This window comes from Pipistrellus kuhlii, unplaced genomic scaffold (assembly GCF_014108245.1).
Source record: "Pipistrellus kuhlii isolate mPipKuh1 unplaced genomic scaffold, mPipKuh1.p scaffold_m20_p_9, whole genome shotgun sequence".
NCBI lineage: Eukaryota > Metazoa > Chordata > Mammalia > Chiroptera > Vespertilionidae > Pipistrellus > Pipistrellus kuhlii.
In genome coordinates, this window is record NW_023425595.1 from 62,806,890 (window position 1) to 63,050,682 (window position 243,793).

The window sequence follows — 243,793 nt, forward strand, 5'->3', positions numbered from 1 at the left end:
GACCACCATTTTCACCATTTTGACAAATAAGGATGCAATCAAATCAGCCAAAGTAGCCAAAGGAGTATCAAAACTACTATTTCATGAAAAACATAGGTCTTCAATCCACGAGGAAATGGAGAGGCTATTAGCGATTTGGATTAAGGACAGGCAGGTGAAAGGTGACGTAACAACCCAAGATATTATCTGTCACAAAGCCAAGAGAATTTATGACGATCTAAAGAAAAACGTCCCTGGAAGTAGCAGCAATCAAGATAATGAAGAAGAATTCAAAGCCAGCAGGGGGTGGTTTTTTAGATTTAAGAAAAGGTGTGGAATCCACAGCGTTACTATGCATGGTGAGGCTGGCAGTGCTGACAAGAAAGAAGCAGAAAAGTTCTCTATTAACTTTCAAAAATGTATTAAGGATGAAGGATACTGCCCACAACAAGTGTTCAATGCCGATGAAACGGGTCTTTTCTGGAAAAGAATGCCGAGCAGAACCTTCATTACAAAAGAGGAGAAGAAATTGCCAGGACACAAAGCCATGAAGGACAGACTTACCCTTATGTTTTCGTCTAATGCCAGCGGAGACCTCAAGATCAAACCTCTATTGGTTTATCACTCTGAAAATCCAAGAATTTTCAAGAAAAATAACGTTATTAAGTCCAAACTGCCCGTCCATTGGAAGTCCAATCAAAAAGCCTGGGTGACCCAAGTTATCTTCAACGAATGGATTCTGGAAACCTTTGCTCCTGCCGTGAAGAAATTCTTGCTGGAAAAAGAACTGCCGCTCAAAGCCCTTCTGATACTTGACAATGCCCCTTCCCCTTCTCACCCAAAAGACCTAGAGGAAATATTGCAGGAAAATTATCCTTTTATCAAGGTGCAGTATTTGCCACCAAACACCACATCCATTCTTCAGCCAATGGATCAGCAAGTTATTGCGAACTTTAAAAAACTCTACACTAGAGATGTGCAAGATTCGGTAGACTCTACTTAGTCTGTCTTAAAATTAAAAAAATGTGTGTGTTTTTTTTAAAAAAAATATATGTTTTTAGATGTATCTAAATAAAAATAATAACAAAAATTTATCTTTTTTATGTCATCTTAGCATATTTTATGCTACAGAACGAATTATTTTTTTTAACATGTATTGTTATGGGAAAACGCGTTTCACATAACGAACTTTTCGCATAACAAACTTGCTCCTGGAACGAATTAAGTTCGTTGTGTGAGGCACCACTGTAGTCCCATAACGCTGAAGATGGGACACTTAGCATATTATGCTTTTATTATATATGATTATTGTTTTTCAATTCCTACATTTAGCAATGTAGGTTTTGTATGTGTTTATCTCTAATCTACCCCAAAGTCTTCACAGTCATGTAAATCTCTCAATACATGCAAACACATTAGGTGTTATCAACTTTGTGTTTTTGAAAAAGTCTCTCTTGGACCCTTCAGGCTTGTTACTCAGCTGTCCTCTGGGGCCTTTCTTTCACAAATGTGTTGGATATTTCCTCCACTCTGTCTTCTGTTGGAGCCCATTTCTTAGATCCTATGTCTTTGCTTTTCTGATATTCCTTCACCTTATGAAGTGTACCCTTTAATAGCTTGTTAGGAAAGGTTATGCATAGGAAACAATTTTTTTTTTTTTGAATCTTGAACATCAGAAATATCTTTATCCTACCTTCATATCTAATTAAGTATAGAATTCTTGGTTGGAAATTATTTTCCCCTCAGATTTTAAAATAAAAATATGATTGTCTTTTAGCTTCCAATGTAGCTATCCTCAATAGTCTGAAATTTTACAGTGATCTGCCTTGATATAGGTCTATTCTCATCCACAGTGCTATTTCTGGAAATTCATTTTGAAGAATATTTTTTAATCCTCAACCAAGGATATTTTTCCATTGATTTTTAGAGAAAGTGGAAGAGAGATGGAAAGACAGAGAGAAATATAAATGTGAGAGAAATGCATCAATTGGTTGCCTCCTGCACAAGCCCTGAACAGGTCCCAGGCTGGCAAGGAGCCTGCAGCCAGGTACATGCCCTTGGTTGGAATCGAACTCAGGACTCTTCAGTCCCCAGGACAACATCCTACCCACTGAGCCAAACTGGCTAGGGCCATTTTGAGGAATTTTTACTGAATAAATTTTTTTGGTAATTTTTTTCCCCATCTGACTTATTCCTTCTGGATTCCCATTATTCAGATGTTGTAGCTCTTGAGGTATTTTGCTTTGCTTTCCTATTTTTCATCTGTCTTTTTGCTCTACTCCAGGGAGATTTACCCAACTTTATTATTTACTCATTCATTCTCTCAACAAGTTTTTGTTGGGTCTTACTATATACAAAGTGATGTGCAAGGTGCTGGAAATATTTCTTTGAAAATAAATCTCTGTCATTATTGATCATACAGTCTTTGGACCCTAATATTGAGTTACTGCTAACAAATTTTAAGTTTTCAAAAGTTGTTTGTGATCTTTGATGTTCCTTCTTCAAAACATCATATTTTGATTTTTGGCTGTACTGTTTTCTCTTATCTTTGAGCATTTTGATACACTTTTTTGAAGTGTTTTTCTTTCTACTCTGTTTCCGTCTCTTCAAAATTGCCTTTGTTTTGGTTTACATCTTTCATAATAGATTCTTTCCTCAAATATTGTGCTTGTTCATATTTAAAGTAGCATGCTTCAACATCTCTAATCATCAAAAAAAATGCAAATCAAAGCCAAAGTGAGATAACACCTCACACCTTTTAGGATGGCTACTATCAAAAAGTTAAGAAATAAAAAGTGTGGGCAAGGAGGTAGAGAAAGGGAATCCTTGTGTACTGTTGGTGGAGATGTAAATTATTTCAGCCACTATGAAAAACAGTATGACTATTCTCAAAAATTGAAAAATAAAACTTATTTCTGGGTATTTATCTAAAAAATAAAAATACTAACTCAAAAAATTATATGCATCCCTATATTTACTGTAGCACTATTTACAATAGCCAAAACATAGAAGCCTAAGTTAAAGAAGTTAAAAAATCTTAACACAAGAAAAAAATGTACTAATGTACAGTGATTATATTAACTAGACTTATTGTGGTAATTATTTTGCAATACATCCACATATTAAATCATTATGTTGTATTTCTGAAACTAATATAATGTTATATGTCAATGATATCTCAATTTTTTAAGTGGCATACTAAAACACTGATTGGAGTTCTATGTGTATGGCTGGGGCATATCAATCTTGGTTTTCACAATCGGTAAAAGTAGATCTGGCTATACTATCATTGAAGAACCCCTTATATTAGTCTCTTTTTGGGGGGACTGGTCTGATTTTCCAGAAAAATCTTAGGCCCACAAAATTCAGTGTATTAACTTTTACCTAATCTCTCTATTTCAGAAATCTCACCTTCAACTGCCCTGTGTTCCTGGTATAGAGACACTCTGTTTGCCTTACCATGGTGGCAGATGGCCATTCTATGCACAGGTTATATAATAATTATAATAACAATAATAATTATACTAATTTATATTGCTGCATAACAAGTTACTCCCAAACTTAGCAACTTACACCAATAAATATTATTTCATAGTCTCTGTGAATCAGGAATCTGGATACAACCCAGCTTCATGCTTCTGCCTCAAGGTCTCTCATAGCCCATAACAAAAGGTCATGGGTAGGAGAGGCTATAATCTTATCTGAAGTTTGAATGAGGGAAGATCCCGGCAGTGCCCTGGGTTTGATCTTTGCTCAGAAATCATTTCTTAATTTTAGCATTACTTGCCATCTGGAGAGACGGCGAATTTTCAAGTTCACCCAATCCTGGTTTGTGTTTATCAATACTTCCCTCATCTTACATAAGCAATGAGAAGGACCCAGGCAACACCTTCAACACTTTGCTTAGATATCTCCTGAGCTACATCACTCGGTTCATTAGGTACATTTTCTACTTTCCACATCCTGTGGCAATAGTGTTAAGTTCTGCCACTACATCACAAAGCTCTCCCTCCTTCCAGCTCCCATATGCCTTTCTCACTTTTCCCTTAAGACTTCACTAACAGCAGCATCAACATTCAGATTTCTATTGTCTATGCAACTTAACTTAGAGGATTTTTTCCTAATGCACACATCAAAAATGTTCCCAGGCTTCATCCACTGGCCCAGTAGAAAGCCACTTCATATTTTTAGGTATGTTATAGCATCACCCCACTCATGGAACCAAAACCTGTACCAGGTCTTTATTGCTGTATAACAAATTGTCCCAAACATAACAGCTTAAAACATATGTTATTTCATCGTTCCTATAGGTCTAGAGTCTAGATGTGACTTAGCTGGGTGCCTCTGCCTCAACATCTCCCCCAAGGCTACAGTCAAAGAGCCATCTGTGCCTATGTCTCAACTGAAAGCTTGACAAAGGAAGATCCATTTCTGAGCTCTTACACAGGCTGCTGGCAGGACTTATTCAGCTCCTCCTGGCCTGTTGGGCTAAGGGCCTCAGTTCTTCACTTGCTGTTGGTGGGTAGTTTCCCTTGGTTCTTGGCCCTGTGAGTTGCTCCATAAGGCAGCTCACAACATGGCAATTGGCTTTCCCCAGAGAAATGAGTAAGAGAGCAAGAGAAGGAAGCCCAATGCAGAATCATAGTCTTTTTTACAATCTAATATGGGAAGTGATATGCTATCAGTTTTTCCATATTCTGTGGGTTAGCTGTGAGATACTCAATCACACTCAAGGGAAAAGGATTACACAAGAGCATGAATACTAAAAGATAGTGATGATTGGAGTCATCTTAGAGGCTGTCTATGACAATAGTAGACTATACTCTATTCTATATACTCTACTATACACTATATGCTATATACAGTATATGAAATATAGATATATACTGTATTACAATGCAATATAACAATCACAAAAGTAAGACAATGTGAGGTAAAGCATTAAGTCACACAATAACAGAAAACACAGAACAGAGAGAAAGGGCCTTCTCTTCAGCATAGTCATTGCCAGTTTTACATTCTGGCTTTATAATATTCATTGATACATTTGACTGCTTTGTTGGTTGGTAATACAAACTTACCCAGATCCCTAAAACCTAATTATGGTTGTTATTAAACCATTTTCATGATACTAAACTTGTATAACTTGAGTACTATTTAACTGGGGGGACTATCATTGTTTGAAAGAGAGAAATGTATACTAAGAAATGTAATCATAACATCTATGAAACTCATGGCATAAAAGTAATCTCCATTTTCTGGGAATGGGGGTGGTGAGAGCTCTTGCTATGACTCATACAGCTTTCAGGCTTGTCTTTCTCTACTTCTTACTGACTTCCCTTCCTAAGATTCATCACTGATCAGCATCTTAGCCATTTATCCTTTCATTGCTCAACCACAAAGCACCAATTGAGTAACTACTGTAGGCTAGGCCCTGCACTGGGCACCTGAGAGAATTAGTCAAGGTCCCTACACTTCACAGCACACAGTCAAATGGGGGAGGTGAATAAGTGAACATAATACAAAGTCGTTGCTGTTGTTGTTGTTGTTGTTATTCCTCACCCAAAGATATTTTTGCCATTGATGTTTAGAGAAAAGGGAAGGGGTATGGGGAGAAAGGGAGAGTGAAAGGGGAGAAACGTCAATCTGCTGCCTCCACAATTGGGACTGGGGATTGAACCTGCAACCCAGGTACATGAATTTGACCATGAATCAAACCCATGACCCCTCAGTGTGTGGGCCTACACTCTAATCACTGAACCACACTAGCCAGTTCAAAAGTCTTTGAGCTGAGTGGATATGGTTAGGGACAGCACTCTGGGTAGTGAGCATAGCAAGGGGTATGGCAGAACTAAAACTTGTTTCATGTTTAAAAGGTCTGCCCAAATACAGGTGCTCCTAGCATAAATTGAAAATGACATAAGTCAAAGATGCATTTATATACATACCTAACCTAATGAACATCATAGCTTATCCTAGCCTATCAGAAACTTGCTCAAAATGCTTACTTAACTTACAGTTGTTTTGCCTTTCATCTCACCAGAAGCAGGAGGCACAGATGGGTGCTTTGTAGACACAATGGAATGTTAAAACACAAAACACAGTATCTAAAAAACACTGACAATGCAGTACACTGAGCGTCAGTGTTTGCTGTCATAGTTACATGACTGATTGGCAGCTGCGGCTCATGCTGCTGCTCAGCATCATGAGTGTGTATCATATTACATATCGCTAGCCCAGGAAAAGATGAAAATTAATTTTTACTGAATGCATATAGCTTTCACATTATCATAAAGTTTACAAATCTTCAGTTGAACCATTATAAGTTGGGGACTGGCAGTAAAGGAAGATGAGAGGACGCTCATCACTGGTGTGTTTGTTTGTCTTAATAAATCCCATGGAGATTGTTGTCTATGTGGGAGCATCAGAGGCCATAAGTGGAAAGATTAAAGATCAAGGAGAATTTTGTGGCTCCAGCTGTCAAAAATGAGAGTGGGTTGATGTGGAAACCACTCTTTTATTCATTCTCTTTTTCTGCTTTGGCCATTCTAATATTCTCTTACTTTCTCAAGTAAGCTTTGCTCCTTCTCTTTCATTCTTGGATCCTTGAATGTGCCATTTCCTTTACCTATAATATTCCCTCAACCTAACCTTCCTTCTTCTTGCTAGTTCCTACTCCTCCTTCAGCTCACCTTGGATGCTACTTCCTCTGGGAATTCTTCCATGATCACTACCACCCACAAATTAGAGTAGTTCCCACTAGCCCCAGAACTGTCTGCTCTAACTCTCTTTCTACTTATTCAATGTCTGTATCTCTAGATTGCTAGATTGTAAGCTCCTTGAAGACAAGGGTGTCATTTGTCTTCTCCATTATCAAATTCCCAGAATCTAGTAGAGTGCATGTGTCATGGGAGGGTGCAATGAATGGATGAATGAATGAATGAATGAATGAGCAGAGCATTTTCTGACTCTGAAAGTGGCCTAATGGTTCTTTGATGGAAATGTTATAGAGAAGATTCTGGATGAGGCAAGAGGGATTTGGATTTCAGGATGAACTATATGAACTTTTAGCTCTGTTTCAACTCTATAATTTTAAGATATAGCAATAGTAACTCCATCCTTCCCCAGAATAAAAATATTATGTTCCTTTAAGCACATAATAATCTAACAATTTAGTAATTTTGTTGTGAATCAAGAATAAAGCAATAGTAACTCCATCCTTCCCCAGAATGAAAATATTATGGTCCTTTAAGCACATAATAATCTAACAATTTAGTAATTTTGTTCTGAATCAAGACCAAATACAAAGACTTTTTTAAAGAAGGATTGAAAGGTCAGATGTGACCATTGGTGTATTTCTTCACAAATGTCCTACAGAGATAAAGAAAGTTGCTGGTTGAGTGAGAGAACACTAAGAACCCATGTCCAGGGCTGAATTCTGACTCACTTCTAAGTGATTGGGCTACCTACCTGGGCCTCATTGGTAGGATAGTTGTTCTTTTCTTTTTTTTAAATACATTTTTAGTGATGTCAGAGAGGAAGAGAGAGGGAAAGACAGAAACATCAATAATGAGAGAAAGAATCATTGATTGGCTGCCTCCTGCATGCCCATTACTGGGTACTGAGCTCACAACCTTGGCATGTGCCCTGACCAGAAATGGAATTAAGACCTCCTGGTTCATGGGTTGATGCTCAACCACTGAGCCACACCAGCTAGGCAGTTGTGAAAGTTATAAAATACCCTGAAAAAATGCACATATATTCAGAAATCTGCTTACCACAGTACTCCCTTATCTGGAGGAAATATGTTCCAAGACCCTCAGTGGTTGTCTGAAACCTTGGATAGTACCAAACCCTATATATATACTGTTTTTTCCTATACAAATGTATTTCTTTATATATATATTATTGATTTTTTTACAGAGAGAAAGAGAGAAGGATAAAGAGTTAGAAACATTGATGAGAGAGAATCACCAATCAGCTGCCTCTTGCACACCCCCTACTGGGGATGTGCCCACAACCAAGGTAAATGCCCTTGACCGGAATCGAACCTGGGACCTTTCAGTCTGCAAGCCAATGCTCTATCCACTGAGCCAAACCGGTTTCAGCTACAAATGTATTTCTGATAAAGTTTAATTTATAAATAACTAACAATAAAATAGAACAGTTACAACAATAGACTGTAATAAAGGTTATGTGAATGTGACATTAAGTAGAGTAAGGAGGACTTGAACACAAGCACTGAGATAGCAAGATAGTCGATCTGATAATGGGCAGGGAACATATACAACATGAATATACTAGAAAAAGCAATCATTCTCATCCCAGATGAGATGGAACAGAATGGTACTACTAAGACTGCTGCCTGGCCCTAATCAGTTTGACTCAATGGATAGAGCATTGGCCTGTGGACTGAAGGGTCCCAGATTCAATTTCGGTCAAGGACATGTACCTTGGTTGTGGGAACATCCCTAGTAAGGGTGTGCAAAAGGCAGCTGATCAATATTTTTCTCTCATCATTGTTTTAACTCTCTATCTCTCTCCCTTCTTCTCTTTAAAAAAAAATCAATAATATATATATATTTAAAAAAAAAAAAAGACTGCTGCCTAATTTAAAACTTATGGATTGTTCATTTCTAGAAATTTTCCTTTAATATTCTCAGACCATAATTCACCTCAGGTAACTATAACCACAGAAAGTGGCAGATATGGTGTGGCCACTGTATTTCAGAGGCTCCCCTGTCTCCCTGAGCTCATGCATGGGTCTCAGGTTGGAAAGCCCAGGTCCTGCATTAACAGATAGCAAGTTGCACACACAGCTAAGTGAGCGAAGTGTTCCTGAGCACTTGGGCCATGAAAAGCACTCTCCCTCTTCAGATCATTGGGGTGACAGCTCAAAAGCAGGCCTGACAGCCACCAGCTGCACCCAGCCACCGGCAGATCCAGAACAATATGGAAAGACCAGACTGTACACTCCTTGGGGTCTGGGTCTGTGCCTGCTCTACTTATTGTAGAATCTCAAATGAAAAGATGGAGGCAGCAGTAAACAAATACTCACCTTCTCCCACAACCACATCAAAATTACAACTAAATTACAGGACAACCATTGTCAGAACCACCTGAAATTTGGCTAAATGGAAGTCTTACAACTAGGGAATTAAAGAAGAAGCCACATTGAAACTAAAAGAGGGGCGGAGACACAAAGCAGGCTAGCCCCACACCCACATGTGGCAGTTTTAAATTAGGAGAGATTATGGAGTTTTCTTCTGAGGAGTGAGGGGTCCCAGTTCCACTCCAGCCCCACCAGCCCAGGGTTCCAGTGCCAGAAAGAGAACATTTTGACAGCTGCCAGGTGGGATGGGTATTGGGGGGATAGGTAAAAAACAGTGAAAGGATTAAAAAGGTAGTTCAGTTGGTTAAAGTGTTATCCCAAAATGCCAAAGTTGTGGGTTCAATCCCTGGTCAGGGCACATATAAGAATGAACTAATGAGTGCACAAAGAAGTGGGACAACAAACTGTTCTCTCTCTCTCTCTCTCTCTCTCTCTCTCTCTCAAATCAATAAATAGCAAATTTTTAAGAAAGAAGTACAAGTTGGTAGGCACCAAACAGTCATGGTAAAGTACAGCATATAGTCAATAACATTCTAGTAACTGTGCAGTGTCCAATGGGCACAAGATTTAGCAGGAGGATCACTAAGTTATGTAATGTCTGATCACCGGGGTGCACACCTGAAACTAATATAATAATGTATGTCAACTGCAATTGAAATTTTTAAAATGATTTTTAAAGGCAAGCAAGAAAGAAACCTGAGCAAAGGAAAGACCCATGAGATTTAAGAGATAGAGTGAGGAAGAGAGAGGAGATTGGGTGAAAATTAAAGACATGATTATAAAAAGAAGCAGAAAGAAATGTAACAATAGACAAAGAAACAAAATCAGAGCAAGAGTGAGAGCCATGGGAGCTAGGACCCAGGGCAGAAGTGTGTTCTCCTCAGGCACAGCCTCCCCACAATTAGCTGCAGAGCAGCCCTGAGAAGATTAAGCTGTAAAACTGTTTAACGGTGGGGATGTTAATCAATAAGAAGCAGTGTAACGTTTGTGCTTCCTGTTCCTCTTATTTACACAGAAGACAAACTGAAAACTCTACTTCTCCAGCCTTAAACATTTCCTCCAGGAAGCCAAGCTCCTTCAAAATCAACACCGAAATAGTGAGAACACAAAATTAAGCACTTGGGCAATGCTATATTTAGATCCAATTCAAAGGCAGTCTCTGGCTTTCTCCTTCCCTCCAGCTGGGTCGAATCTCAGAAAAACTCCTCAATTAAATTGCCACCAATTTGCAGTCTCCTGCTGAGGTTTCTTGGCCGGTTTTAAACAGGAGCCAGAAAGAATGGCTGATAAGGGGACAGCAGCTCTGGAAGCAAAAGTCAAGTCCAGCCTCACCCTGGGAAAAAGGCCCCTGGATAGTCCCGCCCTGATTAACACTGGGTGGACTGCCCTGCTGTCACTCACTCACAGCTCACCTCAGCGCTCCTGCAGCCTCTACACCTGCTCAGACCAGGAGGTGGAAAGGCAGCTGGTGGTTAAGACCACAGGGCTGCAGTCAGACAGTCCTGGCTTTGAACCCCAGCTCTGTCTCTACCTGCCTGTGTGCTTTACCAGTTATTTGGCCTCTCTCAGCGTTAGCTTTGTTATCTGTGAAATGGGCAGAATAGCTGCCATGTAGCATTGTTGTGTTACCTGTGACTGTTCAGGGAATGCATTCAGCATAATATTGGTCACCTGGTAGGAAGGAATTTAGCACACATCCCCTGATATGATTAACTCTCACTCCGCCTCCCACAAAACGTGGAGATATGCCTACGTCTGAGCACTTAGCATACTGGACTGAAATTATCCAATGAGAGTCCATGTTACCCCTGAACAGCAGCCTACACTCCACCTTCAGCACTTACCGACCACGGGTGTTCCATCAAGTGTTCAGCAGATGAACGAAGCTAGAATTGATAACAGAAACACTGCTTCTTTCTTTACTTTCACTCTGCTCAATACTGTGGCCACCTGTGTGGGGTTTTTCCCCACGTCAGGCAATTCTCAGACACCAGCTGGGTGTCCTACAATTTAACTCCGTTCTGACACTGTCTGCAAGGGTTTAGCTTCAGATTCCAGGGATTAAGGGCTCAGTCCAACAAAACCCCCGCCCTGTGCCCCTCGTTAGGGACCCATTAATATCACATGTACTGCTGACTGCCCAGCTATAGATCAGAGGTTTCCAGACCTTCTCCTCTGGTTCCATCAATTTGCTGGAGTGACTTATAGAACTCAGGAAAAACAGTTTATTTACTAGATTACCCGTTTATTATAAAAAGAATGTAACTCAGGAGTAGGCAGATGGGAGAGATGCAAAAAGCAAGGTGTGTGAAAGGGAAGGGGTTCTGAGCTCCCACACCCTTTCTGAGTGCTCTATTCTCCCAGCACCTCCACGTGTCCACCACCTGGAAACTCTTGGAAACCTCTTCTTTTGGGCTTCATGGTGGCCTCATTACATAGGCATGATTGGTTGGATTATTGGCCATTTACGATTGATTCCACCTTAGCCTGTCTCCTCTTCCCTCTGTAGAGGTGGGAGGAGGAAAGAGCTAAATATTCTAACACTCAATCCTGTGGTTGGTTCCCCTGGCAACCAGCTCCCACCTGAGCTTTCCAGGGGCTCTCCAAAATAAACCCAGGTGATGGAAAGGGGCTTGTTACGAATAACAAAACTCTATTTTATCTTTAAGGAAATTTCAGGGGTTTTAGGAACTCTAGGCCAGGAACATATATATATTTATTACAAATCACAATGTTACAGGAGCATACTACACAGACTGTCAGCTCACATTTTTCTGTCAATATGGACTCAGAAGAGATCCACAGAACCGACTATGGCTTCCGGAAATTTCTTTGTAACATAATCTTCTTCCTGGTCTGTTCTCTCCCAGACTTGCCTATTCAACCCCTTGCTCTTTAAACTCAGTCAGTCACATAGGGGAAAAGGCCCATCCCACTTAGGGCAGGTGAACTTGGTGAAACCTTCCCAGTCGGCAGAGGCGGCCTTAGCTTTCACAGTGGCAAGGAGTCTCAGCCAGGGAGGTCTGGAGTCCTCATCTGCATGAACCACAGTGCCCTGCATCGTCTTCGAGGCAGAAATGGCCCAAAGAGCCACTCAACCACTAAGCCGCAGGAAATGGCTCAATGGCAGGTCAAATTGCCCATAATTTTGAGGAGAATGGCTGGATGATTCCAGCACCTCTCTAGAGAGACATGAAATTCAGAATCATAAAAAGCATCAAGAAAGAAATCATAAAAAAAAATTATGCAGAATTTACATCCTTTCATAAAACGGGAAGGACTTGGGATGCAAAGGGATCCCTGCATCAGCAGATTGCGTTTGTCAGGAAATCACCTCCCAGCTGGCCCAAGCGGTTCACCTTCAGTGGATTCCTGTCAGGGCCAGAACCAACCAGATGCTTGCAGTGATAGAATATCAATTGCTTTTTCAAGTCTAAGGCCACCAGGAAGAGTTGACTCTTGCTGGAAATGTGCTCTGAGGTACTCCGGGCAGCTACGGAGCCATGCCGTGACACCACCAGTCTGTCCAGACATGGAGGATTTGTGCTCCTGCACGTGCAGCTGGAGCAGAGCAGCAGGGGTGGGCTCAGAATTGCCCCTCCCCCTCCAGCAGCCTTGAGTCTGCAAATGTCTAGCCGGGCTTTCGTCCCTCCCATGCACAGTTGCTTGAGAAGTACTCCTTGGGGAACCTGACCCTTAGCCAAGTGTCCTTTCAGTGGCTGGGGAGGCATTTCTCTTCTCCTGCTGTGTGTTTGCCGCCCCAAAAGAGATGGATGGGAGAGGGTGTCCAAGGAGTCATCCTCTCCTCTACACCCACCACCCCCCCCCCAGAGCTTTCCTTGTATAATCCACTCTTGCTCCAAATCCACACCGGAAGGATACTGTCTTGTCAGGTGACACAGATGGGCATCATCCCTCACCTGCAAGACTAATCACAGCCTTCATTGCAGTGCGGACTTAAACACTCCTTAAACAAAGGGCTCAGAAAGCATCCTGGTACCAAGTCAGAGAGAGGTGAGGAGACTTTGCCTCTAATTTGCCCTTTGTATGGTGGAGGTGAAGACAAGGCCGCTCCCTTAGAGGTGTACTTAGCTGGAGCCTCACTCCCCCAGCCCTTTCTCATGGAAGGCAGCACCATCCAGGTTCCTCCTCTCCTCTCTAGGACATTCCAGCCCTTCTATATGTAAGGGATGCCCAAGATCTGAATCCTTTCTGTGGAAGCCTTTGATATCAGCTGGATGTCAGTAAAGCAGTAAAGGTGTTCTCCATCTGGGCTTCTACTTGCTGAGTGCGTGGGTGGGTGTGTGTTTGTGGGGGGGAGGAGAGGGGGAGTGTCAAGGGGTGGCAAAAGTAGCTATTGTCTCCTGGGTGTAGGAAGAGATGTGGGTGTTTCAAATGCACTTAGGTCTCCCAGAAGCTGGCTCCAACCAGCTCCCTCCTAATTGTATGAAATATAAGCATGACTCACTATGGCAAGAACTCATTCTTTTTGAAACTCATATATTAATTTGGACTCTGCTCTTTATGAAGCAATAATCCTGACTTTTTTATGATAAAGAATCTTTTCTCCCCTTCCTGGGCCAATCCATTACAAAGGGCCACCAAATGCCTCTGCCTGAACAACCTAGGACAATGCAGTCATGTTCCTCTCACTGTCTCTTATCATCATGGTTAGGGTAGGGTTGGGGCCATTTCGACTCACTCTGCAGCACTTACAAAGACACTTCCAACGTCCTATGTCAACCCAAGAGCATAGACACCAACCCACCTTGTGGACTCCTGCTGCTCCACTGCCACCCACAGCAGCAAGCTCCAGGGACGGGCCTAGTGAAACAGCCTTCCCAAGGAGAAGGGAATGGTGAGCAGACCTCAGGAGCACAGCCCATGCATGACACATGGATTTCCAGACTAGAAACCCCCGCTGAGCACCAGGCAGGCCCAGTGTAAGCGTGGGAACTTTGGGGGTCTGGAGTGGCTGTCATTCCTTCCTAACCAGCCTCAGTACCTTCATCTTGGGTTTAAGCCTTGAGATGTTGAGGCCCCCAAGATTTATTCCAGATTATTCTCCTGCTCTGGGCAATGTTGATGGTAATGGAGCCTCTTCTTTATCAATTATACATATTTTAATGTCCAGCACCTTAGAGAAGGATTCTTCACTACTCCACATACTACTCTTAAAACTTTATTTTCTCCTTTCATTTCTTGGTCACACTTCTAGGAAAAAAATCTACACTTACCTCACTTGTCACTCACCTCACCCACTGAAACTTGGTTTTGCACACCCACAATTCAACCTGCTGCTAAAGTGACCTTCTGGTCATTACATCTAGTGTCCATCGTGATATTGGCACCTTCTGATTTTCCTTTGCTGCTCTGGCAACTTTTTAACATAGGGTGAACCATGGAATTTTTATCTAATGCAGGACACTGTTAAGAGTGGAAAAGAGCAGAATAAACTATCATGTGAGTACAAACAGGCATAAACCAAAACAAACTGCAGACAAGCCAGGGTCACATTTGCTATCAGCCTCCTTTAGCAGCTTCTTTCTCTACTTATCCTTAAATGCCAGCATCTCTCAGGGCTCTGTCCTTAAGCCCTCCTCTTTTCATTCTAAATACTTCTCTTAGGCAATCTCCCCCATTACCACGTCTTCAAATATTATCTAAATGCTAATGATTTTCAAATCTGTATCTCCAAGTGAGGTAGCCATCCTCTAAATGGCACCAATGATCCTTGAAATCTGATATTCATACCCTGTGTATCGCCTCTCTCAATGTATCAAGGTCAGTCTGTGTGACCAATAGGATATGGTGGAAATTATGGTGTGTGACTTCTGAGGCATTGCCATTTCTGTCCTACTTTCTTTCCTACTTTCTTGTATCTCTTGTTGGGGTGTGGGGGGAGCCAATGACTATACCATGAAGACACTTAAACAAACCCTATGCATAGATCCAAATGGTAAGAATTTACAGCACCAACTTGACAGCATGTGCACCATCTTGGAAGCAGGTCCTACAGCCGCACTTGGATATTTGGATGACCAGCATTTTGAGTGCAACCTCATGAGAAACCCCTAAGCTCAGGCTCCCCTCCATTCATCATTCACAGAAACTGGAGAAATAAGTATCTATTGTCATTTAAACTGAGCTTTGAGGTCAATTTATTATTTAAAAAATAAACAACTTTGTTCTTTCTCTTAAGTTTTATATCCATATATCTAAATATCTCAACTCTGTACTTGAATAGCCCCAAAACAAGTAAAATTCAGCACTTCTGAAATTCAATATCTTTTCCCCTTTCACCACTCTCTTCCCTAATCTGCTTCTCCACTGGTTTCCCAACTCATTACATGGTGGCCACATCCTCTCAGAAAGCCAGTCATCACCCTTGTCTCTCCCCTCTTCTTCCATATCCTATCTATCATTAATTTCTGATAATGGGTTCTTCTTCCTAAATAAATGTCTAACTCCCTCCACCTCTGTCCCTCTATTTCAATTCAGGCCATCATCATCTCTCTTCTGAGCTACTATGACAGCCTCCTTAACTGATCTCCTTGCTTCTGTTTTTACCTCCTTCCTATCAAGATCATTTTATAAGAAAATAAATCAACCACATCACTGCCCTCCATAATAAAAACATTCAATTATATCATAATGCCCTTAGATAAAACCCAAGCCCCCATTATAGTGTGCTCTCTCTCTCTCTCTTTCTCTCTCTCTCTCTCTCTCTCTCTCTCTCTCTCTCTCACACACACACACACACACACACATACACACACACAAATAAATAAATAAATAAATAAATAAATAAATAAATAAATAACATGAAATATCCTCAACCTAGCCCCAGCCTCCTGCTTTGCCATTCTCCACCTGGGCATGGTCTGCTCCTTTTTGCCTATTGGGTTGTGCACATTCTCTTCCTTTGCCAGGAACCCCTTTCCCAGAGCTGTCACCAGACTGACTCTTCCTCATCCTTCAGATTTCAGTCTAACAGTCACTTCCTCTAGGAAGCCTTCCCTGCAGAATGCTGACCATGTCAGTCCTGTTGCAGGTTGGGTTCCCCCAGGAAGCAGAGTCTGAGACCGAGATAAGTGTGCATTAGGTTTGGAGAACTCTTGAAATCAACCCTGTGGAAAAGGAGGGAACAGGATTGGGAAGAAAGAGAGATTGAGCTGTGATGCAGCCCCCAAAAGGCCACAGGTGATGTCATGAGAGTTCTGAGACTCAGATGACCCTTCCAAATTGTCCCACACAGGGGCAAGGAAGGTGGAACTTGATAGACACACATCCATCAGTCTTTGGATGTGGCTGTCCTGGGAGGGGGCATAATTTGAGTCCAGATGGCTCTCTTCAGAGAAGGATATCACCTCCAGCCAACAGCTGAAGGCCCTCCCTCCACTGCAGTACTCCCAGCCACTGGAGGACTGAGTCTTCCATCATGAGGCTCTCTGAGGTACATCACAGAGCACTCCACTGGAAACTCCGTTACTTACTCCCACACACCTTACACTCACACTGCATGTGACTCCATTACTCTAGTCTCTGCATTTCTTGAGCACAAGTTCACACCTTTTTCATCTCTCTGGCTACCACCTAACACTACCTTGCATATAGTAGGTACTCAATAAACATCTATTGGATGTATTTGAGGAACCACAGGTGAACTTCAGGGCCTTCCAGGGAATGACATTTGTACAGGACTCCCTGGAAATCCCCTTCCCTGAGCTGTACCGCTCCCACCTGAGCCACAGCCCTGTGACATTTCCAAGGCTGGATATCAAGCCAGAACAGAGGGTGGAGCCAGCACTGAGCCCTGGAGGGACAGGGCAGGCATGCTCCACACCTGCTGGGTCAGCTAACTGCTGCAGAAATGCCGAGCTGGAATTAAGTCTGATGCAGCCGCAGGCCCCAGAGGAATTTTTTTTCATTTTATTCTCACACATTAAATTTTAAACAGCCCTTAAAGACTCTAGCTTAACACAGAAATCAGACACAACAAAACAATGTATTTGTTTCCTGTTAATGTGATAGAGCAGTCAGCCCTGCTGCAGCAAAGCTGTGAGTTACCGGAGAAAAATCAGCCCTCTTCTTCTATGGACAGACCAGCTGTCCTAGCTGGGCCTGTGTTCCACACAGAGGTCACAACCCCAGCTCCTCAGAGCCCCGGGTGACTGCACATGAACTCAACATTAGGCTCCTCCCACAGACAGGCCCGGGAGCCCTTGAAGAGCTTCTAGCTGCCTGAGATAGCCCTGGGAGACCAGAGGCTGTGCCCCAACATGGCTCTCTACCAGCCCAGGTTCTCTGGCACCAGCTGCATGCTTAGCCTCGACAGCTGGGAGGGTTCTTGCAGAATCTCCTGTGAGGGTGGACAGGGGGCACCTAGAAGAGAGCCAGGTGTGGTCTCAGGTGTGTCCTGAGGTCATCTGTATGCCCACCTCCATTTGCCCCGCTGAGCTGGGCCCTGCCACTGCATATGAGATGTTCAAAAGCAGCCATTTAGAGCAGGGCATCTTGACCTAGCATGAAAACCAGTTATGCAAATCAACAGCAAGTAAAGCCTGCTTTAAATTGGATGATCATATAACATCCAAATTAGGATGCTTTTGAGACAAAAGAGAGTGCTTTTCATCATTAAGCCACAATATATACAAATATGAATCATTATATATTTTACACCTGAAATTAATGTTATATGTCAATTGTAGCTCAATTAAAAACTTCATTAAGCCAAGATAACATGATAACATGAGTGTGTCGTGACTAGCTTTAGAGTCTTCCATCCACTCCTGAGCTTTCTACCCACCTGTCCCGCTCTCAAGCATCACTGTGTCCAGAGCTCACCCTCAGGGCAGGGCCGAATATGGAGGAGGCATCTGATGAAGGGCAGGTCCAGGAAGGCATGTTGCCCAGAAAATGAAGGAGCAACAAACACAGATGTGAGGCATGTTTCCTGGGTTTTTAAAGAGCATTTTTGTCTGAAATCTGGTGTGACAAAGTGACGAGGCACCAGTTTCTGTTCTGTATGTTCCCTCCTAGGACCCTCTTGGTGCCCAGCACAAAGCAGTTTTGTGGAAAAGAAGGTTCTAAAAGGGGAGGTGGGTGAGAAACCTTGATCAACCCCCTCCCACCCCAAGTTTACCCTGATCAGCCCGTCCTCTGCATTCAGGGTTGGGACAGCCGCTCTTCCCTCCAAGCTTCTGTTTGCTCATCACTCCCACCCAAAGGAGATTTGGATCTTCACAAGAGTAAGGAAACCAAAGGCCACTTACCCATTACCCACTCGGGGCCTGAGCAGCCACAGGTCATCCTAAACACTGAGGTATTGTGTGTCTCTGTGTGCTGGTGTCTGACGGTGTATGTATGCACTGGTGTGTGTGCTGGTGTGTGTGCTAGTGTGTGCACTAGTGTGCATGCCAGTGTGTGCGTGCTAGTGTGTGTGCTAATGTGTGTGCTGGTGTGTGTGTGTGCTTCTTTCTGTCTAGGCTGAAACAGCACCATGTACTTTCACTCAGCCTAGTGGGAGCAGAATTTTTTGTCTTTTTGTGCTTGTAGAGACAGGGAGTAGAAAAATCACTGACCTAACAACTCCCTCTCTTTTTGGCCTCAGAAGGCATCTTCCTGAAACTCTACCTACCACCATGTCCTGGGAAGATGATTGTGCAAATGGTCTGAGGCTGGAAGATGACCCAGATTATTCCACAACCAACATTTGGGCACAAGGGCTGATCAGGAAGTTGCCCCAGTGGCACTGAGAAGAATGGACATTTGAAAGGTGGGTGGAGAGATTCAAGAAGTCTACACCAGGCCCCACTTCCTGTAGACACCTCTTTGGTACAGCTTCTCCTACACCTTTCAAACAAAGCTGCTGAGGTCGACCATCTGAAGTACCCATCAGAGGCCTGGGTTCCAGAACTGTCAGCTTCATGAGCCATTAATCCATTAAAGCATTAATTAGGTGATGCCCTCAGAGGCACTGCTCAGCCATCTTTTTAAGGAAATTGAACTGATAATTAATACAATTCACTATTGACAGGAAACATTGAGGAGCTGGCCAGACCAGGGTAGTCACTGAGCTACAACCCAGCCAGCAAATGTCAGCCCCACAAAGCCCTGCCATCTCATTTCTCCCAAGATTCAGACCCAAAGATGGGTTGTCTGTGTCAGAAAGTGGAACTCTCCAGGCAGAAAAGCAAAGAACAACAAGAGTAAGTGCTCCAGGGGCAGGAACACCTCAAGCCATGAATCTAGGTGTAGCTGTGCCCTGGCAACCTAGTTAAGAAAATGGCCATCAAACCTCAGCTCTTCACTAAGAACCCAAGGGGTCTCTGCCACCGAGCCACAGCAGTGGCAAAGACTGGGGAGGCCCAGTGGCATGCATGCACTCCATATGAGTGTGGGTGAGCAATTCGGAGGGTTTGCAGAGGTGCTGAGGGCGACCGAGGACCTGAGTGTGAAGGGGAACAGGAAGGCTATACGATGTGCAACACCAGGGTAGCAAGACTGCCCACTTGCATGGTTCATAGACTATCCAGGTCCTAAAGGCTATTCCCATGGAGACTCTCTAAATACCCTTCTGAGCAAAGCAGCCCTTGGGATCGGTGCATGGCCTCGGGCTAAGAGAATGGATTGGGTGCATGATGCTGGAAAAATTGTTCACAAATACAACTTCACAACTCGCCTCCTCCTGTAGCTCTGCTTACCTTTAAAATTCGGCTACTTCCCTTTCACAATCTCTGTGGTGCTACTCACTGAGTACATTCAATTCTAGAGGAAAGAGTACGCCTGGACCCAAGCCTCCCACACCCACCTCCGATGGCTTCTCCCATGAGTCTCTCACCTCCTGAACTGCCTAGACAGCCAAACCTCAGAAACCTGGACCTCCCACTCTTTCCTGAGTCAAACTACCTTCTGACACAAAGTCTTGCCAGCTCCAGTGAAATGGCAGGCGGCATTCTCAGGAGCTTCAAAGGCAAGAGTCCCGAAGTCCCTACATCAGGAAATTCATTAACTGCACAAGGTGCCTGATGGAATTGTACCCTGCTTTCCCAAGCATGCCTGAACAAAGAGCCCAGCATTTATACATGTCTGCAAAACACATGCTTGCAACATAGGATAAATGCCCCAAATACCCTGCTTCTGCTTCTGTGGTTTTCCCCGGGCTGGTTCAGTACTTACTAAGTGCCTGCCTGGTGAGGAGCACTGTGCTGGGTACAAAGGGAATGAAAGGGTGATCAGACTCACCAGCCTGCCCTTTAGGCCCTTGGAGGAGATGGCCAGCAAAGAATGCAAATGCTAATACAGGGAAGGGGCCCAAGAGCCCAGAGGTCAGAGGAGGGACAGACAGGTGTTGGATGTGGAAAGCTTCAAGAAGAGGAGCATGTGGATGGGCCCCAAAAGACAGAGCAGGCTGACCCACCCTCGGTCATGGGGGAGGAGACCCTGACAGAGTGACGGGAACTGTCACTTGACATCAGCAAAATGTGAGACCCAGCCCTGGTCATACCACTCAACTACTGAGCGACTTTGACCAAGGGACTTCACCTCTTTGTGCCTTTGCCTCAGTGCTATGACAAGAATAAGTCTAGTGTCACGGGTGTTTACAAGGCTCAAATCAGTTAACATTTGTAAAAAGCCCTGTTGAGCACACAAAAGTGCTCTAGGAATATTAATTTGTTAATTCCGAACATGGAACATCGCACTAACCCCACATGGTCCTGCCTCCAACTTGCTCCCACGCTGAGAGGATGGGGAGGAGATGGGGCGCAATGTGAACAGTCAACATTCTAGGCCAGGCACTGTTCCTGAATGGAAAGCAATAAACAGCTTTCACTTGTTGTTAACCCAAAATCCTTCTCCCTGGAGCAGATATTACAGAGTTTAAAATCAAACTGAAGTCAACATACAGAATAGAAGACACACACACACACACACACACACACACACACACACACACACGGACACGCTCTCCTTCCCCTTTGTAAGAAAGGTTGCCATGGCGATGAAACAGAAACAGCAAAGACACAGAGGAGCCACTGAAATGGCTATAATTAATTTAAAGCATTAGAAACAATTAAAATTGTATTAAAGCAAGTTCATTTGAAGAAACCATAAATCGGGTGAGCAGCTCACATCAAGCATGAACAAAATAATAAAGCATGGTGGTGGGGTGTGGGAACAGGCATCTTCAAAGGAGGAAAATAAGTTATTGCACAGTATTCACAAACAATAAAATATGTAACCTAATTTATCTAATTTATCTTGTTTCTCTAAACAAGACAGTTGTCCAATAATTCTGTTTCCTCTAGTCCCTATCTGCCAGGTTAAAAAAATAAATGAACACAGAAAATTACGCCTCATCAAGTAGATGGATCCATGTTTCCTTGTGAGCCACGGTGACCACAGATCACTCCCCAGCAGAGAAGGGGAGCGAGGGGGCCAGCAATGTGGAAAGCCCACAGGACACCAGCCACACTCTGGGCAATTTGTGTCCTTTGTCTCTTTTGCTACTCTTTTGTACAGACTCCACAATGAAGGCATGAGTGTCCTGTCATACCAGCACGGGACTCAAAAAGGTTTGTGCTTCCCCGAGATCTCATAGCTCTTTGGTAACCAAATAAGCCCATGAACTCAGACCTGTCTAGATTCCGAAGCCCATGCTCTTGCTACCATGTCACATTGCTTCTCGTGGAAGAAAATAAAATGGGACATGGGACAGTGGGCAACTAGGTACCACTTCAGAGCACCTGTTACATGCCAGGGTCTGTGGTTCACGTTTTACAAACATCGTCTGATTTGATCCTCACCGGGACCCTGTTTGCTCTGAGAAGGAATCCACAGCACTCCCAAAGCTCAGCTTGCCCGAGGTGTCACAAGTAATCATGAGCAACACCAAAATTCACCCCGGCTCTGTCCAACTCTTTAACATCCCAGCCTTCTGCATTTGCTCCCTCTCCCTCACCTCCGATAGCACTGAAGGCTACCTCATGTCACCACCTACCTTTGTGGAATTGCTTTTGGTGTAGGGAAGGGATGGGAACTTTATTTTTCCATTAGACAATTAGGGATGAAAGGGAAAACTTTGCAGAGGAGGCAAATTTCAAGGTGGACTTGGACTAGGGGTGTCGAACTCAATCAGAGAAGGGGCCAAAATCTAAAATCCAGCCTAAATCGCGGGCCGAATGGTTTACTGAACAGTCATAAGCTGTCATTGTGATGGAAACACAGCGGAGTGCAGTGATGACAGCGCGGTGCGGGCCACATTGCAAGGCCTGGCGGGACGGATTTGGCCCGCGGGCCTTGTGTTTGACACATGTGACTTGGACAAATAAGGTTTGAACAGGCAGAGCCCCTACTTGTTCTGAGACCAGAAGAGTCTGTAGTTTTAAATGTAGAGCTGGGATTGGAGGTCCCAGGACAAAGACTGGCACAGGGATGGTTGCCTGAGGTGGCCTGAACCCCAGAGGCTGTTTGGAGAAGCAGACCCACTTGTCCAGGGAAGATAGGTCTGTGGCCACAAGAGTGGTACTGATGTGGAATCCAATGATGAGGTGAGGATGGAGTGGAAGAAGAGGCCAGAAGGTTGCTAGCAGGAAAGCCAAATGTAGAACAGAACCAGGGACAAGAAGGAGAAGTGAAGAGAGCCAATGCAACAATGCTGGGCCCATCTGTTCTTCAGTGTCTGAGGTATATGTTGCAGAGGCAGGTAGATGACTCCAAGGAGCTCATCAGGAGCCAGGCCACAGACACACACACACACACACACACACACACACACACACACACACACACATTGAATCCTGACTGCAAGCATGAGATAGGTGGTATTGATTTTCCTAATGCAGGTTTTGAAAGGTTAAGCTACAGCTCAAGAGAAGTAGCCAGGGGAGGGGAGGGCTAAGAAGCTGGCATGAGCCAAAGGGTGCCCAGGAAAATGAATGGCTGGCATCTGCTCTCACTACTCAAGGAACTGGGCCTGGGTTTACTTCCTGTGGGGATAATCTCCATGGGCCATAGGGAACATGCTAGGCTAAAGCTGCCTAGGAAGAGACCTTCTAACTATGTGCTTAGTTAGCCCACTCTCTGGTTATATCAAATACAGATGGCTATTTTCAGGGATAGATTTATTGACCAAATGAAAGATCAGATGAGTAATAGAAGTTTCAGTGGCACCTACAGCAGCCTCCTGCCTGTGACCCAGAAGGGACGTGAGGGGGGTAATGAAAGGCCCTCCTGACAGAAGATAAAAGGCCTGGCCAGGCACCTTGGTCTCTGGAAATATTTATTCCACCACATAATTTATTAGTGCACACCAACATGTGCACAAAAGCAATGTATATTTCAAGTTATGACTTCCCAGAGAACAATTTTCTCTCCCTGGATAAAATACAGCTAGATGCCCAGACCACCCACCCAGAACAGCCTGAGCTGGGAGAAGACGAAGCAGGAGAAAAGCAAGCTAGAGCTCACCAGGTGGGAGGCAGGAGCAAGCAGAAGGAAGAGGGTGGGTTCCTTCCTTCATTCATTCATTAATTCATTCAGCAAATATCTAATGAGCACATACTATGTGCCAGGCACTATTCTAGGCATCGGGACTATGGAAGGGAATACCTAAGGTACATATATAATCCCTTGCCTCATGAAGTTTCCCATCTAGTAGAGGAGACTGACAACTTAAATGTTTAATCTGATGTCAGGCCATAAGCAGGTAGAGCTAGGGCAAAGATTCTGAGGCCAGAATGGTCTTGGTATGTTCAATAAATAACAAGAAAGCCAACATGGCCAAAACAGAGTGTGTAATGGGAAGAATGGGTGATGGGCTGTGTAACGGCTAGAACTGTAGGGCCATAGAGGCCACAGAAAAGAGTTTGGACTTCATCCTGAGTATAATGGGGAGTTCGAAGTAGCACAGTGACATAACCAGATGTACATTTTTAAATGTTTCTATTTGGAAACAGTCCTAGTGCCCATCAGCAGATGAGCAGATAAAAAAGCTGTGGTACATTTATACCATGGAATACTACTCGGCAGTAAAAAAGAAGGAACTCTTACCATTTGTAACAGTGTGGAGAGACCTGGAGAGCATTCATGCTAAGTGAAATAGTCATTCAGAGAAAGATAAATATCACATGGTCTCACTCATACATGGAATCTAATGAACAACATAAACTGATGAACAAAATAGATTCAGAAACATAGGACCATGGAACAGACTGATGAGTTTCAGAGGGAAGGTGGGGGTGAGAGAAGTGGGGAAGAGATAAACCGGGAACTTATATGCGTGTATGCAGAGCCCATGGACAGACAATAGTGTGGTGAAGGTTTGGGAAGGGTGGGTGCAGGGAGGATGGGGGTCAATGAAACACACACACACACACACACACACACACACAAAGGGCACACCTGTAATACTTTCAACAATAAAGATCAATTTTTTGAAAAAATAAAATGTTTCTAGCTGCTGGGTGGAAAATGAATCATAATAGGCTGAAAATGCAGCGACATCAGTAAGAGTCCATTGCAGTATAAATTCTATTTAGTGAGGCTTATTATACCATGTATTAAACTCTGTATTCCTTACAGCAACAAAAGACACCTTTATTATCTCCACTTCAGAGCTGCAGAAGCAAGGCATAGAAAGGTCACACCAGTGACAGAGCCAGGCCCTGGACAGGTGCCTGGACGTTCACCTGCTGTCTCGCTGCCTCTCTGCAGAGTCCCGGGGAGAGCTCGTGGCCCGCGGACACCGGTGGTGGCCAACAGAGGTGGGAGAAATGCCTGGAACTCAGTGACATTTTGAAGTGAGTGCTGACACGATTAGCATCTTAATTTGATGGGAGATTTATTTTTTAAAAACGCAGGTGGAGACCACTGCTTTGAGAAAGTGCTGATTTCAAAGATCTAATAAGAGCCAACCTCTAACGCAGTGGTTGATAAACCAGGACACTCGACAGAAGTTTTCACAAGAACAGATGTTAGAAACTCATCCCACAGCCACTGAGGGACACTCCAGAGGTGGCCCGGGAACCTGCATTCTTAAACCACTTCCCAGGTGACACTGTTACCGAAAACCCCTGGTTTGGCTCGAGCTGCCTATTGCTGTGTCCAATAACAAAGGCAGGGTTGAACCTATTAGGGGTTTATTGAGAAGGCCAGCCAACCAAGAAGAGAGGCACTTACAAGCATTCAAATCCTGTCTTACAGCAAGATGATGTAATGTTTTAACTTCTGGTGGGTCAGCTTGGCCATGCTTTTCAGTTCTGCTTGATGGATTCATAACTGAGTCACCTCCTCAATCACTTCACACAGGCCTTGAAAAGGAAACTTAAAGGGCCTCTTTCCATGGGGCTTCAGCGGGTTTCTTTTCTCCTCAGCCAGGGCTGGAGGCCAAGATCAACCCTGGAGGATTATTGTCATGGCTGTCACGAGCGGGACAGCCTTATTTTCCTACTTCAAACATTTAAAAAAGGAAACTTAAGAAAAACCTACCCCCCTCTTCACATATAAGAAACTTAACCCCCCATTCACATAATAATATGTGTTCTAAGATTTAAAATAATGTGGTTGCTTTTCAGATCAATTCAGGTGCTCTATCTATAACCTATCAGATTATAAGTCTCCCCTATCAATAGTGAGGCAGTTGGCCCCCATCCTGGCATTGGAAGCTCCTGCACTTGACCTTAAATCTTAGCTCCTGGAATGTAATTGGAAAGAGCACCTGAGAGGTGACAGTGCCACATCCCACCTGCAGACGATGTCCTCAGAAGGAAGTGGTTTGACCCAGTTAATCAGGGGCAGCACTGGGGCCAGAGTCCAGATCTTTTGATTCCCTAACCAGAGCTGTGTCCACTACCCAGCTTTTTTTACTCCTCCGGATAGCACCACCTTGCTGACTGCATCACTCCTTGTGCAAGGATAGACAAGGGGCCCTGAATGACCTCTACACTGTACTTGGGGTTAGAAGATGTGGGTTCAGGCCCAAACTCTACATTTGATCATCTGGTCGATCCTGGGAAAGTCACTTTACTTCAATGTCCTCACTTTTAAAAAGCAGGACTCTAGGTCCTCATGCTTCTTGCTATTTGATTCAGTGATGGAATTCATGCAAAACCCTTAGCAAGACCTTAATGTTACTTACTCTTTGTGGTTTTATTGCCATTCTTCCAGATTTCCTGGCTTCTGATGCAATTCATTCTCTTACAGCGTTTTCATTAGGGTTTTGACATATTTGTGTCTCCAGGATCAAATGCGAGAACTCCTGGAAGAAGGAGCAGCTCTGTATGTTACAGCCAATGCCCTCCAGGGTCTGGGGCCCAGGGACCCTCACACCAGCCCTGCCACAGTACAGGGAGGAGCGATGAGGGGGAAGGCCACAGACGAGCCTCCTGCATTCTCAGGTGTGGCTGAACCACAACAACCATTTACTTCTGTGTAGCAACCTGCACCTCACAAAATGCTTTCATGAGATTGTTTTAGTAGAACTTGAGCCTCAAAAAAACTCTATCAATTAGTCATTTTTACTGCTCCCCCCATTTTAGAAATAAAAATAAAAAATTGAGCCCTGGCTGGTTTTGCTCAGTGGATAGAGCGTCAGCCTGCGGATCCCGGATTTGATTCAAGGATCCCAGATTGGATTCCAGTCAAGGGCACATGCCCGGATTACAGGCTCAGTCCCCAGTAGGGGGCATGCAACAAGCATCCAATCAATGATTCCCTCTCATCACTGATGTTTCTATTTCTCTCTTCCTTTCCCTTCCTCTCTGAAATCAATAAAAATACATTTTTTTAAAAATTGAGGCGCAGTTAAGTCTCTTGCCCACATAACATGCTAATAAGCAATAGATCTGATTTTAGATGCACAATCTAATTCCCATCTAGACCAGTGCTATCCAATAGAAACATAATGAGCCACTTATGTGATTTTCAATTTTCTCATAGCCACATTTTAAATAAGAAACTCATATCATTCATTTTAATCATACATTATATTTATGATATGTCAATATACCCAAAATATCATTTTAACATGCAATCAACATAAAAATATTTATAGTGTTTTTATTTATTAACTAGAGGTCCGTGCACAAAATTCATTCACTGGGGAGTGGCCCTAGCCCAGCCTGCACCCTCTCCAATCTGGGACTACCCTGTAGGATCAAGCCTAAACCAGCAGTCAGTCCCTCTCACAATCCGGGACTACTGGCTCCCAATGGCTCGCCTGCCTGCCTGCCTGCCTAATTGCCCCTAACTGCTTCTGCCTGACAGCCTGATCACTCCCTAACCACTCCCCTGCCAGCCTGATTGACGCTTAACTGCTTCTCTGCAGGCCTTGTTGCCCCCAACTGCCCCCCCCCCCTGCTGGCCTGGTACTCCTCCCCAACATCCCTTCCTCCCCTGTAGGCCTGGTTACCCCCAGCTGCCGCCCTCCCTTGCTGGCCTGGTCACCCCTAACAGCCCTCCCCTGCAGGCCATCTTGTGGCAGCCATTTTGTGACCATATGGGGTGGCCATCTTGTGCAAGGGCATCATGGTCAATTTGCATATTATCTCTTTATTATATGGGATTGATTTTAGAGAAAGAAAGGAAAGGAGAGAGATGGAGAAACATCAATTTGTTGTTCCACTTATTTATGCATTCATGGATGATTCTTTTCTGTGCCCTGATGGGAAAAACCTATATCCTTGGTATTTCAAAACGACACTGAGCTAACCAACTGATTTACCCAGGGCTCAACATAAAAATATAAATGGGATATTTTCAGTCTTTTTTCATACAGTCTTAGAATGAAAGTATAAAAATGGATTTCAATTATGAAAACATCTATTTTACAACTTACAGCACATCTCAGCTGACTAGCCACATGTGACTGGTGGCTGTCCCTGAACAGCTCTAGACCCGCATCAACAGAAACCCTTATTTAAACAATCAGGTAAATGCCTTGGGCTGCACAGGCCACATCCATATTCTGTAGCATATTTACTTTTTCCTTTCTCTTCCTCTCTTTTTTAACAATCGTTTAAAAATGTAAAATCCATCCTAAGCTGACAGGCTGCCCAAAAGCAGGCTTCAGACCAGAATCAGGCTGCGGGTCAGTTTCTCAACTCCTGCTCTACCCTTGAGCTCACTGAGGGCAGGAACCGGGTCTAACTGTGTGCTCTAGCACCTGGAATATGGCAGGGATTGATAAATAGTTGGGAATTTGATGTAGGTGAGGTAGGTCAGGCAGAATTTATTATTCCCACTTGACAGATGATAAAAACGAAATCATGGAGCCAAAGTAACTCGTCTGAAGTCAGGAGGTGAAATACAAACTCAAAGCTGCATGACTTCCAGCCGTCTGCTCTTTCGTCCAGTCACACTTCTAACACATGATGTCTCGTAGCTGCACTGGTGGTCTCTGGCTCCCAGTTCTGCCACCTCTCCTTGCCTCTGGATTTGATCCCAAGCTCCCAGAAGCCCACCACATGTTAGGAATGCTGGCAGAGCTCCCAGCAGACCACGCTGTTCGTGATGAAGAGCCTGTGTCCATTCCAGGACCGCTCCGGAAAGGAGCACTCTTATAAGGTTAGAGAAGATGCATTTCTCTCCTCCTTTTCAGGCTAAATGCATCTGCCTCCTTAACAAAGAAAGTAGTGAACCAGTTATAATTACACACCATACACTGGGGAGCATGACAGTGACATTAGCAATAGTTAAGTATGTAGTGGCTGCAGTAAACATTGCATAATTGCTGCAGCATCGATCCCAACAATTAACGCCAAGAAGCAGAGACGGAATGGAAATTCTCCAAGAAACTGCCACGAACTGGGAGTAAAATCTCTTTTACAAACAGCTCCTCCTCCAAATGTTAACTTTTTTTTTTTTTTTTTTTTTTTTTTTTTTAGTTTCCTATTCAAACAATTTGTCTGCAGTTTTCCCAGGGTCCAGGGAGCAGACAGACACCAGGAAGTTCTCTGATGGGGTGCTCTGCTTCCTGGTCCCCTTTAGTCTGGCCCATGAAATGGGCGAATTTGGGGAACTGCGAGCTCAGGGTGGCTGGACCACAGAAGGCAAGGAGCAGCCTGAAGAGGTTAAGGGTTAGTCTTGCCAGTAGGCAATGCTGGGTCACTAGAGCAGCGATTTACAAGCTTCTTCATCTCATGGCACACATAAACTAATTCCTAAAACCCTACAGCACACCAAAAAAACAGATTATTGCAGATGTCATATATTGTAAACAATAGCACATTTAAACCTTACAAATATTTAACTTTTTTTCTGATCTGATAATAAATAATACCTATAATTTTGATTCATTTGCACTGGACAGTCATTGATGTGTTGGCTGGTGTTACTTTTTTATTTGATAATCAAAAGGGGAAAGAGGTCAGTGTCCCTGACGAAAGTCAGGTATTGCATGTTTTAAAAATTCTTGTGGCACACCAATTGAAAAATCACTGCACCAGAGAGATTTAAGATGAGAAGTTGCAGGGCCATTTTCATTTTGGAAGAAGTAGAGACTGGGAGAAAATGACAATGGCTGAACTTGGCAGTGGAGATGGCGGGAGTGGATGGATCTAAGAAATATTTAAGAGATGAAATTGACAGAACCTGATGAATAATAGGATGTAGGAGTTAAGGATGATTTCCAGGCAACTGGCTTATGGTGACAGGAGGGTGGTTGTACTAAACTCTGGAAGAAGGAAAGGCAGGTTTAAAGAAAAAAGACAATGTGTCCGAGTGTCCAATATATTAATTATGGAAAGGATGCAAGTAAAAGGAAGAAAGGGAAATATGGCTCAGAAGGAAGCGTGGGTGAAAATATAGAAAATGGAGGCACTTACATTCAGAAAGTGACCACAGAGGTGTGTGAGCTGCCTGAGAGAAAACAGGTAGGAGAAAAGAAGATCATTGTCAAGAGGTGGAGGAAGAAGGATGCTCCAACAAAGGGGACTGAGAAGGAACAAGAAGAAGGCAGAGGAGAAACAAAGAAAGAAGGGGTCTTAGGAACCAATGAAGAGGAGTTTGGGAATAAAAGAGGTACAACACCATGTCTGATGCTGAAGGAAGGAGAAGTGAGTTTCATTCACTCATTCAATAAAGATTTATTGAACACCTGCTATGTGCCTGGCACCTTCCAGGTACTAAAGATAGAGCAGTGAAGTGGACAGAACAGAAAAAAACTCTCTATCCTCGTGGAAATTTCATACCATTTGGAGCGAGATCTAATTTAAGCAAGTAAGTAAATGTATTTGGTCTATGCAGTGGTTTGAGTGGTGGTCCCAAAAAAAAGATATGCTCAAGTCCTAGCCCCTGGTAATGTGCTCTTATTTGGAAATAGGGATTTCATATATGTAATTAAGTTAAGGATCTCAAGATAAAATCTTGAATTTCTGGCCAATATTTGGGACAGACACACAGAGGAAGACCATGGGAAGATGGAGGCAGAGATTGGAGCGACGCATGTACGAGCCAGGAATTGAGAAAAGTCTTGGAACAGATTTTCCTCTGTGTCTTCAAATCTCTCTCCCCTGACAAGGACACCATTCATTGGATTCAAGTCCACCCTAATCCAGTATGACCTCCTTTGAACTCATTTACCCCTTCAATGGCCTTATTTCCCAGAAAGGTCACATTTTCAGAAACAGGGAGTTGGGACTTCAATATATATTTTGGGTGAACACAATTTGACCCACAACAAATACCATATAATAATCTTAATAAAGGCAGAAAAAGCATTTGGGAACTTCAACACTCATGACAAAAACTCTCAATCAATAGAAATAGAAGCAATTTTTGCCACCTCACAAAGGACAACTGCAGAAAACCGCCAGCTAATATCCTACTGAATGGTGGAAGGCTGGATGTGTTTCCCCCAAAATGCGGAACAAAGTAAAAATGTCCACTCTCACTATTTCTATTCATCATCACACTGGAAATCCTAGCCAGCACAATGAATGAATGAATGAATGGATGGATGAATGAAGATTGGAAATAAGAATAAACGAACTCTATTTTTGGACATGATTATTAATGGAGAAAAACCCAAAGAATCTGCACACAAAAAAAATTACTACAATCAATATAAGTGACTTTAGTAAAGTCACAGAATATAAAGTCAATATACAAAAGGCAATTATATTTGAATTTACTAACAATGAACAATTAGAAATTTAAACTTATTAAAACACCATTGATCATACCACTCAAAAACCATGTAACACAAGTATAAGACTAACAAAGTAGGTGTGAGATCAAAGTACTGAAAGCTCAAAAACACTGATGGAAATAATTTTAAATGATATAAATAAATAGAAAGTTATATTGTTCATAGATTTGAAAACTTAACATACCAGTTTTCCCTACTACAAATCAATCCAACCCAATCAAAATCTCAGCAGAAATTTTTGTGGAAATCAATACTGATTCAAAAGTTTTTACGGAAAAACAAAGGAACTAGAGTAGACAAAATAAAGAGTAAACATACTACCTGATTTTGAGCCTCACAATAAAGCCACCTTAATCGAGACAGTGTGGTGCTGGACAGAAGACAGCCATAGTGCTGACACAGCTCATGGGAGCCAATTGTCAAATTTCCAGCAGTTTTACAAGTTGGTTAATGTCAAATTGGTTGCTTGAAATTGTGTACTGTGAAAGTACTTAAAAACACAATGCAACAAACACTGCAAATCAGGACTACACTCTCCCCTGCCTCCACCCCTACCACTTCTCCCATTGCCAGTTTTTAAACATATACTAGCACATCTCTAGCCCATCTCTCCATCTAGATCAAGGGAGAACAGAGAATTCAGGAACTGACCCATATATATTTGAGCAATTTATTTTCAAATTATAGAGACAATTTGGATAAAAAATAGACTTTCCCAAAAATGGTGCTAGAACCATATAACATCGATATGCAAACACACACACACACACACACACACACACACACACACACACACCTCTATTCCTTTCTTGAAACATGAAAAAAATTAATTCAAAATGGATCATAGACCTAAATGTAAAATCCAAAACTGTAAAACTATTACATTAAAACATAAAAGAAAGCCTCTGTGAACTTGGACTAGGCAAATATTTTATATATGTGATACTAGATTGATAAATTAGACTTCAGCAAAATTAAGAATTTCTGATCTTCTTGCTGTTATAAAAATGAATAAACTGGAGGAAATGTTTACAAATCACAGATCCTATAAAGGCCTTGACACAGAATATATAGGGATTCTCAAAACTCAATCATTACAAAGCAAATAGTTAAAAGAATTTAATAGACAGTTTGCATGGTAAATGAAAAGATGTTTGTTATTAGCCATGAGAGAAGTACAAATTAAAACCACAATGAAAAAAAACCACAACGAGATGCCACTTAAACATCTAGTAGCATGACTAAAATAATTGTTTTAAATTGATAATACCAAGTTTTGGTGAGGATGCAGAACAACTAAAACTCTCAATCACTGCTGGCAGAAATGCAAAATAAATAGTACAGTCGCTTTGGAAAGCAGTGTAGCAGTTTCTTATAAAGTGAAACCTACTCCTCTTACAACCTATCAATCCCACTCCCAGGTATTTACCCAAATGAAATGGAAACTTACCTGTGTGAGAATTTTTAGACCTACTTTATTCATAGTTCCCCCAAATTCGGAAGTACCAAAGTCCCTCAAATGGGGAATGTATAAACAACTGTGGAATCTCCATAGGATGGAATTCTACTCAGTCAAAACACAAACCAAAAAATAAACCTCTGACATATAGCAATGTGAATGAATCTCAAATGTATTGTGCTAAGTGAAAGAAACCTACTCAGAGGCTACAAACTATATAGCATAATTTATATGACATTCTGAAAAGACAAAAGTGTAGAGACAGAAACCAAATCAGCGGTTAACAGGGTGGGGTAAGGAAAGGGATGGGTACCAGGGGATTATTAGAGGTGATAGAACTGTTCTCTCTCTTGACTGCAGTGACAGCTAAACCACTGGATGTGATTGTAAAAACCTTATAATCTTACCTAATAATAGAGAAACATGTAAATTGACCGTACCTTCACTATGGCCACAGCCAATCAAAGTGAGTATGCAAATTAACCCAACAAAGAAAGCAGTTAATTTGCATACATACCTGAGTCCCAGGAACCTCCTTGGCACCCAAGTTACTCCCAGCCTCTGCCCAGGTTTTAGGCTTGGGAAGGGGCCAAGCCTGCAACCAAATACTGACCATCCGGAAGTCAGCACTGGGTTGCCCAGCTGCAGCCTGGTGACCCAGCACTGACTGCTCAGGTGGCTGAGACTAAGAAAGTGAGTCAGGCTGCAGGTCTGATCTGCAGCCTCAGTGGAAGCTGTTGATCAGTGTACTTACCTTCTCTTTCTCTCCTTTCTTTTTTATCTTTACCAGCAGCCAGGCTTTTCTTCCTCTCCCAACCTCTGCAGGGGCTGCTGTTAAGCCCTGCCTCTTTGATCAGGCCCAGAGATAGGTCTGGATATGCTGACTAGCATAAGAAGTAACCAACGGTGGCTGCTGTGGGGAACCAATGGCTGTCTAGGAGGTGGAACTTCTTATGCTAACTGGCATAGGAACTAACCATTGAGAACCAAATCTGGTGCTGTGTGAGCCAATGGCTACCTAGGAGGCAGAGCTTTTGATATTGACTGGTATTGAAACCGACCAATAAGAACCAAATCTGAGTGCTACGGGTAGCCAATGGTTGCCTAGGAGGCAGATGCTAGCCTAGGAACCGACCAATCATATTTGGTCAGTATTTGGTTACAGGCTTGGCCCCTTCTCATGGCCAGCAAAGGAGGGCAATTGGGGGTAACATCAGGCCTGCAGGAGAGGGCAGTTAAGGGTGAACAGGCTGGCAAGCAGAGTCAGTTAGGGGCTATCAGGCAGGCAGGCAGGTGAGCAGTTAGGAGCGAGTGATCCCAGATTGTAAGAGGGATGTCTGACTGCCTAAAATGGCTGTTGAACATCCCACAAGGGGTCCCTAATTAGAGAGATGGAGGCTGAGTTGAGGGAACCCCTGCTCCGTGCATGAATTTTGTGCACTGGGTCTCTAGTTGTATACTAATGCAAGTTAATTTTACTTAATTAAAAATAATGATAAGAGGTCAACTTGGTGATTGGGTTGAGAAAAGATTGTTAGGGCAGGGTTAGAAGTAAGGAGACCATTAGGAGTCCAGGTGAGAGATATAGTATCTGGGGCTGAAAGTGGCCTTAGAGTCTGATGGTATAGAGGTCATCAGTGACCCTTCTAAACACATTTTCAGTGATGATGTAAAATGGGGGATAGGCTTTAAGGGTGAGGAGTGGAGGGGAACATATACATACAGGGTTGAACCTGGATCACTGACTACTCATTTAAGAAACCTGCTTGGACCTACCCAACTACATGAGCCCCAGCTCAGAGATTGCCTGGGCCTATGATGACAGATCCTCCTGGTTTGCCTGAATCTTTCCTAATGTTAACACTGAAAGTCCTGCATCCATAAAAATCCCTCAGTCCCAAGCACACCAGGTAAGTTGGTCACCTAAGCCTAGTCCCTGACCTGCCCATCCAGCCTGTCTGGTCACCCTTCAGTCTGCCTTCCCTATGGGCTTGGTGATCCTGCCTTCCATTCCTTACAGGCCTCTGGGCTCCTTGCTGACAGAGCTCACACACAAGGCAATGCAGGAATGCTGAAGAACGGAGACACTCTGCTGCTCTTTACATCACCTCCCTTCAGCCTCTGGCCTGAAGGTTGTTAGACGCCTCTTGATATCAGGAAGAAATACAAGCAGAGTTTTGTCACTCTACTGCCAGGTAGTCAGGAGCACTAAGCTCAAACACACTTTTCCCTCCTATCTCACTTTTGGCATCCTCTCTTGAAACAGACTCATCTTTGTGCCTTGATCTTGTCCGTCTTGGGATCTCCACAGCTGCAGACATGGAAAAGCACTCCCTCCTTTGTAGCATCCTTCTCTCTTCTGGATCTCCTCCTACCTTCTCTATGTTTTTCAACCTCCTTATTGCCTAATGATCATGTGCTTTCTTCATACATGCTAGAGGAGCAGTCTAGAGCAATATTTGAGTGTCTTGGTTTGGGAAATAAACAGGACCTGGGTTCGAATCCAAGCTTTGTCACTTTCTAGAAGCATAACCTTTAACATATTATACCTTGGACCTTCAGGTTTTCCCTCTGTAAAATGGGTATGATGAATTCCACTTCATGGAATTGCTGTGAGAATTAAATTAAATGAGATTATGTGTGAAGGGGGGAAAACTCAGCACAATGCTTGGAACAGAGCAAGAAACAAGTAAATGTAACTCCTGGTGTATAAAATGTCCCCTTTGAATGCCCAACAATAGGAAAGTGGTTAATAAGTTAGGCCACACTATGACTTATGTATAGCATCCTGTATGGTGAAGCCATTAAAAATAATGCTTTAAAGAATATTTAATGGCACAGAAAACTGTTCACAATATAATTTTAAGAGAACAAAACCAGGCTATAAAAACTCAGGTCCAAGTCTGTTCTTTAAAAATATGAGTATGTGTGTGTGAGTATGTGTGTATGTGTGTGTGTTTTTTGTGTGTTTGTATTTAGAAGAAATAAGGAACATAGAGAGTGTTGACTGCTTTTTTCTTTTTTACTCCTTTATGTTATCCTGTATTTTCAAGTTTTCTCTAATGAACATGTGTTACTTTCATAACAATAGATGTTATTGTAAAAATTTAGTAACCAATTTGTTTTGTTTTGTTTTTATTTTATTGATATTTTACAGAGAGGGAGAGAGAGGCATAGACAGTTAGAAACATCAATGAGAGAGAAACATCGATCAGCTGCCTCTGGCACACCCTCCTCCCCCGGGGATGTGCCCACAACCACAGTATATGCCCTTGACTGGAATCAAACCCGGGACCCTTTAGTCCGCAGGCCGACACTCTATCCACTGAGCCAAACCGGTTTCGGCTGTAACCAATTTGTTTTTAAATTCAACAGAGATGTTTCTAGCACACACTACATGCTGAGCAATATTCTAGACTCAAGACATGATGGAAAAATCAACAGACAAGTTTTCCCCAAGACACCATCTAGTTTGATTTAATTCTACTTAATTGTTTTATGCACTAGTTTTGTCTCCACAAATAGACTGTTATCTCCTCAAGAAAGGAACCCTGTGGTCCTTCCGGTAACCCCACAGCACTACATTCCATGCCCAAGGGAAGAACTCAGTGAGCCATTCCTGTTGAACACTGAGAAGGGGCCAGTTTCCTAACATCATTCCAGGAGAGTGGAAGAAGTACCTTTGTAATTGGGGCTGGTATCTCCCCACTTGCTTCCTTATCCTGAGCATGACAGGGCTGGACATTCATGCCTGCCTCCATCTCTGGGTTTTCCCGGGAACACAGGAGCCTTTTGGCTGGCCGAGCCTTAAGTAATGTTTTCTTTATTTTTCCAGCCTCCACCTTAATACACATCAAACCTGTCTTTTCCCACAGTTAAGTAACATGAGAGCATGGCAGCCGATCTGTTCTCCTGGGTTGAGTTCTTAGTTGTTTTCACTCCATGGATCTCTTGGGCAATCTGGCGAAGTCTGTAAGCCTTTCTTGGAATGCTTTTAATGGGTATAATAAATACCCAGGATCACAGAAAACTGAACATACCAAAATGTAATTACCAAAGTATCCTTTCTAAAATATGTTTGTTGTATGTCTCCCTACATACCAAGAGCTTATTTTCTACTAGAGGCTTGGTGCATAAAAATTCATACACTGGAGGAGGTGGTCCCTCAGCCCAGCCTTCCCCATCTCACAATCCAGAAGCCCTCAGGGGCGGGAGGCCATGCCCCATCACACTTCTGCTGCTGCCACTGCTGGCAGTGCAAGCCTCGGCCAGCCCTGGTTACCTGAGCCTCGGATGGCCCTGGGCAGCTGGGCAGCCTCCATCTAAGGCTTGCCTGCACCTCAGGCAGGTCCTGGATTGCTGTGGGTTGGAGGGGACTATGGGGAATCCAGAGGCAGGTGCGAAAAGTGGCTGGGCCCACCTAGGCCTCACCAGCAGGGCTGAGGGGACTGGGTGCTGCCATCCTGTGACTGTGGGCACTGCCATATTTGAGGGTGTGGTGGTCAATTAGCATATTCCTTCCTTATTGGCTGTGGGCACCACCATCTTTGAGGGTGGGGCAGTCACTTAGCATATTCCCTCCTTATTGGCTATGGGCGTCACCATCTTTGCATTGGTGTCAGAGTCAATTAGCATATTCCCTCTTTCTTAGATAAGTAATTCTGAACATTTTATAAAAATAAAGATATTGCACATTTCTTGTTAAATTTAAAAAATAAAATAAAATGTATTTGTCACATAGCAATAGATTTTTTTCTTTGTATTGCATTAGAAAAATAAAATACAGTCAAGTAAAGTAAAAGTTTAATTTTTAAAGACATACCCATAAAAGCTGTTTTTGCTTACCTTGAATAAGAACATAAAATGCTGAAATGGCCTCTGACAAGAAAATACACAGGAACTGTTGGAAATCCAATTGATTTTTATATTTTTTATGGTAACATGTTGAAAATCCAATCTTCAAAGATAAGTGTTGAAAATGGAGTGAGAGCTTCCACAGCTCCTTCACAAAGTAAAAAATAAGGGTCTCCCAGGAGCACCCGAACTCTCCAAGGGTTTTTAGTGAAATTTCAGTGAGTGGATTTTTGGTCTGAGATCAATGAATTCATCTTTGGCTCAATCCACACCTTGGGTACAGTTTATGTAAGAAGAAAAAAGAATGAGACTCTAGGGCTCAATTTTGTTGCCATCAAGATAGAAATGACTTTTGCAAGAATTCTAAAGTGTTTCCAGGTGTTTGTAGATTACTCTTTTAGATAAATTGACAGAATTTTGTAGCTCATCTCCTTGGAGGCAAAGCACTTCCTTTAGCATTTGAAAGTTTTCTATGCCAGCCCCTTATCGGCAGTTTGGCCAAGAAAGCTGGTTATGTTTTCAGAAGCATCCATGATGGAGATACCGGGACGCTGAATTGAAGGTCATCTCAGATGGTTAAAAATATCTTCCCGGTAACCCAACAAAACAGGCAAAATGCTTTCTTTCCAAGTGTTCCAACATGGGCTTTCTTTTTCTTTTAGAAAAAGGAGAACTTTCCTCTTAAAAGTCAGTGAGCTTTTCCATGGTAGAGAAGCCCCTGGTTTCTTGCTACCATTTCTGGACAAAACCTATAAAAAAGGCTATGAGTCAGAGACCAGCTTTTGACGAAGCTGATGACTTTTATGTCTGTCAACAGAATTCTCTCTCAGGAGCCTGGGGAAGCCAGACGTGCCTGTGTGAAGTGCAGCAGGTGAGTGCAGCGTGAAGGGCTTCCCTCCCAGGGGTAACCCCGGCAGGAGTGCCTGCCAAGGCTCTGAAGCTGTAAAAGAAATGCTACACCATCCCCAAATGTCAGCCGTCTGCCGTTTTCAAAGGGGTTCAAAGAAGGAGAATTCCTCTTTGTTGGCTTTCGATGGTCATCATGGGCAGACCACAGGCGTGGCTAATGGCGAGGCGTCTGTGGTTCTGGGTGACAGTTCTTCCCTGATCCACTGGCAAGCACGCCCACTGTTGTTGAAACGTGCCCACACTTGGTCTGACCCAGCAGCTACCCCAGCCTGCTGGCCTCCCAGCTGCACATGGCTCAAGGGAAGGTCTCCAGTGGGGTGAGTCTCCTGGACACTTGGTAGAAAATCTGAAGGGTGTTTTCAGAAAAGGTTTTCATGACTTAGGGAATCTACATTTTTGAAGTATCTCAGCTTTTTAAAATTGAGCTTTCTTGTCTACAGACACAAAAAGCCCTTCCTTTCCTCTGGGTGTGTTTTCTAAAAGGATATGCTGAATTGCACTTTCAGTCTCCCTGACTTCCAAAGCCCATTCTCGAGAATTTCTCTGCAGAAGAAAAGGCGTTGCTGTGGCTCTTTCTGTTCCATTGAGTCATTAATGCACATGGCCCAGGGTGCACTTTTCACCAGACCTTCCTCTTCTTTGCCGGCTCAAGACAAATTAGGTCTGTAAAGCATAATATTAAATAAAGCCATGATAAAATATTGTGTTCCGTTGATATTCTTTGAAATGTAATTTTTTTGTTTGTGATTCCTAAGTAATTTGTTTGATAAATCTACACTGAATGGAATAACTTGTATGTTAATTAAAGAAAGTATAAATTATTCATCACGTTGTATGACAAATAAGTAAAACAAGGCAGGTTTATGATTAGCCAAAGTTTTTGCATTATTAGCATCTTTTAACCTGTGCATAGACGGGGCTGGGGAGGGGAGGAGTTAAAGTCATTTCTCGGGAGTCATGTTCTCCCTGGAATTTAGCAATTGTTCCGAGTGACTCTTCGTGACTTTCTAGAAACAATGGTTTCATTTCTCATATTGTCATTGTTTCCCACAAAGGTATTTTTTTAGTGTTTGACATTTCACAGGGTAATAGTACAAGTGCAAAGTGTGCATAACCTACTGTGCACATAAGACTACATCATAATGCAGACATGTGGAAAGGGAAAAACAGGTCAAAGACAGGAGTGTCTCACAGAGCTTCCTGCCCTGTGCATGGCCCATGTCCCCACACACTCTGTTAGTAAACACAAGAAGTCCCTTTAAAAAAAAAAAAGAAATTCACCTGAGGATATGCTTTTCATTGACTCTAGAGACAGGAAGGGGGAAATGGATTGGGAGAAGGAAGAGAGAGGGGAGAGATAGAGATAGAGATGAGAGAGAGAGAGAGAGAGAGAGAGAGAGAGAGAGAGAGAGAGAGCGCGCAACATGAATTGGTTCCCTCCTATCCCGCACCAGGAATGGAACCTGAAATCTAGGCATGTGCCCTGACTGGAAATTGAACCCGTGACCTTTTATGTGAGGGATGACACTCCAAACCACTGAGCAACACCAGTCTGGGCACAGGAAATTCCTTTAAGTATCACACTTGGACAGTTCTCTCAGCAAATGGACGTTTGAATTCACCTCTGAAATCAAAGGCTGCATTGTAGATGGAGAGTGAAAAATGGACATGAGAGCAATTCAGATTTGCAGAACTTTAGCTAACTATGAACATGATTCATCTCCTGACTGACCCACGGATGGTCACCGCTGAGGAACGTTGACCTGTCTGGGCCACTCCGTGAGAGCACGCCTGTTCATGCCCTGGGGCCACCTGCCCCTGCAGAGCTGCAGGCAGCAGCCAGCCTCCTCACAGAGTCTGTGGGAAGGCTGCTCCCACGCTTCCAGCGGCCGGTCTAACAGCTCTGTAGCTTCAAAGCAGTGTGGGCGTAGACATTTCCAGATACCTACAACAACTGCAATGTGATATGAAAATATTTGTGATTTCTTTTGATGACAAAATCACAGGTCACATTAACACTGCCAGTTGGTTGTCACATTCGTAATTGAAGGAAATGCTACATTTCAGATAGAGGGTAGTCAGGTAGTCATACTATCTGCTGTCTTGTGATCCCTGCAAACAGTCCTTTTGGACAAGGTTGCTTTAGATCCAGGCCACAGTTTATTCTCCTATTTTAATATTCCAAAGGTTTAAGGTATAGATGTGCAAGGTAATTGCTCTGGGGCCAGGGGCGGGGGGTAGTTCCGGCTCCATTTTAACGCATATTCCTTTACCACTTTTTACAAACTGCACAAAGTGGCAATGAAGATGAAATGAGATCACGTGGGTAAAGCTGTTAGCAGAGTGCCCAGCACATGGTGTAAACATTCGGCAACGGTGTCTATTCTTGTCTGAATCACTATTGTCGCACTGAGACAGACACTTGGAGATCAGCTCGGGAGCAATCTGGTTTTGCAGATGAGGAAAAGTGCTTCAGAGAGGCTCCAGTGGCAGAACCAGCAGGAGCAGCCAGATTGAGGGCCCCTACTGGGTGCCATTTCCATCACAGCCTGCATCGGCCTGGTTCTCCCGTGCTCCAACAGCTCAGTGCCCTCCCGGGGGTGAGAAAGTGCAGAAAGGAAGCAGCCATGGAGTGTTCTCTTCCGGCCCCAGCTGTGTTGAGCTATTGGATGGATGCAGAAAGGACCAAAGGCTGCTCCTCCGCCCAGGAGAACAGCCATTTCCCAGCAGCACTAAGGGACACAGCCCAGCCCAATGTCCTGTACTGTCATCTCTTCACCAGGCCCCCTGGGAAGGACATTCAGACTGTTTATTGGGCTTCCTCTCAACACTGTAGTAACTCCCCCCTCCCACCCCCAGAACCAACACAGATGAATTTCCTCCCAATGGCATCCTCATCATACCGATAGCCGAGTGTTATTCTGTGAGGATGCAGTTCAGAAACAGCCTCACATGACACACATCTGAACAAAACGTATATATTCCTGAAGCCGCCTGATGTTGAAGCTGAGCAGCTTCTTGACAATACCTGGGCAGGGAGGGAGGGAGGGAGGAAAGGAAAGAAGGGAGGGAGGGAGGGAAAGAGAGAGAGAGAGAGAGAGAGAGAGAGAGAGAGAGAGAGAGAGAGAGAGAGAGAGAGAGAGACTGTGTGTGGAAGGGCAACACAATCCATCACTTTGAAAGGGTATACTTCCCCTGGAGAAAAGGTTTAAGGAAATAGGCAAGCAGATTTAATGAAAAACTCTCAAACTATTGATTGAAATCTGTTGCAATTTTCCTCACTATTGGAGAGCACATCATCTTTGCATTAGGCAAACATTGTATACCTTGTGTGCACAGAAAACAAAAACTTTCCAGGATGAGTGAGTTAGCAGAGATGCTTCAACCTATTGCACGGGGAGTCCACATCTTCTTCCTGTTGTTTTTATGATTAAACTCGCCCAGGCCCCTCCAGATTGAAGGCCTCCTCTGTCCCTCCCCTGAGAACAGCACTCCATGGTATAATAACAGGCAGCTGCTCCAGGATGCATCGCCCTCCTCTGGCCTCTTACCCACCCTGGTCCACCACTGTCCTCCCAGAAGGTGGCCTTCCAGCACCATGTCCTGTGGAAGCCGGAAGCCGTAGCTGGTGTGCCCAGGCAGCTTTAAGAGCTCCCTCGAGTGGGCTCCAGGGGCACCTGGTACCCACTCCTGGGTGACAGTGATCACACTGCTGTAACTATGACCTCTAAGACACATTTCACCCACATTTTTATGTTCTGATTGGTCATTGTGCCCATTCCTATTGTGATCATGATTATTCTGCTCATGTTGCTCAATTTTTTTCACATTTGAATATTTCTCCAATTGGGGTGTTTTGCAGCAACGTGTACATTTAGGGTGGCAGTGTGTCTGACGTTTTTCTTCTGGTAAGCTGTTATTATACTGAAGGTGCATCTTAAAATCAAATAATGTTGCCTATTCATGTGTGTGACCTCCCCCTCCACTCTGAACTGTGAGGAGCTGGGCCTGTGCTCTGATCCTCTTGGTATTGCTCAATAGATGTTGGCGGGAGGGAAGAGGGAGGGGGAAAGGAAGAAAAGGAAGGAAGGGAACTCTCTTACATTCTGCCATTTAGAAAGCACCTTCGCATCTTGCTTTCCTCATTTTGATTTCCCATCATAGAGCACTGGAATTACCCCCATCCCCCCTCTACTCTCCATCCCCCCGCTCCTCTCACCAGAGACGTTCCTTGGAGCATGCCTCCTTACCTGCTATCTGGGCCCTCAGTCTGCTGAAGATGGCCAGCATAGCACAAGGATCACCAGCCACCCAGGGAACACTGCAAAGGGAGAAACCAATCAGGAAGAAACCAGAGATTCAGAGACATCCTCCAAGTCATCTTCCCTAGCCAGGGGACTCTTCTGTGGACTCTAAGTCGCTCACCTCAGTGACCTCCATCACATCTCAGCTCCTTGTTTGGCCTACTGAGCCTAACGAGCCCTAGCCTTACCCTTGCAATATCCCATCTTATTTCCCAAGACTCCAGTTAGCTGATTTTCTCATTTTCTTCAACTTTTGCCTTACCATCGACATCTTCCCTGGCCCCGGCTCTCCCGTGACCCATGATGTCTTCCTTGATCCCCCTGTCTTCACAGGCCTCACCATCCCTAAATAGCACTTGTGGTCTGAGCTGGACCAGTTAGCACTGTTTATAATGAGCTTACTGTTCCATAGCATTTCCCACAGCAGAGGGCTAAGCACATATCAGCATTCAAACATGCGATGAAACAAATCAATACAGTGATTGGCTTTTTGAAGCTCCTCCTCTCTTTATCATTTTCTTGGTCCACCCTTCTTTCTACTCCCAGCCCAAACAAATCCCTCTCTCTAAGCCTGGTGGGTTTAGAATTATGCCCGGTGAGCATGGTTCTTCCAGGCATTCTGTTGGAAGATGAGCCTGAACCGCCTTCCGAACAGCTCCCTGAAGCTCAGACCGTCTGGCATCTCTCTGAACTGGCCTCTCTCTTTGGCTGCTGTACCTTCCTTGTAAGTGCTTCTCTGTTCCAGTTGGATAATTACCTTCATGGGTTCCTCTGCAAGAGTTCAAGCTTCAAGGTGGCACTCGAATGGGGAAGAGGCAGCCATGTGACACTGTTGACTTATACAGAATTCACAGCCAACTGACTCTATTAGTTCCTGTTGACCTGAGCTGCTGTTAAGTCAGGTTTTTCATCTTTTACATGAGCAACTGATCTTGTAACTCAAAAGGGTGTCACTTTAATTTGCCGCTATTAAATTCCATCATGTTGGGCCTTATCATTCTAGATGGTGGTGATCATTTCCAGACTTCATTCTGTCCTTCCATTTCCTCAGCGGGGTGGAAACTAACAGTGTACATGGGCTTTATAGGTGGTTCAAGGAGAGGAGTAATACCATGCCTATATCAGGGCTTTAATTCACTTCGTAAACCACTTCCATGGCCCTCCCTTGGTGGAGAGGTTGATAATCCTGAGCTATCACGAGGCCTGGCCAGCTGTACAGTTTTGTTGGGACTCATTGCTGTAAGAGTGGGACAAGCCCAACAATAACCACCTCTACCCTTCAGCTCCTCCCACAGTGCTCCTTGTCTCAGAAATCGGCACCATCATCCCCTTACTTGGTGCTCAAGCCAGGAACCAAGAAGGCATGCCTAATTCCTCTTTCCCCTCCAGCCCCACATGATGAAATTAGTTCCTTAGTTCTATAATGGTAGCTACCTCCTAAAAAAATAAAGGGGTTTGGCCACCATTCCCTCTTACTTTGCAGCCACACCCTTTATACTCTTCTCCCCCCTCATCTTTCTAGTGTCCACATAGCAGACCTCAGTTTACAGCTCATTTCTTCCAGGAAGGTTTCTTGTCCCCTAGATTAGATTGGGGCTCCTGCTTACCCAACATGATGTTTTCTCTATCACATGACCTAGCTCACTGCTTGTGGTAGCTTATTTAATTCTTCCCAGCTACATCTGAGCTCTATGAGGATGAGCAAGGAGTCTGTTTTGCTCATCATCATATTCCCAGAACATGGTAGATTCTCCAGAAATATTTCTTGAATTATGGCCTTGGTTGGGCAAGTTTTGAGTCACTGGCAAGTGATTTGGCTCAATACTTATGAGTCATCCTGGTGTAAAGGAAAGAATACCAGCTTTGGCCTCTATGGTGCAGTGGGGGTTATGTCACCTAAACTCCACAAGCCTCGGTTTCCTCATCTGAAAAGTGAGAATGAAAAGTTATCATATGGGGTTTCCACATGCCCAAAGGAAATTATTATGTATATGAATGTGCTCCCAAACTAAAAAGTGCATGGTTCAAATGCAGCTCTGGCCATGGACCCCCAAGCCCTATACAAGTGGTCCTGTCCTGACTTCAGAGATTGTCCAAAGACCCACCTGGGCTCACCCTTGGGCTCTAGCACTCACCAATTTGGGCTCAGTACTAAGTCTAGCAGGTCTTTGTTATTCCTTCTCCACCTTTCCTGCTGTCCTCATTCCCCTGCACTCCTGGGCCCCTTCCAGCAGCTTTCATAACCACTTCTATGGCACTCCCTTGGTGGAGAGCTTAATGATCCTGAAGGCCCTAGAAATACATTGAATTAAATCACAAAATGGATAGCATTGTGCATTTTAGTGAAGCAGCAATTAGGAGCAGCAGTCACCATGTACTCAGGAGGGCAAGAGAGCCGAGGAGAAAAGGAATAAAGTGACCTCATAAAAGACACTTAATTTCATTACCACCAGACACAGTTTCCCATTATTGCTCTTGGTGTTTAATGGTTTTATGATTCCATCTATTGATGCTTAGCTAGTTCATTAACTGTGCTGCTAAAAATACAATTATCTCCAACAAAACCTTTATCACTAATAAAAGGGAGAAGGGAAACCTCCATCATTATTGGGAAGCAGTGGGGTGAACACACCTCTGTGTAGTAACTCCTCGGCCCAAAGTTTTTTCATGGAAACTGAAACTATAGCCGCACAAGTTTTATGCAACCCATTTAAAAATTCAATCAAGTAACTGCTCTATTGTTTAGCTGATTCCAACTAACAAATTGGAATGATTCTGGGCACCCAGCTGACAATGGCTTTGAGTCAGCAGAGTCAACCTGTCACAGTGCTGGTGACGTGAGAGAGAGGAAGTCTGCTTGGCCAGTCATTCATTCAGTGTTATTTACTAAACCCCTACTGGGTGCCAAGCAGTGGTTATACGGGCAACATAGGTAGGGGCCCTGTTTTCAGGAAGCCAAACGTCTAGCAGACAGTGTAGATCTGTTGGGATCAGAGGAATGAGAATCCCATTTACTTCGCTGGGCTCCGGGAGGACCTCTCCTGATCTGGATCAGGTCCTGAGCAGGGGAGAAGGTGAAAACCGCTTCCCATCCCACTTTGCATAAAAGCCTTTACTATGGCCTCCCAGGTGCTACAGGGTCCATCTTTAATCCCCACCCCTTTTACCTCTCTGCTGAGGAGGCCATGTAGGAGTCCAGGTCTGCAGTCAGGAAGATGCAAAATCTAATAAAAACTTGAGCAAAAAATTTTTAGGTGGTTTGCTTGCCCTAATGGGTTTCCTTTTTTTTTTCCCCCTTACAGAACCCTAACTGCTCTTGGCAGCTGGTCCTCTGGCTTCATTTCCTATTACTTCTCTCCTTACATACTCTCCTCTGGCCCCTGTATTATTCCTTGAATGTGACAGGCCCCAGGGCCTTTACATTTGCTGTGTCACCACTTGTAATGACTCTTCCCTCAGAGAGAGTCAGGGCTCACTGCCTCCCTTCTCAGTCAAATATCGCTTCTCAGCAAAGCCTTTCCTGCCCACCCAGCTGCTCCCACCATCCCCTGCCCCTTCCCTGTTGTGTTTTTTCCTATAACTCTTACCACTATCTGAGATACTGTATACTTGGCTTTTTGTGTTTGTTGGTTATTTATCCACTAAAATGTGGGCTCTTAGAGCTCAAGGACTTTTCTGCTTTGTCCTCTGAGGACTCCCCAGCACTACAACACCCCTGGCATTTAGCAGGCACTTAATAAGTATTTCCTAACTGCCTGAATGTACAATACTTACTTTCTGCCTACTGCCTCTCATCCGGAGCCCAGCCCTGTGTGCTATGCTGTACTGCCTCAGCCCCTTCAGCAGCTGACTTCCTCAGAAGCTTTCCCATAAAGATGCTGGGGGAGACCAGAAGGCAAGGGAAAGGGAGAAGCTACTGTTCTTCCTCTACCTCTCACACTCTTTCTCTCTTCGCTTCTTCTTTTGGTGATGACTCTAAAGTATTGTGTTGTCTCCATGACCCCAAATGCAGCTGCAACAGCCCCTCCTCCTCTGGGGCTTCTGCTCCCAGTGGGTCCCCCAGCCCCAGCGGTGGTAGCTCCTCCCAGCAGTTCATAAGCTCTGCAGTGCCTCCATCTGCCTTGCTGTCCCAGGCCCCCACACCTGTGCATCCTACAGCCTGTATTAAATCCCCTCTATTTGATGTGCTTAGTGTGGCTTCTGTTTTCCTGGACTAAATCCTGACAGATACCAGGAACTTGGGGAGGGGAATCGCTACAGACTGTGCAGTGAAAAGGGGGCAGTTCTGACACAAGCAGCTGCCCCCCTCCCTCACTCTGAGATGAGCAAAGAAGCTCTCAGAACAAAGAGGAAGCCCAGCAGTGGGGGCTGATCTGCCAGATGCCAGATGAAGGCTGATGGCAATTGGTGGATATGCGCAGCCTCCACCAGACTTGGCTCCAGAAGCCCGAACCACATGTAGAGCCCAGTGGATCCAGCTGAGAGTCCCCACTCCCTCTACCTCAGGCTCGAGAGCTGCAGTGCAGTCTGTGTCTCTACCAGCATCACGGCCGTCATCGGGGCGGTCACCGAAGTGGTCATCTGGTTGCACTGGTGATTATTGCTTCTTACCTCATGTCTTTCTCCCTCAGCAATTCATTCCTGTGACCTAGTGGAGACAATTCACAGCTCGTTTATGCACGTTTTAATGTATCTGAGATTGAGATGAATGACTTTAGTTGGTAGTTGACACTCAAACTGCTCCTGAAAAGCTGTGATCTGTAGTCATCTCATAATCAATGGCATCTTCAAATCGAAAGACTGTGGTATTAACCAAAAAACCACAAATACCTTAACGTGTGCCAGGTTCTGTTCCATTTAAATGTACCACTGCCTTATCATTTCATCCTGGAAGCAGTCCTGTGAGGAAAGGGTTAGTATTCCCATTTTTATGGCAAGGATGGAGAGGCCAGAGGATTGGGGCTCTCCATTGGAGGAGTTGGCAGTGAAGCCGTGTTCTGTCTGGCCGACCATGCTGCCCATGCGCACACCTTTGACCAGGAGGCGGGGCTGAGAGCAGAAATGACCTTTTGATGCCAGGGCCCTCCAGCAGTCCTGCAGTCAGAGTCTGAAAGGTGATCTAGAAGCAGAACAGAGCAGACCCCATGGGGATGAAGACTTTCCCTGGGATCCTCTGGCCAGCCACCCAGTGAGCATCTCCCCGCAAGGTCTCTGCCAGGCAGGAGGACCTGTTAGAGCCTGCCCTACCCACCAGGTGTGCCATGTAGTCAGGAAGACGATAGGTAATGGTAAGTGCCAACTGGCAGTTTGTCTAACGCCACAAGAATAGCACCGGTGTCTGCATAAGGCTCCAGGGGAGTGAGAGTTTTCCAAGCACAGCAGCGCACCCAGTACTCCCACTACCTTTGGGAAGAGAGTTTCTGAGTGTCGATAGCTACACTGGCTCTTTCGCTCCCTTTGGTCCTCACAGTGAGCTCCCAGCAGAGGTCTTGTCATCCCCACTTCCAGATGCCCTCTATCCTACAGTCAGCCTGGTTGTGATCCTTGGTGTGCCTGGCCTTCAAAACCACAGCCCTCCAACATGCCAGCATCGTGCATGCCTGCATGCTACCCCGTGCTCACTCACACACATGCAAACACACACACACACACACACACACACACACACACACACACACCTTGCTCCTGTCTGCAAAGGCAATTATTTTTTGGAAAAAGCAACATATGACACATTGCCAGATGCGTTCAAAGAAGCCAAATCTTCCATAATCCTCCCTGCGTGTTTTATTGTTTGCAAAGGAGAATGAATTTTTGTGGAGCTTAGTTTTCTTTTATTTTGCTGAGACGTCTGGTTAGAAAGTCAAGCCAACAAGTTGTAAAACTTGACATTTATTCTTTACCTGACAAGCAGCTTCGTGCGAAGGTGGGGCTGCACTGAAAGCTAGCTTGGTTTTCAGCACTGGCCTCGCCCCAGGAGACCACTCTGTTTGGCGCTGAGCTGGGACACATAGGGAACAGCAGGTTAAAAATGCCAATCCACGAGGACTCCGCACCTCCCCACCAGAGGCATCGGGCACAGCTCTTCATTCACGCAACAGACATGCATCCAACACCTATCGGGTACCAGGCAGCAGAGATAATAAAACAGCTCTGCTCTCGAGATGCTCAGGCTGATGAAAGAGAATGAGCAAAGCGTAATTATTATGATGCAATGTAAGAAGTGATATAACACAGTCTGGGAGCATCCAGGAGGAAGCAGCTAATTCTGCAGGAGTGTGGGGAGCAAAAAAAGGTGTTAAGAAAACAATAGCAAAATTGGAGCTATATCACCAGGGCTTTGAAGATTAAGGAAGATTTTCTTTCACAGATAGATAAAGGGGGGGAATTCCTGACAAAGGGCATAATAATATGAGCAAAATTAGGGGGAATTGAGGGTGCAGAATACACTGAGCAGTGTGAGGAAGTCGAAACAAAATTAAGGTGGAGGGGGGTGGAGGGGAGGTAGGTTGTTGGTCCAACCTGGGGAATTAGTTCTACATTCATGAGTTGCTTTTTTGTTTGTTTGTTTGTTTGTTTGTTTGTTTTCTTGTTTTAATTTGTGTGTGAACACAGACTGATTTATTTCAGAACCTGGAGTAATTAATATTTTAATTATCTGCTTTCACCGTGCAACGATTTCCAATGAGTGCAGATACATGAAATGAGATCATGTATATGAAAGCACTTAGATAACCATAAAGTGTTATACAAACCATTGTAAATGATATTTGTATTGTTCAAAGATCCACAGAGCCTGTTACACACAGCTGGGCCAGGTGCCAAGAGGACTGGGGGCATAAAGACACTCAGTACCTCCCCAAACGCCCACCTGTCGGCCATGATTGTTCACCAGCCATCAACATGGGACGTCAGTGCTTCTTAGACTGAGGAGGAGGCACTTTGACCTAAACCCTTCCAGGGTAGGCTCCTCATTGAGTCACAACACTGGTTTGGCAGTGTTGTGTGGCTGAAAGTAATGGACTTGGTTTCTCACCCCAACTCTCCACCTGAGTGGCTCTGGGCAGCCTCAATGTCCTCATCTGGAACATTCAGAGATAATGGTGATGTTCCCACAGTTTCCTCAGCTCTCCAGGGCCTCTCCATGGAATTCAGAGGAAACCTTTTCACATCTGCTTCATGTGGTTGTGCTGGCCCCACCAGGACAAGATGGTGCAGGAACGAGAGGAGAACAAAGAGAGGAGAATGGGCGCACCAAGACTCTGAGTTCCAGTCTGGACTTTGCCCCATGTGGCCTTGGAAGTGTTATTGACTGGCTTAGCTTCCTCCCTTGCCAAAAACAGACTGTTTGGGGGAAAAACACAGCTTATCAATAGTCAATACCAAATGTTGTATCAGTTCATTAATTCAGTGCACACATATTGAGTACCTAATGTTTTGCTGGCAATATGCAATGTACTAGGCCAGAGGTCAACAAACTCATTAGTCAACAGAGACAAATATCAACTGTACAATGATTGAAATTTCTTTTGAGAGCCAAATTTTTTAACTTAAACTTCTTCTAATGCCACTTCTTCAAAATAGACTCTCCCAGGCTGTGGTATTTTGTGGAAGAGCCACACTCGAGAGGCCAAATATGCCTAAACCAGTTTGGTTCAGTGGTAGAGCATCGGTCTGCGGACTGAAAGGTCCCAGGTTCGATTCCGGTCAAGGGCATGTACGTTGGTTGCGGGCACATCCCCGATAGGGGGTGTGCAAGAGGCAGCTGGTCGATATTTCTCTCTCATCGACGTTTCTAGCTCTCTGTCTATCTCCCTTCCTCTCTATAAAAAATCAATAAAATATTTTTTTTTTAAAAAAAAGAGGCCAAATAGCCACGTGTGGTTCACGAGCCGCAGTTTGCCAACCACTGTACTAGGCTATAAAGATTATTTTTAACAATTTTTAAATAAAATATTTTAAAAATAATAGTAAGACATAGCCTCTCAGAATTCATGCAGAATTCTAGCCCCATTGAAAATATGGATATTTCCTTTTTAAAATCAGTGATTTGCATGATATCTGTTGGAGTAGGCAATTATGAAACAGAAGGACAAGTGCTGTCAGAGAGTGTAGGTTTAAGAACAAGATCCTAGAAGAGAACCACACACACAGTCTATGTTGAATAAACATTTGGTGAACTAACAGAAGTTGTAAGAATAGGGCACTTTGAAGGCATCTGGGAGAGGTACCAGGTGGGACCAAGGAAAGCTTCCTAGGGGCACGACTCCTGATGTCACTTAAGAGGAAGCCCAGCCCTGCCAGTGTGGCTCAGTGGTTGAACGTTGACCTATGAACCAGAAGGTCATTGTTTCATTCCCAGTCAGGGCACATGCCCAGGTTGTGGGCTTCATTCCCAGTGTGGGGTGTGCAGGAGGCAGCCAATCTATGATTCTCTCTCATCGTTGATGTTTCTATCTCTCTCCCCCTCCCTTCCTCTTTGAAATCAATTTTTTAAATTATACAATTTTTTTAAAAAAAGGAAACCCAGGCTGAGGGGCTGGTGAGAGAGCTGCCCTCTGGGAAGTATGAGTCAAGAGAGCAATAGATACCTTTCCACCCAGTTCCAATATTCAAAGGCAGGCTGCGATGAAGCCTGCATTTGCCAAGAGATGCCCAGGTGATTGTAAGATATTTTCAGGCTGTGATGTGGGGGTCGGGAATGGGGGGTTGGGGAGGGTGGCCCACTGGTTACAGGAGCAGAGACAGCCCCCACTCAGCAGAAGTGTTTTCAAACATGACCACCTGCTGAGGGGGCCTATTGTTGGCACCTTGTCTTCACTGAGTCACTGGCAGTCTCATTCAGCAGAAGCCCAGCAGAATCCAGACCTGAGTTACTTGTTATATCTCCTTTCTATAACTTCCTGGTAGAATCACTTTGTCAGGCATTTGTCTTGATGCCAGAAGGTCAGATCATCAATGCACTCTTATCCATGCAAAATTCTAGTCGGGCTGAAAACTAGGATGGTTTCATTGTTTAAACGGTGGGAGTGCAAGCTCCCAGAGCTGCCTGGGGAAAGCAGTTGGTAATGCATGTGGGCACGTGGTGGAGGGCAGAGCACAGCTCCTATGGGAGCTGGAGCTGGGGTTCACTCTGTGCTCAGCCACTCACTCTCTCTGGGGCATTGGGCTAATCATGGAACGTCTTTGAACCTCAATTTCCTACCCCAGTGATGCATCCTGAGAGGCAATGTGACCTCCAGCACAGGGCCAGACCACAGAATGTGCAGGGGCTGAGGGGTAAACTGAAGCACTAACATCAGCATCGCCCATATCACCAGAACTATGTGCTGCTGGATGCTTCTGCTGGGCCATCTTCAGAGAGCTCACGGTCCTAGTCAGGGCCTGGCAAGAGAACAGGTGGCATTTAAGTTAGATACTTTGAGGTCAGTTTAATAAAGAGATTATGAATGAAGCTATGGGCAGGGTAGAAGAACTTGGGGGACAGTTCAGTGCTCTGGAATTGACAAGAGCCCGGTCCTGAAAGAGCGAGGGGCAGAAAGGTTACCCAAGCCCAGATACAGAGGGCAGTGTGTTGAGAGAGCTTCGCAACAGGAATGTGGCCTTTAACAGAGGGATGCAGCCAGGGATTACAACCCCACAGGGGAATAAATAATCTGACCTTTGTCTCCTGCCTCTCTCCATTCTCCCTCCCGTGCTCCCCATTGGCCAAACTCAAGTAGATGCTAAAGGATAAAGGAGACCTTTAACATAATCTGTATAGGTCAGACTTCTGCTGGGGCCAGAGCACACTGAAGGGGTAAAAGATTAGATCTGGAGGGACGAACAGAAGACATCTAGCACATCCCATGAAAGCAATCCACAAAAGAAAGAGGCAACTTGGAATATGTATCAAAACACCACAACAGCCAGAAGTGACTGTCCCAGTCAAATAAGGTCTGTCTTGACTCTGCCCTCTCCTTGGTGTTCTGCCAATTCCAGAGGGGTCAGAAACTAAAGATGGTCAAAATACATGAAGGCAGGGAAAGGAGGCCCAAAGCAGGAAAAGAGAGCCCAGCAATCCTTTTCCACTGCAGGCTTTTAGCCTGGCATGCACCTGAGCTGGAGAATGTGCTAGAACAGGCTAGCTGCAGACAAACAGACCCAAACATTTCGTGACTAAAGACAATAGAGTTTTATTTTTTGCTCATATAACAAGTGAGTTCATGTTATGGGTTGAGATAATAAGGAAGGCAGGAGGCTTTTCCACCACACAATTATTCAGGGACTCTGCCTGATGATCCTTAAGCCCTGCTTCCAACAATACCCAGGGTCATTTTGATCTCAGTCAACTGGAAAGAAGAAACTATAAGGAGGGGCAAATATAGGAAGTTTTTGAGAGCAGGCTCAAAAATAAAACATATCCTTTCTACACAGATTCCACTGGCTAGAATCCAGTCACATGATTATCCCTAACTGCTAGGGAGACTGGGAAATGTAGTCCACTTGTCCATGCAACTGATCAGAACTCTTATTGAAATGAAAAATGGATTTGATAGTTGCCAGTCTTTGTTACAGAAAGTCTATAAATTAAATCCTGAATTTTGCTATTGCACAGAATGGGCATTTAAGTTATTGAAAGGTCTGTTTTGTAATTTGAAGTTTCAAAAGAACTTTATTATTTGATGGTGGCAGAAAGAGTCATGAGATCTGCTCTAGAGGTAATCAAAGGAACAGAAAAGTACCAGCCAGACAACAGGTTTGAACAGGCCTGAACAACTGCTTGAACAACAGTTTGGAAGGTATTCGTATTTATTCTAGGGATTACTACTTGCTCAGTGTACTGATTTCTTTCGTATCCATACATAATCAGAATGGGTTATTTTGTGTGTATGTGTGTGTGTGTGTGTGTGTGTGTGTGTGTGTATCTTTAATATATTTTATAGATTTTTTTTTTTTTACAGAGAGGAAGGAAGAGGGGTAGAGAGTTAGAAACAATGATAAGAGAGAAACATCGATCAGCTGCCTCTTGCATATCTCTCACTGGGGATGTGCCCACAACCAAGGTACATGCCCCTGACCAGAATCAAACTGAAGACCCTTCAGCACACAGACCGACACTCCATCCATTGAGCCAAACCAATCAGGACAATCAAAATGTTTTATTATTTTTTTCTCTCTTTTTATTTCCATGAGAGAATGTTTTTATTATATTAAATGTAATGTTTAAGTGAGAAAAATTAAAAATGTACTTTTTTAAAGCCTCTAATGTTACCCTAGCTTCTTTTCTGGTTACATTTAGTTCTTTACTGACTATTAGAACCTTCTGCTTTATTGGGATGAAAAACTATATCCATCCCAATATTCATTTGACAACTGTCTTAGATCAGGCTGCTATAACAAACCACCATAGACTGGATGGTTTAAACAATAAGCATTTATTCCTCGCCATTTGGAGAGGGTCTGAGATCAGGGGCCAGCATGGTCAGGTTTGCTGACAGCTCTCTTCCAGGTTGTAGACTGCCATCTTCTCTTGAGCCCTCACCTGTCAGAAAAAAAGGACAGAGAGCCCTCTATGGTCCCCTTCATAAGGCACCAATCTTCCTCACGAGGACTCCATACCCCTCCCTAACCGTATCCCAAGGATCACCTCCTCAAACCATCACAGTGGGGGTTAGGATTTCAACATATGAATTGGGGGGGGGGGGGGACATAAACATTCAGTGCCTAAGGCCTTGTAATATACAAGGAAGATGGTCAGGGCAGCTAGGAAAGGGAGCTGAATAGAGAACACAAGCTAAGTCAAGGCCCATCAGGGTGCAGCCATCACAGGCAGGATCTAGCTAGAAGCAAAAACACTTCTGTGGGTCACTAACCAGATAAAACTGGTAAAGAGTTTGCCAGCAGCTGTAGAGCTCATAGATATCCTCCTAACGAAGCTCAACAAGTCCAGGGAACTGCACTTTGGACTGTGTGTAGCTCAGTCCTGCTCAGGTCCTGACGAAAGCCCCAACCACTCACACCTCTGCCAAGCCCAACTCTGGTGTTATCATCCTCTGCGTTTGATATCCAACCTATGAATGGGGAAGCCAGAATTAGAAACCAAACCGTCACCCCCAGGTTGTAACCACTGTAATGAAAACACAGCCTTTCCCCATTGACAAGATAATTTATGCGGAGTGCTTACCCTAGCTGTATTCATTTGCTGGGGCAGTTGTAACAAGATAGCAGAGTGGGTTAAACAACCAAAATTTACTCTCTCACAATTTGGGAGACTAGAAGTCTGAGATCAAGGTGTCGACAGGGTCATCCTTCTGAGAGTTCTGGGGGAAGAACCTGCTCCAGGCTCTCTCCTTAGTTTATAGATGACTGTCCCTCAGTGTGTGTCTATGCCCAAATCTTCTCTGCCTATACAGACACCAGTCATATTATATTAGGTCCCACCCTAAAACCTCATTTTATCTTCATTACCTCTGTAAAGAAGTAATTTCCACAATCGGTCACATTTTGAGGTACTGGGGGCTAGAGTGTCAACTTATAAATTTGGAGGGAGACACAATTCAGCCCATAACACTAGCTAGGTGGCCATAGTTATTACTATGATCCTGGAATTCAAGGACCCCCACAATCTTAAGCTCCAGCTCACCTTTCCATCCATCTTTATGTCCCTTATCCTTATACTAGTCAAACTCTTTCAGTTACTGTTAACCAAAACACCCTAAACTTTCCCTCCTCCAAGCTTTTTTTAAAAATATATATTTTATTGATTTTTTACAGAGAGGAAGAAAGAGGGATAGAGAGTTAGAAACATCTATGAGAGAGAAACATCCATCAGCTGCCTCTTGCACACACCCTACTGGGGATGTGCCCTCAACTAAAGTACATGCCCTTGATTGGAATAGAAACCTGGACCTTTCAGTCCATAGGCTGACACTCTATCCACTGAGCCAAACAGGTATCGGCATCCAAGCTTTTCCTGTCCTACAATCTATCTGTAATGACATGCATAACACATTTTCCAAACAGTGTAAAACTCAACTCAAACCCCATTAGCCCTTGACCATTATCACCACCCCAGCTATTTAAAAGCAAGAAAGAAAATTAATAATTATGAAACAGTATGTTTTCACCACTTCAATCTTTTATTCTCTCATATTCCCATACCCCTGACAGATTGAAGTTCAGAGTGGTTAAGTACTGTGTCCTGGTTGACTCTGCAAGTGAAGGTAGGAATGTGATTCTGTCTCCACCTGCCTGAACTCCTGCAGCAATTCTGGCTGAAGCATCCATCTGGCAGTTAAAAGTGCAATATCAAGTCTTCATTATATGTAGAGCTTTTACTTCGAGCTTTCAGTAAGTCTTTATTATCCACTTTCTATATTCTCAGCATCTTAACAGGAATGGGTGGGTTTTTCATTTGTACCAATCCCGTCATGGTCACTACAAAGCTCAAAAGAGATGGTTGATATTGTTTTAGGGCCAGGTTGGGCATTATTCTTTGCATTACCTAAAAGATACACCCATACTCCTCCAGGGTTCAATTCTGGTCAAGGGCATGTACCTTCGTTATAGGCTCCTCCTGGCCCTCAGAGCGCATGCAGGAGGCAACCAATCAAAGTGTTTCTCTCACATCGATGTTTCTTTCTGTCTTTCCTCTCTCTCCTACTGTCTTTTAAAAAAAAATCAATGGAAAAAATCCTTGAGTGAGGATTTTTAAAAGAAAGAAAGAAAGAAAGAAAGAAAGAAAGAAAGAAAGAAAGAAAGAAAGAAAGAAAGAAAGAAAGAAAGAAAGAAAGAAAGAAAGAAAGAAAGAAGCAGCAGAACAAAGAAATGGCTGTGTTGGTGGCTGTTTGAAATACTTGCTCTTTTTTAAAAAATCTATTCTGCCCTGTGTGCGGCTAAGTTGCTTGGACATTGTCCCATGCCCTGAAATGTTGCAGGTTGGATTCCTAGTCAGGGCACATGCCCAAGTTCCAGGCTCAGTACCCAGTAGGGGAGTGTAGGAGGCAGCCAATTGGTGTTTCTCCTTCTCTCTCTTTGTCTTTCTCTTCAAGAATCAATAAAATAAAAAATGACACTAGTGATTATAAATAGAATCAAACATAAATTCTAAAAATTTAAAACTTGGAAGAAGAAAGAAGACAGTTGCCTATGAGTTGGAAATGCTATTGGTGATGACCCAGAGCTAGCATATATCCCCCAAATGAGTTAACCATGCTTATAATGGATCTCTCATGTACCACCATAGGCTGGCTGGGAAGTCAGTGAACCTCCCAGGACTGACTACATTCTACCCTCTGAGCAGGCTCAGCCACCAACTCGAGCTCTGAGCAGCTATGTTTCCCTGTCCAAAGGGGCTGGCCACCAGCCTCTCTCCTCAGAAATGATGCCAAATCCTACAGGGCCTTTTGAACAAGAAACAGAGGCCTGCTATGAGACCACACATTTGCTGGGAACTCCACCTCACTTCCTGTGTTCTCCCCCACAACCTCCTGTGCCAGGCAGAGCCCAGCTTCTGCCCCCCAGACCCTTGTAGTGTGTCTAGTATCCTGTTTTCACTTGCACTGCCACCACCCCCAACCTCATTCAGAGCTGCCACTTGGCTCACCTGGACTATGGCAAGGTGTACCCAGCAGCAAGTCCCACCTCCACTGTCATTCCAGCAGACTCCAACTTGACACCAAGATCCCAGTGATCGTCAGCTCCAGCCAGGTTATTCCTCCTCAGAAATCTCCCCAGAGTCCCCTGCCCAGCAGAAGGGCAGACTGGTGACCTTAGGCTAGACATAGTGTGCAGATAGGTTTTGTTCAACCTACACAGTGTTTGCTAAATTGTTAAACAATACTTTAAAACCAGGAGTTGCACATCAAAATCCAGATAGCTGGTTTGTTTCAAACACCAGGTGGTCTGGCAAGCCCAGTGTGATGGTTAATTTTACATCAACTTGTCTGGGGTAAGGGATGCCTAGGTAGATTGTTAAACCTTAATTCTGGGTATGTCTATGAAAGGGTTCATGAGATTAGCATTTAATCGGTGAACTGAGTAAAGAAGCTCTCCAACCCCAATATGGGTGGCTGCATTCAACCCACTGAGGGCCTGAATGGTAACAGGTGGAGGAAGAGCAAATTCACTCTCCCTGCTTGAGCTGAGACATACCTCTTCTCCTGCCCTTGACATTAGCCCTCCTGGTTCTCAGAATTTCGGACTCAGTCTGGTATATACACCATCGCTCTGCTTCTCAACTCTCAGGCCTTCCGTTTCAGACTGAACTGCACCACCAGCTTGCAGATGGCAGGTCATGAGACAGATACATACAAGGTGGGGCAAAAGTAGGTTTACAGATCACATAGGAATAAACTCTGTGTTTCACATGCTCAGCCCAACTGTAAACCTACTTTGTCCCACCCTATATATATATGTCCTACTGCTTGGTCTCTCGGGAGAACCCTAGGCCCACACATTTACATGACAGCCGTCGGCTGGAGCTGAGTCCCAGCAGCTGCCCACTCTGCCAGCATCACTCATTCACTCACACTGTGACCCCCTGGACACTGAAATTTGATACCCCAGCCAAGAGACTAAAGCCCAGACTCTTTGGCCTTCTTTCCTTAAGCCTGCACTAAGCCTCACCTCTCATCATAGATGGAATGAGCATATGATGTAGCTTCCAAACCAAGACATTTCTGAAAGTAAAAAGTGGCACTAAAAATAATGAACAGGTAAGTGTTCATTGATTTACACTAGGCATAAATTGGAACTTTTTCTGGCACCCTGCATGTATGGTTGTCCAAATATTGACCACAACCTGGGCATCATGCTTCTGAATCTTCAGCCAGCCCACATCACTCATCCATCATTAATATGGCCTCCGTGTGCAGGTTGGTGCTTTAGCCCCTATTGTCTCTGCTGCTGGGAATACTTCCCTCTCCTGAGCCTGTCCAAACCCAACTGTCCCTTCCAAGCCACTCCAAACATGGCCACTTCCTTGAAGCATTCCTCATGCCTCTTGCCAGAACTCCTCTCCCCACTTCTGAATTCCCAGACGACTTTGTAAATCCCTGTGTCTTGAATTAGAATCATGTCACTCATTTATTCAACAAACAATCTATGGAGCACTAGGGATACACCAGTGGACAAAACAGCTAAGTGCTTCCCCTCATTGAGTTGTTTTATTGCCCATGGCAGTCTTGCTCATTAGCTTATACACTTCTCAAGAATTGGAAGTGCAGGTGGAAGATGTAATACTCTGAACACAACAGATGATCAGGAGTATTTACTAAATTAAGTTATCAAAACCTCTCTGTGCCTTACTCGTCCCATCTGCTAAAGGGGAATAATAGTTAGCCTTCTTCCCTTGTAGAATCCACCTGAGGATTAGGGAGACACAAAGTCATAGTATTTATGAAATTGAAAACATTTTAGCCCTGTAGAGTTTTAAAAATAGAAACTACAAAGCAAGGCAAACTGTGGTCAACACATTCCGTATCACCTCCTTTTAAAATCTCTGCCATTGCCCAGCTGGTGTGGCTCAGGAGTTGAAAGGTTAGCCTATGAACTAAGAGGTCACGGTTTGATTGCCCATTGGGGCACATGCTCAGGTTGCACACTCGATCCTCAGTAGGGGGCATGCAGGAGGCAGCCTATCAATGATTCTCTCTCATCATTGATGTTTCTCTCTCTCTCCCTCTCCCTTCATCTCTGAAATCAATAAAACAATGTATATATAAATTAAATTAAATCCCTGTCATTTGGAGAGAGGTGTTATCATACCTTTTGACAGAGGAGACTGGTAGGCTGTTGGGACCCAACAGGTTGTGGAGGGAAAGTCAGGCTCAAGCAGGTGTCTGTCTGGCTCTGGACTCTGCATGCTTTCCACCACACCAGGCTGAAAACTAGCTGGATTCCAGCATGACCCGGATCCTAAGAGACAAGACTAGTACTGCTTTGAGAGGAATCCAACTTTGGCAACCACCTGGTTTGTCTTCGCAGGAACTGTTCGGGCCCTAAATGACAGTGGAAGGGATAAGCCAGCAACTAGCACAAAGAAGCAGGGATGTGGCATCACCTGGTCAGCCCCAGGCCTGAACCTGTCTCCTCCCATCCCTCTCCCTGATGGGAGGGCACAATGTCCCCCAGAGAAGCCAAGGGGACATTGTGCCCTTGGCTTCTCTGGGCAGCGAGGACCTTCAAAAGCCACAGCAGCCCCATCTGTGGCTACGACAGGTGACTGATCTCCCAAGGAGGAGGGCAACACTTGCCAAGGTCCCCTGCTTCCCCAGCCACACACATACACAGAGGCCTCCGCTCAGCATAGGAGCAGCGGGAGGGGCTGAGCTGCACTGTGCATGTCCCTCACCTATGGTGCTTTTCAGGCAAGGGGTCAGTGCCCAGCTCTCTTCGGGGAGAAGCAAATTGGGTTAAAGGCCCCACTGCCATGGTTCTGAAATCCCCAGCCTCTGGGCTCCCCTCCCCTGTCCATGAACAACCAACTCCTTCTAAATGTCTGCTGGCTTCCCTAACCACGTGGGGTAATGTTCTGTTTGCCAATGTGCTATTAGCGTGGCGTACAGGCCAGGATGCAAACAGCCCCACACCATGTCAGTATTTCCAGTGGCATCCTCCGCGTGCTCACACAGGAGAGAAGCACAGGAGGGCCCTCTGCTGAGATGCAGTCACCCAGACCGCTGCTGAAGACAAACTGTGGTCTCCTCCCTGCCCTCGAAGCTTCTCTCTCTCTCTCTCAGGTGTCTGCCTGAGGCCAGGGAGTGCTTCTGCTCACAAACCAGCAGGCTGCTCTTGGGCAAGTCACCCACTGCTCTGGGCGTTGGTTTCCCCATCTGTAAAGTGGGGGTGAGACAATAACTACCCAAAGTGAAGTGGTGACCTTCTTGTCTTCCTTCAAGCCCTGACACCCATCATAAATTGAAGGCCTAAGACCTCGTATCCAAATTATGCAAATAAATGCCAGATGCCCAGAGTTCCTGATGACCAGGATGTGCTCAGGCCTGCTGACATTTGCAGGACATGGGGCGTGTGGTCAGGGCAGGATTACAAATGGAGGCCCACATAGCATATGTCGTAATACTTAAAGTTATAAATCAAACTAATAAAATATGCTGTGTTCTCCGATCTTGATAAATATGCCTTCAAAATGAGCTGGCAGGCCAGGCTGAACTTTGGAAGTCCTGTGCTCGTCCGTGACATGGCAGCAGGGAGAGCCAGCCCCGCCAAACCATAATGTCACTTATTTCTACATAACGGACTCTGGTGATAGGTACTGTCATTATCCTCATGTTACAACTCAGGGACTTAAGGGTCCTGCAGGGGTTACACACTTTCCTAAGGCCACCAGCTGCATGTGAGGAAGCTGTCTGATTCTAAGACTGTTCCACTGCAATCCTGGCTGACTTCAAAACACTCCAGCATAGTCCCTCCCCCTCCCCCCCACCACCACCACCACCACCCCACTTCCTCCCCTTCCTCTCCCTCCGCCACATTCACATTTATCCTGAAACTGTACATGTAGGTCATGAGCATCCTGTTCCCACACTGGGCAGGGGTGGAGGAGAACAGGCCTCCTACGGAGAGCCATAGGTGTCCTTTCCCCATGGCTGCCTGCAGGGGAACGTGGGGGAGGAACTGACTAAGAAGATGAAGAGGCAGGGAGTCTCCTATGAGAGCGGATATATTTTAAGCAAAGGTGCCTGGGCTCAGACAAAACCCCGAAGGCCCATTCTGTCACTTCCGCATGAAGCATGGCTCACTTCTTGAAGCTTGAAAATGTCAGCGGCCGGGCACAGAGAGCCCATGGGCCACTCTGACTGCAAGCCCGCTTGCACACAGGTCACCCTACCCACCGAGCGCGGAGCAACAGCGAATCCCACAGGGGGTGGCACTGTTTGAGCGAAGAAACAAAGGCTGTTAAGACGTCCCCTCTGCCCTCAGATAATCGATATGTTTGTGTATCTGTTTGTTTTCCATCCTGAAAACAAAGCCCTCTTTGGGCTTCCCTACAGCCTTCAGAGCCAAGCCTCTGACCCTGACACACAGTTCTGTCTCCTCCTCTTGCATGATTTATGCAGGGCTTAAATAATAAATGGCACGGATGCTGTAGAATTTATAGTGCTCCCAGTAGGTCATTATATAAATCACTCTATAATTTATATAAATGAACCAAAATCATGCAGCAGGAGGACTTCATTAGGAAATCAATCCGGAAGGACTGGCAGAAACGTGGCTGTTTGTGAAGTGTCTGTGTCCGGGACCGAACGTGAAGGTGCTCTGTGCTGTGGGCACTCCTTCCCAGGCTTCCACTCAGCATGCAGCTCCGGGAGCTGGTTCAGGCCCCGGCGGAGATCCTCCTCACCTCTGGGTTCCCTGGCTCTTCTAGCAGTGAGTCAACACATGGCAGGGACTGGGGTCGCCTCAAAACCAGCTGGTCTCTTACTGTCTCCACAGCAGAGCCAACATGAGAGAGAAGGTGTGCGTGCTGAGCGAGAGAACCATGGCGCTCTTGTCAACCGCAAGCCAGTTTTGAACACAAACCAAAGACAAGCTGAGTGTCTGGCTGGCAGGAGCACTCACCTTGCCTCAGGCAGATGTCTGCCTGTGCCACTGCCTTCACCCCTGTCTCCCAGCCTCTGTGCAGAATCCATCCAGCCTCCAGCAGGAGCCCACACTAGGGGAGACATCAAGGACGGATTGACCCAAGGGCAAGTCCAACTAGGGCAGCTTAAACCTCCTGAGTTCCTCTCCCAATCCCCCAGGACAGGCGTGCAAAGGAGCAGCCGAGCCCTGGGACCCCTTCCTGGCAGAGATGGGCTCATCATTAGTGGCAGCACTGCCCATAGGGGTGGGCCAGAGGGTGGCTCTGTTCAGAGACTTAGGAGAAGAAAATTCAAGCAAGAGCAGGTGCTGTGTTTTTAAAGCTGCTGCTTGAGAGAAACTAGCGAGACGAGGTTAAACCAGATGCAGGATAAACCAAATGCTCTGACAAGTTCTCTGGGGGCCTTGCAGGCTCTGGGGGGCTCCTTGGACCCTTTGGGAAGCTAACAGAGTCATGAGATGGCAGAGCAGGGGGGGCCAGCACTGCTCCATCATTCTAAGGGTGTGAGTTTACAGAATCTGATCCCCCAGCACCCAATCATCCTAATTCCTTGACTTGCACACCCCGGAGTGCTTTAGGTCGAGGGCAGTGGTCGGCAAACTCATTAGTCACAGAGCCAAATATCAACAGTACAACGATAGAAATTTCTTTTGAGAGCCAAATTTTTAAAACTTAAACTTCTTCTAACGCCACTTCTTCAAAATAGATGTGCCGTAGTATTTTGTGGAAGAGCCACGCTCAAGGGGCCAAAGAGCCGCATGTGGCTCATGAGCCGCGGTTTGCCAACCACTGGTCTAGTTCTCAAGGGTGGCCTTTGCTCTGGATTAGGGTGGCAGCGAGGGACAGGGCCCTAGGAAGCATATTCAGTCTCCCAGTCTCAGTGATCTGAGGTCAACAGCTATGGAAAAAGATCCCTCCCCTGAACGGCCCACTTTTCATCAGATTCCCCACTGAACTGCCAAGATCACCAAGGAGCGGAGGGGACGAGCTGACCCCACACTTCCAAGACTTCCTTTAGCATCATAACTGAGATTCCCCCATTCTGAAGGCTGAAAGGGTTGGGGAGTCTTGGCTCTTTGGGCTGCTATAAAAAAGACCCCAGGCTGGGGCTCAGACAACAGAGACTTAGCCCTCATAGTTTTGGAGGCTGGAAGACCCCAAGCTCAGCACCAACAGACTCAGTCGGGTGAGAGCCCCTTTCCTGGTTCACAGATGGCCGTTCTCTTGCTGTGTCCTCACCTGGAAAAGGGCTGAGGGAGCTCTCTGGAGTCTCTTTTGCAAGGGCACAAACCACCTCCTACTACTATCACGTTGTGGGTTAGGATTTCAATATATGAACTTTGGGAGGACACAAACATTCAGTCTAGATCAGAGGGGAAGCAGGAAAGGGAAGGAGGGAGAGAGAAGGAAGAGAGATTTCTCTTGAATCCACTGACTTTCATGGTCCCTCAAGCTACTATCCTGTTTTTTCTTTCTTGTCTTCATTATCCAACTCATTTTTTCAAAAATAGGTTGTCTAAGGCGTTGGTGGTATAGTGGTGAGCATAGCTGCCTTCCAAAAATAGGTTGTCTATTCCGCCTCGGTGCTACTTGTTCCTAAACTCTTTTTTTTATATGCTTTTATTGTTTGTTTGTTTGTTTGTTTTGGGGGTTTTTTGTTGTTGTTGTTGTTTTTAGAGAGGAAGGGAAAGGGAGAGAAAAAAAAATGTCAATGAGACAGAAACATTGATGGGCTGCCTTCTGCACAACCCCTACTGAGGATTAAGCTCACAATCTGGGCATGTTCCCTGACCAGGTATTGAACCAGTGATCTCTTGGTTAAACCTCAATGCTCAATTGCTGAGCCACACCGGCCAAGCTGTTCCTAAACTCTTGCCATTGGCATCTCTACCCACTGCTCTCTCAAAAGTGATGCTCCTCCTGCCTGCATCTGGGCAGCCCCACCTCGCTTGGCTCAGCCAAGCCCACATCCAGCTGAAACACCTCCCAACCCCACATCTCATGTGGCTTTCCTTTCTTTCCCCCCTTTTTCCTCCCTCAACATCACTATCCCTTCTGGTTTCAGAGCGACTCTCAACTTTATGTGTCTGACTCTGATCATGTGGTTTTGATAAGGGACTCTCTCTGGTTTCTCACATCAGATGCTCCACCACCTCAAACTGCAAATGGGTCTTCTCCCCTGGTGTCACTACACCATGAGGAGAACCACATCGGCCAGCATCTACGTCCTTTGGAATCTTTTACATTGCACAACCAATTCCTGCCAATTATTCCTATATTTCTCTTATAACCACTTTATTCCAACTGCCCTCACCTCAAACCAGGCCCACATCATCTCCTACATGGGCAAGAGAAACAGGCTTTCCAAGCTGGGAAAGTAGTCCAGTGTTCCATGTGACAGATGAGAAAACAAAGGCTCAGAGTAGAGGGACATGTGCCTGAGGTCACGAGCTCTTTGGAATCAGAGCCTGAACCCTTTCCACTGCTCCACTGGCAACCCAACCCTTCATTTCCCCTGATAATCACTTGCCAGGATGCCGTTTGGGATGTTTGCCCAGTTCACAGCGTCCCTCTCCCTGACCATCTCACCCACAAGATGGACCAGCAGTCACCTGTGCCCTGTGACCTGGAGGAGGGGCTTACTGAACGAGGGATAGCTATCAGACTATCAGGCCAATCAGATTTTGTTCTCCCAACATCTGGAATTAGGGATAAGGAAATTCTAACCTAGTGTGAGTTAGTCTCATTAAGGTGGTCTGCCATCTACCCTGTGGTCTAATGTGAAAAGGAAGGTAGGCTGCTGAGTGATGCAAAGGAATGAAAGGAGCAGAGATGACAGAGGGAGAGAAAGAGGTTTAATGGCTTTCTGTCACTGTTCCAGGCTTTCCTTGAAGCTCCAGCACCACTGGGAGTCACAGGGTGGGTTAGAAGCAGGTGTCAAGACTGGTGGCTTTATCTCTGCCATTATCCTCATCAGCGTCCTTAATCCACCACCAAAGAAACAACCTGAGCGAAAACAGTGCTTGAGATGCAAACAGCTTCTTAAGTCTCCAAGATTTTGCTTTAAGTTACTTCACTTCAGTTTATGTTGTCTGCAATCAGAGCCCTAAGTTCACTACCCACCCCAACCAAACCACACACACACACCACCAACCTACACAGGGGAGAGAACATACCCTCAAGTCCCGTAAGGTTTGCCTGGGCCAGATGTGCATGAATGTTCTGCTCATCTATCATGAGACTTGCTCTCATAGCTCCCCATCTGCCCACCACTCCTCCCCAAGGCAGTTTCACAGACATCTCCTCTCCTGTTGCCTCAAGGACAACCTGCTCCAGCCACATCCAAGAGCTTATGTTCTGTCTACCGGTCCTGCTTCCACACCTTTTGGAATGCCATTGTCCCTTCCATGCCTCCTCCAGTGTTCTGTGTCCCTGAGTGGCTTTGAGCTTGAATTGATTTTCCCTGGAAAGCTTTTCCTAATGAACCTCTTCCAACTCTAAACTTCACCCCAAGCCCAGCTTTTCCTTTCTGTAGCTATGGCTCATAAAAACACATCAGTAACATGAATTCTGTGTGATATTCTTTCTGGTGCATGCCTTAATTTCCAGGTGGTCTGAAAGCTCTCCTGAAAGGAAGACTAAACATTTTCTGGTTCCCATCCCCATCCTATGATACAGTATCTGGTACAGTTCTTTGCACACTATTGACACTTAATAGACATAACTGTCTGCTTGCCTGAAACAGGAAAAGTAATAAGCCAATGTCCAAACTTGCTCCCTGCAGGCCTCTAACTGCCTCCCTGAAAGTGGCAGGCTTCAGGAGCTCTGGACCCTCCACTCGCTCCAACCTCAGATTAAAATGTGCTGCTGCATGAATGACTCAGCTCTTTGAAAGGGTTTGAGCGGGATTGGGTAGAAGGCAGAACTGAAGGCCTCAGGCCCAGATCTTGGAAAGCGAGACCTGTCAGGGGGCCAGTGGGAGTGAATGCACAGCCAAATCCCCAGACCAGGAGGGGAACTCCACAGGTGAGCCTAGAAGCACACTGTGGGGTGAAGACCACCAGCCCAACTCCAAAACCCTCCCCACAGTCTTCCTCTTCCAAAGCCCACTGTTAGCATCAGTAATGAGTTAACTCAGGGCGTTCCCCCTTCTCGTGGCTCATGTCCCTTCCACCACTCTTAACTATTCTTTGCAGATGGGGGAACAAGAAAAACCCAAATGACTTTTTAGTATAATCCTGTCAAAACGTATGTTCACTGACTGAGCTCCTGCTTCAGGCCGGGCACTGAATACCTCTTATTTCATTTCATTCTCACTGTAAGTCTACTAGATGTTATCACTATTATTGACAGTAAGACTGCATACTAAGGAAAGCTGAGTCCAATTGTAAGTGTTTCCGGGCCAACAGCAGGTCAGGCAAGTCAGCAGGGGATGCATGTCACACTGAAGGTCAAATTGAGCATCAAGGGAGAGTAAGATGTTAGTGGCCATGCTGAGACCCTGTCCACCCAGAGAGAGAGAGCATTATGGAGAGCAGGCGGTCAGGTAACAAAGCTCCAGAAGTGAGCTTTTAAAGTGATCATCTGTGTCCTGCAAGAAAGGGAAGAAGGAACTAACAGATTTCTTCTTCTTTCCCGCCATCACACACCCATCTGTTTGGTTTATCTATTTGTTTTAACACTTAAGGGCTTTTTTTATGCTACTACTTCATTACTTTATCTCATTTAACTCTCAAAACAAACCAGTGAGATGATTGTTATCACCCTCCCTGCAACAGACAAGGAATCTAAAGCACAGAAGGCTGAATCGCCTTGTCCAAGCTGCTCAGCAAGATCATACTGGGAAGAGCCAATACAAAACTCATGACCTCTAGAACTTGCTCAATCCTCTAAGTCGAGAGAGAGGGAGGAAGAGAGAGAGAGAGAGAGAGAGAGAGAGAGAGAGAGAGAGAGAGAGAGAGAGAGAGAGAGAGAGAGGCATCAATGTGAAAGAAACATCAATCAGTAGCCTCCTGTTCACTCCCAGGAAGCCGAAACCTAAGTATATGCCCTGACTAGAAATTGAACCCAAAACTTTTTTGGTGTATGGGATGACGCTCAACCAACTGAGCCACCAGCTGGGCTCCAGATTTTCTTTTTATCTGACAATTGCAGGCAATGGTGACTGACAGTGGCCATGGGAAGACTCTAAGGAGTTCTCAGACTCATCAATTATCTTCTAAAACTGATCTCCAGTCTTAAAAGTACCCATGCTGGTGTCCTGTGGTCAGGGCCAAAGACTGGAGAATCTCCCATGCTGGTTTTGGAGGAGAGAGGCAAGGCCAACAACACCACCAATGTTACACATGATGAGGAAGAGAGCCTAGCATTAGGCAGTGGGGAGAAATGATGAATGGCTATGATATCTTTCTTTCCAGAATCCAGATTTTTTGGGAGGACATATTTGATGCTTGTTGTTATTGTTAAATTCTCATTCTAAAACTTGCTCAATCATACTATGGAAAATAGTATGGAGTTTCCTCAAAAAATTAAAAATGGGACTTCTGTTTGTCCTAGTGATCCAATTCACTTCTGGGAATATATCCTAAAAATCCCCAAAACACCAATGAGAAAGAAAAGATGCACTCCTGTGTTTACAGTAGCATTATTTACAATAGCTAAGATTTGGAAACAGCCCAAGTGCCCATCAGTAGATGAATGGATAAAAAAAGCTATGGGACGTTTACACTATGGAATATTATGCAGCTGTAAAAAAAAAAAAAAAAAAAAAAAAAAAAAAATGAGGGCTCTCTTACACTTTGGGACAGTATAGATGGACCTGAAAAATATTATGCTAAGTAAAATAAGCCAAACTGATAAAGACAAATATCACAAGATCTCACTTATTTGTGGAATCTAATTAACAAAATGAATTTACCAACAAAATAAGACCCTAAGCATGGAGACCTGGAACAGACTGACATACCTTGATGTGGGGTTGGGGGACAAAGAAGAGATAAACCTTATATGCATAGCCATGGACATGGGCAATAGGGTAGTGGTGAAGACCTGGGGGGTTGGGTAGGGACTGGGAGGAGGGGTGGAAGAGGGGAATGGGAGCTATCCTGATATATAAAAAGCTACTGGCTGGCGAGGTTGCAGAGAAAAAGGAACCCTCGTGCACTGCTGGTGGGAATGCAGACTGGTGCAACCACTGTGGAGAACAGTGTGGAGTTTCCTCAAAAAACTGAAAATGGATCTCCCATTTGACCCAGTAATCCCACTTCTAGGAATATATCCCAAGAAACTAGAAACACCAATCAGAAAGGATATATGCACCCCTATGTTCATAGCAGCACAATCTACAATAGCCAGAATTTGGAAACAGCCTAGGTGCCCGTCTGCAGATGATTGGATCCAAAAACTATGGTACATCTACACAATGGAATACTATGCTGCCATAAAAAAGAAGGAATTCTCATCATTTGCAGCACCCTGGATGGAATTGGAGAACATCATGCTGAGTGAAATAAGCCAATCAATGAAAGAGAAACACCACATGACCTCATTCATTTGTGGATGATAAAGAACATTGTAAACTGATGAACCAAGAGACAGATATAGAAACAGTAAAGCAACAGGCAGACTGTCAAATTACAGTGGGGAGGGGAGAAAGATCTGGGGGAGATAATAGATCAACCGAAGGACTTGTGTACATGCATATAAGTATAACCAATGGAATAAAACTCTGGGGAGGGAGGGTATGTATGGGAGGGAGGGAGGGGGGCAAAAAAAATCAATAAAATATATTAAATAAATAAATAAAATAAAATAAAATAAAAAAGAAGTCTAACAAAAATAAATAAATAAAATAAATAAATAAAAAGCTACTGGCTGTCATGACTGAAATAACCGGACAGGCGACCATACACAGGTTGAGTGGGGCAACAAGGCTGGCAGGGGGGTTAGTGAGGGATGATCAAATGACTGAATAGCAGGCTGCTGGGGCAACCAGACTGGCAGGGGAGGAAGGTGGAAGTGACCACGCTGGCAGGGGGCAGTTGGGGGCAACCAGGTCAACAAGGGGTGAAGGTGGGGATGACCAAGCCAGCAGAGGAGGGCAGTTAGGTGTGATCAGGCTGGCAAGCAGAGACAGGGGTGGTCAGACCGGATTGGGGGTGGGGGGCAGTTAGGGGTGACCAGGCCAGCAGAGGGGGGCAGTTGGAGGTGACCAGGCTGGCAGGAGAGGAGCAGTTAAGAGTCAGCAGTCCCGGATTGTGAGAGGGATGTCCCAGATTGGAGAAGGTACAGGCTGGGCTAAGTTTGCACAAGTTTCATGCACTGGGCCTCTAGTCTGTAATATTATACTATCAACAATAAAAAAAAGTTTTTTAAAGTAATAATAAATTAATAAAATAAAATAAAACTTGCTCAATCAGTAAAGTTGGTATAAAACCCCAAAATGATGATGTGTGCCTCATGGTACACAAAGCCAGGTGTGGCCCTCCTTCCCTCATACTGCCCTTTCCCACTCTTTTGGCTTTGATCGGTCTGCCCAGATGCTGAAGTGAGAAGGTGCTTGCCAGCAGCCATGTCAGCAGCTCCTGACACTTATCCTAAGTCTGAGCCACTTGCTGCTGAAGAGGGGAGGCTGGGCCCTGTGTGACAAGGGGCAGAGAAGGTGTCAGCATTAACTGCTACCTATTTCTGCTGGGGCCTCTGCCAAATGCCAAATGCCCGTGGGGATTGCAATCAGTTGTGGGGCAACATGCCAACCTCACAGCTGGTGACCAGCCATTAGGGTAACCCACCAGGCATGGGAATTTGAAGAACTCCTCTGCACACACAGCAAATGGGAGTTATTGCAAAACCAGGTGCTGCAGTCTAATTACACAAACCAGTTTGAAATGTCAATCTGCTCCCTCAAACTGTATTTTGTATGTGAGGCGCTGGGAGGGAGATTCCCAGCAAGCTAAATAGGGGAGAGCAGATATTTTGTTCCTTCGTTTATTTATTCCTTGGAGGTTGTTTTCAAGTCTTTGAGCAACAGAAGCACAGAGAAATGTGGCTAAGTTGATCTTGAAGGCATTGGCTCAGTGTGGCCCTCAGCAAGGCAAGCCCACCCTCCCTGCAAGCCAGCCCGATTCCGCCTCAGGGTGACAGCAGCCAGACCTGCTCCAGCTCAACCAGGGTCTCCCATTGCTGCAGCATGAGCCAGCTGCACCTGTTCTGGGAGGCAGTAAAAGCCGGACATTAGGAGTACCTCAGAGGCAGACACACCTTGCTTCAAGCCCTGCTCTGCCCCGGCCAGCTGTGTGACCTGGGGCATGTTTCTTAACCTCTCTGAGTTTCTTGGAGCATCTGAAACAGAGATAATATAATTTACAAACTGAAGTTTGGATTAGCTCAGTGGATGTCCATAAAGCACTTATCAAAATCCATGCCATAGGAGTCCAGAGAGAGAGAGAGAGAGAGAGAAACAAGAAAAAGGGAGGGAGAAAAGACTCTAATAAATTTTTCTGATGTCTTTATTGCTGAAAGACCCACCAAGTACTGAGCTAGATGATTCCACGCTGATTGGGGGCCTTTGGCCTGGGGAAGCTGCAGGCAAGCTAACTAGAGGCCGGCACCCTATGTGATTGGTTGTGGGAGCATATTGGGCTTTCTCTGGTTGGTCCTAAATTATAAATAAGGACAAAATTTAGGGGAACTGTCAGATGTTAATCTAGTCCTGGCTGTTTGGGGACTATGTTACACAGGTTATTGTTTGGCTTCCTGGGCTGGTTTCCATAGAAAATGGGTTGCTCTCCTGGGTTGGTTGCTGAAAACTGTGGATCAGAGTTTGATTTTTTATTTTTTTTTTAATATCATCTGGCCATTGTTCATTTGTGTATTCAGTCTCTCAAACCTAAGAAAAAAAAATGCATGAGATCCAGCAAACAGTGGAACTAACTCAGAATGCACTGGCAAAGCTCAGGATGAGACAGAAAGAAATCTGGCCCAAACCGGCCATTCTACAAACAGAGTGATTGAGAAGTTGAAATCAGACATTCTTAGTAGTATAGTGAAGACAGTATGTGTTACTTCAGTCAACAAAAGACACATGCATTTTGAAATTCCAACTTACCCCATACACAAGAATAAACTCAAAATGGATAAAAGACTTAAATATAAATTGGGAAACCATTAAAATCCTAGAAGAAACCTCAGACACCTCTTGTAGCAATATGTTTACCGATACATCTCCTCGGGCAAAGGAAACTAGGAGAAAATAAACAAATGGGACTACATCAAAATAAAAAGCTTCTGCACAGCGAAATAAACCATCAACAAAATGAAAAGGGAGCCCGCTGTATGGGACAACATATTTGGAGAACATCTAATAAACGGTTAATATAAAAAATATATCATATAAGGAACTCATACAGCTTAATAAAAAGAAGACAAATAATCCAATTTTTAAAATGGGCAAAGTACCTAAATAGATACTTCACCAAAGTGGATATACAGATGACCAAGAGACATGTGAAAAAATGCTCAAAATCACTGGTCATCAGGTAGATGCAAATTAAGAAGACAATGAGCAACAGCATGGATGAAACTGAAGAGCATTATGCTAAGTGAAGTAAGCCAGTCAGAGAAAGACAACTATCACATGATCTCACTCATCTGTGAAATATAATGAACAACATAAACTGGTGAACAAAATAGATCCAGAGACATAGAAGCATAGAAGAGACTGTGGAATCTCAGAGGGAAGGAGGAGGAGGGTGAGTGGGTGGGAAAAGATCGACCAAAGATCTTGTATGCATATGTGCATAACCTATGGACATAGACAATAGGGTGCTATGGGGGATGGTGACCTAGAAAGGGACAATGAAGGAAAAAGAGGTCACATGTAATACTTTCAATAATAAAGATTTAATTTTTTTAAAATTCCAGGTATGAAATAAATTTTTTAAAAAATTAGTTATTATTATTTTGAAGAATTAATAGACTACATAAGGAATCCATTTGACCTTGAAGCTTGGATCAACCTCCTTTGAGCAGCCATCATTTAGTCACATAGGATGACATCTCCACTATAGATCCATGATTCTCTGGTGAGTACCATTCACAATATCCCAATATTGCTAATGCTGTGTATTGGTTTTCAATTGTTTATATATAAACAAAGCAAGAAAGGGCTAAATATGGTTACAGTGTGAAATATACACGTTCTAACCTTTTGACAAACTAAAAGTAAAGTTAGCCCTGACCGATACTGGGCAGAGGAGCAGGAAGGAGAAAATGTGGAACCAATTTCCTTATGTTACATGGTGGAGAAATGAGAGGTATTGATGAAGTTCATAAATCAAGGAATGACAGTTTAAGCACCTTTTTTAAATCATAGAGGAAATAAATAGAAGAATAAAAATACAACAAAACTTAGCAGGAAGAAATTAGGGGAAGATAATAGTGCAAAGTCGATAGCTTCTGCTCCAAGTTGATGAATCAAAAAATAGGAATGCAAGCATAGTATCTGAGTTACAGACAAAACAACCCAAAAAAAAAGTCAAGTGAAGACAGGGACCAGCAATGGAGGCTCAGGCAAGTTTAATGTCATCCACACCCTTCTGGCCTGTTTTAATTGTTACTTCCCTGAGTGTGCATCTAGTATCCCTTTCTTTGTTTTAAATTTAACAGAAGTCAGGACTCAGAAACAACACTTGAGTACTGCCAAAGAGCTAACTTCTTTTTCTCTGTCCCCCAGAATAACCCTGACCTTATCATTTCATTCAGTCTCACCAAGGCTGTGATTTCAGCTACACTTTCTCAAACTTACCTCCCTGGAGACACAGAAGAGACATGGAGGACATACATATTGCATAAGTGAGAAGACAGTGATTCCCTCCTTCAGTGAATATGTATTGTACTATGTGCTAGCCCTGGCTCAGGCATACACAAACCAGACCACGTCAGGGAGCTGCACATGGATGCAAAGTGGAAGGTGGAGGAACAGGCAACTGCCTACCAGGGGTGATTGGGGCATGGAAAATCCTCTTCCCTCTAGAATGTTCTCTCCCACTGGCTGTTAAGGGCCTCACATTTTAGAGTAAGAGTTTCATTCCTTTGGCTGAAAGCAGAGACAGCAAGAGGGAGGGAGGAACACAGTATTTCCCACTGTTGGTTGTCTGCAATCCTGGACTTCTTTCCTGCGGCATCCTGACTCTGCACCCCATTCCTACTCAACACACTGCCCCTAAACTTCCCATTAAATATGGCTTCCCTTCCCATAAATGTGATTTAAATGAAAACATTTGAAGTAATGTAGAATAACTCAGGGCGGGGGGATGGGGGGACGCGGCAGGGGGGAGAACAAGGGGCAGCAGGGATGGGGGAGGCAGCTGGAGGAGAGACTAGATAGAAGCAAAAATGGCAGATTGTTGATAAATGTTGAAGCTGATGTATTTGGATGGGTTCATTACACCTTTCCCTCTACTATGTGTTTCTGAAATAAAAATTTTAATGAATACATGTGTGTGAATACATACACACCTTCCCAATTTCCCTCCTTCCCTAATGTCACTTCATACAGTTATTGGCAATTTCAGTTGTAATGTAAATGAGTTTTCATTTTTGTATCTTTTTTGAGAGCACATTTTGATAGTAAAAGAGTGCTCATTGGGCAGGAAACAGCCAATGGGAGGGGGGGCAGTGAGGAAAGGCAAACATATGGGAAGCTGGGGTCCCTAAAAACATGGGAGACTGCTCGCTTTACAAACTGCCCAGGGTGGTGCTACTTGAGAATACTCACAATGGGGTTGGGAAGTTCGGTAGAGAAACTGAGTGGCCATTTGTTCTCGGCATCATTGACTGCTGGAGCATTCATCTTTGCTGTCCTCCACCTCTACTTTTTGTATCAACCAGCTTGGGTCTTAGAGGCCAAGGTGGTTTTGCTTTGAGGTATGAACTTTATCAGTGGACCCAGTTTTCAAGGTCATGGTTCTATTCTTTTCTCTGATCCCAAGGTCCTGGTCTCAGTCTCCAACAGATTTAGAAGACTTCTCTCCTTGTCCATAATGTCTTGAACCCTTCTAGTTCAAGCTTCTCAGATGAGGCCAACCTTAAAAACACTGTGAAGTGGGGAAAGTTGGTCTTCCCAGCCCATGAACCCAATAGCTTCTCTTTCTCTTCCCATTACACCCTCTCCCCCACTGAATCCAGGCTACTCCCCTGTACAAAAAAAAAAAAAAAAAAAAAAAAAAAAAAAAAAAGTACAATCAATTGAAAAGCAATTCTGCTATGAGAACGTCAGTTCTTAAAGCATTCAGCAATCAGTGTCTGGTTAAATAAATTAAAGTTTGACACACCATAGAATATCTATGCAACTGTCAAAAAGGGTGCATTGGATCCAAGGGGCTGATATGAAAAGATCTCCATGCGTGTGGAGAAAGCCCAGGTGCCCCATGGACCTAAGGAACAAATACATTCCTGCAGACAGAGGAAGAGTCTTACCAGTTAGTCACCAGAAGTGATCCAACAAGGCCTGCCCCTCAGCAAAAAGCCAAATGGTTGAGCCCTGGGGAATGACAGAGTTTGAAAATGATATTGTGCCTTGTTCCAGGAAAAACTAAAGCTATTCTCCTCTACATGGAGACCTGACAGCAGCTAACAGGAACAAAGACAGGCCTGATTACTGCATATTTATGCCTGTCTTTTCGGGAGGGAAAGCAGCTACCTTAAGACACAAACCTATAAGTTGTAAATTTCTGAGCATTGGGCATTCTCTTTGTTTATTTCTTCTTTTTATACCTGAATATGCAACAAAGATCTTTGAAAATGCCAGGAGATCCCATTCATATGAGGGACAAAAATGGAGAGGGGGTGTTATGTTTCCTGAGTCTAAATTTCAAAGGGGAATGCCTGTGCCCTCTGGCAGGGTAAGCCAAATAAGAATGACAACCTGTAACAGAAGGAGAACCTCCAGGCAGCAAGCTCTTTCTGTACACACCCATCTGGATATTTTCTTTTTATAACTCTTCTCCAGTGGAAGTTTTGAGGTTACCTTAGCAGGGTGTTACAGAAACTGACACTTTCTCACCTTAGTCCTTGGCTGGGCTGGTGGCTATAAGATATAAAGACTATATTTCCCAACCTCCCTTGCCATTTATGGCCAATTGACTAGGTCCTGGCCAAAGAAAAATAAGAGGATATGGTAAATGCCATGGTAAGTGTGATTTCTGGGCAGAGGCCTTAAAGAGAAAGATGTCTACTCCTCCGCCTTCATTTTTCCTGCTAGATGGATGTGAGCAAAACGGCCATTTTTGGACTGTTAGGTAGAAGCTTCACATTGAAGATAGATGGCACCAAGTAAGGGGTTTGGGTACCTGGTGACTCTGGACTGTCATACCAGTTCAGGACAGCCCGGTAATTTACATGAGAAATAAACCTCAATTAGTTTAAGCTACTGTTGTGCTGGATTTTCTATAACTCATAGCCAAGCTTACACCTAGCTAAAAGAGAATTTTAAAAATCTTCTAAGTTCTTCTCTCTTAAAAGAGTCCTAGACCTTTATCAGATATGTCTGTGGAAATCTTTATAGGGTCCTGAAACAGCTCAGCATTTTCATGCTGCCTGGGACGGAGAATAAGCCCATACAGGGTTCCAGTGATGGGTTAAGTGCCTCCTTCTCTATTTCCACAGAAAAATCTCTATTCCTGGAAATGTCCTAGAGACTCCACTCCCTTTTCCTCCATCCCATCCCTGGGATCACTGGCAGAGTCTGTGGGAAGTAGGCAAGAAGAGGCTCTTTCGGAGTCTTCTGCTTCATTTCAGAACAGCTTCAATTAATTCCTTTAACAGCCCAAGATCAGGATGGTCCAGTCGTAGTAACCAGTGCTCCTCTGAGTCTTTAGATCAGACCTGATTGAGATACTGGACTCCTTATTTCTTTTCCCCCCAGAGCCCAGCCTAAGCTAAATTGGAGCACCTTTTAATGAGAACTGGCCCTTCCATATTTGCTATCTAAGGTAAACCCGCTTTTAAAATGCAGATTTTCATGAAAGGCCTGGTGGGAAAGACCATCGTTGAACCCATGGATACAATAAAAACTGTGAAAGGCAAGATTCCTTCCAATCAGCAGGAAAAGATTTTGCTGGAAAAGCACCTAGAAGATAGATGTGCCAATGTCTGATTACAACATTCAAAATGAGTGCTTTGCTGCTGAGATTTCACATTGGTGTTGAGAAAAAGATGTCATCTTACATAGTCCCAAGAAGAATTAGCTTAAGAGAAAGAAGGTGGAGGCGTTCGCAGCTGCCATCGCTCTCTAACCCTGCACCGCCTCCAGCTTGCTGAGCTCCAGCCGAAGGAGAAGGGGGTGAGCAAAGAGGCCTCTATACCACGGCTCCTACAAAGCAGACTGCCTGCACATCCACCTGTGGTAAAGCACCAAGAAAGCAACTGGCTGTCAAAGCCATCCGAAAGAGTGCGCCCTCTACTGGAGGGGTGAGGAAACCTCGTCGTTACAGGCCTGGTACCGTGGTACTTCGTGAAATTAGACCTTATCAGAATCCACTGAACTTCTGATTCGCAAACTTCCCTTCCAGTGTCTGGTGCAAGAAATTTCTCAGGACTTTAAAATAGATCTGCGCTTCCAAAGTGCTTCGCAGGAAGCAAGGGAGGCCTGTCTGGTTGGCCTTTTTGAAGTCACCAGCTGTGCACTCTCCATGCCAGCATTTAACAGTTACGCCAGGAGGCATCCGGCTAGCACGCCGCATGTGTAGAGAATGTGCTTAAGAATCCACTGTGATGGGAAACGTTTCATTCTTCTTTTTAAAAATTCTCTTCTCCCTGTTATTGGTAGTTTTGGATGTCAGATATTTTTCCCCCATGGGGTCAAAAGGTACCTAAGTATATGATTGCAAGTTGAAAATAGGGGACAGAAATCAAGTATTGGCAGTTTTTCCATTTTCATTTATGTTTTTAATATAAATGTGGGGACATAAAGCATTATGCAAGTCAAATGTTCCAGTGAACAAGTTTCAGCAGTCCCACTTTATTGCAATATAAATAAAGCTGTTAACTTTTTCTGAACAATGCCAGCATTTGGATTTTTTTTATAAAAGTATATTTCTTATTGATGGCAACTAAATGGTATTTATAACATTTTTATCAAACAGTAGATTTCATCCATTCACAACTTAGTTGTCCTACATGCAGGTACATGCTTTCAATGTTGTCTGACTTCTGTGCTGTTCCTGTAAGTTTGCTATTAAAATACATTAAATTTGAGAGAGAGAGAGAGAGAGAGAGAGAGAGAGAGAGAGAGAGAGAGAGAGAAGGTGGAACTGGATGCTCTGAAATACTGGAAGGCTGACAGGATGGCACATTGGTTGCCTTCTCCTGTGGTGTCTTTCTGAATGTGTCTTCATCAGATACATGTGATTGTGCAGGTGTTGTCTCATCCTTGCTTCAACAAACCAGAACCACTTTAAATATGGAATTTTATTTCCAACTAGTGGCTCAGTGCACAAAATTTGTACAAGGGGGGCGGGGGTGTCCCCCAGCCCAGCCTGCACCCTCTCCAATCTGGGACATCCCTCTCATAATCTGGGACCACTGGCTCCTAACCACTCACCTGCCTGCTTACCTGATTGCCCCTATCTACTCTGTGTGCTGGCCTGTTCACCCCCAAATGCCTCCCCCACCAGCCTGCTCACCCCCAACTGCACTTCCTGCCAGCCTCTTGCCCCCCAGTTCCCCTCCCCCCGCCAGCCTGATGGGTCCCAACTGCCTTCCCCTGCCAACCTGATCACCCCTAACCACCTCTTCCTCAGCCCCACCACCATGTCTTTGTCCGGAAGGACATCCAGAAGGTCTTCTGGTCTAATTAGCATATTACCCTTTTATTGGTATAGATGCTTCAAACACAAAGATCTTTTCTCAAAAAGACAAAACTATAGTGGTAATGAATGGGTCAGTGGTTGCCATGGATTACAGGCAGGGAGAGGATATGATTATTAAGGGGGAGACGAGGGAGCTTTTTGAAGTGATGGACTAGTTCTGGGTCCTGATATGTGTTGGCAGTGGTTCCACAAATTTACCTAGGTGTTAAAACTCATATAACTATACATCAGAAAAATTCAAGCTTACTGGATGACGGCTTTTTAATGTAATTTATTTTATTTTAAAAGGTCTTTTTGCAGCAGTCAAAAAAATAAACAGAACGTGCTCTGGTTCATGAGAAGACTAACAGTGCATGTGTCTAGACTGCCAGTGTCTAGGTCAGGCCTCATGCTGTACCTCACACACAGAGGCCACCGTGTCACAGGGCGATGGGCGCAGAGACAAGCTCTTAGATCAAGTTACTGGTAGAAGGACTGTGAGACAGTAACTGCTCACAAAACCTGTTACATCTTCTTACAGAGTCACTCTCTGTGCACGGTAATTCCTAGGAGGCCTCCAAAGTTGCAAAATAAAGCAGCTTGCAAAAGAGAAAGAGAACATGCTCAGCTCGCTCAACCTGACTAGTTAACTAGAAAAGTTACCACCACCAAAAACAAACAAACAAAATAAAATTTGAAAAATAACAACAAACCCTACGCACAAAGTAAGCATCACCATCTGTTCTCTATAGCAACATGCACAAGCCAAAGCTTCCGGCCCAGAGGCCACCCGTGGCTCACAGAAACCTAAACCAGCCCGGGCCTGGGGAGGAGGTTCCTAATGTGAGATTAAATGTCCCACCAGTACAGCCCAGTGGGAACATAGAGCCAGAATTAGCTTAATTTATAAGCAAGTACAAATTTAAGATATTTTTTAGAGAAATGACCAAATTTAATTACATACATATGCATGGGAATACTATATATATGAGAGAGTCACAGACCCCACCTATATGAGAGGTTCAAAGACAGAAAGGAAAAATAAAATATATGACGTTCTGAGCTAAAGAATGAAGTAAGGTGCCTTGGGCCTTAAGAGGGAAGGAAATTCATTTCAGGACAATAAAAAAAATAAAAAATAAAAAAAGCAGATTTTCAGTCATTAGTAATTTTTCTTGCCATGTAGATAGGTCAAAAAAGGGTATCCTACCTAATAAAAGAGAAACGTGCAAATTGATCGTAGCTTCCCTACACCCACAAGCCACGCCCACAAGTCAATCAGGGTGAATATGCAAATTAACCCAAGCAAGATGGGTTAATTTGCTTATCCAGGCTAGAGTGAAGACTGAAGACAGCATAGAAAGAAGCCAAGTGCTGCAGAAGGGAGTGAAGCTGCAGAGAAGCAAGCAGGTGGGGCCAGGGAGAAGAGAGGGAAGCAGGCAAGGCAGTGACTGCAGCAGGAATTCCTATTGCAGGAATCTTCCTGCAACTGGCCTCTAGTCTATAATAATAGAACATAATGTGCTAATTAGACTGAATGTCCTTCCAGACATCCTTCCTTCCAGACAAAACTGCAGTGGGCGGGGCTTTACACGAATTTCATGCATTGGGCCTCTAATCCTATATAATAAAAGGCTAATATGCAAATAAACTGCATGGCAGAATGACCGGTCACTATGATGTGCACTGACCACCAGGGGGCAGATGTTCAATGTTGGAGCTGCCCCTGGTGGTCAGTGTGCTCCCACAGGGATTGGGGGCACCGTTTAACTAGAAGCTGAGCTCATGGCTGGCAAGCGCAACAGCAGTAGCATGAGCCTCTCCCATCTCTGAGGCAGCACTAAGGACCCTGGCGATGTCCACCTGCTGACTTAGGCCCATTCCCCAGGGGTTCTGGACTTCGAGAGAGTGCAAGCCAGGCTGAGGGGATCCCCCCCCCCAACTCCCAGTGCACAAATGTTGTGCACCAAGCCTCTAGTTTCTTATAATGGGCAAGGCCCCTCGTTTAAATTCTTTAAGGGAGAGGTAAAAGATTCTTATGAGCCAGCAGGGTCTTGCTTGTCTTCAGCTCAAAATAATCCACATGCCAAAATGGCACTTTTTGAAGAGGCCTTTTCTGAGCCTCTATACTTGATTATATCCACAGAATGGTTCTCAAGGCATTTTAAATGCTCTTAATAATTTTGTACATTGCTTTTCAAAAAGGTTGTACTGATTTGCACTTTCATCAATACTTTATGTAGGTGGCTGTCTCACCATAGGCTGCCCAGAATTACTAGTTCCATTTTTAAACATCCTTACCAATTTGATTGGTTAAAAAAAAGATTTAAGATTTCTTACCCATCTGAGCTTGGGGACTGAGGTTGGTGTCTGCCATGCCCACAAAACTCACACACTGGTCACTTTCGATGAGTACGTGCTATTTCTTCTTCCCTCCCCACTTCCTTCCTCCAGGGGCTATGGGAACGCTGTCTGTGCCCCAAACCTCTTTCCTCCAGCCCCCCTGGGTTTCAGCTGTGGCTGGGATAGACGGTTCCCATGTGTGGTCCATGGAAACAAACTGAGCACCCTCTTTGTCTCTCTGCTTGTCTACCTGGGGGCTTTTTTTTTTTTCCTAGATCCCAGTTGTTAAGAGCAGTCTGAAGGTAAGGGATTAACACCCCTGAGGGTAACCCTCAACCAACATGGTGAGAAGTCAGTGAATAAACACTCCAGCCTCCTGGCCAGAGGACAATTCTGAGAGGGCCTCATCAGGTTGGGGCTCCGTTGCCCACTGTGGCAACCAGCTCCCTATTCACTTTTCCTCCTTCCCTGTCTCCTTTTCCTTGGATAACCTGCAGATAAACTAACTGCTCTCCAATCTTTGTTTCAGGCTCCTCTTTCAGGAAGACCCAAACTAAGATGAATAGCTAGATCATTTCTCTCTAATCCGTCTCACTAATTCTGAGAGGCCTTAGAGCCAGCTCCTGGAACATAGTTGCACATTTCCATCAAATACCAATAGCTGGAAAAAACTTAAATCTCCTGTCAGTAAACAGACTAGAGAGTTTGGCTGCTTCTAACAAGAAAGCTGCAGCTACCTTTCCTTTAGCCATTCAAGAGGCTGTTCATGACCCTCACCCCCAGCCCAGACTCCCCAAGTCTGGAACCAACAGATCCTGATGGTTTGGTCTTTGGCCCCATTTGTGTAATGAGCCCCTACTGGGTGGTGCTCTAAGCATTTTGGTGCCCACTGGAGGGCTTGCAATTTCTCTCCTAATTAGAGAGTTGAGATGGCCGTGCACAGGAGATTCTACTCCTGCATCTGACACCAGCTTTGCACCAGGTGGCATATCCTTCCCCCCCTCGCTCATCAGTCTGTTCAAGCCCACTGCTTTCCAACCACAACTGCTCAGGTTAAGATGCATCAAGATGGAAAGTTGCCACTTGATTAAGATAAAAATAAAATAATCCAAATATGTAAACACATTCCTCCTTTGAACAGATGGCCAGGGAGTTTGCCTCATAACATTGAACATCAAAAATGAATCAGAAGCTCATCTTCGTGCATAATCAAGAATTTGCTTACCATTTGTGCTACAGCCAGGCAGGAGTTAGAGATGCTAAGGTGAGAAACCACAATTCATTCCATCATAAGCCTCTCCTTGGCCTTGTCCCCGTGTGAATGGGGCTGGGGTGGGGGAGACCGAGTAGATGAGAGGGTACAGGACAAATGAAAAATGTGTGAGTCACACTGTCAGGAGGACCTGCAGCTGCCCTTTATCAGACTATACCTGCTGTCATTTTTCCAAAGAAAAAGTGTTCAAGCCATCTCATTTTTTATCTCAGGGAGCTTTCCCAGTCCAGACACTCGTCACTCCTCTCCAGTTACAACATTTTGGCACATTGCATTATTATTTATTTGTTTACCTGTCTTAGCTCCCTTGAGCTCTTTGAAGGCAAGGACCATTTCTTATGTGATTTGATATCACAGAGCCCAGCAAAAGCTTAAATAAATATTTGATGAATGAATGCATACAAATAATCAGAATTATTGAACAAGCTACTCAATTGGTTTAGCTTTCTCCATCCTCTTTGTCCTATTGCACATGGGCCACCACTTATCCTTCTACAATTTTCGATGAGAGAGATCTATAGATGCTATGCAATTATCTCCGAGATATACAGTGAGGTGGAAAAAAGGAAGATTTGGAACAATGCATTTGCTGAACCTTCTCACCTTGGTTTCCAAACTAGGGTTAATCATAGTACTCATTCCATAGGGTTGTTGTGAATATTAAATTATCGAACATATGTAAAGTGCTTTGAACACTTCTTTAGACAGTTCCTGGGTCATGGTAGGTACTCTATAAATTTTAGACATCATTATAATTTTTAAAATGAATTTCAGGGGAGATAAATATCTCTCCCTTAAAAAAAAAAATAATTTCTATTCATGCTCCCTTTCACTGACATCTGTTTTTATTTGCTATTCCTATAGCCTGGGCTTTAGGACAGGAAAAGAAGGGAGCTTCAGGGATATAAAAAGCCATTGGAAAACCCAAAGACTGACTATATCTCACCTTCTTCCACCCCAACCACTTCTTGCCCACTCCACACACTGCCCTCCTTAGCTCAGAGTCCACAGTACTAACTCAGAGTGGCCAGTGCTAACATATCCTCAAACAGCACCAGCTACATAATCTGTAGGACTTAGTGCAAAATGAAAACGTGAGGTCTTTTTTTCAAAAGATATGGAGACTTTCTGGACAGTGAGAGTAGAGGGGCCTGAAAATCCCTGTCTGGGACAGAAGAAAATGCCACCCTTCTCAAAGGAGGCATAATGGAGGGGATAGGCCTGGAGATCTCTGGATCCAATCCCCTGAGAGGCAGCTTAGTCCCCCGGTCTTACTTAAGGGCACAAAGTATTCTTAGGGGCCCGGACTTTTTTTAAGGGGAATTTGACCAGGACCCCAATACCCCGAAACTGCTCATATCAAAAAGCTCTATTCCTTCTCCCCCAGAGCAGCTCACTGAATCACATGACTATAGGTTTAGATAAAAATATTTACTAGTTTAATAATTAAGGTATAAGCTTGATGTTCACTCCAGGTGAACACCACACAAATCAAGAAACAGACTATGGTGTTCCTGTGTGTCTGTCCCAGTCAGTGCCCCACCCCTCAGGTAACTACTACCTTGACAACTAGCATCACTGACTGATTTGCTTTTCCTGGTACTCCATATAAAGGAAGTCACGTAGAATGTGAAAAGAAAAATACTATCATGACTTTTTCGGTTGTCTTCCCAGTATCTGAACTAAATGCTCTTGATTATGGAGACAATGCTTGATCTTTCGGAGACAGAGGCTCACTCAATGCCCTCTTCTCCAGCTTTAGATTTCCAACTACTTTAGGCATTATTTCTCTGTCTTTGTGTCTCTGTCTATGGCTCTTTTCATCTTACTCTCTTTCTCTGTTTTTAAATAGAGAAATAAAACAGGAAGTGAGAGTAAAGCATTAATCTGAACACAGGGCCTTGCTGAGCACGGGGCCTGTGCAACACACAGGTGACATCTCCTTGAAGCTGCTACTGTCCTCAAACCTCTCTGGACAGCCAACGCTGCTAGGGCAGTTGGAGGGAAACGAGCCAGCTGTCTCCCATCTGGGCTTCTCCCTCCAGACAAACCCCAACGTCCAAAACCCCCCCTGCAAACTCAGTATTTTTATTAAAAGCCGTGATCAACTTGTGGGTGAAACAAAAGAAAAAATTGATGTTTTAATACAACTCATTAGAGCATTTTATTAACTCCAGAAATAAAAAGAGGATATAAAATGGGAAGATTAGTTTAAAATCAACACGGCCCTGGTAAGGAGGGCCACGATTTCAGCAACATTAATTGCTAGGTCGTCTCATTGCTGATTAAATAAGAAATCTCAAATACCATTAGACAATTGTGATTAAATGTATGTCATTCTAATTGAATGTGTGGTTTATTGCCTTCCACAGAGTCGGCAGGTCACCTTCCTGTTTGCTGCATTTGGAAAGAGCGCATCGATGCAGTGACAGCCATTATTTCTCAGCCCGCCCTGAGAGCCCCGGAGCGGTAGCCTAAAATACAGAGCGTTTGCAGGGCGGAGGTGTGTGCCGTACAATAGGGAGCCTGAGAGGATGGAAATAAATCCCGCTTAATGTCTCGGCTGGGCACTTTTCCCTCTCATCTCATTACCTGGCTCTGGGTGTTCTGACGCCAGTGTTACTGGCAGTCCCTGTGGCGTTGGAGTCACTGGAGGACCAGGGGGAGGCAGGCGTCTTCTTGGCCCAGAGAGGAAGCTCCAGATCCTGGAACGGGATCTGGCAGGGAACAAGGGGAAAGGAACAGCCTTTGTCTAACCTCCTACTCACCTCTGGGCAGAACAATCTTCTAAGACCTGTTCTTTTTTATTTCCCAAGGACAAGGATACCAAATTAATGTTGTCACTGCTCTGACTAGTGTTTGTTACACACCTATCCCATGGGACATGGGCTACCCTCTCCCTGCCCTGCCCTTTACCTTGCTTGGATTGAGAGCCAAGGTAAAGCAGGACAAGCATCTAGCCATGTGCCTATGAGTTCTATCACCCCACAGGGCACATCACCCTGCCAGGAAACAGGGCAGCACCAGGCCCAGGCCCACCCAGGTGGGGAGGAGGGTGCAGTAGGTTAAGTTGTTTTTAGTGGCCTTTTGTTGCAGGTGCGCAGGCATACACATATGCGCACGCGCGTGCGTACACACAGACACACACACACACACACACACACAGTTTCTATGATCTTTCTAAACTCCAGATCTGGTCATGTCACTACTCTGCGTCAGGCGACAGCTAGATTTTTATGTGTCCTACTCGCTGGGCCTTCGAGGCCCTTCACCACTGGCCCAACCGCCCTCTCCGGCCTGATCTCCCATTGACATCCTACTCTGTGGTGTAGCCTCTCCACAGCCCCCAACACCGGGACCCCTCTGTGTCTTTCTCACACTGTCTGCTCTGCCTGCAATGCTCTTGTTACCATTACTGGAAATGGTAACAGCCATGCTTCTCCTGAGTCACTGGAAAGAAATGGGAGAATCTCTCTCCTTTGCGAGAGCTAAGCCATTGTTCTCAAATTCTAGGCCCTGCTATTACCCAGAGGCAGTCAACATGGTTTTCCATTTCAGCTCAAAGAAGGAGAAAAAAGAGGTTGGCTCAAATGCAGCCTGTGGGTAAGGGCTGCTTTTGCAGGTGTATGGCAGTGTGGTGCCAGGGAAAATGAAGCACCAAGCCCTGGCCTTGGTAGCTATGGTGTGGTGTGGTGCTAGTTGCAAAGCTGCTCATCATGTTGGGGACAGGCTGGCCTGAACAAGTGTAGAGGGCCGCCTGAGAAGGCACATGGACATTCTTTAAATTGTTAGCTGAGCCCGAGGCACTGGCAGAGTACCTTTGTCCAGGAGTCAGCAGAGGCAGGTCTAACTATGTAAATCCAGTAATGCTAGGGCCTAGTTAAGTAGGCAAATAAGCTCCTTTGGCCCTATAAATAAACCTGTTGCGTGGCTCAGTCACCTTGCTGCCTCTCCATCAGAGAGATGGCGCCCACCTAGCGCCCAGCTTGATGAATCTATTTCTGCCTCCTTGTCTCTTTCTTTTTTCAATATTTCTTAATCCCCAGCTCCTCCACTCAGAAACCTATCATTTTCCGTGATGGACACGGAAAACAGAGAAACAGCCCCCCACAGACAAGAAGCTGAGAAAGACTGGTTCTGGAGCCTGAAGGATGGTGGAGACCAGCTTGTGACAGCAGCGCCAGCTCCCTGTGGAACGAAAACCACAGACCAAGACCCACATAGGTTCTGGAGTTCCTGGGAGGCTGTAGGGAGAGGAGGCTTGTCCCAAATAATGACTGTTGTTTAGACTACCCATCTACCGTGGCTAGCAGGACTCAGAGATAGAGCTGATTTTTGTTGTTTGATACTCATACTCCAATGTCAGAGGGCAGCTCACACCAGAGACACCCTTCCTCTCCTTGCCCCCGTGAAGCCTCCCACCAGTGCTCCCACAGCAGCCTCGTGTCCGTGCGGACCATGCTCTGTGCCAGCAGGTCTGTGCTAGCACCTCCCAGGCTCGACTGAGCCCATCCTTGTATCCTCTGTGCCAGCAGCATGCCTAACATACAGTACATGCCTGGTAAATACTGAAGGCAGAAAATAAGGAGAGAGGGAACAAACCACAGTCCAGATCACTGAGCCAAGCCCTCTGCCACCCTCCTCACCCCTGCCACCTCCACCAGGCCCTGCCATGTGTGCCCATAACACTAGGGGGCCCACTACCATCTTGATTCACTGAGAGGTTATAAAAATACTGGTCACAGCCCTACCTCTGGAGCCGGCTCCTCTAGTAGCTGTATGACCACATTTTAGCTGTGTGACCTTAGGTAAATTACTTGACCTCTCTGTGTTTCACCTCTGAACACAACAGCACCTACTTTGTAGAGTTGTTGTGAGGGTTAAATGAGTGGAGCGTGAAAAGTATTTAGAAAGCTGTGTGGCATCTAGTAAATGCTATCTTACTAGTGCATTGTGCCTATCTACTCAAAAACTCATCTCCCCACTAAACCAGGAACTCCTTGAGGTTAAGAAGTGTGTTTAATTTATTTTTATATATCCAGTACTTAGCCACAACCCCTAGCCTGGCTTAGAATAAATGACTGATGAATGAATGGTGTAGATTTTAGGTCAGAGTGGAGTGCTATGGAAGCCTGTGGAAGAGAGGACCCCAAGGGTTTTGGGTGGTGTTGGCTTTAAGACTGCTTGGTTCCAAAGCCGGTTTGGCTCAGTGGAAGAGCGTCGGCCTGGGGACTGAAGGGTCCCGGGTTCGATTGCGGTCAAGAGCATGTACATTGGTTGCTGGCACATCCCCAGTGGGGGGGTGCAGGGGGCAGCTGGTCGATGTTTCTCTCTCATCGATGTTTCTAACTCTCTATCCCTCTCAATTCTTCTCTGTGTAAAATCAATAAAATTTATTAAAAAAAAAAAAAAAAAAAAAGACTGCTTGGTAAGGGCCAAGCAGAGAGAGGTGCTGCCCAATCTCTAGGCATGCTGGGCCTCTCTGGAGGAATCGCAGGCCTGGAAGTCTCAGGATTCAGATGGGAAGATGTTGGAAAGGGATAGAGACAGACAGGGCTGCCTTCCCTTCCCCTGCCCTCTCTTCCCCCCTCTCTTGGGCTGGCACCTCTTCCTCCTCCGTCCTCAGCACAAGGAAGCCCTAGCCAGGCTAACAGAAAAGCAGCTGGGCCACTCCTTTTGTGTAGGTCGATCACAGACAGAAAGGTTTACACTAAAATTCTGGCTGCTTCCTCTGCCACCCCTCCCGGGAGGCACCCTGTGGGCAGGGGAGGCATCAGCACCTCTGTGCCAATTGAAGTAAACGATGAGAGCAGCACAATCGCCTGGACAGTCCGCCCGCTGACACTTGGACGGGAAGGCTTTCTCTTCCACTTCATCAGTTCTCCTGTGGTACAAGACAGAAATCAATAGCAGCTCACCAATGTACAGCTTCCCAGTTTGGAAGTTTAACTTCTCAGCGGCCTTTATGTAGCTGTCCTGACTCAGGCCGCGGGACCCTCCACAGAGTCTATGATCAGCGAGAGCGGGTCCACGGAGGCCGGAGCCACAGCCGCCTCCAAGGGCAGTTTCTGTCCATTGGAATTTGTAGGCAAAGGCCTAGCCGGCTCTCCGGCTCTGGAATCTTATTTCATTTCTGCTGTGCACTTCGCAGGCTGGTAGGTGTGACAAATGGTCTTATCTTTGTCTAACCTCCGTTGAACCCGTGCTTGCTTCGGGGTTTAACTTTAATATACGGCTTCAGTTTAACAGCAAAGTGGTTCTCTTAAAATGTCAGGTGGTAAAATGCTGAATCATTCACCAAGGAAAGGCCGGCCCTGAGTAGAAATTAGAATCGCTGGGGCACACGAGACGTGCCACATATCTTCAGCCCAAATAGAGGGAGACGGAGCTGAAGTTCAGATCCAATTTAGAGGGCAGTTCTGAGCTCCAAAGGGACTGTTTGCTCTGAAAGACAAAAATGAATCAGATGAAAGGATGAAGCACAGGTTGAAATATCACTACTCCTGGTGGTAAGCATAGCGGTGCAGATGTGACCTTCAACATTCCACGCATGTAACTGGCTAAGCTACACCAAATGAGACAAAACTATGAAGACAACCGAGCCAACAGAGCTCCGGGGGTAAGAGGTGAGCCTGGCCAGTGTGGCTCAGTGACTGAGCCTTGTGCTATGAGCCAAAAGGTCACGGTTCAATTCCCATTCAGGGCACTTGTTCCATTGCAGGCTCGATCCCCAATAGGGAGCATGCAGGAGGCAACTGATCAACAATGTTTCTCTCTCATTGATGTTTCTAGTCTCTATCCCTTCCCCTTCCTCTCTTTGAAATAAATAAAAACATATTTTAAAAAATGATCCTGTTACAGAAAACCGAAGAAGAATAAAGCAATACTTAGAGAGAAGCAGTTACATTTATTATGTGCAGGTCCAGAGGAAAATGTCTCTCAAATTCTGGGCCCCAATATGCAGGAATTTTCCCTATTTATATGATCCTACCCTCTTAATCTCCCAAATATGGAGTGTTTCCGGCCCCTTTTGCAAGCTCTTAAAAAGCCAGTGTGTACTTGGGCCTTGAGACCTCAACCAGAGGCCTGGCCTGGCGCCAGCACTGATGACCTTGTCTGGGGAAGGTTAAATCCACAGAAGCCAAATAGCAGGGTTAAAATTTTCAAACAGCAGTTTTCATACAAGATGGATGCTTCAATTCAATTCTGCCCATGTGCCTATAAGGCTCTTTCATTTTTGCTTTATAATTATATTATCTTTATATTTATACATGAATTAAACTCCCCAGTAATGATTATTTTAGGCACAATCATTGATGAGTCCTTAAATCAGTAGGGAAACAGCATATTTATGAAGTATCTCCTTATAAAATACTTATTTATTACAAACGTGAAAGTAGTAACTTTATGGTGGAGAAGCCTGGCAGTCCCACCCCTTAAACAAGGGATCATGGTTAACGTCACTGTTAAGACAGAGACAGATTGCATGCCACCCAGCATGAGGCTCTGATAAGGCCACAGTATCACTTCTGCTGTAGGCTTGCCAAAAAATGTATAACCTGACCCTAGCTGGTTTGTTCAGTGGTTAGACCATCAGCGTGCAGACTGAAGGATGTCAGAATTTATTCCAGTTAAGGGGATGTATCTTGGTTGCAAACTCAATCCCTGGCCCCTGTCAGGGCGTGTTGGGGCGGTGGGGGGAGGGGGGGGCCTGTGGGGGGGACAACTAATCTATGTGTCTTTCTTATATCAACGTTTCTCTTTCTCTGTCTCTCCCAATTTGGAAGTTTAAAGGCAGCTTAAAAGTTAAACTTCCAAACTGGGAAGCTGTCTCTGTCTCTCCCCCTCCTTTCTAGTCTCTCTAAAAATCAGTGGGAGAAAAATATCCTCCAGTGAGGGGAAAAAAAAAGCACAGCCTGTCTTAAAATCAGAAGGAAACATCACATCTAGAAGATAAACTAGGAAGGACTTTCCAAAAGTGGAAAGGTCATGAAGGGCCAGTTAAAACTGAGTTGTTCCAAATGAAAAGAGCCCAAGCAGACAGGACAATCAAAGGCAACTCATTAAGCCTACACATTAGACAATAGCATTGTCTCCATGCTAATTTCCTGGTTGAGGTCAAGTTACTCTAGGTTATATGAGATGTTACCATTTGGGGGAATCTGGTGAGGGGTGTATGAGAAGTCTTTGTACTATCATTGTACGACTTTTCTTAAATCTAAAATTAATTCAAAATGAAAACTAAAAATAAATAAAACTTTAAGTAAATTAAAGGATCTCGACTTGGCAATTATAAGGATGAAAGAAGGGGACCCCTTGTTCTACAAAGTGCCAGGCTCAGAGGAAAAGAATGTTGGTAACTGTTGAAAACGTAACAGTGCTATCAAGAACATATGAAGCGAGCTATATAAATAATGAGGCAGGACCAACGCCAGATAACTCAGAGTCTGCGGGGGCAGGATAAAGGTATCAGCGTTTTAAAACTCCCCATGTGGGCATGAGAGGATGGATGTCAAGAGGAAGAAACCCGGAATGAGGTCCCAGTTCTGACAGTACTTCCTGACCGTGTAACCTTGGGCATGTGACCTCATGTCTCTGAACGCCAGAGTCCTCAACTGTAGAGCAGTGGCAATAACAACACCCAGTCCATGGGCTGTTTGGAAGGGCCTGTGACTCAGGACCCATGATGCCCTCACAAACGGTCAAGTGCTATGATGAGGAACCTACTCATTCTGCTTTTCATGTCACATTTTCTCCACAGACCAAAACCAAAGGGAGTGAGGCCTCATTTCTCTTGGTTTTGTCACTTCATATTACCCTGATTCATCCTCACAAAGTCTCTAGAAGGCACAGAAAGAGAAAACTGTCCACTGGGTTTGCCTCACTTAGTGTTACTGAGTCCCTCACTACCCCAGTATATGACTGAATAAAGGAAGAGGAGAAAAAGCTTACACGCTGACACCCAGTGAGCACTTTCCAGCTCCAAGGTCTTGTCCAGGATGCACACAGAATTGCTCATCGTGTGTGCTGCGGTCAAGAGCGCTGCTCAACTTGCAGTCTCTTCCTGGATCCCAGATCAGAATGACTCAACTACAAAACTTCCTACAAGTTCTGTTAGAAAGAAAAAGGATGTGGAGGAGATCTGTGTTCGAGTGTAAGACCTCAGGTGGGTGAGGATCAGGACCAAAATGTTATGCTTAGCCCCAGCTCTGCCTCGGGCTTACCTATACTATTAGAGGAGTTAACACTCTAAGTCCCTACCTCTCCTCCCGATGTCACACTACAAATCTCTCTTAACCGTTGAAATATTATTGGAAAGTTATGAATAATCCATTCAATGTCATGAAATAAATATGCCTTATATTTAGAGATATTTTATTATATTTAAAGCACTTGATAGGTGGTAAACAAAGTGCTATTATCCCCACTTAATTCATTTAAAAACTGAGATTTGGGTGCATTGATAAAATTGCCCAAAGTCTTGAAGTTTTATGTAAAAGGGCCATGTCAAGAATAAAACCCAGCCCAGCCGGCATGGCTCAGTGGTTGGATATGGACCTATGAACCTGGCAGTCATGATTCAATTCCTGGTCGGAACATATGCTCGGGTTGCAGGTTAGATCCCCAGAGTGGGGTGTGCAGGAGGCAGCTGCTCAGTGATTCTCTCTCGTCATTGATGTTTCTGTCTCTCTCTCTCCCTCTCCCTTAGTCTCTGAAATAAATAAAAAATATATTTTTTAAAAAGAAGGTTAAAATCCAGGACTTCAGACTCCTAGGCCAATCTCTTCCACTGAATGTTTCCATGAGAAACATGTTTTCATTTCTACCCTCAAAATAAGAAAAGCAATGGTGGCAAGTGTGCCATATCCAGTTGTGACTGGGCCTGCTTTAGAATCAAAGAGAGATTTAGTTTCCAAATAAAGCCACTGCTAAAAAGAAGGTTTGCAAAATGTGGATTTCATATTAAAGAGTCTTTCTGATTCAAGGAAAGTGGGCCCAACACCAAGGAAAATGTAATGGGAAACAGCTGGAGATGCAGGTGTGCAGACTTATAAATTACTCAGCAACTCCTCACAAGAGCCCCCCAAGACCCACAGCTCAATGGGAAGACTGGTGCTCCATTCCACCAGGTCACTCATAAGCCAAGAGAACGATCTTGGCAGGTACTCCAGCTCCTCCCGTGACATGACCTAATGGGCTTTGTCCCAAAGGCTGGGAATGGTAAACACATTTAGGGATTCTGCCCAGGTCACAGTGAGCCTCTTTCTCTGAGAACTGCCTTCCATTCCTTAGATGGAACCAGCAGTCATACTGCTATCTTCACATACCTATATACACCCAGGCAAGGAGAGGCAGCCATCCATCTGAGCTGGCTTTCTCAAATGAAGAAGAAGAGAGCTTGGGAGCTATGAGGCATCCATCTTACCCCATGCACATGGAGAAGCAGACAAAGTCCCATGTATGTCCTGACCAGGCCTTTGTTTACAATGAATGCTTCTTTCAGAGGGGAGCAGAGGACAAGAGTAAATGAAGGGTCTGGGCTCCTAACAGCTTCAGAGCTCCTAGTCCTGGAAACCATGAAGCAGGAAGTGGAAAAGAACTGGCAATGGCCCAGCACATTTTGGAAGATGCTTTTCCCACAGCTGATGCTTCATAGGCAGGCCAGAGGCAGTTGGTGCAAGAGAGTCAGATTTCACCTACTCCGTCAGTTCTGTATGACAGAGAATAGGTAGGAGATCCCACATCCATTCAGTAGGGCTCACAAGATGAATCCTATCAATTCTGGAAACTGCTGAAGATCTGTGCACCTCAACTGGCCCTCCAGCTACAGACCTAAAGAATAGGACAGTGAGCAGAACCAATAACAACCATACTTCCTCTCCATTAGCACACACCAAGTCTCCATAGAGCTCTACTTGCTTAAAGGTAATTAAAATGAGGGGGTGCAGGAACGCTATGGGATCTACAGAAAAACAATGTTACACACAGGAAAGAGAACATCACCCAGAAGACTAAAATAAAGAACACACCTCTGAAGAAGATTTGCTATAGAAACCAGAAGAAAATTGTAGGAAATTGACATCTATAATATTTTTTAAAAAAAAAACCATGATGTGGCCCTATAAAGTTGAAACTTAAAACTATATGGAAAACAAGCTGAGATAAACTGATACCAGGATAAGCTTCAAAGACTGTCACCTGGGATGACATTATAATTTCCAACAAAAATGTAATAGGAGAGAGTTTCTTTGTTTATGCTAAGCCTCATTGTGATTCTTTTAAAATAACAGTGATATAGACCTTTCAGGACATAGATACAGAAGTTAGTTTAAGAAGTGGAGTTTTTAAAAATAGTTTATTTGAAACATTAAACAATAGTCAGTTATTATCCACCCAGGTGTCAACCCCTTGTTCTTTATCAAATATCTGAGCAAAAGAACACGACATGGGGAACACTCAATGGGGAAAGATGGTATTCTGAAACTTTATTTTTTTTTTTAGCAGAAATGATGGGAACGTTAAAATGCAATAATAACTTTATTATCTCATTTGAGATAATTTCATTGATCAAGTTAAGTTTCATTGTCCAAGTTAGTCTCTTTTTTTGCAGCAACAGTAAATAACTAAGAAAGCAAAATCCAGGTGAGTTCTCCTAGGCATTTTGCAAGAATTTTGTAAGAATATTTTAGAAAAGATACATAATGACTTCAGAATCTGAATTATTACAGTAACTTCATCTGCTGTACAAATACAGCCAACATTTGTATATTGGAAGAAATATAATAAAAGTTGATCTGTCACTTACAAAATAACCCAAGAACAGCTCTTTACCATTGGGCATCCAGGGTAACCATCAGGTGGCCTCCCAGGTGGTTATTGTCATCTCCTGGCCCTCAGCTAGAATGGGGGCAAAAGAGAATGAAGGAGAGGCTCATTGAATGCTCTTATGTGGAAGTCTTGTAAGTCACAGACATCACTCAGATTCCCATTCCATTGACTAGAACTCAATAGCTGGATAAGTATCAAGGGGCTTCGGGACTATAAAAAACAATTTTGGTCTTCCAGAAAACATGGAAGGGAAGCTGGTTTTGATTTTTTTTTTTAATTTCCAAGAAGATAAAAGTATTAAACAATAATTAAAAGCCATATATAGGAAGCAATAAAATGAGTGGAATTGACATGGCAGAAAAATCAAACAAGTAATTACGGATGGAAAACTTGAGAAACACTTTCAAGATGCCAAGAAAGAGAACAATAATTGAAACTATCATAACTTATCTATTGTAAGACACCCATTTTTCCACATGTTAACACTTTGAAAATCAAGATAAGCCTTACAGTCAGTGGCATCTCACAATCACTGTGGACCAGAGGGCTGTCATGGTGGGTTGTCAAGTCCTGAGCATGGGGAACCTGGGCTCAGTGTTCATGTTATAAGTGATTACATGTGAGTTTAATTGCCATTGCAAACGTCTTTTAAAAGATTACATTGTGATTTGGCATGGAAACAAGAAGCATTGTGTATGCAGAAAGGCATGGAATTAGAGCAGTGGGGTGCAATTTTATATTATTGATGCAAATATCTGCTGTTGGAGAAAGTTTGTTGTTGTTTTTTTAAAGAAAAAACAAGTTCTTTACAGAACTCAAAAAAGGAAAAAGAAGTTATCCTTAAGTAGAAGTTCTGTTATGTTCTGTAACTGATCCGTGTGTAAAAAGGATTGCTTGTCATATGCCAAACAGTGCGGTTAATAGCAGGAGAAACTGCCAAATCTCTCAAAGTAGACACATTTGAAGCAAAAAAGAAGCTGGTATGATCAACTTGCCAGTTTCACAGGACTCTAATCCTGGCACTACAGCATCTTTTAATTAGCAGCATTTTTCTTGCTTAGTTACACATAAAATGATAGAGCTTCTTACATAGAATCAATACTGTCTTAGATTCACTAAAATACAATAATTTAAAAAGAAGATGACATCTATGAAAGACGAGGACTAGAGATCCAGTGTAAGAATTATGTTTCCGAAGAAGAATCCAGATGATCAAAAAGAGAAGCAATCACTGAAGATAAAATTAAAGAAAACTTTTCAAAAAGAGATGGGAAGAAGGGAAGTTGAGGTGAATGAAATGGGTTCACTAATGAGTTCCAGGTAAAAATAAATAAGAAGGACTCATACCCAGAAATATCTTCACAGGTTTTTAGATTATAAATAACTAAAAAATGTGTTTTATATATACATCCAGACAAAAAAAAAAGAAGAAGAAGAAGAAGAAGAAGATGGATTATCTATAAATGGATAAAAAACAGGCTGACCTTGATCTTTTCCTCCACAACCATAGAGCAATATAGGCAGACTTTTGACATGGAAAAGATTTAGACTCCAGTATTTCACTAGCAGGTAAGTTTTAGTTTTTAAGAGGAGACAGCAGAAGGAGCGCAAGCTGGTCGGCGTGGCTCAGTGCTTGAGCATCGACCTATGAACCAGGAGGTCATGGTCAATTCCTGGCCAGGGCACATTGCCAGTTGCAGGCTTAATCCCTAGTGTGGGGCCTACAGGAGGCAGCCCAACCAATGATTCTCTCTCATCATTAATGTTTCTATCTCTCTCTCCCTCTCCCTTCCTCTCTGAAGTCAATAAAAATATTTTTTCTTTAAAAAGAAAGAAAAAAAGCTCAAAATGTCTGCCACTCTTGTATTCTTCATTTAAAAATATTAAAATTCAACTGCCCAAGTGATGATTTAAAATTAGATCTCAAAATTGGGAAACTCAAAATATAAAAGGACTAGCAGTGAGCACTGAAACCAACTAGACATAGAGAAAGGTATAAAATAATTGTTTAAATAATTTCAAGACAGAAAGTGAAAGGAAAAAAAAAAAAAGAACCAGGAAACATACATCAAAAAATAACTTAATAGTAACCCAGATCTCAAACCCATATACTAGTCAACTTTCAGAAAAGAAGGAAAAACAGAGGGAAATAAAAGCATACAAAAGTCTTCATTCTACAGTTTTGAACCTAAAAACACCATTTTATTCTTGACTTTACCAATTAGAAAAAATATTGACTGGTGTTCACAAACATTTTTTAGAAACCCATTACAGCCCAGCTCAGTTGTTTGGGCTTCGTCCATTGCACTAAGGTTACCGGTTCCATTCCCAGTTCAGGCACAGGCCAGGGTTGCAGGCTCAATCCCCTTGGTTGGTTGGTGTGCAGGAGGCAGCAGATCAATGTTATGCTCTCACAACCGTGCTTCTCTCTGTGTGTCCCTCTCCCTTTCTCTCTAGATAAAAAACAATAAAAAAAAAATTTTAAGTAAAGAAACCCATTACATATGAGAGTAGGGGGCTGACTATAAAAAGATAAATAAAACTTCATCCCTGTCTTGATGTATTTATTTTTTTAATAACTCTTTATTGTTGAAAGTATTACATATGTTTCTATTTTCCCCCAGTGACCTCCTCCAGCTGTCTCGAGGTATTTAGGGTGAAGACCTGTAGGCAACACACAGGTTAGCTTTTAATTTGTTGCAAGAATAAACAAATGTTAAATTCCTGGAAGAAGTCTTCAGATTATGGTTGGACCTTACTGCATACGAGTATTTTCTATTCCTTGGTGTGAAGGAACAGTTTCCATTCCTACAGTCTGGAAGGACGGGATGCAGAGCTCTTGTTTACGGACTGGCCTTGTTCAACAGCATCCCTGGTGTCAGCAAGAAAGTCACAGAAATTCAGATCACAGGGACGCTCTCCGCGGTAACTGTCATACTCACACAGCACTTGGACTGGAAGTCAGCGCTTATACCAGGTGTTTTCCATCCACTATTTAACACTCACACCAACCGGTCAAGTAGCCACCGTTTTCCCATTTTTACAGATGAGAAGACAGGCTCAGAAGTAGTGTTTTCCACAATTGCACAGCCAGTAACCACTGGGTGGCAGGGAGGGAGGATCTCCACGCCAGGAAGGCCTGGCTCAAAAGTTTATCACGCCATACCATGCCATACCATGTCCCTAATTCAAAGAGAGAACATAGAAGGCAAGCGGACAAATTTTATAATTTATTAAAGTATAAATACAGGTTCTTCCTCTTGTTTACATATATAAAAGCCTAAGAGACCATTAGGACCAGTGGACCAGTCGCTATGACGACGCACTGACCACCAAGGGGCAGTGGCTCAATGGAGATGCCCCATGCTGGTCAGTGCACTCCCACAGCCAGCCTCCCACTGCGACCAACCTCCCAGGGTCCTTCCCGGCGCCCCCTCCCCTGCTGGCTGCCCCCTGCCCCCATCAGCCCCATCAACACCATTGCAGGCCAGGCAGAGGGACTCCACCCATGCACTGGGCCTCTAGTCCTATATAATAAAGAGCTAATATGCTAATTAGACCGAACAGCAAAACCACTGTAAGGATGACCTTCCAGATGAAGCCAGGGCTGTGAGGGGCTGGGGGGGCCAAACCTCTTGCATGCATTTCGAGCATGGAGCCTCTGGTATAATAACAACAGCGCTGCAATGCACTGAACAACCCCGGTAGTCCTCCCTAGTGCAGTCACAGCTGGCTGGCTGTTCCCTCCCGCAGCCCATTCTGAGACATTCCCCAGGAGGGCACTGCTCCCCGAGGCTCCATCAGCAAGCACCAATTAATGTGCTCTCGCGCTCTGTGTTTCCTGAGCTACCCTTTCTCTTGGCAGAAAGGAAGATTCGATTAAGTCATCGATTTACTCCACAGAGTTTATGTCCTAATGCATTGCTCCTTCCCGGGGCCTGGAAGAGGGGACAGTACTTAAGGCACAAAAACGCAGGTGGGGATGGAAGAGGCATAGAGCGAATACATGGTGATGGGGGAAAAAAATTTTTTTAAAATTTATATATATCAAAATAACACACCCACCCCCAAAAAGACCAAAAAAAACCCGCATCTTCAATAGAATTTTAGACACCGCCAAGGGAATTATTATTAATCCCCACACCCTCATTTCCCTAAAAAAAAAAAAAAAACACTCATTCTGCACATGGCACCACATTTATTAAACTGATAAGAACAGATACTACACTTGATCTTAGCCAAAAGGCCGAGAAGCGATGGCACCACATTTAGACAATGCTTCCAGCGGACATCGAGGGCCTCGGCTCAGCTCGGGGTTACCGTCTCGCTCCCCCACAAACCGTGTGCAGAGAATGAACCCGGCGGGTGTAGCTCGCCAAGGAGACGGTCCCACGCCAAACCAGCCCATCCCTGGAGTCCGGCGCCGCTCCTCCCCGGGGGTCCCCGCCCCCCACCGGCCTCGGAGCCGGTCCTGCCGCCCGGACCCCGCCCACCCGGCCGGCCGCCGGCGGGCCGCTGCTGCCCCCTCCCGGCCGCGCTCCCGCTGCACTCCGCCGTCTCCCCCGCCCACAGCCGCCCCGCCCCAGCCCTCCCCGGCGTCTGGGGCAGTGGGCACTCGGCGGGGAGGCACACGATCTCTGGGCCCGGGGCAGGGGTGCCACCGGGTGACCCTCCCCGCGCCCGCCGGGCTCCCTTCCGGGCCACGCCCGCTGCGCGCCCAGGGCGGACGTGGACACGAGTGCGGCCGGCAGGTGCCCGCGCTCCTCACCCACTGGAGATCCATCCGGAAACGCACCGCTCCCCGACCACAGCCGGTCCCCTGTCCTCCCACCCCGCTGTACCCGGGTTAACCTCCAGCCCCCCCAAATCTGGGCCATCCTGCCGCCTAAGGGAATGAGAGCTGGAGCAGGGGTTTTTAAACTCAGATTCCTTTGTCAGACCCACTGAATTAGAGCGAGGTGGGAAGCTATTTTTGCAGAGTTCCCCAGGTGATCTTAAGGTCAGACAGGCGGCCCGCCAGTTAGAAAACCCGCAGGGTCGGCAGTGTTACCCACCCCACGCGCGCACACACACTCTCCTGGGTCTGTGGAAGGACAAACACCCAGGATGGGCCCCGCGCTGGAACAGAAAGATTTCCCCGGAGCTCATCCCCAGCCCACGGGGGTTTCCAGCTGCTCCTCTCAGGGTGCCTGCCCCTGGGGGCTCCTAGGCCAAAAGAAATACTTAAGGGTTCTGTTCATTAAAGCCCAGATACTGTAATAAGGTCCTAATACTGAGCGGCTATTAGAAAAATAATAACACATATCCATGGGGGTGGGGGGGATATTTCTAATTTATTCTTAAATAACCACAACTACTTGCTAATGGGAAGTGTGTGCTGCTTGGACACTGCGAAGAGCATCTCAAACCTGGGAGTCAGAGGGGGCACCACCACCCGCATTTCCTGTTGTGTATTGATTTCCCCAAGCACTTGGTTTTTATCACAGCGACCACTCAGAGCCAGCACCCCCACAGACACGGTGCCATCAAAAGACCCGTAAGGCGATCTAACGGGGGAAATGCAAACTGTCCCGGGCGAGTCAGTCTGCTTAGAGCCAGACAGATCTCAGGAGTGGCTTAAGCACTTCATATGGCCTGCGGAGCGCTGTGAATTCACGGCGGGCCCTGGGACCCCACAGCACAGAGCCTGAGAGCAATGCTTAGCAGTTAAGTAGCCAGTAGGTAACTGTTGGTGGGTGAATGAGTGCAGCCGCTACCAGAGAACCACAGGTACGAAGAATGAGCTTTAGAAGTCAGTCCCTTTGCTTCTCTCAGCAGCTGTTTAAAAATAGATACGATTAACCTCGTTCCCTGGGGGAGAGAATCAGGATTCAGAGAAGTTAAAGCATTGAGGGCTGCTCACCTTGCAGATGGCTGGGCTAAGGTTCAAATTCCAGTCGGACTGACCCTGAGGCTGCTTTTTGGGAGACCACTGTGCCTTCCGTGGACTTCCATTATCTCCTCAGAGGGCTGAGGCCAGCAGCAAAGTCAGGAAACAGAGCCTGCGGGCTAATTCCCAGAGTCTGAGAAGAGGAAATGGCCAGGTTGGAATGCACTTTCTGGAGGCCCGGAGGGCAGCCCACCTCCAGCAGAACCAGCAGCGGTGTCCTCCTTGGAAGGCCCTGCCTCCTGGACGCCTGCAGCCAGGCACAGAGGGGCCTCCTGGAGACATGTCTTCTGGCCTGGCCCTTGCCCGCTGTAAACTTAACGACACCTCTCACTGCCACATCCCTGCTGATCGCCCCGACCGGTCAGGTCGCATACACAGGCTGCCCCCACCACCACCTCCTGCTCTCAGCACTGCACTGGGCATAAGGGGCCCACGTTTGACAGTCCTCCAATGAAGCAGGGGTCCTCACCTGCAGGCCCAGGGAGTTTTAGGTTGCCGTGACTCCTGGGAGGAACTCCAAAGGGGTCACACAGGTCAGTCTTTGGCGGCTGGGCACTGAGTTGGAGACCCTCATTGGAAGGGGAGGGCCCTTCTCCTTCATTTGAATTTGGGCCCGTGCTTTGTCATTGTCCCCTCTTCATAGGGCTTGCCTTTAGACCTTACCTCAACCTGAGGGTCAGGCAGAAAAACCACCCACCTGCCCTCGCCTCATCTTTGCACTCCCTTTGCCTGGCCCAGCAAACCACTGCTCATTCTGTAAGACTCAATTCCCTTGGTTCCTCCTCCAGAGAACCTCCCTAACCCCAGAGTCTGGGTTGGGTACACCTCCTCTGTGCACATAAAACAGGATTCTGCTACTCAACACACACTGCATTATAATTATACTAGAGGCCCGGTGCATGAAATTTGTGCACTTGCAGGGGGTCCCTCAGCCCAGCTTGTGCCCTCTCACAGTCCGGGAGCGTTTGGGGGATGTCCAACTGACTGCTTGGGCCCACTCCAGCAGCTGAACATCCTTAGCACTGCCACAGAGGAGGGAGAGGCTTCTGCCCTCACCACTGAGTTTGCCAGCCATGAGCCTGGCTTCTGGCTGAGCGGTGCTCCCTCTGTGGGAGCGCACTGACCACCAGGGGGCAGATCCTGTGTTGAGAAGGATCCAGCTGAAACCAGCTCTCTGACATCCCCTGAGGGCACAGGCTAGGCCAAAGGGCCCCAACAGTGCATGATCAGGGCCAGGAAGGAACACAGGAGGTTGGCCAGCCGGGGAGGGAGTGGGGAGGGCTCCAGGTTGTGTCTGGCCTGACTCACTCAGTTCCAATCAGCCAGACTCCAACAGCAAGCTAACCTACTGGTTGGAGCATCTGCCCTCTGGTGGTCAGTGCACATCATAGCGAGTAATTGAGCAGCCTTAACATATCATTAGAATATTACACTTTGATTGGTTGAACAGACAGCCGGATACTTAGCATATTAGGTTTTTATTACATAGGATGTGTGGTGTCTCCCCAACCAGACTGGGAGATGTTTTCAGGTGGGAGCCATGACTTATTCACTGTTGTCCCTTCAGCACTATGCCTGACACATAGTAGGAGTTTACTAAATCTCTGTGAAGAATGAGAACTGCCAGGTCACGTGTTCTAACATTTGGTTGGGAAGACACAGTCACCATTATTCTAGTCTCACTGCTGTCAGCATCCAGAGGACCTTGGAAAAGACCTTGGAGGTCATCTAGCCCAATGTGCATCCAAGGGCCCTGCACTGGTCGGGTGGTTTGCTAAAATCACAACCCACAAGAGAATGACTCTGGGAAGAACTTGGCCACAGGCTACTGTCATTCTCATGGCTGAGCCTGCCTCGTGACTTTAGAAGAAACTGCCCAGACTCAGCTTCACCATCTCTGCCCTGGGGCCCGGGAATCCCTGAGCTCTGTGTTGGTCCCTATTGCTGCCTCCTGGTGACAGCACCTCCACATGCCGCAGCAACCCCAGCCTCCCTACAGCAGCCCGCCTTCCGCAAAAATGACTAACATGAGGAAACAGCAGCACGTAAGAACAGAGGAGGTGCTCTCCACAGCAAAGTCCCAGATTTAATTTTTAAGGAAAATCCATATGTTTTCCTTAATGGCTATACCAATCCTGCATTCTCACCAGCAGGGCACGAGGGTTCCATTTTCTCCACATCCTCATTAGCACTTGTCATTTGTTGATTTGTGGATGGAGCCATTCTGACAGGTGAGAGGTGATACCTCATTGTCGTTTTGATTTGCATCTCTCGGATGATCAGTGGCTTTGAGCATTTTTTCATGTCTCCTGGCCATCTGTATGTCCACTTTGAAGAAGTGTCTATTTAGGCCCTTTGCCCATTTTTTTATTGGATTGTTTGTCTTCCTTTTGATAAGATGTATGAGTCCCTTATATATTTTGGAGATTAACCCCTTACTAGATGTATCATTGGCAAATATGTTCTCCCATGTAGTGGGGTCTCTAGTTGTTGTGTTGATGTTTTTTTTTTTTGTTTCTTTGTTTGTTTGTTTGTTTTCTGTGCAGAAACTTTATTTTGATGTAGTCCCATTTGTTTATTTTCTCCTTCATTTCCATTGTCCTAGGAGATGTAACTTTCTTTTCAATGAAGTTTAAAATTTTGGGGTCAACCCCCCCCCACACACACACACCCCAACACATGCAGATGTCCTAGCTTCATGAGAGAGTCCACATGATCTGGCTCTCCTGTTCTCTCTGGCCACCACCAGGCACTTTGTCACATTCAGTCCTTCCCTCGTCCCATCCACCTCCCCACCTTCGCACAGCTGTCTTCTGCCTGGCGTACCCCTCGTCGCAGGCCTATTCATCTTCACAGCGCAGTCCAAACAGCTTCTGAGGAGTGTTCCCTGCTTAAAACATCCTGCTCTGTGCCCGCTCCCAGGCCTGGCCAACTCCCAGGAGGTGCTCAAAATGCTTCAGACCGGAAGAGTGGGTGGAGAGGGAACCAGGGGTAAGTTCCTTTGAAGGCTACCAAATCTGCCTTCTCCTTCGAGAGGAACAGCTGTGGCTGGGCCCTGCTGCCAGGAAGGGCCTTCATTTCTCATGCCCCTTGCTTCAGGGGACTCCGTTTTCATCACTGGGAATGAGCAACAGTGGCCCATGTCACCTAAGGGCACCGTCTTCCCGGGCCCAGCTTAGTTGGCGGTTTGGTGCCCCGGGTGGTGTGGATCTCTGTGTGCCCGTGTGGACTAAATGAGCTCAGCTACCCACCACTCTGCTGAATGGGAGAAAGGAACCTCCTTCCGCCATGAGGTTCTTTAAGCCGCTGTATTCTTAGGTGTTTTTCTTCAACGGCTTTGCCTTTCACCCTCACTAGTAGCAGGAGCAGGCAGTTTCCTGGCATGAGTCACAGCTGGTTTCTGCTCACACAGTGATACCTCCAGGGATCGGCGTACTATGACGTGGTGGGTAAGAGCGCACTGAGCCCCCGGGGGAACAATTAGCTGTCTCCCTCCTGCCCCCACCACCTAGCCTAAGAGACACGCATGACATCGCTCTCTCTCCCAACAGTCATCCACCTCTCTCTCCTTCCCCTTGCTTCACCTTTTCCTGGCCCTCTGAGGCCAACAGAGGATCCAGAGGGAATCACACACTCACTCAGTAGCCACACTGACCAGCTGGTGCTGAGCAAGCCACCTGCCTCCTCCGGGCTGCCCCTCCCTCCCCAGGATGAAGGCTGATTGCTGAAGGCTTCTGGGCCCAGGCTGTCCCTAGACTCAGCAGGGAGCTTTTAAAGATTGAGATGCTCGGTCCCATGCCAGACCGGAAACCAAACTTCTGTGGGGAAGGAAATCTCTAACTGAGCATTGACTTCCGTCTTCCGATTGGCGTCCTCCTAGCCAAAGCCACCTGGTGCCGGTCACAGTCCAGCCCAGACGTCAGAGGACTCTGGGTCTCACTGATAATAGCCTGGGACAGCAGTAGGCGTCACATGTAGCAGGTTCTCACTTTTCCTTCTGAGAGGTTGCTGTTGTTTTGGAGAAAACTCCATGTTTCTTGCATTTGGTTTCAGAATGCACGAATAGAACTGTCTCTAAGGAGAGGGGGGGAAACTAGCTCAGTTGCTTTGTACTGCTATGGGGTCTCCAGAGATTGGTGCAGTGGAAAGAGCATGGCTTCCACTCCCGGCTCTGCCTTCTCATGCTGAGCGGCTTGGGCAGGGGACCTGCTGGCCCCACCTCTGGCCCCTGTCACCACAAGGCACAGAGCACCCCTTGGAGCAATGCCCACGTCCCCCTCAGCAGCCCTAGCTGAGCCCCTGAGCCCCCGGGCCTTCAGTGTAACACAGGAGTGATGACGGTCACAACACAGATCTGATGCAAAAGTAGAGATACTGTACATCAAACAGCGTAGCACCTCGTATGTGGGAAGTTCTCAGCAATGGCTCATTTTCTTCCACCCTCCCCCTGAAAGTTTTCTATATTCCCAAACCCATGCATGTATTATATGTCCCCTGAGTGGGAGATCCACTAATTTCCAGCCACGTGAGGTCGTTGCAAGGATACCTCTGGCGCTGGCAGGCTGAGTGGCGGCTGGGCTCAGTGTGGCCAGGGAGGCAGCGCAAGCAGCAGAGCAAGCTCAGCCCGGTTGTATGTCAGTTTTCTGGAAAATGCCATTGGAAGTGTCTTGAGGAAATGGTATCTTTTTCTAAGTTCAATCAGTTTTGTTTGATCAACCAGTGGCTAGGGTGCCACCTCCATCCCCAGTCTCCGCTGGCTTAATGTGGCATTGTCCCCCATCAGCAACCGGTCCACCTACCCACAAGGTGATTCCTAGTGGTGCCACCCCAGGGACCCACACCCCTGCCCTCAACACCAGCCACACAAAGAGCATGGGAAAGAGCAGGATAGATGGAGAGGATGGATCCACCCAGAGCTGTCCTGAAGCTTCCATTCTGTGGGAGCTGCCAGCCCCTCCCCCCCCCCTTCACCCCAGTGCAAAGCACTTTGCTCCCACAGGGCTCCACTCACAGCCACTACCCAGGAGCTTCCAATGGGACAGCCCTATGGAGAGCCACGCTCACCTGCCCTTCCAAAAGGAGCGGCCTGCCTCGGGCCTGTGCTACAAGGGCATCCCAGGCTGTTCTGTGTATCTCACTCCCCCCCCCCACCCACATGATTGCAATAGGAAGCAGACCCCCAAACGGTCAATTCGCTGGCTGGCCGGAGGTCGTAGGTGTGGCCTAACATTTTTTGAAAAAGGAGGCTGGGAGATGGTGTTAATTACCTAGGTTTCTGTCTCAGAACACAGAACTGGGAGATGCCACACACAAGTAAGTCAGTGGGCGGCAGGCGCCAACGCTGTTGTGTCTTAAGGTGAAGAGAGCCGAGAGATGCCGGAGGGACCACAATGAGCTAAGAATAAAGCAACATTATGAATCAGCGGAACCTGTGATGGAGAGAAAAGGCAAGCGGGAATTCCAGGCAAGGGAGCTGGTCAGCAGCAGGCGGAGACTGGAGACCTGCAGAGCGAAGAAGGCAGGGATTTATTTGGGACAATCAGACCAAGATCTGGGCTCCTGCTCTAGTGTGACCTCTGGACCTTCTTTCTCCCGGTTGTGCCACTTCCTCCTTAACTTCCCTCCACGGGTCTGAAAAAGTCTGTTTATCGCAGCTAAAGGAACTCCACTCGAACCGTTAGCAAGTAGAGATGGACAGAGAAAATAATGAAAGGAGCCAGTTCATAAGGGAGCCGCCTAAAAGAACAGCTAAACTGGAGTTTCTGGGAATGAGACGAATTAACATGTGTATAACCATTTGCAAATTTTAGCATGGAAAACTTATGACAAACATGGAAATGGAAGCCAAGCCCACCCACATGCTTGTTCTCTCTCTCTCTCTCTCTCTCTCTCTCTCTCTCTCTCTCTCTCTCTCTCTCTCCAGTCACCACTGCAAAATCAATTCATTTTTATCAGAAAGCCAGATGGGGAGCTTTGCAATTTGCAGCTCTCCCACCCACTTCTCAGTGGATCCTTTTTTTTTTTTCTTTTTTAATTTATCTGGGTGACCTTCTTGAGCTGTAACGAAATTCTGGAGCAAAGATCTAGGGAAAGGAGAAAAACATCTTGGAGTACACCCTGGTTGCCACTAGAGGGAGATGCTTCCGTGTGAAACATGCCACACCCGTTAGCTACCAGGGAGAATTCTTAAGCTGAGGCCACCAGAGGTGCAGGGAACGGTTCTTCTTCCGCTTAGAGGCGTGAGGAGGCAGCACCCTCACAGGAACCAAATGGAGTCTGTCTCCACCCTGGTCAAAATAAGGCCGTGTTTACGTGATATCCCAGAGTTCATGCAGAACAAAGCAGCTGACTGCATTTGGAAGGAGGGAGCCAGGAGAAGAGAAGCCCAATGCTGCCCTCAAACAACTGAGAGAAATAGGAAGGGGGCCCGTGGGTGAGAGCTACAGGGAGAAACTTAACTGCTCAATACAAGAACGGCTCCTTCAAAAATGCTGTCCAGCATGGAGTGGGTTGCTAGACAGGGAACTAACCAAACTGACCTGACCATCTTCTGGGTGTGTTGGAGATGAGACTCGGTACTGGGTGGGAGGTTGGTCTCGTGGTCTCAGATTGCTTCCAACTCTGAGTCCACAGAAGACAAGAGGTCGATGTCCCCTGGCTCTTTGGGTGGCTCTTTGTCAGCCATACCCCTACATGCCACCAGAGGGCGCAGTTACTCTGGAAGAAGCCTTATCAAGGAGGTTTTCAGAGCCACAGTTTGAGAGCTAAAAACCCACCTTGGATTAAAAGGCTATCTGTTAGGACAGGATAGCACAATGGGGCTGGTTTTATTGCACCCCAGCTGCTCCAAACACATTGCAAAGGCAGGAAAAATATAAAAAGGAGAAACCAAGAGATTATCTCCAATCACCAGCCACCAGCTGCCTGCATAAGGCCCGTTTCCAGACGAGAGGTTCAGGGGGCCAAGAGGAGCAACCCTAGGCAGGTGGAGTTGGACATACGGGAAGAAAAACATCCAAAACCATCCCTTTCAGAATGAACCTGCATATTCAAAATTACAAAACACATGAAGAAATCAAGTGCTAAGCATAACAGACAAAAACATTCGTAATCTGACCATGAAGCAATCCAGATGACATTGGTTTTTGGAAGCAGCACAATCGATACACAGAAGTGCGGTGAGGTTGTTCCAGAGAGAGATGAAGGCGTACTGTCTGCTGTACCAATTAGGGCAATGGCCAAGCAGCACATGCAGAGGCCACAGGGAGCTCATAGGGAGGAACATGAGGGCATGTGGCGGTCCCCATGCCCCGTTTCTCCCCAGGCAGGACACCGAGGTGCCACAGCCAGACATCAGACATCAGAGGGACAGTGACCCTCAGACCGAGGGCCTTGAAGCTATTTTTTTCAAATATATTTTATTGATTTTTTACAGAGAGGAAGGGAGAGGGATAGAGAGATAGAAACATTGATCAGTTGCCTCTTGTACATCCCCTTCTGGGGATGTGCCCACAACCAATGTACATGCCCTTGACCAGAACTGAACCTGGGACCTTTCAGTCTTCAGACCGACGCTCTATCCACTGAGCCAAATCGGTTTCGGCCCTTGAAGCTGTTGACTAGGTATACATCAGCTTCTTCCTGGAACAACCAGAGGCTGCGATGTGTGTGACGGCAGAATGATGGGGCAGGACTTGGCATCGGTGTCCTTGTGGGGAGGTACACCAGGAGTCCTGGATGTGAACAAGGCTGGGGTCCAAGCGGGGCGGTTGCAAGTATATGAGCTAGCAACCTAGCGGCAGGGACCCGTGGTTGGAACAGCACGGGCCCTGTCCAGGCCTGACGAGCACAGCTCCTGTGGGTCCCTGCAGGATGCCCACTCCTTTTCTGGGAGGACCACCACAGAGGATCAGTCCTAGAGAGGTCAACACTGACCCCTCAATATTCTTTTCAAAAGAAACAAAACAAAATCTTGGAAATATTGTTATTAAACTTAAATACTCATAAAAATCTCTACCCTGGTCACGGGCAGAGAGGGAATTAGAAAGAATGCAGCCAGGGCATGAAGAGATCAAAGGTATGAAAGATTACTTAAGATGGCACATGGAGCCCTGGCCTAGGTGTGGGCTCAATGCCCAGTCAGGGTGCATACTTAGGTTGAGATTTTGATCCCTGGTCAGGGCCTCAGGGTGTATACCAGAGGCAGCTGGTCAAGGTTTCTTTCTCACATCAATGTTTCTCTGTCTCTCTCTCTCTCTCTCTCTCTCTCTCTCTCTCTCTCTCTCTCTCTCTCTACTTAAAGGAAACATATCCCCAGGTGAGGATTAAAAAAAAAAAAAAAAAAAAAAAAAAAAACATGGCAGATGGATTAAAAGGATCTGATAAACACACAATTGAAGTTTCAGGAAAACAGGAAAAGAGAATGAAGGGACATCTTAGTTTATTTCTCTCTTTCTTTCACATCCAATCCATCAGCAAATTCTTGTGACTCAATCTTTGAAATGTTCTCTGAATCTGACAACTTCCCTCCCTGTGCCTAGATCCAAACCGCCCTAACCTCTCTCCTAGCTGACCTCTAGCCGCCTTGCTGCTCAGCCTCCAGCAGCAGGCAGCGGGCTCACTGAGGAACGTGAACCTGCCTGTGTCATTCCCTGCCCCAAGCCCTCCAATGGCTGCAATCCCATTTAGAACAAAGTTCAAAGGCCTTACTTGCTATGTCTTGCAAGTTCCTTAATAATCTGGCCTGTAGCCGAAACCGGTTTGGCTCAGTGGTAGAGCATTGGTCTGTGGACTGAAAGGTCCCGGGTTCGATTCTGGTCACCGGCATGTACATTGGTTGCGGGCACATCCCTGGTAGGGGGTGTGCAAGAGGCAGCTGGTCGATGTTTCTCTCTCATTGATGTTTCTAGCTCTCTATCTCTCTCCCTTCCTCTCTGTAAAAAATCAATAAAATATATTTTTAAGTAAATAAATAAAATAATCTGGCTTGTAAAATTAGTCCTGAAGAAATTGGGCGTCTGCGTTACTGCGATGCACGCATGCCAATGGCCAGTGCTGCCTCTCATCCCAGCCTCCTGGCCCAGCGCCCTGCACTGACATCCCCGCTGCTCCTCTGACACTGAGCCACTCCACCTCAGGGCATCTGCACTTCTTTCTCCCTCTGCCTAGCGGAAGATCCCCCAGGTGAGCATCCCTCATGACATTCAGCTCTCTGCTCAAATGTCCCTTCATCAGAGAGGGCTTCCCTATCCTTCTATCTAAACACCCTGCCCACCCTACATCACCAGCCTTACATACCCGGGAAGAGAGAACGGCCTCTTCGGTGAGTGGTGTTGATGTAGTTGGTTATCTATATGGGGGAAATAACTGGGCCCTTATCTCCCACAATCACAAAATTAATCCCTGGTAAATTCAAGACCTATGAATGTGACAGCAAAGCATCCAAAGTTTAAAGGAAAATATAGGGGATATCTTTTTAAAACCTCACAGAAGGAGAGGGTGTTTTAAATAAGAATAAAGATGTTTTAAATAAGAAAAAAGAATACAGCCAGGGCATGAAGAGATCAAAGGTATCTCTCCAATCACCAGCCACCAGCCAACAGCATGACAGTTTCCAGACTAGAGGTTCAGGGGCCAAGAGGAGCAGCCCTAGAGCATGCCTTTGATCTCTTCATGCCCTGGCTGCATTCTTTCTAACTCCCTCTCTGCCTGTGACCAGGGTAGAGATTTTTATGAGTATTTAAGTTTAATGACTATATTTCCAAGATTAAACATTTTTCTCATGTCTACCTGTTGCTTTGTTTCTTTTGAAAAAGATATTGAGGGGTCAGTGTTGACCTCTCTAGGACACACACACAAAACCTCACACACAAAGCACTAATCATCAAAGAGAAGATTATGAATGTGTCTGTGTTAAAATTAAAAACGTGTGTTCAGCAAAACACACTACAAAGAAAGGTAAAAGACAAGCCACATTTTAAGGGAAAATATAATACACAACCAACACATGTTCAGTATCCAGAGTTATAAGGAACTCCTACAAATCACTAAGAAAGTAGCAAACAACCAAAGAGAGATATGACATAAAGGATAAGAAGAGTCACTTATGGAACACAAAGTCAACATAGTCACCCATATAAAGGAAATGTGCCTTGAAAAAATGAGATGTTGATTCATGCCAGGTATGCAAAAATTACAGCCTGACAATTCCAGGGATCAGCAAGGCTGTGGGGCACTTCTAGTCACGACAGAGGAGGGACATTTCATCTGAGCCCAGAAAACATTAGAAGGAGCCTGCGATTCAAGAAGCTGAGGGGACAGCTCCCAGCAATGGCATGTGAGAGGCCTTGAGCCAGGAAAGAATTTGGAGAAACTGAGAGGGGCATTGTGTGACTGAGGTTCAGCCACGCGAGAAAGAAGGAGAAGCCCTGTGTTGTGTGCTTCAGGAACGTAGAGTAAGAGGTGACGAGGTCAGCGTTTGTGGGGAACGGGTACAAGCCAGCTGTACTGAGAGGCACACAGGTGAGATTCGTGGTGGAGTGTCCATGTCAGCCGGCTTCCTCCCCAGCTCCTTACCCTTCATCTCTGTGATTTCCAGCCTTTTCATGTCATGGCACACACAAACTAATTACAAAAAGTCTGTGGCATGCCAAAAAAAAATTGTCTCTTTTGCTGATCTGATTTTTTTAAAAAAAAAATAGGCCGAGACTAGTTTGGCTCAGTGGATAGAGTGTCAGCCTGCAGACTGAAAGGTCCCGGGTTCGATTCCGGTCAGAGGCATGTACCTTGGTTGCGAGCACATTCCCAGTAGGGGATGTGCAAGAGGCAGCTGATCGATGATTCTCTCTCATCGATGTTTCTAACTCTCTATCCCTCTCTTCTTCTCTGTAAAAAAACCAATTTTATATACATATATATATATATATATATATATATATATATATATATATATAAAATTGGTATAGTTTCGATTCTTTCACACCAGATAGCTCTTGCTGTGTTGGCTGTCGTCATTTGTTTTATGAGACAATGTAAGGGAAAAGAGGTCAGTGCCCCTGACTAAATAATCAGGTATTGCAGCTGAAAATCACTGCTCAATCTCATAGCTTCAGGCTCATCTAAGTTTCATGGGGCCTGAAGCATATACAAGAAGGAAAGCTGCCTTTAAGAAAATGTGTAATTGTCTGTCTGTACCACCAGATTATCTATAGGGGCAGGGGCTGTCTTGCTGACCTCATGACAGGGAGGCTGTCACAGAGTAGTGCTGAGTCTCATGGAATGAACTAAACATATAGAGTGGGGCAAAAGTAGGTTTACAGCTGTGAGTACATGAAACACAGACTTCATTACTGCGTAATTACTTATTTATTATTTGTTATTTTCCATACAAACAGCCCAAAGAGTGGAAATGATGTCCTTGAAATTTTCTATGCCCTGTTTCTCAAACTGTGGCCACTCTGGCCCTGGGCTCTGCAGTTAGGAGGCCTGTTCAAGAAGGTCAAAGCCTTCCCCAGGCCCATGGCAGCCTTTCTCTCCTCTTCTGTCTCCCACTATCACCCTCCTTCCTTCTCCCACAATGCTCAACTCCTCCTTGAACATTCCTGGGTTTTTCCCCCACTGTGCATTCATGTCTGTAATTTCTTTTCCCAGCATGTCCAAATTCTACACTGCCCACCAGGTCCAGATCAAATGCCAGCTCTTCTCCGCCAAGCTCCCGCTAAAACTAATCTCCCCTTCATCTCAACTCCCACGGTCCCCTAGCTGTCTTTTGCTTATGGTGACCCTCCCTCCCACCTGATTGATGTTCCTCAAACCCTCTCCCAAGGATAAGCTCCTTGAGGACAATTTGGTTTATTTTCATGTTTCCTCCCACCTTCCTCCTATTCAGCAAGGCCTGCCAACTAATCAGTAAGGGGTTAAATGGAGGAAGTACAGAGAATGACATTGTGAATTTTTGCGCTGCTGATAGAGTAAGCAGTTAGACAGGAATGAGCAGAACAGGAACTGTATATAGGCGAGATACAGAATGTCACCAGGGCATAATGTCTCAGGTGCCTAGCAAAGGGCAGAACTAGAGAAAACAACAATTATAGGCTAGGACTCCACACCCCCCCCCTCCTGCCCCAGCATGCCGTTAGTCTTGTGGTTTAGACCTCTTAGAGGACAAACAATGGTTCAGACTTGTGTCAAACACAAGGCCCGCGGGCCAAATCCGTCCTGCCAGGCCTTGCAATGTGGCCCGCACCGCGCTGTCATCACTGCACTCCGCTGCGTTTCCATCACAATGACAGTTTATGACTGTTCAGTAAACCATTCGGCCCACGATTTAGGCTGGATTTTAGATTTTGGCCCCTTCTCTGATTGAGTTCGACACCCCTAGTTCAGAGAATAACTTCATAGGACTTCCTAAGAAGCCCTTGCATGACCACTCCCTTAATCATTAAGCCCTCAGGACCATGAGTTTCTGACCAGCATCAAATAATCTCAGAAACAAAACCTTGGGTCTATTGACCACAGAGACAGAGTATCGGTGAAACTAGAGATAACATCTAGGTCTCAGTTGTGTTTCAGCTCCAGGTCCAGAAAAGCAACAAATCTGGATGAAGCAAGGCCATGGCTCACATCAGGACTGGCTGCAATGACTAGTGACTCCCTAACCTACTGCTGACCAAGCAGTAGTGGCCACCCTGGAAAGTTGATGAATATTCTATTGAGATTCTCCCTTGAGACCAACCCTAAAATCCCCACCTTTAGAAAACAGATAAAAACTCTTAAGATATAGGACCCATTTCCCCCATTCTCCTCTTTTCTCTCTCCCACAGGCCTGTGCCTTCTTTCTCAGGCACATATTTTTGCTATTCTCCTAAGCTCTAAGGGCCCTTCTTTTGCCTCTGTAACTTGTTTCCTGAGTCCATGCAGCCCAGATGGCTCACTTCTTCTACTCTGTGACTTCCTAAATAAACTTCTTGTATTAGAGCTCTTGGCTCAGAATTATTTAAAAATATATATGTGGCCGAAACCGGTTTGGCTCAGTGGTAGAGCGTCGGTCTGCGGACTGAAGGGTCCCAGGTTCGATTCCAGACAAGGTCATGTACATTGGTTGTGGGCACATCCCCACTGGAGGGTGTACAAGAGTCATCTGGTAGATGTTTCTCTCTCATTGACGTTTCTAGCTCTCTATCTCTCTCCCTTCCTTTCTGTAAAAAATCAATAAAATATATTTTAAAAATATAGATATAGATATAGATATAGATATAGATATAGATATAGATATAGATATAGATATAGATATAGATATAGATATAGATATAGATATAGATGGAACGCTTTACAAATTTGCTTGTCATCCTTGCACAGGGGCCATACTGGTTTTCTCTATCATTCCAATTTTAGTATATGTGCAGCTGAAGTGAGCACTGAATTATTTCTTAGCCAAACCAAGATCCCACATTCACCATTAATACTGCCATTTTTCAAAGTTAAATACAGGAAGAAAAACAGGCTTGGGTGGGAAGACAATAAATTCATGTCAGACATGTGGAATTGGAGATGCCTGTGAGATATCCACGTGCAGATGAATAGAATAGATGGTTCTGACTCCCAGGAGACAGAGCTGGGCTGGAAATTATGCAAAGAATTTCTGCCTCTATTTAATGAATTAAAAAATAGAATTTGGAGAAGGAATTTGTTCAAACTTACATGGCAGAAAGGAGTAAATTCCAGTAGTGGAGTCTGTCTGGCTCTATCCTGACAGAGAAGAAAGGAAAAAGAAGACTTCCTCTGGGACCTTGGAGGGAATGTAGGAAAGTTGGAGTGTTACTGGTTGTGCTGCGCCAGCATGGCCAAGGGTGAACCTGAGGAGGCAGGAGATTGAAGAAAAGACAGACAAGAGAATACGGCTGGGGCTCTGTGGATCTCCTGTGCCTAAAGGAGGACACAAAGACCCAGCCTGCAAGCCAAGGCTTTATTTTATAGTCTCATTAAAACAAGGGTAGAAGGATCCAAGATGGCTGCGCCCAGGTGAACATCGAGCCGCAGCAGCACACAACAATTTCAATAAAAGACAACTAAAATATAAAACGGACATTGCCCAGAAATACAGGTAGGTTGACTGACTGGAAATTCTACAGCGAGAAGCAAGGAGAAAACCAGAAGGAGGCGCGGAGGAGCTGGAAAAGCCAAAGTACGGAGACGCGGCTCGTGGAGAGGATGGAGCCGGAGAGGATGGAGAAGCGGAGTGCCTGGCGGGCGTTCCCTAGCGGAAAGGAGATAAAACTTCGACTGTGCTGGGCCCCCGACTGCTCTGAACCCCAGTTCTAGGCCAGACCCCGGGGACTCAGGCTCAGCCATAGGGAGCCGGGCTGTAAGGCGGAACCCCGGGGAAGTGGCGAAAGGAGGTCCCGGCCACGCACACACTGCACGCAGAGAAGGGACGGTCGGCTGTGCTGCGGGATTGCCCTGACGGGAAGGAGACTGGGGCTCCAGATTGCTCTGAACGCCACCTCCAATTCCACTTCCAACTGAACTGAACCCCAATACCGGGCTCATTGGGGGAGAGCATAGACTGTTTGGCAGCAGGCGAAAATCGAGGGCACCTTTCTCTCAGAGGCGCTGGCAGCGAGCACTGAAGGACCCGCATAGGGCGGGGCTGACGGAAGCCAAAGCTGCAGGCTCCACCCTGAAACCCCATCCCATCTGTAACTGCGAAATGAGACAACAAAATAGATCACAAACAAAAGAAATGGAGGACAAAAAGCATCTGGATATAGAGTTCAAATCTACACTTATAAGGTTTTTCAAGAATTTCCTAGAAAAGATGGATAAGACCTATGAGGATATGAAAAGAGATCAACTAGAATTAATAAGGAGTCATCAAGAAATGATAAGGGATCAACAAGAAATAAGGAACACATTGTCTGAAATAAAAAATATTTTACAGAGTCCTAAAAACAGAAGGGAAGATCGCAAAAATCAAGTCAAAGATTTGGAACATAAAGAGCCAGAAGACACTTCTCCACAGAAGCTAGAAGGCAAGAGAATCCAGAAAATTGAAGATAATGTAAGAAACCTCTGGGACAACTTCAAGCGAACCAACATCAGAATTATGGGGGTCCCAGAAGATGAGAGAGAGCAAGATATCGAAAACATACTGAAAGAAATAGTGACAGAAAACTTCCCCCACCTGGTGAAAGAATTAGACTTACAAGTCCAGGAAGCACACAGAACTCCAAACAAAAGGAATCCAAAGAGGACCACACCAAGACACATCATACTTAAAATTCCAAGAGCAAAAGACAAAGAGAGAATATTAAAAGAAGCAAGAGCAAAGAAGGTAGTTACCTATAAAGGAGCACCTATACAATTGTCAGATGATTTCTCAACAGAAACCATGCAGGCCAGACGGGAATGGCAAGAAATATTCAAGGTGATGAATAGTAAGAACCTACAGCCAAAGATAATCTATCCAGCAAAGCTATCACTCAGAATCGAAGGTCAGATAAAGAGCTTCACTAATAAAAAAAAAGCTAAAGGAGTTCATCACCACCAAACCAGAATTATATGAATTGCTGAAGGAGGTTCTTTCAGAAGAGAAAGTAAATAAAGATAAAAATTATGAACAACAAATATGTAACTATCAACAAGTGAATCTAAAAACCAAGGAAATTTAAAAAAAAAATCTGATGAACAATAGTAACTGTTGAATATAATAGAATCAGAGGTATGGAAGGGGAGTGAACTGACGATTCTTGGGGAAAAGGGGAGAGGGAGGCGTGGGAAGAGACTGAACATAAACTGTGCACCTATGGATGAGGACAATGGGGAGTGGGGAAAGGGCAGAGGGCAGGGTGGGAACCTGGTGGAGGAGAGCAATGGTGGGGGGGGGGGGGGGAGGGAACATTTGTAATAATATGAACAATAAAAACTTATTTAAAAAAATAAATAAAAATAAAAAAATAAAATAAAACAAGGGTAGATTAACATGTATACAGATGTTCTTGTTTTGGCCACACTTGGTGAACCTCCCTCAGCCCATTAGCTGCTTAGGAAGGAATTAGGGAGGATTAGAATTATGCGAGGAGAGCTCTGCCCTCCAGGCTGGGACTTGTTTGTGGCTTTGCCACAGGTCAGCCAGAGGCTTGACCCTAGAGCTGCTCCCTACATCTGGTGACTCCAGTGGTTTGAGGCATATCCAGACCTCAAGGAGCCCCTCTTTTTGAGCCTCATGTCCTCAAAAGCAGACTAGTATAGTTGAAAAGGCACTGGCTCTGGAAATGTGTAACCTGTGAGTCATTTATGTATAAGCTTAGGCAAGTCACTTTCTCTCTCAGTGCCTCAGTTTCCTGAACTATAAAAGGATGTTAAACAAATAATTTTTAAGGTCTCATAATTCTGACACACATGAATTCATAATTCATTTAATTCTTTTAAATATATTTTATTGATTTTTTACAGAGAGGAAGGGAGAGGAGAGAGATAGAGAACATTGATGAGAGAGAGACATCGACCAGCTGCCTCCTACACACCCCATACCAGGAATGTGCTCACAACCAATGTACATGCCCTTAACCGGAATCAAACCTGGGACCTTTCAGTCCACAGACCGACGCTCTATCCACTGAGCCAAACAGGTTTCAGCTAATTCTTTTATTTTTAATACAAGCCCAGGAACATTTATTTTCTAAGTACTTTGTTTCTGAGTAATATTAATATCATTTTTATAGTGCTCACTGTAGAAAATTTGTCAAAAGGGGAAAGCTCAAAGAAGGGGAATAAATCACTACAATATCACTAGTTGGAAACTAGTTGCTAATATTTTGCTGTAATTTCTACTGGTCTCCCTTTTACTGGGCAAATATACATATGTCTTTTCCTTTTTAAAGAAATTGGGTAATAATATCCTCGATTAACTGAACATCTGTTACACATCAGGCTCAGAACCAAGTGCTCTGAATACTTATTACCAATCCCTTCAGGGAAGATAGCAATGTCACCATTTTACAGAAAAGAAAGCCAAAGGGCAAAAAAACTCTAGAATTCCTGCCAGACTAGCTTCCTGAGCTGCTTTATTTTGTGTGTGATTCCTTTGTCACTTAATGTAGCTTTAACATGTTCCCATTTTTCAAATACTTTTCTACCACATTATCTAAGTTGCTTCAAGATACTCAACACACAGTTCCTTGCTATCGATAGCATTGAAGATATTTTCCATTGTCACTGTCATGGACAATGCTATGATTATCTTCCTCCCATGTAATTCTTTCCACTCAGTCATAATTGTTTCCTTAGGGTAGGTTCACAGAGGTTGAATATCTAGGTCAAAAGATAGGTGCATTCTTAAGGCTATTGACAAATAGTATCAGGATCCCTTCCCCCAAAACTGAACTATTCTTCACCCTTTAACAATTTATAAACGTTCCATTTACTTGTGACCTCCTTAATGTTGGGAATTACCTCATTTTTATTCATCTTTGCTGATTCAGTAATTGAAATTTCTTGTCTATAAAGTTGGACTTCTTTCTAATGTCATGGATCATCACATGATTCATTCTAATAAAAATCTCATACAAATCCTTGGAAGTTATGAGAGACATAAAGTATTGGAATGAAAGAAAGGGACATTTAATTTTATTCATTTAACAAAAACCAAGTACCTGACATACACAGAGTATGTTATAAGCCCTGCAGGCATTAAAATTAGTAAGAGTGAACAAATATTGAGCACCTACTCTATGCTCAACAGCAGGCATCCTAAATATCATGAGAGAGAAAAAAATGTACAGTATTTATCCTTCAACAACTTGCAATCTAGTTGGGGAGGGGAAAGCAACACCCAGAAGGTGTTTTGAACTTAATTTCTCCCTTCCCTGTTCTTCCATGAAACTGCCTTTCTTATCTCCATTGTGGCTTTGTGAGTCAACCTTAAACATGCCTCTTGTGCAAGTCATCTGAGAGCCCCAAAGCGCCGGATGGTGTCTTACTCAGACTCCTGTCCCATCATGTAAAGGCCAATGACTTCATGATTTCTTCACAGTTTTTTACTCAGTGTTGTAAAATAGTGGCAAGTTGCCATCTCCTCTACCCACTCCCATCCCCACTCACCACATTAGTCCACTGCATGCCTGAGAGCATCAGAACCACAGGTGGCCCTCAAATGCAGGTTTTAGGAGTCTCCATTAACAACATTAACATTGGTTTCCTTAAACCACCATCTCATGCCCTTCAACTGCCCAAGCCCTAGGATTTCTTTTTTTTATATATATATATTTTATTGATTTTGTACAGAGAGGAAGGGAGAGAGATAGAGAGTTAGAAACATCGATGAGAGAGAGTCATCGATCAGCTGCCTCTTGCACACCCCCTACTGGGGATATGCCCGCAACCAAGGTACATGCCCTTGACCGGAATCGAACCCGGGTCCCTTCAGTCCCCAAGCCGACGCTCTATCCATTGAGCCAAACCGGTTTCGGCCCAAGCCCTAGGATTTCATGTCAATTCATTTACATGGCTGAACACGTGGGGGTGGGGTGTCAAGCGTTTGGTGGTTATTTGCTTGTTACTCTTTTTCATACCTTACGGACATTCACATGGACTTCTTGCCCTCCAGGACCTGCACGTCATGATTGTCTGCTGAAGACTGATACCAAGATTGATAGCATGAAGGAATGTGACCTGAGTTTTCCCTTTATGATTCACCGATATATTTTATCTGTATAGCCCAAAGCATCTATGGCCAGCTCAGCTAAATACACATTTGCTTCTTTCAGATTCTGATTTTGAATTTGAGTTGAATTAATTCAAATTTCAAAAGAGTTTCAGATTGGTATGAGCTGCAGGGGTTGGCTGTTAAAAGTGGGACATGAACCAGCCTAAAGTATAAGTAAGATTTAGGGGACAAGATGGGTAGGGCCTTGTCCCTTCATCCACCCCTTTCTTTCCTTTTCATCTCTACCCACTTCTTAAGAGCCTTCAATGAGGCACAGAAAAGAGGTAAATTGTTAGCATAGTGCTGAAGGGGGTGAGGAGAGGCAGCGAGTGCTATCTGTCCAGGGGCTACATAAGGATGAACCTGGCCCTCAGACATGCAGCAGGGCCCTGAGAGACTGGCAGAGGGAAAGACTACAAGGCTTGTGAAAGGCGAGAGGAGAGACCAGAGCAACAAGGGGATTCCCAGAAGAGTGACTGAGAGGCATTGTAAGGGAAAGGTGAAGTCATATTTGCCCCACCTTCTGGGACAGCATGTGCATTGGCACATGATAAACTCTTCTTCCAGTGTGGATCCCGAGAAGAAAGATTCATTGAGGTGGACCTTGAGAAGGAATTTATCTACTGAGATGATGCTCTATAGTCAACTGAGGGCCCAAATTTTATAAATAATAAGAGCCTAATGGCCATCTGCTGACAGGGGCTCCTCACATACTCTGCACACCAGGAAGAAGCTCAGACTGTCCTCCCTGCTTTCCACACTAGGCCCCACTGTTCACGCTGTCTGAGTCAACCACTGCAGGGCAGCCCTGGTTTTGTCTTTCTACCAATGAACTGAGACCTGCCCTGTGCCATCAGAACAGCACGATTTGGACACCCTGTCTACATAAAGTGGACCTCACTGAGAACCTGGCAGGAACTGTTGCTATAAAAGGCACCTCCCCTTTGTTTCAGTGGAACGCAATTTAAATTGCTACCTGACTCTGTGTCTGTGTCCAGGCCTGCAGCTCCTTCATGCTCAAGCATTTTTTATTCTCGAATAAAGTCTAAAATTAATTTTGGTTTATACTGGTAACAGACGGTGCCTGCACCTATACACCCTCCTATATGTCACTGGTATGATCAAAAGGATGCTTTGTGTATAGCAACTAATCATCGCCCAGGCAGGCCCTATGTTGGATTCTGTATCTTTGTCACCTCATTGGACACCACCAACTACATGCCCAATACCACCAAGACTCCCAATCAGATGTTCCTAGACTTCAGGGTACTTAAGAATCACCATAGATCTGACTAATGTCACTCAGAAGTGCATTTCCTTAGATCTGGAGTGGAACATGCGTTTTTAATAAGCATCCTGTGAGAGTGATGCAGATATCCAAGGACCACTGTAGTCTACCCAAATAGTGTCTCTATGCAGTTCCCGCCTGGCCCTGTGAGCCAGAGGCTTTCTTTCATACCTTTAGAGTCAGCCTCGGAGCCCTCCATCCACAGTGTCTGTGGACAATGACATCCCCTCCAGTCATTCTTCCTCCATACACTTCAGTGCTGCTCTCCCTGTTTCTCTCTCTCACACACCAACCTTCCTGCTGTGCCACTTGAAGCCCCCACTCTGTGATAAACTCCCATAATATTTTTTATTGATTTCTTTCTTTATTTTTTTTTTCAGAGAGGAAGTGAGAGAGAGAGAGTGATAGAAACATCAATGATGAGAGAGAATCATTGATTGGTTGCCTCCTGCACGATTGGATTCTGGGTCAGAAATATGTCCTACCCAGAATCAAACCATGACCTCATGGTTCACAGACTGACGCTCAACCACTAAGCCACACCAGCCTGGCTCCTTAATATCTTTAACCCTTTTCCTGTACCCAGCTCTGCAGAGGGTACCACTTCCCAGGCCACCACTGGCCTCTACAGTGCCTCTGCTAAATTAGAGAAAGGTGTCCCTTCTGGATGGGAGATCACATCTGCTAAAAGTGCCTCCCCTGACCCCGACAATCCAGTCCCTAAGGACGCAAGTATGGGGAAAACTCAGATTTCAGCCCCTCCCCTCCTTAGACAGTGCAGGAACTACACAAATTGCAGCCTGACCACTTCCTTGTAACCTTCCATGGAGATTTCTCAACCTCTCACTCCTTCTGCCAACAGGTCAAAGAAAGGTTGTTGCTATCTTCACTCCCCAGTGAAGCCATTTCCAAACCTTTACTCTTCTCCTTCCTGTTAAAGCCTCCACTGTTCTGAGCCTCAGCCAAGAGGTTGTATCAGCCTCTAATGTCCCTTACAAAGACCAACTTCCAACTTCGTCCCTGAAGATTGATAGCCTTTCTCTCCCCTACACTCGCCATCTTGCTGTGTAACCTGGATGCTATAACTTGTCCAGCACCGGAGCCTTACAGCTCACAAACCTCCTCAGTCCAGTGGTCTTCATCTCCACTCCCTTCTGATTCCCTCACACCCAGGAACCTTGTCAGAACTGCCCCTCATCAGAAATCTCAAACTCCAGCAGCCCAGCCCCAAGCAACGATCCACTTCTGTGCATCCCTCTCCTGCTCCCACTCTTGCTACATCTGCTCCTTGGCATCATGGAACCCATCCCCTGAGCCCTTCGTTTTCTGCCTGCCCAGCCTAGAACACACAGTTGACTGCTGAGCCATTCTCTTACAAGCATCTATCTACCTTCAATCTCATTTTCTGGGAAAATCCAACCCTAATGAATTCCACGATCCACTCTCTCCCACTTCTCCCCAGGCCCTGAGTGCTGCTGAATAAAAGCATGCAATTCTATGCTGGCACCATGGTCTCCAGACTCCTCTGCGTCTGAGTGCTGCACATCAAGGAACCTGTAGGCCTCTGCTCCCATCTCCTCAGGAAGCCTTCCAATCTCCACAGCCTTCTTCAGCACCACCCCCAACCCAAAGCCCTTTCACCTATATTCTGATAACTAACAACTTTATCCTCTGGCCTAGACTCTGTCCTGAACATCCGAGTTGTGTATATAGCTGCATGCATGTGTATACAATGTCCATTAGCACATTACCCAGGCACCTCACATTATGCCTGTCTAAAACTGAACTCATTATCTCCACCCTAGCCCCTAACGTGCTCCTCCTCTGATCACCAAGTTAATCACCATCATCCACCCACCCAGGCAAGTCAGACACCTGAAGTCATCCTTAACTCCACCCTCTCCTTGGCAATCTACCTCTAGGGCCAGCTATTTTTACTGCCCTCATTTTTAAAATCTTTTCACTCCTTCTAGCCCTACACCTGCTGACTATTTTGTGATAATTCATCATCACCTACCTGTACTATTGCAAGATAATTCATACCCTAATTGGGCTCCTAATTTTTCTCTCTCATATCTACTCCCCACATAATCACTAAAGTGATTCATCTAAACCTAGGTCTGGCATGTCAATCTTCTGCTTAAAACCCCTGTTGCGTGTAAGACAGTTTTTAAATTCTTGGAAGGCAACCTCTACAAAGCCTTCCTAGTCACTCACCAGCATCAGCCCATGTTTTCTTGTCTTGAGCATTACATTTTAGCTATGCCCTGCTCACATCATGCAGTTTCATACCTCCACACTGCTCTTGTCCAGGAAGACCACTGTCCTCCCCCCATTGGTGTGGGTCACCTCCCCCACATCCACCATTTACTACAAAAAGCATTCCAGACACCAGTGTTCCCCTTTATCTTAGCATTTACCTTTATTTTGAAATGACCTACATTTAACGTCCCAAAATTTAACCAAATTCAAAAGCAGGAATCTCTGTGCACTGGCCATACGTGCCCTCCCCCATGCTGAACACATATTAGATACTCAAAAAGTAATTACTGGATTGATTATCGCAGTTGGGCTGCGAGGGAAGTATTTTAAGTGAAAAAGCTCACTCAGATAACAGGTTACACTAGTGGATGGGAAAGCAGCTGCATGAAACCAGCACTGAGGCTTGTGCTCTTTCAAGTAGAACCTGGGGAACAGGCTCAGTGTGGAGATAGAGATAAGAACGGCATGTCAGGGCACCAGCTTAAGGGTGATGGTGTGTGTGAGAAATCCAGGGAAATGGAGGTGGGGACGATGCTGTGGGCAGAAGGGTAGGGCTCGGGGCCCAGGCACTGCTGGTTCTAAGCAGAGCCCTGATACGAAAACCTGCTGGCGGTCCCAGGCCTGAGCCAACTCCAGATGCTGGGCCTGAAGCGGCCGATGTCCCCAAAACCCTCACGCTCTGCTTCTCAAATATTCTCTGAGACCTGCACATATTCCTCCCCTAGAAACAAGCCTCCAGGAAGCCCCGAGTATAGACCAACAGGAGTAGCCAAAGGATATTTGGAGAGAAGTAAACATGGACCTGTGTGAATGAGAGCTGCCAAGTTCTGGAGGTCCCTACCTTGCTCCACCCACCCTCCAGCAGCCTTCCCCGACCACCTGAAATACAGAAGGCAGCCAACAGAAGGAGCTAAGAGGCAGAGGCATGAGACCAGCCAAGGAAAGCTCAGGAGCCCACAGAGCAAAGGGAATATTCAGCAACAGAAGCAAACAGGGGGACTGTGCAAGTATCCAAAGGCCCCATAGCTGCGGGCGTCCAAATATGGCCTCCCCTGCACACCTCCCTCTGGGCTCGCAGGCTGGAAGACTGTTCTAAAGGAAGGCCAAAGGACATAGGGTTGGAATAATACCAGGGACAGAAATCTAAAAATACCATCCAGTGTTGACAGAGCACAGAAAAGGGCACCTATGGTATGGTTAACAAAGGGTAAAGGTAAGGCAGTCTTTCTGATAAACTCCGTATCAGAGAACCATGAAGAGCCAGGAGGACCTCATTTGCAAGAACACCCCACCCTCTGTCTTCAGCTGAATCTCTGGGGGCCAAGCCAACCTCTCACCTCCCCTCACTGGTTGTAGGAGCAGGAAAACGTACTTCCTGCCGGGGAAGGGGCTGGGCAGAGGACACTGGACCTTCCAAATGGGGACTCACACACCTGCTCTGTAGACTCCAATAAAGGCCTTCCGTTTACAAAGATTCACAAGGAAAAGAAATTGGCTCTCCTCTTTTCCCACCTCTCCTTAGCCAACCACTCCCAGCTCCACCCCAACCCAGCTGCAATGGAAGCTCATTACAGGCCATCCTGGAGCCGGAGTGACTGGCCTTGCATTGCTCAAGGATGGGGAAGCCTTGGCATCTTGCAATTCCTCTCTGGAGAAGGTGTGGGCAGTTCCCAAGCAGCATCTCGGTGGAATCTCTCCAGTGATAACAACAACGAGAAAGACAAGCACTTACTGAGTGTTTTTCTATGTCGGGCATCTTATCTTACTTGTACTATTTCATTTAAAGCTTCCAATAAACTTTTGAGGTGGGTGCTAATATTATCCCCATTGTATGGACGAGGAAATAGAGCAGTTCCATACTGGTCTGAGGTCACCTGGGAGCAGATAGAAAAGCAGGACAATCACAGATCTTTCTTCCTGATGTCAGAGATCCTGCTCTCAGGCACCACAGAAGGGGCCAGCTTCCTTGCCTCTGTGCTTATCTTCTCCTCACTGCACCAACTATGACTTTTCCCTTTTCACAGCTGCTCAACTTTTATGCCAGAGTGTAAGCTTCCTGAGGTTAGAAATCATTTTCAATGGTGCTTTGGCAGTGACACCAACAACACAAATGCTAACTGGCCAACCAAAGGTTCTAAACACTATGGATGTTTAATAAATGCTATTTATTTGGCTGTTATAAAACCATTAATGTTCCATACACTAGATAGTTCCATTCTTTTCCTCTAGAGCAGGGTTTGACAACCTCAGCCCCATAGATATTTTAGGGCCAGATAATTCTGTGTTGCAGGGGCAGTCCTATGCCTTGGAGGATGTTTGACCCCTCGTCTCTATTCACTAGATGCCAGTAGAACCCCCAACAGTGTGACAGCCAAAAATGCCTCCAGACATTCCTGGATAGCCAATCACCCTCATTTTGGATCTATTGCTCTAGAGACTCTATTGCTCTAAGTACTACTAGTCTAAAGTAACCAGGTAAAACTAATAGTATTTATTTCCTGAAAGTAAGACAGCAAGAAAGCTTGTTTCTACTTACAATAGAGCACTCATATTACTTACTAGTACAGTGTACTAGAGGCCCAGTGCACAAATTTGTGCACAGGTGGGGTCCAGCCAGCATGCCCTGATGGGGGCCGATTGGAGGTGGGACCAGTGGGGGAGAGGGGACACAGGTGGTTTAGCTGGCCAGCCCTGCCCCCAATGGGGGGGGGGGGTCCAGTCGTGGGAGGGGCAGGGGGGGGAGAAGCCACAGGTGATTGTGGATGGGGCCTTTTTGGGGGAGAGGCCATGGGAGGTTGGGCAGAGCCAATCAGGGCCTGATTGGGCCTGTTGTCTGCTGCAGTGCATGTCATAGTGACCAGTCATTCAGGTCATTCCACCATTTGGTCGCTGGGCTTTTATTATAGTTATATAACTATATATATATATATAAATATATATATATATATATATATATATATATATATATATATATATATATATAAATAAAAAAAAATATATATATATATATATATATATATATATATATATATAACTTTTATAAATAGTTAATAAATATGAGAGATCCTGAAACTACTTATAGTCAAAGCCCCAGGGCACCAATAGCAGGAAATCAAGATATGTTCCTGTTCTGCCTGATCCAATCACTTCCTGCCATAGGCTGGAGGGAGCCCACGGCCAAAAAAGGATATGACTGGGTTCAAATCTCAGCTCACAGGCTTAAAATCATTGCAGTTAACAGCAGGGAGCAGACATAAGTCTCAATTTTTCTACTCATATTCACTGGGCCTCACAATGGGTGGCAGTGCCCAACTCAGAATTATTGTGAAAAGTAAATACAGCTAGAAAGCAACTATCAAGCAAGGTTGGGCTCTACAAGGCTCAGAAATACTCTTCCCTTTTCCTGTCCTCACTTGTCCCAGGCCTTTGAGAGCATTGCAAATGTCTGGGTTTTGTTTTCTCCACCCCTGGCTGCCCCGAGAAGACCTGCAGAGCCTTAAAAATGCCGATGTCTGGACACCACTGCCAACATATTGATCAGACTCTCTACTTGAAAGTACATATTGTAATTTTTTTAAATTACTCATGACATACTAGTACTATCTTTCCCATAACCTTATTAATGTCAAAAATAAAACAGTAATATTTGAACCAGTTCTTAAAATATATTCATTGTAGCTGAAACCGGTTTGGCTCAGTGGATAGAGTGTTGGTCTGTGGACTGAAAGGTCTCGGGTTCGATTCCGGTTAAGGGCATGTACCTTGGTTGCGGGCATATCCCCAGAAGGAAGTGTGCAAGACGCAGCTGGTCGATGACTCTTTCTCATCGATGTTTCTAACTCTCTATCCCTCTCTCTTCCTCTCTGTAAAAAATCAATAAAATATATTTTTAAAAATATATATATAGTCATTGTATATTTATCACTAATAATTAATAGCTTATAAATAATTTAAATAAATCAATGTATCTCCAAATGGCATCTATTGTATTCTTAAGATCCACAAGTCCCATTAGGATTTTTGGATTTTATGTTTTAATTTCAATGACCATTTAAAAATGGGCTTTCTCGTGTTATTTTTTTCCCCAGTCTTTGAAGTGATAATCCTCAAATGAAGGATATGTTCATAGAATGAAGCACAAGTCAGTGCTTTTCAAAGTTTAGGAAACAATGCCTCAAATAATTCAGAAATTAATGTGTCAATAACAAGTTACATAAGGGACAAATTTTGTACACAAGGCTAGGATAAAGCCTACTTGCTACCAGGAGAGTAGGTGCTGTCATTTGTTTTGTTTTTAGGAATGGTAAGATACTGTAGTGTACAGTAATGATATTTCAGCACTACTACATAACATCACATCCATACAAAGTAAAAAAATTATAGTTTACAACTAAAGGCTAAAGTGAGTAGCATTTAAGGGAATTAAGTGAATTAAAGGATGTTCTTGTGACTCAACTAATGGAATGTTACTGAAAAGGGAAAGGCATAGGCTGGATTCAGTTTGTGTTTGTAGCCTCGCTATAACATATTAGATCACCCACGAAAGTGTGCACGTCATTAGCACATCATAGCCCCAAGGAGTCAGGAGTTGGTCTCCTTCTCCCCATGCCCACAGCAGTACCAAACCCTCAGAGACACTCAACAAACATTTCTGAAATAATGAATCTGCCACCCTCATATTATCTTAGTCTTTCTATCCTTATTTTCCCTATATCCTGGAAGCTACCCGAAGACCTATGTGACTAAGGCAGACATTAGAAAACCAATACACTTTTAAGAATTGGCTGTACCCTAACCAGTTTGGCTCAGTGGATAGAGCAGACCAAGAGTCCCAGGTTCAATTCCAGTCAAGGGCATGTACTTTGGTTGCAGGCACATACCCAACAGGGAGTGTGCAGGAGGCAGCTGATCAATGTTTCTCACTCATCAATCACAAATCACTCTCTATCCCTCTCCCTCTCCCTTCTTCTCTATAAAAAAAATCAATAAAATGTGTTTTAAAAAGAAAATACTTTAAAGAAGAAGAAGGAGGAGGAGGAGGAGGAGGAGGAGAAGGAGGAGGAGGAGGAAGAAGAAGAAGAAGAAGAAGAAGAAGAAGAAGAAGAAGAAGAAGAAGAAGAAGAAGAAGAAGAAGAAGAAGAATTGGCTGTAAAGAAATTCCCATGAGTAGCAACTTCCTTGACTTTGTCCGTGGAGCAGTGTCTCCATCACATTCTAGTCAGAGCACAGACTGGTCACGAGTAATCCTAGGAGTTCCCATTCATGCCCAGCTAGGTAAGCTGCACCATGTTTTTTCACTGTTGAATTATTTGGTTAAGTGGTAGGGACAGTGCGTTTCAACTGCTTGATAAAATGGTGTGCCCTCCAAAGAAATGTTGGAGTGTAGCTCACAAGGACTAAGAAGAGCCACTCCTTGCAGAGGTAACTGACCTGGCTTGCTATGCTCTCCTCAGGCACCTGCAATGCACTTCCACGGGCAGGGAGTGCTTGCCTCTCCAGGGAGGATCCAGGCTGGCTGGGTCCAAGAAGAGGATGTCCAAACCTCCCCACTCCCTCTGTTCGTGCTGCCTTTTTTAGTTCCTCTTCTATTTGGGAACTGAACCCTGACTTCCCTTCTTGTCTCATTTCAATTCCTCACCTACTAATACTCTCCGTTAACCCCCCAAGTGCCTTTCACACTTTTGTTTCTGTCTAAAAATGAATGGAATCAATTTCCAATTGCGGGGGACCATGAGTTCTAACGTTGGAAGGAGAGCTCAGAGACCAACCTCCCACTCACTTAGAAAGGGGTCTTAAACGGTTTTCCTGCATCAGCTCTCCAGCTCTACTTAGCCTGCCACACAACGTACAGCATTTCTAGGAGTTTGGATGGAAAGTAAACTAGAGGGTGTCAGTGTTTCATTTTCCCAAATGATGACATTAAAAAATTAACAGCTGGGAGGAAACTACTATCTGTAATCTACAATGACCATAATTTCATAAAAGAAAGGATATTTTACAAATAAATTTTCAAAAAGCTGTACTATCAGAATAAAAGGCAGGCCTTTAAGTTGGATAAAGGTTTGCTTTCTCTTTTAGGATCTCTCCATTTGTTCTCATTCCATGAAGACCTGTGAACAGTTGGTCAAGACTCTCACAGGCTGGAGTCTGATGACAACGGACTATAAAGCAGGCGGTATTTTTCCCTAATGCTGTGTACCCCTGAGCAGTTTATTCAGTGTCCCCCAACCGAGCCCGATGGCCACTGCATACAAGCAAGGCCCTGTGGGAGGAGTACTATGCCATTCGACTGTGGCCCTGACAAACTTTAGGATCAAATGTAGTCACAGACATGATCAGCAAAAGTCCTGAACAAAGATATAACTACTGCGATAGTAAACTTCTCCCCATGTTCCATATACTGACTGGGCAAGAGTCCCAAATGTACTAGGAAGTATACATGTGGCCTATTAAAATTAACATGTACTATACCTTAACTTTGACCCATTTGAATCTAAACTACTACATTGAAAACAAACAAAATAATAATAAATAATAAAATAAAATAAAATAAAATGCTACATAGAGCCAAACCGGTTTGGCTCAGTGTTAGAGCATTGGTCAGCGGACTGGAAGGTCCCAGGTTCGATTCCGGTCAAGGGCATGTACATTGGTTGCGGGCACATCCCTGGTGCGGGTGTGCAAGAGGCAGCTGGTTGATGTTTCTCTCTCATCGATGTTTCTAGCTCTCTGTCTCTCTTCCTTTCTCTCTGTAAAAAATCAATAAAATATTTTTTAAAAATGCTACATTGAGCTGGTGTGTATTAACTAAATAGTAGAACTGTCCAGTGGAGAACCATACCTAGCTAGGAGGCAGGAGGCAGAAGGCAGGAGGCAGGAGGCAGGAGGCCGGGCTAAGTGGGTCTATAGCCTCAGGCAAATTTAATCTTTCGGTGTTTCATCCCATTAAAATGATCTCTTAGGGACAGTTCAACTTGAAAACTCGTACACGTGTAATAACATGCCATCACTCTGAGAATGCATAAGGCCTCAGGGAATGAGGACGGTGCACATCTTCTAAAAAACTGACCACTAGATTCTCCTCTAAAACATAAGGATCCACATTAAGGTTCAGCTCTGAACCACAGAGCTGAAGGGGACAACCTAATCAGCCCCTAAATCTGCACATGCTGACTTAAGCATCCACTCTGGGCAAATGAAAGAACGTGAACACTCTCCAGCCCGTCCTCCTAGAGTTGCACCACGTCCTGCCATTGGTGGGAAGGAACCACCAATTACTGTCACCTGCATAATCACTTAATCCTGGACACAATCCTGCAATGCTGGCATTATTATTTTTTTAAGATGAATACAAAAACTGAGGCTCAGACTAGTTAAGCACAGTCCAAGGTCACAGCATGAGCGGTGGGATTCAGACAAAGGCTTCTGCCTGCTAAAGCCTGTTGACTTGTCCCCATGGTGGCCATGTTGTTGTTTTGTTTTGTGTTTTGTTTTGTGTGTTTTTGTGTGTGTGTGTGTGTGTGTGTGTGTTGTTGTTGTTGTTGTTGTTGTTTTATATTTTATTGATTTTTTTACAGAGAGGAAGGGAGAGAGATAGAGAGCTAGAAACATCGATGAGAGAGAAACATCGACCAGCTGCCTCTTGCACACCCCCCACTGGAGATGTGCCAGCAACGAACGTACATGCCCTTGACTGGAATCGAATCTGGGACCTTTCAGTCCGCAGACTGACACTCTACCGCTGAGCCAAATCGGTTTTGGCATGGTGGCCATGTTGCTAACCCTCACCCCTTTGACTCTTGTATCCCTGGATCCACCTTGGGATTGATCTTGGGATTGACCTTGGGATTCTCTTAGAACCTGGTACAAACTAAGAAAGCAAGGAAGGAAGGGAGTTAAGAAGGAAAGAATGGGGGGGGGGGGTAATTAACTTGTGTTATAAACCTACTATATGTTCAACCCACCCCACCCCTCAAACCAGCTAACAAGTATTTCTCACTTAATATACATAAAATGATGTAAGATTGCTATTAATGCCCCAATTTTCAGAAGTGGAGACTAGAGTTCAGATAGGTTAAAACTCTCCCAAAGCCTGGATTCTAAACCAGATCTAATACTCAAGTTCTGCTGCATTCTTTGTACTATCCCAACTTGCCTACACAGAACATTATATAAGAAAGATTTTTAGTAAGATATGATTCACAGACCGTAAGATCCAATTCAGTGTTTTTAATATATTCACAAGATTATGAAACTATCACTACTAAATAATTCCAAAACATTTCCATCACACCAGAAAGAAACCCCAAACCAATTAGCAGCCACTCCCATTCTCTCTTTACCCTGGCAACCACTTCCTGTCTACAAATTTTCCTATTCTGGAGATTTCCTATAAGTGAAATCATGTAGCATGTAGCCTTTTGTGCCTGGCTTCTTTGCTTAGCATGTTTTTAAGGTTCATCCATGTTGTAGCATCTATCAGCACTTTGTTCCTTTTTCTAGTTGAATAATTTCCATTGGATGGAAATGCCACGCTTTTTTATCTATACAGATGTTGGGCATTTGGGTTGTTTCCACTTCTTGACTATTTTAAATAATGCTCCTAAAACTTGTATGTACAAGTTTTTGTGTGGGCATGTGTTTTTAATTCTCTTGAGTATATACACCTAGGAGTGGAGTTGCTGGGCCATCTAATAGTAACTCTATAGTTAATTTTTTTTTTTTTTTTAAGAAATGCCAAACTGTTGGCCTAATGATTATATGCTCCCACCAGCAGTACATGAGGATTCCAATTTCACCATGTCCTTGCCAACACCTCCTGTCATTTCTACCATGCCTCCCCGGAAGGCTGTGGTTGGTATGTCTTTGTAATTTTGACTTACATTTTCCTAACGACTAACGATGTTGAGAACATTTTCGTGTGTAGATTGACCATGTATGTCTTCTCTGGACAAGTATTCAAATCATTTGCCTGTTTTTTAAAGCTTTTTAATCTGAAATAGTCACATTTGCTTATTTTTTCTTTGTTTCTCTTGGGATATTTGTCTTTTAATTGTTTTTTTAAATATATTTTATTTATTTTTTACAGAGAGGAAGGGAGAGAGATAGAGAGTTAGAAACATCAATGAGAAAGAGTCATCGATCAGTTGCCTCTTGCACACCCCCCACTGGGGATATGCTCACCACCAAGGTACATGCCCTTGACCGGAATCGAACCCGGACCCTTGAGTCCCCAGGCCGACGCTCTATCCACTGAGCCAAACCGGTTTCGGCTGTCTTTTAATTGTTGAGTTGTAAGTATTCTTTATATATTCTAGATAACAGGTTCTAATCAAACATATAATTTGAAAATATTTTTTCCATTATTTGGGTTGTCTGCTCTTTCTTGGTATTGTCCTTTGAAGAAGAAAAGCTTTTAGTATTGCTAAAATCCAACTTGTCTATTTTTTTCTGTGGATGTTTTTGCTTTAGGTGTTATATCTATTAAACTATTGCCAAATCCAAGGCCATGAAAATTTATACCTGTATTTTCTTCTAAGAGTTTTATAGTTTAAATTCTTACATTTAGGTCCTTGATCCATGTTGAGTTCATATGGTGTGAGGTAGAGATCTAATGTCATTCTTTTGTATGTGGATATCCAGTTGCCACTGCACCATTTGTTCAAAAGACTGTTCTTTCCTCCATCAAATTGTCCTGGTACCCTTGTGAAAATTCAATTGACCATAACTGTATAGCTTTAAAAGAACTTCTATGCAGATGGACATAGCCAATGGACACAGACAATAGGGGTGTGAAGGCCTGGGTTGGGGGTTGGGGAACTGGGAGAGGACAATGGGGAGAAAAGGGGACATATGTAATACTTTCAACTATAGAGAATTTAAATTTAAAAAAAAGAAAAGAAAATAATTCAGTCTAACCAGGAGGCATAACCACCGGATTCTGAAGAATTGGGGTTTAAATCCCTTCTCTGTCCATTTCCTAGCCTGTGACTTTGACAAGTTATTTAAATTCCCCAAGTTTCATTTCTTCCTCATTGAAATGTGGCTAATACCATAATACCTACCATCTGGCATGGCAGGGAGAGGATGTGAAAATTAAGTAAGATTATATAAATTCAATTCTTAGTACCATCTCTGCTCTTTGCATGTACTAAAATGTGCCTGTTTTCATTGTTACTAACAGTGGGTAAATTCTGTGGCTCTTGGGTTTTTTAATCAATGGATCACTATTTCTTAGTATTATTTCCACTTGACATAAAAGAGACATTGTAACACTCACTAGGTGAAAGATAGCCCGATCTGAAAACAAAAACAAACAAACAAATAATTTTAAAAAGTAAATGTGTGGGTTTATTTATGAGCTCTCAACTCGATTACATTAATCTGTACGTCTACCCTTATGCCAATACCACACTGTCTTCACTATTACAGCTTTATAGTAAGTTTTGAAATTGGTAAATGTGAGTTCTCCAACTTATTTATTGGTGGGGGTTTTTTAGATCGTTTTGGCTATCTTGGGTCCCCTGGTATAGTTTTCAGTGTATAAGTCTTGTGTGTCTTTTATTAAGTTTATTTTAATATCTTCAAGTTTACTGATTTTTTTTTTTAATGAGTTCTAACCATCAGAAGAGAAATATGAAAAAACATGTTTTCTGATTTTATTTTTCTAGTAGTTGCCTTGTTCTATGGTGTGATGGATGGAAGTGCCAGGAGCAACATGGGCCAACTCTGTTTCTTTCCAAATAAATAAATAAATCCAGAAGCACCATGTTTTAGTTGTATGTTAGTCACAAAGTGAGCTGAGATTGGAGACATGTTCAATTAAGTAGAGTTGAAAATGGATATGTAATATTCCAGAAAAGATGGGTTTTGTGCCTGAGTTTTCTACAGGGCGGAGAGTGGAACTTCTGAGAGATGTGATAATTACTCGTCCCTAATTTCACTTTGCCAGCACTAAACCTTTCTCGGCAGCTTTCTTCAAATGGCAGGTACTGTGGTGAATGAGATGTAAAATAAATTCATGATCAGTACATGCCCTTTCTTGAGCAAAACTGGAATTGATAAAGGATCGTGGTGACAAATTCTAGAAGCCAGCTCACGTTAGGGAGCGGGTGAGAGGGGAATTTGCATGTATGACCTCACCCAGAAACTCCAGCCCTGAAGCATATAAATAGGTGAGGTCTTAGCAGCTCCAGGCCCAGCTGTTTCCAGACAAGTCACAACCATGGCAGTCCTGGGCGCCACACTGCTGTCCCTGTGCCTCGGCACACTGTTCATCTCTGCCAGCTCCGCAGATTTCCCTGATAGATGCATGTTCTTCAGCACAGTCTCCCCCACCACTGGTCCAGGCATCAAGATCAGTTCAAACATCTATGAGAGCAACAGGGTCTACACAGGTAAGTAAGAGCCTTTCTCTATTGTCTTTTTTCTCTAAGGGCACTTTACCAGAATTTCAGAACATGACTCTCCATCTCTGCTCTCAATTATACAAAACCTGCATTTTTTACCAGGATGGGAATTGGGGGCAGAAAGAATGAGGACATGTGAGAGCTTGGGTTGGGTGGGGATGCTTCTGCATGTTTTCTGTGCCAAGCTGAACAGCAAGGAGCCAACGCCCAGGTTAACTGAGTCTCGGCAAGAGCACACCTACGGCAAGTTCTGACTTAAAGTCAGTTTGTTATGTGAGGGATGAAGATTGCATCACAGTTATCTTTCCACATCTTTGATAAGACAGTGCCCCCGTGGATGACTGTGTATTGCACAACTCCAGGAGGCGCTGTTCGCATTTAGTTCACATGTGAAAAGCTCAGTTCGCTTGACAAGGAAGTATTGCTCTCCCATCTTCTCTCTGCGGAGCCTGAAGCTGAGGGTTAAATTACTTGCTCAGGGTCTCACTGCGAGTGGCAGAACTGGCTGTTGAATCTTGTTCTTTTCATTCCTAATCCAATGCTTTTCTTAGAGGGACCTAGTAATATTTTACAAATATCCCTTTTGGGATCAGACAAACCTACAAATCAGGCAAGTGCTGTATAATTAATTTCATAACAACATTTAATATAGTGGCTTACCTGTAATGGTTCATGTAGCCCCCATAACCCATTAGGTAGAGACCACTGTTGTTCCTGTTTTGTAGATGAGGAGACAGAAATGCTAGTGACTTACTCAGGTCACAGAGCTACTTGAGTGGTGAAGTTGGGACATGAAGCTGAGCAGTCAGAGACACTGCTCTAACCACTACACTATGTGCCTCTCAGTTATAGTAAATAAGAACGGATACTTCTTACTATGCAGTGGGTACTATTCTAAGGGCCAATATACTATTATCTTCCCACTTCACAGATGAGAACTGAGGCAGGTAAGTTAAAGTTTTACCCAAGCTCACTAGTAGCATAGCTAATATTTGAATGTAACTAGCAGCCCCGCTTTGTTCAGACAGGCTATCCAGCTTCAGAGCCGGTCTTCTTATCTACTATGTTCTCCTGCCTCTCTTAGAACTCTCGCCACATTTTGAAAGAATACCATGGCCCACAGATTCCGGGCTTCAGCAGGAAAATGGCTACTGCCTGCCTTCACACGCCCATGCCAGCCTGTGCTTTTTTCCTATTTTTTTTCCCACGGGGACTGTCACCATAAATGCCTCAGTTGTGATAAGGCTCACTACGTCCCACTCGTTCAGGCAGTGGATCTTGTCCTGCAGGACAGGGAGGACCATCTTGTAATCCAAGATGAAAAAAAGGAGGGCATGTGTGTGACCTTGTATGTGGGAAATTACCTGGGGGCCAGAGGGACTACTACCTTGAGATAACACATCACACAGGAGAGGATTTTGCTGCTAAAATGGAAGAAATAAGAACCTACTTTGTGAAGGTTGGGGTGCAGAGAAGGGGGTTATGAGCCTTCTGAAGTAGGAAAACAGGAGAAAGAAGAGTCAAAAGGTGATCAGTAAGATGCCTTCCAAAGGAAAGACCCTTGGAAGGGGCTATGCTGGCTGAAAGGGAAATCCCGGCATTTACAAAGGCAATAGGGGGGAATGGGACGGAGGAGGGGGTCTCAGGTTCATTAAATGCCTACTACATGCAATGTCCGTCCCCAGCCTCACCTCATTTCACCACAGATGTGTTGTCACTCCGTGATGCGCTGACTGACTCACTGTAGAAACGATTTAAGTTGAGTCAAAACCCTGTGCCCTTAAGAGGTGTGAAGTGCCCGATTGCACACCTGGATTACACCACAGTCTCCGGATTTCCTCGTAGAGTATCACTGTGAGACGGCTGGCGGAGACTGATAAATACCCACACAAGCCAACTTCTTATTTTTAATTTGAAACTTTCTAATTTTCAGGGTTTGTGTCAACATTAGTTAGTCATGTGAAATGGTTTGACAGATCCCAAGACACAGTGGCAGCTCAGGCAGTATCTTAGAACAAGTTCCCTTGGTCTGTCTCAATGCCATTGAAGGAAATCCATAAAGCAGTGACATTTATAGTAAGACTAGACCAGGTCAGCATCCGCCTCCACTTTTTACCTCTATGGGCAAGAGGGATGTGGCCTGCCTTTATTCCTACATCATCAGCTTTAAGGGCACTGACTGTACACCATCGGATGCACAGTTTGCTAAACCAATCAGTTAGAAGTAACTTACTGCCCTCCAGGTGCCTAGCACTGGGCTGGCCAGATACTGACACAGAGGAAACCACAGTATGTAATTAAGCCAGAACGTAATTAAACACTCAGCTCCACAGAAAAGAAAAGAAAAAGAAAAAAACACACACATGTTTCAGGAGTGAGAGGGAAAGAAGGCTGAACTGGCCCAGAGGTGGGACCTAGCAGGCTCTTAGAGAGTAAATGGGAAGGAAATGTGTGATGAAAATGAAGTAAGGATTCCACACAGACAGACAGACGTAAACAGAGACCAGGAGCAGGTGTGAGTTGCGTGTGTCTGCGGAACCACAGGAAAGCTGGCTGTCCTGAGAGGCGGGGTGCAAATAACAGGAGGAGCTAGGTTTTGAAGGTCATGAAAGCCACACGCTGGGCGCTGTACCTGATAGAACAGAAGCAGAATGTTTTGTGCTCTAGAAATAAGGGCACTTTGAAAGTTTTGGAGAAGAGTGTCTCCTGATGGGAGTGTTGTGTGTGGGAGCCTGATCTGGCCACAGCCTAAATACATGGCTGAATGGGGAGGAGAATGTGGCCCAAAAATCCAAATACAGATGCTTAGGAGGGAAGAAAGGAGGATATAAGCCAGAGTGAGAGAAGGAAAGCAGAAGAAAGGACAGAGGTAAGAGCATGCCTGAGGGAGAGCTGACAGACTTGGTAACCACCTGGATGACACACACCATGGCTTACCACAGTCCACCTCACCATCACACACACATCTAGGACAAATGTCAGGTTCTCACCGAGCAAGGAAGGGTCCATAGAGTCTGGCTCCACCCACCTTAATTGGCAATAGCAAAGGAATAAAATAGAGAAATGCATTGAGCTAAAAGAAAATTGCAACTGTTTAACACACACTATGTATTAAAGTCTTTGCACTGTTCTTGTTATTCCTCCCAGGGACATTTCTCTTTTTTTAATATATTTTTATTGATTTCAGAGAGGAAGGGAGAGGGAGAGAGAGATAGAAACATCACTGATGAGAGATAATCATTGATTGGCTGCTTCCTGCATGCCCCCTACTAGGGATTGAGCCCACAACTCGGGCGTGTGCCCTGATCAGGAATTGAACCGTGACCTCCTCCTGGTTTATAGGTTATTTACTGCCCTCCAGGTTCCCAAGTTACTTACTGCCCTCCAGATGCTCCGCCAGCCGGGCTCCTCCCAGGAACCTTTTAAAATAAGGTGTCATGATCTCCATGTAATAAAGGACAATGTCATTATCTCTGGACCTAGAACCGGGCTTGTGCAAAGTTGGAATTCAACCACTATTTGTGGAGTGAATAATGAAGAACAAGGGAACTGAGTTTCAGAGGGGAAATGACTTGTTAGAGCTGGAATTCAGAACCAGCACTGGTGCATCCTATTGTGCTACCTGATCCATTTTCTTTGGTTTGTGAAAAAGTCCTTGAAGGAATTTTTGATGTCTGAACGGGCCCTGGGGAGACGTTAGCATTGAGGAATTCATTCAGAAGGGACCTTCTAAGAGAGGAAATGAACCCACTGAAACGTTCTCTGGAAACTCTGTCCCCATTACAAATCAGAGTGCTGGAATTAACAGGTGTCAGTGGGGTCTCCTGTGAATGCAGGCTAAGCGAGGTCATAAGAGATTCACCTGAGTGGAGGTTGGAGACTGTGAGGAGTCATTTAAGAGGTACCTGGATTAGGGCCCCTGGAGCTCAGAGGCCCCCTCCCTCGCCCTCATCTACAGACACCAAGAGCTTCGGCAAGACTAGGAAGTGGGCTCCGCTCTAATTTGGAATAACATTCCCGATTTTCCGGGAACACTTTCTGGGGCCCACGTGACCCTGTCACATGCACCAACTCCTGCTCTGCCCACATCCCACTCCCCCTGAAAGAAGGACAGAGCATCTTTATCCCTCATCAGACAGATGAGAACTGGGCCCCAGAGTTAGGAGGGGGCCTCGAATCTCACCCCTGGTAGATAGCAAAACTCTCCTTTTGTCTACCTTTGGCCATGGAAAATTTAGCAAATGCAAATAAAATCATCTGTAATCCCACTACCCAGAAATGACTATAGTTGATATCTTGATGTCTTTCCTTCAACTTCTTTTACAAAAATACTGCATTTGCATGCTGTTTGTAACTTTCTTTTTTTACAGTTAATTTTGATTTCATAGCCCTCATCCCTTGTCTTACTACATAGATGGCTGACTGTCGCCTTATCATTTCTTCTCAGTGTTGGTGCCTGTGAACAACATCACCAACTCTGTGGCCCTGAGAGCGGTGGACACAAGCAACAACAGCACAGTAGGCCTCTGGCACAGAGCGGACCTGTACTGCGACGGCAGCGTCCTCTATCACGTGACCGACACGCGTGAAAACTTCCTCAAGGCCAACTGGCAATCTCCTCGTTACACGAACATCACAGTGGAGATACAGTAAGAACCTACCTATATATGATTTGCTTGGGCTTTTACAGTTTCATGTTGGGTTTATGCAGTTTTACACTGATCTTGAAGGACACAAAATACAATACAGATATGATGTGGAGAAGTGTACTTGTACTCCTTTTCTGCCTTACCATTCTTTGTCCTACCTTTTATTTATAGGAGTTTACACACACACACACACACACACACACACACACACACACACGCGCGCGCACCAAGTCTGCACAACATAAATAGAAAGAACTGGTGATAAAGAAAACCAGAGCTGGACAGTGGTTAAAGCAAAATGAATGAAAGAATGAATAATCCATATATACATATAGTAAAGTAAAGATTTTATTCAGGACGACTGCAATAGGAGAATAGACCTCCATATAGAACCAGGTTCGATTCTGAATATAACATGAGCAGGTAGAAATTTATAGCCAAGGAGCAGGGAGGGGTCAGTGGATGGAAAGTTCCTGAGAGGAAACATCAGGCCTATAAGAGGAATTCTGGCTAAGCTGGCCTAACAGGATTGTTGCTGGAGGCAGGCCTAGGTGATCAGATACCATGTGGGGATGGCAGCAAATGAGGAACTCAATCAGACATTGAGGGTTATCAGATATCGAGGGTGAGAGGTTCTTGCTAAACAGACTTAGCAGCGTTCTTGCTAACGCTGGATTTTATAAGCAAGAGCAGAGATGGGCCAGGAAGAGGTAAGGTCAAGCAAAGAATCTTTGTCACTGCGCCCTGTTTGCTTCAGATTCTCTATACTCACACTGCTGAGTCATTTTCAAAACATAGGTTCATTTTGGAAACAGCTTCTAACAGAAAGTGTGCTGATTGTGTAATAACTCCCCTCCTAGTTCACACTGAATGGACACAGCTCGTTAACAAAAGCCTTCCTTGCAGCCAGGGATGGCTCCCAAGCTCACTTCAGAAACCCAGCTGAGGGTCCTTGCGGTCCTTTCTGTGCTGAAAGGACAAGTTTATCCAGCGGGTCCTGTCCACCGAGGCTCTATGGACATGGTAGTGAGCATGCTGCCATACCCTCCCATCTCACCGCCATCCCTCCTCACCTGCCCTGCCCTTGGACCTCGCCGGCTCCCACAGAGCCACTTGCAAAAGTAAAATCCCGAAGGAGCTCCAACAATCCAACTTTGCCCAAGCGCAGTCCCTTAAAAGCCAAGCCAGGCTAATTAAGACAATGGTCCCTTCATCTCTCCTCATTAAAGCCTCCACACCCCATGCAACAATAGGTAAAAGACAAAGCGGTGTCACTGCAATAGAAACAGCACATTCCTGCTGATAGTGCGGTCTCCAGACCTTCCTGGCTCACAGCGGCTGTGATGCACTGGCTTTGCTGCTTGGTGGCAATGTACACACACGGCCTTGATCAGCAAAGCTGACAAAGAGAGGGGAGCAGCACGGCACTGTGAGGGTTCCACTGTGCTGGGAGGGCACAGGAGCCTTACTTACAGTGAGGCAGGGCCTGTGCAGAAGTGAGTACTGAGGTTCAACATCACTTGCTCACCATCCAGTACTTGAACTGTCCCTAAACTCCCCGATAAGTTCCCAAGCCCTGTTTCCACTCTCTCAACTTCCACTACTTTGTCAGAGCTCATGTCACCACTGTGATCAATTACTCAGTCTGTTGGTTGATTATTCATTTAAAATCTGTCTCTCTGAAGTGCCACAAGGGTAAGACCATGCCTAACTGATTCACTACTGCCCCTCAGCACCATGCACAGTGATTGGCATGGTGTACATTCTCCTCAATTAACTGTCGAATGTGTGAACAAGAGGCTGATATAATTATGGACCCACTAATAAAAGAACAACAGACCAAGCTCTACGGATCATTTCATGAACATTAAGCACCTATAATACTATGTGTCAATCGTTGTTGACAACAGAACCTGCTCTCAAAGAGCTGGCCCTCTAGTGGGAGGAGAGGCTCACAGCAGGACAACCCGTAGAGGGGCCTGTCCCTCTGACGGAGATCTGTCTGGGTGAAGGATAACAGGGAAAACAACTTCATAGAATTACTGTTACCTCTATGGGCAGACATGGTCTGGATGGATATCACAGGCAGAAGGACTGGCTTGAACAAAGACCCGAGGTGTATACCAGCCTATGGGGAGTTTAAGGGAATGAAGCTGGTTGGTTTGGGAGGAGCGAGGTGGGGGGATAAACATGATCTTCTCAGGAGCAAAATCATAGATCTTAGTTAAGACAATATAGAGGCCCTGGCCAAGTAGCTCAGTTAGTTAGAACATCATCCCAATAGGACAAGATCAGGCTACATACAGAAGGTAACCAATGAATGCATGGATAGGTGGAACAAGAAAGAAAAAAAGACGATATAGAGCAGACCAGTATTCAATGATCTGTAGGGAAAGTAAGCACAAAAGGAATTAAGAGGTTGGGGTCATCTTGGAAGGCAGAAATGTGAGCTGAACTTGTGGACTCCACGGCTGAGGTCCTCACCAGTATCTTTCATTGATTTGCCCTCCACAGAGCCTTCGTTATCAATTTCTTCAAAGTGGCCACCGTTTCTTATCTGAAACTGGAAAATCAAGGTAAGTTCCTTTGCAGCCCCTTTACATATCTGGCAGTGCACACAATCAGCCTGAAAGTTACCTAGTGGGGGGCCTACAAAAGCTTTCTGGGCGTGTGTTACCCAGATATCAGTTGAGCCTCCTAGCACCTTGATACCTATATAAGATTGGCTCCACCCTTTTTTCTATGCTCTGTAGAAAACAAAAGCCATCCCCAAGATTTCTGCCAATCCCCAGGGGCCTTATATCCTCAGACTCACCTGTGACTGCAGAATCCTGCTTCCTCAGGACCCATTCCTGTTCAGCACCTCGTAGACACCAGCGTGAAAGTCAGCTCCTTCCTTAGTTTCCACAAAGACTTCCCGCTCACATAAAACCTTCACAGTGCTGCAGGCGTTACAGGACTGAGGGGGCAGATGTGCACACAGAAGGGTTGACAGCGTAAGAATACCAAACACTCATTCATTCTCAGAATGGCCTTTGGCCACCACCACTACCACCAGGAATTTCCACTGTTCTTCCCCAGGGTGTGGTCCTCAACCTCAAACCATCCTGAGGCTTCTCGCCCTCCTTCCCTCTCTCTGTCCCCTGTGTTCTCTCACTCCCCTCTAGGGAACTAAAACAAATTCAAGAAATTGAGGTTCAGAAAGTAAATGGAAAAACCAGGGCTCAAATCCCACCTTATACTTCTTACACTTTCCTTAGACTTACATCAAAACTATATAGACAATCCCTTTTTTAAATGAAGGTTTTAAATACAAGATTCAACTACACACAAGGAATATCAGCCTCCCTAATGTCCAGGTAACTAGTCTTCCTCAGGATCCCGCTGCCGGTTTCCCACCCATCATATGCTGCAAATGCGGTCAAAGAGATATCCATTTTCAAAACAAATGTTGACATGATTATGCCTAACAAACTATTATGTGAAAGCCTTCACTGTTGCCTTGGTGGTTTCCCCTCTGTGAGAAGACTGGGTGTTATTTTCTTCCTCGAGGACATTTTTGAGATGAGCATGAGTGTAAATGCTAAGAAGTAAGGGGGGTGGGGGGGGGGAGAAGTATGTTTCTTATCAGGACTCCTTATCTCCATGCTAATAAAATCCAGTTAAAAAAATAATAATAAAGTAGTTGTGTCAGACTTTCTGGCTAGGTGAGATGCTAGAGAAACATTTGCCCTGGGTAAATACTAAGGGAGATAAGACAATGCCACAGACTTACAGGCCCCTCCAAGTAGCAGAAGAATGCATTGGCCTAAGCAACTCACTGGATTTGCTTATTAAATTCTGCTCATGTCCCTTCTTCTTCTTTTTTGTTTTAATGTACCTTTATTGATTTCAGAGAGGAAGAGAGAGAGAGAGAGAAAGATAGAAACATCAATGATGAGAGAGAATCATTGATTGGCTGACTCCTGCACGCCCTTCGCTGGGAATCAAGCCCACAACCCGGGCATGTGCCCTGACTGGGAATCAAACCATGACCTCAACCACTGAGCAACACAGGTCGAGCTGTCCCTTCTTCTCTATAGTCCCCTCTGTGGTCCACTTAGATCTTTGCAGGTATCATTGCCAAACTCTAGCTTTTCCAGTATTAGACATCCATTCTCCCACTTCCTCACCCCCACCTCCTGCCCCAGAGACCTGGCTTTCTCTGCTTCTCAGCAAGGCAACCTCAGAGAACCAGTGTGTGATCAGATCACTGCACAGGAAATGGCCAGGGCCTCAGCAACCACAGAAAGGGGTTCAGAGGTTTGGACAGCACCTCTTTCCATTTACTTTAAAGCAGGAGTGGCCATTCTCAGTTCTGGCTGGTAACTAGTTCTTACAAGCTTCACATGCAACCTTTGAAATTAGCAACAAAAAATAAAACTGTGCCATTCTGGATCATATTTGCCTGATGGATCTAATGCAATATTAAGGACACTTGAGGGCTGACAACCTACCCAACAACAAATTCTGTAGTTATGTAAATTCCTTCCGGGACTATGTAGACCTTAGGGGTAGATAGTGTTCTTTCTCTCCGTAACATTTTATACACCATAGCTTTCCCTTCCGCTACATACACTTGGCCTTTGAGACGTGCTTACTGAATTCTGCTCATGAACTCTGGCCCCAGTGTCCCATCAGATTAGCCTCATTTTCCAATGTGGGTTCTGATGTCCTTTTCTCCTCCAGCAATGATCACAGCATCACCCTCCATGACCTCCACGACCTCAATGACCTCCATGACCAGGCCGACCACAGCCCAAAGCCTAACGACAAACCGATTCCTAACCTCAACCCGAAGCCCAACAACAAACCGAATCCTAACCACAGCCCAGACCGCAACTTCAACTCTAACCACAGCCAAAAGCTTCGCCAACAAAATCTTCCTCAGCCCCATCACAGATGCCATCCAGATCCTGCTCGTCTTCCTCACCAGCAAACTCCTCTTCTAGAAAGATGCTAAGGGAACCGTTGTTCCTGCCTCTGCTACATCCTCCTGCGTTTGGTTCCAAGCCAGGGCTCCATCATGTGTGTGCATGAAGGTCTCATGTTCTCAAATGTACAGCTCTCCTGCCATTGCTTTGGACTAAAAAAGAGACTCGGTTGAGAGTAGCCAGCTCACTCACTAGTGGACTTGGGGCACACAGATGTGCAACTAAATCTTTCAGGCTTTTTGTAACTACTTAGAGCTGGTCTGGGGGTAACCCGGAATTCTGGCTGTAGGTTTAACATGTTAACAGCCAGTTCCATCGCCAGTCTAAACTTTTGTTCATTGACAAATGATTCCCCTGAGTCTCTGTGGGAAGAACCTTTCCTCGCTTTCAAGATGATCTCCGATTTCTGGCCAAACCCACCCAGGTTACACAGAGTGTGTTGGCTCATGTGACTCAGCAGGAAAGGAGAAGTAACTCTCATTCTGCCGGCAACACCACTAGCATTAGAAGGGCAAGGAAATAGGAATGTACCATGTCTGAGCAGCCAAAAATAGGGACAGATTATGGGATAAAGGCATTATTTTCTATGTCATACCCAAAAAAACTATATTCCAAAAAAGAACAATGTGTTAAATTCAAATTCTTTAATAAGTGAATGTTATCTAATTTTATTCATTTGTGCAAACATTAAACATTTAATAAAATGATGAGAGTATGTATGTTTTCAAGACCAGGTCTATGGGTAAAATTTTCTCAATTTTAGTATTCCTCAAGTGCAAACTGGTCATTTTTCCCCTAACAGTGTTGTCCACTAGGAGAAATGGGCAAAATATTTATAATATTCACAATACAATGTGAAATCAAAAGAAAGCATGGCATTTCCTGTAACAGCCAACAAAGTTTTCTTTTAGTAATTATGTTAAACTAGGGGCCCGGTGCATGAAGATTCGTGCTCAGGGGTGGTCCTTCAACCCAATCTGCACCCTCTCCAGTCTGGGAGCCCTCAGGGAAGCCCTCTCCAATCTGGGAGTTTCTGTCTGTCTTTGCAATCATATGAGCGAATTGGTATAGTGCTCACAGAATAATAGAAGTCTTTTTTTTTTCTTTGCTTTATTGGTGATTTCCTAGAAGTTGCAGGATATCTTTCCTTTAATTTTTCCTCAACACTCTGACTTTATTTATGTCTCTCACCTTTGCTTTCCATCCATCCCCAACCCGCAACAGTAACTTGCTCCAGACTTACTTTGCTCTAGTGTCTAGGATAGGAGTGTCGAACTCAATCAGAGAAGGGGCCAAAATCTAAAATCCAGCCTAAATCGCGGGCCGAATGGTTTACTGAACAGTCATAAACTGTCATTGTGATGGAAACGCAGCGGAGTGCAGTGATGACAGCGCGGTGCGGGCCACATTGCAAGGCCTGGCGGGACGGATTTGGCCCGCGGGCCTTGTGTTTGACACATGTGGTCTAGGAGATCCCTCAATACGTCTGCCACCAGAACTACGATTCCCAGCATTCCTAGTGCTCCCCATGCTCTTGGTTTCCACTTCTGGTTCAGGGGCTGCACAAACCAAAAGGACTGCAAATTCCAGCCACACCCAGGCCAGGCTGACAGGACCAGACACTCCAGTGGGGGCCCCGGGACCCCAACCACTCAGTGCCAGAGCACATGCATGCACTGGCCACAGGCTCAAATGGGGTGGGGTTCCAGGGATGCCTCTCATCCAACCCACCCTCTCCCCCCACTGCACCCCCATACCCTTATCTCCCTCACCCCCCCCCCCAGCTTGCGCACTGCCCACAGGCCTACCATCTTTGTTGGGTTAATTTGCATACTCAATCCTGATTGGCTTTGGGTGTCACAAGGGTACAGTCAATTTAGATATTTGTCTATTATTAGTATAGATTCTAGAATGCCAACATCTAGTGACTGGCTTTCTCAAGAACAGTTTCTTTCAATTCCTCCTTTTTCCCTGTGAATAGGCCATGCTTTCCTATTTTGTAGGTCTTTTATATTTTTTAAAACTGAACGTTTTGAATATTATAACACAGTGACTCTAGAATCATATTCTTGCTTCTCTCCATGGTTGCTGCTTATTGAGTCATCCATCTGTCCAGTGATTTTTCCAAATGACTTCTGCAAAGGCTGCCTTGTCGTGTGGTCACCTCAGTCTCTTTCCTGCTGTCGCAGCAGTCAGCCACTGACCTGACAGATTTTAAGTGTTGAATTTGACAGCCTTTCTTCATTAAGCATCCCCCAGAATGTGTCAGGTTTGTTTTTTGGTGTGTTTAGATTTTTTTTAAATATATTTTATTGATTTTTTACAGAGAAGAAGGGAGAGAGATAGAAACATCAATGAGAGAGAAACATCGATCAGCTGCCTCCTGCACACCTCCTACTGGGGATGTGCTCACAACCAAGGTACATGCCCTTGACCGGAATCAAACCTGGGACCCCTCAGTCCTCAGGCTGACGCTCTATCCACTGAGCCAAACCAGTTTCGGCTGTTTGGATTGCTTTAAATTAAATTCTAAATATTAACGGCAGTGAGTCCTGCACCTGCGGGCTAGGAACAAGTTTCATATTTAAAACTTTCACGGTCCAACCTGGCTCCCATCCCAGTTTCAATGTGGAAGGTGTGACAAATATCCAGCAAAGATATTCTCTGAAGCTGGGAAACTTTTAGACTCAAAGAAACCTGGGAGAATGCAGAGGAGCTGAGCAAGGGGGCTGGCCCAGCAGGCAGGACGCATGTAAATTCCAGTTCTGCTGCGAGTAGAAAGATAACCTTTAACAAGTGGCATCATATCTCCCACCTTGGTTTTCTCATCTGTGTGTAAGAGGTATCTGAAGGTCTCAATTTTTATTTCTCTGTCACAGCCTGACATCTTTGGTAAGGTCTAGTCAGAGATGGTAAGAAGGCATGATCTTACGCCATATCTGACTGGTTGACAGAGGCTGCCGGGAGCACTGTTAAGGAGGATTCTGGAGCGAAATCCAGGCTCAGAAATAGTGTTGTGCTCAAACAAGTGATCTCCTCCTTGGGCTGAGACAGGAATTAAAGCAGCACAACCTCCAGGTGGCTGGCCTTCCTGGTCACTCTTTAAGCAGCTGGGATTGTGGAATGAGAAGAAGGACTATAGAAGTCCACACATTCTCAGTCTCAGGAATAGCTAATCCTGATCCTCATCTTTGTAATAAACCTCCCGATCCTGATAGGACACTGACACACCAACAGGAAAAAAAAAAAAAATGCACATGAGCAACTGCAAGGAAGCCCACAGGCTCTGACCTCACGCACAGTAAAGAGATGAACAAGTGATGGACTATTTATCACTCCCACACTCACTTGCCCAACCTTGTCCTACTTTTCTGGCTTGTAGCATCATGCTTTGTAAATTCAGTGCATTTTTATTCTGTGACAGAAACAGCAACTGCTGCCCAGCATAACGCACTTTGAGAAAGTAGAAAAGAAAATGGATGCCTTGCAAATCCCATTACCTCAAAGGCCTTCACAGAAAGAGTCCCAACCTGGTCAATGACCAACTGTAACACCAGCCATTCAGAAGAGGCAGACAATTGAGACAGTATTGGATAGTGTCTGCCAACACCACTTTACTCTGTAAAGTAGATGTTGAAAAAGATGTAATAATGAAGTAAAGCATTAGGCAAATTATCTTAAAGCATAAACTCAAGTTAGACTGCCTGGGTTCAATTTCATTTGATTTTGTCTCTTACTAGTTGTGGGACCTGACACCAGTAGCTTAACTTCCATGTACCTTGGTTTCCTGGAATGTAAAGTAGGAAGAAATATAGTAGCCGCCTCATATGTTACTGTGTTGACATTAAATCAGTTGATATATGTAAAGTACTTAGAACAACACCTGGCACAAAGTATTATAAACACTATATAAGTATTTAATGCCTAAAAAACTATCACAAATGATACACTGATATATAAGAAAGCCACGTATCTTTTTTTTTTTATTTTTCAATTGCAGTTGAAATACAATATTAGTTTGTGTACAACCCAATGATTAGACATTTACATAACTTGCTCCAGTAAATCTACTACCCATCTTGACACCATAGTTATTATATTATCAACTGGAGGCCTGGTGCATGGATTCATGCACCGGTGGGGTCCCTAGGAATGGCCTTCGGGGATCGGTCTGAAACCAGCAGTCCAGCAACACCTGCCGCTCCTGCCTGCCACTCCCACTCACGCTGGCCCCAGCCCTGGCCCCGCTCTGCCTGCCGAGGGCTCGCGCCCGGTCCAGATCGGGAGAGGCTCGCGATACCACAGCAGCGTTCACCAGCCGTGAGCCCTGCTTCTGGCACCCATCCTGAAGGGGAGTGGGGAGCCGGGACGTGATCAGCCCTTCCAGCAGGTGGTGGGATGCCTTTGCTGCCCCAGGATCCGGATCTGAACTCGTCCCACTGACATTTGTGCCGGTTCTCAGGAGCCACCTGGCAGCCACTTTTATATCATTTCTTCCTTGCGGAGCATCTAGGGAGGGGAAGTGCCTGAGGCCAACTTCCAGGATGCGGGCGATGCTGTTGGGAAAGTGCTGATGGTGCCGGTCAGTTGGTCCCTGGCTCATTCTCTGGAGATTAGACCTACAGGACTACTGGTGGGCAGGATGTCAGCTGACCAACACTCTCACTGTTCGAGTGCATTGACCACCAGAGGTCAGCTCTTGTGTTGAGCATCTGCCCCGTGGTGGTCAGTGGGTGTCATAGCAACCAACCAACTGGTCATTTGGTCACTTAGGCTTTTACATAGATGACTAGTGGCCTGGTGCATAAAATTTGTGCACTTTAAAAGGAGATTAATTAGAGGAAGTATTTTAATATTGCTATTTGCCCTTTCTCTATAATAGAAGAGATGAAATAAAATTAGTAAAATGTATATTAAAATCTTCCTCCATAAATATATGGATGTGTATGTCTTTCAATTTAGCATTTTGAGTTTCTTTGGGTAAATAACCAGAATTGGAGTTGCTGGGTCAAGTCCCCATCCACTCACATGCACCTCAAAATTGATCCAGACCCTGCCATGCCCCCTACCTTCTCTCCTACCCCCCCTCCCCCGCATTGGGCTAGATCCAGACCTGGTCAGTCCCACCCTTGTCAAGCCCATCAGGTGGGATGCGCCCCTTGAGGCCCCCCGTCAAGCCCCACTGGGCAGGGGGTTGCAGCCTCAGGTCCCCTGGCCGGTGCTGGGGTGGGAGGCACAGCCTGAGGTCCCCCGAGTTGGCACCAGGGCAGGGGGTGTGGCCTGAGGTCCCTCATCAGCCCTGCCAGGTGGGGGGCATGGCCTGAGGTCCCTGTCAAGTCCCACGGGGGCGGGGAGGTCACAGCCTCAGGTCCCTGCTAATTGCTCATTAAGGCTCATTACAGAAACTCAGCCTCCACTGGGTGCAGCCATCTTATGTTGGGAGACCTCACCTCTGCTGTGGGTGCTGCCATCTTTGTGGCGGAGTGGTGGTTAATTTGCGTATTCTCTCTTTATTACATAGGATTATATTTCTTATGCTGAACTTCATATCCCCATGACTATTCTGTACCTACCAATTTTTACTTCTCAATCCCTTTACCTTTTTCACTGATCCCAATCTCCAAATGTTTTCCATATTATGAGTCTGTTTCTGTTCTGCTTATTTTTTACATTCCACACATAAGTGAAATCATCTGGCATTTGTCTTTCTCTGACTTATTTTACTTAGCATAATACCCTCTAGGTTTATCCTTGTAGCAGATTGGCAAGATTTCACTCTTTTGTGGCTGCATCTATTCCATTGTATACATGCACCACTTCTTTATCCATTCATTTATTGTTGGACACTTACATTGGTTCCATATCTTGGTTATAGTACGTAATGCTGCAATAAATATATGGATATATATGTATGTCTTTTCAATTTTGCGTTTTGAGTTTCTTTGGGTAAATAACCAGAATTAGAGTTGCTAGGTCCTTCTTTATCTCTTTTTATATACTTTGTTTCAAAGTTTGTTTTATCTGGTATAAGTATTACTACCCCATCTTTTTATTTTGTTTTCATTTTCATGAAATACCTTTTTCATCCCTTTACTTTTTATCTGAATTGAGTCTCTTGTAGACATATATAAGGGTCTTGTTACCCATTCAGTCACCATGTCTTTTGATTGGAGCATTTAATCCACTTGCCTTTAAAGAAATTTTTGATATATATTTATTGCTATTTTATTATTATTATTCATGTGTTTTATTCTTCTTCTAAAAGAGACCCTTTTAACATTTCTTGTAATATTGGTTTGGTGGTAATGAATTCCTTTAGATTTTTCTTGTCTGGGAACTCCTTATCTATCCTATAATGTTGCTGGGTAAAGTAGTCTTGGTTGTAGGTTCTTGATTTTCATCACTTCGAATATTTCATCTACACCCATCTGGTCTGCAAAGTTTCTGCTGAGAAATCAGCTGACAGTTTTATGGGAGCATCCTGGTAGGTAACTAACTGCTTTTCTCCAGCTGCTTTTAAGATTTCTGATTGTCTTTAATCTGAAGTTCTGTTGTTTTAAGCCACCCAGTTGTGGTAACTTGTTACAGCAGCCCTAGTAAACTTCAAACTCTTTAGATAATTTGAGAGTATACTGGGATAGAACCAATTTTCTTCAGCAATTTGACTATCATATTTTGGTCCCAACATTGTCTTCAGAGGTAAGAATCTTCCTGCCATCGCGGGAGGATCTTGTTGTGAGCCATGACTCAGAGCCAAGTGGTCCTCTTTGCAAGGAGGTGAGTGGCCTCCAAACCCTGGGCGAGGTCTGGGTTCCAGCCACTCCCACCAGTAAGTGGCTGCACACCATTTTCATTATATTCAAGAATCTTTTAAGTCTAGTTTGGTTTTTTTCTAAGTGTCTTTATTGATTTTAGAGAGGAAGGGAGAAGGGTAGAGAGATAGAAACATCCATGAGAGAAACATGAATCATTGCCTCCTGCACAGCCCCCCCACTGGGGATCTAGCCAGCAACCCAGGCATGTGTTCTGACCAGGACTCAAACCAATGACCTCTTGCTTCATAGATCAACACTCACTGGACTAGGTCCTGGGGCAACCAGAGTGAATAAGGCAAACATGGCTCTGGCCCTCATGACATTGACATCCTTGTGGTTGAGATGGACAATAAACTTATAAGCAAATAAATAAGACAAAGGAAGCATATACATTTTAACACTGGAAGATAGGGGAGTATGTAGGTATTATAATAGAAAATACATATAATGAGTGATCAAGAGGGTGAAATTTAGGCCGAGATCTGAAGAATAATAGGTTTTATGAAAAGGATGGGGCAGAGGATAGGGACAGCATTCCAGGCAGGGGAGCATGACAAGGGCAAAACTCCGAGATGTGGTATTAAGTTACAGCAGGCTAGCAGACGCTTTCAAGTAGTAACATGAGAGGGGGAGGAGAGGTGGTGACAGGAGTGTGGAAGAGAACCAAAGTGAAAGCAGACCAGGAAAGAGGCCATGTCAGTAACCCCGGCAAGAAAGTGTGGCGGTTGGACTGGGTGGTGGCACTGGAAATGTAAAGATAGACAATTATGTATTTTAAAGGTAAGACCTACAGAACTTTCTGACAGAAGTAAGAGGTAGAAATCCAGACCATTCCCATGTTTCTGGCTTGACAAAAATAAATGGATGGTAGTATCATTTTTAAGAAAGACTAATGGAAAATAAATTTTAAAGAATTCAGAACTTGACTTTGGAAATGAGATGCACACAAGACAACCCACTGCCCATCTGTTGCTCTACATAGGAGCAACTAAAACTCAGAAAAGTAACAGATAAAACTAGCCCTTCTTTTATTTTTTTTATTCATTTATATCATTTTTATTTTCAATTACAGTTGATCTACAATATTATTTTAGTTTTGAATGTTTGCTCCAGTGATTAGGCATTACATAACTTAAGTGATCATCCCAACAAATCTTGCACCCACCTGACACCAGTTATTAGAATATTATTTACTAGAGAGAATCCAAGATGGCGGCACAGGTAAACACCTAACTGCAGCCTCACACAACAATTTCAATAAAATACAACTAAAATACAAAATGGACATTACCCAGAACTACAGGAGAGTCGACTGACTGGAAACTCTACAACGAGAAGGAAACAGAAAACCAGAAGGAAAATCAGAGGAGCTGTAAAAGCCTAAGGTACGGAGACATGTTGCAAGCGCGAAGAGGATGGAGCCAGAGAGGAGGGGGAGGCTGAGTGCCTGGCTGGTGTTCCCTAGAGGGAAGGAAATAAAAGCTCCAGACTGTACTGAACCCCAGATCTGACAGCACTGAACCCCAGTTCTAGGCCAGACCCTGGGGACCAAGGCTCATACAGAGGGAGCCTGGGCTGTAAGGCGGAAACTCAGAGGAGTGGCGAAAGGAAGTCCCGGAGGTGCGCACATTGCGCGCAGAGAATGGACAGTTGACTGTGCCACTGGATTGCCCTAGCAGGAGGGAGACAAAAGTTCCAGACTGCTCTGAACCCCACTTCCAACCCCACTTCCAACTGAACTGAACCCCAGTTTCAGGCTCATTGGGGAAGAGCTTATACTGTTTGGTAGGAGGCGAAACTCGAGGGCACCTTTCCCTCAGAGGTGCTTGCAGCGAGTACTGAAGGACACTGAGGAACACTGAGACTCAGGAGCCGCATAGGGCATGGCTGACGGAAGCCAAGGCTGTAGGCTCCACCCTGAAACTCCACCCCATCCAAGCTGAACACAGAGACTTTTAAGGCTACCAACTCAGGGAAGCTGCAAAAATGCCGATACAGGAAAACAGATCACAAACGAAAGAAATAGAGGACAAAAAGCGACTGGATAGAGAGATCAAAACCACGCTTATAAGGTTTTTCAAGAATTTCCTAGAAAAGGCCGATAAAATAAACGAGACCTATGAGGATATGAAAATGAATAAACTAGAAATAATAAGGGATCAACAAGAAATAAAGAATACATTGTCTAAAATAAAAAATATTATACAGAGTCCTAAAAACAGAATGGAAGATCACAAGAATCAAGTCAAAGATTTGGAACATAAAGAGCCAGAAGACATTCCTCTGCAGAAGCAAGAACAAGAGAATCCAGAAAGTTGAGATAATGTAAGAAACCTCTGGGATAACTTCAAGTGAACCAACATCAGAATTATGGGTGTCCCAGAAGAAGAGAGAGCAAGATACCAAAAACATACTGGAAGAAATAGTGACAGAAAACTTCCCCCACCTGGGGAAAGAATTAGACTTACAAGTCCAGGAAGCGCACAGAACTCCAAACCAAAGGAATCCAAAGAGGACCACACCAAGACACATCATACTTAAAATTCCAAGAGCAAAAGACAAAGAGAGAATATTAAAAGCAGTAAGAGCAAAGAAGGTAGTTACCTATAAAGGAGCACCCATATGACTATCAGTTGATTTCTCAACAGAAACCATGCAGGCCAGACGGGCATGGCAAGAAATATTCAAGGTAATGAATAGCAAGACCCTACAGCCAAAAATAATCTACCCAGAAAAGCTATCACTCAGAATCAAAGGCCAGAAAAAGAGCTTCACTAATAAAAAAAAAAAAAAAAAAGCTAAAAGAGTTCATCACTGCCAAACCAGAATTATATGAATTGCTGAAGGGAGTTCTTTCAGAAGAGAAAGAAAATAAAGATAAAAATTATGAACAACAAATATGTAACTATCAACAAGTGAATCTAAAAACCAAGGAAATCTAAAAATCTGATAAACAATATTAACTGGTGAATATAATAGAATCAGAGGTATGGAAGGGGAGTGAACTGACGATTCTTGGGGAAAAGGGGAATGGGGGGGGGGGTGTAGGAAGAGACTGAACATAAACTGTGCACCTATGGATGAGGACAATGGGGGGTGGGGAAAGGGCAGAGGTGGGGTGGGAACCTGATGGAGGGGAGCAATGGAGTGGGGAAAAAATGAGGAACATTTGTAATAATATGAACAATAAAGATTTTTTTTAAAAGATTTTTTTAAAGATTATTATTTACTATATTCCTTATTCTGTACTTTACATCCCCATGACTATTCTGTAACAACCAATTTGTACTTCTTAATCCCTTCACCTTTTCTCCCATTTCCCTAACCACCCTCCCATCTAGCAACCATCAACATGTTCTCTGTTATCCATGAATATGTTTCTGTTCTGCTTGTTCGTTTATCTGGTTTTGTTTTGTTTTTTGTTTTTCTGTTTATCTTGTATTTAGATTCAATTGTTGATAGCTATGTATTTATTTTTTATTGTTCATATTTTTTATTTTCTTCTAAAAGAAGATCCTATAATATTTCATTTAATGCTGATTTGGGGATGATGAACTCCTTTAGCTTTTTCTTGTCTGGGAAGTCCTTTACCATATATACTCAAACAAAATTAGTGACACTCGTGCTGCATTAACATAAGCAGGTCGTATGAGGATGCACTTTCACAGTACACACAGCGCTACTGCTGAGTCACTGCCCTGGCACATGCGTAGGGCAAAGGGGACTTTAAGATAGCAACACTGCCATGTCAGTGCCGGCTCGTGTGTATTTGCTGAGCGGGCCTTTAACCTCCAGTGTACTCTGGTCAGAGCTCCACACAATCCCATATCAATCTTTTTCCTTATCTATCAATAAATGAATATATACTCATTTGGTATTTAAAATTATGGAGATATAACTCTGAGAGCAGACAGGAGCAGCTTTAGGAAGCCTCTGGTAAAGCAACCCTAAGGCTCTGAGATAGAAGTGGCACAAATGAACAGTAACAGCACTGGGACTGGAATTGAAGCCTCAAAACTTTCATGTTTTTCAATTCTAAAAATATTGACCAAGTATTCATCATGGCTAAGGCACTATAAGTTTCAAGTTTCCATCAATATGCCATTGATTTAATCAACAAAAATCACTAGGTACTCTGCTTAGAATAAAGACTTTGCCCACAAGGAATCCAGGGTGGTGAAAATCAAAAACATAAAGCAACAATTGCAGTGAAGTGATTTTTAATCTATACAAAACAGGCACTCTTAATGATACTCATGATACATTACAAATTTGGTTTTAAAATAGATTTTAATTTAACAGAAGTCTTACAATGATTACAATGAATCAGGCATTCCAGAACAGTGTAGAGGTGCAGTAACTATGTGATGGTGTCTTAATAGTCCAAGGGGATAAAGATATTTTTCAAATGTGGACAGAAATTGAATATTTCTATACTATGGATTTCTATAGAATCTATAGTATTGATTCCTAAGGGCTATTCTCCTTTATAGACTACAATATTATTATCAGTTTCATATACTTTTACTTTATAAAGAATCCCCACAGGAAGAAATTTCTGGAGGTTATCCCAGATATACACAGCTACATTTTCTGTTGTGCTGTAGAGAAAAGGAGAGACGATCAAAAGACAAATAAATTAAATTTAATGTTTAATATTTACGGAGAACAGAAATTCTATTTTTAAAAGGTGTCATTAAACATCTTCTTTCTTATTCTCTATATTATGTAAGACTAGGCACCTGTTGCAGGAATATTCCTGCAAGACTTCCGGCGGGCTTCCCTCCTGCCACCCCCACCTCTGCTGTTCCCCGCATACCCCACCACACCCGCGTGCGGCTGCGCAGCGTGCTGCCACCACCACTGTGCGCCTTGTCCCGCACACTGGACCCACTGCACCCGCCCACTGCCCCTGCCTCTGTGGCCACGCCCGCTGCCGCTGCCTCTGGGGCCCACACAGGCTGCTGCTGTGTACCCCACCCTGCTCACCCAACCCACCACACCCACCGCCCCTGCTGTCTCCCGCAGCCACCACCTCTGTGCATGCCACTCTGCACACATTGCCCTGCCCTGCCCCACCCCGCACCTGCTGCCGCTTTCCCTCCAGCAGCCGCAGCAGCCTTGCTTTCCCTCCCTCCACATATGCAAATTAACTGCCATCTTCGTTGGATTAATTTGCATACTCGCTCTGATTAGCTACTGGGTGTGGCTGGTGGGCGTGGCCTGCATAGCAGAGTGATGGCTAATTTACATATTACTCTTATTAGGTTATATAGTCACACTCACCTTACAACATCTGCAAAGTATGGTACATCTAAATCCAGATTCTTATGATCAAGGGGTTTCATGATTGCCTCCTACAGACAAAACAGAGGAAAAACATCAATTCCATTTATGTCTCAGATTCCAAAGTGTTCTACCTTTGCCTCTAAAAGTTATCATTCAGCCACTAACTCAATACTTTTACTGTGTACTTTATCTGTGTCTTACGAAGCAATTTCAGAAATTTTAAAATTGTGAAATAACATTAGCCCTCCATAATGACTATTTTTCCTTCTTACTGAATGCAAAGAGGTTAAGAAACCAATAAGTAGAGTATTCACTGGAGTTTTCTCATAACAGCCACTGTGATTCAGAATTCAGTTTAACACTCTTGCATGCTGTCCAAAAAGTTACCAAAAATACTACTCCATAAGAGTCTCACCTTCAAGACAATGCCACAATGTCACTAGGAGAGATTCAGTGAGTACTACATTTTATAAGGCAGACTAAAACTGATATTACATTAATAGTACCACATTTCTGCTATAAGGAATAATTTAAAAATTATCTTGAACCCTTAGAAGAAAAAATATGACATAACTGCATTTCTTCCTAATGCTTATATATTAACATGTTTTCCTTTATCAATATCAAGAATTGTAATTGCTTTATTCTAAGTTTTTAGCTATATTGTACAAAAGCTAAGCATTTTCTAATTTTCTACTTTTAATTAGCTATATTGTTCAAAATCAAAATAATCTAATTCTCCATGTGGTATGGTCTAACAAGTGTACATTAATAATAAAAATAGCCAGGGCCGGTTTGGCTCAATGGATAGAGCGTCAGATTGGGGACTGAAGGGTCCTGGGTTCGATTCCGGTCAAGGGCATGTACCTTGGTTGTGGGCATATCCCCAGTAGGGTGTGTGCAAGAGGCAGCTGATCGATGACTCTCTCTCATCGATGTTTCTAACTCTCTCTCTCTCTCCCTTCCTCTCTGTACAAAATCAATAAAATATTTTTTAATTAAAAAATAATAAAAATAGCAATCATTTTTTTAGAAAAATCATAATCACAAAAATAGTAAGTCCTAAACCAAACTACCTTTAAAATAGATTAAGTGATATCCACATAGATATCATGAAAAGAAATATCTTTGTTTTATCTTTAATTCCAGTTCAAGTCTCAACTTTTCCACTGCAGCCTCTTCAACAGGACTCTGACTTTGCACTATATGCCATGATGAGCCACTTTTACTGACGGGAGTGTATGATGTCCTTCAAGGTGGTAAACAAAGATGTATTTAATCATAATGCTTACTTAGGGCATCTCATATTTCTCATACTGCTGTCTTAAATATCACCCTATGTAAGAACTCTGTCTCTATAGCTTTCCAAAAGCACTTTAAGCACAGCGCTGTTGTTCATTCACTAACTCCCTTATTCATTTATTCAACCAATTTGCTGAAAACCTTTTTTCACTTACACTTTACATTCAATATTATTTTGTATTATTTTCAGATGTACAGCATAATGGCTAAATAACCATATATTTTATAAAGTGTTCCCCTGATATTTCCAATACCTAGCTGGTACCATACATAGTTATTACAATATTATTGAATATATTTTCTATGCTGTACTATACATCTTCATGACAATTTTGTAACTACCAATCTGTAGTTCTCAATCCCTTCATCTTTTTTACCCTGTGAGAACTTATTGTTTGCCTACTAGAAAAAAAATTGACCTGAGCATCCTGTGGGAAAGTGCTCTGAACCATTCATCTTTGCATTCCTAGTACTTAGCCCAAACACTGATGCAAAGTAGGCAAACTTGAATATATGGATGATAATGAATGTGCAAGAAATAATGTTTATAAATAACATTTTTATGAAACAAATGGAAGGAGCAAACCTGAAGCAAAGAACTCAATAAACAGGTGAAATGATGACATAATAAAAGCTAAGCTGGATACAAGCAAATCTACTCTCAACTTTGTAAAGGACTAATTACAGTTTATGACCTGGAGTTAACTGTTTAGCATCTCTCAAACAATCTGTGACATGAAGAAATTACTTATTGTAGATATTATCTACAGTCTCTTACAATGCAAGAATTCTAAAGTGATACAATCAGTAAGTCCTTTATTGAACACATTCTTTTGTGTTACCCTTATGACGAACTGCCCCAGTGCTTTATAATCAGGCTAGAATGACTAAAACAGGGTAGTGTTAAAATCTATTATCAAAGATTTATTTTATAAAAAATTCAGAGGGGACAAAAAGAAAACTTCAAGAAGAAATCTGTATTTTGAAACAAGAGTCGAAATTGTTAAATGTAGGAAATTGTTAAAGGCAGCAAGGAATATAAGATGAGCATGCTACATTTATCTCCATCACTGTAATACAATAGTGACAATTTCCATTTAGTCACCCAAACACCATTAGAAGAACATGAAAGTAGTTCCTCCAACTACTCCCCTATTCCCACACCCAATTCCACTCACCCCATCATGGAACTCATAGTTACTTGGCTGGGAAAGTGAAAAGCCAGTAGCTGATGGGAATTACTTAAGGGATGGCACATAATAAGCACCAAACATGCCATTACCTCCATATACCCTTTGAGGTCAGTCAAATTCATAACCATGCCTGTAACAGGATCGATCTGAAGAATAAATAGAGAAGAATATTACTATAACATCCTCTTCATATTTAAACCTCTGGTAAATATTAAAGGCTCTACAACGTGCAGAAATTGTGTCCACATTTGCCTTCACCCCCAACACAATCATCAGTCTCAGCACGGGAACACCAAGTGCTCCAAATATCCTTTCATTGTCTTGCTCTTCTACCTGCCCACATACAGCACATTAAAGATGAAAGATGACACTTAGAGAGAGGAAAGGCCTGGAATGGCAGCAGCTCACCAGACACAACGGACAATATTGAAGCAATAATGACTTGAACAGAATTTGTCAGCACTGAATCTATACATTGGCAGAAAGAGGACACACAGACACATTCAGCACATACCTCTCCATGTACTGTCACCACAACTATGGGAAAGAAAACAAAAGACCAAAAGACTAACATGACTTTCAACAGATTAACATCCAAGCACAAGTTAGCAGCATACATTTTTAGAATCTCTGCCCCATAGAGCTGTATTTATATTGCCAAAAAAAATCTGTCCTCTTAGTTAAGATTGTTTTATCAACCAAAACAAGGGTCAACCAAGACAGAAGAGCTTAGTAGGAGCTTTAGCTAAGCAGAAGAGCTAATCCAAAGCCAAGAAGGGGGTAAATTCTGCTTATGATGTTGATGGCACTAGTTAGAAATCTCCACGAGAAAGGATCAAGATGCTGCCCCATCGCTGCCTGTAAAGTAGGAAATGTACAGGAAGAAGTCCAGCTGCAGACTCTGTCAGTACCTTTTGGGCACTACCTTTCTAAGCAAGCAAAACTACTACTGTAACTAAAACTCTTTTTGGAGAGGCAGGGGAATAAAACTCTTATCCCTTTACTCAGACGAATGTATACAGTCATACTTTGTAAATTAACAAGTGCTTATACGAAGCATTTGAAAAATCATGGTAATAAGAATACTTTACAAATTAAAAACTTCCATATTTTTTCAGCTCCATACAAACACCATGGGATATTATATGAAAAATAACAAACTAAGAATGAAAGGTATCATAGATCAAGTAAGAGGCAATAACTAAACTAGAAATCCTGATCTTCTGATACCTTTCCTGGTCTTAATCCACCACACCATATACAGTGATACTCAACGGCTTACATACCTGTTTTTTTGAGAAATTACTATATTTCAAACAATCAACTCTCTAATTCTGGTATAAATTACTTTCTTTCTTGGACACTACTGGCAAAATTTTCAACTCAACCTACTTCCCTCCATACAGCATATTCCCAACCAACACCCCCCTTTTGTCAATCATACTTATTCAAAGAATACAAATCTATTGATAATTTTAACATTAGCCTCAGCAACACCTAATTACAATGAAATGTGCCCAAAAAATCTCAATATGTACACTAAAGCCAAAAAAAATTATTTAAACCATTAATTATTTTGGACTGTCTATCAAAGCAGATAATTAATTGCAAGATAAAAGCTAAAACACATCCCACCAAGGCAACAGCTCTCTTCATTCTAAACTTCCACTTAACCTCTCATTCAAGGCTCAAAGCATTACTGCTCTGCCCATACGTTTTTTTTTACTCATTAAGAATGTATTTGCTAAAATTCTCCCACTCTTACTGAAAGGGCTAAATTTCATCAGTTTTCCTCTCACCTTTGTAATTGTGCCCATGACCATTTGGGTTGTTGCATTTTCCAAACAGTTTCAAATTTTCTTCATTACTCAGAGATTTGCTGACGGGGAGGGGGGGGGAGAAAAAGATCAATATAAGTTTCACAATTTATTAATACTTTAGCTCATCAAGTGGAGAATCATAAATCACCTGGGTTTCATTATTCAGCTTTATGTCAGGAACCACTGTATGCCCCCCAATTAGACTACTACACCATACAAATTAGCATAAGCACTTTCAACCCCCTTGTTCCATAGCAAGATTCCAAAACCTGATCTGCTCAAGGCCCTTCCATTTCTCAACTCAACATTACTGAGTACCTACTACATATTAGGCACAGCTGAATGATAAAAGATGCTTGTCGTCAAGTGGTTTAAATTCTCATTGCTACCGAAACCGGTTTGGCTCCATGGATAGAGCGTTGGCTTGGGGACTGAAGGGACCGGGGTTCGATTCCGGTCAAGGGCATGTACCTTGGTTGCGGGCATATCCCCAGTAGGGGGTGTGCAAGAGGCAGCTGATCGATGACTCTCTCTCATCGATGTTTCTAACTCTCTCTCTCTCTCTCCCTTCCTCTCTGTACAAAATCAATAAAATATTTTTTAAAAAATTCTCATTGCTCCTGAGAAATAATTACATGACCTATTAGTCTCTTCTTTAACAATCTTGCTTTATCATACCTCCACTGATAACTTCCCCAGTTCATTGAGGGGCATTCAAATCAGGTGACACTTTACAATTACATACTCAACTGTTGTTCCAGGCAGAGAGCACCTTGCTTAATGGATTTTTATGCCTCTCCCTGTCCAATCTTTGCAGCAATAATGAGTCCCTTACTACCCTCATATGTTCAAGCTTTCTATTATACAATCCCTTTCTGTTTGAGACCCACTTTATTATTTCCCCCATCTTCTCCTGCTCCTGCACTTCTTACATTTAAAATGCTACAGTTCAAAGATTTTGCACAAAATGATCTCACTGTACCTTCCACAGTATTGACCAGATTGTACACTCCACCCAGAAGGCGTGACGGGTGCGCACTGCTCACCGCTACATCCGTTATCTGGCACAAGGCCTGACAAGCCCCAAGAAATACCTCTCCAGTGAATGATGGATGGACCTTGCTAGGTAGAAACTATTATCCTTCTTTTATGGATGGGGGAGTGGGTACTCAGAGTGGAGCTTGCTATTGAGGGGCAAATCTCTCCTCAAAATCAACTTTAGCCCCGCAGGCCTGGCTCAGTCTTAAGCATCAACCTATGGGCCAGATCCTGGTTCCATGCCTGGTGGGGCACATGCTGGGGTTGTGAGCTGGATCCCCAGTAGGAAGCCTGCAGGAGGCAGCCCACTGATGTTTCTATCTCTCTCCCTTCCTCTCCAAAATCAACAAAAATATATTTTTTTAAATGAACCAATTCTAGTGCCATCAAGCAGTGGGATGCAACTGTGCTGCTTGCTCTCGGAGCTGCCTTGGGGAAGTGAACACTGGGTCCATTTTCTCTTAAGTGACAAGAGGACAACATTTGTGCTGTACTTTTATTAGTTCGGAAGCTAACACTTATTGAGTGCTTACGAAGCGCCGGGCTCTGTGTGATCTGGGCGTGGTTCGCCCCACTGACCGTTACCGCCCCGCTGAGACCACGAGGTCACGGAGCCAGCGCCTTCTCTCTCGCCGGCGGCTGGACTGCCCACCGGTCACCCTGCCAGTCCCCTAACGGTGTCGCCAAAAGAGCCTGACGGGCCAGGGCCGAGCGGGCGCGCCGCCCTCACCTCGGAGCGCACACCCGCGGCCCCGCGCCGGGCCCGCCCCACCCCCGCGCTGGGGGCACAACCCACCAGTGGAGCCGGTGGGTCGCGCTGAAGGAGACGAGACGGGACACTCGCGCCCAGCGGCGCCGGCCGGGAGCCGCACCGCTCATCGCCTGGCAGTTCCGCTCCTGCCACGTCCCGGGTGACGGTGGCTGGGGTGGGCGGAGCCTCACGGCTGGGCTGCGCAGTGCGCGCTGCGCCCGAAAGCCTTCTGCGCAGCTCCCGGAAGTCTCTGCGCAGCGCCCGGAAGTCTCTGCGCCACGCCCTGTGGCCGGGCTCCCTCTGCCGGCCTGGAGGCTGTGGCAGGCGCCCCTTGCTAATTGGATCTCGGGAAAGCCAGAATTCAGACAGCTGGGCACTTAGCAGTGGTCAAATGAATGGGTTTTAGTGTCGATTCTTATGTCTGCTCAGTCTGAGGCCATGCCACGCAGTCAGGGCCAGCCTAGGCACCCTCTGGGCCTCCGAGGGACTTCTCTGAGCCGCCACTCCTAGTCATGTTTAGGTCTAGGACCTAGAGAATCTAGGTGCCCTGGATTACAATAGAAACTTCCAGTATCTGGTTTACCGCAGGGCCAGTCTCCTTATGGCAGTGGTTCTCAACCTTCCTAATGCCGCCACAGTTCCTCATGTTGTGGTGACCCTCAACCATAAAATTATTTTCGTTTCTACTTCATAACTGTAATTTTGCTACTGTTATGAATTGTAAATATCTGTGTTTTCCAATGGTCTTAGGCAACCCCTGTGAAAGGATCACTCAACCTCCAAAGGGGTCGCCACCCACAGGTTGAGAACTGCTGCCTTGTGGTAAAGGAGGCAGGAACTCGAGGGCAAGTGCAGGACCACGCGGCTTTCAGAGAGTAGACTGCCTTTGGACTGTGAAATCGGGCATCACTCTGTGCTGGCACCATGCGAGAACTCACACCCATGAACACCCACACAAGTGATTCTATGACAAATGTTTCCTCAACAACTACTCGTAAGGAATACACAAACAACTTGCATGCCTAGTACCATGCCATGTCTTCCATTCATGCTTTCCTCAAATATTTATTGAATATCTACTGGGAGGCACTATTCCCGGCACTGGGAAAGACAGATAAATTCATGGATGTGGCTGATATATAAGTGGTGATTTCTCAATATAAAGGTGATCCAGTTATTGTAGCCCCAAAATTAATGGGTTAAAGTCCTAACCCCCAGTACCTCACAATATAACTTTATTTGGAAAACCTTCCTCCTGTCAGAGTCTAGGGCACACCACAGAACACAGAGTCAAGTCCTCACCCACCCACATTCACCTCAAAATCGCATGGAGGCATGGCCTGAGAGTCCCCCAGCCTGGTGACAAGGCAGGAGACATGGTCTGAGGTCCCCTGTCAAGCCCCATCAGGGTAGAGGAGGGCATAGCCTCAGGTCCCTCCTGATTGCTTGTTAAGGCTTCTTATGGGAACTTGGCTTCAGCTGTGGGTGTAGTCATCTTTGTGACAGAGTGATGGTTAATTAGCATATTCCCTCTTTATTAGATAGGATGGTTACCTTTGCCTCTAAGCTCCCACATATGACATATCTGTTCTACTTAGGTATCTTCTTGCCATTGTGTGCCTGCACTATTGTTCTGTATCTCACTAACACAAACCCAAAACTTAGAACTTTTACTTTATTGTCACAATGTAAACTCTCACATAGGGCATCTGTATGTATGGAACTAAAGAGGTAGGGTCTGTGGTGTTTACAATAACTCATTTTTTAGAATATATTTTATTGATTTTTTACAGAGAGGAAGAGAGAGGGAATAGAGAGTTAGAAACATTCATGAGAGAGAAACAGTTGCCTCCTGCACACCTCCTACTGGGGATGTGCCCACAACCAAGGCACCTGCCCTTGACCGGAATCAAACCCGGGACCCTTCAGTCCACAGGCCGACGCTCTATCCACTGAGCCAAACCAGTTTTGGCTACAATAACTTTTAAAGAAAATTGAGCCCTGCCATGTGGCTCTGTTGGTTGGAGCATTATCCGTATACTTAAAGGTTGTGGGTTCAATTCCTGGTCAGGGCACATACCCAGGTTGTGGGTTTGATCCCTAGTTGGGGCACATTCAGAAGGTGACCAATCAATGTTCTCTCATGCATTGATTATCTTCTCTCTCTCTCTCTCTCTCTCTCTCTCTCTCTCTCTCTCTCTCTCTCTTCCCCCCCCCCCCACCTTTTACTCCCACCCTCCTCTAAAATCAATAAAAATATCCTTGGGTGACGATTTTTAAAAAGAAAGAAAATTAAGAAGAAACTGACTGTTGGTTCAGGACTGTGCAGCAAGCCTAATCATGAATTCACAATTGCTCCTGAAAGACATGTTTGGGGGTCTTTTCCAGCGATGTTCACCAGGCAGAGGGAGCATGAGAGGTTTAGCTGGCCCAGGACTGGAATTCAGCAGAGGGAAGGAGTGTGACTGAAGGAAAGGAACTTTGAAGATGTCGGCAAGAGTGTGGCTTCAGTGACAAACCTAGGCTAATTTGGGCTATTAGTAAAAAACTGGTTGGGTTTAGAAATGTGGGAATTAAATGGTCTCTAGTAACACCTATTGCCCAAATAAATGAAGAACTAATGACTTTTCGTTAATCTCTGAAGAACAAGACACCTGGAGATTAGAAGAAATGCTTGACTTTAGCACCTCACACAGACACCAGAAAGGTGTTATCAGACAGGACAGCCCCCTGAGCTAGTGGGAGAGAGAAGGCTGTCCCCAACCTCAAACCTTGTCTTCTCATATAAATGAGTTTATACAAGAGACCTTGACTGCATTGTGAAAAAAAAAACAACAACAATTTATTAAAGTGGTGAACGCATGCACCTTTATTGAAAAAGCAAAGCAAAGCAAGCAAATCTATCTCATCAGGCTTGGAGCACAGAGGGGCTTTCCCGGTAATACAGAAACGAGAGTGTCTGGAGCAAGTTGGAGGAGTAATAGACCTCCTCCTGTCTGTAGGTTTCAGGAGATTCTTTTGTGGAGTGTCTTGGTATAGGTTAAGGCTCCAGGTGTTCTTGCTGTGGTCTTCCCAGGATCCTGGCAACTTCACCTTGCTGAGGCCCGAGGCTGCCGGCTTTGCTTAGGGCACATGTGTCAAACACAAGGCCCGCGGGCCAAATCCGTCCCGCCAGGCCTTGCAATGTGGCCCGCACCGCACTGTCATCACTGCACTCCGCTGCGTTTCCATCACAATGACAGTTTATGACTGTTCAGTAAACCATTCGGCCTGCGATTTAGGCTGGATTTTAGATTTTGGCCCCTTCTCTGATTGAGTTCGACACCCCTAGCTTAGGGAGTAAAAGTGCCCTTTTCTCCTTTCCCTGTTCCCCTCCCTTTCTGCATTCTCTGAGCAGGGAGGTTCTAACTATCTGCTCTCAGAGTGTCCTGGGAAAAACACTGGTTTGTCACTTGCAGGCCAGTTGCAAATTACTCACAATGTTTGGCCTTGTCCTAACCTTCCTGTCTCAATTTCCCCTTTTTCTCCTGCCCTGGAATCCTGTAACATTTCCAAACAGTACCAAGGCCAAACTAGGGGCAGGGTGGTCCAACTGCAGTGGCATCTGCTGTGGACTGCAGAGAAACAGCCGGTCTAAAAGAAGCCACCAGGGTGACATGGCTGGCTTCTCGTCCTCTTGATCACCTGGGGCCAGTGGTAACAGGCAGGCCATGACGACGAAAAAAACCGGTGCTTTTCAGATCTATATTCATATTCTACTACCTACAATTATTCAGATTTCTTCTCTCCACTGTGAGAGTCTCTGTCACTTACCTACTTCTAGTTTTTCTTTCATGCATTCTTGTTACTGAGAGAGAGAGATATATCAAGTAAACACAAATGTAAAACTCTCTTCAAAAAGTGGTATCAACACTTGCTCAGTGTTTTCAAGGAAGAGCCCTAAGAAAATATAAAAGCCTAATTATCAATTGAAATCTTTTTTTATATATAATAATGTAAAAACCAGATGTCTGAGGTTTGGAAAGTAAGGTTCCCTTTTCGGTCTCTTTTTGTACAGAGCACATTCATCTTAAACCTGGTCCCCAGACCTCCCGGTTCTTCTCTTAGGTGGCTATGAAGGTGCCATGAAACCCGTAAGGCATTTGCACAGGCACCTCTGCTCGGCCCAGTTCTTCAAAGTTCTTGGCATCCAAGACTAGGAGAAAGTTGCTTTTATTCTAGAAAAGAAATAATGTTGAAAATTCTTTTTTTTTTTAATTAAAAATAGATCTCTCTCCTCCACTAGGCTATACAATTCCTAAGAGGGAGATTATGTTACTCATCTTCACAGCTATCCTCAGTACCTAGCCGAGAGCCTTGCCTGCCCAGTCACTAAATGTTTGCTGAGTTGCTGAACGGGTCTGAAAAGGAAGCTCATACCTAGAGTGGAAAAGTTACACTGTTTACGTCAATCACCTTCATAGGATCCCTTTAAGGTTAGGGATCTTTTTACCTAGTTCACAGAAATTCTTTCTTCCAAGTTAGAAATGCCTCCCTCCATTTTGTGTTACTTGAGAGCTGATCAAACATATCACTGCAGGGCAGACCCAGACTTGCCTGGTATCAATATGGGAGTGGCAAGTACATGGTATTAGGACCAATGCCTCCTAAACCCTGAGCAGGACTGACTCACTGATCAGAGCACATTCCTCACCAAACCCTTTGGAAGGGTCAGAGATCTAACTCCCAGGCAGCCTCCACGAGTTCATCAGAGCTGGTCTCCAAGGGGAACCTAGTTGCCACAACATTGCCCAGAGACGTTAGATATTATGGAGACACCAGGTCCCGGGTTCACCACATTAGACTTTCAGGTCACTCCATTGAATTTGGCAGCACAGATGGTATGAATATTAGACTAGAAGTCAGAAGACGGGGGTTAAATACTGGCTTTACTATTGTACTATGAGATCTGATACAAGTCTCTTTCAGCTTTCTTAAGTTACAAATTCCACATGTGTAAATGGTATCCCACAAAGTTGCTTGATGTGTAAATAAAATAATATGTATGAAAGTAGTTTGTAACTGCATTCCTATGCAGATATAAATTCCTACAGTTCTACAAATAGAAACCTAAACCAATAAAAAGTATGGGTTATCACAAAAGGTATGTAAATGATAAGGAGGGAAAGAAAAGAGAAGGTGCCACACTGGAATAAAAGTAAACTATCAGCAGCTTCACTGAATAGATCCCTCATACAGACCTCAAAAGGCTCAGAGTTACTTTTCTTTCTGATTGGTGACAGGGACATACATTTACCTGGTTGGGAGTGATCACCACAGAAAGAATAACCCCACCATCTTCCTCACTGGACCCTGGTACTGGAACAAAAACAGGTTCTGACGGATAAAAGTCATCTTCTCTCCAAACCTGTAACTCCCCCAAAAAAGTATTTGATAGAAGGTTAGTTAAGAGCTGAAAGCTTTCAATAGCTTTTTTCCCCTCCACGCATAAATTTGGCTGTCAATATAATATTCCAACAATAAAAAAGAAACACACCAGACTTACTGAATTGAATATAGTAGGAAAGAGAGAGGGAGCTTTTGCAGCTGCACTGTCTATCATCATCAGACACAACTTGTGAAATTATAATTTCCCATCAACCTGAAATATAGTTATGCCAACAACCTTAGCCCCATGATTTCTCTCAAAATAACATCAAGCTCAGAATTCTGGGCTTGTGGTTTATCTAGATTCCTTAGAGGGAACATAACCCTACTTAGGTGATTCCATGGTTCTCAAACTTAATACAAGTAAGTAGCTGAGCTGCTTAAACATTAGAGAATCTCAAAAGCTGCCTTAGCCGAAACCAGTTTGGCTCAGTGGATAGAGCGTCGGCCTACAGACTGAAAGGTCCTGGGTTCGATTTCGGTCAAGGGCATGTACCTTGGTTGGGGGCACATCCCCAGTGGGGGTGTGCAAGAGGCAGCTCTTCGATGATTCTCTCTTATCGATGTTCTAATTCTCTATTTCCTCTCTCTTCCTCTCGGTAAAAAATAAATAAATATATATATATATATATATATATATATATATATATATATATATATATTTTTTTTTTTTTTTTTTTTTTTTTTTTTTAAAGCTGCCTTAATCAAAACAGACTCATTCCAAGGGCAGAGCAGGTCCTTTCAGGGTTTGGAAAACAAGAGAGATTTTCATTACCTTCAGTGTCTTGTTCACCACGTCGACCTTGATCAGAGAATCCCCCACCAAATGCCGAAATCCACAGCCATAGAAGAAACGATACTTTTTGCCACAAAACTGGCCATAGTTGATCTGGGGAAACTCAATACCTCCTACTTGTTCTAAGTTCTCAGGGTGTAGATTTTCATAAGAGCACCAAATCTGAAAAGGTTCCAAAAGATTTGTAGTGATTGCCTAATCCTCACTTATTTTCATCAGTGTAAAAGTCTGTGAGGGGGTCATACTGTGGAAGAGTTTCTGACAGGGCTTGGAAATGAAGGTTCTATGTAATTTTTATATTGTTCTTCTTGCCATCATGGGTAAAATGCATAAAAAATTACCTGGTTTTCTGACTAAACTGATAGGAGGTACAAGTGAACTTTTTATTCTACTAAAGCTAAGACATTGATAGCTAGCCAATAATACGCCTGTGATAAGCACAAATTATCTAAAAGGCAGGGGTGACCAGGACCAATCTGAAATATTTAAACATTTTACAACCGTTTCTAGTTTTTCGTATATCTGTTTCAAAACACAAAAGAGATCGGTGAACACAGTGCTCACTCCCAAACTGAATTCTGCGGTTCAAACTGAATTCTGCGGTCCAAGCAATGTACCTGGACCTGACCCTGCTCAGCTGAATGTTGTGAAACTTAGTGTCCATCAAACACTGTGGGAAACGGCCAGTGAGTGAAAACAACACTAACAGTCAGTGTCTTCGTCTGATATCTGCTCAGAGCCTACCTTGCCATCAGCCTGTTTCACAGCACTGGCTGAGGAGTAAGACAGCGGGCTGAGGTTCTCTCCCTCAGGGGCGTTCAAACTGGCATGTAAGGGCAAAACAAATCTTCGAGGGAAAGATGTGGCCGCTGAATTATAGACCTGTTCAGGAGAGAGAAGTAAACAGGTGAGGAAATTGTCGTTCATGCAACAGCAGCATGTCCCAAATTTTTAGATCCAGGCAACATTACTGGCATTCCTAAGTAATTGCATGCATGAGCATTTTTATTCATTTATTTATACAACGAACACCTGTTGAGTACCTACTACAGGTACCGTTTTAGACACTGGGAATACAGCAGTGAACGAAACAAAACCTCTGGCCTCGTGGAACTGATAGTCTAGTGGAGAAAGAGTGATAGTAAATAATATGTTATTTCATTGGTGTCAAATAAACAAATAATTATATAGCCCAGGTTCTTACAGTGATGAATGCCATTAAAAAATAGGGTGGGGAACTAACGAGTAACAAGGGCTGCTTCTTTCTTCAGGTTTGGTCAGGATAGACCTCTGGGTGAAAAATGGTTAATTTAGCAGAGCTAGGTTGCTCAAACCCTGCATATTCTCAAGAAAGGACTGTTTTTGTCTGGCACCTGGGAGCCAAGCTCTTCCTTGGATTGATCAGCCTGATAAAAGTACTCTGCATGCCTGAGGCCTTGAGTCACACTGTACTCGTTTATCCAGATAATTTATGCTGAAACTAGAGGCCTGATGAACCAAGATTCATGTAAAAATGGGCCTTCCTTCCTCTGACTGCTGGCACCACCTTTGCTCTGTCCTTTCCTCCTTCCCACACTGCCAGAGGCCTGGAGCAGCTGGGTGGTGTGGAACACCTGAGTCCTATCCTGTTTGGTTCCTGTGCATCCAAATTAACCTGCTATCTTTGTTGGGTTAATTTGCATGCTCACTCCTAATTAGCTGGTGGAGTCACAAAGGTATGGTCAATTTGCATCTTTCTCTTTTATTAGTGTAAATGTGATTTATAATGAGTCCCTGCTTTCTCTGTGGGGGTCTGGAGCTTCAGTAACTGAGATTACCCATGGAGGGGCTATATGTCTATGTGAAGATCCCCAATAAAGAACCCTGGACAACCAGATGCATGCCTCCAAGAATTCAGTTTCTTCCAGACTTCACCCCTGTACCTCTTTCTTTTGCTGATTTTTCTGGAACCTGTGAATCCTCCTAGTGAATTATCAAGGGGCACCCCCAACATAGCCTCTCTGCAGAGGTGATTTTTAAGTAAGAGACCCTAATAAAATAAGTGTATTTTTTCTGGCAATAGAATACTTTAAGTACATTTTCTCCCATAAAATATTGTAAGATGCAGAAGGAACTGCCATTTCTCCCATATACCTAGTCCATGTTATCTCTATCTCATGCAGAAATGTTTTTACTGGGTAAAGACTTAGTGTTATGTTTAAACTGCATACAGAGTTTGATTTTTTAAAATTACTCTTACATTCATTTAAATATTTTTTTCTTTTTCAAAACCATAACTGAACAAAAAGAGACTCCTAATAATGGTAGATAAGGTCATGTGGAGAGACAGAAAAGCTGGACAAAATGTTTAAAACAGCTGCTTGAAGGCACTGTTGAGCTAAAAAGGCAGTGAAAAGAACTTCTTCACTGACACTGCCCCTAGGGCCATGGAAGCTAGAGAGAAAATAAACAAATGGGACCACATCAAAATAAAAAACTTTTTTACAGCAAAAGAAACCATCAACAGAACAACAAGAAAGCCCACGGTGTGGGTGTGGGAGAACATATTTGCAAATAATACCACTGATAAAGGTTTAATCTCCAACATCTACAGACAGCTTATACAACTAAATAAAAGGAAGATGAATGACCCAATTAAGAAATGGGCAATGGACCTAAATAGAATATTTTCAAAAGAAGACAGAAGGAAGGCCAAAAGGCATATGAAAACATGCTCAAAGTCACTAATTATCTGAGAGATGCAAATCAAAACAACAATGTGGCAAGGCTGTGGAGAAAAAGGAACCCTCGTGCACTGCTGGTGGGAATGCAGACTGGTGCAACCACTGTGGAGAACAGTGTGGAGTTTCCTCAAAAAACTGAAAATGGAACTCCCATTTGACCCAGTAATCCCACTCCTAGGAATATATCCCAAGAAACTAGAAACACCAATCAGAAAGGATATATGCACCCCTATGTTCATAGCAGCACAATCTACAATAGCCAGAATTTGGAAACAGCCTAGGTGCCCGTCAGCAGATGATTGGATCCAAAAACTATGGTACATCTACACAATGGAATACTATGCTGCCATAAAAAAGAAGGAATTCTCATCATTTGCAGCACCCTGGATGGAATTGGAGAACATCATGCTGAGTGAAATAAGCCAATCAATGAAAGAGAAACACCACATGACCTCACTCATTTATGGATGATAAAGAACATTATAAACTGATGAACCAAAAGATAGATATAGAGACAGTAAAGCAACAAGCAGACTGTCAAATTACAGTGGGGAGGGGAGGGAGAACTGGGGGAGATAATAGATCAACCGAAGAACTTGTATACATGCATATAAGTACAACCAATGGACATAAAACTCTGGGGAGGGAGGGTATGTATGGGAGGGAGGGAGGGGGGCAAAAAAAAAGGCAGTGAAGAAAAATGGGGTGGAGATTTGGGAGGAGATAAACTAGATATTGGGGGTACTTTTTCCCTTTTAGGGCATAAGATGCTTTTAGGAAAAGACAGCTAAAGGCTGAAAAAAATCAAGAAATTTCTTTATTAAACTTTTTATTTTTATATAATTGCAGATTCACATACAGTTGTGAGAATACAGAAAAACAATTGATTTTGAAATGGGCAAAGGACTGAAAGAAAAATCTTTCACCAAAGATAAACAAATGGACAATAAATACATGAAAAAATGCTCAACAAAATTGGTCACTAGGAAAATGCATATTAAAGCCACAATGAGATAACACTTTAGGATGGCTATTATAAAAATGTAAAGAAATAAAGATATAACAGTGTTGGTGAGAACATGAAGAAATTGGAACACTTGTGCATTGCTGGTGGGAATGTAAAATTGTGCAGCTGCTATGAAAATTATTTGGCAGTTCCTCAAAAAGTTAAACATAGAATTATCATATGACCCAGCAATTTTAGGTAAATACCAAAAGGAATTGAAATCAGGAGCTAAAATAAATACTTGTGTGCCAATGTTCCTTTTTTAAATGTATTTTTATTGATTTCAGAAAGGAAAGAAGAGGGAGAGAGAGAAACATCAGTGATGAAAGAGAATCATTGATCACCTGGCCCCTACTGGGGATTAAGCTCACAACCCAGATATGTGCCCTGACCTGAAATCAATCCATGACCTTCTGGTTCACAGGTCGATGCTCAACCACTGAACAACACCAGCCAGACTATTTTCTAATGTCCTTAACAGTATTATTCAAACAGCCAGAAAGTAAAAACGATTCAAATGTCCACCAACAGATAAATAAGATGTGGTATGTGTATATATATTATCCAACCTTTAAAAGGAATGAGATTCTGATACATGCTACAACATGGATGACCTTGAAAAGATTATGCTAAATGGAATAAGCCAGACACAAAAGAACAATTCTTGTATGATTTCATTTATATGAGATAACTAAAATAGGTAGATTTATAGAAACAAAAGTAGAAAGGGAGAGGGAGAATTAGGGAGAAGTTGTTTAAGGGATACAGAATTTCTGTTTGTAATGATGAAAAAGTTTTAGAAACGGATAGTGGTGATGGTTGCACAACATTGTTAGCATACTTAATGCCACTGAATTGTACACCTAAAATAGTTAAAATAGTAAATATTATCCTATATGATAAAGAGGTAATACGCAAATTGACCACCATGCCCTTGCACAAGATGGCCTCCCCCATGTGGTCACAAGATGGCCACCACAAGATGGTCGGCAGAGGAGGGCAGTTGTGGGTGATCAAGCCAGCAGGGAAGGGCAGTTAGAGGCAACCAGGCCAGCAGGGGAAGGTAGTAGGGGGCAACCAGGAGAAGGCAGTTGGGGAGGACCAGGTTTGCAGGGGAGGGAAGTTGGGGGCAATCAGGCTGGCAGGGGAGCAGTTAGGCATCGATCAGGCTGGCAGGGGAATGTTTAGGGGGTGATCAGTCTGGCAGGCAGTTAGGGACAATCAGGAAGGCAAGTGGTTGGAGCCAGCAGTCCCGAATTGTGAGAGGGATGTTCGACTTCCAGTTTAGGCCAGATCCCTGTGGACAATCCTCAAGAGGTCCAAGATTGGAGAGGGTGCAGGCTGGGCTGAGAACCCCACCACCACCACCACCACTGCACTAATTTCATGCACCAGGCCTCTAGTGTTATGTATATTTTATCACATGAAAAAAGAAATAATGCATCCTTCATCCCTTTTCACCAATTACAATGTCTTACATAACTACAGTACAATATCAGAATTTGGAAATTCACATTGACATAATCCACTAACTTTATTCAGATTTCACTAGTTTACCATGCACTGGCTCTTGCAGGGATTATATCATGCTTCAAATTAAGATTAAAACTATTTAGGCCCAGAGAGAACCAAGATGGCAGCATAGGTAAATGCCTGTACTTGCCACCTCTCACAACCACATCAAAATTACAACTAAAATACAGAACAACCATCATTCAGAACTACGTGAAAGCTGGCTGAATGGAAGGAAGTCTTACAACTAGAGAAGTAAAGAAGAAAGCACATTGAGACGGGTAGGAGGGACAGAGGTGATGAACAGGTTAGTCCAACATACACGTGTCATTTTTTAATTGGGAGGTAGATCATCTCTATGGAGGCTGCCCATGAGGAACAAGAGGTCCCAGCCCCACCCCAAACCCCCAGACCAGGGTTCCAGAGATGAGAAGAGAAGTCTTCGAATTACAGGCTGTAAAAACCAGTGATAAATGTGGCTGAGGGACATGGAGGCTGCTGGAGACCCAGATGTTCCTTTTAAAGGGCCAATGAATGAATGTACTCAGACTCACTTACTCTGAGCTCCAACACCAGCTGACTCTGAGGGACCCAGACACATACAGGGAGAAAGTGGGCTACCTGGCATTGGGCAGGATCTTGGTGGCAGCTTTCTTCTAGGCAGGGATGCTAGTAAGGGTCATTGTTCCTGTGCTGGGACTTCCCTTGTCACAGGGCTGACTGACAGCCATATCTGGAATAGTTAACATTGTAAATATTATCCTATATAAAAAAGAGGTAATATTCAAATTGACCATCATGCCCTCACACAAGATGGGCTCCTACATGTGGTCAGAAGACGGCCACCACAAGATGGCCAGCCCACATTGTTTATTCCATTCTGGGGATTCCCTGAGACCCCTTTCCATCCAATTTGCAGCACCACCCAAGCTGTTTGAGGTGGCTTTTCCATATAAATGGCCTGTCCTGGTTCAGGCTTCAGACTTTGCTAAATCTCTCAAACAAGCTGCAGCTGGTGTCAACATGCCCCAAACCTATCAGAAAAGGCCCAAGATCCTCACTAGAGGCCTGCCCTACTTCACAGTTGGCCTCACCTCCTGCATAGCAGCTCTCCCACGGTAATTGCAGCTGCTCCTCACGTAACTGGCCTGGAGGTCAACTCCTCCAAGAGATACCAATAGCAATCAACACTTAACTAAAAGACTGTGCACACAGCCCACACAGGGACACACCTAGATTTCCTAGTTCAGGTGACTGGCAAGGCTTAGTCACTGGCCCCAACAGGACACCGACTACACAAGGCCAGTCTACCAACTCCAGGAGACATAGTAGCTCTACCTAATATATAGAAACAAACACAGGGAAGCAGCCAAAATGGGGAGACAAAAAAACATGTCACAAATGAAAGAAATAGAAGAAAGCAAACTATAGGATACAGAGTTCAAAACTATGCTTATAAGGTTACTCAAGAATCTTGATGAGACTTTCAAGGTTCTTAGTGAGAATGTCAAAGACATGAAAAGGACCAGTCAGGAATTAAACATACACTAATTGAAATAAAGAACAATTTACAGGGGTTCAACTGTAGACCTAAGAACTCTGAGGATCAAATCAATATTTGGAATATGAGGAAGCAAAAAGCATTCAGTCAGAAGAGTAAAAAAGAAAAAAGATCCAATTTATTGTCCTAGGACAATAGAAACTAAGGAGAAAAACAAATGGGACTAGATAAAAATAAAAGGCTTATGCATAGCAAAAGAAACCCATCAACTAAACAAGAGAGCCCACTGCATGGGAGAACATATCTGCCAATGTTAGATCCAATAAGTGTTTAATCTCCAAAATTTATAGGAAACTCATACAACTTAATAAAAGTAAAATAAACAATCTAATAAAAAAAAATGGACATAAGAGCCCCGCCTGCGTGGCTCAGTGGTTGAGCATCAACCTATGAACCAGGAGGTTAAATTCCTAGTCAGGGCACATGCCTGAGTTGTGGGCTCAATCCCCCATGTGCAGTGAGCAGGAGGCACACGATCAACGCTTCTCTCTCATCATTAATGTTTCTATCTCTCTCTCCCTCTCTCTTCCTCTTTGAAATCAATAAAAATCTATTTTAAAATGGAGAAAATGTCAAATAGACACTTTTCAAAAGTGGACATACAGAAGGCCAAGAGACATATGAAAAAATTCTCAAAGTCACCATCCGAAAAATGCAAGTCAAAATGACAATGTGGTAGCATCTCACACCAGTCAGAATGGCTGTCATCACAAATCAACAAATGACAAGTGCTAGCAAGGATGTGGAGAAAAAGGAACCCTCGTACACTGCTGGTGGGAATGCACACTGGTACAGCTACTTTGGAAAACAGTATAGGGTTTCCCCCAAAAATTAAAATTGAATTCCCATTTGACCCAGTAATCCCACTTCTAGGAATTTTTCCCAAGAAATCAGACACACCAATCAGAAAGAATATGTGCACTCCTATGTTCATAGAAGCACAATTTACAATACATCTTAATTATTGTAAACACCCTAAGTGTCCATCAGCAAATGAGATTAAAAAACGGTAGTACATCTACACAATGGAAGACTATGCTGCTATAAAAAAGAAAGAACTCTTACCATTTACATCAACATGGATGGATCTGGAGGGCATTATGCTACAGCGAAATAAGTCAGTTGGAGAAAGGTAAGTATCACACGATCTCACTCATTTTTGGAATATACTGAACAACATAAATTGATGAACAAAAATAGATCCAGCCGAAACCGATTTGGCTCAGTGGATAGAGTTTCGGCCTGTGGACTGAAAGGTTCTAGGTTCGATTCTTGTCAAGGGCATGTACCTTGATTGTGGGCATATCCCCAGTAGGGGGTGTGCAGGAGGCAGCTGATCGATGTTTCTCTCTCATCGATGTCTCTAACTCTCTATCCCTGTCTCTTCCTCTCTGTAAAAAAATCAACAAAATATATTTTTTTTTAAATAGATCCAGAGACATAGAAGTATTGAACAAACTATCAAACTGAAGAGGGAAAGCAGAGGATTGAGAGCAGGGAAGGCAAAGAGGGTGAGAGATCAACCAAAGGACTTGTATGCATACATATAAGCATAACCAATGAATACAGACTCTAGGGGGATGAGGGCATGTGCTGAGGGGTGGGGGTAGCTGGTGAGAGGTCAATGGGAATAAAAGAAGACATATGTTATACTATATATAATACTTTAAAGAATTTAAAATTGAAAAAAGAATAGGTGGAATATGGTCTTTTAAGGATGCTGAAATTAGCCAAACCCGGTTTGGCTCAGTGGATAGAGCATTGGCCTGCAGACTGAAAGGTCCCAGGTTCGATTCCGGTCAAGGGCATGTACCTTGGTTGCAGGCACATTCCCCAGTAGTGGGTGTGCTAGAGGCAACTGATTGATGATTCTCTCTCATTGATGTTTCTAACTCTGTCCCTCTCTCTTCCTCTCTGTAAAAAATCAATAAAATATATTTTTTAAAAAGGATGCTGAAATTATACTATAAAGTATAAATTATACTATAATAGAATAAAGAAATCTATTCTATTCTATTTAGATTTACTATTCTACAGTAAATTTGAATACTATCTCTTTAGAGAGGGGGAAAATAAACAGATATAATAGTGCTATTAGTAGAAAGATATTTAACCAATGTGCCTTGGATTTTAGTAGGATTATCATATTTTCATATTAAGGAATTATAGAAGCAACTAACTAAAGTATAAAGTCCAGAACAATAACACATAATTGAATATAGAGTCCAGAACAATAACACATATACGGATACTTAATTTTTAGAATTAAAACTTCTTTTGCAAAGAAATGTAAAAGAATATTTTTATGACTTTGGCATAAGAAGATGTCTGAAATAGGTTACACAATGTTTTATTCTCAAAGTAAAAGACTGATATATTGAATTTATGGAAATGCAAAAGGCCAAGAAAAACTTAGGCACCCTTGTAAAAAAGAAAAGAGTTAGCAGGCTGTACTACAGATATCAAGACCTATTATACAGCTATAATGACATAAATAAGATTAGTAAGTATAAATAAATCTTAAAACCAATGTCTTTAAATGATTTCCAAATAAAACTCTAGCTAAAAATAATTTGTAATACATACCACAGGAAAAAATCTTACACTGAATTCAATATCAGGAAAAAAAATGAAATCCTTCAGGTAGATGAACTGGTACACTTTTATCAGAGAATTAAAGTTACGTCCATTTTGCTGTCCCTTCTAGTAAATTAAACATGTTCAGTGGTCAAGTGTAATAAGCAACTAATCACACCCTCAAAACATCTCTTGGTTTTCTTTGACGTGCTTTCTATCATGTATTAAGTATGTACTTCAAATTATTTACAAGTGTTAAATGAATAAGCGACAAAACTGTGTCTTTAAAACCATTCTCCCTCCATATTGCCAATGAGACAAGAGAACAGCTATTTCTAAGGTTACATAGCCAAAACCAGGACTTGGCTAGTTCAAAATTATTTTGATGACACCTGCAAATCAAAGATGTTTACCTGATCAAGCTCTTCCCCAGCTTTCCTAAGATTCTGTAGTTGGTAAAGTTCTAAGCTTCTTCCATTATCTTGACAGCACAAATCAATTACAACACAGCCCTGGTCCTCAAAAGCATTGATTTGATGAAACATAACAAACGGCTTAGTGAAGTACATCCCTGGAAGAAGCTGCAGGAGAAATACAAACAATGAAAAAGAGACTTTTTTTTTCCTCTTCTCTTTTCTTTTCTTTCCTGCCACAGGTTTATTTGTACAAACAGCACAGGAGGGCACCAGTGCCACGCAGACAGCAGCCCAGGGGCCCCAGTGGTCCTTCTGTCCTCACATGGGCAGACAGAGGCCTCTACTGTGAAGCCTTTGTGGGGGCCTGGGCACCTTTGGGAGAGGGAGCCTGACCTACGGCCGCACCCGCAGCCTGGGGCTTGGTTTCCGCCTTGGCCTTGGCCTTTGGCCGGCAGAGCCTGAGTCCCTTGGCAATGCAGCATGAGCACGTTCCCCAAGTTTGGGGTGAGCAATGTAGGCAAGTCGACTGAGTTTGTGGCTGCAGCCCTTTGGGATATTGGTCCTGGGCTCCCTGGGCTTGACCAAGGCTTTGATGGCCTCAGCGCGGGCATTCACGGCCTTGGCGTTGTTGGCCTGCATCTTCTTCAGGCCCTTCTTGTGCTTCTTGGCAAAGCACATGTTCTACCCTTAAGAGATTCGTATCCTTGTGACCAGTGTTTCCTGATGCCCTTTCTGGGCCGTTTTGGGACTGGTGAGTGGTGTGGTTCTTGGACTTGGCCATCTCTGCACTGAAGCCCACGGCTCCCTTCTTTTCTTTTTTCTTTAGGGAACAGGTACAACGAGCTCGAATTAAGACTTCCCCCTGTTATGTGGCAGGGCATGTAGGTGCAAAAGGTAAGATTTGAAATGTAGAAGTAAATATGCTTTGATTTAACCATTGCTTGCTTAAGCCATCTCACTTCATATTAACTAACAAACTGGGGCTGTTTAATACAGACCAACTGACTGTTACAACTAACTCCAGTGTTTTGAAGGATAGATAATTCCTGAACTCTACATGGTTAAATAGAAAACACTGCTGCCCTGGCTGGTGTGGCTCAGTTGTCTGGTCATTACCCGTGCACCAAAAGGTTTCCGGTTTGATTCCCAGTCAAGACACATGACTAAATTGCAGTTTCAATTCCCAGGTAGGGAGCAGGCAGGAGGCAGCCAAATATTCTGCTCTATCAATGTTTCTCTCTCTCTTCCTCTTCCTTCCTCTCTCTCTAAAAATCAATAAGAATATCTTTTTTAAAAAACATTACTAGGTGAGGGCATGTGTGGGGGTGTGGGCGGCCAGAGTGAGGTCAAATGGGGGGAAAATGGAGACATATGTAATACTTACTATATGTAATACTTTAAAGAATTAAAGAAATAAAGAATTTTTAAAAAATACATGGAAACAAAAAAAGCACTGCTATTAAGTGATATGATAAATTTAAGTGATTAATTCTTCAAAAATGTACTCACTATTAACATTTTTTAATAAAATGACAATACAGTAAATTTAGAATACTATCTCTTTAGAGAGGGAGAAAATAAACAGACATAATAGTGCTATTAATAGAAAGATATTTAACCAATGTGCAGAAGACCTTTGCATGAACAACATCTTCTTTTGCAAATATTATGATATGGAAAAGTCCATGCTAAGAGGGTTTCTAGATGCCATTTTATTTTTTATTTTATTTTATTTTTTTATTTTATTTTTTTTTTTTACATATTTTAATGATTTTTTTTTGCCCCCCTCCCTCCCTCCCCCATATCCCCTCCCTCCCCATAGTTTTATGTCCATTGGTTGTACTTATATGCATGTATACAAGTCCTTCGGTTGATCTATTTAGATGCCATTTTAATTAAATCAGATAATTTAAAGGATAAAGCCATTTCCTACAATGTTCTAATATACTATCAGGTCTAGTAATAATTAATGTCGTTTTAAAACATTCGTTTAAAATCTTGCTTGGCGTTGACTTGTATTGACATAACCTTCAAACACGTGGTATCTACAGAACGTGTGAAGTGCAATTAACAAGTTTTGCTTGAAAAAGTTTGTGTTTGGTTTGGTTTTTGTTGCAAAACTAGGGCTAAGAAGATGGCGGATGAAGAGCATAATCGGCACTGCATGCTTTATGAGTTCCAATTAGGAAGAAAAGCAAGTGAGGCTGCAAAAAACATCTGTAGTGCTCTTGGTCAAGATGCAGTTAGCGCCAGAAAATACCAGCGTTGGTTTGAGAAATTTCATGAGGGAAATTTTTCGTTAGATGACAAGAGTGGTCGAGGCCGTGTGTCCAATTTTGATCAAGAAGCTCTTCAAGCTCTTTTGGTGCAAAATCCTCAAATTACCCAACAAGAGCTTGCGACAACTTTAAATTGTTCACAAAAAACAATTTCCAATCAATTGCGTGCACTTGGCAAAGTCCAAAAGTTTGGAAAATGGGTTCCTCATGAGTTGACCGACAACAACCGTAATCAAAGAGTCACAATTTGCAGTTCGCTCCTCTCTCGTCAAAACCGTTTGCCGTTTTTAGAGCAAATTGTTACCGGAGATGAAGAATGGGTGCTGTATGTTAATTTGAAAAGGTGGCCTCAATGGTTGGACAAAAATGAGGCTCCGCAGCCCATGCCAAAACCTGACTTGCATGGGAAAAAAGTGATGTTGTGTGTTTGGTGGAATTTTAAAGGAATTCTTCATTATGAACTTTTACCATCTAACCAAACCATTACAAGTGCAGTGTATAGTGCCCAATTGGAAAGGTTAGCCCAAGCTTTAAGAGAAAAAGAACCCGCGCTGATTAATCAGAAGGGCGTAATTCTTCACCACGATAACGCACGACCGCATACTGCAAGAATCACTGCTGAAAAACTGCGCCAGTTGGAATGGGAAGTTCTCCCTCAACCTGCATATTCTCCTGCTATTGCCCCTTCCGATTACCATTTGTTTCGTTCTTTGCAAAACTTTCTTCTTGGAAAAAAATTTAATAATGAAGAATGCCTCAAAAATGCATTGACCGAATTTTTTGCATCAAAATCACAAGAATTTTACAACAGAGGGATTAAAATGCTTCCTGAGCATTGGGCACAAGTAGTAGAAAACAACGGCAACTATATTGTTGATTAAATTTTGTTGTATTGTTTAAATAAATTCAATTTTAAAAAGTATTAGAAAACGACATTAATTATTACTAGACCTAATAAATTCCCTGTGTTAATTAATAAGTAGTTAGTCATACCTATGAAAGAAGGTACTGTCCTTGATTAAGAGTCATGCAAGTAATGCCCTGTGAGAGTAAAAATCAACCAAATGGAAATGTGCCTTTGTTTCCAATCATTTTCATGAATAAATACACTCAAAATACTCCACCTGTCCAGTGTGCTTATTCACCACATGAAACCGTGTGTTAGACTGGGGCTCCCAGCTGATTCCGTCTGAGAGGGCCTTTCCCCGGATTTTAGAAGTGATCATTTTCCATAGATTGATTTTTAGAGGTTGTTCAATGAAGATTATGTAGTTCTTTGTCATTCCTGAAAGGTTCCAGCAAACATTAAAGTGTTATTTGGTAAATTAGAGTTGTCTGAAATGTGACAGTTTAGGGAACATGTTTGAATGCTGGCCCACATGACTGCTGACCCAGACAAAGGCCGGCCAAAAGTAATTCTTCACTGTTTCCCAGCTTTGTTATACAGATTTCCCGTTCCTACTTTAAAAAGGGAACTGCTTATGATAGGTTGAGTGCACTATAGTCACTTTTTATCTTTTTTTCTTTCTTTTAAAACTGTTGTAGTTTAGGGACAAGTAAAGAAATATAATATGAAAATGTGATTTATGATCTGAACCTTTATTCCATAATCCTCTTGTTATTTATACCAGGGGTAAAGACCCAGGAGCAGATTGTCTATAAAGATTTAGAATACAAAAGAAAAATATTCTGAGAAAAAGCTAAAGCAATCTATATAGAATATGAATTTCCCAAAAAATATATAATCAAGATCTTTATTTGTGGTCTTTAAAGTTACCTAAAATTTTGAATCCTGTCAATTAATTTTTTATGTTCAAATGATTTTTTAAATTAAGACTTCAACTTTTTAGAACAATTTTAGGTTCACAATAAAACTGAGGGGAAAGTACAGAGATTTCCCATATACCTCTTGCCTCCCCCTACCCCCCCACAGGCATAAGCTCTGCATTATTAACATCCTCCACCAGAGTAGTACATCTACACTAATAAAAGAGAAAGATGCAAATTGTCTGCACCTTCGCGATGCCCACCAGCCAATCAGGGGTGAGTAAGCAAATTAACCCAACAAATATGGTGGGTTAATTTGCACATGCAGGCACCAAGTGTATATAAATTAACCCAGCAATGATGCAGGTATTCCACACCACCTCAGCTGCTCTAGGCCTCTGGGCAGTGTGGGAAGCCAGAAAGACAGCTCTGGGCCAAAGCAAAGGCAGAAAGGTAGTTCCGGCTGGAGCAAAGGCAATGCCAGCAGCCAGGGGAAGGAAGGCCCATTCCTGCACGAATCTTCATGCATCAGGCACCTAGTTTCTTATAATTGACTAGGGACTCAATGCACAAAATTCGTACAAGAGTAGGCCTTCCTTTCCCCGGCTGCTGGCACTGGCTTCCCTCCAGGACCCAGGCTTCCCTCGAAGCCCCTGCTTTGTCCGGAAGGTTGTCAGAAGGATGTCCAAACAAATTAGCATATTACACTATTATTATTATAGATGAACCCACATTGATTCATCATAATCACTCAAAGTCCATCGTTTATATTATGGTTCACTCTTGATTTTGTCAATTAATTTTTTAGTGATTACTTGTACTAAAATAACTATCCTTTCAAGTAGTCAGTTGGCTAAGGAAAGAAGTATATTACTAACCAGAATAAACTTAAGTGGCATTAAAATGCAACCTTGACCCAAAATGTTACCATACTCTGATAAACAGTATTAGCATAGTATTTGCCTCTGCTACTGTGACACTAAAGCAAGCCCCATTGCAATTTGCTTCATCTCTGCACTCACCAAAACTATGGTAATAAGAAGGTTTAAGACGCTCTGTAGAAGCAATCGAACATATCACCTGGGCTCCATGGATTGTATCCCCAACATCCACCTTTTCTGGAGGAACCCGAATAATATTATAGCAAGAACCTGGAAAATGGAAAATTCTGTCTTAACAATTTTACATACATCCTAAGAATAAAAGATAACCCTTGTACCTATGCACTAGGCCCATGGTTGGCAAACTGCGGCTTGTGAGCCACATGTGGCTCTTTGGCCCCTTGAGTGTGGCTCTTCCATAAAACATCACAGCCTGAGTGAGTCTATTTTGAAGAAGTGGCATTAGAAGAAGTTTAAGTTTTAAAAATTTCGCTCTCAAAAGAAATTTCAATCGTTGTACCGTTGATATTTGGCTCTGTTAACTAATGAATTTGCCGACCACTGGACTAGGCAAAAGCAGTTAAGAGATTTATGCAATGTGCATGATACCCATATTTCATGAAGGGTTATTTCAAACAGACTTAGATATCAAAAATATATGAACTTGCCGAAACCGGTTTGGCTCAGTGGATAGAGTGTTAGCCTGAGGACTGAAAGGTCCCAGGTTCGATTCTGGTCAAGGGCATGTACCTTGGTTGCGAGCATATCCCCAGTAGGGGGTGTGCAGGAGGCAGTTGATAGATGTTTTTCTCTCATCGATATTTCTATCTCTCTATCCTTCTCCCTTTCTCTCTATAAAAAATAAATAAAATATATTTTAAAATATATATATGAACTTTATGAGAGTCATTAGCTAAGATTTTCAAACACCACACCCAAAATAATCCACCAAGTTTATTTTATTGTAATATTCTCAAATGGTTATCCTCACACACCCTGAAAATGAACCCAATTTCTACGTCATAGGAAAAAAATAAGGTTAGCAGACAGGAATACCCTCAAATTCTATTTGTTCCTCTCCCTACTACCCAAACCCAGCAACTACAATCTCTATTTGCATCCATGTCCAAATCCTTCCTCCCAGGTCTCTGGATCCTTGGATCTGCTTTAGGCCCCATCTCATCCCATCTCATCAACATTCATTCAGTCAGTCATTTGCCTGACCATTATTGCTTCTTCAAGAATCAACTTAGGTATCCATCCACTCAAGAAGCCTTCCCTGAGTCTTCTCCACCCCATGTCATTTGGTGGCCCGCCTCTATGTCCTCATTATCTCTTATATTAGGGGTGTCGAACTCAATCAGAGAAGGGGCCAAAATCTAAAATCCAGCCTAAATCGAGGGCCTAATGGTTTACTGAACAGTCATAAACTGTCATTGTGATGGAAACGCAGCGGAGTGCAGTGATGACATCGCGGTGCGGGCCACATTGCAAGGCCTGGCGGGACGGATTTGGCCCGCAGGCCTTGTGTTTGACACATGTGTCTTATATAGTCATAGCACTTATCTCATGGTATTATAATTATCTACTTGCTTATCTGCTTCTACTGGGATAAGCAGATGAACAACTAGAGCTTTTCAAGAGCAGATTTATCTCCTTCACCTTTGTATCCTCCGTACCAAACAAGGATATACATTTAGTAAGTACACTATAAATAGCTATTAATGGATTGACTAACAACATGTTTGTTAAATCATTCAATGAATGAACAAATATTGAGGTCATACTAAATGATCTTCCTGGTAATATTGGAATTGCCAATGTAGGTCTTGAAAAACTTGGGTAACCTGTAGTTTCTTGCAACCACTAAACTTATTTTGGAACAAAATAGCCATATAGCTCTCTCTTAATTTATTCAACAAGTACTTGTTGAATGCCAGATATATTCCAGGCACTCTTCTACATGTCATAAATACCCTATTTTAGATGCTTGTACAAAATAGACAAAAAAAAGTCTTCTTTTATAAAGTTCAAATTCTAATAAATCATACAATAAGTAAAAACATAATGCTTCAGATGATGATAAGAATTGTATTGGAAAGTAAACCAGAAAATGGGGTTCCAGAGTAAATGTATAAGGATGATGCTATTATTTAAATTTTTAAATATGGTAGTCTGGGAAGGCTTCAGTAAGAAAATTACATTTGAATAAAGATCTGAAGCAGGTGAGGAAGAGAGTCTTGGTGATATCCTGGAGAAATGCATTCCAAGAGTAGAGAAGAACAAATGCAAAGAATCTCAACCAAGAGTTAGTTTACAGTATTCAAGTACATAACAGCAAGTAGACCAGTGTGGCCTGTCAAAGTGAGCAAGAATAGTCTAAATGAGGTGGAGTGAGTTAAAATAAATAAATAAATAAAATAACTGTCTGGCTCTGGTCAGGTATCTTAATTGGCTAGAGAGTTGTCCCAGGCACCAAAGGGTGATTGGTACCAATCCCTGCGTTCAAGGATGAGGGCTGCTGATCAATGTCTCTATCTATCTATCTATCTATCTATCTATCTATCATCTCTCCCTCTCTCTTGCTCGCTCTCTAAAAACAATAAAAACATATTCTACAGTGAGGATTAAAAATAAATTTTTAATAGTAAAAAAAAAAAAAAAAAAAAACCTGTCTGATATGCTCAGAATAAACTTAAATGGGGTAAGGGCAGAACCAAGGAGAAACTATTATAATAATTCAAATGAGAGAGTGGTTGCTCAGACCAAAGTTGTGAAAGTGGAGCTGATATGAGGTGGTTGGATTTGGGATATATAAATATTTTTTATAGATTTCAGAGAGAAAGGGAGAGGGATATAGAAATAGAAACATCAATGATGAGAGAGAGAATCATTGATGGGCTGCCTCCTCCACACTCCACACTGGAGATTGAGCCTGCAACTCAGGCATGTGCCCTGATCAGGAATCAAGCCATGACCTCCTGGTTCATAGGCTGATGCTCAACCATTGAGCCATTCTGGCCGGGCAGATTTGGGATATATTTTGAAGGCATTGCTGAAATAATTTTTTGACCTAGTAGATGGTGATGTGAGAGACACAGGTGTGAAGAATGATTCCAAAGTTATCATCCTAAGCAACTGGAAAGGTGGAGTTACCATCAACTGAGTTAGGAATTTGTTGTATTGATTTTTTTTAAAGAGAGAGAGGAAGGAAAGGGAGAGAGATGCAAAGTTAAGCATCAATCCCCTGGCTGCCTCTTGCATGCCCTCTACCAGGCATCGAGCCTGCAACCTAGCTATGTATGTGCCTTAATGGGGAATGGAACCAGCAATCTTTTGGTGCATAAGACAACACTCAATTAACTGAGCCACACCAGCCAGGGTGGTGGGAAATATTTTAAGCAGAAAAGTTTTGAGGAAAAGATCAGAGGTTTGGTTTTAGACAAGTTAATTTTATAATGCCTAATAGACATCTAGCAAAAACAGTGAGTAAGCAATCTACATAAATATATAAGCCTAAGCAACCAAATGACTGAACAATCAGAATGACCAGAACAACCAGTCACTATGATGCGCACTGACCACCATAGGTCAGACACTCAATGCAGATGCTACCCCTGGTGGTTAGCGCACTGTCACAGTGGGAGCACCACTCAGATGTCTGACCTGTCCCTGTGGCCCACCAGTCCAGCAGCAGCCACTCACTCCCTCAGTAGTCCTACAGGTCCAATCTCTGGAGAATAGACCGGGCACCAGTGAACCAGGTCCCACCAGCACAATCCTGACAGTGCTGCTGGCATCCTAGAAGTCAGCTTCAGGCACTACAGCTACTTCCCCTCCTTAGATACTTCCATCCTACTTTACCATATGGCCCATAGGAGTTCCCCATGTTGTATGCAGTTCCATCTGGGTCATAATGAGGATGTGCAGTTGCTCCATTCACAGCAATGAATTTGCTCCAGTCCACCTGCAAATTGAAGACCATCAGAGACTTTTAAACGTTACATGAGCAGGTCTCTATTTAGATGCATAAACGGTAGAGATGTGTCAAATATCCTATCTAATAAAAAAGTAATATGCAAATTGGCCATCATTCCAACACACGAGATGGCTGCCCCCATGTGTCAAAGATGGCTGCCCCGATGAGGATACAAGATAACCACCACAAGATAGCCAGCAGGAGAGGGCAGTTGGGAGGAACCAGCCTGCAGGGGAGGGTAGTTAGGGGTGACCAGGCTGGCAGAGAAGGGAAGTTGGGAGTGACCAAGCCTGCAAGGAAGGGCCATTATGGGGGACCCAGGCCTGCAGGGGAGGGCAGTTAGGGGCAAACAGAGGACCAGTTAGGCATCAATCAGGCTGTCAGAGGAGTGGTTAGGGGGTGATCAGGCCGGCAGGCAGAAATGGTTAGGGGCAATCAGGAAGGCAGGCAGGCAGCAGTTGGAAACCAGCAGTCCTGGATTGTGAGAGGATCGGGCAGTCGGACATCCCTCGAGGGATCCCAGATTGGTAAGGGTGCAGACTGGCTGAGGGACACACAGCCCTGTGCATGAATTTTATACACCTATTCTTTAAAATAAGATATGAAAACTACAGCCTAAGCCCTAATATCTCACCTCTGAGAAATCAAAATCATTTTTCCTTCTAAAGAAAAATAAATGAACTTCTCCCAAATAAAAACAAAAACCCACCACCGACGAATAAAAAATGTACAGCCCTAACCGGTTTGGCTCAGAGGATAAACTTAGGCCTGAGGATTAAAGGGTCTCAGATTCAATTCCAGTCAAGGGCATGAACCTTGATTGCAGGCACATCCCCAATCGGAGGTGTGCAGGAGGCAGCTGATTGATATTTCTCTCTCATCAATGTTTCTAACTCTCTATCCTTCCCCCCTCCTCTCTGTAAAAAATCAATAAAATATATTAAAAGAGAGAGAGAGAGAGTTGGCCTCTTTTGGTCTTCTTTCTGTTTAAAAGTGTACAAAAATTATTATACAATAAGGGTAAATTCCCCCCCCCCCCCAAGATCACAGAAAGCTCAAAAGAGTAATAATTAAAATTAAAATTCTGGTTTGGGATGGGAATGGGGGGATGAGGACAATTATGTGATACCATAATCAATAAATTAAATTAAAATTCTGGCCATAACCAGTTTGGCTCAGTGGATAGAGCGTCAGCCTGTGTACTGGAGGGTCCCAGCTTTGATTCTGGTCAAAGGCATGTACCTTGGTTTTGGGTACATCCCCAGTTGGGGGTGTGCAGGAGGCAGCTGATAGATGTTCCTCTCTCATCAATGTTTCTAACTCTCTACCCCTCTCTCTTCCTCTCTGTAAAAAATCAATAAAATATATTGAAAAAAATGTAAATTCTGGCTTCTCTCTCTCTCTCTCTCTCTCTCTCTCTCTCTCTCTCTCTCTCTCACACACACACACACACACACACACACACACACACACAGCCCTACCCCTTTTCCCTTCCCTTTTGTCTTCCCCCAGGCACAGTTACCTTTGCCTTTCTCTCTCCTAAATTCCAAGGGCCCTTCTTCTATCTCTGTAACTTCTTTCCTGAGCCTATACAGCCCAACTGGCTCCCTGCTACTACCCTGTGACTTTCTAAATAAGCTTTCTCTTAATTAAAAAAAAAAATTAAAAATCTGGTCCAAATTTTTATTTAACTTTTAATTAATGTGTTAAGTGAAAGTAGTATGGGTCTAGACAATTTCCAGTCCAATTCTACCTGTAGCTAGGAAAAACATGAGCTGACCACAGTAAATGTTTTTTGTTTTGTTTTCAAAATTTTTTGTTGTTGTTTTGTTACAAGTATTTAAATTCAAAGAGGCAGGGAGAGAGAGAGAGAGAGAGAGAAAGAAACAGCAATGATGAGAGATAATCACTGATTGGCTGCCTCCTGCATGCCCCCTACTGGGGATGGAGCCTGCAACCCAAGTATGCGCCCTTAACTGGAATCAAACCTGGGACCCTTCAGTGGGCAGGCCAACACTTTATCCACTGAGACAAACCAGTGAGGACATAAATGTTATTCTGTTTCTCCCTTACCCTACTCTGCAGATGTTGGGACTAAGAAAGAAGTCTAGAAGTATGGAAAACCGATCCAAGGTCATTCTAATCAGGACAGAGAGTGCACAGAGGGTAATATGGTTATGTTTGGCTAAGGATCCTATTTCTTAATCAGATAGCTACTACACTGAAAAGTATTCTGAATGAAAAGAAATTCGGGGGTCTGTTTTATTCATTTTTTTTAACCTACATTTTACCTTTTCTGTTTTTTCCAGGGTTTCAATGTCCACTTTATTCATAAAGTTGTTCTCAGAGCTAAGGTAGTAATCACCCTTGTACCACACATAGTTGACACTGGTGTTGTCAGTCATTGCTGAAACAAAACCCAGAGTTATTGAAGCACCACAAGAGGAGGGAGAAAGCAGCTTAAACATTCTCTCATACTGAAAAATCTATTTCAAACTTTATATAGACTTCATATAGCATAACAATTTAAATAGTCATTATTATTACCTGCAAATTCTGGGCCAAGTAATAGCTGCTTACCAGGTAGCTCAAACTTGGACATGAAACATTCAAAAACATTCCTGCATGGATCAGGGAGAGCCAGGGTGCCAAATTCTGAGATCACAATTCGGTTCTGCACACTATTGGCCTTGTACGTGTCACTCTGCAGAAACTTGCTCCTATATGTGACAGTGCCCTTCTCCATCCTAAATTGGTGAAGCAACGCCATCCCATCAAACCAGTGATTGTACCTTCAAATAGGAGCAGAAATAGAAAAACACATGGGGTCAAAATGAGAGATTTCAAATATAGAGATAATGAAATGGGATGGGTTCCCAGCACCGCCTGATTAGTCAGAGAACCTGAAATTAAAGGATGATAGATTGAGTACATCCTGGAGTACAACAGGACAGAGCACTAACCCTTCTGACCCTTACCCCTTGTCAAAAACCTCATACTTCAGAAGGCTGAAGAAAACCCTAAACTGGTGCCTCCTAAAATAATTCTAATCTTTACCTTTGACAAGGAGACAATTCTGAGATGTTCTAGGTTAAATTAGAGCAGCCAGAGTGTAGAAGGAAGAGGCAAGAAGGGGTTAGTCAGTTAACTTCAGGGCACAACCAACAAAAGACTGCTTTCACTCCTGAGTGTAAGTGGGAACTTTGAATTAACCTCTATGTGGCTATTCCCATCATTATCTGAAAGACACTACCAGGCATCACCCACTGGAGGAACCTCTGCTTCTTGCTTACACAGGAACTTTCTATAACCAACCCAGAGGAGCAAACAGCAATGCATCTATCCCAGAACTGAGCCTCCTTCACCTTATCCAACCCACCTTATTTATAGCCAATGTAAATTCTTTCCAATGCACATCTTTCTCCCCTCTACCTGATGTATAAAAGTCCTTCAACACCAGGACAGCAGGCATACTCGTCTTTCCCACTAGCTGTGCTGGTTGTTCAGACTTTATGCCCCAGCACCTGATTATTCTCACTAGCAATGGTCCAATGAATCCTTTAGTTTAAAAAAGCTTTCAGCCATGGAGGTTCTTTGTTTTATACCTTATAGCCAAGAGAAGAGCATAAGAGGATATGGAATGCTTGACAGCTCTCAAATTCAAATGGATTTCTATGCTTTTAGAAATCTTTATCTTCATATCTTACATGCATTACATTGTCCATTTACTTCAAAATTTTTCAAATTTATCAAAATTACGCGAAAGTAAACACTAAAAATTATCTACTTTAAGGATGGAAGATTGAAAAGCCCTCAGGAAAAGTTTGTGGTTTTGCTTTCAAGAGGATTTAATATCATATAGTCTTTTCTTTCATATGCTTGACAGTTTGAAATCTTAATGTCTTCAGCATGGATAAGCAAGGCAAACATCATTGTCTTAAATGGCAATGGTCCTGAAAGCAGGGATTCAAAGTGTTTATAGTATCATTACTTACAATAACCTTAAGGTGGAAGCAATCCAAATAACCATCAATGAATGAATGGATAAGCAAAATGTTTACATACAATGAAATAAGCAAAAGAAAGGAAATTCTCCAAAAAAGAAAAAGAAAAAAGAAAAGTAAAAGGAAGAAAATTCTGTTACATGTTACAACATGGATAAAACTTGAGGACATTATGCTAAATTCAACAAGGCAGTCACAAAATGACAAATAATGTGTGGTAAGAGCTATAGGAGGTATCTAAAGTAGTCAAATTCATAGAAAAAGAAAGTAGAATGGTAGGTACCAAGGGCTGGGGGCAGCTATTGTTTAATGGATATGAAATTTCCATTTTTACAAGATGTAAAAGTTTTGAAGATCTGTTTCACAACAATGTGAATAAATTTAACACTAGCCTGTACACTTAAAAATGCTATGATGGCAAATTTTGTGTTATGTGTTGTTTACCACAATAAAAACAAATTAGGATATGAGAAAGAAAGAGAGGGAAGTAAAGCCCTCTTTACCCAATAATTTCACATACCATATTTACCATAAACTACATTTTCATAAGTTCTTGGATCTATGTCTGAGCTTTCTGGTCAAATCACTATTTGTCTATTCATATGCCAATATCACAATGTTCTAATTATAGAGGCTTTATATCATTAGTATATTTTAATGTCTGAGAGAGGTAATTCCACCACTGAAAATTCTCTTGTTAGTGTTTTCTTGATATTCTTGCATATTTATTTTTCCATATGAACTTTAGTATCAATTTGTTTAACTTCCTTAAAAAACTGTTGTAATTTTTATTAAGATTATATCAAATTTAAAAAATTAATTTATGAAGAACATAACTTTTTTTATATATTTTATTGATTCTTCACAGAGAGGAAGGGAGAGGAAAAAGAGCTTGAAATTGAAACATCAATGAGAGAGAAACATCAACCAGCTGCTTCCTGCACACCCCCCACCAGGGACATGCCTGCAACCAATGTACATGCCCTTGATTTGAACCAAACCTGAGACCCTTCAGTTCGCAGACCGACACTCTATCCACTGAGCCAAACCGGCTTCAGCTGAACTCAGATCTTTATGTTGTTGAATTATCCTATTCAAGGACAGAAGATGTCATTCCATTTAATTGTGCCTTTTAGAAGTCTTTTAATTTGCACATTTCTTATTAAGTTCATTTCTAAGTATTTAATTTTTTTGTTGCTATTGTATTTGAGGTTTTTTTCTTACCAGTATGTCTCTTAACTTGCTACAGTTTGTGTATATTAGTTCTTGATTTCAGTATGTTAATTTTACATCCTATTACCTTACCTTTCATTGTTTGAGTAAGTCATTCTCTATAGTTTTCCAGGTTTACCATGGTATCAACCACACAGATAGTTTTATTTTACTAAGCCTTGTGCCTATAATCAATTTCTTTAGTCTAATTGTATTGGTTACATCTGATAGAATATCAGTGAAGATAGTGACTATCCCTGCCTTGTTCCTGCCTTAGAAAAATACCTATAATATAAATATTCATATACACAATACTTATATAAACATATGTATATATAAAAATATGTGTAAGTATATGAGTGTATAGATATAAGTTAAAGTATTCATCAAGTTCTATTTTCTTGAGTATTGTTATGAGGAATGGATGTTGAGTTTTGACAAAAATTTTGTCAGAATTTATGGAGATAATCCCATGATTAGTTTTCCTGAAACCTATTAATATGGCATATAATATTAAGTGATTTCTAATAATATGGGTTATGATAATAAGAGATAATAATGAACCTATCTTGCATTCTTAGAATTAATCCTACCTAGTGGATTATATTTTTAGTATAGTGTTAGATTCTGTTTATTAATAAAATACTTGCTAGTACTATGGTAGCACTATATATTTTGTACTTTTTCAAGGATATTTATAAAAATATGAATAAATAATGGTTTTCTTTCTTAATGTATTTTTATTGATTTCAAAGATGGAAAAAGAGATGAGATCAAGGATGAGATAGAATCAATGATTGGCTGCCTCCTGCATGTCCCACACTGCCTCCTGCATGTCCCAACCTGAATATATGCCCTGATGTGGAATCGAACTGTGACCTCCTGGTTCATAGGTTGATGATCAACCACTGAAACAACCAGGCAATAGTTTTCTTTTTCGCACCATCTTTATAGTGTATAGACATCAAAATTATCCTAGCTTCGTAAAAAGAAATGGGCAGTTTCCCTTCATTTTCAATTCTCTCAAGTAATGTTTGGAGCATTGGGATTATTTAATATCTGGGAAATAATCTGGGCCTGGTGCTTTCTTTTGAGAAATAGTTCCATAATGAGTTGCTCTTTTTCCTCTACACAACTTGATTGGTTTGAATTTTCTATCTCTATCAATATTTATCATCTGTATTCCCTTGGGAAACTAGCTGTTTCATCAAGATTTTCATATGTATTTGCATAGAGGCCTGAAAAGTCTCTTGTAATTTTTAATCCGTTTAAACAGTTTCTTTCTCATTGTCATTTCTTATTTTTGTGCATTTGTGCTTTCTCCCTTTTTCTTTATCATGTGAGCTAGTAGTTTTTCTATTTTGGCAATATTTTTCAAAAACATTAAAAACAAAAGTTCCAATAATTCTTGCTATTCTGGTCTAATTCCCTCTAAAACCACAATATGTAGAAACAAATTCAAAATATTTTGGGTATAAAACCAGACACTTAGGTTTCTCACTTAAGATATTTCATATTCTTTTCTTCCCTTCTTAGTTTTCTTTGTTACAATCTCATATTTTTTACCCACATCGAGCTGTCATCCAAAATTCCTAAGTAATTTTTAAAACCTTCTGCTTTCATCCTTGTACTTGTAAAATTTGTTTTCCTCATCCTTACTTACATTTAATAATGATTTCCTCTAAAAGTGCTCAACCTTTTAGATTCCATCTCCCAAAACCCCACAGACCCTGTCTTTTCATGCATTCATTTATTCAAATCAACCGAAACAGCCAGGAATTGTGCCAAACCCAGCGCTTACAGGTACATAAATAACTATGACACAAAATGATTGCTGCAACAACGGGGGAAATGTTAAAAATGCTATCCGTGCACAGAAGGGACAACAAGATGGAAGGATGTTGGGGTCAGAAGGAATCAAAAGGCTCAAAATATTTGGCTAGTTTGTTAAGGATGTCTGTGAGGCCACGAAGAAGAGAAGGGCATCCTAGGGACAGGAAAGAAGATGAGAGCCTAAATCGAAGCAGCAAAGTGAGAAAAGCACCAATTCCAGAAACAAATCAGAGGGGGTGATAAGATGTGTGCAGTGACAAAAAGAGAGGCTCCAAAAAGTCACGCCTGAATGACTGGCTGATGATGACCATTAACTGAGAAAGGGAATACGGGAAGAGCAAGTACTGAGGAAAATAAATACCCAATAGTTTGGTTTTGGATAATAGTCTGAGCTCTTTGTAAAACATAAAAAGGCCACCTCTTGTCTAGAGCACAAGAGATGGGAGCAAGGTGGGAGGTACATGTTGGAGAGTATGTACGTGTGATAGGTACAGCCATAGGTGTGAGCGAGACATAACAACTACCATCTCCTGAGCACTGACTACACACCAGGAACTGTGCTAAGGCCTTCACCACATCTTTTCATGTTCTCTCTCTCTCTCTCTCTCTCTCTCTCTCTCTCTCTCTCTCTCTCTCTCTCTCTCTCTCTCTCTCTCTCTCTCTCTCTCTCTCTCTCTCACACACACACACACACACACACACACACACATTAGTCCTGTGAGAAACTATCTTTCTCATGTCACACACACAGAAACCCATGTTCAAAACAACAAAAACCCTAGGGTCACAAGGCTGCTAACTGTCAGAACAAGAATCCGAACTCAATGCTGACTCCAAATCCTGGGCTTACAAGTGAACTACAAGAAGTTATTTTGCAGGAAAGGTCAGTGAGGAGACGACACAGAAGGAAAAGAAGAGATTAAAAAAGTACTAACTGGCAATTTTTGTCAGCTATTGAAAGAGCCTTTATACATGCCTGTCCCCTTTACTCTTCATACCCAGCCATTAAAGCTGATATTAATCCCCATTTTTCCATATGGGAAACCTTGGTCAAGATCATAGCACTGATAACTGGTGAAATGGGATTTGAAGCCACTGCACAATCCTATATAATAAAAGCCTAGGTGGCGTCATACCCTAATGCCACATCATCATAAGATGGCTGCTGAAGATGGCCACCCTCATGTCATCACAAGATGGCCACCACAGAATGGCTGGCAGGGGAGGGCAGTTGGAAGCAAACAGGACATTAGGGGAGGGGAGTTAGGGGCAATTGGGCCAGCAGAGAAGCAGTTAGGCGTCAATTAGGCTGGCAGGGGAGTGGTTAGGGAGCAAACAGGCTGGCAGGCAGAAGCGGTTAGGGGCAGGCAGGCAAGCAGGCAGGTGAGCAGTAAGGAGCCAGCAGTCCTGGATTGTGAAAAGGATGTCCGAGGGGCCCCAGATTGGAGAGGGTGCAGGCTGGGCTGAGGGACAACTCCACCATACACGAATTCTGTGCACTGGGCCTCTAATACTCCAAATAATTTATTGATAGTTTTACAATACCGAAGAAAGCATACAATGAGAGAAAAGAAGTGAATATTCCGTGCAAAGGATGGGATATAGCAACATTAAAGAAACAAGTGAAGTGAAATGAGCAACAAAAAATGATCCTAGGATATGTAACCAGAAGGCAGAGGAAATATGGGAATCCAGGGATGAAAGAATTTTAAGACAGGTTGTCAGTTAGGTCAAATGCTGTACTACTGTCCTGCTGAGGACTAAGAAGCCCATTTCATTTAATAATTACCGGGCTCTAATAACCTTTGAGAACAGATGCATAGAGTGGTGGGGTTAAAAGTCAGATGGCAGTGAACTGGGAAAACCTCAGAGAATATAAAACCAGCAGTGAGAGGAGGAGAAAGGATAGCTGGCGAGGAAAGGGAGTAGAGAATGAGGGTGTTTTAGGATGACAGACACTTGTTGGCAGAGGTGTGGGATTAGTGAAGGAGAAATGGATACAAGGGGAGGAGTGTGAACGATGCAACCAGGTTCCAGAGGAGAGGAAGAGGCCACTTCCTGCTCTGATTGTGAGGAGGCAGGAATACATACCTACAACAAGGCACAGACCAAGGGAATGTGGAGGTGAGTAAGAAGGAAGTTGAAGGAGCCCAAAATCTAAATAAATGCCCCTTTATTCCTTATGAAGTAGGAAGTTTATCTGCTGAGAGTGAAAGGAACAAGGAGAACAAAGGAGGCTTCCAGAAAGGACCCCTGTGGGAGATGGAAAGAACAATGATAACACCAAGCACTCAATAGGCCTGGAAATCATAATTGTGTCATTGAATCAGCAAGGCTGTGATTTCCTCTGGAAGTGTGCAGCAGGCCTGGGGATGAGAGGAGGAAACCAATAAGGGCTAACCCAGGACTGGAATTAGTCAGAGAAAATACAGCAATCACCAGGAAGTGAGGATGGTGGTGAGAGTGCATTTGAAGTGACTGATTGTGGAATCTGCACTGGATAGAAGTTAAGGAGAGCTGATAAACTGAGAAGAGTAGAGAACTTGATGCTCCTCAACATAGAGAAATGATACAGTAAAGAGTTATTGGGGTATTTTTCCCCCCATTTATTTACATATATTTATTGAGTGCTATTTAAGTGCAGGGCACTATCCTAGATATTGGACATATGGGATGAACAAGAAAAAGTTTCTGCCCTCATGAAACTTATTTTCTAGTGGAGAAACATAGCTAATAAATAAACAAAAAACAACATTGATAGTGCTAAGGAAAAAATTAAAATACCTGTTATGTTATAAGACATAATAAAATAAAATAAAAACAGCATTTTTAGATTGGGGAATCAGGGAAGGCTCAAACGACATGAAATCTGAGCTAATATCTGAATGATAAGAATCAGACTTTGGAAGAGAGATGACTTAGCCAAAGCGAAGACCCTGAGCAAAAATAAACATGCCCGGTTTGAGGAACTGAAAGAGCCAACGTGTCTGAGAGGCACTGGGTGAGGGCACTTCTGGAGTGAAGACACTGCCCCTTGCTTCAGGAACTTGTGGCGAGTAGAGCTCGAAACAGTTTCTGACACTTCTCCTTTGGCATAAATCTTCAGAGAACTTCCAATTCATTATACCTACTGAGTAAAAGTGTCAGCATTTTAAACAGAAATAAGTCTCCATTTCTTTCCCTATAGGCTAGTTTCCTCATCTGGAGCCAAAGAGATTGCACAGCAATGTTAGCCTCAGAGAGGAAGCAGATATAAATGCATATTCCATAAAACAAGTTCGTGCTAAGAAATCCAAATTAGAGGATCAAAGATGGCTGCACAGGTAAACACCTAACCGCAGCCAAACACAACAATTTCAATAAAATACAACTAAAATATAAAATGGACATTGCCGCCGAAACCGGTTTGGCTCAGTGGTAGAGCATCGGTTTGAGGACTGAAAAGTCCCTGGTTCGATTCTGGTCAAGGGCATGTACATTGGTTGTGGGCACATCCCCGGTAGGGGGTGGGAGAGGCAGCTGGTCAATGTTTCTCTCTCATCGACGTTTCTAGCTCTTTATCCCTCTCTCCTCCTCTCTGAAAAAATCAATAAAATATACTTTTTAAAAATAAATTAATTAATTAAATAAAATGGACATTGCCCAGAGCTACAGGAAAGTCAACTGACTGGAAATTCTACAACAAGAAGTAAAGAGAAAACCAGAAGGAAGAGCAGAGGAGCTGTAAAAGCTTAAGGTACAGAGACACGTGGCGTGCGCAGAGAGGACTGAGCCCGAGAGGAAGGGGAAGCTGAGTACCTGGCTGGTGTTCCCTAACGGGAAGGAGATAAAAGCTCCGGACTGTGCTGAACCCCAGACCTGACAGCGCTGAACCCCAGTTCTGGGCCAGATCTCAGGGACCCAGGCTCAAACAGAGGGAGACTGGGCTGTAAGGCGGAACTCCGGGGGAGCGGCAAAAGGCAGAGCCCTTGGAGGTGCGCACATTGCGCACAGAGAAGGGACGTTGACTGTGCCACAGGATTGCCCTGGCAGGAAGGAGACAAAACCTCCAGCCTGCTCTGAACCCCACTTCCAACTGAACTGATCCCCAGTCTGGGCTCATTGGGGGATAGACTAGACTGTTTGGTAGCAGGCAAAACTCGAGGGCATCTCACTCTCAGAGGTGCTTGCAACAAGTACGGTAGGACCCTGAGAAACACTGAGACTCAGGAGCCGCATAGGGCGTGGCTGACGTGGCTGACGGAAGCCAAGGCTGTAGGCTTCACCCTGAAACTCCGCCCCATCAGGGAAGCTGCAAAAATACCTAGACAAGGAAATAGATCACAAACAAAAAAAATGGAGGACAAAAAGCATCTGGATATAAAGTTCAAAACCACGCTTATAAGGTTTTTCAAGAATTTCCTAGGAAAGATCGATAAGTCCTATGAGGATATGAAAAGGGATCAACTAGAAATAATAAGGAATCAACAAGAAATACTAAGGGATCAACAAGAAATAAAGAATACATTGTCTGAAATAAAACATATTGTACAGAGTCCTAAAAACAATGGAAGATCGCAAGAATCAAGTCAAAGATTTGGAACATAAAGAGCCAGAAGACACTCCTCCACAGAAGCAAGAAGACAAGAGAATCCAGAAAGTTGAAGATAATATAAGAAACCTATGGGACAACTTCAAGCGAACCAACATCAGAATTATGGGGGTCCTAGAAGATGAGAGAGAGCAAGATATCGAAAACATACTGAAAGAAATAGTGATAGAAAACTTCCCCCACCTGGTGAAAGAATTAGACTTACAAGTCCAGGAAACACACAGAACTCCAAACAAAAGGAATCCAAAGAAGACCACACCAAAACAAATCATAATTAAAATTCCAAGAGCAAAAGACAAAGAGAGAATATTAAAAGCAGCAAGAGAAAAGCAGGTAGTTACCTCTAAAGGAGCACCTATACGATTGTCAGCTAATTTCTCAAAAGAAACCATGCAGGCCAGACGTGAATGGCAAGAAATATTCAAGGTGATGAATAGTAAGAACCTACAGCCAAAGATAATCTATCCAGCAAAGCTATCACTCAGAATCGAGGCCAGATAAAGAGCTTCACTAATAAAAAAAAAAGCTAAAGGAGATCATCACCACCAAACCAGAATTATATGAATTGCTGAAGGGGGTTCTTTCGGAAAAGAAAGTAAATAAAGATAAAAACTATGAACAACAAATACGTAACTATCAACAAGTGAATCTAAAAACCAAGGAAATTAAAAAACAATCTTATGAACAATATTAACTGGTGAATATAATAGAATCAGAGGTATGGAAAGGGAGTGAACTAATGATTCTCAGGGGAAAGGGGAGAGGGGGATGTGGGAAGAGACTGAACATAAAATGTGCACCTATGGATGACGACAATGGGGGGTGGGGAAAGGGCAGAGGGTGGGGTGGGAACCTGGTGGAGGGGAGCAATGGGGGGGGGGGGGAAGAGGAACATTTGTAATAATATGAACAATAAAGATTTATTTTTTTAAATAAATAAATAAATAAAATTAAATAAATAAATAAATAAATAAATAAGAAATCCAAATCATTCCAAAAATCAAGACTTACTCATCCTTCCCAAACTCAAATTTCCCAGGTCCAGTTCGAAGTAGAGAGCCATTGAGCCACTTGGGGAATTGTCCTTGGACTTCGGCAGAAATAGTCTCTGGAGTCTCCTCCACTGTGGCTAGTAGGGGTGCAATACAGGGAAGATTCTCCTTCTTAGGGGAGACAGCTTTAGTCTGATGAATATTGTCCATGTTCTTCCTCAAAACTGTGAAGAGGACATCAAAAGCACAACAAATATTTACCAATCTTCTATAAACATGCCTATTTCTCCCTCCTGGTCAGGGAAATGTTGAACCAACACCAAATATAGTCTCCAAATCCCTCCCTCTCCTTCCTCATTCTCAGTTTAATCCTTTGATTCTCCATTTTTTGACAATCCTTTTTGTATTCTTAGAGTACAAATCTGCTTGAGAATTAACTCAGGTCTTTAGTTATTATCATGTCTCATAGTGAACAATGCTCATCTTTTCATAAGGTGGAATCTAACCCAATGTGGACTAATAGCAACCTCGTTTTTATGATAAAAACTAGAGGCCCAGTGCATGAAATTCATGCATGGGAGGGCAGGTAGAGAATGTCCCTCACCCCAGCCCTCTCGAATCAGGGATCCCTCTCACAATCCAGGACTGCTGGTTCCCAAATGCTTGCCTACCTGCCTGCCTGATTGCCCCTAATTGCTTATGCCTGCCAGCCTGATCACCCCCTAACCATTCCCCTGCCAGCCTGATGGACATCTAACTGCTCCCTTGCCAGCCCGATTGCCCCCAACTGCCCTTCCCTGCTGGCCTAGTCACCTCCAACTCCCCTCCCCTTCAGGCCCAGTCACTCCCCAACTCCCCTCGCCTGCAGGCCTGGTCATCCCCCCACTCCCCTCCCCTGTCAGCCTGGTTGCCCCTAACTGTCCTCCCCTGCAGGCCTGGTCAACCCTAACTACCCTCCCCTGCTGGCCTGGTTCCCCCAATTGCCCTCCCCTGCAGGACTGGTCACCCCCAACTGCCCTCCTCTACAGACCTGGCCCCACCCCCACCCCCACAAATGCCACCCCCCTGCAGGCCTGATTGCTCCCAAATGCCCTCCTCTGCCAACTTGGTCATCCCTAACTGCCCTCCCCTGCAGGCCTGATCACCCAACAACTTCCCTCCCTTGCTGGCCATTTTGTGGTGGCCATCATGTGTCCACATGGGGGTGGTCATCTTTGACCACATGGGGGCAACCATCTTGTGTGTCGGAGTGATAGTCTATTTGCATGTTACCTCTTTATTATATAAGACTAGAGGCCTAGTACATGAAATTCATGCAAGGGGGAAGGGAGGTGTCCCTCAGCCCAACCTGCACCCTCTCCAATCTGGGACCCCTCAAGGGATGTCCTTCAAGGGCAGTCAGACATCCCTCTCACAATCCAGGACTGCTGGCTCTCAACTGCTCACCAGCCTGCCTTCCTGGTTGCCCCTAACTGCTTCTGCCTGCCAGCCTGATCATCCTCTAACCCACATGTGTCAAACACAAGGCCCGCGGGCCAAATCCGTCCCGCCAGGCCTTGCAATGTGGCCCGCACCGCGCTGTCATCACTGCACTCCGCTGCGTTTCCATCACAATGACAGTTTATGACTGTTCAGTAAACCATTCGGCCCGCGATTTAGGCTGGATTTTAGATTTTGGCCCCTTCTCTGATTGAGTTCGACACCCCTACCTAACCACTTCCCTCCCAGCCTGATTGATGCCTAACTGCTCCCCTGCCAGCCTTTTTGCCCTTAACTTCCCTCCCCTGCAGACCTGGTCAACCCTAACTGCCCTCCCCTGCAGGCCTGGGTCCCCCCTAACTGCCCTTTCCTGCAGGCCTGGTCACCTCCAACTTCCCTTCTCTGCTGGCCTCGTCACCCCTAACTGCCCTCCCCTGTAGGCTTGATTGCCCCCAACTCCCCTCCCTTACAGGCCTGGTCCATCCCAACTGCTTTCCCATGCTGGCCATCTTATGGCAGCCATCTTGTGTCCACCTGGGGGCAGCCATCTTATGTATTAGAGTGATGGTCAATTTGCCTATTACTCTTTTATTACCGTATTTTCTGGCGTATAAGACGACTTTTGAAATGAAAAAAAAGTCAACCGAAAAGCAGGGGCAAAAGACCAAAATTGCACAAAAATTACCTGCAGATCTTGATGGCAAAGTAAATCTTTTCTTTGAAGTGGGGGGTAGTCTTATACAGCGAATATAGGCCTAAACCTATGTTTTAACTATAAAATTAGGGGGTCTTCTTATACGCCGAAAAATACGGGTAGATAAGATGACCACCATTCAATATTATCATAATTACACTGACCTCAGTACTTTATATACACCAGAATGTGATCCCGAAAAATTCATAGGAATTTAGGGAGCATTTAGTAGGATCTACAATTTAATTTCTTCTATTTTAATGTACACATGAATGTACATAGCATTTTCTAGGAGAAGGGTGTCATAAACCAAAATATGCAGTGATACCTAGTCTAAAATTACCTGGAGTTCACCCTGACCAGTTTGGCTCAGTGGATGGAGTGTCGGCCTGAGGCCTGAAGGGTCCTGGGTTTGATTCCTTGGTTGTGGGCACATTCCCAATAGGGCATGTGCAGGAGGCAGCTGATCGATGTTTCTCTCTGTCGATGTTTCTGTCTATCTCTCTCCCTTCCTCTCCGTAAAAATCAATAAAATATATTAAAATAATAAATAAATAAATAAATAAATAAATAAATAAATAAATTACCTGAAGTTCATAAACCACGAGAAAAAAATCATCCTATATAATAAAGAAATCATATGCAAATTAACTCTCACACCCTCACAAGATGGCTGCCTATGACCAGGCCAGCAGGGGAATTAGTGAGGAATGATCAAATGACTAAACAGCAGGCTGCATGAGGTGATCAGGCCATTGGGGGGGGGGGGGGGAGAGGGGGATATTAGGGGCAACCAGGCTGGCGGGCACGGGGGCGTGGGGTAGTTGGGGCAACCAGGCCAACAGAAGAGGCAGTTGGGGTAAAGTGACCAGATGTCCCACTTTTGGCGGGGCAATTCCAATTTTTAACAATTTGTCCCACATCCCACAGCGTTTTTAAAAAGTCCCGATTTTGGGGAAAAATTATTTTAAATCTTTTGGACTTTTTTAAAATGCCGCGGGACTCGAGACAAATTGTTAAAAATCAGGATTGTCCCGCCAAAAACAGGACGTCTGGTCACCTTAAGTTGGGTGTGACCAGGCCAAGGGGGCTGGGCAGTTAGGGGTGACCAGGCTGGTGGGGGGATGAAGTTGGGGATAATCAGGCCAGCAGGAGTGGGAAGTTGGGAGAAATTAGGCTGGTAGGGGGGACAGTGAGAGGCGACAAGGCTGGCAGAGGGGGGCAGTTGGAGGTGACCTGGATGGCAGCGGGGACAGTTAGGGACAATAAGCCTGAACATAGAGGTAGTGAGAGGTGATCAGGCCAGTGGGCGGGTGGAGGGCAGTTAGGGGCGACCAAGCAGGCAGGTAGGTGAACAATTAGGAGCCAGAAATCCAGGATTATGTGAGGGATGTCCCAAATTGGAGAGGGTGCAGGCTGGGCTGAGGAGACCCTACCCCCATGCACAAATTTTGTCACTGGGCCTCTAGTTATTATATAACAAAGAGCTGAAAATTGTTTCTATTATTTCATACTTAGTGTTCACAAGGCAGCATTGCCTCACACAAAGGGGTGGCCAAACATATAACTAACTAGGTACTTTAAAACACAGTCCTTTATTTTATTTCACGAAACTGAAATAGTGATATAAAAATCTAAACTAGAATAACACATAGGGACACTATTCCTCTGAAGTGAGATTTGCATTCTTCTAGCAAACTCTTCTACAATATTACATCTATTATCCCATTTCTTTCAAATCTTTCAAAAATTTAGTTTATAGAAACACCTATCAGAAAGGATATATGCACCCCTATGTTCATAGCAGCACAATTTACAATAGCTAAAATTTGAAAACAGTATAAGTGCCCATCAGCAGATGCATGGATTAAAAAATGGTGGTACATCTACACAATGGAATACTACTCCTCCATAAAAAAGAAGAAACTCTTACCATTTGCAACAGCATGGATGGAGCTGGAGAGCATTATGCTAAGTGAAATAAGCCAGTCAGAGAAAGATAAATATCACATGATCTCACTCATTTGTGGAATATAATTAACAACATAAACTGATGAATAAAAACAGATCCAGAGACAGAGAAGCATCAAACAGATTGTCAAACCTCAGAAGGGAAAGCAGAGAGAAGTGGGGAGGAAGAGGTAAGAGACCAACCAAAGGATTTGTATGCATTCCTATAAGCATAAACAATGGATACAGACACTAGAGGCGTGAGGGCATGTGCTGGGGGTGCGAGTGGCTGGGGAAATGCCAGTAGGGGGGCAAAGGAGACATATGTAATACTTTAATCAATAAAGAATTTTTTTAATTTAGTTTAAAGCACATGAAACCTACTTCGCCATATGTAACAATTCAAACCTGATTAGTTCCTGATTTCCAAAATAAAATTTACTTTTATCCTGAATGCCCTTCCCAATAATCTATCCCTAAGATCTCATCTATTGCTCGAAGTCAATTTTAAATACCACTTTTTTTTAAGAGGCAGCATAGTTGAAGCCGGTTTGGTTTGGCTCAGTAGATAGAGTGTTGGCCTACGGACTGAAAGGTCCCAGGTTCGATTCCCGTCAAGGGCTTAGGGAATTTTTTAGAGTGTGTGCAAGAGGCAGCTGATCGATGTTTCTAATTCTCTATCTCTCTCTCTTCCTCTCTAAAAAAAATCAATAAAATATATATATATTTTTAAAAAGGCAGCATATTGTAATACATAATAGTGTGGACCCAGCCTATGCCTGGCTCCAGAATGCTTGGGTTTGAATCTTGGTCTACCATTTTCCAAATAAATAGCCTTGAGCAAGATAATTAACCTCTCTGTGCTATTTCCTCCTTTCTAAGACGGGAATAATAATAATTCTTATTGCTCCTAAGGATACAAAAAAATAAATGAATTAGGTTATGAAAAGTTTTAGAAATTGTAAATATTCAAAAAATGTTAGCTATTATTCATGTAGCGGGTTTTTTTGTTTGTTTGTTTGTTTTTTAAGCCTTATCCCAGGATATGTTTCATTTATTTTCAGAAAGAGGAAGGAAGGGAGGGAAAGAGAGAGAAACATCAGTTTCCCTGACCAGGGATGGGATCCTCAACCCATGTATGTGCCCTGACTAGGAATCAAACCCACAATCCCTTGGTGTACAGTACAATGCTCTAACCAACTGAGCCAACCTGACCAGGCTATTCGTGTAAATTTTAATGACCCATCAACAGTCCTGAATGGTTTGGCTCAGTGGATAGAGTGTTGGCCAGTGAACTAACAGGTCCCAGGTTCGATTCCTATCAAAGGCATGTACCTTAGTTTCGGGCAAATCCCCTGTTGGAGGTGTGCAAGAGGCAGCTGACAGACGTTTCTTTTTCATCAGTGTTTCTAGCTCTCTATCCCTCTCCCTGCCTCTCTGTAAAAATTCAATACATTTTTTTTAAATGATCAATCAACAAAGTGTTAGGCACAGCTGAGGGATAAAAAAATACTAGAACCCTGATGTAAAGGAACTTACCACCTAGTAAACAGACATACAAAGAGGTAATTTACACTGTAATCGGTGTTTTGTTTGAGCACTATTTCTCAAAGTATAGTCTGAGGACTATTTGAAACAAAATACCTGGTTCTCTGACTAACATGCAGATTTATGGACTCCACTTTGGACCTAAAAAGTCAGAATTTCTGGGGTATCATAAGCAGGTATCTTGGGCATACTAAAATTTGAGAACCACAGTATTAAAGGTATAAAGAGGAGGCTTTGAAAACCTAGAGGAGGAAACCCTCAAGTATTTGTCTTACTATTTTTATTAATATATGCATACTTGTCTTATTCTCCTCTTAGATTAAAATAAATTCTCTGAGGTTAGGTATTTTACTCTTCGTATTTAAGCAGAATTAAATTGTATACCCTGATAGGGCATTTGTCTGAATAGAGTTTCATGATTTAAAACATTTTATGTTTTAGAAAATATTAAATGTCTATATGTTCTGTACTCTATAGCATGCTCTTCAGCCTTGCTATGGTACTTGATATTGTGGTCAACACCTCCTCGAACCCCTTTCTAAAATGTTGCCTTCCCTGACATTGCACTTTTCAAACAGTCCTGTTCCCTCTTGTTTGCTTTATGCCAGCTTTACTACTATTAGATGACACTTTGGGCAAGTTACTAATCACTCTGAACCATAGGTTTTTTAATGCTAAACAAGGATACTGGGAATAAATGGGAAATAATACCTCCCATTCATATCTATCATCATAACCAAATATAATGACAGTACTAATTTTCAAATGTTAACTTCCTTCATTGACTCCTCTTCTCCTTATCACCTCATGAATGGGTTCTTGAGGTCTGACCTTGGACCTTTACTCTTTAATCTCACCAGTCTTCCTTGAACCTTAATTTACCAATTACTTTTTGCAAGTGGCCCAACATGTCAAACAAGAATTCTTCACTTTTCCCCTACAAATGCAATTTCCCATCTGCGCTGAGACCGGTTTGGCTCAATGGATAGAGCGTCGGCTTGGGGACTGAAGGGTCCCAGGTTCGATACCGGTCAAGGGCATGTACCTTGGTTGCGGGCATATCCCCAGTAGGGGGTGTGCAAGAGGCAACTCTCTATCTCTCTCCCTTCCTCTCTGTACAAAATCAACTAAAAAAAAAAAAATTTTTTTTCCCATCTGCTAAATCGCCTACTTTATTGTTTTGCGCAATAAACAAATTTGATAACATCTACTACCAGTACTCCTTGAGTACAGGATCTTGATTTTGCCTTCATCCCCACACCTAGCACATTGCTGCCTTGCATTGAATTATTGAATTAAATAATTTTAAAATGTATAGTGCATATCAGTAATATTTCTCATAGCTCCCTATCAGCCAATTTCAAGAAATAAAATCATGTAACAATAGTAGCTACAATAGAACACTAGAAAACAATATCAGAGGTTTTAAGGAAGTCCCCAGAATGCAAATAGAAGAACCAAACATTCACATTAGAGGATATAGCAGTGATTTTTCACTTGAGAATGGTCTAAATAGTGAATAGTCTTCCTATTACAAATTCAAGAGAATCCTGAAACCCTGAATCGTGCCCCTATATGTTGTATAAAATACACAATGGAAAGGCTGTTTCCCTGACAAGTAAACAAATCCTGACTCTCTTAACTCCCAGCTCTGTACTGGCTGCCTGTATCTGCTCCAAAAAGAGTGGAAAACCTCAGAAGCTGCCAGTATTCTTCAGAAAAGGCACATAATTCTATGTTCCTGCTGGAAGGAAAAGGAGGAAGGGGTAAACACCTACCTGGGATCCGGTGTACTGTCACAGATCTGAATCCCACTGCAATGGAAGGAAGATTCCTGATAAAACGAAGAAAGAGTTGAAGAAACGTTTTTATATTAAGTAGCAGCAGATCCTGTGGTTTCCAAATCCTCTCACTCACTAGCAGAAATGTCTCTGGATCACTGACAGAATAGGAGAGAAAGTTGAGGGGAGGGGACAGAGGCAAGGCTTCAAAGCACAGGCAATCTCTCTTAAGGCTCCTTTCCACGATGTGTCCCAACAACCTGTCTATACTGAGCAGCTGTTTGAAATACTGGTCTCCCTCCCTAACTCTCCTTTTCAAATGTCCTCACACTATAAGCAGTTGAGCCATGAATGGATTTCATTAAGCCACCTCTCTCCTCTGAAAGATTCAGATCTCCCCTTTCAGTACAGAATTAAGTCCAAATGTAATCACCAAAGGAATCTACAATCTGGGCACAACCTACCTTTAATCCTTTGTCTCTCTGCCTTTCTAGCATTTCATTCTTCCTTTTCTTTTGTATTCATTTAATTTGCAAAGCATTTTCTCATGATCTAGTATAAATAGGGCCCTGTAAAGGCATGTCCTTTTAAAAAAGTTATAATGATACATAATTTTATTAATTTAACAAATTTTGAGCACCAATGTATCAAATACTGTGCTACAAATTAAGAATATCAAGAAACAGCCGAAGCCGGTTTGGCTCAGTGGTAGAGCGTCGGTCTGCGGACTGAAAGGTCCCAGGTTCAATTCCGGTCAAGGGCATGTACATTGGTTGTGGGCACATCCCCGGTAGGGGGTGTGCAAGAGGCAGCTGGTCGATGTTTCTCTCTCATCAACGTTTCTAGCTCTCTATCCCTCTCTCCTCCTCTCTGAAAAAAATCAATAAAATATATTTTTTTTTAAAAAAAGAATATCAAGAAACAAAATGTAATCCCTACTCTAGCAGTTTCTACATTATTACCCTTTGTAAATGCTCGATCCAGTAAAATAACTCTAAATATACCACATTTTTTTTTCTTCTGGGCCTTTGAACCTTTTCCCTGCCTGAAATATCCTCCCTCTTTCCTTTACAAAAACCCTTTGACCCTCTTGCTCCCACTAGGAGATACTACCACTGCCACAGAGATACTTTTAACATTTACACGTCCTGTTTCCCAGCAAAGGCATGTAAGTGTATTTCAAGAAAGGAGTGGTTAAATTTTCAGAAAGGAGAGCAAAGAGTATCTTAAACTATTCTGTATTTCCCACAGTGCCTAGCATAATATGATGCACAAAGATATTCAATATATATTTTGGTTTGTAATCAGTGAAAAGTATAAACTTGCAAAATTTTATTGGAATATTAGAAGTGTAAATTAAAGGCAATAGTATTCCTACAATAGTATATCTCCAGAGGTGAGATAATTATTCTTGTTTATCTGAATAAAATTTGACAAAAATAAGCCTTAATTAGGCATTCAGGAACTTTTGCCTTTTGTTTTGACAGGTAAACACATTTTTTTCACTAAAAATCAGTTCCAGTGTTAATATACCAAATAAAGAGATCAAATCAGTACTCTGTACCTGCACAGGGAAGAATCAGATGCTGAACAATGATAACACCATCAAGTTATAACCAGTATATTATGAAATCTGTTCTGAAACATTCTGTTAGCCTTGGCTTTCACATTAATAATAAATGCTTAGGAAAAAATTAACTCGACTTCTAATGATGGGCCAGTATAGTCATCTTTGTATTTAGAACATTCAAGAATTCTACAAGGTAACAGAATAACTCAAAATCCAGGTGATAAGGTATATTAATTCAAATACCGTCTTCTGGCTGCATTTAATATTTAAAAATCCCATTTCTATTAGTTACTTCATTGCCCTCCATTAGTGTACCCCTATACAAACCTAATAATTTTTCTACTTAATAAACAATATTTTTAGAAAATGTTCTCTTACTGTTTTTAATCCTTCCTTGTATTAGTATTCATGCTATGTGGTAAGTATATATATATCTTCAAATAGTCATTTCATTAAATGAGATTTTATTTTAACACTAGAGGATGGGAGGGATCCCTCAGCCAGACTTGCCCTCTCTCACAGTCTGGGAGCCCTCAGGGGTGGGAGGCAACCTGGAAATCAGGGGAAGTTGGCACCTCCATCACACTTCTGCTGCTACTACTGCTGGCAACACCTCGGCCAGCCTTGGTTACCTGAGCCTTGGGTGTCCCTGGGAAGCTGGGCAGCCACCATCTGAGGCTTGCCTGCACCTCGAGCTGGCCCTCAGCAGCTCCGGGGCTGAGGAGACTGGGGGACTCCAGAAGCAGGCACACCTGCTGCCCCGCAGGGTTAAGGGAACTGGGCACCGCCATCTTGTGGCTGGGAGCACTGCCATCTTTGAGGGCATGGCAGTCGATTAGCATATTCCCTCTTTACAGTGGTGCCTCGCATAAAGAACGCCTCGCACAGCGAACGCTGCACACAACGAACTTCATTTCATGATTCATACAACGAACTTCGTTTCACACAACGAAGTCGCCCGAGCTTCCACGACCGCTTTGCCCGAGCTTCCACGACTGCTTCGCCCGAGCTTCCACGATCGCTGCCGATGTATTGCATCCTTCCGCGCAGGCACTGCAGGCAGTCGTTAGTCACTGCGCTTAACTTAAGCACGTATCGCGGCAATCGTTCTTCATTACGAATTAAATCACGCACGTATCACGGCAGTCGTCCTTTTAAGTTAAACTCAATATTTTTTTTATATCATGGCTTCTAAAAAAAGCAGGAAGGTGATTTCTGTTGAAATGAAACAGGAAATAATTAGAAGGAGTGAATGTGGGGTAAAACAGTGTGACCTCGTCAAAGAATTTGGCCTCAGCAAGACCACCATTTTCACCATTTTGACAAATAAGGATGCAATCAAATCAGCCAAAGTAGCCAAAGGAGTATCAAAACTATTTCATGAAAAACATAGGTCTTCAATCCACGAGGAAATGGAGAGGCTATTAGCGATTTGGATTAAGGACAGGCAGGTGAAAGGTGACGTAACAACCCAAGATATTATCTGTCACAAAGCCAAGAGAATTTATGACGATCTAAAGAAAAACGTCCCTGGAAGCAGCAGCAATCAAGATAATGAAGAATTCAAAGCCAGCAGGGGGTGGTTTTTTAGATTTAAGAAAAGGTGTGGAATCCACAGCGTTACTATGCATGGTGAGGCTGGCAGTGCTGACAAGAAAGAAGCAGAAAAGTTCTCTATTAACTTTCAAAAATGTATTAAGGATGAAGGATACTGCCCACAACAAGTGTTCAATGCCGATGAAACGGGTCTTTTCTGGAAAAGAATGCCAAGCAGAACCTTCCTTACAAAAGAAAAGAAATTGCCAGGACACAAAGCCATGAAGGACAGACTTACCCTTATGTTTTCGTCTAATGCCACGGAGACCTCAAGATCAAACCTCTATTGGTTTATCACTCTGAAAATCCAAGAATTTTCAAGAAAAATAACATTATTAAGTCCAAACTGCCCGTCCATTGGAAGTCCAATCAAAAAGCCTGGGTGACCCAAGTTATCTTCAACGAATGGATTCTGGAAACCTTTGCTCCTGCCATGAAGAAATTCTTGCTGGAAAAAGAACTGCCGCTCAAAGCCCTTCTGATACTTGACAATGCCCCTTCTCACCCAAAAGACCTAGAGGAAATATTGCAGGAAAATTATCCTTTTATCAAGGTGCAGTATTTGCCACCAAACACCACATCCATTCTTCAGCCAATGGATCAGCAAGTTATTGCGAACTTTAAAAAACTCTACACTAGAGCCCTCTTTAATAAGGTGTTTGAAGAATGCGAGTTTGGTGGAGACAATATGACTGTCCGAAAGTTTTGGAAGGAGAAATTTGATGTCCTTATGGCAATACGACTTATACAGAAGGCCTGGGAAGAAGTGTCACAAAGGACCCTCATTTCTGCTTGGAAGATGCTTGTGCCTTCGTGGACCCAGGAAGAAGCAGTAGTTGATGACACAGAAGTGGTGAAGGACATCATCACAGTGGCCCAAAGGTTGGAATTAGAGGTAGAGGAAGAGGATGTAGAGGAGCTTATTGAGGAACACGAAGAAGAGCTGACAACTGAAAGAGCTCCAAGCACTTCTGGTCCAGCAACAGGACAATGCTCAAAGGGAAGCGTCATCTGATAACGAGGAGCAACAATCAAACAATCAACCAATCCCAACTGCTGACATCAAGAACATCCTGGTCAAATGGAAAGCAGTTCAGGAGTTTACCAATGCCCACTATCCGGATTCAGCTGAAGCAAACAGGATCAACGATCTTTACTCCGATACTCTTGTCCGTTATTTCCGGCAGATGTTGGAGAAAAGAGAAAAACAAACGACTTTGGACAGGTTTTTCATGAAACCATCGGCCAAAAAGCAGAAAATGGATGAAGATGTGCAAGATTCGGTAGACTCTAGTCTGTCTTAAAATTAAAAAAATGTGTGTTTTTTTAAAAAAAAATTATGTTTTTAGATGTATCTAAATAAATATAATAAAAAATTTATCTTTTTTTATGTCATCTTAGCATATTTTATGCTACAGAACGAATTTTTTTTTTAACATGTATTGTTATGGGAAAACGCGTTTTCGCATAACAAACTTGCTCCTGGAACGAATTAAGTTCGTTGTGTGAGGCACCACTGTATTAGATAGGATTTAAAAGGCTGCAAGATAAACATGCTAACCACCTAAAAAATATCAAATTCCTTGTGGTATTGTTTGTAAGTATGTCCAAATTTGTGATTGCTTATATCAGCAAACTACATTTACAATAGATTAAAGTATCTATATGATTTTAAAATGAGTGCTGTGATTTTTTAAAATCTGATTAATATAGTTATGTCATCCTAATTAAAGAGTAATATGCAAATTGTCACTCCAACACACAAGATGGCTGCCCCCATGTGGACACAAGATGGCTGCCACAAGATGGCCTGCGGGGGAAGGCAGTTGGGAGGGACCAGGCCTGCAAGGAAGAGCAGTGGAAGGCGATCAAGCCTGCAGGAGAGGGCAGTTAGGGATGACCAGGCTGGCAAGGGAGGGAAGTTAGGGATGACTGGGCCAGCAGGGGAGGGCAGTTGGGGGTGACCATGCCTGCAGGAGAGGGCAGTTAGGGGCAATCGGGCTGGCAGAAGAATGGTCAGGGGGTGATCAGGCTGGCAGGCAGAAACGGTTAGAGGCAATTAAGAATGCAGGCAGACCGAACGGTTTAGCTCAGTGAATAGAGCGTCAGCCTGTGGATTGAAGGGTCCTGGGTTCGATTCCAGTCAAGGGCATGTACCTTGGTTGCGGACACATCGCCAGTAGGGGGTGTGCAAGAGGCAGCTGATCAATGATTCTCTCTCATCGATGTTTCTAACTCTCTATCCTTCTCCCTTCCTCCCTGTAAAAAATCAATAAAATATATTTAAAAAAGAAAAAAAAAATGCAGGCAGGTGAGCAGTTGGGAGCCAGCAGTCCTGGTCATCCCTAACTGCCCTCCCTATTGGGATCGGATCTAAACGGGCAGTTGAACATCCCTCGAGGGGTCCCAGATTGGAGAGGGTGCAGGCGAGGCTGAGGGACACACAAACACCCCATGCATGAATTTCATGCACCGGGCCTCTAGTATAATTATATGACATATTGAAAATTTGCAATAAAATCATAGTAGTATCTTCCATCAAAGGGAAAATTTTTAGCTGGATAAGTATTAGAGATCTACTAGTCTAGTTTCTGAATTATAATAGGATTTAAATAACTCAACAGTCACCTTGTTGTTTACCCAATCTCTTTACATTTGGACCACTAATTTTATCCCATACCACACAACTGTTAATGCTTCTAAGTACAATTCATCGTTGTATTAAAAAAAGCCAACTCATATGAGGTCTGGTTATTTCTGGTTTTTATTATAGCACAAGAAAATAATTATAAACAAAAAACTTTTATTAATCATGTATAATAACTAATAGTGAAATAATAAAATTATTATATTAAATAGCAAGAGCACACATAGTTTTCTACATATTGAGAAACTGAACAATTCACCTGTAGGTTTTAATTTTTTTTATAAAACTAACCATGAAAAACATTTTAAAACTATCTCCAATGCTATCTTCTATTTAAATAAAATATTCCCCCCAAAAAGTACAATGTTGTTAAACATCAAATTAACTCATTGAATCCTCTTTTTGAAGTTGAAGACTAGGGTGTTAAAAAAATAAAAGAATCAATAATTTAATTTACACTTTTTTTAACTACACCAAAGAGCTGACCCTCAAAAGGTATTAATATCAAGTTTAAAGCCCCCTTTAAGTCTAGAAAAGAAATTCAAGGTGTATCCCTTTTATGTGTAAGGCATACATTTTAACAAGGAGAGAGCTTTTAGAGCATAAATGTCATTTCCTTACAACAATAATGGGTTTTAAAATTCTCAGCTTATTTTAAGTACACGACTTTTAACTGTGTAGTGTATTTGCAATAACTGTAAACCTCTGTCTCAGGAGCTCTCTTTTTTGTACTAGAAAGTTTTCAATAGTATTGGCTTCTTTGAAGAGTCCTTCTATTTCATCGATGAAAGAAGCATCTACTGCTGCTCTCTCACTGATGGGGTAAAAAAGGCTAATGTTAGACTAAATAGTTACAACATCAAAACACACTATCATGGTTATGTTCTTTTTTATGCTATGTTTTTTAGCTATTTCGTTTAAATAGCTTTGAACATCAGAAAGCTTCAGTAATTTACAAATACTTTGATAAAAGTTAAATTAGTCTCACAAATATTTAAATTCTCCTAACACAGCAGAATATGTATCTTATACATTATAATTCTAATATCAAACTATATACAGTCATGCTTCACTTAATGATGGGGATATGTTTGCAGAAATGTGTCTTCTGGTGAATTGATCACTGTGTGAACATCACAGCCCATCTCTCACATCAATGTTTCTCTTTTCTCACTTTCCTCTCTCCCCCTCTCTCCCTCCCTTCCACTCAACAAAGAAGGGCTTTTCTTCGAAAATAACAAACTAAATTATTATAAGAAATTAAGGTCAAATTTAAAAATTCCAAAATTACAGTAACTGGATAGGTTCTGCAGTCACTGAACATAAAGTTCCCATATGGAATTTCCTGAAGAAAACTTCTAAGATCAAGACTCGAAAATATAAGTACTTACCTTAAAATTTTTGCATATGTAGACAACATTAGACTAATTTCCTTGCTTATATCTATTAAAAAAAAAAACACTGTGTTATGAAATATAACAAACCTTCTGATTATAAAAATAAGTATACAGAAATATAAGCATTTTATACAACACCATTCAAATCTTTCTCCAGGGCTTCATCTTTATAAAATAGTCCAGAGCTTTCAGAGAAAGAGGCATCTGATTTTCCAGGAGAGGACAGTTGGGGACTATCTGGCATTTGAGGCTAATACAAGAAAGTAAAAGAAAACAGGTAAATATTTAACAGAACCCTTAGAATATATATATATCCTATTTATTTAAAGCAAATAAAACACCTTTCATAAAAAAAAAAAGAAAACATGCTAGAAATTATAGGCTCTTGTCATTTGCTAATTATATTTGCAATTAAATGCTAATTCATTTGAAATTTTATTACCAAGTAAACTTTTGGTCCCAACAAGCACCTGGTTCAATATACTAAATTTTATTTTTACTTTTTTGAATGTTATTAACCTCTTAATGAAAAAGTTTCCTGTACCTTGAACAAGTAGATGTTTTCATGGCTATCTAGCAAACTTTTAATTTAGACAATAGCCAAATGCTTGAAAAATTTTGCAAGATAACAATGTCCCAAATTTAAACATCAATTGGTGGAAACAGTAGTGAAGAAAAGCAGAAGAGTGTTCTAATTTTAAAATTTCAGCAACTCGCCGGGACCGGTTTGGCTCAATGGATAGAGTGTCGGCTTGGGGACTGAAGGAACCCGGGTTCGATTCCGGTCAAGGGCATGTACCTTGGTTGCGGGCATATCCCCAGTAGGGGTTGTGCAAGAGGCAACTGATCGATGACTCTCTCTTATCGATGTTTCTAACTCTCTATCTCTCTCCCTTCCTCTCTGTACAAAATCAATAAAAATATATTTTAAAAAAATAAAATAAAAAATAAAATAAAATAAAATTTCAGCAACTCCAGTACTACTACTTATTATAGCAAAATAAGTATTGGAAGTCCTAGATTTCATAAAGATATGAATGCACTTGTGTCTCTAGACACAAATTACCACAAAGAAATCTCCCAATAGTTTCTTGGAGGTTTTCCCATATACTTAGTAAACAAGCAGCTGGAGTCAATATAGTTCCTGCTGGAACAATCCCAGCTCTGGGAATATGAAAATTTAAATTCCATTTATCAATAGAACTTTCTTGAGTGGAAGATATTTGAGAAGCATATACAATAAAGTATTAAGGCTCTGGGAAGAGCATAGAGATTACCTCCAACTCTCTGGGTCTCTTGCAATTTCTGGTATCAGGTTTTACAAGGTGGTTTGCCATCATAATCTGGAGGTAAGAGCTGCAAAATTTAGAGCAATGCCAAACTTAAGTACAAACTCCATGCTACACAGATCCCTTGAATCTTTCCACCCATTGCCAGTGTTAATTTAGGCTCTCATTACCTGTCACTTACCTAAACCTCCCCATCTCTCCTTTCTCTAAGTCACCCTACCCACTGCTGTTTGGGCAGTCTTTCAAAACTCTGATTACCATATTCCTTAACTTTCATAACTATAATGACTGCATTCCCTTATCTCAAAAACTTGACCTTGAGTACTCATTGCTCCAGACAGAATAAGTTCAAATTCCATCCGAAGTCCTACATCACCTGGGCCTAGCCTACCATTCCCAGGATTTTCGTCTACTCCCTCTTTGTACAGCCAGCCAAACTCATGTCTTTGGCCCTTCTGCCTTGTCCCAGGGTTCATTTAAGATGCTTCTACCTTCACAATGTCTCAGAACTCAAACACTGTTCATCTAAGTCTACTCTACCTCATTTTTTACAGACATGAAAACAGGGGCAAAGATGGCTGACCAACTTCAAACAAGTAAAACTGGGATTAGGCCAGACCTCTTCCAGCCTGTGGTTATGTCCACTGTCTCCTTCTGCTTTCACGTGGCATCCCATTTTACCTCTGAGTTACTTTTCTGTAAGTTCTGAAGATAACTTCCCTATGAATCTGAAAGATTACATTTACTAAAGGAAAAATGTTGAAGCCTAGAACGGCATAGTCCCTATACCTCAAGTTACCCATTTACAGCATTTAGCCTGATGTTGAGAAAGTATGCTGACGTCGATCACTGTTTTGGCTGACTAGTCACATATAGTCTTCATTTGTATTAGCCAGCAACAAGGAATAAATATGTGTTTCCTGAATTCCCTATAATGCCACCGCCCTCGGCGTCACCGGCGTCGCGTGGAAAATACCACCGGCCCCGCGGGCCCCGCAGGCTCTGCCAGGAGGTTTGTGTCCCAGAAGCCGACGTGGACGCGGTTCTCTCCCCGCTTCCCCTGTATCTTCCTGTCCTCGCCCACCTCTTCTCTCCTCTCAGAACAACTGCACGTGCACGCGTGTCAAACTACAACTTCTACAACCAGGCCATTCTCCCTCTGGAAAAAACAGATGTTCCGTCACCACACAAGGCCTGGGCGGGTGACAGGGCCCTCACAGCGCCTCACGCCCTCGCTCCCGGCCTCCTCTTCCCCTCAGGCCGCCGCGGCCCTCGGGCCACTCGGCCTCGTGCTTCCTCACTTCCCGCCCTCTCTCCTCCCTACGCCACAGGAGACCCCCGGGAGGCCTGCACCCTCTCCACTGCCCCCACAAGCACAGGCCATCCCCCCAGCCCCACCAAACCCGCCAGCGGTGCTCAGGACCTCTCCTCACCAGCGGCTCTCCCGCCAGCAGCTGCCTAGACCGCGGGAACCGGAGCCCCGAGCGCGAGTGCGCAGACTCCGAAGGCGGCAGGAGAGCTGGCCTTCCCGGCAGGCAGCGCATGCCGATCACGTGACCTGCAGCCGTCAATCGCGTGACCGGCAGCCGCAGCCCCTGTAGCCTGGCGGGCAGCGTGCTCAGTCACCGGAAGTGGCTTTCTTCCGCTTCTCTCCCGCTCACGCCTTCGACGGGGACTCGCCAAAAAAAACAAAAATCTCTCCCCGCTTTGCAGGGTGGGGACGAAGAGACAAATCTGAGACTGTTCTCCCCCAAAAGAACATGGGAGAATTGACAGAGCAAGCCCAGACTGTGACCTGGCCACCTGAATCGCAGTAAAGGAACACAAAGTAGTACTCCCCCCCGCCACGTTTACATCCTGTGCCGGATGGTCTGGGTGATGAAAGGGTTTATATCCGAGTTCCCCTGGCTGCAAGCAAGACTCCTTGATCAGAGCCTTCATTATTTAACCTCTTTTTCTTTGGTGCAGCAGAACTTTGAGAATAGCATAATTTTCGAAAATCACTTTCTTGGTGTGTAAACGAGTTTAGTTTACTTGACAGCTTTCAAAACATATTTTGTACATGCATGGCCCACATACTTGAAGCTTAGTCTATTGGGTGCTTTGATGCAGCGACTTTGCCCTGCAATTTCAAAGATAGACATTCTAAACTTATGCCCAGTTAGCAGATGTGGAAGAAAAAAAGAATATCAGCTCATAAAACAAAGGTCAATGACACCCTTCCCCACCCCCACCCCCATAAATTCCAGGTACCCAATCTTGCACCTGTTAAAATTTATGACCCATGCCTTAGCCTAGACTGGACTATGGAGGACTTACAGGAGAAATTCTCACATCCTATGTCTTCAAAAAGAAGAGCTCTATGTTTATCACAGAACTCTGTGGTATTGGCACCCCCTCGCCTGGACTTCCTCTTCCCCTCTATCAAGTACCTCCTCTTCTTTATCCAAGCAAGAAACTCCATGGTTAGCCATGGCTACACATTTTGGATTGTCATCTTTCTTTTTTCCCTAATAAATACTTTTCTCTGAGGGAATACTGGCCCGACTTTTGTTAATAATTGACACAAATTATATTTAACACATAATGTTTTCCCCTTTGGCTTATTTAAATGTTAGTTGTTATACAGACTTTTAAGTATTATGTGTATATGTTTGTTTATTGGCTGTTTGTGAAAAAGCCATTTATTTTTCTAGAAAATCTTGTCTCCATTGCATAAAGCTAAATGAGTACAAATAAGTGAGAGGGTGTGGAGAGTTATAATTGTCTAGTGCTTTAAAATATTCAAAGGGCTGTCATCATCTGATTTAATCTTCACAAACAACCCTATGAAATAGGCAGAAAATTTGGGTTACTCAATTAATTTTTTTTTTTAATGTGTATCCCAAGCAGAAACCGGCTTGGCTCAGTGGATAGAGAGTTGGCCTGCATACTGAAAGGTCCCGGGTTTGATTCTGGTCAAGAACATGTACCTCGGTTGCAGGCACATCCCCAGTGGGGAGTGTGCAGGAGGCAACTGATCAGTGTTTCTCTGTCATCAATGTTTCTAACTCTCTATACCTCTCTCTTCCTCTCTGTAAAAAAATCAATAAAATATATTTTAAAAATAATAATAATAAATAAAATGTGTGTCCCAAAACTAAGAAATTGGTTGTTATGCATTCTACATTTTTATAGTTGGAGAAAAGTAATTGGCAATAAGCCATTTAAAATTAACTTGTTTGGTCCTCTGTTCCTGATCACTGTTTAATTCCACTTTATACTTCCATGTTGACTGGCCCGATTGGATATTACAATTGAGAAAACTCATTATCTCAATTTCAATTATATGTACATTCTTATCATACACTCCTCTCTTTTTTTATCACACACTTCTTAAATGTGCACTTTCTCTTCTGATAACCACCATCCCAAGGACCTCCAACCACCCTGACATAGACTTATTTCATAATCACTACTGTGGGCATGATGTTTTTATGATCTTCTTTTTTTTTTTTTTTTTTTTTAATATATTTTATTGATTTTTATACAGAGAGGAAGGGAGAGAGAGAGTTAGAAACATTGATGAGAGAGTCATCGATCAGCTGCCTCTTGCACACCCCGTACTGGGGACATGCCCGCAACCAAGGTACATGCCCCCGACCGGAATCGAACCCGGGTCCCCTCAGTCACCAAGCCGACGCTCTATCCATTGAGCCAAACCGGTTCTGGCTTTTATGATCTTCTTGAAAACCAAACAAACAAAAAATAAAACTAGCTGCTAATGTAAGCATTTTTATTCCTAGCTCTAGGACACACACACACCCCACACTCCCCCTCTGTCCCCCCCACCCCCGTTTCCTTAAAGTCTCTGTACTGGCAAAAAAGCAAAAACCAAAAGTCACTTTGCTAATTACCTTGCTAGCAAGTTGGTATGATTTAGCATATGTTCAAGAAAAATTTGTATAAAAAGCTTTGTCACTACTAATTATTTCCAAGACTGTAATATTTACATTCTACTTCTCAAAAGTTACATTTTAGGTGCTATAATTACATTATATGAATTATTCTAATAGGGCTAATTATGCAGCACTGTTTAAGAAAGTGTTGTGCTGAAATACGAGAAGAAAGTCTCAAACAGATTAATGTGAACAAAATGCTTCCAATTGGTAGATGCTTTTTTAAAAGTTGCTTGGATATACTTCTGAAAGAGGTACAAACTTTGGGCAGCTAGAACTCCAACTTTTACAGAAGAAATTATTTCATTATAATAATGATTGGACATTAAAGAAATACCCACATTCCCGGACAATTTAGTGCCCTAAAGAGCCCACGTTTAAAGGCGGGTCCAAGACGTGCCCAGTCTCCTCCCTTCAATTCTCTTCCTCATCCCTCCCTCTTCCTCCGACAGCCACCGGCTGGAACAGCAGCGGGGAGTGTGGTAGTTTAGATGCTTTCTGCTGAAGGGGCTGGCACTTTCTACACAGCCTCCTGCAAAGAAAGGAACCTGAAACCGTCCAGACCACTTTTTTGTCAAGGAAACGATCGAGCACAGGTAAGCAATATCATTCTTCTTTATTTGGAAGCCCAAGCATGGTAATTAGAGGTAAATAAGCTGAAAAGCAACTGAGAGAAATTTAAGTTTTCTGACATCATTTTGATGGGCAGTCAGTAACAACATAAGGAATATAGCAAAGCCAGAGTAGAAACTTTTTTCTCTCTTTTAGCAAACAGTGGAGAATATCACTTTAGAGCAAATATTCTCAAACTTTTTGGTCTCCTGATTTTACATATCTATAAATTACTAAGGACCCTGAAGTATTTTTCTTTCTCTAGGTCATTTACTGTACTGCAGTCATTTACTGTCTTTGACATTAAAGCTGAGAAATTGTGAAGATAATGACCTATTAATTTACTTTAAAATAACAAAAAGTCATCACATGTTAGTATAAATAACATTTTAAATTATAGATCCCTAAAAAAATCTACTATAAAGAGTGACATTGTTTTTCATTTTTACAAATCTCTTTAATGTCTGGCTTAATTGAAGACAGCTGCATTCTCATCTGCTGCTGGTGCAATCTGTAATATCACACAGAATGTAGCTTCTGGTAAACTCCATTGTGTATTCCTGAGAGGATGGGAATGAAAAAGGCAGATTACAGCTTAGAATTACTATGATAATTTTTTTTCAAGTCAATTATTTTAAAAGCAAATACAAAATTTGCCAAAGGTTGATCATCTGATGGAAGCTTCCCCGGCACCTTTAGGCTGGGCTACAGTTTGGCAATATGCAATTCCCCAGAAGAGGTTTATTTCGCAATAACTAAGGGGCTGAATAAATATCTGTTTTGAAGTATGAATAACAAAAATTAAGACACCCTTAAAAATCCTCTTTTTTTTTTTGTCTATAGGCAGCTATTTCGAGTTCTATTAAATCTTCCTTTAAAATATCTTTTAAAATCTGATTTGTTCATATTATCCCTACATGAATATTATGAATTCTTACTTGAATTTCTACATGAATTCTTATAATAGTTTCATAATCTGTCACTAATCTCTTTCAGAATGCACTGTCAGCTCAGTAACCTGCTTTCCTATTGTCTGTGGAATTAAATTCAAATGCTCTCCATGATTTAACCCCACCTTGCCCTGTGTTCACTGCAGGGCAGCTGGATTGTCCTGCTAGCATAAAAATTGTGGCCTCATTCAGTCCAGCGCCCCACCACCACCACCACATAAATCCTCTTCCATCTGTTTAACTTTTAAGTATCCTTTAAGATTAAATTCCATTTCCTTTTCACACAAGGCCATTCCAACTACATCAGTTCCATGTTGCCTTTGGCTTTTAGTCTGTAGTTAGCAATTAATTATGTATCTCTTACCATTAGTTCTTTATGTAAATCTTTACCTAGGTCTACTCCCACACACACATACAGATATTAATAAGATGGCAAAATTTTCAAGGACAAAATTATTTACAGAACTGAAAAGTTGGGTTTTGAATCTTGCTGTTGGCAAGATGACTACATACCTGATCTCAGGGAATTTGTTAGGTAATATGCTCCTCATTTTATCCCATACTATTCCACAGCATTGGAATATTTTTAATCTAATAATATGTTCTTAAACTCCTACCAGCTTTACAGTGCTGGCTATATAATAAATATTCAATCAATACGTGCTGTTTTAGAATTATGCAGAAGTAGTTAGGGCATTTGCCACAAATGGTGTGTGTTTTTTTCTTAAGACTTATGTAAAATTGAGAATTACAAAATACTAAAGCTGGAGAAGACCTTAGAGATTGACCGTTCAACCCCCTGTTTGTCCAAATAAGAAAACTAAGACCTTCCTAATTAAATGACTGGCCCCAGACAAGTTTGAGACTCATGTGGCCTAATTTCCATCATAATTTTCTAACATTCACTAGAACCCAGCTAGTTTCTAAGGCTTGCATAACTAAAACTTTTTTGTTTCAAAGAACCAACTGTCACTGCATATGCCTGAGAAGATCTTTCTAAGATGGTGTAAAACTCTTTTTTTAAAAAAGTCAGTACTCTTGAGTATCTTAGATAAAATATTTTAAACATTTTTATCCAATTAATTTTTATAGATTAAGAAAGCAAAGGAGCACAGATGAGAAAGGAAAATGAACATTGGGGGAAGAGGTAGGGGACACTATAGTTGTAATCATAGATGTATAAAATCTAACAAAAAGAGTGGCAAGAGAAAAAAGAATTCAAAATAAACACCTGAAGTCAAGAGAAACTAACTACTAGGGAACAAAAGAAGAGAAGGAACATTAGAGAAAATATTCTTCTTTTTTTAATATGCTTTTAATTCCCTCCATTTTCTTTTTCTCATTGACTTTAAGATGGAGTAAAAGTTTTAAGACAGAAAAAATGTCTAGCCCTGGCCGATGTGGTCACGTTGGTTGGGCGTCGTCCATGCACTGAATGTTCTATTCCAGGTCAGGGCACACGCCGGGGTGCGCCCAGTTAGGGGCCTGCAAGAGACAGCAACCCATGTGATCTAACATCCTGTTTCCCTCTCTCTCTAAAAATCAATTTTTAAAAATCGTAAAAAATAATAAATAAATAAATAAATATCGTAAAAAATAAAAATTCTACCAACCCTTTATCCATTTATCAGATGCTTGAAGGAGGGAGGATTTGGGGAAGGTGGGTACTGAGAAGAGAATGATTAGCTAGAAATGTAGGAGTCGAGAAGTTTTCCTAAAGGAGATGTTTGAGCTGAGACTTAAAGGAAGAAGGGCTTGACAGGGGGGAAAAAAAGGGGGGGGGGGGCAGGAATAACTCAGGCAACAGTATGTAGTGGGGGAGAGTCTGGAAGCAAGAAAACCAAGAAGATTAGTATTAAAATAGAAAGTTCAAGAAGTGTTGAGGGCTTGACATAAAACAGTGCCAGTGTGGCCTGGCTGGTGTGGCTCAGTGGCTGAGCATCAACCTATGAACCAAGAGATCACTGTTTGATTTCTGGGCAGGTCACATGCTCAGGTTGCAGACTCAATCCCCAGTGTGGAGCATGCAGGAGACAGCTAATCAATGATTCTCTCTTATCATTGATATTTTTTATCTCTCTCTCTCTCTCTATCTCTCTCTCCCTTCCTCTGTGAAATCAATAAAAATATATTTTAAAAATTAAATAAAAGAAAACAGTGTGGATGAAGATGGAGGGGTTAACACCAAATTATAAATCCATTTCTGAGTTATAATCTACAATATTTATGAGACAGAGAAAAGATTAGATGGCTTAATGGTTGGACATAGTAGACTCAGGCACCAAGAGGTCATCAATTAGATTCCCATTCAGAGCACATGCAGGCTCAATCCCCAGTAGGGGGAGTGCAGGAAGCAGCCAATTGATGTTGATGTTTCTCTTATCAATGTTTCTATCTCTCTCCCTCTCCCTTTCTCTCTCTCTAAAAAAAAGTCAGTAAAAACATTTTTTTTAAAAAGATTAGGCAAAGGAGTCAAGAAGGATTCCCTGGTTTCAGTGTTGAACAGATCACTTGGACATGTTTGGGAAAGTAATTCATTAGTATATCTAACAGTTGGAACAATGAATCTGGAGCCAGAAATTGGAATTTGCTAGTTATATATCCCCCAAAAGCTACCACCCTCCCTCTTCACTTTATAGCCAAACTTCCTAAAAGAATAGTTTGTATTCCCTGTCTGAACTTTTTCCCATCCCATTCTGTCCTACATTTTTGTCAACCTGCCTTTTGTACCTTCCCTTTCCCCAAACTGTTCTTATACCAATTGTCAAGGTCAATGTACAAGTTTAAACTTGTTTATTGTGGGCTTTGCAGTATCTGAGTTCCAGCAGCTCCTCCCGGAAGCTCCTTTCTTCCTGGACTCCTATGACACTTCTCTCTTAGATTTGCAAAACTGAAAGAATTATTTTCCACTCAAGCCTCTCTTTTTATTCTTTTTCTTAGTCAATGAGGTAACACTCAACAAATTGCTCAAGTCAGAAACTTTAAAGTCATCCTCAGTTCCTCCTTCTTCCATTCGACCCACAGCCGATCAGCTAAAAAAGTCCTGCTGCTAACCTCTCTTACTACATCCTCTTCCTTTCATCCCCACAGGTACCACCTTCTATTATACCGGCTCTTTAACTATTACTCAACTGTTAAAATTGCCACTAAGGTTGTTTTCTTGCTTTTGTCCGGCCTTACCAATCAAATCCATTCTCTACACTGCTGCCAGATTATTGACTTTTTAAAACATAAATCTGAACACATCTTTCTCTTGAAGTAAGGCAGTATTTTTTCGGGGGAAAAAATTGCAAATTCTTCAGCTTAAACAGGTCTTTATAATCTGACTCTCCTTTACAAGCTTTAGTCAAACCAAACTTCATTGCAAGTTGCATTTTATGTGACTTGAATTAGGCAGAATCAAACAAATGTAATATAAAAATAATAGCTTTATGACTAGCCAGTGTTGCTCAGTTATTTGAACATTGCCCCATGCACGACTGGTTAAGAGGTAGCCAGTTCAATTCCCATTTAGAACACATGCCAGGTTTTGGGCTTGATCCCCAGTAGGGGATGTTGTAGCTCAGTTGTCTGAGCCTTGTCCCAAGGTCAAGAGGTCAAGAAGTCTCCAATTCAAGTCCAGTTCAAGTCCAATCAGGGCATGTGTTCAGGTTCCAGCTCAACCCCCAATAAGGGGTGTTCAGGAAGCAGCCTATCCATGTCTCCCTCATCAATGTTTCTCTATGTATATTCCTCTCCCTTTCTCTCTCTCTCTCTCTCTCTCTCTCTCTCTCTCTCTCTACCTCTCAACTAAATAAAAATGTGTTTTAAAAAAATAATAATAGTCCTACACTGGCCAATGAAGCTCAGTAGTTGGAGCATTGGTCTGTGCACCAAAGGGTCTCAGGTTCAATTCCCTGTCAAGGGAATGTACTTGGGTTGCAGGTTTGAGCCTCAGCCTGGTCAGGACATGTGCGGGACCTTGGGGTAGGACTGACAAAAAAATAAATAATAAGCGAATAATAGTCTCACTTTATAGGCAAAGTGGAAATACATGAGCTCCAAATTGAGTTGTGCACTGTTAACACTACTGTCACATGGAAGTGTCTCTGATACCTGGTAGAATTATCTGCGGCCATGTCAGTATTATGTAAGTGAGACTATTCTTTATCTCAGAAATTCTTGAGGCATACTAGTACAGCTATTGATGTGCTATTTATTTTTTAACATTCACTACTATTATCATTTTAAATATTTTTATATCTGATAATGATGTTATCAGAGTGCTAAGGAGTATGATTACCTTTGTGCTAAAAAACAAGAAATAGAATGGGACAAAATTTAGATGCAAGTAAACAATACTAAAAATGTCTAAGTACCACCATGATGGCCTGTGTCGAGAGAGCACACTGCAAATAGTAATAATGCTAAGAAAGATGAAGAAAGAATCTACTTTGGTCATTGTAGATTTACATACTTTTATACATATTCCCAAGGAATTAGTATAAATTTACCTCCTCACATACTTTTATACTTATTCCCAAGAAACAGTTAATCTTGACCTAGGTGAGCTCTTCAGAAATGCATTCTTCCTGTCAAATGTGACTGCATTTGCATTAATTACAGGGGGGATGATGAGGCTTCAAACAAGCCATATTCTCTCAGCCTCCCTGCCTCCTGGCTTTCGCTCACAGTCTTCTCTCTTTGTGGAATGCTCTCCCCTGGCCTTGAAAATGCCTACCTCTCTTCCAAGGCAGCACAATCATCTTTTCCTCTAAGAAGCCTTCTTTAACCACCAAACAGAGAAGATCTCTTGTAAATCCAGTTATTATTATACAACACTTATACTATTTTGTCATTTTATACATTTGTCTTTCCCACTAGATTCTGAGTAATCAAAGGGTAGGAATAAAGTTTCCTGCGTGTGTGTGTGTCAGGTTCCTAGCCCCATGCCTAACTCATGGTGGATATTCAACAATTAATAGATGAATGAATTCAAAAATTGTGTGGTAGTAGTAGTATTTTTTGAAGTAATTGTGTTCTTCTCTAAATCCATTTACTCACTGACTAACCAAAAACTGTAGCAAACACTAGTAATTTCACCCAATTCCTACACATACTACTTATTACTTTTCGGGTGAATTACTTTCATAAAATATGTGTGCAATACATAATATTAAAACTTGTATAGAAGACTACCCTAGCCATTATCATATATATATGATTATGTCTAATATGGCTATTATGCAAAGTGTCCCCTCAGGAATTCGACTGGGAAACCGGGAGTTTAATCGCAGGCAGCTAGGGAAGAAAGGCCCCAGCTGGCAGCCAGAAGCCAGAAAGGAGGCCCTGGCCAGTATCTGGAAGGCCCCAATTGGCCCTGATTGCACAAATTTTGTGCACCAGGCCTCTAGTCTATATATATATAAAATCTCTGAATGCATAATAATCTGGCCACTCAGTATATATATTAGAGGCCCAGTGCATGAATTCATGCATGGGTGGGGTCTGGCCAGCCTGGCCAGGGGGAGAGGATATGGGCAGTTGGCCAGCCTGCCTGCTAGTCAAACTCCTGGTAGAGGGGACAATTTGCATACTGGTCTTTTATTATATAGGATATACAATGAGTGGCCAGATTACTATGATCTCTGAACGCATAATAATCTGGCCACCAGTGTATATAATATATATATATCTACAATTTAATAACTATCCACACAATTTACTAACTATCCACACTTGTATGTGTATAAGGAACTGCACCTAGATAAACCTGTTAAAAAGTCACCAAGTAGTTGGTGTTATCTTAATTTGGATTAAGTTTTTGCAACTGAGTTTTAATTTTCTGATTCCTCTACTATGTATGTTTAGCCTTAGTAGACTATGCTAGAAAAAAATCGAGTCAGTTCTCTACCTATGAGCATATATTTATAAACACTCCTATATATACCAACAACAATTGTGACTCAACTACCTTCTTTGGAACCCCAACCAAAACTGCTCTCAGGGACCCAACATATTCCTAAACTCTAAAATAAAGCTTTTTAATCATTTCTGTGGCAAAGATCTCCATGGGCAATCTGGATAAAGTCTCTGGACCTCTTCTCAGGTAATTTTTTACCTGCATGCAATTAAATACTTGGGATTTCCCTTGCCCATTTGGCTCAGTGGATAGAGCGTTGGCATGCGAACTGAAAGGTCCTGGGTTTGATTTTGGTCAAGGGAATATACCCGGATTGCGGGCTCAATTTCCAGTAAGAGAAGTGCAGGAGGCAGCCAATCAATGATTCTCTCTCATTATTGACGTTTCTATTTCTCTCTTCCTTTTCTCTGAAATCAATAAAAATATATTAAATAATTAATTAAATAAATACATATATACATACATACTTGGGATTATAAAGAAAACTCATTATATTAAAATAGTGTCCACATTTTTAAACAAATTTTAATATAGTACATATGTGCTTCTTTATTAGCACATTAAATAATATGATCTGCTAGTAGGACTAGTAACTTCCATATATTTTAAAGTAGTAAGAAGTTTAAACAATATATTTCAAGATCTCTGCAACAATTATAACACAATAACAAATCTGTATTTTTGTCAGTGACATTTCTACTAATAATTCTGTGATTTGTTTTCTATAACATAATATAAGAAACTTCTAAATTTTAGAAATTGGTGAAAATAAATAGAGTGATGCAAAAGTAGGTTTACAGTTGTGAGTATATGAAACACAGTTTACTCTTGTGTTATTTATTAATTATTGTATTATTTTCCACACAATGGTATTATTTTCCAAACAATGGTAAAACTAGATATTCCCCCATCCAAGTTCCCAGATTTCCCAGATTTAGAATCCCTGTTCCACAGACAAAGATCTGAAAGTATACACACCTTATTGAAGTGGGTGGAATAGTCTGGGGCAGGAGAGAAAAGCAAAAAGAAGAATTTTTGACATTTTCATATCCTATATTATTTGATTTTTTTACAGAAAGATTGCATTTATGTATTACTTGTATAAAAAGCATAATATCCAGGTTTCAGATAAAAAAAACTTCTGTGGCTTAAGGAGGAAGAGGGCCGTCAGATGCCAGAGCCTTCAGCCTCCTCCCCCTCTGCCTCACTTCCAGGTGGAATGCCATTTTCTCATTACCTCCCCTTTAGCACTTGGATAAACCTTCAGTCCCTCATGCACAGGAACCCACTGGTTGTAAGACAGATAGAACCAATCTGTAGTTAAAGGACAAGATTAGGTGTATTTCTGGCAACTTATATTTATATTGATAATATAATTCAGTTTTATAGTGGAACACTTATCCACCCTTTGTAACATTGTTTAATGAGAAAATGCTTTCTAGATTCCAAACATCTGATGGTTTACAAAGAATGCATGAATACATGTATGCATAAGCAGAAGGCTCCCGGCATCTTTTAAATGTCCAGAGTGTTGGTCAGCAAACTCGGTAATACACTGACTCCTGAGCTTGGAGGTAGTACAAACCAATAAGGGGTAAAAGATCCCTTTTGTGAAAAAGGAACAATCCCTACCTTTTAACAGACGGCTCTTTGCTTTCATTAGGAATAAAGATGGCTGTTGAAGCAGTAGAAAACAATTACATCAATTTTGTGAAAATGCAATTTATTGACAACACACTTTATTTTATAGGTAAGTATAAAGCAATAGGCCAAACACAAGTTTCAGATTAATGTATTCAACTATAATAGAAAAGGCATTGTGAGATGAACTATTAAGTGACTCTTTATTGTTATCAAATTCCATTGTAATGCTTATAATATTCTTCTCTGGAAAAAGAAAAACTGGGCTTCTGGAAGTTAACCATAATATATTCATGGTCCCAACATTTGTCCACTACATGACCTGGCACTTCAGTTAGCAGTAACCCACTTATTTACAAGGTGAAAGCTAGTGCACATCATGATAATTCCACAGTACTGGGTACATTCAAGGAATATAATTTCCCTAAGTAAACTGGCAAATTATATGAGATACATTAAATCTGTGAGTGAGCTGTACCATATAATATAAATATATCTGGCAAATAAAAAAAAAGATTCTTATGATTGGTCTTCCATGGGCCATTTGGCTTCATTTGAAAGCTTCATAGAAAGTCCTTCCACTGATCAAGAGTAAAATCTGTCACTTCATAAAATTTCTTTTTTGTTACAAATTTATATTTATAAGCCCTGGATTTAGGTTCTATATCTAACTTACCAGAGAACACGCTAAGTCTATCCAATGAGCTTTGTTTTATGGGACCTTGTGGATGATTATATAATATTGGAGGCATGGTGCATGGATTTGTATACTGGTGAGATCCTTTGGCCTATCCTGTGGGGATCAGGCCAAAACCGGCTCTCTGACATCCCCTGAGGAGTCTCAGATTGTACAATAAGAGGGTGCAGACCCAGTGGAGAGACTCCATTGGCATGAATCCATGCACAGGGCCTCTAGTATGCATATAAGATTTCTGGTTAATCTCTTCCTGCCCTTCCCCTACCCCTTTCCCTCCGAGATTCATCAGTCTGTTCCATATTTCCATGCCTGTGGTTTCTGCTCCTGTGTTGAGTATCTGCCCCCTGTTGGTCAGTGTGCATCAAAGCTACCAGTTAGGCATTTATATATATAGATTTCTGATAGAGCCAACAACAACAGAAAGAGAGCAGTTAAATAATGGGGAGTGGCAGAAAAGAGTAACAAAAGGTAGGGTGAGGGGAGATTCTGAGTTGAAATATAGAATTTAACATTTCATTTCTCTTTTTTCCCCTTTAGGTGAAAATGATGGTAAAGTATAAATTTATTTCTCTTTCTTTACTAAAGTAAAAATAGCTACTTAAGCATCACACAGACACATCCATATCACCATTCTTAGCTGAAAGAAACTAGTACCAATCTATTTGAGAAGCTAATCTTCCCTCAAAGCAATGTGAACCCAGTAGCACAGAGCTGTAATAAAGTTGTCCATTAAGGATACAAAAGAGAACCTCTAACAAAATTGCTTTTTTACACTTTAGGCAATTCTCCAACTCTTTGATCTACAAAACAGACTTTGCCTAATACACAGATTGTGAGATTAGGAGGAAGTCATGGATTCTCTAGAGGACATGGGGAAAGGAGATTTGAATCGTGAAAATTGTAGTGTGAAATCAAGAACATCTTTCTTCTTCAACCCTCTCTCTCAGAAATGCTTTTGGAAGAAGCCTAGGATGCTCCCAAGGAAAAAATATTTTCAAAGTAGAGGAGATGGGGAAGGTGGGAGCAATCGAGTCTTTGCAAGAAGTAGATGTACCCAGCCCTTGTCCTTCTGACATTCAGAGAGGATCATACCCATATCTGGCCTGTGATCCTCTAACAGATGTCCAGATTGTTAAAGGTCATTAGTTTCTCATAGTTTTCTTTAAAAATAGCACTTTCCACATTTTTAAGGTGATCATTACTGGACTATAAATGAAAAAAGTAACTTAAAAATACTATTCCTTCATGGTTGTTTTATTTGTTTGTTTGTTTGTTTTCTAGCTTCCTTGAGATATAATGGCATGTAACTCCTCATGTTTTTTAGAGATTGCCCTACTCTCCATTTATTAATTCAATATATATGGGGATAAAAGTAGGTTTACAGTTGTTTGTATGGAAAACAATACAATTATTAATACATAATAATACAAAAATAAACTCTGTTTTGATTACTCTCAATTGTAAATCTGTTTTTGCCACCCTGTGTTAGCATCTGTATCTCAGACACTGTTAGGCACTAGGATACAGTGATAAGCAAATCACGGATCCTATAGGGAGAAGCAGTCACTTAAGAAAGGCAATTGGAACATGGTATGTTAAAGAACAGAATGCTGTGGGAACATATAGAAAGGGCACCTATTTCAGCCCAGTATATCTGGGAGGACACTTTGAAGGAGGGACATTTTTGAAGAGGGAATAGAAGTTAGCTAAGAGAAAGTATTAGAAGTTATCTAAGAGTACTTCAAGCTAAGAAATCAAGAGTACTTCAAAATAGGAGTAGGAGAATGATGAGAGAATGATAAATAGGATGTAGATCAAGAAGGTTCTTGTATTTCAAGGTATGGAATTTGGGCCTTATCTTTGGGTAATGGGGATTCATTAAGCAACATATTCATGATCTAGAATGGAGATTGGTTTGCTGGAACAAAGAGATCCAAAAATATAGTGACAGAATAAGACAGGAAATATTTCTCTCAAAAACAAGTCCAAGTAGGCAGTTCAAGATTATTGTAGTTGGATGCAGCCTGATGTTATTGGGATCTTAAGATTTTTCTGTCTTGTTATTCCATTATACTTTAGTTGTTTAATTCATTCACATACTTGAAAATCATCACCACACTTCCTGGGTCCATATCCCAGCTAGCAAGAAAGGGTTCAAAATAAGAGGAAGATAGTCTATTCCTTTTATTTTTTTTTAAATATATTTTATTGATTTTGTACAGAGAGGAAGGGAGAGAGATAGAGAGCTAGAAACATCGATGAGAGAGAGTCTTCGATCAGCTGCCTCTTGCACACCCCGTACTGGGGATATGCCCGCAACCAAGGTACATGCCCTTGACCGGAATCGAACCTGGGTCCCTTTGGTCCCCAAGCTGACGCTCTATCCATTGAGCCAAACCGGTCTTGGCAGCCTATTCCTTTTAAAGGTTCTAGATGGAAGTCATACACATCAATTCTATTCATATTCCATTGACTTTATTTTGGGTGGTCATGTGCCTCATTAAAATTCAGAGATAATTTTAACTAAAATTAAAAAGTCCTTCTAGCTTCAGTATAAAGAGCTAGAGGCCTGGTGCATGAATTTGTGCACAGATGGTATCCGGCTGGCCTGAGCAGATGTGGGACCATCAGACCAGGTGGGTAGGGGGATGGGGCCGTGGGTGGTTGGCCAGCCCCACCCTGGATTGGAGTATTGGAGGCCAATCGGGGGCCAAGTCAGCGGGAGTGGGGGTCTGATTTGGGCTCAGATCAGGCTGTCATAATGCACATCATAGCCACCAGTCATTCCAGTTGTTCTGGTATTCCACTGTTCCAGTCGCTGGGCTTTTATAGAGATTGGTGTGGAGATAAAAAAGGGGGGATGACAATTAAGAAGCTATTTGTCCTTGTAAGAAATGATGAAGACATTAATTAGGTATGGATAATGGGGTGCCGATGAAAAGCAATGAATGGATTTGATAAATACTTGGAAGAAGCCAAGTATTTTGTGATTGGACTAGAAAAGGGATAGAGAGAAAGATAGTGCCTATATTTTCTCTCTTAGTCAATTTGTACAATTAGTGAAATAGAAAGCACAAGGAGAAAAGCAGGGTAAAGTGGTATGCAGAGCAAAAAGGAAGATAAATGATGAATTTAGTTTTGTATCTTGTCTGTGGGAAATCCTAGTGGAAATGTACAGTAGATTCTTTGACATAATGGTTCTGGGCTCAGGATGAAAATTTGGGCTGGAGATACAGCTATAGGGGGCTTATGCATAGAAATGACAGCTGAAACTATAGGAATAAAAAGACAGATTATAGGAAATGTGTGGAGTGAGAAAGTAAAAGCCAAGGACTAAATCAGGGGAATGTCTATGTTGAGGATGCAGTAGAAAGAGAAGCTAATATGGCCAGGCCCGGAGCAGCGGCTGCCAGGCTGGGAGAGGCCAGGCCCAGAGCAGCGGCTGCCAGGCTGGGAGTGACCAGGCCCGGAGCGGCCAGGCCTGGAGCAGCCGAGCCCAGAGCAGCCGGATTGGGTGCGGCCAGGACCCGGAGCAGCAGCAGCCAAGTCCAGAGCAACTAGGTTGGGAGCGGCAGTGACCAGACCCGGAGCAGCTGGTTGTGGAACAAACCAGAGCAACAGAGGCCAGGCCCGGAACAGCTCGCTCCTCGCCTGCCCCTGCCCCATGGCTGCCTCTCAGACATGACTGGAAACTTTTGCGGGAACTTGAGGGTCTGCTGAATCAAGTGATGAAGGCTTAGATCTGGATGTGTTGAGTTAGTATAGCGCTGGGGTGTTGATCTGTGAGTGCCTTGGGTGGGGCCTGGATGAGGCTGGTTGACCTATTTGGAAATGTCTTTTGTGTGAAGTGTATCATTGGGCATGTGGAGGTATTATTGATATGAGAAAATGCTAAGTAACTGATTTACTATCTGAAAAGGGATTTACTATCTGGGAAAGGGAGGGAGGAAGAGACTGAACATAAACTGTGCACCTATGGATGAGGACAATGGGGGATGGGGAGGGGGCGGAGGGTGGAGTGGGAACCTGGTAGAGGGGGGAAGAAATGAGGAACCTTTGTAATAATATGAACAATAAAGATTGATTTTAAATATATATATATATATATATATATATATATATATATATATATTTTTTTTTTTTTTTTTTTTTTTTAAGAAGAAAGAAAGAGAAGCTAATAAATAAAAGAGTAACCAAAGAAGATAGGGGGAAAAAGAAATAAGAGAAGGCCATAGAATCCCAGGAGAGATTTTCAAGATGGAGATAATAGTCATTATGTTGAATTTTACAGCCTTGAAAACAAAGTGTAGGAAAACATTAATTGCATTTAGCAACAGGGAGTTTAGCTTGCTGAAAGAAGTTTGGTGGAGAAATGGAGGCAGAGAGAGATTGCAATGAGTAGAAGAGTGAATGGAAAGTAAGGGAATGACATAGTTCTTACCAGAAGCTCCACTATTAAAAGAAGAAACAAGACTAGCTACAGAATAGGATATGATTGGTGGAGGAGTTTTAAATCTCAAAATGAAAACAGTTTTCTGTTTTTCTGATTATAAAAATAATGTGTTTATTATAAATAATTCAGGCAACTAAAAAAGAAAAACATGAAAAAGACCTAGAAATAATAATCAATATCATTTGATGTATTATTTTTGTACCTCTTTTAATATATGTTTGTAAAAGTAGGTTTATAGTTGTGAGCACATGCAACACATCTTATTCTTGTATTATTGTGTATTCTTGTATTATTTGTATTACTGTAAACTGTAAACCTACTTTTGCCCGTGTGTGTGTGTTTGTAATACTATTCCTAAGTTTCTTTTTCTAATTTAATACACGTGGAAATCCTTCCATGGCAAAGAATAATTATAGTTATATTAGATTCATGACATTCCATAGTAAGGAAATATCAAAATTTATTTGCTTAGGCCCCAATTGATGGACATTTAAATTGTTTCCAGTGCTCTCATAAGCATTATAGCAGAGAAATATTTACACGTTTTTCTGACTGTTTCTTTAGGGGGGAAAAAATCAAGGAAATAGAATTGCTGGGTTGACAGAGAAGAGGGGATGATTGGTAAATCAAGGTTTCAGAAGATGTATGGGAGTGGGGGGGAACAATGGTAAAATATGTACACATATAATACCTTAAAAAAATGGGGGGAAAGGTTTCAGAAGAATATACATAAGAGCACAAGTAGGGTTAGCCTTAGATTTCTTAAAAGGCATCTTTTTTACATTTTCCTTGGGACAAGAGGGATAAGGAAATGACTGGTGGTGCCAGTTAAATTTGTAAGTGAAGTAGCAGGAAATCATTTATTGAAAGTGAAAGCAGAGCCCTGACTGGCTTGGCTCAGTGGATAGAACATTGGCCTGCGGACTGAAGGGTCTCAGGTTCGATTCTGGTCAAGGGCATGTACCTAGGTTGCAGGGTACATTCCCAATGGGGAGTGTGCAGGAGGCAGCTGATCGATGTTTCTCTCTCATTGATGTTTTTAGCTCTCTATCCCTCTCCCTTCATCTCCATAAAAAATTAATAAAAAATATATATACATATATATATATATATATATATATATATATATATATATATATTTTTTTTTTTTTTTAAGAAGAAGAAAGAAAGTGAAAGCAGAGATGATGATGTAGAGATCCTGAGGAGGCTAAGGAAGATCTGAAATGATAGCTATGGGTTATGAAAACAGGTGCTGAAATGTTTTAATAAAAAAAAAAAAGTACTGACAATTTATATATGCTTGCAATGGCACCAGTTTGTGTATTTATATAACTACCAGTGACACTCAGCATCCAGGTTTGGAGTTTTGTAGTAGAAAGTTAAATAAACAAACGAGTCTGGATTTGGAAAGGCTGGCAAAGGGTAGACAAAATGATGAACCCTAAGGTCCAAACTGCATAGAAAATAAAAGGAAGACAGGAAGGTTAGAGAGGAATGAAATGCCTATTTTAAAATCAGGAAGACTCAGTGAAGTGGAGGAAAAGTATAAAACAAATAGGATAGGAGATTGTGATTAGAAAGCAGAGTGTTTGAATTTAACGTTTCAGAGGTAGAGTAGTTCTGGGTGATACTAAGAAGCAAGAGTTGTCTTTGGAAGTAGATAAAAAACATTGTGCAACTTTATCTTTGCTGCTTCTGTAGCAGAATATTGTGATCAGTAGCTACTGAAAATTGAAATATATAGTATGCCTGTAAATTTTGGGGGAAAAAACACACGTATTTTTAATGAGATTTAATGTCCATTCTAGAAAACCTGGAATCAGACTACTTTGGCAAGATTGAACGTCGATGGTCAATCATACGAAATCTGAACAACCAAGTTCTCTTCGTTGACCAGAGAAGACAAGCCATTTTTGAGGATATGACTGATTCTGAGTGTAGAGGTACTTTTAAAATATATTTACAGACATAAAGATGCAAGTACTTCTTATTCCACTTTACTGCCTACATTTTTCTATTATAGACTTAGACTTTAAATGAAAAGATATAGCAATAGTAATAATTTCACTTACAAGAAACTTTATAGAGTATCCAAATATTGTAGTTGAGCTGAAAAATTGATATAATAAAGATATTGCCAGGTTTGGGAGGCGGGAGGATGAAGAGGGTAAATGGGATCAAATACGTGGTGATGGAAAACTAGGTTTCAGGTTGTGTGTATACAGATATTGTATTCTAAAATTGTACAACTGAAATTTATATAATGTTATTATCCAATGTTACCCCAATAAATTTACTTTAAAAAATTTTAAGACATATTTATGGGTCATGTTACTCTGGGCCTACATTTGGATCACGAGTTCCTTCATTGTTAATTGCATGAACTTGATAATATTTCTATAGAATTGGATCCTTCATACTGGCTGAAACTGCTGATAGCATTTTCAAAACTCAAAATTAAAAATAAGCCTCAAGCATTTCAAATAAGTCTGTCTCCCATCAGAAATTTAGAGTGCTTAGGAAATGAATAAGTTTACAGTGCTTTCCAAGGTATAAATTCCAAATATCACCGTTTAGGCAGAGTTGAAAGAGTGAATGTGCACCCTTGAAAAATCCTGAATTTTAACCTTAACAGCCAGATTTTTAATATTGTATTTAGCATTTAAAAGTTAAACACAGTCCTACTGGCGTGGCTCAGTGGTTGAGGGTTGACCTGTGAACCAGGAAGTCTTGCTTCGATTCTGGTCATGGCATATGCTCAGATTGTGGGTTTGACCTCCAGTAGGGGGAGCTATGCAGGAGGCAGCTGAACAATAAATCCCTTCAGCATTGATGTTTCTATCTCTCTCTCTCCCTTCTTCTCTAAAATCAATAAAAATACATTTCTTGAAAAGTAAAAGTTTAAAACAATTTTTTAGAGTTCAGAATATCTCTTAAACACTCAAAATGTTACTGCTTTTGTGATGCATATTTGAATGAGTTTTAAAGAATGTCTGAGCAACTGCATATTGCCTCCACCAACTGGCTGGATCACAGTGTGTGGGATGGGTAATGGGTCTATTAAGGATTATCCTTTGGCTAATGTCCATAAATTTTGATTTGCAAAAATTATTCTAACTTGTGTTCTCATTTGTTATTTCAGAGAATCCAACTAAAATTGTAATACATATATATAAAGATAGCCACCCTAGAGGTTTGGCAGTAGCCCTCTCTGTGAAGAGTAAAGAAAATTTTACTATCTCCTGTAAGGACAAAATTATTTCCTTCAAGGTAAGACTGAACCTAAAGTTGTTACATATAACAAGTTGATATATGTTATTTTTAATGTACAGCTAAGTGAATAAAATTAACAAGATTAGCTATGAAAGCAATGGTATAATGTATCTCAAAGCCAAGTATAAATTATTTCTGGCCACTGCTTTTTTTCTCTATTCTCCATTTTTTTCTCTTGAAGAGTTTTTGATTGAGGGTTTGCCAGTAAAATACTTGAGCAATGGGAACTGAAGTTAGAATATGACCTAGTGGCCGAAATCGGTTTGGCTCAGCGGTGGAGCGTCGGTCTGCGGACTGAAAGGTCCCAGGTTCGATTCCGGTCAAGGGCATGAACATTGGTCGCGGGCACATCCCCAGTGGGGGGTGTGCAAGAGGCAGCTGGTTGATGTTTCTCTCTCATTGATGTTTCTAGCTCTCTATCCCTCTCCCTTCCTCTCTGTAAGAAAAATCAATAAAATATTTTTAAAAAAAAGAATATGACCTAGTGGACATGTTGAGAGACAACTTGGAAGGAAGAAAAAGGCCACTCTAAAATATAATCCAAGTAAAATCAGTGTGTATGCCACAAATACAACCTCCAAACAAATCCCTTAACCATCCCCTTCCAACCAGAGGGCCACCCTTTTGGATGGCAACTTAAGAGTTCCCATTCTCAGGCTTGACAAGCAGGAAGCTTAGTTATCATAATGGTTTTAGAGGCCTGGGGTAGACAGGGAAGGTGCAAAGGATTAAGCATGTTGTTATTAGCAACAAAATCAGAAGGGAGGTGGCCAAGACCAAGCCATGTGGGATAAAGAAAAACTAATTCAGCAGAAACCGGTTTGGCTCAGCGTTAAAGCGTCGGTCTGTGGACTGCAAGGTCCCAGGTTCAATTCCGGTCAAGGACATGTACGTTGGTTGCCAGTCGATGTTTCTCTCTCATCGACGTTTCTAGCTCTCTATCTCTCTCCCTTCCTCTCTGTAAAAAATCAATAAAATATATTTTACCAAAAAAAAAAAGAAAAACTAATTCAGCTGCAGAAGCAGATTCAGAAACTGGGATAAGCCTGAACTCTAAATGGATTATGGAGAGACTGGGAAGTGTTGAAAAGGATGGAAATAATGCTTGGCAAAAGAAAGAAGAGAGGGGAGGGGAGGGGAGGAGAGGGGAGGGGAGGGGAGGGGAGGATAGGATGCTTGGTATACAGTAGGAATTGGAGCAAATCAGATTTAGGTGAACTTGAAGCTTATACAATTTGGGCAGGCCTTTTAAAGAAAGAGAATATAAAATTACCAAAAGCATCAAATTTTATTTAGAGTAAGAAAAGTAGTGGCCTTAGAAGAGATCTGAGGGCCTCTGACATTTAAGCTTCATTAGCTTCATAGCAAATCTGCTTCTGAAGGAACTCAGTAAGTATTAGTTAGAGGAAAGGAGGCAGAGAGGGTGAGAGGAAGGAGGAAGGAAGGGAGGGAGGGAGAGAAGGCAGAGGGAACGAGGGGGCTAGTTTTAGCTCATGCTCTTTAACCCTTTTACCCCCACTAATAAGGATCTTAGCAGTGATTATAAATATAGACTACGTTCTACTAGATGATAAGGCACAACTTGCTGCCATTATGTGCTCATCTTTCTATGTTGGTTACTAACTATAAAGTCCTAGTGCTCATATAATAGATACCTACTGCCTTTGGGTAAGAACCTTATGACACCAAGAGGGATTTGTTCAAAAAGTGACTTTTAGTGCCTGTTTCTTGTATAGACATAGTCAGGATTCTCTCAAATGTGCTAATGCACTTGGGAAAAGGCGCACACACACACACACACACACACACACACACACACACACAAAGCCAAAACCGGTTTGGCTCAGTGGTAGAGCGTCGGTCTGCGGACTGAAGGGTCCCGGGTTCAATTCCGGTCAGGGGCATGTATGTTGGTTGTGGGCACATCCCTGTTGGGGGGTGTGCAGGAGGTGGCTGGTCGATGTTTCTCTCTCATTGACGTTTCTGGCTTTCTCTCTCCCTTCCTCTCTGTAAAAAATCAATAAAATATATTTAAAAAAAAAAAAAAAAAAAAAAACAGATGTTAGGTCAGGCTTCACTTTCTCTGTATTCAAATTCAACCCCTCCTGATGTAAACAATCCCATGGGTCCTTGGAGCACTCAAGTTTCATTATGTAGCGCTGTTTCCATATCCACTTACTGTGTACCTTTCCTATGATGGCTATGAATAATCAACACCAAAACCAAGGACAGCTACTGCCCCAGGATTTCCTTGCCCCTGTTCTGAAATGTCACATTGAACTATGATTAGAGATGGCCTGTTCTACCTATCCATACCCCCACTTTCAACCACAACTTTCCATGCCAGGTTTGAACTAACAAGTTCATCTCCTTCTAATATTTCTAGAGCTTCTGAAGTTTTGGCTAAGGATTATTTCTCACTTATACATTAGAGTAGCTTAGTCCCAAATTCAAACCCCAGTTTTAAGGTCTCTTCCTAAATTCTGGGGTAACTGTAGTCAGCTACAGAAATACATGTCAGTGGGAGAACTGGTCTATACTGTTATCAATTTAGGACCACCTCTTATTGATAAAGGACAAAGTTAAGAGTTGTAACTATAAATTCTATAATTGGTTGAAAAGTTGGGAGGTACCAAACTTCTTTTGGACATCTTAGGAAGATGCTGGAAAGTTATTTTGGATCTGGAACTTTTTCTGGCAGTCCTTAGTTAGGATCATGAGAATTTTTGCTGCCATGGGGTTAAAATTAAGTTCAAATATCAACAGTTTTAGGATTAACACAGAAAGAACTTTGGGTGGTCCTCAAATTTCTACCGTGTTTCCCCGAAATTAAGACATCCCCTGAAAATAGGACCTAGCGCAACTTTGGGAGAAAAATTTAATATAAGACACTGTCTTATTTTGGGGAAACAGGGTAGTTCATCTTGAAAAGTAAGTATGGTCAACAAACCAGATCTAGCTGGTTTGGCTCAGTGGGTAGAACATTGGCCTGCTGACTGAAGGATTCCAGGTTTGATTCTGGTTCAAGGTCAAGGGCACATGTCCAGGTTTTGGGCTCAATCCCCAGTAGGGGTGTGCAGGAAGCAGCCAATCAATGATTCTCTTTCATCATTTATATTTCTATCTCTCCCTCTCTCTTCCTCTCTGAAATCAATAAAGATATATTTAAAAAAATTAAAAGTAAATAAAATAAACCAATTGCGGGGACCTGAGTTGGTGGAGATCTCCCTTCTCCGCATCCAGCGCCGGAAGAGAGATGAAATAGGTTCTTGGAAGACCAGGGATTGAGAAATATATGAAATAAAGAGAGCCAAACACAGAAATATTGTAGATTCAAAGCTGGGTCCCGGGTGGGTCGCTGCCCTTTTTGCTGAAGAGACAGATGATGACCTGAGCCACACAGCACATTTATTTATTTCCAGAAGAATAAAGGAGGGTTTCCTAAAAAGCTTAGGATCAGAGGAGTTTGGGTGTGCCCAGGTCCTATTCATTCCCTCACTCCAGGTATTAGGACTGGATTTAACACATCAAGGCCTGGGTGGGCCAAGGTCCTATTCAATCCCTCATTTCCAGCACGTGGATAAAGATAAGAAGTCAGTACTGATGAGTCTCCCGACATTTGGGGGGCCTTTTCCAGGAAACGGTCATGCCAGTCGCCTCAGACTCAGCTGACATCAATTTAAAGAATATCTATGTGCATTCCCAGGGGCTCTCTACAACCAACAAAAAATATTAAAAAAAAAAAAAAGTAGGTATGTTGTAATATTTTTTAAAAGTATAGGCAGCCTGCCGAGACCGGTTTGGCTCAATAGATAGAGCGTCGGCTTGGGGACTGAAGGGTCCCGGGTTCGATTCCGGTCAAGGGCATGTACCTTGGTTGCGGGCATATCCCCGGTGGGGGGTGTGCAAGAGGCAGCTAATTGATGACTCTCTCTCATCGATGTTTCTAACTCTCTGTCTCTCTCCCTTCCTCTCTGTACAAAATCAATAAAATATATTAAAAAAAAAAAAAAGTATAGGCAGCCTGTCAGTTAGGTAATTGGCAGGATTATAGTTTTAAATGATCTAGCCATTCTTGAGAAAACCCTGTTCTGTGTCTGAAAGATATAGGAATCAGAATTTGGCCTTCCAGGGCAGAAGCCATCCAATAGACTACTTTCAGAATAGAAATTCAGGACTACTATGGAACTGGAATAGTTAGTAGGAAAAAGTCAAAGGCTGCTGATTAAGCCAATATGGTAAGGCTAAACAGAAATCAAGGACTCAACCCTAGAACAGCTGAAGAGGGTCTATTAACAGCAAGTTTTAGGTCTAGCCCCCATGAAGGGAGGGAGTGGAGATGACTGCCACTTCTGACTCTCACAGTTGGTTCACCAACTTGAGCTAGGCTAGGCTATGGCTGGAGGTCATCAATGTATTTAGCTCTGAATGGTTGGAAATGACATTAGCCCAAAAAAGGTTGTGGCCTTTGCTAGAATTCGACTCCATTTTGAGCAATGGGAGAAAGAGAAGAAAGCTATATGATTAATAAATTGGGAAAAACTAGAGAGCTAGATCTGAATGTGCATACCATGGTAAGATCAGCCAAAGCAGACAAGGAGAATAGGAGATTAGGAATTCAGAGGAAAAGGAGATCCGTATTTCTATATGCTGAGATATGTTGTTAAACTTAACTTGTGAAAATAAAAACTTTAGTTCTGTGCAATAATACACTTCAAAATAAACTGCACATATTCTGATTGTTCATGCTCTAAAAAAATTAATATTTTTTTCTCTATAGGAAATGAGTCCTCCTGATAATATCAATAATGAAGAAAATGAGATAATATTCTTTATGAGAAGTGTTCCAGGACATGACAATAAGATGCAGTTTGAGTCTTCATTGTATAGAGGATATTTTCTAGCTTGTAAAAAGGAGAATGAACTTTTTAAACTCACTTTGAAAGAAAGGGACATACATGGGGATGAATCTGTAATGTTCATTGTTGAATACGGCAAATATTAAAAACTAGGTATTAAAATTTCATAGTTTGAACTTTCTAATTTTTTGTCTTTTAGAAAAGTTAAGATTGAGTCTATAATTGTAATAATGAAATAAGATGAATAATGATCTCAAAGGATACCACTAAGAAATGAATAGTAAGCTTTCACAAAATTGAATTGACCCCTTTTATGCAGATGAATAAAGCATTTGTATAATGTAAAAAGATGCATAGCTTGAAAACATAGTCTCCATGTTGACTTTGGAACATAGATTATACTCAATAAAAATGTTTTAAATCCTTTGGGTTATGATGAGAGATACTGATATTTGAATTTTCTAATTATTAAGAATATCATTAAAACCCTCAAAATTTTATAAAGAGACCACTTCAGCTGACTAATTTCTCATTTCCTCCAAAGTCAAAATACTTTTAAAAGTCAGATTTGTTGTGGGGTTGAACTTTGGGTTCAAAATAAGACAACCGGAGGCTGATGATTGATTAAAAAAAAAAAAAAGCAGGCAAGGATTTCTTGAAAAACTGGCCAGGATGGCCATGAGAGCACCACATGCAGGTAGAATCCACATGACCACATTGTTCCAGGTGTAGGCAAGTCTTTTTAAAGGTTCAAACCACAGGAACAATTTTCCTTTGTTCTAAATTCTAAAGGCTGGGAACATTGGAATGTGGCCTTATCTTGCTTAAACAGAATGATTATACAGAAGCAGAACTCAAAGGTTAATCTCTAAAGGTTATCTATAGTTTCTACCCCTGAAGCTACTGAATCAGTGAGAATCAATCTCCTGTAACTACGCTATTGTTTAAGCAAGTAAGGAATGCCGAAGCCAGAATGGCAGGGTTAAAATTCAAACAGCAGTTTTTACCCAAGTATGGTTGCTACCATATTTCAAGATTGATCCTGCAACATAGAAATGGGATTATACACACTGAGCAAGTGGCAGTCAACGTGGGAATGCAAGTGCTTTAATATTCCTAAATAAATTAATGTAATATATCATATTAATAAAGGGTAAAACCACAGAATCATCTCAATAGATACAGGAAAGCATTTGACAAAAGCCAATCCTATCTAATAAAAGAGTAATAAGCAAATTGACCATCAGTCCAACACACAAGATGGCTGCCCCATGTGGTCAAAGATGGCTGCCCCTATGTGGACACAAGATGGCTACCACAATATGGCCAGCAGGGGAGGGCAATTGGGAGGGATCAGGTCTGCAAGGGAGGGCAGTTGTGGGAGATTAGGCCAGCAGGGGAGGGAAGTTGGGGACGATTGGGCCTGCAGGAAAGGGCAGTTAGCGGGGGGACCCAGGCCTTCAGGGGAGAGCAGTTGGAGGGGACCAGGCCTGCAGGAGAGGGCAATTAGGGGTGACCAGACCTGCAGGGGAGGGCAGTTAGGGGCAAACAGGCTGGCAGAGGAGCAGTTAGGCAACAATCAGGCTGGCAGGTGAGGGGTTAGTGGGTAATCAGACTGGCAGGCAGAAGCAGTTAGGGGCAATTAGGAAGGCAGGCAGGCGAGCAGTAGGGAGCCAGTAGTCCTGGATTGTGAGAGGGACGTCCAACTGCCTATTTAGGCCCAATCCTAGGATCGAGCAGTTGGACATCCCTCAAGGGATCCCAGATTGGAGATGGTGCAGGCTGGGCTAACGGACACATACTCCCCTCCTCCATGCATGAATTTTATGCGCCGGGTCTCTAGTTCATAATAAAAATTGTCAACAAACTTGAAAGAGAAGAAAACTTTCTCAATGTGATAAAGGGCATCTATAAAAACCCTACCACTAACATCATACTTAATGGCGGAAAAATAATGCAAGAATGTCAGCTCTTCTACTCAGTGTACTGGAGGTTCTAGTCAATACAATCACAAGAAAAAGAAAAGGCATCTAGATTAGAAAAGAAGAAGTAAAATGGTCTTTATTTGAAGACAAGATGATTCTGTATGTACAAGATCAGAATACATATGTGTGCATGCAGACAAATCCCTATTAAAATTAAACAAGGTCAGCAGGGTTGCAGAATACAAGATTAATATATATGGAAATAAATTGTATTTTTATATATGAGCATGAACAACCTGAAAATATAAGACAATTCCATTCACAATAGTGCTAAAAAAATATATACAAAAATAAATTTAGCAAGAGAAGTGCAAGATTTGTACAATAAAGTTTTTAAAACATTTCTGAGGGAAATTAAATATGATCTAAATAAATAAATAAAAAGACACCACATTCACTGATTGGAAGACTCAGTATGGTTAAGATGACAGTTCTCCTCAAATTGATCTATAGATTCTGCTTAATCTCCATCAAATTCCAGCAGGATTTTTTGCAGAAATAATTGACAAGCTGTACCTAAATGTACATGAAAATTAAAAAGACAGAATAAAAAGACAGAATAACCAAAAAAAAATTTAAAGAACAAAGTTGGTAAACTTTTCTTTCCTAATCTTAAAACTTAATATAAGTAATAAGAACTGTTTGGTACTCACATAAGAGTAAACATAGATCAATGAGACAGATTTGAAAGTTTAGTAATAAGTCCTTATATTTATGGCCAGCTGATTTTTTATAAGGACAACTTGATGGAAAGGAGAGCTTTTAACAAATGGTTTTGGGTCAACTGGATATCTATTCAATATATTCCAAAAGAATGTACATAGGCCCTTATCTCACACTATACAAAAATTAATTTAAAATGGATCAGTGACATTAATGTAAGCTAAAGCTATAAAACTTTCGAATAAGACAGG

The 243,793-nt window shown here is 43.0% G+C and overlaps 5 protein-coding genes, 4 long non-coding RNA genes, 2 other non-coding genes and 2 pseudogenes across 19 annotated transcripts; 5 read left to right on the plus strand and 8 right to left on the minus strand.

Moving 5' to 3' along the window:
• The first annotated feature begins 25,424 nt into the window (after positions 1 to 25,424).
• On the plus strand, positions 25,425 to 25,555 carry LOC118713854. The gene has a single exon (XR_004986414.1). It is a non-coding gene; the product is annotated as a small Cajal body-specific RNA 20 (non-coding RNA).
• Positions 25,556 to 75,671: 50,116 nt separating this feature from the next.
• LOC118713795 lies at positions 75,672 to 87,036 on the plus strand (annotated as a pseudogene).
• A 6,386-nt stretch (positions 87,037 to 93,422) lies between these two features.
• On the minus strand, positions 93,423 to 117,791 carry LOC118713723. Its single transcript, XR_006740848.1, has 3 exons — positions 117,550 to 117,791; positions 117,023 to 117,141; positions 93,423 to 93,711 (listed from the first exon to the last, which is right to left on the minus strand). It is a non-coding gene; the product is annotated as an uncharacterized LOC118713723 (long non-coding RNA).
• LOC118713869 lies at positions 97,762 to 97,900 on the minus strand (annotated as a pseudogene).
• LOC118713811 lies at positions 112,883 to 112,987 on the minus strand. The gene has a single exon (XR_004986379.1). It is a non-coding gene; the product is annotated as a U6 spliceosomal RNA (small nuclear RNA).
• A 3,563-nt stretch (positions 117,792 to 121,354) lies between the features above and the next one.
• On the minus strand, positions 121,355 to 147,424 carry LOC118713721. Its single transcript, XR_004986366.1, has 5 exons — positions 147,392 to 147,424; positions 142,746 to 143,778; positions 142,054 to 142,709; positions 130,080 to 130,087; positions 121,355 to 121,370 (listed from the first exon to the last, which is right to left on the minus strand). It is a non-coding gene; the product is annotated as an uncharacterized LOC118713721 (long non-coding RNA).
• Positions 132,998 to 143,450, plus strand: PLET1 (placenta expressed transcript 1). 4 transcript variants are annotated; one of them, XM_036428633.2, is made up of 5 exons: positions 133,000 to 133,220; positions 137,680 to 137,881; positions 140,396 to 140,457; positions 142,610 to 142,675; positions 142,712 to 143,450. In XM_036428633.2, the coding sequence occupies exons 1-5, from the start codon at positions 133,049 to 133,051 to the stop codon at positions 142,870 to 142,872; spliced, it is 663 nt and encodes a 220-aa protein (XP_036284526.1). In that variant the 5' UTR covers positions 133,000 to 133,048; the 3' UTR covers positions 142,873 to 143,450. The 4 variants fall into 4 exon arrangements, with proteins under 4 accessions (XP_036284525.1, XP_036284527.1, XP_036284526.1 ...); XM_036428632.2 differs by having other exon boundaries at positions 132,998 to 133,220; positions 142,610 to 143,450; XM_036428637.2 differs by lacking the exon at positions 140,396 to 140,457.
• Positions 145,374 to 170,313, plus strand: LOC118713722. The gene is made up of 2 exons (XR_004986368.1): positions 145,374 to 146,440; positions 170,285 to 170,313. It is a non-coding gene; the product is annotated as an uncharacterized LOC118713722 (long non-coding RNA).
• On the minus strand, positions 153,873 to 161,265 carry PTS (6-pyruvoyltetrahydropterin synthase). Its single transcript, XM_036428638.2, has 6 exons — positions 161,108 to 161,265; positions 159,253 to 159,332; positions 157,968 to 157,990; positions 157,543 to 157,599; positions 154,956 to 155,026; positions 153,873 to 154,270 (listed from the first exon to the last, which is right to left on the minus strand). The coding sequence occupies exons 1-6, from the start codon at positions 161,188 to 161,190 to the stop codon at positions 154,147 to 154,149; spliced, it is 438 nt and encodes a 145-aa protein (XP_036284531.1). The 5' UTR covers positions 161,191 to 161,265; the 3' UTR covers positions 153,873 to 154,146.
• BCO2 (beta-carotene oxygenase 2) lies at positions 165,031 to 206,238 on the minus strand. Of its 2 annotated transcripts, XM_036428631.2 has the most exons (12): positions 206,068 to 206,238; positions 198,638 to 198,842; positions 188,567 to 188,778; positions 188,278 to 188,393; positions 185,872 to 185,974; positions 182,149 to 182,277; positions 180,484 to 180,644; positions 177,078 to 177,245; positions 168,030 to 168,167; positions 167,265 to 167,447; positions 166,359 to 166,469; positions 165,031 to 165,279 (listed from the first exon to the last, which is right to left on the minus strand). In XM_036428631.2, exons 2-12 carry the CDS (start codon positions 198,826 to 198,828, stop codon positions 165,166 to 165,168), a joined length of 1,626 nt encoding a protein of 541 aa, XP_036284524.1. In that variant the 5' UTR covers positions 198,829 to 198,842; positions 206,068 to 206,238; the 3' UTR covers positions 165,031 to 165,165. The 2 variants fall into 2 exon arrangements, with proteins under 2 accessions (XP_036284524.1, XP_036284523.1); XM_036428630.2 differs by lacking the exons at positions 165,031 to 165,279; positions 166,359 to 166,469 and adding an exon at positions 166,698 to 166,897 and having other exon boundaries at positions 167,189 to 167,447; positions 206,068 to 206,206.
• Positions 206,239 to 211,972: 5,734 nt separating this feature from the next.
• Positions 211,973 to 214,726, minus strand: TEX12 (testis expressed 12). 2 transcript variants are annotated; one of them, XM_036428254.2, is made up of 4 exons: positions 214,558 to 214,726; positions 213,419 to 213,530; positions 213,275 to 213,344; positions 211,973 to 212,697 (listed from the first exon to the last, which is right to left on the minus strand). In XM_036428254.2, exons 1-4 carry the CDS (start codon positions 214,618 to 214,620, stop codon positions 212,553 to 212,555), a joined length of 390 nt encoding a protein of 129 aa, XP_036284147.2. In that variant the 5' UTR covers positions 214,621 to 214,726; the 3' UTR covers positions 211,973 to 212,552. The 2 variants fall into 2 exon arrangements, with proteins under 2 accessions (XP_036284147.2, XP_036284148.2); XM_036428255.2 differs by having other exon boundaries at positions 213,275 to 213,326; positions 214,558 to 214,721.
• A 4,225-nt stretch (positions 214,727 to 218,951) lies between these two features.
• IL18 (interleukin 18) lies at positions 218,952 to 241,320 on the plus strand. Of its 4 annotated transcripts, none has more exons than XM_036427347.2 (7): positions 218,967 to 219,103; positions 220,464 to 220,604; positions 227,635 to 227,721; positions 228,847 to 228,858; positions 234,571 to 234,705; positions 235,905 to 236,032; positions 240,816 to 241,320. In XM_036427347.2, exons 2-7 carry the CDS (start codon positions 220,499 to 220,501, stop codon positions 241,038 to 241,040), a joined length of 693 nt encoding a protein of 230 aa, XP_036283240.1. In that variant the 5' UTR covers positions 218,967 to 219,103; positions 220,464 to 220,498; the 3' UTR covers positions 241,041 to 241,320. The 4 variants fall into 4 exon arrangements, with proteins under 4 accessions (XP_036283244.1, XP_036283240.1, XP_036283241.1 ...); XM_036427348.2 differs by lacking the exon at positions 220,464 to 220,604 and adding an exon at positions 227,047 to 227,185; XM_036427351.2 differs by lacking the exon at positions 220,464 to 220,604 and having other exon boundaries at positions 218,952 to 219,103.
• Positions 236,209 to 236,843, minus strand: LOC118712993. The gene is made up of 2 exons (XR_004986201.2): positions 236,517 to 236,843; positions 236,209 to 236,280 (listed from the first exon to the last, which is right to left on the minus strand). It is a non-coding gene; the product is annotated as an uncharacterized LOC118712993 (long non-coding RNA).
• Positions 241,321 to 243,793: the final 2,473 nt, after the last annotated feature.

What these genes read in the sequence shown, in the direction of transcription:
- PLET1 (XM_036428632.2), top strand. Translation starts at nt 133,049, where the DNA reads ATGGCAGTCCTGGGCGCCACACTGCTGTCCCTGTGCCTCGGCACACTG. An exon ending in AACATCACAGTGGAGATACA is followed by an intron (nt 137,882 to 140,395) that starts GTAAGAACCTAC and finishes TGCCCTCCACAG; the next exon opens with AGCCTTCGTTATCAATTTCT. An exon ending in TCTGAAACTGGAAAATCAAG is followed by an intron (nt 140,458 to 142,609) that starts GTAAGTTCCTTT and finishes TTTCTCCTCCAG; the next exon opens with CAATGATCACAGCATCACCC.
- PTS (XM_036428638.2), bottom strand. Translation starts at nt 161,190, where the DNA reads ATGAGCGGTGCGGCTCCCGGCCGGCGCCGCTGGGCGCGAGTGTCCCGT. An exon ending in TGGTGACAGTACATGGAGAG is followed by an intron (nt 157,600 to 157,967) that starts GTATGTGCTGAA and finishes TTTATTCTTCAG; the next exon opens with ATCGATCCTGTTACAGGCAT. An exon ending in TACTTTGCAGATGTTGTAAG is followed by an intron (nt 154,271 to 154,955) that starts GTGAGTGTGACT and finishes TTTTCTCTACAG; the next exon opens with CACAACAGAAAATGTAGCTG.
- BCO2 (XM_036428631.2), bottom strand. Translation starts at nt 198,828, where the DNA reads ATGGACAATATTCATCAGACTAAAGCTGTCTCCCCTAAGAAGGAGAAT. An exon ending in TGAATAAGCACACTGGACAG is followed by an intron (nt 177,246 to 180,483) that starts GTGGAGTATTTT and finishes TTTCTCCTGCAG; the next exon opens with CTTCTTCCAGGGATGTACTT. An exon ending in TGGTGAACAAGACACTGAAG is followed by an intron (nt 166,470 to 167,264) that starts GTAATGAAAATC and finishes GGGGAGTTACAG; the next exon opens with GTTTGGAGAGAAGATGACTT.
- TEX12 (XM_036428254.2), bottom strand. Translation starts at nt 214,620, where the DNA reads ATGATGGCAAACCACCTTGTAAAACCTGATACCAGAAATTGCAAGAGA. An exon ending in AGAGACCCAGAGAGTTGGAG is followed by an intron (nt 213,531 to 214,557) that starts GTAATCTCTATG and finishes TTCTTGTATTAG; the next exon opens with CCTCAAATGCCAGATAGTCC. An exon ending in ACATATGCAAAAATTTTAAG is followed by an intron (nt 212,698 to 213,274) that starts GTAAGTACTTAT and finishes TTACCCCATCAG; the next exon opens with TGAGAGAGCAGCAGTAGATG.
- IL18 (XM_036427347.2), top strand. Translation starts at nt 220,499, where the DNA reads ATGGCAAAATTTTCAAGGACAAAATTATTTACAGAACTGAAAAGTTGG. An exon ending in GATCTCAGGGAATTTGTTAG is followed by an intron (nt 220,605 to 227,634) that starts GTAATATGCTCC and finishes TGCTTTCATTAG; the next exon opens with GAATAAAGATGGCTGTTGAA. An exon ending in ACAAAATTATTTCCTTCAAG is followed by an intron (nt 236,033 to 240,815) that starts GTAAGACTGAAC and finishes TTTTCTCTATAG; the next exon opens with GAAATGAGTCCTCCTGATAA.